The sequence below is a fragment of the Zootoca vivipara genome, chromosome 4, assembly GCF_963506605.1.
Source record: "Zootoca vivipara chromosome 4, rZooViv1.1, whole genome shotgun sequence".
NCBI lineage: Eukaryota > Metazoa > Chordata > Lepidosauria > Squamata > Lacertidae > Zootoca > Zootoca vivipara.
Window position 1 is genome coordinate 89884767 of NC_083279.1, and position 288358 is coordinate 90173124.

General features: G+C 43.9%; 2 protein-coding genes across 2 annotated transcripts; one reads left to right on the forward strand and one right to left on the reverse strand.

Moving 5' to 3' along the window:
- Positions 1 to 37224: 37224 nt before the first annotated feature.
- On the reverse strand, positions 37225 to 196166 carry TMEM135 (transmembrane protein 135). Its single transcript, XM_035116527.2, has 15 exons — positions 195861 to 196166; positions 187993 to 188120; positions 183843 to 183935; positions 164916 to 164949; positions 137536 to 137601; positions 95561 to 95607; positions 61515 to 61556; positions 60833 to 60979; positions 58793 to 58862; positions 48516 to 48683; positions 46986 to 47049; positions 45139 to 45215; positions 43185 to 43283; positions 40888 to 40955; positions 37225 to 39134 (listed from the first exon to the last, which is right to left on the reverse strand). The coding sequence occupies exons 1-15, from the start codon at positions 195999 to 196001 to the stop codon at positions 38999 to 39001; spliced, it is 1380 nt and encodes a 459-aa protein (XP_034972418.1). The 5' UTR covers positions 196002 to 196166; the 3' UTR covers positions 37225 to 38998.
- A 30057-nt stretch (positions 196167 to 226223) lies between these two features.
- FZD4 (frizzled class receptor 4) lies at positions 226224 to 238929 on the forward strand. The gene is made up of 2 exons (XM_035115541.2): positions 226224 to 226710; positions 231557 to 238929. The coding sequence occupies exons 1-2, from the start codon at positions 226450 to 226452 to the stop codon at positions 232886 to 232888; spliced, it is 1593 nt and encodes a 530-aa protein (XP_034971432.1). The 5' UTR covers positions 226224 to 226449; the 3' UTR covers positions 232889 to 238929.
- The last annotated feature ends 49429 nt before the right edge of the window (positions 238930 to 288358 follow it).

Below are 288358 nucleotides of genomic sequence, written 5' to 3' on the forward strand. Positions count from 1 at the left end.
TTGTTGTTGTTGTTCAGTCATTTAGTCGTGTCCGACTCTTCGTGACCCCATAGACCAGAGCATGCCAGGCACTCCTGTCTTCCACTGCCTCCCGCAGTTTGGTCAAACTCATGTTCGTAGCTTCGAGAACACTGTCCAACAATCTCGTCCTCTGTCGTCCTCTTCTCCTTGTGCCCTCAATCTTTCCCAACATCAGGGTCTTTTCCAGGGAGTTTTCTCTTCTCATGAGGTGGCCAAAGTATTGGAGCCTCGGCTTCAGGATCTGTCCTTCCAGTGAGCACTCAGGGCTGATTTCCTTCAGAATGGATAGGTTTGATCTTCTTGCAGTCCATGGGACTCTCAAGAGTCTCCTCCAGCACCATAATTCAAAAGCATCAATTCTTCGGCGATCAGCCTTCTTTATGGCCCAGCTCTCACTTCCATACATCACTACTGGGAGAACCGTAGCTTGAACTATATGGACCTTTGTCTGCAAGGTGATGTTTCTGCTTTTTAAGATGCTGTCTAGGTTTGTCATCGCTTTTCTCCCAAGAAGCAGGCATCTTTTAATGTTTATTGTACAAATCACCAAAACACCATACAGGATTTTAAGTGAACTTCTGCACTTTAGAGTTGATTCTCCTTGGAATGTATGCCACAGGCTACAGCCATTTAAATGATTGTCTTCTTATGTTATTTTCTGTTACATTTTTGTTATACTGTAATATATTCCATATTTTTCATTGTTTTCACGGGTTTGTTCATTCTGTGTTGGGCAATTATTTCCGTGATTGTCTGTTTGTTATCGGATTTATGGTCTAGAGCAGGCATCCCCAAACTGCGGCCCTCCAGATGTTTTGGGCTACAACTCCCATGATCCCTAGCTAACAGGACCAGTGGTTGGGGAAGATGGGAATTGTAGTCCAAAACATCTGGAGGGCCGAAGTTTGGGGATGCCTGGTCTAGAGCAATGGCAACTTTATTTATTTATTTATTTATTCATTTATTTATTTAACCAACCACCCTATACCCGGGGGTCTCAGGGTGGTTCACAGAATACAATCAAGATATAAAACCACAAAATACATAATAAAAATGAAAACAACAAACCAATAGCTCCCACACACACACACACAAACATTTTAAAAGGGCATAAATGTAAATCAGATCAACCAAAAGCCTGTGTAAAAAGGAACGTTTTGCCTGGGGCCTGAAGGTGTACAGTGGTACCTCGGTTTAAGTACACAACTGGTTCCGGAAGTCTGTACTTAACCTGAAGCGTACTTAAGCTGAAGCGAACTTTCCCATTGGAAGTAATGGAAAGTGGATTAATCCGTTCCAGACAGTCCACAGAGTACTTAAACTGAAGCGTACTTAACCTGAAGCGAACTTTCCCATTGAAAGTAATGGAAAGTTGATTAATCTGTTCCAGACGGGTCCGCGGAGTGCTTAAACTGAAGCGTACTTAACCTGAAGCGAACTTTCCCATTGAAAGTAATGGAAAGTGGATCAATCTGTTCCAGACGGGTCCGTGGAGTGCTTAAACTGAAGCGTACTTAACCTGAAGTATGAGTGTAATTGGTTCTGGAAGTCCATACTTAACCTGAAGCATACTTAACCTGAAGCGAACTTTCCCATTGGAAGTAATGGAAAGTGGATTAATCCGTTCCAGACAGTCCACAGAGTACTTAAACTGAAGCGTACTTAACCTGAAGCGAACTTTCCCATTGAAAGTAATGGAAAGTGGATCAATCCGTTCCAGACGGGTCCGCGGAGTGCTTAAACTGAAGCGTACTTAACCTGAAGCGAACTTTCCCATTGAAAGTAATGGGAAGTGAATCAATCCGTTCCAGATGGGTCCGCAGAGTACTTAAACTGAAAGTACTCAAACCGAAGCATACTTCAACCGAGGTATGACTGTATATTGAAGGCGCCAGGAGAACGTCCCTGGGGAGAGCATTCCACAGACGGGGAGCCACTGCAGAGAAGGCCTGTTCTCATGTTGCCACCCTCCGGACCTCGCAAGGAGGAGGCACATGAGGGAGGGCCTCAGAGGATGATCTCAGGGTCCGGGTAGCTTCATATGCAATGCGTCCCCAATTATTTTTATGGTATAGTTGCAAGATTATTATATAATCTTGGGAGGGGTATGGCAGTGAGCAGCAGTGAGGTGAGGGAAGGGACCCTGCACTTCTGGATTTGCCTCTATGCCAGGGGTCAGCAAACTTTTTCAGCAGGGGGCCGGTTCACTGTCCCTCAGACCTTGTGGGGGGGCCGGACTATATTTTGAAAAGAAAAAAATATGAATGAATTCCTATGCCCCACAAATAACCCAGAGATGCTTTTTAAATAAAAGGACACATTCTACCGGTACTCATGTAAAAACACCAGGCAGGCCCCACGAATAACCCAGATAGGCATTTATAATAAAAGAACACATTCTACTCATATAAAAACATGCTGATTCCTGGACCATTCACGGGCCAGATTTAGAAGGCGATTGGACCGCATCCGGCCCTCAGGCCTTAGTATAGGGGACCCTGCTCTACGCTGCTGTTCAAAGCTGTTTACTGAGATGGCCTGGGGGTGAGGGCAGAGCTGCACAGGAGCAGCCGTGAACCCAGACCGGAGCTTCCCCAGTGCACCTGAACTCCCAACTGCACCACTGCCCTGCCTTGCTCCAACTCCGTCCCAGTAGGAACGTGCTGGTAGACGAGTTATTGGTCCCATTGCACTGCCCTAATACAGTGTCTGTTCCTAAGCACATCTCCCTTCCTCTGGGGCCATTACCCCTTATTGGTTGGGGCTGCTGATCCATTCGAAAGTTCACACATTCCCAGTCCCTGAAATAAACCTTTTTTATACCCAACTAAGTCTTTGGGACGCGGGTGGCGCTGTGGTCTAAACCACAGAGCCTAGGGCTTGCCAATCAGAAGGTCGGCAGTTCGAATCCCCGCAACGGGATGAGCTCCTGTTGCTCAGTCCCAGCTCCTGCCAACCAAGCAGTTCGAAAGTACACCAGTGCAAGTAGATAAATAAGTACCGCTGTGGCAGGAAGGTAAACGGCGTTTCCGTGTGCTGCTCTGGTTCGCCAGAAGTGGCTTTGTCATGCTGGCCACATGACCTGGAAGCTGTACACCGGCTCCCTCGGCCAATAATGCGAGATGAGCGCGCAACCCCAGAGTCGGTCAGACTGGACCTAACAGTCAGGGGTCCCTTTACCTTTTTAAGTCTTTGGGTCATTTGTATTCAGAGCCCTTGGCAGCAGTGCATATGAGCTGGTCTCTCTCTCACTCTCGCTCTTTCCCTTGCTCCCATTTTGCAATGCCAACCGTAGTGTGTGGGATATATTGGGATATATATATATATCCTATTAATTTTAGCATCCATTGATTTCTTCCACACACACAAAAAGCAATTTCACCGCAGGATGCATATGACTATCAAACGCGCGTTCCAAAACCAATGATAGCTAATGACAAACAAATTAAAGTTATAATTACCAATCAAAGATTGGTCGCCGTGCTGCCGTGCAAAATTAATGCGAGTGCGACGCAGTCAACAGGCATGAGCCACAGCCCCGTACGAAAAGTGCTCTGAAAGTAGCTGGGGAAAGAATACATTAAAATCCAATGGCATCCATTCCCCCGCCCCCAGCCTCTTGATACAAATGCTAGCATGTGCGACCTCTTGATTCTTCGGAGATCATGATAAAGTGCCCCTCGTTTAAAACAGGCTTGAAAAGCCAACTTTCAATGTAATCTCAGGAAGCTAAGTACTTCCTAGCAGCCACCTTTGGATTAGAGTTTAAAGATTTCCTGAGAAGGAACAACAAAGGCCGTGTTGCAATCCTGACCCTGCAAATCCCTGAACGTTGATCAGTGTTGGGAGCTGGAGGCGGGGGGGGGGGGGAGACTGCCACGAAACATAAATAAGATGAGCCTGCTGGATCAGGCCAAAGGCCTGTCTGGTCCAACACCCCGTTCCCACGAGGGCTGACCTGTGGGGAACCAGCAAGCAGGATTCGGGCACATGAAGCACTCTCCCCTCCTGCAAGTTCCAGAAACAGAAGCTGGTATGCAGTTGCTGCCTACAACTGTGGAGGGCAGAGCATAACCATTATGCCTCGTGGCCTCAGATCTTCTTTTTCTTTGGCTATCACTCACAGCCAAGTAAGATTTTCTTCCATAAACACGGTTTTAACAGTGAGTCCATAAGTGACTGTGGAGGCCAATTCTGGATCCACACGTCCTTCTGAAGTGGGGACATTGACATCTGGTAGGGTGTTGATCACAGTGAGGGTTTGCCAAGCATGCCTTCCTCTTAGCACATTTCTCCCTTGTGTCCTGAGTTCGAGTGTCTTCAAAGCCCATGGCACCTTTGGTAAAGGCTGTACTCCAATTGGAGCGCTCGCAGGCAAGTGTTTCCCAATTGTTGGTGTTTATACTACATTTTGCCTTGAGAGAGTCTTTAAACCTCTTTTGTTGACCGCCAACATTACGCTTTCCATTTTTAAGTTCAGAATAGAGTGGTTGCTTTGGAAGACGATAATCAGGCTTCCACACAACATGACCAGTCCAACGAAGTTGATGTTGAAGAATTGCTTTGACACTGGTGATCTTTGCTTCTTCCAGTACACTGGTATTAGTTCGCCTGTCTTCCCAAGTGATGTGTAAAAATAAGAGACACCATTGAATCTTTCAAGGAGTTGGAGATGGCGTTTATAAGTGGTCCATGTTTCACAAGCATACAGTAATGTTGGTAGTACCCTCCATGGAGTTGTATAATCCTCTTTTAAAGCCATCTAAGTTGGTGTTCATCTAGCTCAGTGAGGACTGAGCATGCTCAGAAGGCACAGAAAGCTGCCCTATGATTGAAAATGGAAAACCAGAGGGAATGGGATGGAATAGCTTAGCAAAGAAGTGTGGCTGGCTAGAACCCTGAGCCTTCCATGCTGCAACATTTATTATTATTAAAATTATATACTGACCTGTACCCAGGGGTCACATAATAAAATCAAGATATAAAACCACAAAATATATAATAAAAATAAAACAACCCAATAGCTCCCCCCCAAACCCCCCACATTTTAAAAGGTCATAGGATGTCAGTCAAATCAAGCAAAGGTCTGGTTAAAAAGGAACGTTTTTGCCTGGTGCCTAAGAGTGTGTAATGAAGGCACCAGGCAAACTTCCCTGGGGAGAGCATTCCACAGACGAGGAGCCACTGCAGAGAAGGCCACCCTCCGCACCTCTCGGGGAGGAGGCACACAAAGGAAGGCCTCAGAAGATGATCTCAGGGTCCAGGTGGGTTCATATGGAAAGAGGCAGTCCTTGAGGTATTGTGGTCCTGAGCCGTTTGATGTAAGGTTTGATGTGAGCTGAACCATTCTTCTTTTTTTAAGGATCCTGCTTTTAGCTATACTTTTCCAGGCCTGATACGAGGCGCTGACATTAGTTTTTCAAGCCCTAAATGACTTATGTCCCAAATATCTGTGAGATCACCTCCTTTTACTACAAACTCTCTTGGGTGGTAAGATCAGCAGTTCCTCAGATGTTTTGGAGGGGTGGCCTAGCAGAGAGCATTCTGAATAGCTCAGTTGGCCAAAGCACAGTTCTGATAACACCAAGGTTGCAGGTTTTATTCCCTTTGTGGCACAACAGCATATTCCTGTATTGCGGAGAGGGCTGGACTGGATGATTCTCAGGGTCCCTTCCAAATCTATGATTCTCTGAGGCAGCCCCTAAGTTGTGGAACTTCCCCCCCCCGGCACCTGTGCTTCTACAGCTTTCATTGTACGTTGAAGATACTCCTTTTCACCATGTCCTTTGACACCTGAGACGCGCGTTTTGAGGAGCCCTGCCCCATTTCTGTGGCTGTTATGTGTTTTCGCATAGCTGCCAAGTACCCCGTTTTCCCCAGGAAACCCCCGTTTTTACTTACCTTTTCCTGGTGGTCCCCCGTATCACTTCGTCTCCCGTTTTTCTCCGTTATTTTCTCCTGCCGGCGGCCTTTTTTTCCAATTTGCCCTTCTATGGGCACAAAAAAATGGCCACCGCCAGCTTCGAAAGTCGCGTCTATGCATGTCCGGAAGTGCGTAGACGCAACTTCCGATGTCGGCCATTTTTGGTGCCCATAGACGGGCAGAGCGACACCGGACGTTGTGTCTACGCCACTTCCGGACATGCGTAGACGCGACTTTCGAAGCCGGCGGTGGCCATTTTTGGTGCCCATAGAAGGGCAAAGCGACACCGGAAGTTACGTCGACACAGCTTCCGGTGTCACACGGCTGCCGGTCCCGGATTCTGCAGTCCGGGACTTGGAAGGTAAGGTTTTCGTAGATTTTAAAGCTGAGTTTTAAATTGTGGTAACTGACCCTGAGAAATGCTGGTGAAGGGCAGGTAATAAATTTAATAAAAGGAGGAGGGGGGAGAAAGAGAAGGAGAAGGAGAAGGAGCAGATGGAGAGAAGGATGAAGAAAAGAACTTGCTGAGAGTGTTTCTTGGTGAAGGTTTCCTGTGGAACGGGTGCTCCTCACATGCCCCATTATATTAGGCTCTTTTCTGGTAACTGTATAAACCAGCTATGCTTGTTAAACCTTTGCCTAACTGGGCAGCTGAGAAGCTTGCAGAGACAAAGCATTTATATCGGTAAATGAGAAATATAGCTCTGGAATTGTGCTCGTAAAGTTTAAAACCCTGTTCACTTAGCAGAGCTCTCTTGAGGAGGAACCATTTCAAACCTATAGGCCCTAAATCTAAATAAAGGGCACAAAGTGAAGGTCTCCTCTTTGCTTTCGGGCAAGGAGTGTAACGAAACCAGCGAAAGATGGGTGCTTATGGCAAGGTGGGTGCTCCCCAGGCATGCACAGATTTTGCAGCATCTCATGAGGTCACTGGCATCAAAATACCAGCTCATATTTCCTCTCCAGTGTCCTTCTACTTCTTTAATCCAGATTTAGATATTGCTGAGGTTACCTCTGATAATGGAGGTACATTTTTGAGCATGACAGGTGTGGTGTTTGTTTGTTTTTTAAAGATTTTCATTTTAAAGTGTTCCGTTCCGGGCTCTGATTCCAGGAGGGCAGGGAGAGGGGCCAGCCTGGGAATCCGGAATAGGAATGGCAACAGTGTTAGGATAAACTGTGATGCAACAGCCTAGTGATGGGTAGAGGAAGCTGGAAGTTTTGCTGCTCCGATTTCTGAAGAGAAAAGGTGGGCGGGGGGGGGGAGGCTTGAGAGTCTCGAGGCCCGTCATGAAAGCAAAGGAGGATAGAAATAGAATAAACGACAATAAGTCGGAACAGCCGTTTCTTACCTAGCGCGATACGCGATAGACTTCTGAAAAAGGCAGAACACAGTCAGGGGCAATTTGTTTTTGTCTTGTTTACACACTTCTCCTTGCCTCAGGATAAACATACCCTCATTGTGGGTTTGAAAAGCCTGGCAATATGACAAATGGCAGGTGCTAACAGTCCCGGGGGGGGGGGGGGTCCCTTGGCAATCTGCTTGCTTTGGCACCGGTTCACATCCACAGCACTGCTCAAGGCAATGGGTACACAGAAGTTCTCACAATATCCAACGCCTCCCTCCCTCCGGGTAGTTTGCCATCAGGAAACAGCCCCCCCGGGGATCTGCCTGTAGATCTCTAGTAAGACTGTCAAACAGCAATCTTTTCTTGTGCTGCAAAGGCTGGAGAAATATCTGCATGCATTTAGCATGCACAATTTCAGACGAAGCAACAGACTGAAAAGGAACCGTCTTTAGAAAATCAGAGATCACAACACCCTGCATCCTTCATAAATGAGACCTTTAAAGGGAAGGGGGGTAGCTCAATGGCAGAGCAAAAGGGCCCAGGTAGGACTCCCCTGTCTGACACCCTGGAGAGTCACTGCCAGCCAGTGTCAATAATACTAAGTTTGATGACTGCCCAGCAGTCTGACTGACGGTAAAATAACTTTCTGTGTTCCTGTGACTTTTAGGGCATGCTTTCAGTTCACTGTGCACACACTGCCCAGCCCTGCAGGACGTAAGAATATAAGCAGACCAAAAAAAGACAATCTGGCTTTGCAAAAAGACCAGCCAGGTGCTTCAAAAAAAGCCGTGAAGTAATGCACAGCCATAATCGCTTTTCTCTGTGGCTGCTTCTCACCTCCCCAACTACTCAACTATTTCAGATATTAATATACCATAGTTTGAAGAAAGTGGATGCGTAAAGATGGACTCCTTTTGAAATAAAAATTGTCCTGTCCGATAAATATGATTCAAAAATTTACTAACCAGAACTTCTTTAAAACAGGTACAAAAACAAATCAATGATACATCCAAGACATAACCTTATCCAAGCATAGGCTCAGCATCATCTTAGAAATATAATTCTAAACAGATCTGGAATCAAAGGTCTCTCTCTCTGCCTACAGTCTCCTTTAGCCTGAAAATGTTTTCTCTCCCAGAGAGATTCATTTGCACATATTTCTCCCACTCTGCCTGGTAACAAAAGACAAAGGCGATTACCTTCAAAAAAGGTGATTTGCAATTGAATACCTTAATCGTGTGATCTAAGGTTAAACACTTGCGTGAAAGAGCAGAAAACATCAACAGTTAATTATTAACCCAGCTAGAAGCTCAGAGAGCTCTCTGAGTTCTTTGTAGTTGCTTTTGAAACCATCTGCAAGATGCCAGCCAAGGTGCAAGAGAATCAGTTTATTAGAGCTACAACCTTTGGAGGCAGGACATACTTCTTTCGAGGGCAACTGATTCAGTTTCTTCGAAGGAACTGCTGAAAATGTGTCAAGAGTGTATTCAGCAGCGTTGTGCAATCCAGGCACCTCTCTATGTCTGGAAAAGCAGCACATAGCTAAACTAGGGAACTTGCTTCCACAGGAGACAAGTGATCTCCACCAACTTAGATGGTTTTAAGACAAACTCATGGAGAGTAAGTCTGTCAATTGTTGGTAGTAGCCATGATGACTATGTTCTGCCTCCATGGGTGGAGGTAGTATCGCTTCTGAATACCACTTGCTGGAAACCACAGGAGGGAAGGGGAAAGTGAGTTTGCACTCAGGTTCTCACGGGCATCTGGTTGGCTTCTACAAGAACAGGATGCTGGACTAGATGGGCCTTGGCAGGCTCTTCTTACAAGTTACAATTTCCAAACACCATAACCAAGTGGTTGGGGAAACCCAACCAGATGGGCCAGGTATAAATAAATTGTTGCTGATGATGATGATGTGGTTGGTGTTATATGTCACCGTGTCAGTAGAAAGTGGCACGAGAGAAGTGGCTATCAGCCAGACTAAGTCTAAATGTGTGTGATTCATTCTGGCCCTTCCCTTCCTGAATTTATTTTGCTCTGAGCCAGCCCAAACTCAGAGAAGCAGGTCTTTGAAAAGAACATGGTGGCCCTGACTGCAACTAGAATTAAAGGCTTAATTCAACACTTTGTGTGTGCCAGCAGCATGCTCTGTTCCACTAGGCTGTATGGTGTGTGACTAGGAAGCGTTTGCAAAAGCACTGCTTCTGCGGTGACCTAAGCCTTCAGTCTCGAACTCAAGAGAACTGGTTTTGACCTGTAGGTGCTTTTCAGCTGAACCAAATGCTAGCACTCCAAAAAAAGGGGGGGATCCAGACATATCTGGCACTCTTTTGATAAGTGTTCCCAGTGAAATCCCTAAAATCTTTGGTTCTTTGCCAACTCGTTTGGCTGAAATTTACTTTCGTTTGTATTTGTCTACATAAAAAAGTAAAAATATAATAAAATAATAAGAATAAGAATAAGAATAATGTATCACTTTCACCTAACTTCACAGGTGGCATTTAGGCACTCGTGTTTAAGCTAAGGTGTGTGCCTCTTCCTTACGTCTGCATCACGCAAAGCTGGGCATGGAAATAATAAACTTGTGACTCAGCAGTTCCTGAAAGACTCGTATTTATTTGGCTGCAAACAGCCAGTTTTGCTGACTCATCTGAGATCTTTGGAGTTTGGGATCGAGCTTTTTAGTAATGCCCTCCTGCGTACTGGTGTCAATAATATAGCTAAGGGGGAGGGCTTAAGAGTTGGGTGGGAAAGATGCTCAGCTTTTGAGACAGGCATTAGTGGCAGGGAGGGAAAGAGAGACAAGCTGTAAACTGGAGTCACTTTTAAGGATCAAGTGCCTCTCTCTGGGGTTGCAATCTGAAGGCAGCCCTGTACAGTCGTACCTCGGGTTACGACCACCTCGGTTTGCGAACAGTTCGGGTTACGAACTGCGCAAACCCGGAAGTGTTTTTGCCGCCCGCGCGCGCGCATAAGCCACGCGCGCGCGATCGCGCGATTTGCGCATGCGCAAAGCGCGAAAATCGCGAAAATCGCGCTTTGCGCATGCGCAAAATGGCGGCGCCCATCGCGCTCGGTTTGCGAACTATTCGGGTTACGAACTGCGATCCGGAACGGATCGCGTTCGTAACCCGAGGTATTACTGTATAGGGAATTTTTTGAATGTTTAATGTTTTATTATATTTTTATATATGTTAGAAACTGCCCGGAGAGGCTGGGGCAACCCAATCAGATAGTCAGGGTATAAATATTATTATTATTATTATTATTATTATTATTATTATTATTATGGAATTGTTTAGTCGTTTAGTCGTGTCCGACTCTTCGTGACCCCATGGACCAGAGCACACCAGGCACTCCTGTCTTCCACTGCCTCCCGCAGTTTGGTCAAACTCATGTTGGTAGCTTCGAGAACACTGTCCAACCATCTCGTCCTCTGTTGTCCCCTTCTCCTTGTGCCCTTCATTTTTCCCAACATCAGGGTCTTTTCCAGGGAGTCTTCTCTTCTCATGAGGTGGCCAAAGTATTGGAGCCTCAGCTTCACGATCTGTCCTTCCAGTGAGCACTCAGGGCTGATTTCCTCAAGAATGGATAGGTTTGATATTCTTGCAGTCCATGGGACTCTCAAGAGTCTCCTCCAGCACCATAATTCAAAAGCATCAATTCTTCGGTGATCAGCCTTCTTTATGGTCCAGCTCTCACTTCCATACATCACTACTGGGAAAACCATAGCTTTAACTATACAGACCTTTGTCGGCAAGGTGATGTCTCTGCCTTTTAAGATGCTGTCTAGGTTTGTCATTGCTTTGTCATTATTATGGAATGGGATGTCCCTATTGTCATCGGATACATGTTGGAGCGTATGGAAATCTTATGCTGCTTGCAGAAATGTGGAACGTGTAAGAAAATACATTCTGGTGTTTCTGCGTATCTATAGCGGATCATGCTGGATCAGTGAAGCAGCTTTTTAGCAATACTGTGACAAGGGGAACAAGCCACTCTAGCAGACTATTCTGAAGAATTGGGGGTTGCCAAAGTTTTTTGGACCAATGGACACAATTATAACTTTGAGGAAAGCGCCGTGGGCACCAGTCTCGAAACGGCTGCTGCGGGATGTGACATAACACCACAACACGGCTGTTGCATCTGAATGAGCAGAACAAGAGACAGGAAAACAAAATTGTGCAGGGTTGTGAATTTTTGAAGGGAAGTTTACTGAGACCTTTTATGGGCACCAGAGGAGGTGCTGGGCTGCTGAGAGTGCCGTACTAGCGATCACATAGGGTAGGGTGTCCGTTGAATACTCTGAACATCTCTGCCAAAGTTCCCCCTTCCGAACAGAAGAGCAATATCTGCAAACAACGGTTTCACTAAATTCCGTGGATGTTTGCCAGCGTTAGCACAAAAGCACGCAGCATCTGCTGGAAGGCTGAAGTGCATCTTTGCAACCAGGGAAAACATTCTCAAAAGGATTTATTATCCTGGAAAAATAGTTATTGCACAAAGCAAATGCCAAAACAATGCAATTATGAGTTTTATTGTTCAGGGCCTGGAGCTGGCAAGCAGCTACAGCTGGAGGGGACAAACCATAGCCAGCCGAAATCAGTATTGCTCCAACGAGTCCCCGCTCCACATGGCGCTGCCAGTTTAGGGCAGCACATGGGGACTCACCGAGTGGGCGGCTTGGTACGGGGGCAGCTCGTGGGCCATTTAAATGACCCCCATGGTCTGCTTGTGGCCCATGGGCTGCAGGTTGCCGACCCCTGAGACTCTAGTCCTACCTTCAAGGACAGCAGACGACAACCCATCCCAAACTGCTTTTAAAAGCTTCCTAGACCTTTTTAAAAGGCAGCACCTTTGGGAGAGAGGCATGGGATCTTAGCTAACTGTTTTGTTATCCTGTCCCCTAAGCACAAAGAAGTAGCCTGAAGACATATTCTGCCTCTGCTAGCGACAGAAAGGCATTCCAGCACACAGCATTGCCATACGTCTTCCCCCACCTCGGAGCAGAGAAGCCAAGCGGCAACGCTTTCCAGAACGCCCCAGCTCTACCAAAGTTCAGTGAGAACCGGGGTGCTCCTGTGCACTGCATTGCCGCTTGTCTTCCTCCTCCCTGGTGTGGAGAAACTGAGAGGCAATGCTTTGCAGAACATCCTTCTGTGGCAGGGGAGCAAGAGGTGTCAATCCCTGTTTTGCCTCAGCTGGCAAAACAGGACAAGGCCACCCCTGGTTGTAACACCCCATTAAATTCAATGGGACGTACTCCCATGCACATGCTGACGAATCAATGAAACTAATCAGTGAAACGACTGGATTTCACAAAACCATTTCTCCTCAGATTACTGGATCGGAAATTTGGGGGCAAATCATTTTTCAACAGCAACAAGTAGGGCAGAAGACATTAAAGTGCATATCATGTGAAACACCAGGGTTCTATCTCTGCTGATCTTATTTAATAAGTGGAGGATTTGCTCATACCAAAATAAAAACTTAGTTGGTCTTTAAGGTGCCACTGAAGGAATTTTTTTTTTATTTTGTTCCAGAAGAGTCCATCAGCAAACCAGGCAACCACAATGGCAGGACAAACACAATGTATGGAGTAGTCTCTTAGATATGTATCTTAAATGTCAAAAATTCGTGATTTGGCCACGGAAGGCGACCCAGAGGTAAATAATATATTAACTCATATTTCACACATCACTGCTCTCTGCTGTATAATCACAGACCTGGAACCACAAATCTGTTCAAGAAGAAATGACTGGATACAGTACTAAAATGAATACTGCTGTGAATTAGTTTCTAACCAGCTTTCAAACTCCCTGCAAACTTTTCAATATATATAAAGGAAAAACCCAGAGCAAGCAAAATGGAAGCACTGGACATTTTTTTGTTACAGTTTCCTTGATATCAAACAGAGATGGAATCCTATTAAACCAAGAAAGGAGTCAAGAGCCTAGCATTGCTTTTTAATTAACTAAAGATTGCTTTCCTCCGTAGGGTTGCCAGGCCAGACATTAGGAAATAAATAATCCTTTGGAACAGTGACATCTGAAATACGGGAGGCTTTGTGTTTAAGCAAATGTGAATAGCTGGCATGAAGGGTATTCTGTCTGTATGACTGTAAATGCCCCCAATACGAACTCACAAAAATGTAAACAACTAGAATAAAGGTGGCAGCAATTCACATATGGGTAAAAATAGATGCGTGAAAGTAGGCTTCTGCAATATCTAAAAGAGCCTCGTCCCTACATATGAACATTAAAAGAGCTGCTGGATGTGTTATTCTTTGAAGGAGAATTATCTGAAAATGATTTATAGATGATATTTAACTCCGAGTAGACTTGTTAAAATGTATAAGTACGAAAGTGCTGGAGATGTAATGAGGTTGAGGGAACGTTTTACCATATGTGGTGGACTTGTAAAAGGGTAAAAGAGTATTGGGAAATGATATATAATGAATTTGGGGGGGGGATGTTTTAAAGTACCTTTCCAAAAAAACCAGAGTCCTTTTCATTGAGGATAATTCAGAGGAAAATTCCCAGGTGTCAAAAAAAGATTATTTATGTACATATGCTACTACTGCAGCCCATGGAAAACGAGCAAGATACCAACCAAAGAAGAATGACAACTTAAGTTGATGGAATATGCGCAGATTGCAGATTTAACATATAGTATAAGAGAACAAGAAGAACATACATTTCAAGAAGATTGGAAAATGTTTACTGAATATCTGGGTGGAAATTGTGTTTCTTTAAAAACAGTGGCAGCATTAAGATAAATTCAACAGTGTAAATAAGTTTCGGTGGATGTGACAATGGATTACTGAATGGCTTAGTTCATGTAAAATATGCAGGGATTTATGATATGCAAAATGAACCATGGAAAGAGAAGAAGGGAAGTCATTGATTTAAGGCTGTCTAAATGAATATTCTGAAATGAAAATTAGAAGAAAAAAATGGATTTATCTATCTATCTATCTATCATCTATCTATCTATCTCTTCTTCTTTGGCGATCACTCGTGGCCGAGTAAGATTGTCTTCCATAAGGGTTTGGGTTTGGGATGGGTTTTTGGAAGACGCCTGTGCGTGAATTTGTTTTATGTGTGTAGATCAGTGCATGCTAACCAACGCACAGTCTTCACAGTAAGGCTCTGACTGATGTAGTCACGATAGATTCTTATCTGCTGCAGTCTTCATCTGCCTTCACAGCTGTTGTAACATACCACTTGTTATCATCCACCTGTTCTGCCGTTGAGGACTTCTTGGATCATTCTTTGTCTAGCTCCTCCCCTTTGACCTTACCGCCTTGGGTGACCCTGCTGGGAGTACGAGATTCCCGACGGCTTAGCTCAGAAGGGTCATAGGAACATGCAAGCCCACTTACCACGACAAGGTGATGATCCAGCAAGTGAGATTCTGGGCTGCATCAATAGGAGTATAGCATCTAGATCTAGGGAAGTAATAGTACCACTGTATTCTGCTCTGGTCAGACCTCACCTGGAGTACTGTGTCCAGTTCTGGGCACCACAGTTCAAGAAGGATACTGACAAGCTGGAACGTGTCCAGAAGAGGGCAACGAAAATGGTCAAAGGCCTGGAAACGATGCCTTATGAGGAACGGCTTAGGGAGCTGGGTATGTTTAGCCTGGAGAAGAGAAGGTTAAGGGGTGATATGATAGCCATGTTCAAATATATGAAAGGATGTCATATGGAGGAGGGAGAAAGGTTGTTTTCTGCTGCTCCAGAAAAGCGGACACGGAGCAATGGATTCAAACTACAAGAAAGAAGATTCCACCTAAACATTAGGAAGAACTTCCTGACAGTAAGAGCTGTTCGGCAGTGGAATTTTCTGCCAAGAAGTGTGGTGGAGTCTCCTTCTTTGGAGGTCTTTAAGCAGAGGCTTGACAGCCATATGTCAAGAATGCTTTGATGGTGTTTCCTGCTTGGCAGGGGGTTGGACTGGATGGCCCTTGTGGTCTCTTCCAACTCTATGATTCTATGAGATCTACCTACCTACCTATCTATCTATCTGCTGGACCAAGGCAATGCATCCTTTTCTCAGTGTGAGGAGCAACATCCTGCTCTCAGAGTGGCCAGCCAATGACTGTGGGAAACCTTTGAGCAAGACCTGAGCACAAGAGTGCTGTTCTCCCCTGCTGTGGCTTCCAGCAAATGGAATTCAGCTGCATTCGTGCCTCCAACATTTCAATGCAGCTAATCTTTTTACTTTCTTTTTCAAAGGACCGCAGGAGTTACTTTCTTAATTCGCTTCTGCTTTGAGTTCTTCTTCGGCTGCTGAGCTTTGATTGCTAGATTTCACTGGTGTTTCAGTTTTATCCATTTTTTAAAAAAACTCGAACAAACAAGCTACCATATAGCTTTGAAAGCCAGAAAATATGTCGGTTCATTTAATTAATTAATTAACCAAGTTTATTTGAAGTCAAGAGGACTAGCTGCCTCCTCTGCATACATTGCTTAGGAGTCAGCTTCCAGTTTACTGGTGATTTATTTTTTTAACAAGCATAATATAAATGATGAGACGCAGTGCTGTCCCCGCTTGATGGGATATATACAGAGAGAGGAAACAGAGCCGCAAGTAAGTTTTAGAGACAATTCCATGCCCAGAATGATGGCCTTTTTGCTTTCAGATCATTAGCTCCCGCTTCTGCTTCTGCTTCGCCTTTATTAGCAAAGTCAATAGCATTTATTATGCTGATCCTCCCCAAGAGGAAAACATGCTCAGTCATTAACCTTCTTTAGCATTATACTTGCATTTGATCTCTGGTTTTTGGAAGCTCAACGAAATTCGCTTAATGTGCTTTCATGTCTGAAACGAAATCAAAACAAAATGAAGTCCAGCATTCTTCAACTTATCATGCAGACTTCTAGGGTTTCCATTGGAAACTGAGCAAAGACAAAATATAAGGCTTGCTTGCTCATTATCCCAGGGTGACCGGTGCACTTAGTGGGGGTGGGGGAGAGGCACCCCATGACTGGAAGACTGCCTTTTCCCCTTGGCATGGAGGAAACGCAGGAGAACATCTCTGGACCCATCCATAATTTTGCTTGACCCATATTTTGATTGCCTTCTCAGAGTTTTTTCGCTCTGTTTTGCAGCTGTGCCACAGATTTGCAAAAATCTGATCTTCCCAGATTTGCAAAAAACCCCAAAGAGAGATTTGGCCCACTTGATAAACCAATTTTGGAATGGCTTGTGAATAGCTCTCCGTGTTCATTCGATGTTGCGCAAGTGATAAAGTTCTCTCTGTTTCTCATTTTTCCCAGTCTTAAATTCAGTTCTTCATATTTCTGCAGCGATTTGCCAAAAAAGGAATATTTCCCTCAAAAAAATGAATCGGCATATTGGTGCAAATTTTTCCTAATAAACATGTTTTTGTATGCAGTTTTGACGAATGCAAGCCATTTTCAGTCGTACAGTACATTATTTGGTACGCTATTTTCATTAATGTCTTCATCTCTGTGCACAATTCTTCCCAAAATGTGCATTTCTGTTAACATCTTTGGGTTGCAAAATTCGGAGACGTGTGAATTTTGAAGGCTGCCTCTGCTTTGGTTCATCCGTTGCTTTGGAAAGCATGAATTCTCATTGCAAACTGAATCCAATTTCTGTTAGCAATTTCACTCCTCGGATGCTGCATTTTGTGACTGGTATAATTCACATGCCTGTCTGAGAAGACTGTGGGAACGGGTGACCATTATGCTGTAGTCTGTATATAGTGTGTTAATAAATAGTAGCTTAGATCTACGATGTCTCATTCTTCTTGCTGTGTTATACCAGAAGATTAGTCTGCATATATCAAGCCGATATGCGTCGCTGAGCAAAGGAGATTCCTTTTCCAGTGCTGTGCACATCAGAGGATGCTCGGAATTCCGGGGGTTTGCAGGCAACCTCAGGGCGTTTTCCAACAATTTCTCCCCCATTCCTAGCAGAGGTGGATTTGGGGCAGGGGTGGGGCAGCCACCCCAGGCATGCAACCCAGGAGAGCACTTCTCAGAGCCTGGCAAGCACTTCCCTAGCTACGGGAAGGAGGTGTGAGAGCTCTGGCAGGGTCCTAGAGTCCTCCTTCCTAAAACTGGGCAAGCACCTACTGGGATTTGGGAAGGAGGTAGGAGGGCTCTAGGACCCTGCCAGAGCCACACATCACCTTTCCAAAGCCCAGCTTAAGCTGGCGCCACAAGGGCTTTGGGGAGGGCATCAAATGACCTTGCACAGGGCAGCATATTGCCAAGGTCCGCCCCTGTCCCTAGACGTAGTCCAACAATATCTGGATGTCAGCGGGCTGGTGACTTGTTTTCTGTGCATTGCCTGTCAGTGGATCTCCTGGGTTTCAGACTAATGCACTTCCCAGGCCTACCGAGAAATACTGGCGCGATTAGCATGCAAGGCCTGGTCTCTGCCTCTGAGCTACAACCCTTCCAAACCTCAGGCTCCTGAGATAAGCCCGGGACGGTTCCCCAGCTGGCTTGCATAGATGCGTTTCCCAGTGTGGGACTGTGTTTAGATAAACACGGATATCTAAGGAAGTCATTTATTAGGGGAATCATAAGCCTAGACGAGAGAGCTATTTGTTCTCCTTGTAGGTATGCAAGTTTAAAGAGCGTGCATTTCATCCAGACTGCAAATTAAACGTCGAGGCCTCACCTGGGTGGCATTGAAAGCAGCCCCAAAGTCTCTGCAGGCAGTTTGCTCTCCAGTCTGCATCTCCATAATTTGTTCACAGGTGAGCTCCCAAGAGTTGTCTCTCATATCACACAGTGCGGATGCAGCAGCTTCCTTAAGACACACACACACACATCCTTTGTGAAGTCAGCATAAATCAACTGCTCAGCTTCTCTCGAAACAAGAGAACCAAATTAATTCGCACATGCGGTTCTTTGGTTCTGACGCTACAGGCAGAAGCAACCAAAGTCTTATGTTCCACCCCGTGGTAAAAGAGGAGCAGCGCAATGCTTTATTCATTTGATTCTCCTGTTCTGTGCCTAATCTCTGAACTTGTCATCAGAACATGAGAAAAGCCCTGGTGGTTCCAGCATTCTGTTCTCCCAATGGCCGACTAGATGTTTCTGGGAAGCCCAAAAGGATAGCCATCTTCAAATATCTCAAGGGTTGTCACATAGAAAAGGGAACAAGCTTGTTTTCTCCTGCTCTGGGGGGGGGGGGTAGACTCGAACCATTGGAGTCAAGTTACAAGAAAGATCCTGAGAATGAGGGAATTAATTGTTGTTGTTGTTTAGTCGTTTCCGACTCTTCGTGACCCCATGGACCATAGCACGCCAGGCACTCCTGTCTTCCACTGCCTCTCGCAGTTTGGTCAGACTCATGTTCGTAGCTTCAAGAACACTGTCCAACCATCTCATCGTCTGTCGTCCCCTTCTCCTTGCGCCCTCAATCTTTCCCAACATCAGGGTCTTTTCCAGGGAGTCTTCTCTTCTCATGAGGTGGCCAAAGTATTGGAGCCTCAGCTTCAGGCTCTGTCCTTCCAGTGAGCACTCAGGGCTGATTTCCTTCAGAATGGATAGGTTTGATCTTCTTGCAGTCCATGGGCCTCTCAAGAGTCTCCTCCAGCACCATAATTCAAAAGCATCAATTCTTCAGCAATCAGCCTTCTTCATGTTCCAGCTCTCACTTCCATACATCACTACTGGGAAAACCATAGCTTTAACTATACGGACCTTTGTTGGCAAGGTGATGTCTATGCTTTTTAAGATGCTGTCTAGGTTTGCCTATGCCTGGGTTAGACCAATTCATGCAGGAGAGGGCTATTAGCTCCCAGCCATGATGGTTATGCTTGGCCTCCACAGCTGGAGGCAGCCATGCTTCTGAATACCAGATGCTGGAAACCACAGGAGGGGAGAGGGTTCTGGTGCTCGGATCTTGCTTGCTGGTTTCCCATGGGCATCTGGTTGGCCAGTGTGAGACTAGGATGCTGAACTAGATGAGGCACTGACTTGGTCCATCAGGCTCTTCTCATATTCTTACCTGTCTCCAGGTAACATGGCTTTTAGATCTGGAGGAGATCTCTCTCACACACAGTGAAGACATCAGCATCAAAATTGCTCCTTCAGAGTGGACATCTTGCTTCCGTTTTATAAGATAGTAATTATATAGATATAGATAAGATGATGAATGAATGAATGAAATGCTCTGGAAATGCAAGCACTAGCTACCTGGGTTTTCTCCAAATTTTCCTGAGAAGCTCTCTACTCTTTGGGCCCTGGAAAAGACAAATGCAAGATAACATGTCACTCAAAATCAATTCTCAGAAGCATCCTCTTCCGTCTGAAATCACCAGTATCTTTTGTCAGTCAAGGGACTAACAGTTGCACAATGAGCGCCTTCCCCCTTTAATGAATGATTTGCTGACTCTTTAAAGGTGTACCGATGGGTCACTGGATTTCTGCAATTTTTACACGGAGAGATTCAGCCCAATTCCCCAGATTCCAACCAGCTGTAATTAAGCTCTTGAATATGCATGAGGAATGGTGGCAGGCTGCTCAGCAGAGACTTTCTGAGCACCATCGACTCAAACTACTTTCCTTTAAAGCACCGTCCTTCCTCTGAGAAATCTGGGTCACTGATACTGAGTGGGTAAGAGTTTCCCCCTTGACGAGACAAGGAGAGGCCTTAGCACTGATCGCACAAAAAGCAACCTGAGCAAATGTCTTTTCATTGCTCTCATTTGCTTCTGGCTCCACTTACCAGGCTAGACCCAGCCTGGTACCCCATGACCCAGCCCTGCCTGCTGATTCCTTAGGCTGCCCTTCCACCTTGGAATCGATCTGTTGAGCAGACTTCTGGGCACCAAGGGTGGTCGGCATCTGTCTGTCCGACCCAGCTAAAATAAGAACATTCCATAAGACCATATGAAAAGCACTGCTAGAAGAGGTTGATGACCCATCTAGTCATAGAATCATAAAAAGTGAAGAGCTGGAATTGACCCCAAGGGTCATCTAGTCCAACCCTCTGAAATGCAGGAATCTCAACTATAAAGCATCCATGAAAGATGGCCCCCCAACCTCTGCTTAAAAACCTCCAAGGAAGGAGAGCCAAACATCCTGTTCTCACAGGAGACTGTTTTAATAATAATAATAATAATAATAATAATAATAATAATAATAATTTATTATTTATACCCTGCCCATCTGGCCAGGTCTCCCCAGCCACTCTGGGCGGCTTCCAACAGAAAAATAAAATACAATAATCTATTAAACATTAAAAGCCTCCCTGAACAGGGCTGCCTTCAGATGTCTTCTAAAAGTCTGGTAGTTGTTTTCCTTTTTGACATCTGTTGGGAGGGCGTTCTACAGGGCAGGCGCCACCACCGAGAAGGCCCTGTTTCACTGTCAAACAGGTCTTACTGTCATCAAGTTCTTCTTGATGTTTAGTGAGAATCTCCTTGAAGCCATTGCTTTGGGTCTTACCTTCTGGAGCAGGCGAAAACAATCTCAACAGCCTTTGAGATATTTGAAGATGGCTACGATATCTCCTCTCAGTCTCCTCCTTTCCTGGCTAAACATACCCAGCTCCTTTGACCGTTCTTCGTAAGGCTTGTTTTTCAGACACCTGATCATCTTTGCTGCCCTCCTCATTCTGTGCAAATCCAGCTCTGTAATAAATGTGCTCTGTGAAGGTCATGTTGAAATATCTGCACATGGAGTAATCCGCCCCTGGCCTCCTCTGCCGACTTCCCAGGGTATGCATTCAAGGACATGCATCTCGGGCACATGCTTTGAAACAGCCAAGAAACCCCATGTGTTCAGTGCTCCAGCAATGCATTATTAGAAGCCTACACAGCTAATGTAGATACAAGTGAAAATTAAGTGGAAGCACAGGGTAAAGGTCAGCCAAATGCCAAGGCAACACAGAGCCATTAAGGTGTTGAAGGGGAGTCGATTGATCCACCGCCGAAGCCTTAATGGAGTTAAAGCTCAAAGGTCGAAGCGATGGGCAGGCTTAGCCAGAATGTGCTCAAGCAGAACGGTTTGTTCTCAAAATAAATAGAAAATGGTTTTAAGATTGAGCCCTTCTGAAAGTTCAGGCCTTGTGGGCACACACAGTAAATTAAGAGGCTGGGGGTGTGAAAAGACCTCAAACTTCACTGACAGTCCGTGCTGCTTCCTCTACCCTTTCCTAAGCATCACTCAAGGCACAGGTTCTCCACGAGGCTCTAGAACAGAGGTAGAGAGCATGGCACCCAGGGGGGCCCACACATTTTCCCTACAGAGTCGTCATCAGGGCTGGCCCTTCCTATTTCACCACCTGAGGTGAATCATAGAATCATAGAGTTGGAAGAGACCACAAGGGCCATCCAGTCCAACCCCCTGCCAAGCAGGAAACACCATCAAAGCATTCTTGACATATGGCTGTCAAGCCTCTGCTTAAACACCTCCAAAGAAGGAGACTCCACCACACTCCTTGGTAGCAAATTCCACTGCCGAACAGCTCTTACTGTCAGGAAGTTCTTCCTAATGTTTAGGTGGAATCTTCTTTCTTGTAGCTTGAATCCATTGCTCCGTGTCCGCTTCTCTGGAGCAGCAGAAAACAATCTTTCTCCCTCCTCCATATGATATCCTTTCATATATTTGAACATGGCTGAAAGGGGAAAGGGGAAGGTGCTGCCCCCAGCTTGCTTACTGGGTCATGCCATTTCCAACTCCTCGAAAGATTCCGTCAATGGTGTCTCTGAATTTTTTTACACATCACTTGGGAAGACAGGCAAACTAATGCCAGTGTATTGGAAGCAACGATTCTCCAATATCATCTTCATTGGACTGGTCATGCTGTGCGGATGCCTGATCATCATCTTCCAAAGCAACTACTCTATTCTGAACTTAAAAATGGAAAGCGTAATGCTGGTGGTCAACAAATGAGGTTTAAAGTCTCTCTCAAGGTCTTACGCTGCACTGCCCAACAACGTAACTGAAATAAATGGGCTTAGGATCCAGTCTAAGTCGTGTGTGTCCCCCAACCCTGGTCCAGCGCCCACCATGCCCCTTTTTTGGGGGGGGGGATCTGCACATGGACACCATTGGTGTCCATCACCAACTGCATCAAAAACTGCTCTTCCAGACAAATCTTGCCATAGGATTTCCATCTGTCGCATCAGTTTCATACAGGAATCTGTGAAGATCGTATTCCACAGGCATCCCTATCCAGAGTTTATAAGGAGGTAACAAATAGCTTCACCAAAAATTCATTTTCAGCAAATGAACGAATTCTGCTTTCCTCCCGTACATAAGTCAATACTTATTTGCAATGCATCTCCCTCAGCAATTTTTGATGTGTGTGGACCGCAGGGCTGTCCTCTGCATTTCACAGCCATGACAAACCCCGGATGCAGCCTCACCACTGCGCCACTCGATAAGCAAGTTTGACTTCGAGGAAATACAAGAAAAACTCCATTAATTTGTCACTTGGGGTCCAAGCACAAGTCTGGCATTTGCTTCACTGACAGCAGGTCTTTGGTGTAAAGATGATAGATTCTTCAATAAGCCACACTCATAAGTAAAATCAATGGCCGGGGCAACACCGCAGCCTAATCAAAACCCACGCGAGGAGCTGACATTTGCCAAATGTTGCCTGTCTCTAACAAACTTTAGATATATTTGTCATATTTTTTTATTTTAAAAAAGGAAAGAGGGGAATATATAATGCATTGTGGACCTGGAGTGGGTTCTGACATTCACTTTTGTTGTTGTTTAGTCGTTTAGTCATGTCCGACTCTTCGTGACCCCATGGACCATAGCACGCCAGGCACTCCTGTCTTCCACTGCCTCCCACAGTTTGGTCAAACTCATGTTCGTAGCTTCGAGAACACTGTCCAACCATCTCGTCCTCTGTCGTCCCCTTCTCCTAGTGCCCTCAATCTTTCCCAACATCAGGGTCTTTTCCAAGGATTCTTCTCTTCTCATGAAGTGGCCAAAGTATTGGAGCCTCAGCTTCACGATCTGTCCTTCCAGGGAGCACTCAGGGCTGATTTCCTTCAGAATGGATAGGTTTGATCTTCTTGCAGTCCATGGGACTCTCAAGAGTCTCCTCCAGCACCATAATTCAAAAGCATCAATTCTTCGGCGATCAGCCTTCTTTATGGTCCAGCTCTCACTTCCATACATCACTACTGGGAAAACCATAGCTTTAACTATACGGACCTTTGTCGGCAAGGTGATGTCTCTGCTTTTTAAGATGCTGTCTAGGTTTGTCATTGCTTTTCTCCCAAGAAGCAGGCGTCTTTTAATTTCGTGACTGCTGTCACCATCTGCAGTGATCAAGGAGCCCAAGAAAGTAAAATCTCTCACTGCCTCCATTTCTTCCCCTTCTATTTGCCAGGAGGTGATGGGACCAGTGGCCATGATCTTGGTTTTTTTGATGTTGAGCTTCAGACCATATTTTGCGCTCTCCTCTTTCACCCTCATTAAAAGGTTCTTTAATTCCTCCTCACTTTCTGCCATCAAGGTTGTGTCATCTGCATATCTGAGGTTGTTGATATTTCTTCCGGCAATCTTAATTCCGGCTAGGGATTCATCTAGTCCAGCCTTTCGCATGATGAATTCTGCATATAAGTTAAATAAGCAGGGAGACAATATACAACCTTGTCGTACTCCTTTCCCAATTTTGAACCAATCAGTTGTTCCATATCCAGTTCTAACTGTAGCTTCTTGTCCCACATAGAGATTTCTCAGGAGACAGATGAGGTGATCAGGCACTCCCATTTCTTTAAGAACTTGCCAAAGTTTGCTGTGGTCGACACAGTCAAAGGCTTTGGCATAGTCAATGAAGCAGAAGTAGACGTTTTTCTGGAACTCTCTAGCTTTCTCCATAATCCAGCGCATGTTTGCTATTTGGTCTCTGGTTCCTCTGCCCTTTCGAAATCCAGCTTGCACTTCTGGGAGTTCTCGGTCCACATACTGCCTAAGCCTCCCTTGTAGAATTTTAAGCATAACCCTTCATGGATCAATGCCTTGTCGTGGCGAAGGGGCTTGAATAACTCAGAGAAGCTATGAGCTATGCCATGCAGGGCCACCCAAGATGGACAGGTCATAGTGGAGAGTTTTGACTAAACGTGATCCACCTGGAGAAGGAACTGGCAAGCCACTCCAGTCACTCCAGTATCCCTGCCAAGAAAACTCCATGGACAAAGACATTCACTTTATCGGGACGCAATTAGATTTTGCCAGATGTAAACTTAATGTGTTGTTTCATGGGGCCTTGGGAGAGAAGACAGCAGCTTCCCCCAACCTGGGGCCCCTCTGGACGTTTGGGAATACAGCTGTGATCAACCCCAAACATCATGACCAATGGTCAGGGATAAAGGAAGGTGTGTAGTCCAACATAGAATCATAGAGCTGGAAGGGACCCTCTGGTCATCTAGTCCAACCCCCTGCAATGCAGGAAGCTCAACTAAAGCATCCATGATGGATGGCCATCCAACCTCTGCTTAGAAACCTCCAAGGAAGGAGAGTCCACCACCTTCCAAGGGAGACCGCTCCATTGCTGAACAGCTCTTACTGACATAATTCTCCCTGATGTTTAGTCGGAATCTATTTGATTGTAACTCAAATCCATTGGTTCGAGTCCTTCCCTCCAGAGCAAGAGAAAAGCTTGTTCCCTCTCCCATGTGATAGCCCTTGAGATATTTGAAGACAGCTGTCATACCTCCTCTCAGTCTCCTCTTTACCAGGCTAACCACACCCAGCTCTTTCAACCGTTCCTCATCAGGCTTGGTTTCCAAAGGAGGCTAATTCAGGAGGAAGGAGGCAAATCCATTGAAATCTGTCCAAACCCAACATGGTGCTGGAGAAGAGAATTTTCCATGTGACATTTGGCCAGTGTGGAAGTGCCTTCAGCGGGTGGCACTGTTTCGCCAAAGGCAGGGGTTCGTCTTGGGTTTGGGCAAGGCAGAGATCAAACAGGGTCTGTTCCTTAATAGGGAGATCAACAACCTCAGATCAACCTCAGAAGAAAGATCAACAACCTCAGATATGCAGATGACACAACCTTGATGGCAGAAAGTGAGGAGGACTTAAAGAACCTTTTAATGAGGGTGAAAGAGGAGAGCGCAAAATATGGTCTGAAGCTCAACATCAAGAAAACCAAGATCATGGCCACTGGTCCCATCCTCTCCTGGCAAATAGAAGCGGAGGAAATGGAGGCAGTGAGAGATTTTACTTTCTTGGGCTCCTTGATCACTGCAGATGGTGACAGCAGTCACGAAATTAAAAGACGCCTGCTTCTTGGGAGAAAAGCAATAACAAACCTAGACAGCATCTTAAAAAGCAGAGACATCACCTTGCCGACAAAGGTCCGTATAGTTAAAGCTATGGTTTTCCCAGTAGTGATGTATGGAAGTGAGAGCTGGACCATAAAGAAGGCTGATCGCCGAAGAATTGATGCTTTTGAATTATGGTGCTGGAGGAGACTCTTGAGAGTCCCATGGACTGCAAGAAGATCAAACCTATCCATTCTGAAGGAAATCAGCCCTGAGTGCTCCCTGGAAGGACAGATCGTGAAGCTGAGGCTCCAATACTTTGGCCACCTCATGAGAAGAGAAGAATCCTTGGAAAAGACCTTGATGTTGGGAAAGATGGAGGGCACTAGGAGAAGGGGACGACAGAGGACGAGATGGTTGGACAGTGTTCTTGAAGCTACGAACATGAGTTTGACCAAACTGTGGGAGGCAGTGGAAGACAGGAGTGCCTGGCGTGCTATGGTCCATGGGGTCACGAAGAGTCGGACACGACTAAACAACTAAACAACAACAACAACAACATTTACAGGCAGGATGATAAGAGGAGGAGGCTAAAGCAAAAGGCAGGCTGCTTATGTCCGCTCAGTTGCAGGGATCTCTCCAGATGTTCTCTGCCTACATGGAGGTTCACTGGGAGAGAATTTCTAAGCCCCTTTCGTACAAAACACAAAAGGGAGCTGCCACGCTAGAAGATTGATTTCTTACAAGTGTGGTACACATATTGGGTGGCACCTGTAACAGCGTCCATTGCACAGATCAAAGTGGTTGAGTGGGTTGCAGGTAAACTCGTCCCAAGCTGTTAAGGGTTTTATACATTAATGGTATAACACTTGCCATTCAAGCAAGCATCCACTGAACTGCAGGTTGTTAAGAAACCCCTGTACCACTCACAGAGCTTCAGTTCTCAGATTGACCTGGAAAGAAGGAATGGTGGTTAATTCTACTCTGGGAATTGCAGCCTTGGGAGGAGAACAAGCACCCTTAACAAACTATGGCTCCCAGGATTCTTTGGTAGAGGCCATGCCTGTTTAAAGTGGCATAATATGCTTTAAATGCATTGTGCAGACGGGGCCTCTACCAAATATAGCATTGCATAACTGGAGAAGTACTTCCTTTTTTGCTCATCCAAACTCAAATATTGGAGTTTTTTTCTAGGAGCGCAGCAAGCCTTCCCTACAAATCGTTTGCAAAATATGTGTTTTATTGTCCGCTCTGCCTCTTCAGTTCCTCTCAAACAGACTCAAACAATAGACTGAATCTATTGGGAACTCATCAGCTGAGGTCAGGACACCATTTTTGTTTCTTTTATCCAGTTTTCCTCAGCCTTTTTACAAGGTGAAAAGAACCCTATTTAAAACTTGGGATGGGAAATAAGGAGACCAATGGTGGAGCCACAGCGCCACCTTGTGGGCAATAGTAGCTAAGTCGCAAACCTAGATCAAGCAGGACTTTAATTGCAATAAATGCAGACCTGTTAACAGATGTTGGATTGCCAGATCATGTGGCTGAGCTGAATGGGTTTAGGATTGAGCCCAAGTTCCCCCTTTCTCACCCCAACCGACCTCGGTTCAGCTAGCTGATCCACAGCTGAACAAGTTGTGCCAGCCTATCTTTGGCAGAGCAAAAGTTGGGGACTTAACGCCAAGAGAACTCAAGTTCAGCTGCACCCTAAGCTGATCATCCCAGCAAATATTGTCATAGGATTGTCCCCTTTTGAGTTGTGTACCTTTATCCACACACGAACATGTTCAGTGTGAGGCCTGCAAAACGTCTCCCAATGCTCTCCATCCACAGCAATGCTTAACAGAATACCGTCGTACCTTGGATCCCGAACGCCCTGGAACTCGGACATTTTGACTCCTGAACACCACACACCTGGAAGTGAGTGTTCCGGTTTTCAAACGTTCTTTTTGAACCCGAAGGTCCGACGGGGCTTCTGCGGCTTCCGATTGGCTGCAGGAGCTTCCTGCAGCCAATCAGAAGACGCTATTTGGTTTTCGAACGTTTTGGCAGTCAAACGGACTTCCGGAACGGATTCTGTTCAGCTCCCAGGGTATGACTGTATATTTGAGCTGTGTGTTCTCCCCTCCCCTCAAGTAGTATTTCCCCAGCCTAAGTTCAAGAAACCTGAGGTCCATTGTGGGGTGTGCACACATGTATTTCTTTACCTGTGTGTGTGCATCTTTACACGCTCCCCCCCCCAATCCAATATACCAGACCTGTACAAAAGAGAGGTGAGCATTATGTTACAGGCCACCACCCCCTCTCCAAGCGGTGAGACATTTCCAGTGGTTCCAGAGCTTACCCAGGGTTGGTTCCTTGGAACAAAGGTCAGCAGAGACTGGCCTTTAGGATATATGATTTTACTTACACATAAACACAACCTGAGCATGGGATGGAGGGGCTCACAGCATCAACACTCCAAACCAGAGCTTGCTTCTCCACCAGTCACAGCTTTGGATCCAGCACAGACCAAAAGCATGCCACTCTCCAATGCTTGTTCAGCTCTCTCACACACAAAACAACTCTGCCTGTTGTTCTCCTAAGCAGCAGCTAGGTGCCAGGGGTTTGTGGTGGTGGTGGAGAAAAGCCCACCTATCAGGCTGGAGAGCGCCATCGCTTAGGGCTCATCCACACTTCCCCTTGTCACACCGCTTCCCCCTGGGGAAACCTGCTCTTTGCTGCTGAACCAGAGCAAACGTCAGTTGGGTTTTCTGTGGTTTTTGCTCAGATTCAGTGTTAAAGAGCGGGCTTTTTCCAGGAAAGCAGTGGGAGAAATGGGAAAGCGCTTGTACCCGTGTGCTTTAAAAGCACAGAACAAGCAGAAAAAACCTCTCAGACTCAAGCTTTCTAGGCATGGGACAGAGGGATCCTCTCTTGCAACCTATCTCACTCTTTGGGAGGCTGAGGTGGCCAGCTAAAGCCATTACCTTATCAAAGGAACTGGTTTGGAAGGTTCCCCAGCCTCTTCCACTAAATTCTAATCCTTAGTGGCTACAGGATCAGAGGCCTGGAAGGGATTCAAGGGCCCCATGCAGACTGCCCCCCCCAAAAGAAACTGATAACAATGACCCTGATATTGATGAAGATGAGTGTTGCTCCAAGTCAGGACACCTGAGTCCCGCTGTTGACATTCCCTTATCAGATGATCTGCAAATTGGGAAAACCTGGATTCAGCAGGAGGGGAAGTCCGGGTTGCTACTTGGGTGAGGGGGACGTTGTGCAAACACCTCAACAGAGCCCAGATAAAGCAGCTTCAAATCCACTGTAAACCAAGGTGTGGACAAAGTCGGCTGCTGCAGCAGCTCTGAGATGCGTTCTGTCCTCGGTGTGAAAAAATGGGGATGGTGTTGTTTCACCCCCGCACAGAAATCCAAGTAATTGTTTTGCCCCCATAAAATCCATTAAAGGTAAAGGTAAAGGGACCCCTGACCATTAGGTCCAGTCGTGACCGACTCTGGGGTTGCGGCCGAGGGAGCTGGCGTACAGCTTCCAGGTCATGTGGCCAGCATGACAAAGCCTCTCCTGGCCTCTTCTGAACCAGAGCAGTGCACGGAAACGCTGTTTACCTTCCCGTTGTAGCGGTACCTATTTATCTACTTTCGAACTGCTAGGTTGGCAACGGGAGCTCACCCTGCCGCGGGGATTCGAACCGCCGACCTTCTGATCGGCAAGCCCTAGGCTCTGTACTGTTCAGAAACTATGGGATATTGGCCCTTTTTTCAATTGTAAGCATTGGAGGACATCCCCCCCTTTCTCAGCCCCCTCCCTGACTTCCCAGGCTGTCTGGTCTTGCTGCTGACGGAAGGTCTGCAAGCCTGGCCAAAATTCTTCAAGTGAAATTTCTCTCATATATCTCAACAGGCTCGGGGGGGGGGGCACAACGACGCCATGACTCATTTTCCTGCCTGGACCAAAAAAAACCACAAAAAAAACAGAGGGGAGGGGAAAGGGGAGGTTGGATTGAAAACTTCCTGTGGAAACAAAGGGACGAAGTGTTGCTGCGAGGAACTCAGCCAAGAGCTAAACCCTCTAAATCACAGTGAAATTGCCAGAAGTCAGCTGGCATGGAGAATCGCTCTTTTCCAGCTGCTCTGTGGCAGCTAAAAATGGGAGCAGGGAGTCCAAGCCACGTCAGCAAGAATTCAAGGAAAGCAGGATAAATACAGTGGAAGCATTTCAGTCTGTTGGGAACCCCCCCTCCCCAAAACACACACACACACACACACACACACACACACACACACACACACACAACTGGCTTGTTTTCAAGGTTTCCCAGAGACTCTTCCAAGGCCAAGTTAATCGTTAAAACGTTTCTGCGGCTAAGCGCATAAAGTGATATACAGTATCCTTTGACATATTGTCAGATTAAGACAGGTATGCTCAGCTTTAATTTCGAGGGACATGGTTCAGGAGTCAACAGCAGATATTAAAATCACTAATAGTCTGCTTTGGCATTAAGCAGTATATACATTATAGATTATATATACAGATCTTGCCTCCCCTTTAGGTTTCCAGAGAGATACCCATGCCGTAGCGCTGGGTTCAGCACATAATGAGGACTCCCTTGGGAGGTTGTGGACTCTCCTTCCTTGGAGGTTTTTAAGCAGAGGTTGGATGGCCATCTGCCATGGTTGCTTTAGCTGAGATGCCTGCATTGCAGGGGGTTGGACTAGATGACCCTTGAGGTCCATTCCAACTCTACAATTCTTTGTTTTTATAGAGAGACATTACAATAACTTGCTTATTTACTTATTTTATTTCTACATTTATATCCCACCTTTTCTTCAACAAACTCACTTTGGAACTTCCTGCCAATTGATATCAGACAGGCACTGGGACTCCACACTTTTCAACGTCTGCTGGAAACACTTTTGTTTAGGCTAGCTTATCCAGACATGCAATATAATCCAATTTTTACCCTAATTGTTTATTTTAATGATATTTTAAAGCAGTGTATACATTTTATGAGATACATAAATATGTTTTTCAGAGCCTGGATCAAGTGTATGCTATTAGCGTGCAGTAATTCTCAGAAGAATATCCTTCACATTCTAAACAAAGACTTTTTCTTATATTGACAGCACAGCAGATTCTTGAGGCTGGGCTAACTATCTGGGAGAAATTTAATAGAGGCATCGTATAAAATCCCCTTCAGGATCTAGTGTCCAAGGAGTTGCCAAGACACACCATTCTGGGTATATCAAATATTATGATCTCGGGGGCAGAGACTTAAGCAACACCATATGAAATTGTGTCTGGGAATCGACGGGCATTTTATTCGGGAAAGACAATAAAAATCCACCTGCCAAAAGATTTACGGGGAAATGCCAGCCAGCACCGAGTGTAGCTGGGTACTGCCTGCTGTGTCTGCCCTATCTGAACTCCTTGCAAAAAGGAGGAATGTCTCCCTCACTGGTGCCAAAGCAGAAACTGATCTGGGAGACAGGAGCTCTTAGCTGGAGAGCATAAATTGTCACTGGGGTCAAGGGGTGGTGGTTGGTATTTGGTTCTCCAGTATTTGTCATCATCCTAAACCCCCAACTCGAAGAACGTTCAGCACAGCCTTCATTGCAGCATCCAGCTATACTTACGGAAGCAGCAAGGTGCATATACCGTGTTTCCCCTTTTTTAATACGTACTCAGAAAGTAAGCCATGGCAGGGTTTTTATGCATTCGCGAAATATTAGACATACCCCGAAAATAAGACGTACCATGTTGTATGTAGAGCCTCGGAGAGGCTTGAGACCAGATGGGAGGGGGTGCATGAATTGAGCGCGCCGCCAGGCGAGCCACGCTGGGAGCCTCCCCGCTCTTCCCAGGACTTTTTTCCACTCGGGCCGAACATTGTGGGCTGCATGGCCCCAGGCAGAGCGGCGGCCGGAGGTCCGCTGGCCCTTCCGCGCCGCCGGGGCGACTGACGGCGGCGGGAGCCCTGCTGGCCCCTTCCGCGCCGCCAGAACATTGTGGGCCGCATGGCCCAAGGCAGAGCAGCGGCCGGAGGTCCGCTGGCCGTTCCGCGCCGCCGGGGCGACTGATGGCAGCGGGAGCCGCGCTGCCGGAACGTTGTGGGCTGCATGGCCCGAGGCAGACTGACGGTGGCGGGAGCCCTGCTGGCCCCTTCCGCCTTCCGTGAGCAACAAAAAGAAAGCGAGCCAGCCAGCCAAGAGCTCGCGATCGCTCCTCCAGACCACCCCGCCGAGAGCCTCCGGCCTCTCGAGCGGCGATGCTCGGGTGCCCGAATGGGAAGAAAGACCCCCTCACCGGATTCTGAGCGCTCCCTGCTCCCCGACGGATCGGGCAAAACCTGGCGCGCAGCGCAGGCGCGGGACAGAAGGCGCGATCCAGCCTCGGCAGCCCTAGTGAGCCATTTAAAGCTGTGGCCGCCGCCACTTTTTAGCCCCCTCCAGCTGTTTGCCAGTTTTCTGCGTCTTTTTTGTGGTGCGTGAGGAGCGCTGCCATCAGGCTGTGCTCCGGCCACCTTTCTAACCTCCCCCCCCCCAGTTGTTTGGTAGCTTTTGTGGCGCATGAGGAGTGCTGCCATTGGGACGCGCTCCGAACTTTTTTCTACCCCACCCCCCCAGTGGTCTGGCCGGCTTCTCCTGCCTTCGCAGAGTGCTGCCAGCCCAGCAGCAGCAACGCCGGTCGCGGCAGGAGGAGGCAGGAACCATACTAAGACACCCCCCCGAAAATAAGCCATAGGCTTATTTTCTTGAGTAAAAAAATTATAAGACGGTGTCTTAAAATGTGGGAAACACGGTAAGAGCTTTTAACAGCCATAGCCGTAGTTCCCCAAGTGGGAAGTACTGCCCCCTGGGGGATGGTGGGATTACCTGCTGGGTTGCTGAGAGGCAAGAGGGCAGCAGGGGATACTGAAGGTGTAACTATCAGACTTTGAAAAGCTAGTACCACAGGATCAGGTTCATCCATTGTTTAAACTGGATTTTGAATCAATGTGGAATTAATCATTAAGTGTTTCGAATTTTTTTGTGTCTTCTTCCTTTGTAGGTTGTGCAAACCACTATGCTGAATAATGCTTTGTAAAGCAGGCACTAAAGTTTTTAGGAGCCAAGAGGCCTGAAAAGGTTTGATAAAGACTGCACTGCAGCTACCTTGCCTTCCTTGTCCCACTGACTGGTTCTCAGAGGGTGTCTGGAAACCTCTGATCAAGTCCACTTCTGACACCAATGTTGGGAGCGTTCCCCAAGCCACCATTCTTGATTCACACCATAACAGTGGGCTGCATATGTAACAGCTGACACAAGGATTGCATTTGCTTACCAGGTAGCTGCCAAGGAGTTGAGCAACCAAAGGTGAGGTAGCGGGGAGATAATGTGTGTGTCTGTCTGTTTTGGGAGACAATGGAAGAGTGTGCCTTTGGTGTTGAAGTCAAACCATTGGAGAGTTACAGCACCTGCTGTGGATGTAGAGGCCGACATGGGAGATAAATGGTTTGTTGCAACTGGGGCAGATGGAGGAGTTGCTGAAGTAGGTGTACCATGTCATTTCTTCGGATGGATGGATCTACTGTTATCTCTGAAGGACCATGTGCAACTAAGGCTGTGGAGCCCCCAAGTCAGGGATATTCTAGGGGGCCAGTTTGCACTCTAACTTCCAGTCTAGACTACTGCAACACATTGTACAAAGGGTGACCCTTGAAGACTTCCTGGAAATATTATACAGGGGCACAAAACATAGCTGCTGGGCTAGTAACTGGGACCAGTTATGGAGAACGTTATCTTGCTCCCACAGGAGATGGTGGTGGCTTCAAAAGAGGATTAGACAAATCAATGGAGGAGAGCTATCAAGGACTACTAGCCATGATGGCTGTGCTCTGCCTCCACAGTTGCAGACTGCAAAGTCTCTGAATACCAGTTGCTGGAAACCACAGGAGGAGAGAGGGATCTTGTGGCCGAATCCTGCCTGTGGGTTTCCCACAGTCATCTGGTTGGCCCATGTGAGAACACTGGACTAGATGAGCCATTGGACTGAGCCAGCAGACTCTTCTTACGTTCTTTAAAAGGAAGTAAAATTGGCCACCCCACTCCAGTTCCCATTTTCTGCAGCAAACTGGTTAAGTCTCTTCCACGGGCAGCCTTTCTAAGAAGAGGACGCTAATTATAGCTTCAGCAGTTCCTTTTCTTCCAATACACATTCCATTCTGTGTATGGAAGGTAGGAATTCCTGCAAAATTTCTGTCCTTGTGTCCTGAATTCAGTTCTCTCCAGGCTGACATGTGCAACACTGAAATCCCCCCCAATGTTTTAATGTGTGTTGCAGCTGGCTGTGTTACATGGCTGCTCTGTCACGTTTGTGATTAAGTATTTCTCGCTTAATATCACACTGCATTCTGCAAATCAAGTCAGATGTTGGCCATTGCCAGCTGTAACAAGCATTGGATTTGGGGTGGGTGGGGGTGGGAGGGAGGGAGAAGGTCCAGTGCTTTTAATACTGCAATGTGGGCCTTTCTGAACTCGCCCCAGGCAATGAAGCCAAACTTGTCCCAAGTCGAGTTTCATTCCAGAGGTCCCAGTTTGTGCTGAAGGAACATGGGAAGCTGCCAGAGCCCATGAGAACAGCCAAAGTTGGCAATTTTATTGATAGATTTGATTTGTCTGGCTCTCCCTCCCAAAGCAGCCCAAGCCAAAAAGGTACTAATCATCACGTCAAGGTTTTGTGGCCATTTAATCTGCTTTCAGTGGTGGCGTAAGGTGAACCCCCTCACACATTTATGGTCTCATGGCCATGCCCTCTGCTGTTGTTTTGGTGTCACCCACTCTGCCACCCACAAGTTCAGTGCGAAACGTCCCTCGGCACATGCATGAAATGTGTTCTTGTGGATATTTGTGGTATCAGCAGTGTGTGTATGCATTTAACAGATTTTTCAACAAAATGGTCTCTTCAAGCTCTAGGTCAGAAAGCCTGGCGTCTGAGAAACAGGTTCCGTCAAATAATTTTATTCTGTTAAATCAATCCAAACATTACAACCTGTCCAGTAAGGAAATGTTTTAATAATCAGAGATGAGAGGTGGCAAGGCTCACTGTTTCCTTCCAACCGTTCCAGTTAAAATCACAGGCTCCTTAAAATGTTTTTTTTTCTAATGGATCATTACACAAAAACCATGATCACCAAGAAATATGGAACACAGAGGACAAGATGAATGGCGGAAGCAGCCTTTGCTCCCAGAGTCCCCAACTCACCATTTCATCCTAATGAAGAAAAACTCAAAATGCCCCACACTCATTACTTTGGATTCTAAGCCTGTTCACTTGAAAGCAATCCCACTGATTTCAGAGAAACTTGGAATAAACATCAGGAAGAACAGTCAGACAGTAAGAACTATTCAATGGTGGAATGGTCTCCCTCAGGAGGTGGCAGACTCTCCTTCCCTAGAGTTTTTAAAGCAGAGGTTGAATGGTCACCTGTCATGGATGATTCAGCTGAGATTCATGCACTGCAAGGGGATTGAAACAGATGACCCTCAAGGTCCCTTTCCAACCCTATGATTCTATGATTCTTCCAATTCTATGATTCTATTTCTGGTGTTCAAATAAAGAGGTGAAAGAGGAAGTGTGAGTTGTGCTTCTCCCCATACTGCTAGGTTTGGCCCAAAGTGATGGATGGGCATTCATCTGATCCCTTGCCTTCTTAAAAGACCAGGAAGCCTACAGAGAAGAAGCCGCAACATTCTTGTGCCCCCCTCCTCTGCTTCCTGCAAACATTCAAGGCAACTCCTTCCTTCCATGGAGTTTGTTTGAATCTGACCTCCAAGTTACAGATCCTTATACATGAATCATGTGGACAGTATTTTGGTGGGGGGGGGGAGAGAAAGAAGAGACATTGGCCTCTGTTTTTGAGTTTGCTTCTCAGAAAAAGGGAGGATGAGAAGGTCCACACTTTGTGCATATTACTGTGGAATGAGTCCTTTAAAGTAATCTCCAGGAAAGTGTGGACCATTTCCTTCTCCCTTGACCAGTGCTTTGGACAAGAGAACTCGAGGGACTTTGCAGTGAAGAGTAACGCCTCCTCCTCTTCCAGGAATGCTGTTCCTTCAATCAAAACGTAATGGCCCATGAAACGCCAGTTTTCACTGCGAAAACGAAAAATCTCAAGCCTCATGAAAATTTGGCACAGCCTCAATGAACAGTTTCTAGTGGTGAATGAGATCATCAGGACCTGCTGGTTTGTCTTCTGGGGGTTGCAAAGGGACAGTCAATTTTCCACTTGTGACACAATTCTGCTTAAGTAAAACTGGGGGGGGGGATTCTGTTACGAGGGAATTTCAGTCTGACAGAGGATTTCAAGCCAGCACAGAGACAGAGGTGGTTCAGTGGCCTGAGCCAAACTGTACCACTTTAGATGTCATGGCACAATTACAGTACGTTTGGTTGTGAACAAAGGTGTATAAAAAGATCTCGGCTGAAATAGAAAAACATGTTATAGACCCGTAAGCCAAAATGCCCAGTAAGGTGTTCAAACTAATGAAATAGAGTACAGAAGAAACATAGATATGGTCCAAAAATCGGACTACCCTATTCTGATGGGTGAATCTCTCCTTTGCTGTCCATGTACCTCCAAGAATGGACGCTCAGCCTGGTTGCTGAGCTGCCTTCCCCCTTCCACACGCTTTTGCTGCCAAGTTAGCTCCACCACGAAGCTCAGAACCACTGCAGGCATTCATGACACCTGGGCACACACTGGTTGCTGAGCCATTTTCATGGTATCACGATCCTCATTCCAGGTCTTTCAATCGAACCATCTCCATCTGCTCTGGGGCCTCCTTCCTTGAACGTCCCACGTTGTCCTGGAGAAGAAAGAAGCAAGGGCCAAGCACTCAACTCTTGGTAACATCAGGCATGATTCTGGGCCACTCGTACTCTGGAGAGCAGGAAGTGCGAGCTTCTGGTGGCTTGTCACCCACTGCACGACACCAGAGAATTCAGGCCTCTGAGCACAGGTTGCCCATACAAGGAGGAGGACCAAGCTTCACACACGAAGGTCTGGACGGTTTGATACTTTGGGGCGGGAAATCGTGTCGATATAGCTCCAAGTGCATGGTTGCTTCTGTGTACTGCAACCACCAACTCTAAGCCCTATAAGTTAGGTTCTTGACCCATACCAGAGCTTTTCTATTCATGGAATTACATGGAATAGTCAGGCAATGGGGCTACTGTTGGCTGTGGAGACAACTTTCACTTCCAAGGGGTTTCTCTTCTTTTGGGGTTCATGTGGGTGGCATAATGTCCCTGAGTTCAATGCCTGTACTCTTTCTAGAATCTTTACCAAATAAACTTTTGCCACTGGTATCCCAGTCAGGGGATCTGTTAATCATCTCTTGTAGGTATGCAAAAAAAGTTTTGTGTAGCCAGCTGTTGACGTTTTCGTTCTTCAAAGACACTTCTGACAATCATTCGGCAGCCGTAGTGGTTCACTCATCGGGTGCTGTGTTAGTTAATCATACTTTTCCCCTACCTCAAAGAGAAGCTATGGATTCGTTTGGCAACCCTGATATAAAATTTAGTGCATGAGGAAAACCCAACAACATGTAACAAGTATGACCAATACTCACTTAAAAGGCCAACGTGCAAGTTTATGTGTTAGAGCAGAAAATAAACGGAGGCAAATATATTGGTCCATTTTTTTAAAAAAAATCAAACAGCAATGGTAGCATAATACCTTTATTAGTTTTAACTAAAATTAAATAGTTCATGACACAGTGAGTGTGCTTTTTGAGTTCACCAGAAAAATTCATTGGGAACGCTGTTAAATTTTAAGAAGAAATAGGAAAAAAAGAACTTGCTGGCTTTTTAAAAAAACAAAAAGCCAGAATCAAGAGTACTTAAAACTACAGGCTTTTACATCATATTTTTCTTCCAGTGTTGCGCTTTATAACCAGCTTGAAGGAAAGTTCTCACAAACTCAAAATATTGCTTGCTCCCTGGGATGTTTTAAATAGATATTATGCTACTGCTGTTCTTTGGGAATATAATTTCACTGTTATATAGAATTGGAAATTATTCTGTTAGGTAATTTTCATGTGCACAAATACACACACTGCTGGAAAAGCGACAACTCTGCAGCAATTGAAGAAGAATCTGAACAGTATCTCTAAACTTTCTGTTGTTTTTCGAAGCACAGACATTCCAGCTTCTGACAAATTGGACGAATCAAAATACAATGTCTTTTCCATCCAAAGGTTTGGGAGCTCCTTCACTGCAGCCCACACCCAGCTGCACTGAATTGATCGTAGAAATGGAATCTGGACATCAAGGTTCCATAGGGATCAGACAGGGAAAGAGGGGCAGTGGATTTCGAGCAATGACCAGCTTGCCCTAAATTTAACATACTTGTAATATGGCTCTTTTATATTGGCTACACTTTTTTTTTAAAAAAAGAACAAAATCTGCAGAAGCAAACAGCATCAATGTTCTCAACAAAATCAATCTGTTTTGCTCCAACTTTCAAACTTTGGGGTTCTGACTCCTTTGGAAGGCCACTGGGTTACTGACATAGTACGGAGGCTTACAAAAAATCAAGTCAATTCCATATTCTAGGGCACAATCATCTTCTTAAGTCTTTTGTATATAGGTTTTCAACTTTTTGCTCTTCAAACCATCTAGTATCTTGTGAGGCTCAGCTCAAAACCTGAAGAACACGACTACATTCCATTCTGTGATGGTCTTGTCCTTTCTAGTTATTCATACACGTATCTGAAGAACTACATTACTCAGGCCTAAATGCCCACTATTTTTTTTTTAAATCTCTCGGCAGCTTTCGAGGTATGCAATTCGACTTAAGGGAAGAGATGCTGCTGTGGGGGGGGCTTTTTCAAAGCCAAAGCTGGATATAAACAGTACAGTCATAAATATGGTACTAGACATTGGTACCTTTAAACATTTTCCAGTAACAATGTTGTTGTTTTTTAACCAACTATCTGGAACAGAGAAAACATTCCCCACTAAAATCTGACTTTTAAAATAAAATCTATAGAATTCTGACATTGCTATCGCCAATGTCCCTTTCATTATTTTCTAAATGTAAAAATATCGTTATTAAGTTATCTACCGGAATGAATTAAAATGAATTGTTTTCAAAATGGTGTTATTTTTATTTTAAGTACATTCACGTACTTTAACCCACCCACCCCGATCTTTTTTGATATATTAATCCATTGATATATAATTCTGTCAAGAAATCTACCAGGTTGCGTCAACCAGCCACAGTGATCCAGAGACACTTTCTACTAAAGGAGCGGCAGAATTAAAAGCCGCATCTCGCTACGGTGCTTCAGCAACGCTTTGATTGGTAAGATAACGCAACTCACTGAAACAATACTGAAGTGGAACACAAGCCCTCTTCGGTCTATTTGACTGTTAAAGTTAATTTGACTTCTCAGCACAAACACCAGCCAGACTTCGTCCCAGGCCAACGTCTCACTACCAAGATCGCTCAACAGGCCTCTCTGGTGGAGCCACTGAATATCTTGGGTCAAGCGCAGGTACAAAGTCCTTGAAATGCATAGATGCTTCAGTACCAAATACATCCAAAACTTTCCTGTTCATGACGGCAAACCTAGAAAATACAAGGCGGGGGTTTAGCACATTGCATCACTTGGGAGCGTAAGGCAACTCTGATTCTGAATGAAACTTGGTTCCTGCAAAGCATTCACTTATGAAATAAGTCATGAAAACTCACAGAATTGTGCCTGCCATTGTTTTATTGAAAATGGAGTCTGAAATTATGGATTTATCAAAAGGAACATGACTATATATATATATATATATATATGATAGACCTAGCTAAAAACTCCCTCATACTAGATACACGAGTCAGAAAGTAACTTTTATTTGCTTTATAAAAGCTTTTGAGTGTTTACAAGACTCAACCAAAGTCTTAAATGGTTCAAATGAACTCCTTTAATGGACTAGGATTTGGTGGCCAGAGAAATTTTGGATATTCTCTTCTGAGGACTAACATAGCAATATCTTTTGCAGACTGAGCATATATTCACAGCAACCCCTTTTCGTGTGGCTCACTACTCTGTCAGTAATAGCTTGCAATGTGCTGCACACTAATGTGTCCTGCGTCAAACAAATCCCTTTCTTTCTCCTCTTCTCCAGTCTGTAGCTCCTCCTTCTAGTTGAAGGAAGTGTGGCAATGTGACACCTTACCAAGTGTTAAGTCCAATGCATTAACAATTACGGAGTTCCTGGGTAGCTTGAGGTTTCTCCTTCCCTGTTTGCTTTTCTTCTCTTTTTATTTTTATCTACAGCTATCTCAATTATTAACCTATGTCTGCGTTCAGATAAGCTACCCACCCTGTCCCTTCCTTTTAATCTAAAACTTGGGAGCATTGCACACAAACTGCATTCTACCCTAATCACTGCAAATCAAAGAGTGAAGCCTCTTGATGCTATAACCCTTACAGGTGTCAGGTATGACATGATTTTCAATTGGTTGCTTTAGCATTATGGTGTATTTTAATATATTTTTAACCTTCTGTTGGAAGCCGGCCAGAGTGGCTGGGGAAACCCAGCCAGATGGGCGGGGTAGAAATAAATTGTTGTTGTTGTTGCTCCTGCTGTTGTTGCTGCTGCTGCTGCTGCTGCTGCTGTAAGTAGTTGACTGTTTTTAAAAACAAGTCAGAATCGAAATTATCTTCCAGAAGTGCCAATGCAGACGACCCTTTTAAGTTAGGATAAAGACACAACCACAGACATGTAGGCATGTTTATACTCTACATATCACAGGACTTGTGATGGTGTGCAAATGCAAATATCCATTCTTAATCCTGAATTGAGAAACACTGTTGGTAATTGACATGGAAATGAAACCTTGAGATACAAGCAGAAACCAAGGAAATTCAAAGGGAATGGTGCTTTCCTGACGGCAACCATCCTATATTTTGAATATACAGCCAGCAAGATACTTGGGGGTGGTTGTTCTTTCTGATGGCCTCATTTAGCAGACTGTACAGTGGTACCTCGGTTTATGAACACAATTGGTTCCGGAAGTCTGTTCATAAACTGAAGCGTTCATAAACTGAAGCGAACTTTCCCATTGAAAGTAATGGAAAGTGAATTAATCCGTTCCAGACGGTCCGCGGAGTACTTAAACTGAAGCGTTCATAAACTGAAGCGAACTTTCCCATTGAAAGTAATGGAAAGTGAATTAATCCGTTCCAGATGGGTCCGCAGCGTTCGTAAACCGAAAATTCATAAACCGAGGTTCCACTGTATTGATCTTTCTCCCAAGAAAGAGTACCAAACGTCTCACAGAATTGCAATCTGCAACTGCTCTATTAAAATTGCTGCTGGTTACTTACCTTCCCCTTGTTAGCCGTAATAGAAATTTCCAATATGAAGGTCTCAAGTTTTGAACTTCCATCACGGCCTACAACAACAAAATCTGAATTTAACCATATTCTTATTCTTACTCTTCTTATTTCAATTCATGTACCACCCTTTATCAAAAGATCCCAGGGTAGTGTACAACTCTAAGAACACATTTTACAGAGCATCCATAATAAAAAGACATAATAAAAATCATAACAACAGTCAGCGTAATAAAATAATCATAACAGTCCCACCTGCCACAGCTTTAATGTCACACAAAGGAAGGGATGGGTTCAAGTTCATTGGCTGCTCAAGTCAGCAGACAGCTGCTACATGTTCCAGGAACACACATTTTTCCCCATGAAAGCCTCAGCAAGTCTTTGCGTCTAACAGCATAAAAAGCTCTGGCAATCTTGCTATTGGGAAACACAGGAAGGAGGCTACCGACCTTTGTGTTGTTGTTGTTTAGTCGTTTAGTCGTGTCCGACTCTTCGTGACCCCATGGACCATAGCACGCCAGGCACTCCTGTCTTCCACTGCCTCCCGCAGTTTGGTCAAACTCATGTTCGTAGCTTCGAGAACACTGTCCAACCATCTTGTCCTCTGTCGTCCCCTTCTCCTAGTGCCCTCAATCTTTCCCAACATCAGGGTCTTTTCCAAGGATTCTTCTCTTCTCATGAGGTGGCCAAAGTATTGGAGCCTCAGCTTCACGATCTGTCCTTCCAGGGAGCACTCAGGGCTGATTTCCTTCAGAATGGATAGGTTTGATCTTCTTGCAGTCCATGGGACTCTCAAGAGTCTCCTCCAGCACCATAATTCAAAAGCATCAATTCTTCGGCGATCAGCCTTCTTTATGGTCCAGCTCTCACTTCCATACATCACTACTGGGAAAACCATAGCTTTAACTATACGGACCTTTGTCGGCAAGGTGATGTCTCTGCTTTTTAAGATGCTGTCTAGGTTTGTCATTGCTTTTCTCCCAAGAAGCAGGCGTCTTTTAATTTCGTGACTGCTGTCACCATCTGCAGTGATCAAGGAGCCCAAGAAAGTAAAATCTCTCACTGCCTCCATTTCTTCCCCTTCTATTTGCCAGGAGGTGATGGGACCAGTGGCCATGATCTTGTTTTTTTTGATGTTGAGCTTCAGACCATATTTTGCGCTCTCCTATTTCACACTCATTAAAAGGTTCTTTAATTCCTCCTCGCTTTCTGCCATCAAGGTTGTGTCATCTGCATATCTGAGGTTGTTGATATTTCTTCCAGCAATCTTAATTCCGGCTTGGGATTCATCTAGTCCAGCCTTTCGCATGATGAATTCTGCATATAAGTTAAATAAGCAGGGAGACAATATACAACCTTGTCGTACTCCTTTCCCAATTTTGAACCAATCAGTTGTTCCATATCCAGTTCTAACTGTAGCTTCTTGTCCCACATAGAGATTTCTCAGGAGACAGTTGAGGTGATCAGGCACTCCCATTTCTTTAAGAACTTGCCATAGTTTGCTGTGGTCGACATAGTCAAAGGCTTTTTCATAGTCAATGAAGCAGAAGTAGACGTTTTTCTGGAACTCTCTAGCTTTCTCCATAATCCAGTGCATGTTTGCTATTTGGTCTCTGGTTCCTCTGCCCCTTCGAAATCCAGCTTGCACTTCTGGGAGTTCTCGGTCCACATACTGCCTAAGCCTGCCTTGTAGAATTTTAAGCATGACCTTGCTAGCGTGTGAAATGAGCGCAATTGTGCGGTAGTTGGAGCATTCTTTGGCACTGCCCTTCTTTGGAATTGGGATGTAGACTGATCTTCTCCAATCCTCTGGCCATTGCTGAGTTTTCCAAACTTGCTGGCATATTGGGTGTAGCACCTTAACAGCATCATCTTTTAAAATTTTAAATAGTTCAGCTGGGATATTATCACTTCCACTGGCCTTGTTGTTAGCAATGCTTTCTAAGGCCCATTTGACTTCACTCTCCAAGATGTCTGGCTCAAGGTCAGCAGCCACACTACCTGAGGTGTACGAGACCTCCATATCTTTCTGGTATAATTCCTCTGTGTATTCTTGCCACCTCTTCTTGATGTCTTCTGCTTCTGTTAGGTCCTTACCACTTTTGTCCTTGATTATGGTAATCTTTGTACGAAGTGGTAATTATGATTATGGTAATCTTTGATTATGGTAATCTTTGTACCGACCTTTGTACATGGGGTCAAACTGCCTCCTTGCTTCTAAATATTTTTACTCAACTAAATATTTTTACTCACATCAAGCAGCTTCCAACTAAAGATCAAACACTTACTGCCTGGAAGCAGATGGCTGTGGACACAGCGTAGATGATACTGTCAGCATGGGGAAAATAAGGTACCTTTCCAGCTTCGATGCCTTTGAAATACATGGCCTGTTAAATGAAAGAAGCACAGAGCAAAGTATTCTTACAAAGGCAAGAGATGCAACAGAGCCAAGAAGAGAGTGGCCACTGCTTCCACTTTCCTGCTCTAAGAATGCCAGGTGCTGAAGGAAGAAATGGCCAATTTCTGCGAGGCAAAGTGGGAAACTGAAGAAGGAAGGAGCTAAGAAGAAGAAGAAGAGTTTGGATTTGATATCCCGCTTTATCACTACCCTAAGGAGTCTGGAAGTGGTTAACAATCTCCTTTTCCCTTCCTCCCCCACAACAGACACTCTGTGAGGTGAGTGAGGCTGAGAGACTTCAGAAAAGTGTGACTAGCCCAAGGTCACCCAGCAGCTGCATGTGGAGGAGTGGGGACGCGAACCCAGGTCACCAGATTTCGAGTCTACCGCTCCTAACCACTACACCACACTGGATCCCAAGAGGGGAGCTTCCTGTTTGAATTCTTTATTTCATTTTTTTGCAAACTTGTGATGCTGCCTATTGACCGCCATGTGGCGCCAAACTCAAATCCCAATCTGGCCACAGCTTTTACAGCGTCTCCAGAATGCTGGGGGAAATGTCCAAATTCTGTGACAAGGAAACATGTATTGTAGACTACCTAAATGATTTTGCATAGCTTACAATGCATCTCTTTTTAGCATGGAACTGAGTGAGGAAGAGGGGAACAGTACTAAGACGACACGATCAGTTGCAGCAGGAGTGGGAATAAGCTCTAGGAATTATATTGGGCAGTACTTTCATGTTTGCAGTTTTGCTAGTTGCCGTATTTTTCTGTGTATAAGACTATGTTTCCCCCCAATTTTTTAAGTTTGAAATTGGGGGTCGTCTTATACATGGGGGTGTCTTATAGACAGAAAAATGCGGTATTGCTAGTGTAAACAGCTGCCTAACATCATATTGCATTAGTCGATATTTTAGGTCCAAGCAATATAACTCCCTCCTATATAGTGTTGGTGTTCCTTCCTTCCTTCCTTCCTTCCTTCCTTCCTTCCTTCCTTCCTTCCTTCCTTCCTTCCTTCCTTCCTTCCTTCCTTCCTTCCTTCCTTCCTTCCTTCCTTAGAGCAGTAACTAATCAGCCCTCTAAAAGCCACTTGAAATGGCATGCTCTTTCGAAGCATTTTTGGTTTTGCTTTTAAAGAAAACAATGGAAGCTTATTTCCAGCCCCACCGTTTCTCCTCCTAAGCAACACGTCCCTCTTTGGTCGGCTAGCTTTTGGCCGCCATGACGTAGCAATTCATGCAGAGATTCTGCTTTCACCAGCGTCCTAGTGCCCTGGAGTAAACTCGAGAGAGAATAAGCAGCCGCTGCGTGGTGCAGTATTACACAGCAAGTCTGGAACCAGTAGACCTCATCATTTAGTGAAGTGAAAAGATACAAAAGGGAAAAGCCAACAGGTGCATGAAATGCTATCCTTCCAAGCTGATTCCTGGTGTTATTTCCTCAAGGGAAAAATTAACATGTGGAAGCAACCTTTTAGCTTTCCATGCGAGATATACCAGTTCAGCAACAAAGCAAGCACACAAACACTCAGGGTGCGGTTCTCAAAGAAGCAGCCTACACCTGCTGGTCTGTGCCTTTTCCATTATTATTATTATTATTATTATTATTATTATTATTATTATTCTGCTGAGTGGGGTATCCCTGTTCTGTTGCCTATTCACACAGAGCTCCGTCTTCCTAAAGTGAAAATATGCAGGTCAGATGTGGGTGTAACAGACCCACTGGCTCCAAACTGGTACAGAGGAGTAGATGTGCTCAGAATTTTCTTCCTCCTTATTGTTTTACACACACACACACACACACACACAGAGAGAGAGAGAGAGAGAGACACATCAAGCTTACCTCTACTAGTTTGGAAGCCAGGTACATAGAGATAGTAGTACTTTTGTAGAACATCATTGACATTCCTGCCAAGGATCCTGAATGAACAAGGAACAAATCGGTCACCTTTTTTACCGTGTACTACATGAAATTCTGTAGCAACAATGATCCAAATAATGGACAACAGAGCTTAGGAGTCCAGCAGGATCAGACCAGAGACCAACATAGTCCACAATCAAAATTCACAGTGGCCAGGAAGATGACTTTGGAAGCCCAAAGGCAGGGCATGGGGGCAATAACTCTTTCCTCCTCTTGTTCTGTACACAGTGTTTCCCTGCACAGGGCCAGCAGACATAAACTGTCCTGTGAAAAGGAAGGTCTGAGCAGGGTATTGTGTGGGTTTACTTTTTATCTGCAGGTGTATATAAATGGTATATAAAGCCATTTACAAATACAGTGGAACCCCTACTTACGTATTTTATCCGTGTTTCCCATAGGAATTCATTGCCTTACCTCCCTCGCTGCCTTGGGCTCGCCGCCGGATCGGGCCCTCGCTGGCCCCGTTGCCCCGCGCTCACCGCCACTGCCAGATCAGGCCGTCGCCGGCCTCGCCTCCCCGTGCTCACTGCCACCGCCGGTTCGGGCCTTTGCCGGCCTCGTTGCCCCATGCTCGCCGCCATCGCTAGTTTCTGCCTTCACGGCCGCTGCCGTAAGGCCGGCCTTCTGCAGTGAGTGGGGCCATGGAGGAGCGAGAGGCAGAGGCCTCAGCCGCCCGCCCAGCCCGTACCTGTAGCGCGCTCGCCTGCCTGCCTGCCTGCCTGCCGATGGCTTCTCTTTCTCCTTCGCCTGCTCTGAGCTCCGCGAACGCTCGGATCAGGCGAAGGAGAAAGAGAAGCCATTGGCAGGCAGGCAGGCAGGCAGGCGAGCGTGCGTGTGCTACAGGAAGCGGCCGGGCGGGCGAGGCCTCTGCCTCTTGCTCCTCCGCGGCCCCGCTCGCTGCAGAAGGCCGTCCTCGCGGCAGCGGCCATGAGGGCACGATCTAGCAGTGGCGGCGAGCGCGGGGCAACGAGGCTGGTGAGGGCCCGATCTGGCGGTGGCAGCAAGCGCGGGGCAACGAGGCCGGCAAAGGCCTGATCTGGCAGTGGCGGCGAGTGCGGGGCAACGAGGCCAGCGAAGGCCTGATCCGGCGGCGGTGGCGAGCGCGGGGCAACGAGGCCGATTAGATGTCGAAGAAATTCGTAAGCGCACCAAGCAATGGGAACTCACTCCGTCGCGGGGATTCAAACCGCCGACCTTCCGATAAGCAAGCCCTAGGCTTTGTGGTTTAGACCTCAGCGCCATCCGTGTTCCCTCATTCCAAGGGCACTTATGGTATTGATTGGTTTTTTTATACATAAAGTCAATGCAGTCTTTATATAAAGGCATTCCCATGGCCAGACCCCCCCCCCCTGACCTGCCAATACTTGTGACATTGGCACTCTCTCCCAAGTCCCTACTTTCTCCAACATCATGCTTTCACCTTCTCCTATATCCTGGAATACCTGCTTTCCAGCCCTCTGCAAGCCCTACCATAACTTCCTTCTGGCCTTGCTTAAGCCAAATGAAAGCTAAGGGGTTTTTTCTTTGCTGACGGAAGCTGGACGTATTGCAAACATTCTGTCCCTGACACTGTCCATGGCCAATTCTTACAACATTTTGGGAACTAAGCTGATCTCCAACAGAGGCTGCCTCACTGCTCCCATCCCAAAATCGACAAAACCGTATGAAACAAGGAAGCAGAGGGCTCAGGTTCCAAACCAGCACCTCTCTAGCGGGTAGGCAAATACTTGGCAAGTGGGCCACTGCCATGGAGAAACATGGAGGTATACCTGCAATAAGTGCATGCAGTTCATCATCCAGGTTCCGTACCCAGCGCAGGAAGCAGCTTGTACCCTGTGGTTTGAGGATAATCACATCAACCTTGTTAGAGCTATAATCTAGTAACAAAGCTCTCAATTATATCTTAAAAATTTAATCAAGTCAACTTAAAGCCTCTGATTACGGCTCTGGCTCTTGATGAACACTTAGTAGCTGCTCAGCATGATGATTTATAAAGCAATCTCAACATGGTATTTGGAGATAGACTAGAAGGTCATTCTGAAACAAGGACAAAGCCTCAGCCAAATCCGAAATTGTTCATATATACACAGCCTCTTTGTTTTTCAAAATATCATTTCCTTCCTTTCTATACATTTTACCCAAACTGCTCCTCACCTGAGTCAATATACTACTTGGCTGCTTGAAAACTGGCCAATATGAAGGAATTGCTTCCAGACATTCTCCACATTATTTGGAATGGGGTGGTAAGAATTCTGGAGTGTACTGCTTGGGGGGGGGGGTTGTCATATTAATGCTAGTGGAAAAAGCTCTCTGCATGTAGTAAACTGGTGCTTCAGGGAAAGAGACTCCTCTCTCTGATGTGCTAGCTTCATATACGCAGGGAGCTAATTACATGGGAGAGCATTAAAAAGTAAGAAATCCCCCTGCCTTGCAATCTACAGTCTTGAAGAGTACAATGCAGAATTCTGCCACCAGCACTTTTAGGGTCCTGGAAGGTATACAAGGGAGCCTAGAGCAATAGGTCTTCCAGAGGAAAAGTTCCAACGTGCATTGTCCCTAGAAAGAGTGAGCATACAGGTAAACCTGGACTTTGCTTGGGTACAGCTCCATTTATATATATCCTCAAGCGGTGTGGTTGCTCTCAGAGAATCTAGTGGGTTGCTCAACAGTATAACGATACAATCTGCCATAATCAAATGAGTAGAATATCAATCATGAAGGCAGAAACCACACCTCTCCAAGCAGTAGGTGAATGGTGCTGTGATGCACTAATAAATGAAGACTTCTCTCTGTCTTGCAAACAAGGTATGTGTCATGCCTTTCAGACTCCCAGTTCATTGATGTGTTCTAAAACTGCTCATCACATTGACCCCCTCACCTCTTTTCAAGCTAAGCTTGTTTCCTTTTTGTTTGTTTTCTCCCTTTTAAGTTACAGAAACAATGCAACCCGACAGTGGTTACAAAATTCCTCCATGGTCAAGGAAGCAGAAATCAAGGGGATTCTCCCCACTTGCAACCAAATGAGCCAATATTCTACTAACACTCAATAAAAATGCTCCCCATTTAGTAAAAAACACTCCCCGTACACACACACACACACTTCAACTTGCTGATTAGGGCCCTTAATGCAATTTATTTTTTAAAGAAAAAAAGATGGTCCGCATGAGTGTGTGGTAGGTTATGTGGCTCAGTCCCTAGAATGATACAGATGCTCGTTAAATATTTCTGCTGCTGTAAAAGAGCAACTTTAGGATAATTAAATTCCAACTTTTTAACTTTTCAGCACTTTAGAAACTTACTTTGTATATACTGACAAATGACCCCAGAAAAGCCCCAAGCTGGAAATTTTCTTTGTTGTAGAGGAGCGAGAGCAGCCGGGAAGGTTTTGTAAACAGATGCCGGAATGCTGACGGGATCCGAAGGCAACACTGGATCAAGTAACCAACGCTAAACATCCTAATGAAGCCCTAGAGAAGATATTAAGAACGTGACATTTAGAGAGAGGGAGGCAGAGCAAATGAAAGAAAAACAGCCCTGTCAGGAACTTCACAGATAAATCTCACTTATAAAACAAAACACTGGGAAGGTATGCTGTGCAAACATTCACAGAAACATTACCTTGGAACCTACAATCAAAACGTCCATCTAGTTTCCTCCTTTTTTCCCGATTCCCAAGGGTTTCAGAGTGTAAAATTTCTCCCTATGGATAGTATTCAAATTAAGTTGTGCTCAGAGTAGACCCATTAGAAGTAAGGAACCCAACATGGCCATGTTCATTAATTTCAGTGGGTCTACTCTGGGTGAAATTTAATTGAATACCAACCATAGCTTATTACAGTTTTACCCAACCCTTCATCCAAGGAGCTTCGGGCTCACCTTCATTTTCATATAAACCCTGTAAGGAAGGCTAGGCTGAGGGATGGTAAACAGCGAAAGTAATGGGTTCAACCCCCAGACGGGGCAATCTGAATATTCCTGCTCTGCTGGGGGTTGGACTTCCCTTCCAACTCTACAATTCAATGATTCCGTATCTGAAGGGCACCCAGTGACCTCTGTGGCTGTATCTATCCTGTGCCAGACCAACAAATCAATCATTATGCCCCAGTGGCTCTCTGTAGACATTGAAACACCTGCTCCAGGAGGACTGAGCCTGATTCTCTGCCCAACCCAAAATCCTCTGTGTTGAGTGGGCCCTTAGACCAAGGGTAGACCACCCACTCCCTTGCGCATTCCCTTTAGTGTAACATGACAGCTGTTCGTGTCTTGTGTCAGCTGATGGCCCTTGAGAGACTGACAACAACCAAAACAACGCAGGGCAAGAAATAGAGAATTACTCCACTACGGTCTCCTCCAACATCATAGTGGCAGTAGGAGTATCCGAGGCCTGGAGGCTTACTGGGAGAGGGGGAGGGGACTTATTAACACTTCTGATTTTCCAGTGCTATCTGCACCTGCAATAAACATGAACAACAGTTCAGTGAAGAAGGCAGGTGAGGGGCATAACAGCAGCTATTTCCAGGCTAGGCGATTCAGCTGCAGAATGGGAGTCAGGACATCGGAGCTTTCTTTTCTAGAAAAATAGGTACCGGTACTCCCCGGTGAAGTTACAGTAAGTGCCACACTTTTTAACCATCCAAAAGAGGTGCTGGTGCTGCGTACCTTTGAGCACTCCTTGAAAAACAACAACACTGTGCCAGAGATCTATGGGGAAGGCAGAGCCAGGAACCTTTTTCAGAATGAGGGCTGCATGCTCATCTCAGCAACCTTTGTGGGGCGGGGCACATGCCTCTAGTGGAGGGAGGGGCAGAGGCAAAAGCAGGCGGAGCAATGAATGTGGTTTTTTTCCTTTGTGCAGCAGAATAGTTTTCTACCCACACCCCTTCTCTATCCTCAAAACAGGCAAGTGAGAGGCATTATCAGAGTTCAAAGACACATCCCAGCCATGCAAAAATACTCGAAGGAGAAAGGGAACTAGGACTGGTGAGGGGCAGAGTTCTAAATTCCCTGGGTGCCAGGCATGTCTTGCCACTGGCGCAGATCCAATTGCAAACTACATGGAGATTTCCGAGCACCAGGTTGGGGACTGACATCTCCTTTGAGTCAGCTGACTTGTGCAGAGGCAAAGACATGTGTCTTGTGCTTCTGCGCTGCCGCACGAATCATGGACCCCTTGCTGGGCATCTTAATCCTCCATCATCACATCAAGCAAAGTAAGTGCAGGGCTGAGTACAGATCTATCGTGCTGCACCGTAACGGAACTCGCAGGCCTCAGTTTCAAAATTACCAGTTAATACCATTTCCACTGTGTGGGTGTGGGTGTGTTTCTTCTCCTTGCATACTGGGGCAAGTGAATTGTTGTAAGAGCAGGCTACAGTCAAGCAATGTAGCTGAGATAATAGAATCATAGAATTTCAGCATTGGAAGGGACCGTGAGGGTCATCTAGTCCAACCCCCTGGCAAATAGACATTCTGTTGTGGTGCCAGCCGGGCCAGATTTCGGTTTGATGAGGCCCTAAGCTACTGAAGGTAATGGGGCCCTTTATATTTCCAGCTGTCCTTTGTCTACAACAAATTGTCACTTTTTTTTGTTGAATATATGCTATATGTACTTTATGTATCTTATCAAAGTAATTGTTGAACTTAACCTTATATTTTGAAAATGTACATCCAGGTTTTTTTCCTTTAGATTTTTTTTTGGGGGGGGGGGCAAGATAGTGGAGCCCTAAGCTATAGCTTGTTTAGCTTATACGTAAATCCAACACTGGGTGCCAGTAACTAGGTTTAAGGTGCCACTGGGCCTGAGGTTCCCCCCCTCCTCTTACAGGTTGATATCCAACTAAGTCATACTCAGAGCAGCCTGAAGTTACTTACGATCATACTCCTCCTCAGAGTATGATCAACACTGCATCTCACCCATATACACCTTTGCCCTGCCCTGGTTAACTCTTCTTTGTTTTATTATTTTTGGAATATATTCTATGCCACATCGAAAACTTCAGTTAGTAGCTTGAATCTAAATCCTGCAAATGAATAAGCACATTTGTCCCCCTCCCTTCTTTTTTCACTTAATTTGAAGGCAGACTCCCCACGAAAAGTTCGGGAATGTTAACTTGATGGAGAAAAGAAACATTCAGATGTGCAAGGTATTTATTTTTCTCCTTAAATCCATGCCAATGGATCAAGTCCTTCTCCACACAGTTGTGGAACAGAAAAGGAAACAATGAGATGGGGAAAGCCTTATGCCTCGCACTCAAACATCTGGAAGACTGTGGGAACTCTGAAAACAAAGATCTTCCTGAAAACACAAGCACTAGACAGCTATATTCAATCTCCAGCGTATTCAATTCCTGGGTTCTTTCAACAACCACTCTGCAAGGTGTCTTGCGAAGCATGCACTAAAGCAAAAGGATATCCATGTACTGAACCGTTCAAGCTGCTCAGCCAATGTTAACAATATGTGGTTTGTTTCCATGTGCAGTCCAACCTCAGGGTGTATTAGAATAGAAGTTAAGAACATGGGGGGAAATCCTGCTGAATCAGACCAAGGCCCCATCTAGTCCGGCTTCTCAACAGCGGCCTGCCAGAAAGTTCTGCAAAGCCCACAGGCAAGGGTGGGAAGGTTGCTTGTCCTTAGCACTGAGAATTAAGAACACTCAAATGCCAACCATCATGGCAAATAGCAACTGAGAGTCACACCCTCCATGGATTTGTCCATCCTCCCTTGTAAGGCACCACCACATATTAGGAGTGGATTCCCTGCGTTAATTACATATTGAGTAATCTCTCCTAAATGTACTGCCAGTTAATTTTAGACCAGACTCTGGGTGCAGTGGGAAGGCAGGGCGGAGGGCTAATAAATGAGTCTGAATCCTGGCAAGATAGAAGCTATGTGGGTGAATGGTTCTTGGATCCAGAAAGCAAGTCAGTTGCCTGCCCTGGATGGGGCTGCACTCTCCCAGAAGGAGCAGGTGTATATTCTGGGATCCAGCTCCATCACTGGAGGCAAACCTATTTGAAAGCTTTCCCACAGCAAAGTCTTCCAGCGGACACATCGGGGAGCAGGCTAACCCACAGTGATACAATTGAGACAAAGGCTGCATCATAGCTCACCCTCCTCCCAAAGAAACTTGAACTTAGTGCTGGCAGGCACACCACCTTCTGAGCACAATTTTAGTTGGGACAACTCTGTTTTGCAATAAACTGCAGCCATCCAGGTTGAGAGCTTGTGAATGGGGGGGCTCAAACACAACAAAATCCATTTTATTGTGTTTGATATTGTGCCAATAGCTATAATTCTAATTCATGCATCAAATGAAAGATTTCACAGGCGCAGAAAGTCTACCGTGAGATATAAAAGAGCAGAATAATTTTAACCAACTTTTATGGCCCGATATGCCCTCTCTGCTAAGGATTACTTTGTGAAACAGGTTTTTGAAAAACGATTAAAGGATTCAAAGACCTCTTCCACATATACTCTTACAAATATCATCACACAATCTTGTTCAACAGACATATTTTTAAAAAACCTGATTCTGTTTCTCACATTGAAACTCAGTACTAGGTAAATATTCAAAACAGAGAGTAACAAATCAGATTGCTGCAGGTGCAACACATTCATAAATGGGGCTGGGGTGACTCACTGCTTACTCGTTTTATTGGCTAATTTTCTCCTATGTATCTGCTCCCCCAGCCAACTTCTAAACTCATGGCACTTTCAGTACAGGTTGTAGTCATAACAATGATGATATCAGCATGGATCATGAGATCTAAACATTGCCTGTTTCTTATTTAGCACCAGCTTTTCTACATGTATGGTTTCTCTTTTTCTCTTTCTTCCAAGGTTTACTCCTTGTTTCTTTTCTTAACCTTTACAAAACAGGCTCTTGCAGTACTCCATTTGTTCCACAAGTTAAGCTTCCATACAGATTAATTGTATGTCACCTTACCAGCGGTTTGGTACAGGGATAAGGTTGCCTCTAAGTGCCACAGTGGTTACTAAACCAGTCTGAGAATGCTCACAGCTTGTCCCGTGAATTATTTTCACCACGGGGATCAACATCCCCTTAGTACATTTCCCACCCACCTCTTCCTGCAAAACTTACTTTGTGCGTTGGAGCCATTACGTAAAAGTGCCCCTGCCTCCAACCATCGTTTGCCATTATTATCATTGTTATTGTTATTTTACTGGAGGGGGAAGGAAATTTGCTACATCTTTGCCCTTGTTCACGCGGCAAATTCAGCGTAAACAGAGATGGGTCAGTGGGAAGCTTGTGGTGGAACTTCTGTTTCCTATCACAAAAGGAACACACAGACCAAGCTCTCCATCTTCTTTGAGGCTCTCTATAAACATTCAAAGTTACTTGCACACCAGTAAAATGTCAAGAGGGAAGCAATGACAAACCTTTGTATCATAGGTAGCCAATCTGGTGCCCTCCAGAGGTTTTGGGTTACAGCTGCCATCACACCTAACCATTGGACATGCTGGCTTGGGCTGGAAGGCACCACAATGACTACCCCTGCTCTATATTCCTTTATTATTATTATTATTATTATTATTATTATTATTATTATTATTATTCTTCCCTGTGAAGATCCCACTTCTCTAGACTAGGCTCTTGAAATGTCTAATGTGCAATAACTGGCTGTGTCATCTGCTGTTCCAAGACTGGTGAATTTTAAGTATTGGCCACTTTTTGAATTAGGAGAATTTATTTGTTAAGTGCATTTTGTCCAGGACATAGGAAGAGTCCTGAAAAAGTGGAGCAAAGGTCCATCTAGCTCATTAACAGTGACCAACCAGAGGCCTATGGAGAGCCCTCAAGCTGGAATTAAGCACAACAGCACTATCTCCACTTTTCTTGTCGCAGATTGTGCCCACTTTGTGGGAAAACCAGACAAAAGCAAACACACAAGCAGGTATGACGATAGGAAGACAAGCTGTTTGGCAGGAAAGGAACGTCTGACAAATAGGTCAAGCCATTGGCAGCCATCCTTCCCAGACTTTGGGGGGAGGGGGGAGCCACAACCCTTTCATAATGAAAATTACAAAACCACGTATGTTCTTTCTTAGAAGACAGCTCCTGCTGATTTTGTCCAGAGACATCCTTAGGAAAAGCTCAACAATACTGGTGGCTCTCTCAAAAACCTCAAAGCACATGTACCGAGCTCAGAATAAATTATCAAAATAGCAAGGTTTTGCTTCTGTTTAAGTGATATAAAACATGATCACATGAAACCAAGGCCCAGCAACAATGTTCAAAAGTGTTTGTTCCACTTTAGTCTGGCCCAGCTTCTGTAATGTAATACCAAGGAACTTCAACAACTTCGAAATCGAGCTGGACAAGCCTACGGAGCAGATTACAGAGGTTTCTCATCTACCGTCCCAGCTGCAAATCATAGGCTAAGCAGGAACCTAAGTATAGACAACATCAGGCATGGACAACATCAATGCTGGTATAACAATTAAAAGAAACCTGGCTAGGAGGAAAGGGATATTTGTAAAAGAAAGGAGGCATAAGTTGTCCTTAAGCCGGTTTCTCTATATTCCTTAACCAAAATCAAAAAAATTGACAGGATAATGACTTCACCAGCTACCGAAAGGGATGAGAAACTTGAGAGAAATCAGATGCAGTTTGCTGGATCACATGGAAAAGAAGGGCTATCCAGTTTCCACTTTACCTGGAAACTTGAATCCTGAACCAGCAAACTACCATTCAAGTTAATAGGTAGTTCACCTAAACAGATGAATGTCTGCTCACATTGCCTGCTGAACATTTGGCACTGACTTCTTAGGAAACCGATGTCTACTACTTCTGTTACTACTAGCGAGGGAGGCTCCTTTCTATTTTAAATATATCATTTAAGAAAAAATCTCGTTGATATATTTATAGTGCTGATTGCTGTGTGAATATCATTTTACTGGCTCAGTGTATAAGAATTTTGGGTGCGATTAAATGGGCCAGTGAGCATTGATAGCTATGACGGCGGTCATTACTTGAAATATGCATGTACAGTGAAATTGAAACCAGCTAAGACTCTTCAAGTGGAAGACTTCATGTCTTGTGCAGGACTTGAGTCAATGCATAGATTTATAAGTAACTCAAACCATCAGCCTCTCTTATTGATTTTCTACCCTGACAACCAAGAATGTTTAGTGGATAATTTTTTTAAAAAAAGATCAACCGCTTACAGGTTTTTATGATCAAGCGGCATGCTAATGGTTAAATAAATAATTAGAAATATAAATCTGAAGGTAATCAGCTTTTCCCTATATAACTGGGAACAACAGAATTAAGTTTAAATCACCACCGCCAAGGTAAAATTTTAGAAAGCAAAAATTACACTTTTAAAATTTATTTAAAATATGTGTTTGCCCATGCTGGCTGGAGTTAATTGGGATTTTATACTAACATACCTGAAGGGCAATAGAATGGGTAAGCCTGGTGTAAAACATGGTGTAAAACCAAGGTCTTTAGTGCTGAGCTGGCTTACCAGCCCATAAGGGAGGTGCTGTGGTCTAAACCACTGAGCCTCTTGGGCTTGCCGATCAGAAGGTCGGCGGTTCGAATCCCTGTGAAGGGGTGAGCTCCCGTTGCTCTGTCCCAGCTCCTGCCAACCTAGCAGTCCGAAAGCATGCCAGTACAAGTAGATAAATAGGTACCGCTGCGGCAGAAAGGTAAACTGTGTTTCCATGTGCTCTGGTTTCCGTCACGGTGTCCCGTTGTGCCAGAAGCGGTTTAGTCATGCTGGCCACATGACCCGGAAAGCTGTCTGTGGACAAACGCCAACTCCCTCGGCCTGAAATCGAGATGAGCGCCGCAACCCCATAGTTGCCTTTGACTGGGTATAACCATCCAGAGGTCCTTTACCTTTTACCTTTTACCAGCCCATATTCTCAACTGTAGCTGTGTGCCTGCTTATGTGTCAATTCTTAGTGTGGTAACCAAACACACAGAAAGAAGTTTCATTCTTTCCGTGTGCCAAAGATGTGCCCATTAAATTTGCAATTTCTATCCCAATTATCCTGCAAGTTTTGTTATATGTTTGATAAGGAACTGAAACCTGTACTTATGTCTGTGTGGCGACCCAAATCTGTGCTTAAAACAGCTTCACTGGCTTGGGTCATGCTGCTAACCAGCTGGCTGTAATGCACTTCAAGACACTGACACAATGGCACATGGCACCTGCCATATTTTGAGGCCGAGTCAAAATATGCAAACTGTCAAGCTGCACCTTCTCTTTCACATGCTGTTCTTCACACTTGTTGTTGGAGAGCCATAACAGTTTACTATGGAGATCTGAAGGGGAGAAATATCACGGCCAATAAAACTGCAGACACTTCCCAAAAAGCTGCCTCGCCCCGTACACATTGCTTCTAAAACGCAAGACCAAAATGAGCTGGAGTCCTACCAAAGGAAATGTGAGCAGGTGCTCCCACCTGTGCCAGTCTAACTGCAGCCAAAACAATCTCCCCACACAGTTCACTCTCTCTTCCAAGGGAAAGAAAACCCACACCGATCGTATTCTGGGAGAGGATAGTTCATATCAATGAACACGGACCGCCCTTCCTTCGTGCAACAACTGTGAACTTTCTCCCATTACCCTTAAAATACATTCACAGGCTCGGAGAGTCCAAAAAAATCGACCCCAATGTGCCAGGGAGGCACAGCTGTATAAGTGCCGCCTCTGCCGAGAACAGCACATTCCTGGTACTTGAGTTGAGGGAACGGCTGCAAGTGCGATCTGTTACACGGTTCTGCGCGCAATTAAATCGGACAAGGCTCTCAGAGACTTGCTTTTCACTCACTTTAGCAGCTTACCACAGGCACTAAATGAACACCAGTGACAGTGGTTACCACGTAAAGAGAAGCGGGCATCTACTGAAGAACCTTTCCAATGAGTCAGTTATGTAAAAGACACCGCAGAAGGCTTCACATATTGGAGCTTTGAGGTCCCCTTTGCCCGTTGCACCTCTCTTTTTAAAAAAATGCTTTTCTAAAAGAACACAAGGATTGCCCTGCAGAATTCACATGAAAAATCTAGCATTCTGTCTGCAACAGCAGCCAGCCAAGTGACTCTGAGCACTCATGAACAGAGCATGAAACTGTGCTCTTTGTCCTCAGCACACGGGATTCAGTGCTATACTGTCTCCGTACATAAATGTGATATTCGTTTACTGCGGCTAGCTAGTAGCCATGGAAAGACCCATTCTCTGGGAGGGTATTTCTAAAGAACATGGAAGACACAGTGTGTGAAGCAACTCTTAGAACAAGTTCAGTGGGGAGGGGGAGAAATATCACCAGGGGCCTGGAACTGGGGAGACTGGCAGTCCAGAAACCCAGCCAGATGAGCAGGGTATAAATATCATCATCATCATCATCATCATTTGCACCTTACTCTGCACCAAACCATCTGCCCCCTTCCATTTATGAAGCTTGTGTGCCTGTTCCAACCACACTACAATAATAATTAAAAACTATTGTTTTAAAAAAGCAAGCCGTTTACATATATGGAATAGACCATGAAAGGATAAAATGCACAGTCTTGATGTTTCCTGTTAGATCCCTTGTAGATAATACAGCACAGACATCAAAGAGGAACACTGCATTACCCAAAGAAAATGCACTTTTCACACTATGCACTCTCCCAACTCCCCTCTGCCCTGAACACTGCAATTGATAGAAATCTAGAAACCACTACAACATTTTTCCAGGCACATGCATACACAAACAGGACCCAGAGTAGGAAAACCTTTTTGTGACTAGGGATGGATGGATCACTCTTATTTCTGGTCTGTGTCAATTCTACCGTGTATGCTTATTTGTAATTACAGGTAGGTAGCCGTGTTGGTCTGCCATAGTCGAAACAAAATTTTTAAAAATTCCTTCTAGTAGCACCTTAGAGACCAACTAAGTTTGTCATTGGTATGAGCTTTCATGCACACTTCTTCAGATACACTGAAACAGAATATAAGGGTCTGGTGACTTCTGTTTCAGTGTATATGAAGAAGTGTGCATGCACACGAAAGCTCATACCAATGACAAACTTAGTTGATCTCTAAGGTGCTACTGGAAGGAACTTTTTTAGCTTATGTATTTGTAAGTGTCTGTTCTGTCCATCTCCACATTAATCTGCAGATAGATTTTTTAAAAGTATGAAATTCTTATTTTAAAAGGTACTTAAATATATAATTACACATGCATTTTCTCACTAAATATGTATTTTGTGATGAAATACATATTTATGTATTCAAATACACATTTCAGTACTGATTACTTTATCTCAGTGCACGCACTTCTAAAAGTATCCTATCCTAAAATATGAACTTTTATAAGGCATTTTGGTATGTCTTTTGAGCCAAGAACTGTACTGCAAAATTTGAAGAAGTGCAAAATCAGGATAATTGTGCTCCAATCTTAACATGAAGCTGGGAGGTACAAATTAGCTCAGTTTGCTAAAAATGTGGACCAAATTCCCCCCCCTCCATCCATATTAGTGACATACATCAACTTTTTATCTCTAAATAATAGTTTTAAATAGTTTTCTAATGGTGAATTATGTTATTTTTTCCACTCACTTTAACACAATATGAGATGCAATTATCTTCATAATGCTTACAGCATCTGTGCCTTGGCCCATGTTTGCATCTGGAAAATAAACACAAAAAACAGAGCCCTGCATCAGTATTAACCACCAAGTTGCTTTTTGCATACCAAACACATAAATTATCTACTTCCACCAAAATGTGCAGAATGTTCTATAGCTACTTCTTCTTTTGTTATAAGTGTGAAGCAAAAAAGAAGAAAAAATGTAAAAGTACTTAAAGATCCTGTACAAATAAAGGCAAGACCTTTGTTCTAGGGAGAGCTAACACAGCTAAGAAATTGAATTGCGAACCAGGAAATCCTCTTTTCAAATCTTTCCTTTCCCATGAATTCACTAGGTAGCCTCAGAACCACACTTAACATTACATTAAATGAATATTCACATGCATGGGATTTTAAAAAAATCATTATTATTTTAATAAAAAGCCATGGAGGACATTGATCCAGACCGGGACCATGGGACAGGTGGAGAGACGTTTGATCCTGGCTTGGTCATTTTAACCATTGCAATAGTTCCATTTAAAGTAGCACCCCACCCCACCCACCCACCCCATATCCAAGTTGCTACTTGTTCCGGGAAGGAAGCTGCTGCCTGAACCTGGAACTTGTAAAAGAAACAGGATTTTGTGATCTCTGACTTATGTGCATATTGCACAGAACAAAGTCAGAGGTGAGCCCCCACATCTTGTTCATCTTTCTGACTTGCCCATGTGCTCCATGATTCAGCCAGGATTGTGGCAAGTGGTACAGTGTGGGCTGCTGGTTGGAAGGTCACAGAGAGGGGCACACAGATGACTGGAAGGTTGCATATTCCTCCCTCTAGGTTTAGGGGGAAGTTGTACTCTTCGCAGCTCACAATACTTCACTTTTCATTTGCATTACAGCTATGTGGAAATTCTACTGTTGTGGATTTGAAAAAGATAAATGCTTTGGGGAGGGCTCTCCAGTTGTTGGGACATATCAGGTTGACTTACAAGAAAATCAATTTGATGCTGGTTCTAGAAATTAGATTTTCTTGTAGTCAAGTATTTGCGGTTTGAGGACAAAATAACATTACTCAATCTCTCGATTGTGCCAAATATTTTTGGAAGCTTTGAATTATGCGCTGCAAAAGCGTATCAGTCATAAATCACCCATGAGGTCAGTTTGTGTAGCAAAAATTGTAATGAGGATGTGATCAAGTTACAGACATTCAGACTTAGTTATATCTGAAAGGAAACATATGGGAGAGAAACTTGAGAGAGGATTAAGATTAAGAACTCAATGGTTTTTTTGGTCATATGCAAGTGGGTCGGTAGAAATACCAAACAAAGATCATTCTTCTTAATTGTTGATCATTTGGGCCTTTTCTTGAGAACCCCTGGAATGAGCAGTTTCGTTTCGTGGGGCGACTGCATTGCCAGCTTTCGTTATATCTTGTATGTGTCTCAGCTGAATTATCCTAGACTAATCCAGTGATACACCAAAATGAGCTCTTCAAACCAAGTCTCCTGAAAATCAGACTCTTGGCCTCTCCTATTCAATATAATTTTCAGGCTTGAGGGACTGTTCTTTGTAACATCATGGGAAAGTCTACAGGTCATATATAAAGGCAATGCCCTGGACCAGAAGTGGACGGCATTGCTCCCCTGGCTTCCCTAAGATGAGCATCACTGCTATATATCTAGGTACCAGGAAGCTTGAGTGAGTAGATTGGCCTTCCCAAGGTCCCTGCTGTCTTGCCCCTTTCTTGGTAACTGGCAGCACTGTGTGCCAGGTGTCTGGAACCAAGGCTTCTGGTAGCAGAACTCAGGTGTCACTAAGTTAGCTGGCCAGGGTATGGAGCGGTTGGGAAGTTTTCTGCTCCACTTCAGAGCCACTAGTGTGAATGGCAGAGAACAGCTAACAGTTGAGCGGAAGACAGGTAACACAAAGGGTCAAGCTAAAATGCTCAAATCTCATTTGACCATTTGTCAGTGACTTGGCAAACTGGTTGGCACGGCAAATACAAATCCATGAAATTCTACACTCACACTTTGTCCACAAGTTTCTTTGTTGCCGCCACTATGTTCATTCGCTGTGTCATTTCTTCGCTGTGCTTTGTTTTTCTCCCTCTCCTTAGAAAGGCTGCTTCCGGTGCAAAAGAATGTGTGGGAATTTCTTCCTTCCCTACAATGAATCTGGAAGAAAAGAAACAGAGATACACACAAGTCACCAGCTACCTGATTTCTGCAATGCCATTTTCAAGCACTGGATTGCAGTTGCCTCTGGCTAGCTTACTGCTGGAGCAATTTTATAGCCATGCAATTCCTTAAAATATGGCATGTTGCCTAAAACTGCAAGTTTTAACGTTCTGTTGGTAAATAGTATTAAATAATAGTGTTCAGAAAGTAAAAACAAACAAAACAGGTAAACATATTTTATTTACGAAACGATATATAAATGCAGGTGCTTTCTTGAGGCATCTGTTATATTAAGCAATGTCGGGGGATGATTATCCAGCACATAATGAAAGTATTATAAATGGAAGTAGTATATGTTTTCCATCAAAAAAATAAAAGTAAAAAGAGCAACAAGGCTGGAAATCATGCTTTGAAAAGAGCTTTTGTTTCTTGCATGTCTAATTTCCTCCCACTATGTTTGCACATATTTCACTCAATCTGGTCTGATCACTTTGGGCTACAAAGGAAAAAACACTTGCTTTGTTTTACTTACTTTAGTGCTGAGAATGTAAATCCTTTCAAGCCATCCTTGCACCTGAAATATAAACCAAACGTTTTGGGTGTGGTTAATTCGATAGTTCCCAAATTCAGAGCAGCCAAACAGCAGAGATCATTTAAAGCATCAGAGTCTTGCAACCTTCTTCTATACAAGGCCAGAAATTCAGAGATAAAATGACCATATGTGTACCATAATTATTTCGTTATTGTTTGCCTTTGCAATTTTTTTAATTAGAGCGTGTGCAATATAAACTGAACCCAACAGAATTCCCTCCAGATGACCAAAAAGCAGCTTATGTAAGCTTTGGCAAAAGAAAGAAATGCCTCAAGCCCGGCAACGGAAAAAGCCAGTTTGGTTTCCATTTCGACACTTGCCAAGAAGTTCTACCATTCTGCCAGCAGATGTCCCTGATCAGCAGCAATTCAAAAGTCTGTTGCATATGCCAAGAAGTTAACCAAACAAGTAATTCTGCTGCTGGCAAAGAAGGAGCGGGGGGGGGGGGGGAGAGAGAGACAGATTTTCATTCGGTCAAGCGCCAAGGGCAGCTTCTCATAACGCATTTCATACTCAAGTGCAGATGGCAGAGGACATGGCCACGACATCAGTGACCCCATCAGCCGAGTCATAGCTGAGTGGTGCAAATATGTTTCCAACACAACTTTCCCCTTTAAAGGACACAGAAGCAGCAGCCTTCTGGCTAAATGGACTGGCCATGCATTAATTTATACCTAATAAATGCTATGGAGACTAGTCACGTCAATACTTCAAAAAGAAGATAATGCTGTGACTTTTTTTACCATTGTTATAAGGGGGGGGACTGCTCCTTTTCCCTTATGAGGTACCCAACAGCCCATATAGAGTCCTTGTGTCTAGAGTCTCTATCAGTAGGAGAAAACAACAGAGACCAATCAGAGAATACTGAGAAGCAAAGCAGCTACGGTAGTAAGCCTGATCTTGTCTACAGCAGAAAACCTGTCTGCCAGGATACCTGCTAATGGTCACTGATTGCATTACTTGGGCAGTCTGCCATTCCTTTGGAGATGCTAAATAGGTAAAGGTAAAGGGGCGCCCCCCCCATTCATACATACCGTGGTTCTCCTAAAATAAGACATGTCTTATATTTATTTTTCCTCCCAAAAAAACACACCACGGCTTATTTTCAGGGGATGTCTTTTTTTTAAAGCTTTTTTACTTTTTACCGGTATTAAGCTTTCAGAGGGTTTTGCTGGGTCGGGGCTCCGTGCGGCGTGCGCTGCTGCCCTTGCCGGGTCCCGCTGAGTCGGGGCTCGGCGCAGCGTGCACTGCTGCTCTTGCCGGGTCCCGCTCAGCCGGGCCTCGGCGCGGCGCGCGCTGCTATCTTTGCCGGGTCCCGCTCAGTCGGGGCTCGAGCGGGAGCCGGCAAGGACAGCAGCGCGCACTGCGCCGAGCCCCGACTGAGCGGGACCCGGCAAAGACAGCAGCACGCGCCGTGCCGAGTCCCAACCCAGCGGGACCCGGGAGAGACAGCAGCGCGCTGCGCGCCAAGTCCCGACCCAGTCGGGGCTCAGCGAGGCGCGCGCTGCAGAAGGGCCATGCAGACCTGCTCCCACCACTAACAATACCCCAGTGCATCTTATTTTGGGGGTATGTCTTATATTTTATTGCCTCCAGAAAATCGTGCCATGGCTTATTTTATAGGCACGTCTTATTTTGTGAGAAACACGGTACAGATAAGCCCTTAAGACAGGATTTGAGAGCAAGGAGACAATGGGGAGGTTTTCCCATTTCCTTTGTCCTTGCAGAGAAACATTTGAGGTCAATTTGGGAGAGTCAAAATGGTTTCAGGACTTTTTTCCTGTACTGTTTCAGACATGTGGTTTATATATTTATGCATGTGTTTGCCTGGTACATTTATGAACATTTGTATCTTAGACCTTATAATTCTCATAACATCAAGAGCATTAAAAATACAAAAAACATTCTTTATTAAAGAATCTTTAATAAAAATTCGTTATTTATTTTTTAAATGTGGTACATGCCACTGGGTGGCTCAGTTGGTTAGAGAGTGGTGCTGATAATGTCGTCAATGTGGCAGGTTTGATCCCCGTATGGGAGAGCTGCGTTTTCCTGCATTGCAGGGGGTTGGACTAGATGATCCTCAGGGTACCTTCCAACTCTACAATCCTATGATTCTATGAATGCCTAGCTGAAGAAAGCTTTCTCAGGACATAAACCTCTCAAGCGTTCTAAAAAGTAACATTCAACAAGTAAGGAAGGGGGCTGTAAACACAGTGTGAGTAAACTCTGCACACAAACGCTCCAGTTGCAATTCCAGTTGACACCATTACGAATTTATCTGTGGCCTGTCCATGTAGTACGACTGGCAGTATGATCTGAATTTGGGGGATTATGGCTGAGAAAGGGTGATAAAGGTGCTTTCGTAGGATTTGCCTACCAGAGTTAATCAGCATGCTACTAAGGAGAATGATTTGCCATGGAATCCAATATAATTATTACTTTTAATAATTCACAGAACACACACATTTATTGTGGCAAATGCAGCTGTGAGAAGGGACTCCAAAACTCATATCAGATTATCTGTTTTAAGTTTCTGAGCACAGGGTCATGCAGAATGGAACCGGTTTCAGCCACAAACCTATTTGTTTCTTTTTATCAGCTGCTTTTATATAGTTGCCCCCAAATGAGTGTTATCTGGGCAGCTCAGCTCACAAAACAAAACAAAACAAACTTTCATAGAATGTATTTTAAAATGAAGTTTTATAGTTCCCCATCCTGATATCTTAGCATAAAGGTATAAATATTTCTAAGTAAATAAAATACAGTTTAAAACCAATTAAAAATATTTTAAAATCCGTTTTAAAAACCAGAAACACAATTTCAAACTCAATGCAAACTCAAGGGAGTGGGCTTGAATGATATCTGATCTAGGGAAAATGATGAAAATCAAGTTAGCTCTTAGGAATCAAGGAACACTTTCACACAAAATGGTACAGGTGTTAATCATGTAGTTTATAAGGTAAGCAAATGATATTTTTATAATAGAAGGCTTTCTGTGGAGAGCCACCACCACAATTTTTAGGAGAACAGAGGGAAGCCATGACAGAAGAACTGACTTGAAAGCCGTTTCCATGCGCTCTGCATCTGTGACCTGAGCTCATAACATGCTGCAATCAACCTTTAAATAGCTGTTAGCGTGTATCATGATTTTTCTCTCTCAGCTGTTTGGCGCTATCACCATCACACCTTAAGTCATCAGAACATTTGGCCTCCACTATGATAAGTGTGTGTACTTCACAGACTTCAAAGTGAAACGGTTCATTTCGAGTCCCCAATCACTTGGTTCAAAAACATTATACTGCAGCTGCCTAGAAATATAATTCCCACGTTTCAAGGAACACAACGAAGTTCGGGAATTATAGTGTGTGTATCAGGGGCATGGGAAAGATCGCTTTGTCTTGCAGCATTTTAAGTCAGAAGGGTAACGATTCTGGATGAGTTTAAACCGACAAAGCAAATTCTACTTAAGGGTATTATTTCATGCTCATTCTGAACCATAATGGTTAAAAACACACTGCCTTACCATTCTCAAAATCATGTGCAACAGTCTCAAGTCCTGAGCATTAAAACGAGACACAACCATGTTGCTGGCAAATACCCACCATACAGTAAAGTGACTTTCCTGCAACATTTTTTTTTTTTTTGGAAGAGCACCTGAACCCTTGTAATGAAAATGAACTCCAGAAAGGCTCTATACTACATAACTTTTGAGTCAGATACACTGAGCATCTGACAAGCAGGCCAGCTTCTCTATGTGCAAGTCAGATGTTCAGGAAGTGCCATGAAACCACACTCTTTTTCCTATTTTCATAATAAGTGAAGCAAGTTGCTGGACTCAAAGGAATCCAAAGGTCACCTGAGTTCATGCTCCAGCACCAAAAGCAATTAGCATCTGGGCAATGATTTGAAGAGAAATAAACTGGCAAAGGCAAGAAGCTATTTGCTGAGACAGAGGACGACAGAGGACGAGATGGCTGGACAGTGTTCTCGAAGCTACGAACATGAGTCTGACCAAACTGCGGGAGGTAGTGCAAGACAGGAGTGCCTGGCGTGCTCTGGTCCATGGGGTCACGAAGAGTCGGACACGACTAAACAACAACAACAGCATTTGCTGAGACAGCCCTCATTCAAAAGCAGAAAGAAAGGGGGGGGGAGCCTCTATTCAAAACTGGGTACTAATCTGTGGCTGTATAAGAACATTTCCGAAAGCAGGAACAACCCTTGCCCCAGGTTAGCAGAGCTCCCCTTTTACTGAAGCCAGCTTCTGCCCAATTTCAGTCTAGCCCCAAACCAAGACTAATTATTCTTGGGCTGTGCATGTAGGCATACCTAATCTTCCCCCCACCCCATTGTGCAGAAAGGCAAAGAGGTCTCCACACCACATCGTAAGGCTAAATGTCACCAATTAGGTTTCTAATTTTTTTGATTAGTGTTTCTTGCTGAAAGTCTCTCAAAGGTTCTCATTCAGAGACTGACTGGTGATCCTTCCACAAGGGCCCTGCTGATGAGGTTTAATTACTGTACGTTTTGAACAACACGCACCACGTGTGACGAAAACAACAACATCCAAAAGTAACCCTCAGAGCAAAAGCAAATGAGGGGGGAAAGGGGAAGCAACTTTTCTTATAGAAAAGCTGTCATTAGAGCACACACAATTCTAAATGTGTTCTATCTTGATAATGAATTGGATCCAGGCTAAATTAGTTGCACTTAGGTCCCACTGAAACCAGAAAGACCTCGCTTAGGCATAGCTACCTTTTCACACCGATGTCAACAGGACCCAAATACAACTAAGCCTAAATCCAACCTAAACTTCACATTTCTATTCTATTAGAAGTGATGAAGTAGGACAGGGCAAGGAGATTTCATACGCAATGATGGTCACATCACGAAGAAGGATGTTACAGGGGGAAAGTCTTTCCTTTGGCATTTTGGTCTCCTACAGCAAGTAATTTAGGATTGAGAACTATTACTTTAGGTTTCAGAAAGGAGTAGAGCTTAACAAGCAGTATACAACTACCAGCAGCCTAAAACCGATGACCAGTTAACACACGTGTAGATCGCAAAGTGACAAATTAATTCTTACGTTATACACAGAAAGGGACAGGTGATATCAACAGGTGATATCAGCAATGGCATCACAATAAAGGAGTGCCCGCCCCTCTCAGCATGAATAGTCGCAACGCTGGCAGCAAATAACCACATCTTTGCTCCCAGGACTTTAATTTATCACTTGGTGGAGAATGAGGGTGCCCTCTCCAATGTGTTTGGCCTCTGTTGATGTTTTAGAGTTGGTTTTTCTTTTCTATAACATGCTTTATTATGCATTATGCTTTTTATACTGGGATTATTTTAATAAAGAGCAGGTTAGAAATCTCCTCAGTAAATAAATAAATGAAGTCAGAGTACACACAGCAAAATCAATGGACTTAAGTTACTCTGGTTAAGACTGGAAACCACCCCAACAGACATGACTTCTCAAAAGTCACAAAAAGCCAAAAGACAGCAAGTTCATCTTTCTAAAGTTACTGCAGAAAGGTATGTCAGAATGAGAAAGCTAGGAGCAATGTGATGGTTCCCAGCATTTTTTAAAAAACCTATAGCTGGTTATGGCTGCAAAATTATGCTTGTAAGCATATCTGCTGGAATCTCAATAGTTAAAATCAAGATGTCTCTTTGTAAACTGCTTTGGATGTTTGTTTTTTTAAAAGCAATCAAGCTGTGTATACATTTTATAACAATAAAAATAAAATAATTAAGAATACTGCATTTCCTTCTCTTTCACATGAAGATGGAACATAAAAATAGTTTCAAGGAAATTACATTCATTGGGAAGCTGGGTACAGGATGAATAGTAGGTCTTATCTTTAGGTAAAGAAAATAACATTTCAGCTTTATCCACAGAGAATCTTGTTACCATAAACTAGCCAACTACAAAATAAGAAACGAAAACAACTGCTTCAGACTCATGGCAGATACTGCTTCCACTTTTAAAAAATATAAACAGCTCACAGTAACCAAAGATTTTCAAAATGAAAAGCAAGTGTCAGAATTCATTAACTGTCCACAAAGAAGTTAAAACGTGAAAGCTGAAAGTTGACATGTTTGGTCTAAATTTTGAAAATGCACTTTACAAGCTTTTCTTAGGAAATATGTGCCAAGAATTGACGGTCCCCAAATTTTCAAGAAGGATTTAATAAAGAGGAGAGATTAAGACTGTTCGGGGGATTGCACCAGGAACAAATCTCCAAGTTGGCAACCAGGTTGCTAGCAACATATATGCTTCTATCAAAATCATTCCAGAAATGTTCCCTTTCCAAAGCAAATGATTTGCAGGATATTTCAGAATCTGCTGTTTCATTACAGTAATTAAAGGGGTCATGAGATATAACCAATGATTCCATCCATGCACCAGAAATCAGCTGAAGCAATTTCACAAGACAGGAGGGAAATTATTATTTTTAACAGCCTCCTCCACCAGAGAATATTTTACATTTAGCTTCTTCCTCTAGTTGCCTATAGCATTTATAGTTTCTTAGGTAGCCTAGAAAAAAGTAACTTTTAAAAGCCAAACTTTCCTTGACTGCTATTTTGGTTCTGTTTGTATCATACTGTGAAATTTGAAATATTAAGCTGTTTAGAGAAGCTTTTGGATCAAATGAACAGTTAAGGGCATGAACAAAAAAACCCTTGTTCTGATTATAAAGTCTACCACATTGGCTGACATCACCCAATTAGGATTTTTAAAAATGAATTTTGTGTTTGGAGAGAGAGAGAGAGAGAAACACTCTGGTAGTTACTTCAGCTCCATGTGTTCAACAACAGACTTAAAGGGAGAAGCGTTTTATGGCATGTGACTTGCATCAAACACCCTGAGAATGTTTTTGAAACATGTAGTTTTGCACAATTTCCGGGGTTGATTTCCACACTTCTGATATTTATGTTTTAGTACCATCAACATTTCACCTCTCCCCCCTCCACCTCTCTCGCCCTTTCCTTCCTAACGTCTCAACAAACAAAACTGATCTGTAAAAAATGTTACTTGGGGGGAAAAGAGATAGAGAGAGAGAGAGATTACACATACAGTGGTACCTCGCTAGACGAATGGGTTTTGCAATCGGAGGTTGCCTCGCAAGACGAATTCATTTTGTGAAAAATTTGTCTAGCGAATCGCGGTTTCCCATAGGAATGCATTGAAATTCAATTAATGCATTCCTATGGGGGGAATTTTCAATGCATTCCTATGGGATTCGCAAGACGAATTTTTCGCAAAACAAATTGACTCACAGAACGAATTAAATTCGTCTTGCGAGGCACCACTGTACTTTTGTAAACCAAGAAAACCTTTAATAAAAATACATTTAAAACAACAACAACAACAACAACAACATTTGACTACTGTAATTGACTCTACATAGGGCTAGTTTGGTAGTGTAGGTGGTAAATTGTGAAAAGCAATGGTTTTTAGCCTGCATCATATAATCATCAAAAGGAAGACTAAGATATATCTTTTAGACAAACCTTTCCCAGGTATCTTTACACTATTACTATGATAAACATAACCCCAATGCCTCTTATACAGACAAGAAGCAAGCATTAAATAATTCACCTCCTAGTTCATATTGCCAGGGGGACTCCCTGCAGAGAACCTCCCCCCATCATCCTGACCAGCACTTCGCCCAGCGACAGCGCTAGCAGCAGGTCAGGGGAAAGCGGAATGGAAGGGGGAAGGCTCAGCGAGGCATCAGAGCCCTGGCAACGCTCTGGGGAACAGACGGTGGAGGGAGGGCTCGGCGAGGCTTCAGAGCCCCTGCACCACTCTGACCAACAAGTGGAGGAGGGACAGCCAGGCACTGCCCCAGCCAACAAGGGGAAGAAGGGGCACCACTCCTTCTGGCGCCTGAATTGAGGTGCACGCCCAAACGCAGGGCTAGGGGACGGCGTTTTGGGGTGCCCAGGCTATTATGCTGGCCCCGAAGCAGACGGGCGCCATTGCCGGATTCTGAGAGTGACTAGGAGGTCATGTTTTCTGCTATCTCTGCACTGTAAATAGTATGCACAATAAAACCTTAAAGACACAACAGACTGGAGCGTCTTTACTCGGGAGTTGCCACAACAACTCCCTGACACATATGAATTAAGTCAGGGGTCAGCAAACTTTTTCTGCAGGGGACCGGTCCACTGTCCCTCAGACCTTGTGGGGGGCCGGACTATATTTTGGAAAAAAATATGAACAAATTCCTATGCCCCACAAACAACCCAGAGATGCATTTTAAATAAAAGGACACATTTTACTCATGTAAAAACATGCTGATTCCTGGACCGTCCCAGATTTAGAAGGCGATTGGGCAGCATCCGGGCCCCGGGCCTTAGTTTGGGGACCCCTGAATTAAGTAATGTTAGATAACATTATATATACCGGTGTATCTCTCTCTCTCTCTCTCTCTCTCTCTCTCTCTCTCTCTCTCTCTCTCTGTGTGTGTGTGTGTGTGTGTGTGTAACAACTTTTTCTTTGACAGTTACTTCAACCTTCTCCACCATGAATCCATCAAGATACAAAATATATCCATTCACTTTCTGACATGCTAAAAGTACAAATGTAAACATTTTTGACAGGGCAAACAATTGACTGTGGCAAACAGGAAGCAATCAGTCAAGAATGATTTCTCTGAGCAAGCTGGGAGACCTAAAATAGCTATGGGAAGCTGCAATCTGGAGTGGGAAATGAGGGGGGCTGGAGGTGCTGTAACACTTTCTCTGGAAGCTATTTTTCTTATCAAAATCTCCCACTCTCCTCCCACCAAATGCTTCTCACCTAATTGGGCAAGAAGGAACTTTCTGGTCACACAAATTTAATTTGAAGAGGCTGGGAAGGAATGTCCTTAGACAGAAAGTGAAGTGCCCCTTATAATATTCTGCTGATAAGACAGACAGACAGACAGACAGACAGACAGACAGACAGACAGACAGACATGGAAAACATTCAAATGACTGGACATAGGGATAAGGGAGAAATTTGGTTTGGTTTGCATCCTAATTGTGGGCCTGCAGAATCTGTACTTCCTGAAATGTGACCTGAACCATATCTACAGGTGAAACTTGGGAAATTAGAATATCGTCGAAAAGTGCATTTATTTCAGTAATGCAACTTATTATTTTTTTATTTTAATTTTAATTGTTACAAATGCTTTCTTTTGAAAATTCCACAGTAATAAAACAAATAGTTACAATAATACAAAAATAAACAAAAAATAAACATCGGTATTACATTTCATTAATTACATTCCATTTATAATTGACCTGCCTAACGACAAATAATTACAATTACAACAAAAAAAGGCTTGATATATCTTGCTTTGCATGTCATGCATCTATCTCATATATTGGTTTCACCTTTTAAGTTGCATTACTGAAATAAATGCACTTTTCGACGATATTCTAATTTTCCGAGTTTCACCTGTATTCTTCGAAATTCGCATTTTGCCAAATCTTGCTAAACAGTTCTCAAACAAACAAACAAAATCATACAAAAAATTGTATATTGGGAAAAGGTATGAAATAAAAATCCATGTATTTGTGAAAACATTCGGAAACCAAGATGCGGCTTCTGATTGGCTGCAGGAAGGTCCTGCAGCCAATCGGAAGCCACGTCGGATGTTCCATTTCCAAAGAACGTTAACAAACCAGAACAGTCACTTCCGGGTTTGAGGCGTTCGGGAGCCAAAATATTCAATTCGCAAGGCGTTCATCAACCAAGGTACGACTGTATTTTTCTTTTTTTGGCTTCATTCAGAACTGGTTTACTGTACTTGTTTTTATAATGGTATGATTATATTGTTGTAACCCACCATGGACCTTATGGTGAAGGACGGATAAGAAATCTTATATATAAATATATAAATAGATAGATAGAGTCCTCCAAAATTAGGAGCTGCTGTTTTATGAAGCATGAACCATTTCTTTCCCCCCACCCCAAATTATGAGTTTCAGATACTGGGAATAATGAAGGGATTCATAACATGGATTAGGATGTTACAAATCATAGTTGACATGTGAATAGGAGTCTTTCTAAGTATCAATGGGCATTTTAATCTCTGAACCAGAAGCTATATTTAGGGCACATTCTTTAGTGAGAACGCTCCTGGGCTGACAACATACTAAATTATTATGCCCGAGTTTGACAAAATGTAAATGGCTTATTATAATCACATCTTGAAGTAAGCCCCTTATTTATCTTACTTTTATAATGTTTATTAAATCAACAGGAGTTATTTTTTTCAAAAAAAAGGGGGGGACTAAGGCTGTGTTAATAAAAATAAAGTATCACAGCAATTTTTCTATTTATTTATTCTTAAAAGGTGTATGAAATTTGCCAGTTGCTACACAGGACTATGGGGCGAGAATAATTTACTGTCCTCTTCTCTTATGCCCAAAGTCATTCTGGCAAATCCTCCAAAATTATTTCAGCAGCCTGAAATGTTTAAGGTAGTATTCAACTAGGTTTTGCTCAGAGTCGCCCTACTGAAATGAACGGACTGCCGTAAGTTAGTCATGTTCAGCAATTTCAAGGGATCTACAGTGAGTCAAATGTAGCTGAATACCATCCAGTATATTTAATCATAAATATGTGGTGTCTTTTTCACCACTGTTGCGCTCTGCCTGTGTAGATACTATCCAATTTGTATACCTCCCAAGGTTGGGGGGACAGGGACATGCAGGCAAGCAGCAGGACACCAGCTTAAATAGACACAATAAATCAAACAGAAATGAATACTACTCGGCAACGGCTCTATCTTCCAGTGCCAGGCTGGAATCGGACTCAAGTAATTGCAAGGAGCCTATGTCAATAGAGGACTTAAAGGAGTTGGGCTCAAGCACTCATCAAGACTGTGCACAAGTGACGAAAAGAAACAAACCGCCAGAGAACATTAACATCCCTGGAAACCAATGTTTACCAGTCCTGTAGCTTCAACAGGAAAGCACAGATTGAATGAAGCTGGCTGATAAGACTATGGAACTCATACACCCCACACAATATCCTCAGCAATAAAGGTCGCAACCTTTTGCCCTCCAATCAATCACATAATAGAGACAGAGGTCCCACTCCTTCACTTAAAACCTTTGTAATTATTTGCTAGACACTTCAGTAATTGAGAAAGCACACATGCAGCGTTTCATTGCTGGCTATTTCCAAATGACACACACACACACACACAAAGGAAACACTTGTGTGAAAAAGAAAATATATTCCTTATATTTAATATATAAATACAGAACACTGTTGCTTTTTCAGATCATTTATAACCTGCTTTTAAAAAAAAAGTTCATAGCTCATCTACAAATAAAAAGAAACCAAGGCACCAGAACTGTAGTAAGAACAAGCCTCTTCTCTCCCACAACCTGGTTAATATTAAAAGAAGTTGTTCTTCCAAAGATTGATTTTAAAATTAACATCCTGCCATACTAGCTAGTAGAAGGCGCTCACAGAAACTATAATAAAGAGCATGATATATAATAAAGATCTTTATATAATAAATATCTTTAAAATAAAAAACACACACAGAACTTAAACGTCACGTTATCAGTAAAAGTTGAGAGAATATTTTTGAATTTCCAGAAGGTAGGGGTATGACAGAAACAGGCCCGTTTTGCAGAAATTAACATCAAATCAAAAGCCAGACAGAGAACACAACAGCTATGGATCTTGACACTTCCTTGATTGTCAAACTCTTACTACCATATATAGTTAGTAAAATTTACTCATAGTGGCAGCTGATTTCAACCTAGGAACAGATTTAGATCAGTTTGACCACAAGTGTGGTAGAGACCGTGTATATGTGTGTATTTTAAGTAGATATATATACATACGAAATGGTGATGCATCCATCATTTCCTTGGCTTGAATAGACTAAAAAGAAAATCACCAGTACCCATCTGTGCATGTACAACAATGAATCAGGCTTAGGACCCACTGCTGCTTCTGCTATGCCTAACACTTTCAGCTCCAAAAAGTGTCTGGTTCCATAAGCTGCCATTTTGTTTTCCCACAATGCCCCAGAGTGACACTACACTGGGGGTAATGGGGGGCGGGTTTTACATGGTGGCTCCCAGTCCCAGCTATCTGGGACTCCCCCGTATCCCCAGAGGGTCCACCAGAGGGCATTTTGCCCAGAGTCCCCTTGAATCTGGAGGTGGCCTTGACAGCTCTCAATTTACTCTGGAGCAGACACTGTGCATGTGGCAGCCTGCTAGGTTTCCAGTTACAGGTATAAACTTCCAGTGAAATGAAACAAATTCCACAGAACAGCAACAGACCTAATTACAAATAAAACATTCAAAAATAAAAATCCCAACTCTACACCCAGCCACAAGCAAGGAGCCTCCGCTGGTTTCAATAAAACGTAGATGTGTGTAACTGAATGCGTGGTTGCAGCCAATTTTGCCAACTGGGTATTTTCACCTTGCTGTCATCCCTTTGTGCTCACCCTACCCCAAAATGCTTCTTTTAAAGAAGATTTGGGGAAGGGGATGAAAACTATGCCTTGCACTTCCAGATTCCAAGAGTTTCGCTGGGCAAAACAAAGAGCCCAGGCTTTCTCTGGACCCATTCAGAATCTCCAATGAATAAATCAAAAGCCTTTGGGAACTGGGTGGCCTGTATAACATCCAGGAATATATGAACTGGCATCCTCGCAAAGTAAATATTTTCCTTTTTTCACACAAAAGAAATTGCTTTCTTAGCCCTGCGATGGTAAAGGAGGTTACAATAAGCTGCTGCTGTATAAACCACCCAATGTTTGGTGCAGTCCCAGCATTAGTGTATCTTGTAGAGAGATCTCATTTCCACCTTCAAACAGCAAAGCAACAGGGGACTCAAGCAGGGCTTTGAACAAAAGCCTCAGACATTACAACACACATCTAACTTAATAAAGTGGCTATGGAAATGTAATTTTAAATGTAACCTAGAAACCAGGCTTTCGACTGTTGTTTAGCTGTGTCTTTAAAAGTCAAGCGTCTGGTCTCTATTTCGGGTAACTGCAGGCAAGAGAGTCAAATATTGCTGCTTTTGCCTGCTGAAAAGCAAGAATATGCAGAAATCCTAAGAATGTACAGATCCCAAACTCGTTTCCATTGCTTGAACTGCCAATCCCCTCTTGTTCACAATCCAATTATTCCACAATCACAAAAACAAAGTTTAAATATCACAGGCTCCTTAAAAGGGGTCATCTATTTCAATAGTATTATTCTCATGCACTTAGACCATTGAGAAAAGCCCTGTTTTATATCCCAAGCTCAACCAGAAGCATGAGAGAAATGTTTCCTATACAGGAACTTTAACCTCATTGTTATAGCAGGCTTCTGGTATGGCTGGCCTATAAAACTTTTTCCCCCTTGGCAGTGTTGCATGCATGTTGTTGTTTTAATATTGTGATTGCCAAGTTAGTTGTTTTGGAATTCCAGGAAGTAAGACACAAAGGCAGACTAGAAATATCTAAATTAATTAATTAGTTAATTAAAATCAAATTGTTTCTAAATGAAATGTTAGGTAAATTCTTCATCTTGCCTGCTCAACCTTTAAAGTCTATCAAGTCAAGTAGCCCAGTTTTCACCTGGGCAAACCATTGTTTCACATGATGTTCAAGTGAGCCACAGGCCTGGTTTAAGCAAAATGCTTATCAAGGATTATGAGGAGCAGTGAGCTTTCAGTCTGTATGTTTCTCCATCCTTCTTTTCCTCCGGCATGGATGGCCATGAGGAGATCAGAACAATCTGATTTCAAACCATCCAGTGTCACACTAGGTACAAATTCAAGGAACTCTGGGGAGTTTAAACTCTGGTTTGAAAGCAAAAAAAAATCTTATACCATGATTTGATTCTGACGTGTTTGAACAATCCAGAGTTTTACCAGAGTTCCCTCAAAGTTCAGCCATGACAAGGAACTCAGGAATCTAAAGCTTCCTTGCAGCTCTGCCGCAAGAGGAGAGCATGGGTCTGAAGCTGGCTCCTGCTCACTCATGTAACCCTAAAAGACAGTGGGCAATCAGCCTCTTATCAATTCTGACATCCTCTTTGTTTTGTCTCCTGTTTTCACATAGGAGAAGAAAAACTGCAGGTTTGTCACCTGGATTTGCAACAACACCTGCTTAAACACAACTGTGGTACAAGAGCAATGGTTATTGGCTTCTTTCCCGCAATTGCAAGAGCAAGATGACATACGGGCTTTGAGAAAACCAACTTTCAGTATTTTCACAGACACATTAAATCCTTTATTTTTAAAGCATCTTTCAGCAGTTTGCAGAGGTCAGTAACAGACACATTCACCGCAGTGCAAGTTAATTCTCCCCTGTGCTCCCAAATGTCTTGGTCTGAAAGCCTATCAAACCCTGTTTTCATAAACCTCTATACAGTACACTTCAATTCTGCTCTGTTTCTTAAAGTTTCCAGGATGGCTTAAGCATAGTGCATCAGACTTGAAGGCTCTATGTCCTTGATTTAAAAGTAAATGCATACCTGAATAAAGTCTTTCACTGGCTTCACACTTTCTTTATTAACACAACAATCTGCACATGTGCTGTTCAACAGTTGAAAAGGACCTATGCAGCGTCTGAATATAAATCAAACAAAATCCTTGTTTTGTCATCTAAAATGTCAAAGCAGGTAGACAAGAGGTTTTGCCTTTTAGCGCAAACCACTGCTAGTCACATGGCAAGTACAGGGTTTCACAACGCAGAAGGGAAAAACATTACTATATGCCTGGACAGTGCACAGAGTCATTTTTTTACTGCCCACTTGAAAGACAAGCCCTCCTCCCACAACCCCTGCTATTCTGTGAAGCCAGAACACAACTGCAGCAGCACCTGTGGCTATTAATGGACCTTTTCAATGCTGTATGCAGGACAACAAGAGAAAACTGCAGGTTGCCATATGCTGTGGCAAAGAAAATGCACTGGCATAGCAGCGATATTGAAAAGCTGATGAAATTTCTTTTTGAGAAGTTTAGTAGAGACAATGCCATTTGATCCTGGGTTATAAAATACCACCAGAATCTGAGGCTAAAAGTCCTCTTTTATGAAACTATGCAAGATTTTAAATTCCTCCCAGAATTAAATATCTTTTAAAAAACAACAACTGCCCTGGTCTTGAGGACTGAGAAACTCTAGGCAAAGAGAATGAGAGGGGACCAGAGATAAAGTGGGGGAAAATTCTCCAGGAAGGTTATGGAAGGTGTCGCCAAAGCTAGCCCTAAGTAGGGGCAGATGGAAGTCACAAGAAAGTGCATGCAAAGAATTTGAGGTAATAACAAGCTCAGCCAAAGTTTTAAAAAAGGAAGTAGCAAGCTCCAGATTAATCCCCTCTACAGTTGTACAATCAAGGGGTTCACTGGCATAGTTTCAAAAAGGAAGAAAAGGAAGGGGGGCCCCACTGCCGTGAAACAATTTCCTGTTATTCGGTCCAGCAGGAACCATCTAGCGTTCTTCACATATGGAAGAGGTTCGTCCTCTCCCATGGGGTTTGGATTCAGTCACTAGATGTCTCCTTAATGAATGTGCCAGACAATTGCCTGCACAACCAAAATATAACACTGTCAGAAGTGACAAGGCCTGAACTGGGCCCACAACCAGATGAATCCAAGCTGTCTATGTTTCTGCTTCTTCGTACACAAGTGTAAAAATAAATCAAATGCTGCTGCGCTGACAGCACACACAGTGTTCCACACACCACAGACAGTGGGTTAAAAAAACAAACAAACCCTGAAGTTAAAGATAACTTAGGTTTTAGGTATGTTTCTCTCTTTGGTGATCACTCATGGCCAAGTATGATTGTCTTCCATGAAAACGGTCTTAACAGTGAGTCCATAAGCGACTGTGGAGGCCAATTCTGGATCCACACATCCTTCCACAGTGGGGACATAGGTTTCCGGGAGGGAGGTGATCATGGTGAGGGTTTGTCAAGCATGTCTTCCTCTTGGCATGTTTCTCCCTTTCGTCCTGAGTTCGAGTGTCTTCAAAGCCCATGGCACCTTTGGTAAAGGTTGTTCTCCAACTGGAGTGATCACAGGCAAGTGTTTCCCAATTGTTGGTGTTTATACCACATTTTTAAAAATTTGCATTGAGACAGTCTTTAAACCTTTTTTGTTGACCACAAGCATTACGCTTTCCATTTTTAAGTTCAGAATAGAGTAGTAGCTTTGGAAGACGATAACCAGGCATCTGCACAACATGACCAGGCCAAAGAAGTTGATGTTGAAGAATCATTGCTTCAACACTGGTGATCTTTGCTTCTTCCAATACACTGGTATTAGTTCGCCTATCTTTCCAAGTGATGTGTAACATTTTTCGGAGACACCTTTGATGGACTATTTCAAGGAGTTGGAGATGGTGTTTATAAGTGGTCCATGTTTCACAAGTATACAGTAAGGTTGGTAGTGCAATAGCTTTGTAAACCATCATTTTGGTTTCCCTTCAAACGTCCCGGTCCTCAAACGCTCTGCACTTCAATCAGGAGAAAGCCACACTTGCAGAGCTCAGGCGATGCTGGATTTCGGCATCAATGCCAGCCCTTGTGGAAAGATAACTCCCCAGGTAGTTTCTTCTTTTCACCCTGAGCTCATGCTTCTTTGAGGTCCACGACACCTTTGGTAAAGGCTGTTCTCCACTTGGAGGACTTGCAGGCCAGTGTTTCCCAGTTTTCAGTGCTTATACTACAACTTTATAGATTTGTATTGAGAGCATCATTTTGTTGTCCACCAATATTTCACTTTCCATTCTTAAGTTTGGAATAGAGTAGTTGCTTTGGAAGACGATCAGGCATCTGAACAACATGACCAGTCCAACAAGGCAAGGAGTTCAAAGGGGTAGTTGTTACTTATTTTATTTCTGATCTACCCTTCCTTCCAAGGAGCCCAGGGTGGCAAACACCAAGTGGTAAAAGAATACTATTCAAAATAAAATAAAATCATATTTAAAACAAGTATAAATATTCAAAAACATTAACATTATCTAAGAATGTGTCAAAGACACATAAAAGTTGAGCCATAAGAGCTCCTTCTTACTCAAGAAAATAAGAAATAAGGTAAAAATGCACTTGCTAGAACAAGTAACTTTTCATTTCCAAACTCTGGTATAGGCTTGGCAAAGGTCCTGGCATTTCCATATTCTCAGGAATATGTGTTGGTCTCCAGAACATCAGAAATCCCCAATAGCTCTTGCAAACCGCAAAATCAGGAAACTGTGGTACAAAAGCTAAACAACTGTCCCAGAATTGACTAATATTTGGGGGGCGGGGGAAGGTGGGTTGTATATGGACCACAATCCACAGATTAGATGGCTGGCTTTAAATAAAGTATATAAAGGGTTCCAGCTGAAATCTGTGATGGCCAAATCAGACTTTTTCACATCTTCCTGGTCACCTCACCACCAACACATATCAACACAGCAACAGGAAAACAGAAAAAAGGATGCAAATATTTTGAAAATAAGTCACTTGGCAAGCCTGAAACTGTGTGGGAGCTAGACTTTTTCATATCATTATCTGTTTGTGTACTGCTCACCCTTCAATAATCTTGTACTTATCTTATGGCAAAACGCCCAAAGAGAAAACCACAAACGTCTAACCACAAAGTATCTTTACTTTTCCTACTCTGGGCTAAGAACTTAGCTCACAGGAACAGAATTCTAAGTATTTTGCGATGTCTGAAGTAAAAGCTATGCATTTCTAATGTGCCAATTTCCAGTAATCTCTGAAAATACACTGTGGAAACATGTTTATCTAAATTGATTCTTATCAGGCCAGCTGATAATATAACAATGCTGCGTTGTATATAAAATCTATGGAGTGCTGACACGTACACAGTGTCATCCAAACAAGAATTTTACACACTGTTCCAAACAGAACAAAGACTTTTTGCAGTTAACAGGTGGTGTCCTTCCTGCTTCTGCCTTTGGTCCACACCTCCAAATATAAGAACACTTTAGGTATCATGATTTTGAAAGATCATCATTCTTAAATGCTATTGGAACGACACTGATTTGGACCAAAAAAATGCATAAATAAGGAATTTTTTGTTCTTCTTTTTAATAGTGCTGGTTGTATTGATTAATTCTGCTAAATTACAGTATTTAAATAGTGCTGTCAAGTTAGATATTACCTGCTAGCATTCATTTTTTTAAAATAATATTTTATTAATTTTTCCAGAAAAAAGGTTGACAAAACACTAAAAACAATAAAAAGAAAGCAAAATAGAAAAGAAAAAATACAAATACAAAAAGAACACAAAAAACAAAAACATATAAAGCATTGTATCTTATCTCCCTCACAATGTATATTGGGACCTCCTCGGGTTCCCGTCCCTGCGGTTCTTGTTTACATTTCTAATTAGCAGATTCTATATCAAAATATTCACCTTATAAAAACTTCTTCTTTCCATCTAAATAACATCTTCACATATTCCACAGTTCTATTTACAACTTAATTTCTAATCTAAAATATTACTTTAGCATGTTTTTTTAAATACAATTTAAAATCTTTCCATTCTTCTTCCATCGCTTCTTCTCCCTGGTTGCGGATTCGTCCGGTCATCTCAGCCAGTTCCATTAATTCCATCATCTTCATCTGCCACTCATCAATCGCCTGCTAGCATTCATAAGCCAAGATATGAGCAAGCCTCGTGGTTGTGCCTGCAGGCCCTCCACTCAAGCCAACGAACAAGCCAGAAACCCTTCAAATAGTTTTATCCAAACCAGGAAACTATGGTTAATGGTTTTAGAACAAACCAACAATGGCCTGATGTCCTAGTTTTTACTAGAGCTGTTAAACCACAGTTGGCTGGCAAGTTGAAGCAGGAAGCAATAGTTAATGGAAGGTCTCCTGCTTTGTTAGCTTGCTCAAGCAAAGGGATGAATTAAGAGGCTATGTGTGTGATGAAAAGGCTCATATATTGTCTACAGTCTATTCAGAATTACATCCATGGAATTCAATTGAACTTAGTTCAAGTAAGTGATTACAGGGACTGCAGCCTTTAAGAGAAATAGAAACACACTTATTGTCAAGTTAGGCAAATTGGTCCATCTAGCTTAGTATCGTCAACACTGAGTGGCAGGATTCAGGCAGGAGATTTTCTCAGCCGTGTCTGGAGATGCCTGGGATTGAACCAGGGAATCTTTTACATGCAACGCACTGAATTATGGCCCTTCTGCTTAGCATAGAGCAGGCATAGGCAAACTTGACCCTCCAGATGTTTGGGGACTACAACTCCCATCAGCCCTAGCTAACAGGACCAGTGGTCAGGGATGATGGGAGTTGTAGTCCCAAAACATCTGGAGGGCCAAGTTTGGCTATGCCTGGCATAAAGCTAGCAAGGTTGGCTACATAGGGGTTTCTCTGTGGGGAACTTGATCATCCAGCCAATCCAGCCATGACTTTACCTACGCCACACCTGCTGTTCACAGGGAACTCAGCTGCCCCAGGTGTAGGGCAGTTGGGTGTGGTTTGGGGAAAACAGTGCTGCAGGCCGAATTAGGGTCCGTACCAGTCCACACTGGAGTCGTGGGCTGGAGGTTCCCTAACCCTGACTTAGATGACAGAATGCATGTGTCAAACAGCAAAGTTAACTGTAAAATTGCAATCGATATCTAACCCTATCCAATTCAGGCTTATTCATAAGTAAAACCATCTTAATTCAAGCATGCATTCTCCCAAGTAAATGTGAACAAAACTGTAAACCAAGAGCTCTAACCAAAGAACTGCCAGGCTATCAAGTCTACATCTCGGACAGCGTGCATCAACTATTATAGAACTAAATCACAAAACATGTTTATATGGGAAAATAAAAAATTCCTTCAGTAGCACCTTAAAGACCAACTAGTTGGTCTTTAAGGTGCTACTGAAGGAATTTTTTTATTTTGCTTCGACTCAGACCAACACGGCTACCTACATGTTTATATGGGGTTACAGAATAAATGCTAGGGCAGCTTTGCAGGCAGTAAAAATGTTTAGGAATGCAAGATGTATAACAAAGAAAATAGATTATTATTTCTGCCTCATGGAAAATCTAATACACTAAGAAACAGGCCTGGAAATGCAAATTTTAAAAAGAGTTGGATATTTAATCTGAGACTGCCGGAAGTTTCACGCATGGGGCACTTCCACTTTTAAACTGTGGTGCCTCTGTGCCAGGCCCAAAGAGAGAAATCAAATCCGCAAAGCTCAATTGCTTTCCCATCATCAGCCTTGTAACATCAGCCTTGTTCTCAGCAATGCCCCAGGAACTGAAGCTGCAAGGGTAATGCACATCATTGTTGGCGATCCAATCGCAAAAGAAAAAGCATTCTGGGCAGCTGGGACACAGAGGTCTGCTGTAGCCCCAAGCAACTTGTTCCACGAGGCCTGAGAACCCGAAGAGCTATTTCCCCGCTCTTTTATTTCGCATCTGAGGATGACAAGAACATGATTAACAGCCAAAAGGCCAGTCACATCAATGCATTAAGAGGACAAAAGAGCTTTGTGATTGACAGAGGGGACCTAAAAAGGAAACCCGCTCATTCTTCCCCCAGGAATGGCTCTGGACAGAGACGCCTGAAACTCTAGCCCTTAAAAGCTTCTCTCATTACTACCAGCTCACCTTGCAGGTAAGCACCTTCCTGGTTCAGAAAGTCAGTCACATATCTGAAATAGAGCCACCGCTAATAACTGATAATGGTAGGGGCGTGGGGGGGGGGATATGCGCAATCAGTGGCTGGTTGTGCTGTTGTAGTTTTTCCACTGCTTGTCTGCAGGCAGAGCAGAGAGGTATTGTCCCTGCAACTGGATCTGGGGACCAACGATATAACCAAGGAGAGCATATGATTTACTGTTTGGAGAGAGCCAGTATCAAGGAATTCCCAAACAACCACACAGAAGCCAACAAGGGGAGAAGTTACAGTTTTGATCAACCTGATGAATATGGTAACTTGAGAAACTAAGGGCTGTTGCATCAAATTGGCTGTAAACGTTTGAGAGTAATGAGGGGACTCTTTTTTCTACTACAACCAAGCTGTATATATATTATATGAAATAAATAAATAAACAATGATGCTATAAATTTCCACAGAACAAAAAAAAAAGACGTTTCAAATCCCTAGGTGACCTTCCGGGGTGGGTAGGGGGAGTAATACTGTTTATTTGAAATTTACCAATGGACGGAGCTAAATAGATCATGTGCAAATGAACTCTCACATAGTAACACAGGTGGCGCTGTGGTCTAAACCACTGAACCTCTTGGGCTTGCCAATTGACAGGTCGGCAGTTCGAATCCCCACGACAGGGTGAGCTCCCGTTGCTCTGACCCAGCTCCTGCCAACCTAGCAGTACGAAAGCACGCCAGTGAAAGTAGATAATTAGGTACCGCTGCGGCGGGAAGGTAAATGGAGTTTCCGTGCGCTCTGGTTTCTGTCACAGTGTCCTGTTGTGCCAGAAGCGGTTTAGTCACATGACCCAGAAAGCTGTCTGCGGACAAAAGCCAGCTCTCTCGGCCTGAAAGCGAGATAGCACCGCAACCGCATAGTTGCCTTTGACTGGACTTAACGGTCCAGGGGTCCTTTACTCTTTTTTTTTATAAAAAAAAGCATAATAATGCTTTCCCCTCTTATCCCCAGATAAGAACACATGAATATATACACACACTTGCAATTTATCCCTGCCTTGGGCGTTTAAGAGGCACAATTCCATACACAGATACGCGCTGATATTTCTCCTCTTAAACTACAGCGGAAAGATGCTGAAATTAGGAATGGGGGAGAAGGGGGGATGCTCTCAAACCTGCCTCTCTGGAGAAAACCTCTTAGGTCTTCCCTTCTCCTTCTCCATTAGAAAGCCCATTCCTAGTTAACACAACCCAGAAAGATGGGGCCAAAGCCAGGCCAAACCAAGTTAACAATGGCTATGAGGCAGTTGAGGGGGTCTGCTGGATCCCAGGACTTGGACCATAAAGCAGAGGATTTGGACCAGATGTTCTTCAGATTCTTTCCAACATTGAAAGCCTGACTGCATGAATTTCATCAGAAAAGACACATGGAGCTATGGAACATGACGACTTCCTTTGAAAGAACTCCAAGTATAACGATCAACAAGCTGCAATAACTATTATTTACTGACTTAATCTAAAACATGGAATCAAGCTGAAAGGAAGTCATCCTTCTCAGTGTTTTATTTTTCCCAAAAATTTAAGAAATAGATGTCAGCTGGATATAAAATTAAGGTATCATAAGACGTGCACATTATGCTTCCAATTCTCTCTCCCACCCCCACCCTCTTTTTTCAGTAATGAATGCACAGTAGTAGTTATTTGCAGTAAGGAAAACCTCTAAACATCTACTGCATGATACTGGGGCCTCAGTATAGAAAGTGGAAGCTTATTAAATTAGAGCTTGTATAATAAAACACTCTCAGAAAATGGACCCTGGCTCAAAAATATCAGATGTGCCTCTCACTGGCACAGCTAATGGAATTACAGCAGGGATTAAATTTCACCCACTGAGACTTCAGTAATTACTGCAGAATACATTTCAATTTCATGTGGTATGTTGGTATAGTCATACGTTTTCACGAAGGCCAACACTTCTTCTTACTCACTCACTCTGTCAATAGGAGAAGCAGTGTGTAAATGGAAACATTAGGCATATGGACTACCAAACTCCGAAATAAACTGTATCAGAGTAACTTACTTTAAAAACTTGATCTTTAAAGGAAAATAGTCGCTACTTGAAATCTGGAAATACAAAGAAGCCTGTTTTTCCCTCACTTGACCCCAACTAGTGTGAACAGCAGTATCAAGACAACTCGGTTCTCAAATGGAAGCAAATACATCTTGTTTGTTTGATCACTTAGCCAGGTTGAAATCATAAAGCCCACTGGGAAATTATCTATACAGTAGAACCTCGGTTTACAAACGTGATCCATTCCACGGAGGCGTTCGTAAATGGAGGCATTCGCTCCCCGAAGGCACGCTTTTGCGCATGTGCGACGCGCCGATAGAGCGCTTCTGCGCATGCACGAGCTGCGCAAATTGCGTCTGCGCATCGAATGCCGCGGAACCCGGATGTAAACACTTCCGGGTCCGCGACGTTCGTAAACGGAGGCGTTCAAACAGCCAACCTACTGATCGGCAAGCCCTAGGCTCTGTGGTTTAGACCACAGAGCCACCCATGTCTGCCGTAGTGGAAACACCCGTTGGTCTGCCATAGTCGAAACAAAATAAAATAAAAGAATTCCTTCCAGTAGCACCTTAGAGACCAACTAAGTTTGTCATTTGTATGAGCTTTTGTGCATACACATGAAAGCTCATACCCATGACAAACTTAGTTGGTCTCTAAGGTGCTACTCACTGGAAGGAATTCTTTTATTTTATTTTTACATTGTAAAGACTCACTCCGCTCCACTCCTGCTGTGAATGCCAAGTTGCGACCACTGATTGCCGCCGAACTTGCCTGCAAGTACATGGGCGAAGAGGGTGAGAGGAGCCGCTGCAGCAGACTCCTCTAGCTAGCCTCTTCCTCCTCAGCGTGGAGTGGTCGCTCCGGAGCCCGATCCTGTGGCGGAGGCAACCATGGCGAAGCGCACACACACACACACCCCTCCCCGCTGAAGCAGCTCAGGAGCCAGGTGGGAGGGGAAAGAGGCAGGAACACGCGCCTCCTCCTCGCGCAATTGGCTGGCTATGATGTCGACGCCCCCCGAAGGGGAGGCAGCGGTCACGCGGTTCTCCGCAACCACTCTTCCCTGCCAGCCACTTTTTGCACTGAAACAAACCGCGAGCTGTAATTTATACCTTTTTTCCCCTTCCTTTTTAGCTTCTGGGGGGGCAGCTGCCCCCCCCCGTACGCCCATGTACACTAATGAGCTAGAATGTCAGTATATGATAAACAACACATGCCTGAAAGGTAACAGTTAAGTGAAGATGCTCTGACACTGATGTAAGGAGTTTCCTTTTTAAAAAATATTTTATTTTCCAAAAGATTTAGAAGGCGATTGGGCTGGATCCGGCCCCTGGGCCTTAGTTTGCCTACCCATGTCCCAATGCATCCCCAGGCACGGTGGCTGAATGCCTGTTCTTGCAACTACAGTGGTATCTCTAATTACGAACTTAATTCGTTCCGGAGGTCCGTTCTTAACTTGAAACTGTTCTTAACTAGAGGCGTGCTTTCGCTAATGGGGCCTCTTGTGCCGGCAGCAGCACACAATTTCCACTCTCATCCTGGGGCAAAGTTCTCAACTCGAGGTAACTCTTCCAGGTTAGAGGAGTTTGTAACCTGAAGCGTTTGTAACCCGAGGCGTTTGTAACTCGAGGTACCACTGTACTGTTTCAGTGTGGATCATAGCAACATATGATCAGGGGGGGGGAAACTCCACCTGGAACAGCATCCAGCTCTCACAGTGGCCAACCAGGTGCCTGTGGGAAGTTCACAAGCAGGATATGGGCACAACAGTGATCTGTTGGCTTGTAATTCCCAGTAACTGGTGTGCAGTTTCCTGAAGCTGTGTTTGGCATTATTACGCCAGCCACTACACAGCATTAGCAAGCAGTGATTTCACAGTGGCCTTACAATCTTATGTGCGCGCAAGTCAAAGAAATGTCGGTCTCCAGAATTTAACGAACGCCTACATTTTAAAAGCCTTTTTGGGGATTTAACTCCCCTAATCTGTAAGCAGAGCAGCCAGTGCTTCCCTGTGGGCTTAATAAAGAGACCCATTGTCAAATACATTGTTAGAGGCTGCTTTTGCATAACAGATTTCATTTGCTCCTCATAATCCCACAACACGATTTTTAGCTCCGTAAATCCAGCATTTCATTTAGGTTTCTTGTTCTTCTGGTTTGATTTCTTCATTATACTAATCAACATCAATCCTCATTAAACACCAGAATGAACACTGCTGACTTCCGCAAGGAACAAAATTCCACCAGTGACTCAAGTCAACCATACAAATCTATTAACATTCCTTCATTTAAAAATGTCAAGCTAATGGGTAAGGACTTGCCATTAAGGGGGAAGGGGGAATCCTAAAGGCATGAGAATTCTACCACAATACATAAAATGTATAATGAGAACTGGTAAAGTGAATTATAAGGATTTCTACCTTCAGGGCACAGAATACATTATACAAAATATGCAATTCAAAAGGGAAGTAAATTGAAAGGATGAGCTTTTCTATTTGCAATTAAATGAAAGAAAAAATTACTATATGGATGTGAATATCTAATAGTACTGAGTATTTCTACAAAGGTGTTTCATTTTTAAAGCTTCATTTTATGAAAGCTTATTGGACTGAAGAAGAAAGGGATGTATTCCCAACAACAGTGGGATATGTTGTTGAGTGACCAGTGGTTTTATAAGTAAACAAATGCTGAATTCTCATTTTGGCTAGAGAAAAGCAGTCAAGTGCACCTCCAGCTAGAAAAACCAAAAGAAAAATCAAAACAGCTTGATGTTTCATCAGACAATTCTAGTAGATCAGTGGTGTCCAAACTTTTTTCAAAAAGGGCCAGATTTGATGAAGTGAAGGGCCATGAGGGCCAACCAAAGTTGTTAACCTTTTTTTACGATTGAAGTTGTTGAGCTTTTTTATGATTGAAGTTTGTTGAGCTTTTTTTTAGGGTTGAAGGTTTTTTTTTTTTAGGATTTTACCCCAGGAAATAAACTGCCACAGGGGCCAGATTAAACTGACAGGCGGGCTGAAATTGGGCCCCTGAAACCGACTTTGGACATGCCTGAAGTAGCTAAACGACTTGACTTTAACTGAAAATGTTGCAGTGTTTAAAGGTTGGTTCAAATCTCAATATGTTAGATTACCAATATTAAATGGGGCTGGTTTTAGGGACGGAAAAAATATATATGCGATGAGCTCATTTATTGGCAAACTAGTGTTATTCAGCCCGTTCACTAAACGGGCGCTAGAACATGTGAGAGGAGCGGCAGGGCCGCGGCCTTCCCTCCCTCTCTGCGCTCGGCTGCTGCGTCTGGGATGAGAAGGAGAGGCAGCCTTCTGAAGCCCGCTTCCTCCCGAGTAGACCTGCCTTCCCTCCCTCTCTGCACTCGGCTGCTGCGTTTGCTGCGTCTGGGAGAAGGGGATGCAGCCTTCTGAAGCCCGCTTGTCCCGAGTAGACCTGCCTTCCCTCCCTCTCTGCGCTCGGCTGCTGCATCTGGGAGGAGAAGGGGAGGCAGCCTTCTGAAGCCCGCTTCCTCCTGAGTAGACCTGCCTTCCCTCCCTGTGTGTGTGTGTGTGCGAGAGAGAGAAAGAGAAAGAAAGAGAGAGAGAAGCGCACGGGTCTATCTCGCAGCCTCCTCCTCGCACTGCTGCTTAGAAGCGAGTGGTTGGCGGCCGCAGGTAGGTAAACGGTAGGCAGAGGGGTTGGGGGGAGAGCGCGCGTGCGTGCGTTCCAAGTCTCTGGTCCAATCCCTGTGTTCCTGGGGCACATGCGCAGTAACCCAGGGACACTTGGGAAAACTTGGACGCAGAGACACTTGCATATTATTATATAGGATATGCCACGGGGCAAAGCACTAATTAATGAAATGAAGGAAAGTTGCAAGACCAGGATGTTTGTTGAGTTTACACACAGTACGTCCTACATGTGACCCACAGAAAATCTGTGAGAAGGGTTCCTTGCAGACACCCTACATTTCCAAAACAAGATACTACATTGATACACATCAGATGTTCAAGCTTGTTTCCAGTTCTTATAACACTTCCCCGCTTTTGCAACTAGATCTTGAAGAATAGAAGAGCTTAGATATGTCACCCTCAATTATGGGTAAGATAAAGAGACATAATCACACAGCTGGTGAGAAGATGTCCACTCAAGAATGAATGCACAAGATGAAATTAAAATTATTGCTGGTCAAAGCTTCTGGATGGAAGCAAGGCATGGCTTTTTATGCATGCACTCCCTGTGTTACACACAACTTATTGCGCAGTACATATTGGTTTCTCTTTTTCTTGATTGACGTACATCTGGAGGGAAGCTTACATAAACTGTTTTTTGGTCATCTGGAGGGAATTCTGTTTGGTTCAGTTTATGCTCCACACGTTCTTATAAAATTTGCAAAGGCAAACAATAACAAAATAACAAAATAAATAATGTATGGACATCTTCCCAACACTACCCACATTCCTCTGAGTTCATAAATGTGGAAATACAAGATTCACATTTTCATGTACGATTATATCCAGTGTTAGGTCATATCTAGAGAAGACCCACTGAAATTGATGGACATGACTAATTTAGGTCCATTAATTTCAATGGGTCTGAGTGAAACCAAGCTGGATATAGTCTATAATGTTGTCTATTTTCCTTTAAAACTTTGCAAAATGTATTACATTATCAACTGAGAACGAATCACATGGATTACACTTTCCTTGCATTCTGTGTCCCACTGCTCCCGCCCAGCTCTGTTACCTTTGTGCAAGGCCACAATCTGCCATTGTTTGCTATCAGAATCCTTCAACTGCCCAGCAATCTTTCCTCCCATTTGGCTTTATTTAAAAATGAGGTTTTCTTTAATTCACAAAAACACTCACACAAATATTTTCTCAAAAATCTCCAAGAAGGACCCAATCCTACCCTCTTTCTAACCCTGTTTCGGCACCCTATTTAATTGCCATGCCGGCCCCATGGAAGAGATACCCTAGATCAGGGGTCAGCAAGGTTTATCTTGCCTGGGCCGGATTGGTCCTGCAGAGATCCGTCCATGGGCCGGATCGTGCACGTGGGTGGGTGTGCGCCCGCCCCCTGCAATTTTCAGCATCTACGCATATGCAGACACGATTTTCGGTGTCTACACATGCGCAGACACAATTTTCGGCACCATGAAAGCAAGTTCTTGCGCTGTGCTGTGGCGGTTTGGCGGTTTAGCGCAGTGCGCGAGCGGGCATCTCAATTTGGGGGCGGCTCATGGGCTGGTCAAATGACCTCCATATGGCCGCTTCCGGCCCATGGGCCTTAGGTTGCTAACCCCTGCCCTAGATAATCAACATGCAAATGTTGGAGGAAGTGGAATTTGAAGACATATGGTTTTCTTTTTATTTTCCACAAGCTTGGGTGTTCAGGGCAAAAAGAAAAATGTTGCTGAATGTCCGGGCTGAACGAATGGCTGTCTGGGTATTCTGTTCTGGGAACAAAGGAGGAGAAAAGATTGCATTACCGGAATCACAAGTTATGAGGCACTACCTAAATGGCATTGGGGTCATATTTCACTAATCATCGTTCCCCGCCCCCAACACTAGTGCAGCAAATAAATTTATGCAGCAAATAGAATACCTTCTATCTCAAGTTCCATTAAGATTTCAAAGAGTTCTCACAATACGGAGAACAAACGAGGCCAAACAAAAATGGTAGCTAAATGGGCACACATTATTTTGTGGGATTTCTCGCACTCATCTCTTCAGAAGTGGACTTGGGACTTTGATCTTGCAGACAATAGGACTCCTTTTGTACAAGTTTGGGAGACTTGTCTTGAGCTGTAACTGAGATGCACTCATATATAGGAGCAAAATTAAACTGAGATAGAAACATAGAAAAGGGGAGGATATACAAGTGTATGTATCAGGGTGCCAGTTTCATTCTCCTCCTTTTTTGTTGAAATAAATGGACAGAAACCTCTTGCATCCTTAATAACTAGTTTCTGCTTGCAACCCTAGCTTTACACTTTCCTTTCCAAAGTTTAGAACAGATGAATTAAGACATGTCCATTGTGAATCACCAGTAAGGATTAATTACCATAGCAACCAATCTAAGCCATTGCCCATACAACATCAAGAAAATTGCTGGATTTTCTTAAAGGTATGTTTCAGTAAGCTGGCATTTAGGTATGTGTCATGAATAGAACAAAAGGTTTGGCCTATTCTATATGGATTTTTACCACCATATGAGGTAACTATTTTAACATCAACCTAGTTAATTTTGTATTCTTTGACTATATAAAATAACAGTAAAATGTGTAAGAGATTTAAAAAAACCTAAAGTAGAAGATACTGCACATATTATGAGAATCTCTTTATTTAACAAACTAACTCCCTCCTTTTATTTATTTATGTTTACAAAAGAGCCTAGCACTGGCAACATATGGAAGAGGAATTCTTGGAAATTTGTAAACTCTCCCTTAAACTGAGTTCAAGAATACACATGGATAAAGTAAGATATTCATCTCCATATCTACTGATACAAATTTGATTTGGTAAAAAGGCAGGAACAAGTAAAGAATGCTCTAGACAATTATCACAGTGGTTTTTAACACATGCTTTTGAATTATGCAGTCAGCAATTTTGAACACATATTTTTTCATGCTGCAGTAGATAAAAGCCAAGCACCACTCATGCTTCTGCCTTCATAACCATCATTTGTGAAACTCTGTCATAATTCAACAGAAGTTGGAGAAACCATTTATAGCACAATCTGAACCATGTCTACTCAAGACCAAGGCGCATTAGACCACAGAGGGGCTGACCGCCAGGTAAACATGTACAGTAAAGGATAGTAAACATATCTGTTTGGTTTTCTAGGTATCTAAGCCAGCTATTACTGAGTAGGTTTTTGTTGTTTCTTTTTTAGTTAAAAAAACCCAGAAAACCTGAAAGACACACATTGACCATATTCCAATGCTGTGGAAAGGATGAACTTGGACACAAGAGAAAAAATATAAGGAAAAGATGAAGGAGATCACAGAAAAATCAGGGCATGATTTATGAAGGCCACAAAGCTTCAAGGTCTAAGGGACACATATAAAAGTTCCATGTGGCCGACAGCCACAGGTGATGCTTAATTCTTGACATGTCACTTTTTTATGCTGCAGGAGCTTCTCCCATCTTTTCCTCAGCCCCATTTCATTTTCCAGTTACACCAGGCTGCCTACTGTTTCTCCCGCTCTAGTTAGCCTTCCTGCCATAGTACCTGCAGATCTCTTAACTTGGTGTCCCATATCAATGATGGTGCTACTGCTTCTTGCGATGCCTTCAAGAATATGGCTAGGGAAGGGGAGCTGGAAGACGAACTGAACTGATTGTCCTCTACCATAGGGAGCCTGGAAGCCACACTTTTAACGAACGACAAGCTATTTTATGCTGCCAAGCATTCAGTATCAACATACACATAAGCATACACACCTGGAACACAAAAGAATACCGCTGCATGGGCAATCGTTTAGCCCGCAGTGACTTTCAAAACCAGGACAGAGCCATTTCAGTGTTTTCTACAGCACCTAACACATCACTAGCGCTAAATAAAATTATGCTGTCACAAGAGCTATATGTGGCTTCAAGATGAACACGCTCTTCCCAATGCAAAGTAGCACATTTTGCAATGTTAGTCATATTCAGTGTAGACATATAGAAATTAGTGGGGTGAAGACCTTTCATTTCAGTGGGTGTACTGTGGATGTGACTTGGATGGATATCACCCATACAAAATTGTGGGGAAATGGAAATGGGAGAGAACTGACCATCTCATACTAATCACATTAGTGCTGCAGAATATCTTGTTGCTTTCGAATAATGAGTAATCTAACCTAACAGCCAGCAAGATGAACTGCTGGATTTATTTTCTGCTCACATTTGTTGTAAACTCATTTAAGCTGTTTGCTAGACTGCCGGGATCACAGACTGGTTAAGGGAGATGCCTTGGTAAAATGCCTGATTTTAGCATGCATCACCACAGCCAAGTTAAGACAATGAAAAGAGCTGTCAAAAAGCAAAGGTCAGCCACAAAACGATGTGATCATCATGAAAGACGCCAAGTGAGAAATAAGCTAGCCAAGGAAAAAGCAGACAGAATTATGACTGTTTTCCTCCTTCACAGATCCCATGAGCAGGTTTATAAGAGGTTTATGCAATTTGTTCAACTTAAACTACTTGAACGACTTACCAGCCACAAGCTTTGTCGCCAAGATTTGGGGGCTTGTTCTCCCTTCTCAAAATCAGCATTATAGAAATGCTGACAATATCCAAATGAAAATATCTATGCATCTTCACCAAATGAAGCAATTCAAACATACTGAATGCTTTGAGGCTTTCCTGTCTTTGCACACACCCCATTCTGTTTTAAGCACGATCCTAAAGAAGAATTCTGGAGAACTTGGTAGTTTGGTCACAACTTCGTGGCATTTTGGTTTATCCTATTATCACTTACCCTATTGTGGCTTTTAGAATTTTTCTGAAGGACCAACACAACTATCTACCTTTTCTGTCAACCTTGTAACATAACAGATTCCCCAGGGCTTTTGGAATATGGAAGCAGAATCTCTTTTAACATTTTAGTGGCTTGTAGTATTGTGGAGCAAGATGGTTTGCGCATATTACACAGATACTGGCCCGATTGCACCGGCTGCCCATTGGTTTCTGAGCCCAATTCAAAGTGTTGCCCTTGATGTATAAAGGCTTAAGTGGCTCAGGACCACAATATCTCATGGAACACGTCTCCCCATATGAAATGACCTGGACCCTGTACTCCTCATCTGTGACCCTACCTCATGTGCCTTTTTGCTGTGGCTCCCCATTTGTGGAATGCTGTTCGTAGGGAGGCTCGCTTGCTGCCTTCATTATGTATCTTTAGGTACCAGGCAAAAACCCAAGGGAAACCCAGCCAGATAGGTGGTGTGTGTGTGTGTGTGTGTGTGTGTGTGTGTGTGTATATAATTTCTTTCAGGTCTCTGGCTAATTAAGCAATCTATTTGTTGTGGGGGGGTGTTATTATTTTGATTATTATGTTGTTTATTTTTGTGTTTTTATCTTGCAAACCGTCCTGTGATCCTAGGATGAAGGGCAGTATCAAAGTTAATAACTAAAATAAAATAATAAATAAAGGAGGGGCTTGTTTTAGGAGGTGTGTATTACATGTTAATTTATTGATACTTGCACTTAGACTCTCGGCAAGGAACAAAATGAATAAAAACAGATAGATATGAATTATATTGAATAAATATTTGCATTCATGTTCTAATTTGTGTTCAGGCCTACTTTATGATTTTCCTCAAAACTACAGGAAACATTGAGAAGACCCTGTAGAAACTGGTAAAATTCTGAACCTTCTATGAAGTTATTGGCCAGTTATTCCCCCCCCCCCCGATAATCTGGGAAGGCCTCCCGTGTCAACTGTGTAACAGCAGAAAAACAAAACAGAGATGGCTGCCATTTCCCCTCCATCTTCTTCCTCTAACAACTTCTCCGGCTCCACCTCAATATATGCACCAAGTACGGTATGTTCCTAACCAGCAGTTGGAAATTACGTAATGACTGGAATTATTATAAAAGAAAAGCTTCCAAGTTTTTGCAGCTATTTGGGAAAGTCACAGCTAACAAATGGAAGTAACCATGTTTTCTTCAGAAACCTATAAGACCTGGAAAGTTGTAGTTACTGTAGCAGGGTACCCAGTATAAGGCATAATGAAGCAATTTAGGGAACGGAGGAATCAAGGGTCAAAAGGTGCCTTAGCACAGCACCTTAGAGACCAAGAGAGGAATTCAACGCCATGCTGTTACAAGCATTTCACAAGCACAAGCATTTCTGGATGCCCAACGGAACAATCTCCCCTCTCCACCCCCTTCACACTGTTTTTGGGGTTCTCTCTACACACACACAGGGACGCGGATGGTGCTGTGGTCTAAACCACAGAGCCTAGGGCTTGCCGATCAGAAGGTTGGCAGTTCGACTCCCAGCGACGGGGTGAGCTCCCGTTGTTCGGTCCCAACTCCTGCCCACCTAGCAGTTCAAAAGCACGTCAAAGTGCAAGTAGATAAATAGGTACCACTCCGGCGGGAAGGTAAACGGCGTTTCCGTGCACTGCTCTGGTTCGCCAGAAGCGGCTTAGTCATGCTGGCCACATGACAAATACCAGCTCCCTCACCCAGTAAAGAGAGGTGAGCGCGCAACCCCAGAGTCGTCCGCGACTGGACCTAACAGTCAGGGGTACCTTCACACACACACACACACAATCTGGGATGGGCACAGGGGGAGGATAGCAGGGAAACTCCATTACACTAGCAGAAGTCCTTACATCAGATACATGAAATGAGTCGCAAAGATTGTAGGCATATATGGCCTTACTACGAGGGCCATTAAGTTTCAGCCCAGTTAAGGAATGAGTTCTTAAAAACAAGAAAGAAGCTTGTGGCGCCTTAAAGACTATCAAAATTATTATGGTATTATTTCATGCATTGTACTAGCCTACATCAGATTTGATTCATTAGCAAAGCATCTAATAAGTGGCAAAGGAAATGGATTTTTCGAATATTCAGAAATGGAAAGCAGCCACAAAAAAGGATTTCAAATGCTTCATGGCACCAGGAACCACCAGACCTGAACTAGTGTTTGTAGCATGCAGGGAAAATATTTTGCAGCATTAACGAAATGACCAACATTTAAGCCAACTGTTGTGTGTGAGAGGCGAGAGTGGATTTTGAGCTATGTAAATAATCCGATTATCACTTTATTTATTAGCTCCTGAATTCTTTTATTTACTTGTCAGGGTTCCTAGCCCACCCTCCAAATGGAAAATAACTCAAGGTAATTAGGGCAGAAAACAAAAAATATTAGTAAGACACCATTATCCTAAAGAGAATCAAAGGAAAGGAAAGTTTATTTTTCACAACATCATCACAACTTTTTCCAGTACTAGCAATATTTTGGCTGGTTTTTAAGACTACCAATAGTAGGCAGTTGCAGAATTTCATTAGTATGTGGCAGTCCATGAAAACATTATCTTTTTCTCTTTATACCCAAATTAATAAGTGGATCCTTACAGGACACTCCTCTTTCCACTGCCTTTTTAGCAGATGGTGCTGCAGAGTAAGATTTCAAGAAGCTTAAAAATTTGCAGTGTAAGGTAATTACTACCAAACCTGTTTTTTTGGAATAAATCTAAACTTTTTTTAATTTGGGGAAAACGTGAAGTTATAAAAACCAGCCAAGTTTTTCAAATTACCCTTTAACATAAAGTATGAAAAAATATAGGGCAACATACCTGAAAAAGAACATAAACAGGGCAGCAGTAATGCAGAACAAAAGGACCTACAAAAAGGAAAAATAACATTATTATAAATAGTTGTTACCAAGAAGTGTGTAGACACTGATTCTGGGTTGTGAAAAGCTTGAAAAAACCGGGGGGGGGAAGAGGCGTGAGGATTCAGAATTATCTGTATTTTATTTTATTTTTAAAAAATAATTGAAGTGTGATAGTATAAGTGAAATAAACTCTTGCAGCATGGTTATCCTGAATTCTCTACATAATGCATATTAATAAAAAATGAAATTTAAATTATCCCTTAGAGCACAATTGTAAGGGAAATGAACTTGTTTCAGATCACCTGATTCCGTGAGATCGGGATCCCTGACTGCACTGGATTCCATGGAATAACCAATCTTATGATTTTCAGCTCCCCCAAACACATCATTTTGGGAAAAAGATCAGTGGGTCAGAATAAGAGTGCCACACTATTTAATGTTTTCAAATTTAACAAGTTTGAGGTCTCTTCAAGACCCCCTCATTTCCAACGTGCTTTGATTCCAACATTCTGAAGATTCCTGCCTCCTGATGTCCAAGTGCTAAGGGATTTGGGAACGCTGCATGGAATACTACAGCAATGAGATGACAGAGCAGGAGTCCAAAAAGTTTTATGGGGGGGAAAAGAGCCCTGCCGTTTTGATACTGTTATGGCCTCATCTTTCTTTCTGGTTTCCAAGCCTTCTTTTTTTAAAAAAAAAAACAAAACTTAAATTTTCTGTGGAATCATTCTTCTGTCAAAAGTTGTCACTAATGAGAATGCTCCGGGATTTATTCTAATGTTTAGCTACACATGTTTTGTGCAGTGTCAAAAAAAAACCCTGTGTGAAATATGTTTTTGTCATAAGATGCTAAGTGGTTTCTTTAAAAAAAAGGAACAGATGAGAAATGAACTTTGACGTTGAAAGTATATACAGATGATTAGCAACTGACGTGACGGAATGAAACATGGGTTAAAAGAAAGCTGCACAGGCAATTTCCCCCCTCTGTCTCTATCTAAACATCCCTACGGACACAAACTTTGTCCTTGTCCTAGGCAGCACAGAACTCCTGCCAAAAGCAAAGTAGTGTGGTTTCAGCAGCCTGTGGTCCAAAAAGTGCCTCCAGCAGCTGCAGTTCTCCTCTGGCCTTGAAGGAACTCCCTCCTGTTCAACCTTCAGAAGAACTTTGGCTTGGGAGCACAGTTAGTTCTCTCTCTTTCAACAGGCAGCTTAACAAATCACAGGACAAGCTGCTGACTCTCCTTTCAACTCCTTGTCCTTCCTTCTCCCACCCTTCTGTTTTCTTTTCTCATGTATAACATGAGAAGGATAGGTCTCTGCTGTGACCTACTGCCGTTCCCAGGATTCCTGGAGCTGTGATCCTGTTTGCTAGTCTTAGTTTTGTCCTTCACCAGTCCCGGAGAACTATTCCTTGAAGAAGACCCAAAGATTCGTAGACTTGTAGAGTTGGAAGGGAACCCAAGGGTCGTCCGACCTCCAGCAATGCAGGAAGCACAGCTAACTCACACCACAATGACTAAGCTTCTGGAAAAGTGAGGTCAACAGAAGGGAGCATCTCCCAGGCTGAGATGAGTCCTCCTTCCTCTGCTAGGCCCAACAGACAGAAGGCGGGTTTACAGACTGAACTAGACTGGCCAAGAAGTACAAAGTCACCAGACAAACTGAAGGATGGGTAGATATACAGTACAGAAATCAGTAAGTTGGCATCCTGGAGTGGATTCTAGAAAGCACTGTAAATAATATACGAATCAGAAGAAATAACTACTGGCAACTTCCCATTTGTGCACATATAGCTCACATGGGCCATTTTGGGCAATGGAAGGTGGCCGGGCAGGCTTATGCTGACCCATGTGGGGCCTTGGAACGCACTCCCGTGTAAATGGGGAGTTGCCTGTATAGAGTTTTCAAGCAGCCATTTTGTGAAAATCCTGCATTAACCCTTAGTATACCACAACATAAAAGTAAATAAAAACAGAAACTTCAGCATATTTTGAGGGGGGTAATAGCCACTTTGTAACAGAGAGAAAATCCTGGTCACAAAAATTATAATTTGGGGTTGAGGCTCGGCTTTATGGTGGAATGGAATCCCGGTACCAAACTACAGGATAAGGATAAGGAATAATATCTCTCCCCAAACGACTTGGGGGGGGGATGTCCCTTTACTCCCCCATTCTTTTCAAGACACATCTATTTTTCTTCCTCCCTCGCTGTCTTTTTCACTTCCCCAAATTTCCTGTTTTTTCTTCCTTCCTGTATCTTTCTCTGTTGATTCTTATTTTCTCTTTCCTCTTTCATGTTCTGTCTTTCAGTTGCAAAAAGTTGCAGGGAAGACAAGCATTGTGCTGGTTGTTTGTAAAGAAGAAAGCTTGGGATATATCTCCTGCATGTCCCCGACAGACATGCAAGTTAAACCTAAAGAGGCTGGAATTCTCCCAGTCCTGCTCCCTTCCCCAACCGTTAATGTACATTGGAGGCATTCGTCAAGATTTGGGCCAAGCGACAACTAGCAAGTCCACAGAAGCATCCAGACTATGGGCTGACATACAATTATTGCAACAGTTAACTACAATTGCACATATATAAACACTGCTTGCAACTCCCTGCCGTTTTCTCCACGTGCTTCCATTGCTACCTTCTGGCAAAGATCCATGCATAATTTCAGCACAGATATGCGGCCCCAGTTGCATCTCAGCATGTTGGTTTAAGTTAATTATTTTATTTTTCCAGCAGTGGGCGATGCTGGCAGCAGTTCAAATTGCTACAAGGCCTTTTTGATCATTAACAGCCAACTAGGGAGCATGTGATTAAAGGCTGGATTCAAACTAAGCTTGCTCCACTGGGTTTTTTCTCCCTCACAAAAATAGCCTCTGTTGGTTTTTTTCAGATTTAAAAAAAACCAAACACTCAGACTATTTGTATTGTTTCTATACTTCATGACAAAGATGATGAAATTTAAAAGCACCTTTACAAAAATCTAGGTCACCTGCAGGTACAATAATGTTCTAAAACTTAACCTTTGATGTTTGCCAACTCCACAAAACAAACTCTTCTCACTAGGGAGCTTGGCTTGAACATTATGTACAATGCATTGTACAAATCAGCACAATCCTGAAGGTAACCTTGCTGTAGTTGTGTGTTTTTTTTAAGGCTTAATCTTCTACCAGATAAATTGCTCCTTTACCTTTACCTTTTACTTCTAGTTAGATGAAACTGGCAGGAAGTTTCTCATGTAGCTACTTAAAACATTTTTCAGTGGCTAAAAAGTGGGCGATTTCAGGGACGTAGAAGCCACATTCACACCATACATTTAAAGCGCTGTGATACCACTTTAATCAGCCATAGCTTCCTTCAAAGAATTCTGGAAGCTGTAATTTCTTAAGGGTGATGAGAGCTATTAGGAGCTTATTAGCCCTTCCCAGAGCTACAGTTCCCAGAATGGTTTAAGAGTCAAGCCCTCTTCCCAGAGAGTGTGAATTGTGGCTCTGGGGCGGAAATGGGGTCTCCCAGCCACTTTCAGCACCCTTAAGAAACCTCTGTTTCCAGAATTCTTTGGCTGTGGGGAACCCTGACTGCAGGGCCGTCTTTACCCGAGTGTGCAAGGCACCCGGGCACCGAATTCTGGGGAGCACCAAATGGATACCTACTGTATACCAGTCCCTCTCAATCAGAGGCAGTGAAAAGCAATGGAGCGAAAGTGTCCCGTCCCCCGTCCCCGGGTTGCTCTGTTACTCTGTCAAAAGCAGTTTTTCCTGCTGCTTCGTTACAGGTGAGCAATTCCCTGCCCCCCCAAAAAAGCTCAACAACTTTGAGTCCCCCCCAAGAAAAGGGTCTTTGGCTTCCCCCCCCCTAAATTTGGGGGCGCAGGGCAGATCTTTGCACCCCGGCAGCACATATGCTAAAGACGGTCCTGCTGACTGCTTTAAAGTGGTGTGATAGTGCTTTAAATGTATGGTGTGAATGTGGCCAGAGACGAAATCCAATCCTCTTGCACAGGATTGTAATATTGGGAGTGGTATGCACTTCGGGTAGCAATACAACACTTACGGACAATGGTTGTGATTCAAAGGGCTGTTTTGCTAATTGGCCAGGACAGCCTCCCCAGATCAAGTCCTCTGTGTCCTGGCAATACTGCCTAACTGGCTCTGCTCCAGTCCTTACTTGAGTGTTTTTGCCTGTCTGGGATGTTTCCCTGAACTACGGTGATGCTTCTTGCTTTTTATCAGGGGCATGTTTTTAAGCAGGGATGCTACAGCACCTCCTGCATTTTTAAGCATGGGGGGTTGTCTCTCCACACCTTCCTTGATAGTGGTGCTACCTGTAGGAAAAGAGCAAAAGTGAATGTAGTCTATGATACAGAGATTAGGTGTCACCTAATGAGGCTGAAAAAGATTTCCTATCTCACACTCTACACAGAAATCCCTTTTGTATCTAAATAGTGTTGTAGCAACAAGCTCTAAAGATAAATATCCAACTATCCCACACGCCCACAAAACAAAACAAGCTAAAGTTATATCTCATAGCCAAAAAAGGACAAGAAACATGGATAGTTATTTTTAAAAACAAATAGATTTCATACTATATAAAACCATAACTGTGTGTTCAGTGGAAACCAGAGCTGTAAATTAACCTGCACTCTGTTGGAATTCTACTCCAGATTTTTTGCCTTGCCATGACCCATTCAGAGTTGATTGATGTCAGAAGGTCAACAAGCGGAGCTCTGCAACATATAGAGCTTGAAATCTTCCAGCTGTACAAATAACTACATCCAGCCGAAAGACTAAAAGTATCTTGAATGAGTGATATATGTTTGACGAGTTCTTTTTATATCATTTACTTTCCCTACGCTGTTTTTATTAGACGCTCATTAAACAACCTAGATTTCACACATCGGCAAATTGCATGCATAAAAGCACCAACTGTTGCTGATAACTTCACAGTAGCAAATCAAAAATTCATTTCTGAACATTAGCTGAGGCAGAGGTGCAAAACCTGCTGCAAAGCAACTAGATTTTCTAGGAGTGCTATATAGTTTTCCCTCCTATTCATATCAGTCATAAAGTTCCACGCAAATGAAAACTGGAATGCACAACGCAATTTGCTAGTTTAACTAACATTTAATTGGTTATTAATAACTCCTAACCAAATTTTAAGTCATTTGTTATGACTGAGCTTAAAAATATTTGTAGTTTTTGCCCTGTTACTTCCTGTGTAACTTAACTTTAAGTTTTCACAAATTCCCCCCCAAAATTAACAGCTCTCCCTGAAAACCAACCTCCTACCCCTTGCTCAGTATTCCTGTCTACTCTAATCCAGTAATAAGCTCCAGTTATCTGTCAATATTAAAGGGGCAAGATGGCTAATTAAAAGAGAAATTACAGTTAATTACTTAAAGGAAGATGATTTCATTTGGTGCTATGTGTCTTCAAGTACTTTCAACTCCAGGTGTTATTTAACAAAGAGTTCTTAAACCCCATTCCAGATCTCATAAAAACTCTTTGAACTATATAATTACAATAAATGCATTTATATATATATATATATATATATATATATATATATATATATATATATATATATATATATATATATATATATAATGTGCAAAGGGCACACACATCCACGTGAAACATTTTGTTTAAAAAATCAACAACTGTGAAAAAACAGGGAGCTACTTGGCTGTATAGTTACTATCGGACTCTATACATCAAGCACCAAGTCCTTACATCCTATGACACTGTGCTTTGAGGTGTGAACCACAGGCAGTTGTGGTCAGAATGCTACCACCACACTGGCCAGAATATTCCTGGTCATTGGAAATCAAGGAGTCAATTCTATGCCAACAACATTTCTCTAACTTCTTCTGCATTTCCTTAGTCACAGCAACTTGTCACCAAGGAAAGCCAGGAGGTTCTCCTACATATGAAGGGTGGTATACGAATTTGATAAATAAATAAAAATAATTTGCCCGCTTGTCAAATCTGGTGCTCCAGGCTACCTTCCAAGCTTCAAGATGCTGACCCTTCCCACCTAAGGCACAGAGATACTTCACAGGGCCTTCAAAAATCCCACTGCACAGGTTTCGGCCTGAGTTAACATCATGCTTGCTTTCAAAATGGACTGTTGTGAAAGGTTTGGCCTAGGAGCCCTCAGCAATGAACAGAAACACTAACATGTTTTCTAATTGTATTTCTATCTGCCTAAGGCATGTACTTTTTAATAAGTAACGCCAAGGAATTTTAATGTCTCTAAATTGCTGCCCTGCAGAAAACGTGGCAAATGCGAGCTCAAGTTTTAGGAACATGAGGCTGCTGGGTTTTTTTGTTTTTTTCACACACTGTCATGCAGCTGTCCTGGGTTTATCGTGGAACAGCTGTTTTGGATATCACTAACAGGCAGAGCACCTCAGTGCTGGGGTTTTTTTAAAAAAGAGGGAGGGAGACCTCCTGTATTCTTTCAGCACAAAATATGATGGGAAAAGGGAGAGATGCAGGGTACTGGTGCAATTTACTCTTGAATAAGGTAAAAGAATAAGCAAGAAACAAATAAATCCCCTCTTCAGGAAATGAGGCCTCACCATTCTAATTTGAGTGAGGTGGTGCTTTTTTAAATGACAATAAAATAATAGTAATAAACCTTTTAAGCAATATGTTTTAAGAGGCCCGGTCAGGATTGCTTTTGTATGTCAATTTCCACATCATGCTCAAGTTTAGTCACCAGTGAATGCAATTCTTAGGAGGCAAAGTTTAAAACAAATTCTTAGGTGGCATTGCAACAAATTTTGATACCTTGGATTTAAGATGCATCAGTATCGTACAGGGGCCAAAGTTTTTAATTACGGTTTTTAACTGCTTTCAGTGCTAATTTCAATCTCTCTTGTAAGTCACTTAAGAGGTTTTGCTACAATCAGGCGGCATACGAATTTTGTTAATAATATAATATAATATAATATAATATAATATAATATAATATAATATAATATAATATAATATAATATAATGCCTCTCCCCTGGCCTACCAGAGTACCTTCTGTATTGCAATGGTCTTGGTGCTCTCAGTGGGGGAAATCAGCTCACTCAAAGTGTGTGGCATCCAGGGAATAATGCCACAGTTTGCTTCCAGTTTGTGTGCCACTACGGTAGTACAGGAGTGTCGAATGCCGGCATTCAGAGATTTCACCATACAACTGCTGTGGCATGACTTGGAGAGCACTAGGTATAGAATCTCTGGCCCATGGGCCAAACTTGGCCCACCAAGGTGTCCAATTTCTCACAATACCTTCTTTCCCCATACTACGCCTAGCCACCCATCAGCTGGCGTCACTGTTGATGTCAGCTCATAGGCAGGAGGGCAGGGTTTAATCTTGTAATGGCTGCACAAACCCATTCCCCACAAGAGATAAGACTGCACAGCCAGGGCTAGATTAGCAGAGCATGGATTAAAGCCCTCTGCAATTGAAGCAGCTCTTGAATGAGAGCCCCTTCAGAGGGGCAAAGGCTTTCTGACTGTTCCTGTGCTTCCATCTGAGCCTCTGGAGCATGGGTAGACAAACTATCCAGCCCAATCGCCTTCTAAATCCAGCCCACAGATGGTCCGGGAACCAGCGTGTTTTTACTCGAGTAGAATGTGTCCTTTTATTTAAAATGCATCTCTGGGTTATTTGTGGGGCCTGCCTGGTGTTTTTACATGAGTAGAATGTGTGCTTTTATTTAAAATGCATCTCTGGGTTATTTGTGGGGCATAGGAATTCATTTTTTCCACAAAAATATAGTCCAGCCCCCCACAAGGTCTGAGGGACAGTGGACCAGCCCCCTGCTGAAAATGTTTGCTGACCCCTGCTCTGGAGGCTCAAACAGGAGAGTATCAGCTTCCTTAAAGCCTTTTGCAGGTCTACCCCTTTCCCTTTAAGCCTCTGGTCCTTTTTGTTATGTCATAATGACACCATTGATTGACAGATGAGCGGTCTCACGCACCTGTTGAATTTGACCAGCAAGACAGGTCCTGATGAGTGCCTGGCCCACGGAGCCAAAAGGGCTCCCCACCCCAGCGCAGACCTTCATTCTTAATTTGTGGACGTGGCTGGACCATATTAAAAGAACAGGAAAGGTACACTGCATACAGGGCCAAGGATGCAAAATTCACTAGATCTAACTTTCAAAGAGCCGAGCAAAGATATGCATATGAAATGTGTTTGTACACAAGTCAAAATTCTTAAGTACTTTCCACTTTATCATCTCCTCGGCTATCTTGAAACTCTTTAACTGCTGCAGAATTATAGCAAATATTTTGTACGCCTGTTGCCTACGGGTAACAGGAGTTTGCCCTGTAAGAATCGTGAAGCTTCTTTGGACTTCTTAAGATCAGCAGGCAGGCTGGCATCCAGTATTTCACATACTGTTTCACAGTATGCCAAGGGAAAGGAGATACTCAAGAGACAATTCACCAGAGCTTCTTGACCTTTGCATGAAAGGCTGAACCGACCTTCATCAGGTTCACTTCTATAATTGTTAGTTTTTAATTTGTTAAGTTTTTTTTAGGTATTTCTTTTTAAAAGATTATTTAAAAGAAAAAACCAAAAGCATGCTATAATACTACAATATATAACTATTAATGCAATTTACTATATCAATTAAACTTATTTTCACAGCTACGATTTAATAACCCTGCAAGTCTTCAAATAAGAACAAAGATCAACAAGATAAATAATCACTTCCATGCCTGCCGAATGTTATTTTACAACCATGTTCTTAAATATCCCCCAGCAGAAAATATAGATTTCCTGAGGCTTACACTCAATTATTCCAATATTAAATAAAGAAACTCAACTTTAAAAAAAAATGCCTTGCTCTCCACACACACACCCCAGTAAGTAGGTTTCTTCACCTTACCGGGCATACCATTATCTTATGCTTTAATTAATCAACAATCTGTTGATTGATAAGTGGTATTTTTCCAATTCTGGCCTATTACGGTAGTATTCTAACAGTTGTCACCAAATAAATTATCATTTCTATGTCATCTTCTTGTACTCAGCCTATAAAGTAACCTAATAACATCACCATTCACCCTCTTGGAAGATCATAACCCCCCAAAATTATTTTATTTCTGATATAACAATATCCCAGAAAAACTGGATTTTTTTATACACACATAATGTGGAATAGGCTAGCTCCCGGCAAGTTGTATCTCCAGCAATGATCTGCATGCTCAGGGTATATTTCATTGGAAACACAAAATAAATTTAACACATATTTATTTGGCTTGCCTATTCCATTAATTTCAACAGAATAAACATGTTTCCTTTGGACAGGGGGATGAAGCCAGAGACTACAGGAAAAGTTAACAGTGATCTCAAGGTATCTCATAAAAATTCCTGTGGAATACTCTGCCCACAGAGATTCAGCAAGCACCTTCTGTGCCAACTTTTAAATACCTGCTGAAAGCCCATTTTTCTGACAGGCCTATGCAGGAGCATTTCTCTGACAATGGTTTACTGATTGTTTTTTAACTTTTTTCTTTTATTTTATTTTTTAAAATGTGTTAAGTTATCATTTTAATGTTGTAAACGACTCCAATATGTTTTGCAATTTAGCAGTAAGTAAGTAAGTGTACTCAAAAAGACCTAAGATATATAATACAATTTACAAATTGATTCATACTGTGTACTTATGTCATAAGCTGAAGATGACAGCTTTCTCCTTATATACAACTTATATAATATTAATTTTATCTGATAACAAAAAACACTTTATCTTGCTTGCATAATCACTACATCAGTTCATTTATCATTTACACCAGCAAGGCTTCATTGCGCACATAGATAGTTTGTCCATGAACATTTCATACTGAGGTATAGAACATTTGCATGAAATTGCACAAGGGGGAGAATTGCAGATTTTCAATGAATTTCAGAGTCTTCACACTTGCAAATCCTTCAAGGTTAAAAAATAAAACTAGGAAGAAGAATATTAGTCTCAGGAGTCTGGAAAGGAAAGGAAAATTGCTTAAATCTAGGTAGCCTGAGCGGCTGAAGTATTTTCTGTATTAGGTTCTACACCTAGTTTTGTCACAGTCATCATGAATTTCCATGCAATTTTTGCAGGGCTATTAGGTAGCATAACAAACTTAGTTTCCAAGCACTTTTTGGGCAATTGTTCCATAAATATGATGGCAGTATAGTGCAGGCATCCCCAAACTTCGGCCCTCCAGATGTTTTGGACTACAATTCCCATCTTCCCCAACCACTGGTCCTGTTAGTTAGGGATCATGGGAGTTGTAGGCCAAAACATCTGGAGGGCCACAGTTTGGGGATGCCTATAGTACGACAGCTAGACTGGTGACTGGGAGCGGCCGCCGAGACCACATTAACACCGGTCCTAAGAGACCTACATTGGCTCCCAGCACGTTTTCCGAGCACAATTCAAAGTGTTGGTGCTGACCTTTAAAGCCCTAAACAGCCTCGGTCCAGTATACCTGAAGGAGCGTCTCCACCCCCATTGTTCAGCCCGGACACTGAGATCCAGCGCCGAGGGCCTTCTGGCGGTTCCCTCACTGCGAGAAGCAAAGCTACAGGGAACCAGGCAGAGGGCCTTCTCGGTACTGGCGCCCGCCCTGTGGAACGCCCTTCCATCGGAGGTCAGGGAGATGAACAACTACTTGACATTTAGAAAACACCTAAAGGCAGCCCTGTTTAGAGAAGTTTTTATTCTGTGATATTTAAATGTATTTTGGTATTTGTTGGAAGCCGCCCAGAGTGGCAGCGGAAACCCAGCCAGATGGATGGGGTATAAATATAATAATAATAATAATAATAATAATAATAATAATAATAATAATAATAATATTTTCTCTCCGAGTTCATACAGCTTTTGAACTTAGCAATCCAATTGCTTTTGTCACAGTCATTGCAAACATTGGTGTGTTTAGCCATTGTGTAGTTGTGTGTAGTTCAATAAACATTTATTGTTTTTTCATTCTCCTGTTAATCTGTACTATTACTGAGAATTCCTGTTAAGATTTTATATCATCTGCTATCATCACAATCAGATGGAGAAGAAAAGTCTAGGAATGGTGATGGTGGTAAGGAAACATCCCAACCTCAACAACCCAAAAAACTTTCTGCACTCCCGTAAATATTTGTCATCACTTTTCAGGCCCGGGGCAAGGAATTTAGCAGCAACCCGCCACTGCTCTGCCTCCTAAATTCATGTTTTATGGGAAATGAATAAAACAATTTGTCAGGCGCGGATTGGGCTCCTGGCCAAGTTAGCTACACCTACACCAGCACAGCTGTTAAGATACTCTTGAACATTTCTGCCAACAAGCCCCAAGCAAACTGCAGAGAGATAAGATCAAAAGGATGCCTAATACATGATATTAAACCAGAGATTGTGTAGATTCTTGTTAAATCAGTGTTGTCTGATCACAGTGAAATTATTAGAACTGGCAATTACAGAACACGCCTGAGCCAAAATAGAGAACACCTGTCATTAGAGAAGGGAGGGTGGAGGGGAAAACCAATTAAATCCCTAGATTTTATGGTTCACTAACTCTATATAAACATACATGCTTAAGTACTACATCAGTTCTTTGTAACTACAAACCTAATTGCTTAGCCTTTAAGCTGATATGTTTTGTCCTCTTTGCTTCAGATAAATAAAACAGAATGACAGAACGGCCACAAAGCTCTCATTTTGTCCCTTTCTGCTGAACCTTGATGCAAGTTCATTTCTCAAACTACGGCTTGAAAGGACAAGAGCTTTGCAGATAGGGCAAGCTTTAAATCTCAGCATGGTAAATTATCTCCATTGTGACTGTGGTAAGCAGTCTTCTAAAGGTCTTCAAGAGGGGCAGTGCACATCTGTGGTTAGCAGAAAGGAGATACTGTATAACATCTTTGGTGCATCCAATCCACCTCCACTCTCTCACACCCAAAACATTTACAGTACATGCGTACATGTCATGAAACTGCTTGGGTGCTCTGTGGAGGGGAGTGCAGTATAATACAAAATTAAGAAACTATATGCACTTCATTTAATGTATTTTCCCCTGCTCAATAGTAAGTCAGTCCCCGCCCTCGGCTTACAGTCCAAAAGACACTACACAAAAGAAGGGATTAGAAGTGAGGAGGAAATAAGCAAACTCGGGCACCAGTTCTTAGTTACCAATTTCTTCTGTTTCAGTTTCAGTGTATCTGAAGAAGTGTGCATGCACACGAAAGCTCATACCAATGACAAACTTAGTTGGCCTCTAAGGTGCTACTGAATTTTTTTAATTTTGTTTCAACTACGTCAGACCAACACGGCTACCTACCTGTAACAATTTCTTCTAAGTATTATTTCTGGCAGGTAGAGAGGTAACAAGCTTACTGAAGGAGCTCATTCTTTGGAAATTGGAACATGGTGGGGCCATGTTCGTCTTCCCCTTGCTATGATGATGTTTCTTAGAGGTAGGTGGGGACCCTTGGGCTATGGTAGGGGTCAAACATTAGATGAATAAATTTCTACAGTATAGCACTGTTTTGTCCATTATCAAATGGACAAAAAAAACTCACTGGTTCTCTATTTGCAGGAAATTATGTATTATATGACCCAAGACACTACAAGTGAAACTGTCAGTAGGTTGCCCCGTGCTTTTACTTTTAAACAAATATTCAACTTGTATCCATTATCATAAAATCAACTGCACAACAGTAAAACACATCCTGTTTCCTTGGTGAAAGGAAACTTCAAATTTTTTGTGACTTTAATACTTGGAAGAGGCAGGGAGAAAATGGGGAATGATTTCGTTTTTAAAGGGAGTGTTGCTGGGCCTTTCAGGGAACTAATGAATTTTGCCTCTCAGATTAAGACACCTTTAAGCAGGAAGTGTTGGACAAGCAAGTCTCACAGGACCTAAAGGTAAAGGGACACCCCTGACCATTAGGTCCAGTCGTGACCGACTCTGGGGTTGCGGCGCTCATCTCGCGTTATTGGCCGAGGGAGCCGGCGTACAGCTTCTGGGTCATGTGGCCAACATGACAAAGCTGCTTCTGGTGAACCAGAGCAGCACACGGAAACACCATTTACCTTCCCGCTTGGAGTGGTACCTATTTATCTACTTGCACTTTGACGTGCTTTGGAACTGCTAGGTTGTCAGGAGCTGGGACCGAACAACGGGAGCTCACCCCATTGCAGGGATTCGAACCGCCAACCTTCTGATCAGCAAGCCCTAGGCTCTGTGGTTTAAACCACAGCGCCACCTGCGTCCCCTCGCAGGACCTACACACTACTAAAAAGCCTGCCTATTTCTCAAGGCTTCCCCGCCATTCTCAAGATTAAACCCATTTCAGATGAAATGGCTCTACAAAGCCTATGGACAATCTCCTCTAGAGTATTTTCAAAACACTCACATCACTGTAAAAGGTCAGCCTGGCTGCGTCCAAATACCAGTGTTGTCCCTGCCCAAGAAAATGGAATGAGAGGAATAAGCAGGATCTCAGCATGGCAGAACTGCTAATAACTTCACACTGAGATGATGATTAGGAGTGAAGTGGAGTCATATGGTCATATGTAATCCTTTTGTAACAGTCGGGCACTCAAACTGAAATTCTCCAGCTCTTTCAGCTTTTAGTACTCAGACCCTCACAATAGAAGCAGGTCTAATTGGTGTGAAGGGCGATGCAAGGAACTACCCTGCCCAGACTGTGTTTTGCAGGATTCTTACAGGTGGATTAAAAGTTGTGCCTTTGAGAATTAGGGTTGGCGAGGAGAGAAGGAGTAACAGATTCTGAAAAACACAGAAAGGAGGAGGGGTGGGTCAAACACAGACTCATTTAACTAATGCTTTAATGGGAAATGCTCTTAAGGAGAGCGGGTGGTTCCTGGTACTTATTGTTTAGCAGTTTGGGGAGCTGCCCTTTGCTTGCATTCCTTCACACTAATGAAATGGGGATGGCACTGTAAGGAGTGTGGCTAGTTCTGAGTATTTTCTGTAAAAAGATCGGGAATTGAGATTGAATGTGGATCTAATTCAACTAGTATCCAAGATGTATAACATTTGTGGCTGGGATTAAGCTGCTTCTAGGGTCTTATCCAAAACCATGATGGATAGGAAAATACTCTTTGACTCGAGGGGCCCTGAGCCATATAATGCATAATTTCCTTCAAGGAGGAAATCGGCACTTTTCTGTCTGTTACATGGAATTCTGTGGATGGATTGTATAATTAGAAGAACACAGTGTTCATTTGGAAGGACAGCACAATTGGGGTGGGTGTGGTATTAGTAGGATGGTGTGTACAAAAGTGTGTGAGAGTGAAAGAGAAGAAATGTAGGCTATGGTTAGGATAAATCCTTCCACACGCACACAGAAATATTTCACACACAGTCCAAAAGTAGGGAATCCAAATACCACACACCGAAAAAATTAATATAATTAGTTCATTGACAATTAGTTAATAACTGTTGTTCCCCTGGTGATTAATGATAAATTAATACAGGGGAAAGTGGAACAGCCAGAATAAATAAAGCTCAGTTCCAAAGTTAAAGCCACATTGTTCTTTTCACTGTGATAAGTGACAAATCCTTTAAAATCACACCAGGAAAACAACAAATAAAGCTTACAAATCCATCAAAAGGTCTCAGTGACATCACAAACCACAAAACAGGGTTGGAGTGTTTTGGACGGTAACCAGACCCCAGAATTAGAGTCTGAAACAACAAATACCATGACAAACTTGATTGCAGTTGCTGTACTTGTCCTCCCTTTTGACTTGACGTAATTGCTGTACCTTTCAAAAACACAACGGTTCTCAGAGCACTAACTCAATTATATCAAGCAGCGCACACTCATTGCTGCTGCCTCTATCACAACTGCTTTTTAAAACTGCCCTAGTGAGATTGGCTGTTATTGGCAGATGATTCTGTACTTGGCTGAAATGAATTCTATTTTGCTAGTTCGGAGCACTACAATCAGTTCCTTATCAGAGCTGAGCACCCATCTTTTGTGTATCTGGCAGGATGCAGGTTGTCATAAAAGTAGTATTGCGTGCCACCTATCAAAATAATGCTCCTTCCACTGACAAAAGGAATTAGCTTCTACATTTCCCCAAGGGAATGCCAGGTGGCACTCTCTGCATGGCATTTGCATAAACACCTGCCTTATAGAGACATGAGCCCATTAGGACCAGGAGGAAGAGTACACTGGAATCTTGATACTCTCTGGTGGCTTTAAACATCTGAGACACCAAGGGAAGCACTCTAGGACTCGGAACAATGTGAGCAAGCAGCCAGCCGTTTGCTGTCTTCTGTTTTCCTTCTTCTTTCTTGGTACAGTGGTACCTCTACTTACGAATTTAATGCGTTCCGAACACACATTTGTAAGTCGAAAAAAATTGTAAGTCGAATCCCATAGGAATGCATTGGGAGAAAAAATTCGTAAGTCGAAGCAACCCTATCTAAAAATTCGTAAGTAGAAAAAAATCCTATCTAAACCGCATCCAAGATGGCGGACGGAGCTCCATTTGTAAGTAGAAAAATTCGTAAGTAGAGTTATTTGTAAGTAGAGGTACCACTGTATTCACATTGGCCAACCGGATGCCTCTGGGAAGCCCTAAAGCAGGCATCCCCAAACTGTGGCCCTCCAGATGTTTTGGCCTACAACTCCCATGATCCCTAGTTAACAGAACCAGTGGTCAGGGATGATGGGAATTGTAGTCCAAAACATCTGGAGGGCCGAAGATTGGGGATGCCGGCCCTAAAGCTTTAGTTGATTTCCCATAAAAATGTCTAAAACAGTTAGGGCACTGTCTAGAAACCCTGTTTATCACTCTTTATTTTTAGCTTGGTGCTGCCTGTGACACAAGCCCACCTGTCCCTTTTATAATTGCCTAGTTTCTTGTGTTCTCCATTCTCTGTAAATGTCACATCCTCCCTGCCAAATTCCCAACACAGGAAAGGCTACCATTTTACTCACTGACAGTCCTCCCCATCAGCCTGCTTGCATTTCCCTGGCTAGGTGACTATGGTTGGCTGGGCAAAGTCACCTGTCAGTCGGTACCTACCTGGGGCCAAAGGCCTTCAATGATGCCTGCTGCCAAACAGCCCTTTGTCTTTCTTGTTTTCCCCAACCTGCAACTGATGCCAGACACTGACAACACCAGAGATGACCACTAAGTACTGCATATTCTCCATTGTTTTCTTGGGAATATTAGAAATATACTGATGTAGTGTTGTAATTCAGTCTTGATATGCATATTTACTGTTTCTTTCCCTCTTCCTTAGTGCATATACACTTTCTGAATAAACTGCTGAATTGCGCTGGGCTGTACTGGTTTCTGCATACACTCAAAGACTGGTTGTCCTCCCGTGTTGCTTACACCATTAAAGTGTCAGGGAGAGCAGAAGGGGGTATGGGCTGAAGTTGTCAAGAATCATAGAATCATAGAGTTGGAGGGGACCCCAACTGTCATCTAGTCCAACCCTCTGCAATGCGGGATCTTTTCCCTGAGACTTCATTGGCGACTGGCTCCATAACCCAATCACTGCAACTAGCTTCACACACACTGCCATTTTGTGACCAATCTCAGGTGGGACCCTGTATTCACAAAAGTAAATACTGCAAGCCTGAAGTCTGCTCATCCCTGAAAAAGAGCCCTGATGGCCCACCATGAATCAACGGAAATCTCATTCCATCATGTCATTGGCACTGCTTACATACCTTCAGGACAGATCCTGAAGCTGAGGCTACAATACTTTGGCCACCTCATGAGAAGAGAAGACTCCCTGGAAAAGACCCTGATGTTGGGAAAGATGGAGGGCACTAGGAGAAGGGGACGACAGAGGACGAGTTGGCTGGACAGTGTCTTGAAGCTACGAACATGAGTTTGACCAAACTGCGGGAGGCAGTGGAAGACAGGAGTGCCTGGCGTGCTATGGCCCATGGGGTCACAAAGAGTCAGACACGACTAAACAACAACAACACATACGGTACCTTCAAGCCACAACCGCAAGCTTGTTTTAACAAAAGAGAGAAAATTCAAAGTAAATAATCCTATATAGCTAATTTCTGAACCCAATTTATTACAATCGGTACTTTTTCTGCCCTTGCAGAGAGTGGCCCTACACATACAGAACTGTTTTACATGTGCACAGGCACCTATAGATTAGAATGTGTTGTAATGGATTTTGTTGCCTCGGTTTGTTTCACATTTTTGTCATCCCTTACTGCCAATTTTTGTCAACACTGTAGTTTTTTTACTTGTTCCATGGAAGCTTTAAAACTGGATTTATTTAATGATTCTGCCAACTTACTGATATTTTTATCTACAGTCTTACATATCAATATATTTTTAAATGAACACTTTCATAAATAAAAAGAATATCCCTTCTATACTGAACAGATAAGAATTTTTCGGAGGATGCTGAAACTCATCCCTGTATTCAAAACACTTGTCAGATCTACCTTTAAATTTAAAATTAAACATACAAAAAAGCTTTCTGGAAATCTTTGTTGGTCCTTTTTTATCATGCATTTCTACTAAAAAGCTTCAGTTACAGAGGTTGATGATACTTTGCATGTAAAACAAACAAACAAAGAATCCCTGTTATTTGCAGTTGCTAGCAAATATATTTCATTACATGCAATAATTGGGCATATGACTTTTACCACCAGGCAGACAAAATAACTGCAGTCGTTTCATGTAAGCTTCCTTTGTAACATAAACCAGATTTTTAAGCCATGAAGTCCATGCAATTTTCGTTAAGCAGCAGCTTCCTGAGAACATTTGGGGGGGGGGAGAGAGAGAGAGGTCCCAAACTGCAGAGTAAGCACAAATCTAAAATACCTCTCACATTTCCTGGGACAGGAAACTCTGTAATGTACAGCTGACGTTAGCTGTCACCATATGATAAAATTAACTTCTGGGGGTAATAAGGTCTCAGAACAATTAACATTTTATACTTGTTGATTACTTTTGGAAACCCACGAAATCAAAAGAATTGCTAAAACTATGGAAAGCAAAGATAATTCCTTGTGACGAATGAAAAATTGAGAAGTGTAACTTTGTTGAAGCTGACCTAGAAGCCACAAGGGCTTTCATATTATGATCTGAATACTTTGGGGTATTTTGAGGAGGAGGAGGAGGAGGAGGAGGAGGAGGAGGAGGAGGAGGAGGAGGAGGAGGAGGAGGAGGAGGAGGAGGAGGAGGAGGAGGAGGAGAAGAAGAAGAAGAAGAAGAAGAAGAAGAAGAAGAAGAAGAAGAAGAAGAAGAAGAAGAAGAAGAAGAAGAAGAAGAAGAAGAAGAAGAAGAAGAAGAAGAAGAAGAAGAAGCAGCTATTAAACTTATTGTGCAAGAAACTATGTTAAAATTATGTAAGGGCCAGTTTTATATCTATCCTAGTAGTGTGGGGAAATGAAAGCCCCACATTCGGAGTGAAGTTCAATATGACTGATTTTGCAACACACTAGGGAGAATAAAGCTCAGCATTTTGCCTTTTACAGATGTAGACTTTTCCACTTAAACATAAAACAAGACATTTTTAAAAACAAAAACAACCCCTCAGCCTGTCTCCCACATCTGTTCTCTTTTATTTGGGGGGGGAGGGGATAATAAGGATGAATAAGGTTGGGGAGGAGCCTACACAACAGGGTAGAAATTCAGCTTCGCTCCCTCTGCACCAGTGAAAGGATAAAGGCTGAGGATGGATCACAGCCCCCCCCTTCTTCCTGCTTCCTTCAGAGAGTAATGCAATGGTGGGGCACATACTGTAATTTGCACACACAGGGTCCCAGGTTCAGTCACAGGCATCATTAGGTAAGGCTGGGGAAAGACCCCTGCTAAGGTTTTTGGCTAAGCTGCATATAGCACCTCAATACTTTCCGAGCTATTGGAATTAGCCACCAGTTGGGTGGCATGGAAACTGCCACTCGAGTGTTTTCTTTTGGAATGACTGCTGCAAAAATCAAATCCCTCCAGGTCAAATGAGCTAGAGAACAAGGAGGTGTGGTGCTGTGGCAGGGTTGGCCCGGCCATGATATATCTATGCTCATTAAATGTTTTAGGCATTCCTTCTGCATTGCCACACAATTAATCATGCGGCTATCCTTGATTAGCTCTGGACAGGATAGCCCTGTCTTGCAAAGGTCAGTAAGAAGGGGTTTCAAAATTCCTTCTTTTAACTTATCTAGCTTGAAATTTGAAGCTGCTTTTATCTCTACTAATGTGCAGATTTCTCCACAGGTTCCTGACAGGTTCACTACCCCCTCCCCCTTTCTCCATCAGCTCACATTCTGCTCTCAATCTACCCATTTTGTAACATTTATCGGAAAAGCAGAGCAAACATAGTAGCATAAAGACCAGTGCATGCAAAACAAGCCTATATAGGAAGCCAGCAAGACTACAAAAATCCATCTTTCCTTTTCCTCCAAAGACATTGCCTGGAAAATTACCTGTAGCATTATGTCTCATATTTGTCTCTAAGTAATTAGTTGCTGTGAGGTTTACTATGACAAAGCCAAAATGTTTACAACTATTACATTTTCATCTGGGGTTGAACAGAATGTAGAATATGCCAGTTTCAAAGAGTATTAACCTATTAACCTAAACCTACTCCTGCTAGAAGAAAAACTGTTAACTTTTGGGCCTTGCAAAGGAATGGAAATGGGAAAGAAGGACAGGCGCCTCATTTATGAATTTTCATAGTCCATGAAACTGGTATGAATTTTTAAAGGATATTTCTTAAAAAGCAAATGTAAGCAACTATATGTATACCACATCCTGTCTCACAAGACAGACTTGAATAGTTGACCTCCCGATGACCTCCGTAGAGCTTATCACCTCAGTTATGGAAGCACTCATTCTCTTGTTTCAAATGGACACCACAAGAAGAAAAACCTCCGGAGCAGCCGCCCTTCATTATACCCCACCTGGAGCCCATACAGTCATACAAATATACCGTATTTTTCAGTGTATAAGACTATGCTTTTTGCTTTTAAAAAAAAAATAGGCAAAAATTGGGTGTCGTCTTATACACGGATAGTGAATGCAGGGGGGGGGACGTGCGATTAATGGCAGCAGCAAGCAGGAGATTGGCAGCAGCGATTGGGCAGGTGATCGGTGGCTGTGGCAAGGCCAGCTTGCGATTGGCTGCGGCAAGGCGGGCAGTGATTGGTGGCTTCGGCAAGTGGGCAGGTGGGCTGTTGGTGGCGGCGAGCGGGCAGACAATTGGCAGCTGCGGCGAGGTGTGCGATCGGCATTGGTTGTGGCAAGCGATCGGCAGTGGCGGGCAGGCTGGTGAGCGATTGGCTGGAAGTGACCTCCCCCACCCCCACCCCAAAAAAGCTAAACAACTAAATTTCTAAATTTCGGGTTAAAAAAAATAGGGGTCATCTTATACATGGGGGCGTCTTATACACAGAAAAATATTTATATCAAGTCTTGGGAGTGGCCCCACTAGGTGAAAGCAGAATTAGGAGCAGCTGATGTTTGAAGATCAATCACTTCCTGTCCACTAGCAGGAAATTTGCACCCTCACTCAAAAGCTCTCCCAAAGTTCACATCCCTTTCAGCAAATTAATTGTAAGACACACCAGACTGCCACATCACTTGACTAAGTTGTGCCTAAATTGCTTTCAACAGTGAGTGTTCTGCTGCTTAAAACGTTACATATGAATGATTTTGTTCCATTTCTCATTATAACCTTACTATAGAGAATATCTTACACTAGGAAGGGGGAACCAGCAATGTTCCAGATGCTGTTGTGTTACATAAAATGTAATTAAGGAAAGAATTTTCTTTGTTCTATACACATATTACAACACACATTTAGTTTGCTAAAAAAATATCCAGAGAAACTCTGACCTAGAAAAAGTCCAATTTATTAATTTCGTGCTGTAATTCTACAGCCTTGGCCATTACAATGAGATGTTCCACCCCACCACCCGCCGAAGTAAGCTATCCCTTTTTGGTCCTGAAACAGGACAGAACAGTATTGTTAACATGGCAACAGGCATTGAATAATGCACTATGTTTAATTATGCTATCATTTTAGCATGTTTGCAATTTCAGGTTCAGAAAGCTCAGGAACTGGCAAGCCTCATGAACATTTCATTCAGGTAATTGATGTTAAAAACTTTGTGTCTTTCATCAGTGAACAGGAAGTTCTAAATAAGTCTGCAGCTTTTGCATAATTATATTTCTGGCCTATTTCCTGTGAACTCTCAGTAGACTCTCCTGTAAAGCAAAACCCTAAGTTCACATCCTCTGCAACCAAGCCCAAAGCCCTCTATCCCTTTCCCCCCAAGAAAACTGCTTCAGGCACGTACACGAGAAACCATTTTTTAAAAAACTGCCAGAGCATGCAAGCATGGTTAGGTCACACAAAACAACATTGCCAAGAAAGAGAGGTACGGCTTTATCCAAATTACTGTCTTGTAGAAACAACACTAGTAAAGAAAAATATTATTTTTCTTGCTGCTATTGTAAAAAGTAATTCAATATTAAAACCTAAGCAGCAGGGAATTTTTGATAACTGCTGCAGCTCCCTGGGGTGTTCAATTAAGGTATTTTTTATATTTAAAAATACTACTTCACATGTGAAGCCCTTGTTCATCTGTGGAGTGTTTTGTATTCTGAGAACTCAACAAACACTGGTAATCCCAGGAACCCCAAACAAGTGGATTTCAAATGACCCAGTGAGTTAGTTCAAAGAAATAGCTGACTTCCTTTAGCCTGGTTTCAATGGACCTGACAGGGTGCAAGTCTTCTTTTGTGGCCCATGTCTTCATTATACTGTGGAGTTTCATTTGTTACAATGTTGTTGTTGTTGTTTAGTCGTTTAGTCGTGTCCGACTCTTCGTGACCCCATGGACCATAGCACGCCAGGCACTCCTGTCTTGCACTGCCTCCCACAGTTTGGTCAAACTCATGTTCGTAGCTTCGAGAACACTGTCCAACCATCTCGTCCTCTGTCGTCCCCTTCTCCTAGTGCCCTCAATCTTTCCCAACATCAGGGTCTTTTCAAGGGAGTCTTCTCTTCTCATGAGGTGGCCCAAGTATTGGAGCCTCAGCTTCACGATCTGTCCTTCCAGGGAGCACTCAGGGCTGATTTCCTTAAGAATGGATAGGTTTGATCTTCTAGCAGTCCATGGGACTCTCAAGAGTCTCCTCCAGCAATTTGTTACAATACCATGTGATAAGGTTGAGTCTTTGTTTGGTTTTTTAAAAAGCAAGATTTTGCCCAGGGGGCTGAACGACAGCCACACTTCTAGTCATCATTATCCCACCTATCTCCTTTAAAGGCACAATACATTTTTGGCATGGGGCATTCTGAACACTTTTAGCCTTTCCTGCAGCCATAATGCAAATACAGACCTACGTTACATTCTACAGTATTTCAAAATCCTGTTATTGAGTTTTCAGGTTATCATTCACAGAATGTTCAAATATTGCCCCCAAAGGAGCCAAGCCCTGAGGAAGAATTTCAGCACCTCCTCCCATATTCAAAAATTACATAACTAGAGAAGGGCCCTTTAAAGAGCATGTCAAGCTCATCCAGGGAGGTGGGGTCCATAGCAGAACAGGCCTTGCAATCCTTCAACTCTTTGCTGAGGCAATATCCTTGCCTACAATAGAAACAGAGCTAAAAACCAACAGATCACACGGAGAGCTTTCCATGGTCCTGATAAGACCTGCCTGAATCTGGATGTATCTTGCCCAGTCTAGCTCCATTCTCTTGAACCTGAGTTCACGGACGCATCCTTAAATAAGTACATGCAGTACCATTTCCACCAGGAGGTCTCCACCTGCAATATGGCCATTACTTATTAACTTCATACAAATTTTGATGATTCTGCTTTAAAATACTTGACAGTCCTATCCATGTTATAGGGATGTCCAGTGTTGCCTATGCCAGTACTCTTTGCTCTCTGCTAGGGACACAGGTGGTGCTGTGGCCTAAACCACTGACCCTCTTGGGCTTGCTGATCAGAAGGTGGGCAGTTTGAATCCCCGTGACGGGGTGAGCTCCCGTTGCTCTGCCCCAGCTCCTGCCAACCTAGCAGTTTGAAAGCACACCAGCGCAAGTAGATAAATAGGTACCGCTGCGGTGGGAAGGTCACACTTTTTCTGTGCACTCTGATTTCCATCACGGCGTTCTGTGCACCAGAAGCAGTTTAGCCATGTTGGACACATGACCCGGAAAGCTGTCTGTGGGCAAACACCAGCTCCCTCAGCCTGAAAGCAAGATGAGCACTACAACCCCATAGTCGCCATTGACTGTACTTAACTGTCTAGGGGTCCTTTATCTTTACCTTTACCTTGCAGCTTTACTGTTTTTAAGACCCATCCAGAATCATTCAATGATCAATCCCCAAATTACATAAGAGCTGCAGCTAAGCATTCAAAACCTCAGGACCATATAATACTATCCTGTCATTCCATTACAACTCTAAAGTGGTAGACAATTCTATTCAACATTGCTGAAGAGATTTATATTAATCTTTATGATATCCCAGAATAATATGTGCATGAGACTCTTAATCTCAGGGTCATGAGTTTGATCCCCATGTTGGGCCAAAGATTCCTGCAATGCAGGGGGTTGAACTAGATGGCTCTCATGGTTCCTTCCAAGTCTACAAATCTATGAAAATCCTTGCTGGGTGGGAGGACATTTTATCTACTCCTGCAAGAAACATCCCTTGGTTTGTTCATAACACTCTTCAATAAAAGGCAATTAACAATATTGTGATAGTTCCCCTCCCCCCACCCGCACAAAAAGCCACAAGCCAAGAACAAACCTTGGTTCCTAGTCTTATTTCTTGCAAGCGCAGCAAGAGCAAGGGAGAAGCAGAGTAAAAACGTTTTAGCTGCATGTTCACATTAAACCATAGTTTGTTTTAACTATAATTTAATGTGACGTATGAACTCAGACATTATTTACATGAGCATATGGCAATTTACCAATCTAGTGTCACGGAAGTAGGTAGGTACACTCCTTTTTCTCCAAATCCCAGCTGATACTTTATTTGCTATTCCTTTATGTTTAACCAGCACTCACATGGTTTGTAAGAAATAAAAGATTTAGTACCCTTAACAAGAGCCTCATTTGAAGTCATCAGATATCCTTAATATTAAGACAGTGACTTCAAATATTTCACGGAGGCCACCAAGAAATGGATTACCCACAAGTGAAATATAATCTTTGCCTTTAAGCCCTTGGTTCTGCTATCCCAGCCCCACTTATTACAATCCAGCAAAAAGACTCTTGCCCCTCACCTTTCAGAATCACCGGTGTCTCCCTCTCCCCCTCCCATTATTGCTTTCATTGTATTAAGAATTATTAAACAGATTTCTCAAACACTATATTGCTACTTGACCAAGAATCCCAAGAGTTCATCCTGCTCCCCGCCACATGTACACCATACTTTAAGTAAAAAAGAAATGAACAGGAGAAAAGATAAACAAGAAGAAAAAATGAAAATTGGGGAGGGAGCGAGTCCAATGTTATTCAATTCCAGACAGGGAGATTCCTCTTGTAAAGCACTAATTGCCTTGCAAGTGTCTGTTCTGGTCAACAGTTGAACCAGAGGCAGCATACTTTAATTACCCACATTTGCCCTAACTCTGGCCTACAGGCTTATATTGACACATGGGTTATTCCGCAGCACAGGTTTACTCTGTGTAGAAGTCTCAAATAGAAGAAAAGTAGACACAAACCACCAAGCTCACAGAGATCCATTATGCTGGACACCAGAATCACTGTTGTATTAGCCCTTTATATTAAAGAGACTCTGAGTCCAAGCTAAATGAGCTCAGCAGAACCCTTGTTACCTTGCTAGACAGCACCCCTTTACCAGTATTGTCCTAAAAAATTACACCATGCATTTCTAGTCATTGTACGGCTCTGCAATCCAAAAGAGTGCAGAGAACGAGCTTTATTTCAGAGGGCTAAAGTTGCACAAAACTTCTGAGAACACATGTGTTCAACTAAATAAAATGTTTTACCCTGCCTATGTGGGCTCTCAGCAGCAATTAACCAACAATATTATTCCCAAGCTGTTCTAATTTCCTCTTCACACTTTTGAACCGAGGTGCTGCCTAACTAGAAACAGGTTTGCAAACCTAACTTGATTGAAAACATTGAAAGAAAACATGTGCCAAAAGGAAATGGGCAAAACCTATAAGGAAAACAAGAATCCCTTCCCCATTTTAAACAATGGGTAATGTTAAAAAGAACTGCCCAGCAACTCCAGTCTGAACTCAAAGATAAATTCTGAACTTTGCTCCTTATTTTTATAAGTCTGAGAGTATATGCCATTAAAAATCATCATCCTCAAAACATTGGGAGGAAACAGGAAACACCATACAACTCTTCATATGTGTCATATTTTTTTTAGCTGAGGCTTAACCTGACCTCAGGAGGACCCTAATGTTTATGGGCCAAAGGGAATAATTACCAAAAGTGAAAACAACTGAGACAAAACCAGAACAGCCTAGGCAGGCGGCACATTGCCTTAAGACAGCCAGAAGTCTGACTGTTGAATCGAGTAACACATGCTGATGCTGACATACTTCATCACTTTGCATCAGTGCAAGATATAAATTGATATTTGGAGCTATCACGTTACTGAAAAAGAGCTGGGAGAAATGCTGTCTTTTCACACAAAATTATCTTTATGTCATGAGCAGGTAATTTTAAACGTAGTACATCGGAGCCCATTTACCCTAGGGCTCTAAGCAAAGGAATGCTATTATGCCATTATACTTGTAAGCAAACTGAATGCTTTCTATTTTGAATTATGTTCTTTTTATTTTTTAAAAAAATAAAGTATGGACTGATTCATACCCTCCAACATTTCATGGATGAAAACAGAGACACTCTTGTGTATGAGAAGGCAGAGCCAGGGGCTGTTTTGCAGCCCAGTGCCATGGCCTCGGAGAAAATAATGGGTCAGCCATTTCACCAGGCTATAGCAAAGAGAGAAGTGCAGCAGAGCAGGGGCCACTCTGTTGGCATCGCTAAAAGAGCAGGTGCCGTTGGCCTCTCCTCTCCCTCAATGATTTGAATTCAAGCTGGTAATCAGGGCTGGCCCTACCATTGGACAGAGCGATGCAGTGGATCTTTCTTGGTATTGACATCAAGATGATCAATAGTTACTGAGTCTTTTTTGAAGATGGGGACAGCATTTGCCTACCTCCAGGGACCCAATAATGGACCCAATAAATGACTAGTGAAAAGATTTGTCAGTGAACCCATGCCCCAGAATTTTTTAAACAAATATGGTACAGTGCTTTTCTCCTCACCACTGAGCCACGACAGCCTCCCCTTTCCCAACACACTTCAAATTAAAAAGAAGGCTTACAGAGCAATGGCATATCTCTGACATGGATTGGAGTCCTAGCAGCCTCCTTTTTAATTCATTTATTATTTCATTCATTTATTAAATGTATATCCCACCCTTCTTCCCAAAGCAGCCCAGCATAGCAAATTTATAAATATGGAAAAGGTTATTACGCTTGGAACAGCCCAAGCTGCAGCCACAAAAATGGTCGAATTTAGGGAGGCTATATCTACGCACCACCAAATGCCTTTTCATTCAGAATGGATCAAATGTTTCAAAAGCTGGTGCCGAAATGTACGTATAGGAAAAAAAATGATGTTAAAATCCAATTGCACACATAAAGGAAAAAGCCATGCAAAGCTTGCCCTTCCTGGGATGCTGCTGTGAGCTAATGTAGTACAGACAACTCTCCATTTACGCATTTTCAAGGTGCACACACACACACACACACACATCACCTTGAACCTGGAAGTTGCATGAAAAATGGCAAAAAGTGCATGAATCTTTGCCAGTGCAATCCCAGGAGCCTTCGCACCAACCTTTGAGGCCTGTGGAGCGTTGGCGTTTGAGCAAGGTGATTTGGAGGAAGTGATTGTAGTAGAGCAGGGTTGTCCAACTTCCAAGAGACTGTGATCTACTCCCACTAAAACAAAAACAAAAAACAGGCAGTCATCTGCCCATTGTATTGACCAAAGTTGTTGAGCTTTTTGGGGGAGAGTTGTGGAGCTTTTTTGCTTGCTTGCTTGTTTTGTTGGCCGGTCGATCAGGATCACACGGTCGACCAGGAACGATCCACAATCGATCAGTAGATCGCGATCAACCTGTTGGACATCCCTGTAGTAGAGTTTGTGAGAGTTTGGGTTTATCAAGGGTTTCCAGAAGCTTAGAGGGTGTATGGAGGCTTCTCATTGGTGTTCCAAATATACACAATTTCACTTAAACGTGCGGTGCCACAGAATAGATGCGTAAACGGGGAGTTGCCTGTACCTGTATCCATATCTGATTTTAATGTCAATGTTCTAGTAAATAGGCATCCTGTTCATTTCCAAGACCCTGCTTAATTGCATTTGTGTAAAATAACAGGATATTTCACTGCTATAAAATGTTAGACAATGGAACAAGGTTCCAAAAGAAGCTATCAATGAGGCTATTCAAATCAGGATACTCCATCCATCCATTAACAGCCATTTATGAATAATTAACTCAATCTGTACAACAATGAGGGTGGCTAGGCCAGCCTGCTCATTAGAGGACCACTTTTGGCATTAGTGGCCACAGGCTGAATTGGTACTGATGAAAAGAGAATTTAAAGGGGTGGGGGCTTCGGCGAAATTAAACTGTTATCTGAGGATTAGCAACTGCGGCTGGCAACAGAGTGCAGGCAGTGCTAGAAAGTAACTGAAAGCAAAGCTACATTTGTTCAATATGTGAGTGTCTTACTTAACCAGAACACAACATTTAACAATAAAATGTATGGATGTTTCTCCCACGATTTGGACGTTACGAGTGTAGCTCATTTCCAGCATCTAAGAACTCTGGGGAGGCATACCACATATGCCTGGTTTCTTGATTTGGGGAAAGAGCAATAATTTAAAGGCGAGGCAGCTGGCATTTTTAAGGAGAGATACAAATGCGAACTCCTGCTTTCTGGATGTTTGTGTGTCAGCTTCAAAGTTTTCCAAATTGTGAAATATATCTCAGCCAGCCAGCTGGCGGTACACGCTCATATAAGAGATAGTAAACAACTCGGAATCCTTCAAGAGAACTTGGCAGCCGTTCCATCAGCTTTGTGAAATCAAGATACAATATGGACATTGAATTGTACAGAAGTTCCTCAGCGATGTAACTCAGGAACCTAACTGTGCCTCTTTACGTTTACCATGTGACTAAATGCATTCTGTAATTCAAAAATGTCAAGTATCTTGGTAGAAGCCCAGTGGAGAGATTGCTTCCAGTCCTCCACATCTCCCCGGAATCCTTTGTGTGTGCTAGTTATGTAAATATACAATATGAGCTTGTGGGAATAGAGACTGTTGAGAGATGTGGGGCTTGCAGAGGAAGTCAGCAACTCAGGCCCTGTTTTGGTGGCGTGGAGCCATTGATTCACAGCTCCTTCCTGTTCTCCAAAATACAATACTAGATGTCCTGGGCTATCAGAAGGAGCCCATGTTTAAGTTCTTCCCTTAACTCCTGCTGCCCCAGTCTTGAAAATATGTAACACTGGCATGGGGAAGAGCCATGAGAGTTGTTCTAAGAATTTTAAGGTCTCAAATATAGAATATTCATAAATGCACAAATATCTAAATATATGAACCATGTGTCTGAAATAGTATAGGAGAGGAATCCTGAAGCAATTTTGACTCTCCCAATGACCCCAAATATTCCTCTGCAGCAAGGAAGCCAAATGGGAAATCCTTCCCATTGTCTTTTTGCTTGCAAATCCTGTCTTAAGGGCATATTTGTGTATAAATAGGGTGAGCCTGTGACCTAGATTTAGGAACTAAAGTATTAACCATCACAAAAGAATAGCCAGACTGCCCAGGTAATGCAATCAGTGACCATTATTAGGTATCCTGGCAGGCAGGATTTCTGCTGTAGACCGCCTCCTTCTGTGATGTATGCATGATGTTTTGGGGGTGGTCTAAAAAGGGACGCGGGTGGTGCTGTGGTCTAAACCACTGAGCCTCTTGGGCTTGCTGATCAGAAGGTCGGCGGTTCGAATCCCGATGACGGGGTGAGCTCCCGTTGCTCGGTCCCAGCACCTGCCAACCTAGCAGTTCGAAAGCACGCCGAAAGTGCAAGTAGATAAATAGGTACCGTTCCGGCGGGAAGGTAAATTGTGTTTCTGTGCACTACTCTGGTTTCAGTGTTCTGTTGCACCAGAAGTGGCTTAGTCATGCTGGGCACATGACCCGGAAAAACTGTCTGCAGACAAACGCCGGCTCCCTCGGCCTGTAAAGCGAGATGAGCGCCACAACCCCAGAGTGGTTTCCAACTGGACTTAACTGTCAGGGATGCTTTACTTTTACCTTGTGCCTTGGGCTCCATTACACCAGGAAAAAGTAAGGCAGTGGGTCAAGGACGAAAAGTCCCATTTCATATTTTTGCAGCAGTGCCTCAACTGATTGACAAAGAAGAAATGAGGGCCACGCATTAAGTCGCTTTGATAATTTTTCCCCCAGAAATGTAAAGAACAACAACCAACAATGTGCTTACATTGCTGTTCTTTGGAAAGACAGCTCCTTGGGGGCCTGGCTGCAGGACCAGATACGTGAGGCAGAGGCCTTTGCCATGCCTGGGACAAAATGGAATTTATGCAACGGAGAAGAAAGACACACAAAAAGGGGGAGACTGCAGAAACCATAAAAGACTGGAGAGATGAATTCAGAATTCTCATCTCTGCCAAATATTTTCCTCCATTATTTTTGCAGTTCTGGGCAGCCAGGATATAGAAAGCTTCAACTGCAGTGCCAGCAGAGAGGGCTGCAGGGATTTTTACTCCTCTGGGTCCCAGGGACCTTCCCACTTCCCAGCAGAGCCCTGTTCCTCTCCAGCCTCTTCAGTTGCTGGTCCCTTTCTCACATTTATTAGAAGTTGGCTGCAGGGCTTACTGCACATAGCAATTTTTTGAAGAGACCATGGTAGGGACAACCACCTCCTCCACCTTCACCATGGATAGGCTTCATTGAGAAAAGCCTTCTATCATTTTACTCCAGTTTCTAAAACAAGGAAAGAAAGGAAAAGCCTGCATCCCACAAAAGCACATGTGGAAAGTAGTGGAAATTGCTGAACTGCTTTATATTTCAGTCTCATCTCATTAAGTTGCATTGCTTACTTACTCATTGTTTTGTTTCTCCTCAAACTGCCTGCTTACACTCACATGAAATTTCTAGTTACGGTGCTTCCCTCCAAAGAGCTATTAACTTGGGAGTTGGAAGGAATAGGGCATGATGATTGCTCTACCTCCTAGCAAAACCTGAATTTGGAGGTTTGTTGAACCACAGAAACACAGAGAGAGAGACAAGCAAGAGGTGGAGAAAGAGCAATGAGGAACTTTAATACTTGCCACACTTCTGCAAGATTCCAAAATCCAGTAGCAGCCCCAGAGCAACTCGTTTTTCAGTAGCTTGAACACACGGAGTCCTCTCAAAAAACAGAAATACTTACATTTCTATTTTTGTGTAATGAATGGAAAGACAGATCCACAGCTATAACAGGAGCTTCTATATAGCAGACTAATTAATGCCATATGTCTGTGCAAATTACTAAACCAGATGTGCTCCACAGAGTAAGAAAATACTTCATATTCCAGTTTTCCAAAAAAAAACCACAAAAAACCCACCAAATGAAAAAAAATGAGTTAGAGAACAAATAATAACGGTAGTCATCAATGATTTCTTCTTAATATATCTTTATATTCTGATTTTTATATATTATATTCTATGGGGGGAGGGATTTGAAGGTCTAACAACAGAGAGTTGGGTAGCCAAAAGCCAAAATACCCAACTTCAGCAGTATGCCATCACATGGGGCCCCAATTCAGCAATGCAGCATGACAGAGGTTGTGCACCTCCTGCTTGGTGGTTTTTCTTATATATTTGCTGTTGTTGCATTCTTTCTCCAAAATGACAGAAGGAGGTTTTAACATCACCGTTTTTAAAACACAATTAGTGGTTTGGCAGATGACTGAGAAAGGCAAAATGGAAACAAAATGTGCACTTCATTGTATCCCAATTTAAAACAAAGAACTACTCACTGGCAAAGAGAGAGGATGAATGAGTGAGTGTGTTAGGGGAAACACAGACATGACATTTGTATTGTAGTGAGACACCACACTGGAAATGTCCCCCCTACATTCAGTTCAATTCTTCTCCAGAGCTAAAACAGTGGTAGATGGGAAGGCGAGAAGGTTCTTCAAATTTTAAATAGAAAGCAGCTGTTCATGTCTCAGGTTGGCTATCCTCCCTACATGTTTTCAGTCACCTCAACCCAACCTATCAGTTTTAACAAGGAGAAATAGCAGGGATGGGCATAACCCAGACGATAACAATGAAAACCTTCCCAACAAAACGCTATTGACTAACAACGAAAAGCCCTGACTAGCAACCAGAAGTTGGTTACCATTTGTAAGCTGGATTGCTAACTTTAAGGAGTGCCATAGCTCAGTGACAGAGTACAAACTTTGAAAGCAAAAGGTCCTCCCAGGTTCAATCCCTGGAATCTCCATGAAGGACTGGGAAAGAATCCAGTCTCAAACTCTAGAAAATCACTGCGAGTCAGTGTAGGTAATGCGGAGTTAAATGACAAAGTGGTCTGGTCTCTGTTTATGGCAGGTTCCTGTGTTCCATAGTGCAACAAGCATGTACAGATTTCTTGAGGGGGTACCAAATAATGATCTGTGGAACTTTTAAGCATTTGCAGATGTCCAAGCTCACAGCAAGTTTAAAATGTCCCCACAGCATTCAAATTTATTTGCTTTCAGCTTTAATGTTTGGGGTCACTGCCTTTCCCAGCACATCCTATATGTAGATGGGGATACAGGTTTTCAGAGATGCCAGGAAATGCTTTCTGCAGTTGCTCCCCAGGAGAAGAAACAAGGAGTTCTCATTCTCTAAGCCCACATGGCCTTGTAATTGTACATCTGCCGGTTGATTTCCCATTATTCTTTCACTTTATTGGACAGGCAGAATGCCAACCACAAAGGCTGCTCAAGCAAGTTGTGGAAAGAGAGGAGAGGAGAGGAGAGGAGAGGAGAGGAGAGGAGAGGAGAGGAGAGGAGATCCATATGTGGTCCAAAGGAAAGCAGAGCAATATCTTTGGCACCAGCTTGGCTGCAGGAGTTGCCAGAAGGAGGCCTTTTCTTCTCTCAAAGAAGAAACCTGCTTTTAGTTTATTGCTCATTTCAATTTTTACAATGTTTTAAATTCTTGTTAATTGTTTTTATCCATAATTTTACTGTTTTATATTTTTTGTAAACTACTTTGAGACTCATTTTACAATCAGGCAGCATATACATTTTATGAAATAAAGAAATAAACCTCCTTTAGAGCTTTCTAAGTTGGTGGCCATCGCAAATTCCATATTTTAACTATGTATGTGTGAAGAAGCACTTTCCTTTGTCTGTCCTGAATCTCCAACATTCCGTTTCATTCAGTATCTCTGAATTCTAGCATTATCATGAAGATGCCGGACAGAGAATTTGGCATACAGAGCATGTGCTATAAAATGAGCTCCAGACTTTCCACATTGGCACACCTTTGTTCCAGTTCGTAACACTGTGGATTTCCCACCTCTTATCCCATTGGTGTGTGTTTCCTGTACGTATGAGTTTCTTCTCATAAAAGGTGGGCTGTTCTATTTCAAGACAGCTCAAAGGTGCTGAAGATATACTGTTAAAGCATCAGGGTGCTTCACCTTTTTTTAAAAAAGGTACAGAGGGTCCAGTCCTGCAGTTAATAGAATGCCCCGATCCACAGTACAGCAAAGGGGGTGTGCCGTCAAAATAATTTAAGGAACCTAAAGAATTTAAAGAACCTAAAAAATAATTCTAATTCAATAAACATTGTGTAATATGAACTGCAACGTAGTGGATTTGGTCGGTTTTACTGACTTTACAGTTCTATTACTCTTTGTTAAAACATCTCTTTGAACTGCTATGTAATGGAATCCCTCTCTCCTAGGAAAAAAGACATATTCACACTTTTAGTCTTAGTCAAATATTGATAGAAATGATTTGAGGAAACACAGGATTCACTGGGCAAAAATGACAAAATCCTACATATTCTGGAGCTGCATGCATTCTGCTAGGCACAGAAAGAATTGCGTGGCGTCCAACCAATTTCAAATAGCTGGCATTGTCATAGGCTCCTATGATGTAATTGGAGGGAAAATTCCACAGTATTAACTTGCCCTTAATCTTCATTTTGCCAAGAGTTAACATTCTTCAAGCATACATGTTAACAGGGTTACAGGGTTACAGAATTCTAGAAAAGCATTATTTTCTCACACTCTGACTGAACATTCCTGGAAACCTTTACTGTGCTCAGCTTTTCGCAAACATCACATTTGAGACAAACAAGTGTGAGATGTTTCAGCTCCTGGGACCATATTCTTAAACTCACCTGTTTCTAAAAATCTGGAATTTCTCTACACCATAAAACTAGGGTTGCTAATACAGAATGCTCAAATTTTAACAAGTGTGTGTTTGTATGTACAAAGGGAAAAGAATACATGTAGAATGGAAGTTTGTTATCTTCTCCACAAATTAACATGATAGCAGCAAAGCATTCAGACAACAAGGAGGGAAACCAGAGATGACTGAACAATCCGTGAGAACGGAACTTTTGAACCCACTATAATAATGACATCTTTGTGATACGAAGGAGAGGGGTGAGGAGATCAGATGTCTAGGATCACATCACTATTTTGCTCCGTAATATGCCTGTGACTGGGGCCTGGCATGCCCTCAAGCTGAAACTATACATGAAAAAAAGGCAAAACATGCCGAAAACAATATTAATTAAATCAGAATCAGCTTTAAGAGTAACTTTCACTGCTTTTTCAGTCTATAAACTGCAGGAAGCAGTTTGTGAACTGAAGATCTCTTTCATGCACTATACATCTTATCAAACAGACAAATCATTATGCTGCTAAGTCAAGAGTTAAAAATAAAAAAGCACAATTATTCAGCAGTTTCAAGAATAAATTCCTTTCTTAAAGAAGAAATGCCTTGTTTTAAAAGGTGCATTTCAGAATTACCCTTGTTTGGACTGTGTTTTTAAAATTCCTCTTTTCTATCAGCCTCTCATGCCTGGTACTGTCTGGGAATTCTACACCACCACCACCCATTTTTTAAAAAGTGGTGGTTAAAACCAGCACATTTTTAAAAAGGTTAGTCCACAATCTTCATTCAAAACAGTGTCCAGTTGTATCACATAGACAAAAAACTAACTGCTCCTTGATCTCAGGAACCATTGTGCAAACTTTGGTTACAATATTTTAAAAGGTGCCCAAATGCAAACCAAATAGTCAAACAACTTTCCAAAATGTATACCGATAGTAGATAAATCCTGGTATTAAAATTAGTGTTTTTTTCAGATAATAAAATAAAAAGTTATTTACTAAATTTGCATGCAACCAATCAGTCCAAGGAGCTCAGACAAGTGTTTATCCTCAAAGCAACCTTTTGAAGTAAGCTAGGTTGAAAAATTGTGATTTACTTGGTCACCCATTGAGTTTCATGTGATTATGTTCTGTATGACATATGTGTTGTGCTTTTGAGGGGTGCAGTTGGCAATTTCCACAAAGTTTTACCTAATTAAATGTTTCCATGGGGTAGCAATGATAAGACTTTTGCAGAGAAAACCAATCGTGCCTTAAAACCTAATAAACTGGCATCAGCATTTGGGGATTCAAGTCCAGTTTTCCATACTGTAAGCATTAAGTGAAATCTTGGTTTGTAGATATACAAATGTGAAAATTTTATGGTGGGCATTGAACACTAATGGTTACTGTAAGTGATAATGAGAACTTAAATAAATAAACTTTTAAAACCTTTTAATAACACTTTTAACCTTTTACAGTAGCAACCTAGTGATGACTGTATTACTAAGATGATTGCATTGACACCTACAGTCAGACAGAGAACCATTATACAATATAATAATAATAACAATTTAATATTTATACCCCACCCATCTGGCTGGGTTTCCCCAGCCACTCTGGGCGGCTTCCAACCGAATATTCACAAGAAACACAGGTGTCCTGGCATGGGTAAGGCAATTAACACACGTATTTTGATTTATTTCTTTATTTTTTATATATTAAAAAAAACAAGTAGCGGCATTAAGACAAAGGATTTTTTACCATTCTACAGATGTGATGTACCTGGTTTACCAATGCCAGGATAGCTACAGTTTCTATTATTGATCCTTGCAAATTATTCCCAGTCCCACTACTAGTAGTATCTCAGCAATTATCCTCCCTACCATAAAAGGTTAAAGCTGTGTCTACGTGACATATATTTAAACTCCAATCAATCTCTTCAATGTTTGCATCTCATGACCATGCAACTTCCACAGTACAAGTTTCTCCTTTATAGACTTGCCGACTTGGATTTCATTTCATGCATCTGACTTGAGTGGGCTTGAAAGCACAGAAGCTTATGCCGTAATAAACTGGTTAGACTTGGAAAGGGCCTGTTTAATATCTTTAAACCCATCCTCCCCGTGCTCGCTTCAAAACGAACTAGCATGCTTAGAAATAGGGAATTAGGAAACTTGTGGTTCTGATTAAATTGTGAGGGTTAAGGTCTTGTCTCCAACTGCTATGTTTTAAATAGAATTTCAGTTATGAAGTGGTTTCATTCTTTGCTCTCTTCCATAAACACATATACAATAGTACCACTACTTACGTTCACTTCCGGTTACGTATCCTTCCGGATACGTACGCAGCAAACCCGGAAGTATTTTTCCGGGTTTCACCACGTGCACATGGTGCAGAAGCGCTCTACCACACCACACGCATGCGCAGAAGCGGTCCATCTGGTTGCAGAAACCTCAGGATCCAACTGGAGCTCCAGAACGGATCCCATCCGCAACGGGAGGGACCACTGTATAACCCTTCCTTCACCCCTTTCACAAGCACACCACTAGAGCCATTCTCCTCCCTCTCTCCCTCCCTCCATACACGTAAATAGATCACTCCTTTTGCAGTCACATACCCTAATTATGTGCACACTATTATTATTTCCACCCCTTCATTTGCCACTCAGCTGTCATATTCATACCTCTCTCATGACATTTGCTAACATATCTACAAACGTTTCTCTTGCTAACATATCTACAAACGACACACTGTGCAGTCCCAATATAATGATTTGCCCTGGGACTTTTAAATTTGGTGACTCATCCCCATCCCTCCTCCAGAGAAGTGGAGCTAGGGGCTAAGCAGCATCCTAAATCTATGACCTCTCCCTACTTTAATGCTAAATGTTTCTCTTGGGGCTCCTTCAAGTAGAATTAATAGATCCTGACTTGGACAGAAGTTCAGACAAATTAGCAACTTCTGAAGTTGATGACACGGACCCTTTAAATTCTCATTATTTTTGATGAGCGGAAGTTGCTGGGCACAGCAACTTAATTCAAGGAAGCCAAACGTGACACAATTGTGGAGCTTATTCCAAATATGTCTCTGCGGAAGAGCATGTTTTATCACAAAAGGCCTTTTCCTGAAACATCCCAAACCTTACTGTGTGTTTCATTCTGGTCCGATCAGCTGCTTCAACCAGTGGAAGTAGATCATCTGCTTGACCACGCAGATGCTATCAGTTCCAGAATAGTCTATAGATATAAGACCTCTTAGGGGACCCAGGTGGCGCTGTGGTTAAACCACTGAGCCTAGGGCTTGCTGATCAGAAGGTCGGCGGTTCGAATCCCTGTGACGGGGTGAGCTCCCGTTACTTGGTCCCAGCTCCTGCCAACCTAGCAGTTCGAAAGCACATCAAAATGCAAGTAGATAAATAGGAACCGCTACAGCGGGAAGGTAAACGGCGTTTCCATGTGCTGCTCTGGTTTGCCAGAAGCGGCTTTGTCATGCTGGCCACATGACCTGGAAGCTGTACGCCGGCTCCCTCGGCCAATAATGCGAGATGAGCGCACAACCCCAGAGTCGGTCACGACTGGACCTAATGGTCAGGGGTCCCTTTACCTTTATAAGACCTCTTATCGCTTGTTACACTCTGGGGATAAAGCTCAGAACAGGCCCAGTCCAATACATCCCTGCCCTCACCACAAAGTAGCAACTGGAACAAGCTGTGCCTGCATTTATTTGGATATGATTCCCTTCCTGAAGACCAGATCCATCCCCAGAAAGAAGATCAAATAAACACACCACAGCCCAGTTCACTTATTTCTGCTGGGAGGGAAGAGGCTTGCGAGACCTCGGGACTCACAAAAGGTGAAATGTTCTCCATCTGTAATTATGAAAAGCTGGGAACTAGATGAGCTAATCCTATCAGAGACCATTTTATAGCCTCCTCCCCCCCCCCCACAAAAAGAAAAAACTCCACACCATCAAGTACCTGCTCTAGGGACTTGGCAGAAGCTCATTCACAACACTTGCCAGGCAGCTGCCGAGATATTGCTTCAACCCTGGCCATATCCCAGTTGTTTGGCTGCCCAAGAAACATGATCTGTGTAGAAATCTCAAAGCTATTTGTGTGTTCATTAGAATATAGATGGGCAGTAAGAGATCCTTGAAATTCAGCATTCAGTAGGAACCTGGATGCGAGCCAGATCCTTCTCAATCTATTGCTGAAAACAGGAGCATTTTGAGATGCATTTTCACCCCTGCAGGCTAGCAGAGAAAGGTGTGTAAGACGGTCATAGAAATCAAGTTGGCAGCTTGCCCTAAGAGAAAAGAGAGATGCTGGGAAGAATCTAAAGGCCGGCTTCACAATGTTTAGGGAAAACACACTGCTCCTTAACTCAGCAACCATATATCACTTGCCATCTGCAGCCTGACTGTTCTTCTGCTGGCATATGGATATTATCTTATACCTCCAGCTTCCCAGTGCCCTTTTGCAGCCAATAAACAGGAAATTTGCTGACATGGTCCTTACTGTTTAACCCCTGAGACAGAAACACCCATTCATCATCATCATCATCATCATATTATTATTATTATTATTATTATTATTGATTGAATTTATGTACCGTACTACCCTTCATCTTCATCTGAGGATCACAGGGCAGTTTACAATATAAACACATACAAATACATACCCATATAACAAACAAATATACTCCACACACACAGTGTTTATGGCAAATACGTTCACATTATTGCAAGTTTAATTTGAGAATTACAGCACAAAATTGCCCAGGATGCCTTTTTATAAAATAAAAAAACCCAACAACCTCAAAACTTTGAGTAAAAACCTGTGGAAATCAGGCTAGCAAAGGGTTGGATTTGTAAATAAGACGGGTGTTGCTTAGCAGCAAGCAAACAGTGTAATTTCCTCCAAGAACTTCCCTGAGAATCATACCATTTTGGGAAACATGGGAGAGGATCACAGTTGCCTTTGTCCAGCAAATCTTTATTCCCAAAGTGATATTTTCAGAATTCTATCCAGCTTTTCTATATCTGATATAATATGGCAGAAGGCGGATGACACTGTGAAATAAGCCTCCTTAATGACAAGTATCTCAGTTAATTTATTTGGGGCCTGAGAGGCTTCAAGAGGCAGGAACTTAAAAGACAGACGTCTTGCATCTTTCATGGTCCCTTGGTGATGGTCTCAAAACTCAAATGACAACTATTGTTAAAGGCAGAAAAAGAGGGTATAGAGAAAGACAGGAATGGCTAGAAATAAAATCGCAGCTCAATGCTCTTTAAATTCCCAGTGCTCTAAAGTTATGTTCGGGGCTGACAAAACCTTTACAAAATAGTCAGACATCAACATAATGGCTAAGAGCGAGAGGAGAAATGGGTGACCTCTGAACCACTAAACATTCTCCAAAAGGCGAGTCTTGATGGAAATACTTCAGCAACAAGGAGAAAAATGTGCTCAATCCTGAAGGCAATTATATTCTTGAATTTCATTACCTCCCCTGATACTATTAGACATCTTGGAGATTAGTCAACTTCATGACCATAACCAGTCTTGAGGTAATTTTTCACAACCCTGTGACTGTTGCTGAACAGGAAAACCAGTCCAAGAATTATCTGTCTCACTTGGATGAATGACACTTGGCAGCAACGGATTCCAAATCTCATGCCAAAACCTTGTCAATAATTCTGTAATCCATATGTAAACAGCAAATAACACAGCTTTCAGCACAAAAACCTGGTTTCTTATGTGGAAAGGTTGACAAAAGTAAACTATATTCATAGCCAGAGAGGCTATGGGGATGACTCTCCTGGCATGCAGAAAAGCTGTAAGCAGGAAATAAGGGGGAAGATTTCCCTCAAATATTCCAGCATTATAAAGTGCAAATCCATCTGGACCTGGAAACAAGCCAACCCTGAAGAGTCCTTAGTGATTTCTCTTGTTTGAACAGTATTTTTTATTTATTTAAGAAAAGTTGTTTGCTTCAGTGCAATGTGAGGATCTGTTATTAATTCAGGACTAGTCTTGCTTTTCTCTGCCTATCCCCAGCACCAGCCGCGCTTACCACATTGACAGAAATTATCTTAAATTTGTTTTTAAATAATGCATTATTTTAATATATACTAGGTGATGTGTACTTATTAAAACCAAACACCAAGGATCTGACCACAGGCTTTTCTGTCTATACTCATCCGATCTGTAGCCTTTCTTCAGCTTCCCAACTATTTAGCTTTTGGGGATTTCACCACCAGATTAGCACTTCTGAACTAAGCAAGTATACTTGGAACTTCCAAGTATTAATCTCTCCAATTCTGGGTTTAACTGCATTTTCAGTAAGAACACGGAAACACTCAGCATCTGCAGCTTTCTTTTTACTTTTTATTTCTAAAATGTTTATGCCACTTAACATAATAAAATAAACTCTACACAGTTTACATTAACAGATCAAATCTGTTAAAATTTTCTAAAAATGAATTAAAAATAAAATGCAACTATAGATCGCAAACAAAACAAATTAATTATCTTCATAGCCACAAATCTGAAGGTTTGGTCCTTTTATAGAACTCTGTTATATATGCTTTCCACTTTCAAAGTACAGGATAATCCTCACAAGTACAGCATCAAGCTCTTTCTAGATAGATACACAGGCTGAACAAATCTATGAAGATATTCTTGCAATCCTTTAGTTGCAAGTTTGATTTTTTCCCCCTGGAGACCATAGCATCACCCTTTAAACAACAGTTCATTCACCTAAAGGCAATCACGAGCCCGCTATATGCTTGTGTGACTATGTTCATATTGGTATTCCTGATAAAGGCCAAAATATATGGTGTTCCATGGTGTACTCTTCCCCATTAACTTATACAATATATCTTGTGAACTCTGATCCATCTAAAAGGCATACACATTTCAATAAGCAGCAAGCCATGACACGCATGCGTCAGTAAACGAGGGGAATTAAGAATAAGAGAGCTGAGTGGGGGTGCTCGTGTAATCTCACTGTATAAAAGTTGTACAAGTGACAATAAAGTATTTCAATTTCAACTCACACATATACTCCAGCTTTGCAATATGTCAATTGACAAAGAGTTTTTGAAGAACTCCCTGGACAACAGACTGCAGGATGGTTCACCTGTTTCATTGGTAAAGCCTTTAACTGACCCTTTTTTACTGAAGGTGCAAATCATCTTTGATTGGTGATACTATGCCCAGTTGTGGTTGAAGCTTGGTGGGCAATGGCTTTGAATTGTTATATGGTAGTCTGGTGGGCATGTGCATTTGTACTCAGGAAAAACTGAGTTGAACCCTTCTTTTCAAAGTCTCAATTCCTACTCCCGCTTACACAGTCTGTAGAACCCTTTTAGTTGATGTATTTTGACTGATGTTCTAGTTATTTCAAATTCTAATATTTTATATTGTGTTGTGATGCAACATGCCCAAAGATCGATAAAACTGGTGAAGTGCAGCTATAAATTGAACAAATAAATAAATCCAATATAAAGGAACAAATCTTGCTGAAACTGAACATAACACACGTTCATCAAAATTGCTCATAACCTCTCAATCACTCTGGATTGCATTCTCTTCGGTCCATTGCAGATGGAATACTGGTCAAGAGATCAGGAGCACCTCCCTTCTCCCACTTGAATTCCCCTACCTTTTCACAAAAACAGGGATCCCCATGATTACTATGGCGCTGCTGCAACTTTGTATTGTGGTCACCATGAAGCTTTTACTTTACGTCTTTGGTAACAATCACCACTAAGTTCAACAATGAAACAGGGTCATGTCACAAATATTGCCCATCATACAAGTGGGATCTGGGAGGGAGGGAGGTGAAGTTGCAGTTGGAGGGTCCCTATTGACTCATCCACACCTTATTTCAATACATTCAACATCCTTATTTCTCAACATTCAGCATCCTATGGCAGGGGACCCCAAACTAAGGCCTGGGGGCCAGATGCGGCGCAATCACCTTCTAAATCCAGCCCACTGGCGGTCCAGGAATCAGCATGTTTATACATGAGTAGAATGTGTTCTTTTATTTAAAATGCATCTCTGGGTTATTTGTGGGGCATAGGAATTAATTCATATATATTTTTCAAAATATAGCCCGGCCCCCCCCACAAGGTCTGAGGGACAGTGGACCGGCCCCCTGCTGAAAAAGTTTGCCGACCCCTGTCCTATGGCAACTGAGCATGCTCAGTCCTCACCGGACTAACGGGAGTGTGCCTCATTAGGTTTATTTTCTTCTAAAGATTTATTGTAGTTCTCCTTAGCCTGTCACCTACCCTCCCTCCTGTGTATGGTGAAGAGGTCCTGCTCTTTTGACAACATAAGAATTGTATCTCCCCCGCCCCGAACAGGAAATAATGATGATCTACATACAGAATGATCAATTTCTAAATCATCATCATCATCTTTCACAACTCTAAGTATTTTCCCCCAAGATAGCACAAAGTTCAGTTCTAAGACTATAAAAGGCAGGAGAAAACAAACATAGTCTTACCTCTCCGTGTCTTAAAGGAGTAATTGTTCCTCTTGACACCCCCATGCGAAATAGAGTTTCCGTGGCCTGCATACCAAAAAGTAAAGTTATTTCCAAAAGCAGTCAAATCTGGAATCCTTTTTTCAAATATCTGCAAAAATAAAACCATATTCACACACACTAGCTTAAGAGGTAAGTTCCACTGAAATCAATGGGACTTACGGTACTTCTAAGTCAACAGAGAGAGGACTGCAGTTATTAAATAATTTCTGTAAAACCTACATTGCATTCTTTCCAGGTGAAAGTGCTAAATGAAGGAAATTTTTACACAAAGAAGTTGACACTGCATGCTGATGGGGAAAAACAAACATGAACATACACACACACCCAATAAACAGCATTTAAAAATGTTAATTTATTACAGAAAAGTAATAACAGATATATCTCATGAAATGAAGCGATCTGTCTTCTGTGTAGCTCAGCGCAACAGCTTTTAGAGGAAGCTAATTATAAAGAAAACATAAGCCTTTTCAACAATGGTCACCCACAAAATAATGCAGGCACTGAATAATCCTCTTTTGATAAAACAAGAAAAGAGAAAAACAGTTGAACAAATTGCTTGCCGTTTTTATCAGTGTTTCTGACTGAATGAACTAAATGGTTGGCGTTAGAAAGACTCGTCCCATTACAAGAGGAATGCCCTTTCATTAATTGTAAGGAGAGGAACATGACACAGATAGCTTTTTAAATGCACAACATACATGGTGAATTGCTTTCCTAAAATCACAAAGTGAGGTGAACATGAATGCATAATACTTTTAACTGTCCCTCCCACTTTCCACTGGTTTATAAGCATTTTTATTTCCTCATACTTTTAACTTTTTGTTTCCAATGAATGACACCGCCTACTCGCAAACTTTTATTTATTAGCTCATTTACACCCACGTAAGTCCATACCAGCTCCAATACCTACTTCTGTTTCTCCCTCTTGAAGATTAAAGGGGTGAGAACCTCATGCAACCTTTTGTGTTCTTCAGAATTGATTCCTTTCATCCATTCTTTCCACCAACATTTTAAGGATGTTTCACCCAAATAGAACATTCTGTCAAGACTGCTAAGCTCCCTTTGTTTCCATTGAAAACCAGTGGTGTGTGTAACTTTCCTTCTTCTCCCACTGGCAATAGATCTCTTTTAATATGCTTGTACTCACACAGCTAAAATAGTCAAAGCTCCTAAAAGAAAAAAGAGGTGTTCACATCATTTGTGAATCTAGGGCCACAGATTCCTTGATAGGATCACCCCTCACATGCGCTGAGTGCAGATAAGAAGATTAGAACTAGACTTCCTACTTAAACTGGAGGGAAAGGCCTAGCATTCACAAAAGCTTCAAGAACAGGGGCAGCAGCAGCAGCAGCTGACTATTTAAGGGGTTATGTAATTAGCCAATACAAAGAGCAAGACTGGGAAGTATAAGAAGATGTCCTGTTAACATAAAAACCCCGTGGCCGTAGCAAAAATGTTAAGTGAGTTAATAAAGTCCACCCTTATAAAATTATTTTAATTTTTAAAAAATGTTTAAAACCTCATAACATAAAGAGGAAATTGAGAATTTTGAATTTGGGGTGGAATTTGGGTTGAATTAACACGGAAATTTAAATGCTTTGGAAATTTCATACACAACCTCAACATGCTCAAAGTGTCTTTCAGATTTTAATAGTGCACTACTGCTGCACAGAATTAGGGCTGCAATGCACCTAAGCTCTGCTTCCATGAAAGAATCCAACCGTTTTAATATTCTAATCAGTTTTAATATTCTACATCAGAATATGACTTGACCACCATACTTCCATGTTCTGATAACCTCCAGATTGTATTATGGCAATGCGCAAATCTTAAAGATGACTCAGAAACTTCCACTGGTCAAAAATGTAGCAGTCAGATAACTGGCTGGGAATCTAGATCACATGTTAAAGTGAATGTATTTGCCATATAACCCATGTTTTAAAATAGCTGTATTATTTGCCAGTTCACTTCTGGGCCCAATCCAATGTGCTTGAATAGAATCTCATGAAAAAGCGCCCTGAACTATGAAAAAACTACCATAGTGGGTGAGTGCATGATGTTAGTAAGCATTCCAAAAAATCCAGCTTTTGCCATGGTAGCCTGCACCTGAGAAGGGAAGCTCTGGTTTTGGCCTAGAGAAGCAAGGGAAGAGCCTCCATTACTGTAACTGAGGCTGTGAATGTTCAAGCAAGCTGAGTTACACCACCTCTCCTCTTAAATGCACTGATTGCTTTCTCCTTCACTGTAAATCTCTGCCATACCTTTAGTTAGGAAACTAAAACATCAGACTCTTTGAAGTGTTGAGTCAAGATATGATCACCTAAAATGTCACTCCTTTGGCTCATAGCTGTCAAGTTCTCCCCTTTTTTAAGGGAAATTCCCTTATGCTGAATAGGCTTCCTTGTGAGAAAAGGGAAAACTTGACAGCTATGCTTTGGCCTTCTCCTATCCTCCTTCTAACCAAGTTTGTTTCATTAGCTCCAGGCTTTTGCCACAAGAGCCAAAAAGACATGTTGATCCCTTTTCCCCTGGGAAAACAAAATAAGGATGAATTTTCAAAAGATCTTTCTCAGACATTTAGAACAAATACTTCCTGGCTGGCACCATTGCAATACTTTTAACACCTGATCATTGCCAGCAAGACAGTATTTAAGAGTCTTTGTCTTTTCTCCTTACCAACAAAGGTATAAAAGAGCTATCAGCTTCCTGCACAGGGCCTTTCTTATGTACTTTCCCCCACCCCACCCTCCCTCTCCTTCCATTATCTTTCTCTTTCTCTTGCTAAAGAGGTACCTCAAACTACAACACATCTAGCAGCAGAACAAGGGCATGTATTAAATCTGCCTTCTCTTCTAAGCTTCTGTCCCGGCCCCCACCCTGCCTTTCCATTTTCAGCTTGCTCTATTTCCCTGGTATTTCCCTGGATAGGCTCTTTTCTTCTTCCTGGGTTGTCTCCCCACAAAATCCCACTCTACTTTGCTCATTACACACAGTGCAAAAGCAGAGTTTTAATACTCTGCCAATGACCCCAAAGTCTCCCACTTGCATTCTTTTTAGTCGAAACAAAATAAAAAAAAAATTCCTTCCAACAGCACCTTAAAGACTAAGTTTTTTTATTTTGGTATGAGCTTTCGTGTGCATGCACACTTCTTCAGATACACTGAAATAGAGGGGGTATCACTCAGAAGGGTGGTGGAAATGGGTGATTGATTGACTGACAGATAGCTGTTGACAACTGTAAACGACTGCAAATGGTCTTGCATGAAAAAGCAAGAGGTGAGATGGCTGAAGATCACTTTATCATGTATAATGAGATAATAATCCAACGTCTCTGTTCAAACCAGGTCTCTCCATGGTTTTAAGCTTGGTGATAAGTTGCAATTCAGCAACTTCTCTTTCCAGTCTAAAGAGAAGTTGCTTAATTGCAACTTATCACCAAGCTTAAAACCTTGGAGAGACCTGGTTTGAACAGAGACGTTGAATTCTTATCTCATTACTAGCTAGCCCTGCCACACGTTGCTGTGGGTCATCCCTGTGATTCCCCACTCCCACCCTGTCCCGATCCATGACGTATCCCGCCCCTCCTCCCTCCAACCCCCTGGCTCATCCCTGTGTTTCGGTAGGATACCCTTCCCTCTGTTTTCCCCAGGGAGTGTTGTCCCCTGCCCCCTGTATCGCCATACATTGGCTCCTGCGCACGCATCGTGAACATTTTTATATATTTAGATTAAAAAATTTTGAAATAAGAACATGAGAAGCAGAAGTTATTATTGTTTAATTTTATTTTTGGGGTTGTCATTTATTTTGGTGGGTATTGTATGATTTGGGCGTTGTTGTGTGTTTTGGTTTTTTTTTGTGTGTGTGTGTGTGTGTGTGTGTGTGTGTGTTGTTATTTGGATTTTCTATTTTTGGAGTTGGTGACCCAGAGAACCTAGAGAACTACTTTAATAATCCCGACCGGGGGGGGGGGGGTCAAATAGTGAAGACCCACAGCCCCGTAGCAACAGAAGGCGAGTTCTGACGCACCCAAGCTGTTCAGTTCCATAAAAAATATTCGAGGACTTAAACTGGGGAGAGAAAGTGCATGGTTTTGTTTTTTTAAAAAGACGCAGAGGCTTGCAATCCCCAAACTTTGGCCCTCCAGATGTTTTGGATTACAATTCCCATCTTCCCTGACCACTGGTCCTGCTAGCTAGGAATCATGGGAGTTGTAGGCCAAAATATCTGAAGGGCCGCAGTTTGGGGGTGCCTGGTATAAGGCGTAAGTAAAAAGGGGAATGATTGCCCTTACTTAAAATGGCCGCCGGAGCCTCACACGTGACACAACGCCTGCTAAATGTTAAAGTAAAAACCCCTTGCCGTGCCCCCAAGTGCGTTGCTGTGGGTTATCCCCCCCCCGGGACTAGTGGGGGCCTGGCAGCCTGGCAGGGGGCTACATAAAACAAAGGCCGTGCTGCAGCCTGCGATCCGGGCACTCCCCCTCTCCCCCCCGGGCCTAGTGGGGGCCTGGCGGCATAGCAGGGGCCTAGGGGTCTGATAATGGCCTTGGTGTTTCAGTTGCTTGGTTGATGATGTCATTATTTGGTTTGTGGGTGTGGTGTATATTTCACAGGAAGGGAGGGGGTGTACTGTGGGAGGAATTCCACTTGAGGGCGCTGTTTTACTTTGTGGAAAAACAGGATTCTACCTGCCCAGGTGTGAGATTTGAGGGATTTTTTTTTTCTAACAACGCTCGGGGAGTGGCCGGGATCGTTGTGTCAAAATTTCAGGATGATCGGTCAAGCGGTTACGGAGAAAATTGGAGCCCGCACTTTCACAATTTTTATATTTTTATATATATAGATACATGATAAAGCGATCTTCAGCCATCTCACCTCTTGCTTTTTCATGCAAGACCATTTGCAGTCGTTTACAGTCGTCAACAGCTATCAGTCAGTCAATCACCCATTTCCACCACCCTTCTGAGTGATACCCCCGCCCCACCCTTTCTCTACATATAAGGTTGGGAAAGTTCGCTTCAGGTTACGGTAAGTATGCTTCAGGTTAAGTACAGACTTCCGGAACCAGTTGTGTACTTAAACCGAGGTACCACTGTATATATCAGAGAAAGTGTGCATTCCGTAGAACACAATAAATTGGCCCTCATAATACCCACATTGAAGCTGCTAGATGGGAGCATTTTCCAAAACAATATGCATTTTATAGGCGGCAATTTCCTTCAAAATGACAAACAATGTAAGCACATTTGACTCAAAGCTTATCTTTCACAACTGAATAGCACATTGTTGTTTAAGAGACTAAATGTCCAACAGCACAAAAATTTAGTTTCTGATTGGTCTATAAGAGGGACGAATGGCTGTACTCTAGGGAACAGCACTGATATGGTGGCCAACCAACTGCAATGCTAAGAAACAGGTGAGTATGTTGTAAGAACCCAAGATTTTTTTACATATTCTCACGGTGGCAGAATCCATGTATCATGCACCAGAATCCTGTATAGACTAAAAATCAAATTTAGACAATGGCTGTTTTTGCACATCCAGGAAACCATATTTAATTGTTTAGCATGAAGAAGCAGGTGGTTCCCATGCATAGGCGTAGCTAGGGCGCACTGGGCGCCACACTGCAGGGCGGGGCGGGGCACTTCCCGGGGAGCCTGGCCTGCAGCGCACCCGGGCCACGCGTCTCTCCTGGGAGTAACTCGGTGGCTCGGGGTGCCTGCAAGCTGTGCTGGCCAAAATGGCAGTGTGGGGCTTCTGTCCACCCGCCGCCTCTCCCTCAGCCACCCTATAGCTGAGGAGGAGGCAGCAGTGGACTCCGTGGCGGCTCCGCACCCTGCCCCAATTTGCCCCGCCCCATGGGCGGCTCACATGCACCACCCTGGGCGCCTGAGTGGCTAGCTACACCACTGTTCCCATGTCTCCGTTATCACAAGTAGGAACAACAAACCACAACCCCCGACACACGTGTTATGAACAAACCAAGTTTCATAGTTTGCTTTACTCCAAGTAAGCCAAGCAAACCACAACCTATTATCTATCTATTTATTGAATTCATATCCCACTCTTCATCAACCACGTGATTCTAGGGTATGTAACAATAAAAAAATGTAACAATAAAAACCAAGGTGAAGCCAATGTTTATTCTCTACTTCCCAATCATAGTTTGTTTGGAGTGAAACAAGACACAATTCCTGGTTTGAATATAAAGTTAAACCAGGGGACGTAGTTTCTTGCTCCAGCTTGCACTATTTTATTTTATTTTATTTATTTTAGATTTATATACCACCGTTCATCATAAGATCTCAGGGCGGTTCACGTTATAAAATACAGGGTAAAAACAAGAAAATAAATAAAACGAAACAGCAAAACAATAACCTCCCCTTCCCACAGACACATTTAAAAGGCTGTAGAATATTAATCAGCCAAAGGCCTGGTGGAAGAGGAACATTTCCAAGTGAAATCAACAGGATGTAAAAGAACTAAATTTATGCCCAAAGAAATACAGCAATATATTTTAGTCCTATAATATGTAGCTAACAGTTGTATATTATGCTCCAGTTCCATGTCACATCCTTTTTCCAAAGTGTTTACTCAAAGAGTAGGAGTCTCCCTCACCCGACATTCCAAGAGATTGGAAACATGGGTCACACATAGGAGTAGTACCAGATTTAAAGTGCCCCTCCTTCTGTTTCAAGTCCTGGATAGTGGCCAGACCACCCAACAAATAACACTTAACTCTAGTCATCCCAACAAAAAATACCGTTGAATTTAAAACAAATGATCTTGCAGCACCTTAAAGGCACATGTTTATTGTAGCATAAGTTTTCATGGGCCACAGCCCGATTTATCCAAGGAGTTAATAATTAAATTCAATTAAAATGTGTGCTTTCCCCCCCTAGAAATGCATATTACTTCATCACAGACCAGATACAATGTGACAGCAGGCTGCAGTATTATATTTCCTCATAACATTTAAATAGCATGCCAATTATTTTGCAAGATAGCATGCCAATTATTTTGCTCATATCAGTTTTCTATCATGCACAGCATGGATTCAACCAAGAACTTGCAAACTCATGAAAACCTCTAGTTCCAGTATTCATAGCTATCAAAAAAAGGTTTTAACAGCACATCTTTCACAGAGATATAATATGGTATTATTGTTAGAATTCAACCCCCAAAGAACAGCTGAAGCATTTCCAAGAGAGTTACAGTAAGTCAGCCATGCTACTTGACACTTGACAACTTGCCTGAATCCAGCAGAAACTGCCACAGATAAGCAGCCCATCAGGCCAGACCAAACAAGTGAGATGCAGGTCTGCACCAGGTGGCAAACATCAGGAGCATCTTTTTGCATTTTATTGTACTATATTCCATACATAAATAAGCCATGGGAGCCAAAACTGCCAGAAAATGATGCAATTTAAACCCAACCTTTTCCCAGATTTAACTTTTTGAAACCAACTCACAATTTTTTCCTTAAACATGGATGTAAGAAAATTGCTTCAAAGTTATGAACAAAGATAAAGAAGATTAACAAAAATTAGCAATCTTTGTGTTGGAACTATCAACAGCTTTTCTCCCCATGTCATGGAAATTAAAGGTGTAAGGGGGGGGGAGCTTATTTGTTACATTTATATACCACCTTTTTCATCTATGGAGCTCAAGTACATGGTTCTCCTATCTGTTTCATCCTTACAACAACCCTGTGCGGCAGGTTAGGCTAAGAGATGGTGAGTGGCCAAAGGTCACCGAGTGAGCTTCATGGCCGAGTGGGGACTTCAACCCTGCTCTCCCAAGTCATAGTCCAACACTCTAACCAAATTCACCTTCCATTATTTTCATTAAACTACCGGTATGTGAAAACAATCAGTTAGATCAGAAGGAGAACTGGTTTCTATATGGTTGCTGCAGTCAGAATTTGGGGTTTTGAGGTTATGGTCAAACAGATAATTTATTTAAAGTATCAAGAAGGAAGACGGAGTCAAAGTAACTTTTTGTTACAGGAAAATGTATGTTGTGACAATAATAAAGTGGAAATGGGGGGGGGGGGATCTGAATAGAGGAATTCCTGATCCAGCTAGAGTGATACTGATTTTATATAAGCATACTTGTGCATTTTTTAAAATTAAATGGCAGGGTAAAAATGAATAAATAATATACAGGAGCTGGAAAATGTGAACCAAGGAGCTATGTCCTATGCATACAGTAACTTTGCAGTAAAGGTAAAGGACTCTTGACAGTTAAGTCCAGTCGCGAACGACTTTGGGGTTGCAGCGTTTGTCCGCAGACAGGAAATCAGCCCTGAGTGCTCACTGGAAGGACAGATCGTGAAGCTGAGGCTCCAATACTTTGGCCACCTCATGAGAAGAGTCCCTGGAAAAGACCCTGATGTTGGGAAAGATTGAGGGCACTAGGAGAAGGGGACGACAGAGGATGACATGGTTGGACAGTGTTCTCGAAGCTACGAACATGAGTTTGACCAAACTGTGGGAGGCAGTGGAAGACAGGAGTGCCTGGCGTGCTCTGGTCCATGGGGTCACGAAGAGTTGGACATGACTAAACGACTAAACAACAACAACAACAAGCTTTCCAGGTCATGTGACCAGCATGACTAAGCCGCTTCTGGCAAAACCAGAGCAGTGCACAGAAATGCCCTTTACCTTCCCGCCGGAGCGGTACCTATTTATCTACTTGCACTTTTGGGGGTGCTTTCGAACTGCCAGGTTGGCAGGAGCTGGGACAGAGCAATGGGAGCTCACCCCATCGTGGGGATTCGAACCGCCAACCTTCTGATCAGCAAGCCCAAGAGGCTCAGTGGTTTAGACCACAGTGCCACCCCAACCCAGCTTTGCAGTAGAGCACAGCATGTACTCATGCACCAACTCTGGTGCTCCATCATAGCTCGAGAGTTGAAACTAGTGATCAATATACCAGACAACAGGATTCCCAAGCAGAGGAAGTTTATAGAACGTCTCCAAGATGTTACAGGTCAAAAAGGGCCTCAGATGTGCTGCTGACTTTGTCGTTTCAACATGAGGAACAAGAAAGTTTCTGAAGTGACTTGTCAGCACCAGGGGCTAACGCTCATGAATAATAGTTTCTCAGCCACAACCTGCCTTAGAGGGATGAATATCTTGCTGTGCAGAGACAGGGCACATGCTGGTCTGCTTGCATTAACATAAGCAACAGAAACACTTCTTGCTTACAAAGCTACATTGAGAAATATTAGGTTTACGAACAAGATGAGGGCAATTTGGAAAACAGATTGTACAGATCCTGTTGAGAAAATGTAAAGTGGGCAGATGTGGGACAACAGACTTACTATAAGGTTCAAAAGATTTATGTTTTATATATTTCATAATCATAACAGTTTCAATTGGTAAAATTACGCTACCTTTTACATTCCCCTAAAGGCCAAAACAGGTTTATGTGTGCAATATTTATAAAAGGAAGACGTCACCATCCCTATACTAGTTGTTTTTCATGTATATTGATTGAGTCCCATGATTTATACATATTTTAGGAAAGTAGAAAATGCATCCTGTCCTGGCTGCCAGTGATTTATCACAAGCCCTTGGTAAACAATAAATATTACCAATTGCATCTAATTTGGGTGACAAAGCTTTTTTGTTCCAATACACATATGTCATGCAATCCCTCTGAACTAATCAGAAACAGAACAAGACTTAACTTATTTCACATTTCTTGACATTACCCCGCCTCCTGTCTAGACAGATGGCTAATTAGAACGGAATCATTTCTTACAGAGGATACGTAATATGATACAGAACTAGTTGGTGCAATATTTACTTTTGGAGTATAGTCAAAGTGAACCAAAGACCTATAATTAATTGGATAGGAACAGTTAAAAGCTCAGGAATATACTATAAAGGTGATATTTTCATTTTAAAAATTGAGCATTTTCCCTAGAAAGTGCATTGGTTATGTAAAGGAAGGCAAGGAATAATGGGCTTTGAAGACTGACTTTTTATTTTCTTACTTAAGTTATATCCTCTACCTTTGACATAAATTTTGCTCCCAAGCAGTAAAAACAAAAGCATAATTTAATAATAGCTAATATAAAGCAAGGGACGCAGGTGGCGCTGTGGGTTAAACCACAGAGCCTATGGCTTGCTGATCAGAAGGTAAGCGGTTCGAATCCCTGCAATGGGGTGAGCTCCCGTTGCTCGGTCCCAGCTCCTGCCAACCTAGCAGTTCCAAAGCATGTCAAAGTGCAAGTAGATAAATAGGTACTGCTCCAAGCGGGAAGGTAAACAGTGTTTCCGTGCGCTGCTCTGGTTCGCCAGAAGCAGCTTTGTCATGCTGGCCACATAACCTGGAAGTTGTACTTCTGGCACAACAGCGCCACCTGCTCCCTCGGCCAATAACGCGAGATGAGCACTTCAACCCCAGAATCGATCACGACTGGACCTAATGGTCAGGGGTCCCTTTACCTTTAATATAAAGCATACAAACTAAAGCAGTAAATTAAAACAGCAACTGAAAGCGGAAATAACCCATTCAAATAAACAGTAAAATTAAACTGCTCTATTCTTTTATTTTTTAAAAAACCCACTTAATTTAGCAGTTTTTTAAAGCCTGGGAAAACAGATATTTTTTTCTAATGTCTACATAATTGTAATGAGGCCCCAAGACAGGCTTCTTTAAAAAGATCAATACAAAAGCAAGGAGCCACAACAGAAAAGGCCCTCTCTCTAGTTGCCAGCCACACTTCACGCAGAAGGAGAACCCAGAGAAAGTTTTTAGATTACAGTCTCAGTGGACCAGCAGAGTGATATACAAGGCAGCTCAAAAGCAGCACCTGTATATTGTCAGGATTGAGTTTCAATTTATTGACTCTCATCCAGTCTGACACTGCTCCCAAACACCAATTTCAGTGTCACGTGACTGAGCTGGAAAGACAAACCTGGAAATGTCATCAGCATATTGGTGACATATTTGTCTGCATCCTGCAAAGGTTTTAAATTTAGTAGACATTTTGATGCAACTGAAAGTACATCACAAGCCGCTGATGAAGGCAATTTTCATAGGACAGAAGAAAGGTTGTAAGGGTAGCTTATGCAAAACTTGATCCACCCTTATAACTTTTTGGCTAAGCTTTGGGACAACCTTTGAGGAACGTGCAAAACAAATTACAGTACTTGCAAGTTGCAAGATTGTGCCAGGAGAGACTTTTAGTCACACAAACCCTTAGTATGCCGTTCTTATGCTCAGGGCCGGCCCTATGGGCAGGCTGTGTGGCGCAGGGCACCACAGCGCCGGCCCGCCAGGGGGGCGCCGCAAGCTGTGCCCACCCACTGGCCGGCCGGTCCGCCAGTCCACCGCGCAGCTGCGCCCACGGCAACTGCGCTGTGCCTGCCCGCCCACCGCGCAGCAGCGCTTGTGGCAGCCGCGCTCCGCCCGCCCGCCCACCGCGCTGGGAAACGGGGCGGGGAGGCGTCGGAGGGATCCGGCGCACCACGGCGCCAGGGGCGCTTAAGACGGCCCTGCTTATGCTTAGAACTTCTGGTTATCATAAAGTTTCACCAAGTCTGAAACAAAAATGAGGAATGGCCTTTCAATTCCCCTTTTCATTTAAAAAGCCATGATATGAAGGATCCGTGGAAAATAAAGAGTTTTGGTCCGGCAACAATAAGAGTGGCCCTGCCAAGATCAGCCTGCTGAAATGAATATATTTTTATTCAAAGCTCCCTAGCATTACTTGTTACAGGCTCAAAGAGAGAGACAGGGGAGCATGGCTGATAAGAGCTTGCTCCCATTCAAACTATGAAAAAGAGAAGGGGAACGAAGACATCAAAACACAGCTTAAGGCAGGAGAATCCAACAAACGTAATGTTTAGTGAAAGGACTTCAAGTCTGCTCTGATTACCTTCAACACAAACACACACACAAATTGTCCAGAGATGCAGTATCAAGGAAGAGCAACTTTGAGAATCATGCATACTGCCAAGTTTTCTCTTTTCTCGCGAGGAAGCCTATTCAGCATAATGGAAAATCCCTTTTAAAAAGGGATAACTTGGCAGCTATGATCATGGCATCTCAATAAGGATTCTGACTCCATGCTTTTTTGCCTCTGAATTACCCAATATTGGAGCAATCCTTCTTTAAAGTATTTTGAAGACAACCATGGTTAAACCTTCTTTGTGCAATTGCACTCACTACCAAACAAAAAATAAAGTTAAAGGCATGGCCAAAAGCTTTAAAGCAAAAAGTCTATACTACTCCCTACAAAATGGTGGTGTCACTGCAGTGCAAAGACAAATCCTTATTAGATTCCAGAGGCTGCAGTCTCTGAGGCTGGCGCCCATGGAGCTAGTAATTCAGGAATGAATGAATCCCCCAGTGTGCTTTACAGCAATTAAAAAATGTATATTTCATAAACTGGCACTCCTGTCGCTTCATTTGTGCTAATTGACCACAATGCAAAGCATTATCCTGATATACCGAACTGCAAGTTTTAACAGCCATATAAACAGGGCACCAGGACAGAATTCTTTGTGTGATTAGGGACAAAAAGGGGAGCAGATTAATTTGTCACTAGCTAAAAAAAAAAAGAGCAGGGCTGGAAACAATCCAACACTTCTCAGTAAGTGTTGTTTTACTAGCACAGTGCTGTTGTTAAGTAGACTGTAAATGAACTTCTATCCTGCCTAGATGAATACTGGGAAACAATCACATCACTGTTTTTATAAAATGTTTAAGGTGTTTCAGTACTACCCCCATCTCCCTCTAACACTGTTTCCTACACCAGCTTCCTTCAGCGACAGACATTTATTTGGGCCATAAATCACTTAAAATTCAACTTGGTACCCGGACACATAGCTGAAACTCTACTGGCAAAATGCAGTCTTATAGTAGTCTTAAGTCACAGCTCCAACAATCCATATGTCCCTACCACCTACCAATAATTCTGGAGCAAAAATAAATTTCCACCAGTACTTGAATCCTAAATAAATTTAGGAGGTGTTTTCAAACACAAAAATGTCCATTTTGGAAAAAACAGCATATTCTGAACATAAAGACTCCTCCTTTAAGAGGATTGACCCTGTTTTTTTAACGTAAAAAAATAAATAAATACTTGCTGTATATTAAGATTTACACCCTACTACTCAAGAATTTGTCAGGGCACCTCACAGCAACATATTTAAAACAAAAAATACATAAACGTAAGTTGAAAATATCAAATCTATTAAAGTACAATTGTTATCATTAAATATATAAATTGAAACTTAAAAGCCTAAAAAAATACAAACCTCTTTGCCTAGCAAAAGTCATTTGAGTGGACACTAGGTAAGTCTCTATGAGGACAGTGTTGCAAAACTGGGGTGCCACCTTTCCCTGGTAACCACCAGCCACACATCTGAGATGTCGGATCTAAATACAGGCAGACACCTTTGGAAACAGGATCTTCTTTATGTACCCTGGCTCCAAGCTATAAAGGGCTTTAAAAGTTCAATACCACCGTGAATTGGGCTGAGAAACAGACCTGAAACCAAATGAATTGGTGTAGGATGCTAATAACCAGTCTCAATTAGCAGGTAAGCAGTCATTTTATGAACCAAGTACAGTTTCAGAACCATCTTCAAGAAGAAGTATGCATCTAAGTATGTAGAAGAAGCGTGTATCTGAAGAAGTGTGCATGCACACGAAAGCTCGTACCAATGACAAACTTAGCTGATCTCTAAGGTGCTACTGGAAGGAATTTTTTTATTTTGTTTCATCTTCAAACAGTTACCATAAAACAAGTAACTTGGAGATTACCAAAGCATGGATGTGCCAGCCTTCTCTGTCTAGGGGGGAACCCAAATGGAATGCATTCTATCACATTAAGTTTAAATACCCTTTGGGTATTTGGGTGGAATCCAAATTTTAATTTTAAAAAATCTGTTTAAGTTATCCTCTCATTGTTACTTATTTTGTTATGGGTGAATGCTTAAGGTTACATACTGGATGTGTATGTACAGTGGTACCTCGGGTTACAAACACCTCGGGTTACAAACACTTCGGGTTACAGACTCCTCTAACCTGGAAGTAGTACCTCAGGTTAAGAACGGTTTCAGGTTAATAATAATAAACTTTATTCGCATTAGCCAAAGGCCATAGCAACACGGTTTCAGGTTAAGAACGGACCTCTGGAACGAATTAAGTTCGTGACCAGAGGTACCACTGTATTTAGCCCCTTCGCAAGCATTTAATCAATTGCGGCATCTTTGCGACCCTGCAGCATTTATTAGCTGTAAAACCTTAGCAATAGGATAAATAGGGTAGGATAGGATAAATAAATAAATAAATAATTACTGCAGAGCAGTGAGTACAAGTGTTTTGTTGCCAAAGTGCTGCCTGGTGAACCAACTAGCAGGATTACCACTAGCAAAATCTTTAAAGACAGGCATTAATGGTTGACAACTTCATCCCCATTCAGGCAGCTCAAATTAAATATGGCCAGGAATACCAGTCAAAACAATTTCAGTTTTCAAATATCTGGAACCAATTAGCTGAGGGGGAAAGTTTCCAAAGGGCCACCCATTAATAAACACAAAATAATTTGCGTCTGCTGTCTTGTTTGTGATAATTTTTTTATTGCTACCTCAGTTTCAGATGTCACAGTAATTACTTCCACATTCTGATTAAAACACGAATTGAAGCCACATGTTAAAAGCCTCTCTCTCTCTCTCTCTCTCTCTCTCTCTCTCTCTCTCTCTGTCAAAAACAGAAGGAATAAGCTCGGTTTTTAAAGTTATTGAAACACTGACAGCTAAAAAGAGTGCTGCCTCATTTCTGAACAACAACTGGACTCCTAAGTTTCACTGCCCTGAAGCAATAAACCATTGTAATAGCTCCTAATTGAATCCCTTCAAAAGAAAATTAGTTAACCCTTCGATGAAAAAGTAACTAGGCTCTCTCAAAGATTTACAGTAATTAGAAGATTAAGAGCTACATTAAAGGCAGGCAGTACCACTGTGACAGAGACCCACAAATTTCCTCTTCCATTATGTATTTATTTTGATTTACAACCTCTCATCCCAAAAGTTTGGGATGACATCATTTAAACCTACAGTTTTAGTTAAGAATGCAGAAACAAAACATCTATCAATATAGTTTTATATACATAGTTCTCTTTTCATTGTTAGCTTTCTTTTCATACATACACACAAAGACACATGCACAAGCGCAAGTCTCTGTGCGGGAGTGAGAGGTAACTAGGCACAAACACACACACATGCTTATATAAATTAATGTACAGTGTATTGCAAGAGGAGAAGCCATTTCCCAAATATTTTAGGCACACTTTTATCAGATGGCTTTCCTCTCTTTCCGACAGGAAAGCTAATCTTTCAAATTGTGACAGCTGGAAAGGAGTCAGTCCCAGAATGACTGGTAATCTCCCCACTCCCTAAAAAGTTCTACTTCCAGCCTGCTTTTATTTATTTAATAATTTTATTATTATTTTAAAGTATCCCATTTTTTAGAGCAATGTGCTCCCCCAGGGGAGGGGCATACAAATCATTACAGAATATAAACACAGCGATTTATAACAGGGTGGGAAGCCTATGACTTTTCAAATATTGTTGGACTACTATTTCCATCATCTCCAATCTTTGACCATGCTGGTTGGGGCTGACAGGAACTAGAGTCCAACAACATCTGGAGAGGCAACTGGTTTCCCACCCATGGTTTAAAAACATCAGTTAACCCCCTTAAAATAGGCTGCAAAGGCACAACTAAGCAGCAGAAAGAGAGAGAGAGAGAGAACAGCAATAGGGCAACGGTAATGCAAGGGGGGGGGAACTAGAAGATGTGAGACTTCCCAGGAGATCGCGTTCCAAAGTTATGGGGCCACCACTCTAGAGACCCCGTCTCTAGTGTCCATCTAATGTCAGGCCAGAAAGCAGGGCCTGCAAGGCTGACCGTAAAGCTTGGGCAGGCATAGGTAGCCATTCAGGTAACATGGTCCCCAACTATTTTATTAACATTCCCCACTTAAAAAAAATAATAATGGATGAAGTACTTATAGATTTAAGTAATGAGCAGCATAATATTGATTGATTGATTGATTGATTGATTGATTGCGTTTGTATCCCATGTTTCTTCCAAGGACCTGTAAAATGGCATACAGTAGGCTGAGAGAGATGCTCACTGACCAAGTTCATTGCTATGAAAGGATTTGAAATGGGATCTCCCACATCCTAGTTCAACACTTTGACCACTATACTACTCTGACTCTTACTTGTGCCTTAGTGCCCCTATTCACCTTGCATTTGTGGAACAGGAGCCACCGAGGCACTGCCCCTTCCCATTCCATGAAGGCAATACAGTACTGGAATCCAGGTCCCTCCCTCCCTCCCTCCCTCCCTCTAGGAACCCATCCTTAGCCTGCCATGAAACATTCCCTTCCTGTGTGCTTCCTCAGAACACCTGGCCTCTTTGTAGACTGGGTAGCATGTTGGTGCAATGTTTGCCCTGGAATCTGATAGGTCGGAGTAAGGCTTTGTTAGTTATATCATGCCTGTTTTAGGTTTCCAGTTTTATAGAACTGCAGCTAGCTTTTAGGTCAAAGAGGTTATCAGGATGAAACAGAAATATTGAATAGGACGAAAAGAACTGTATAGACTGTGGTGCCAAGCTGCACTTTGCACCCCGTACCAAAAGCTGTTTTATAAGCAAGCACTTCTGCACAGTACCAGCCGCAGCTTCTGAAGAGTTTTAATGCAGCAATTGGGAAACTCTTGTGGTGAAGTTAGCAGGGGGGGGGGAATTACGTGTTCATCACCAGTAAAATTTACTAAAAGCTTTCACCGGGGCACTGACACCAAAAACACACTGAATGCCAAACAGTTTTCAACAGCTGACAATAATTTTATCTGGCAATTCTGACCAGAACACTTTTACTTACAAGACTCCATGACAGGGATCCAAGCATTAGTAATACAGAATGGCAAGAACTTGTTCGCCAATCTTATTTAAGTCATTTCATGACGAGAGCCAAAACTGGGGAAATATTTTCCAAAGTTTAAAAGGTGAAGCAACCTCAAAGTGAAAACTTCTTGACTATTCTATTATTCTAAGTTTATGGGGAACATTTAATGCATTTGGTCTCTCACTCAATTACATTTTCCAAGAATATTTGGTGGGAGGGGAAGAGAACCCCTTTGCTGCACATGTAAGCATTACACATTTTCTCAACAAGCTGACTCGCTTTACAGCAAGGATTAAAAACTGGACACTCTTAAGCAGTCTATGAAATGTAGACTCTCTTATGCAGTCATCCTACATGCAATACCATTACTCCTCTCCTGTGAGGTGATTTTGGGACGGGGTGCTCAAATACCTTCTCAAATACTTAAATCCACGTGATGCAAAGGTCACTGCAAAGATGCAAGTCAGCCAGAAACTTCGAAATAGCTCAGATAGCTTCTGTACATAAGCAAACAGGGTTTTGAACTGGCCTCTTAACTTTTCAAGTAATTCTCTTCCCTAACTTACCTAGCTGCCCAGCATACTTCGCATGTCTAAGATTTAGCCCTTCCGGGGAACAAAGTTAGTTTGAACAGCTACAGGAAGCAGATTGGGCAAGACGAAAAGATCCATCTATATGACAGATCATTCCAGGTATAGATATTTTGACATTTGTTTTCTATTTAAATCAGTAATTTTCTCTCAACAGTTTTCTTTTCTTTTCTTTTTGCCCCTTAAGTAATCAACTTGGGGGATTTTCTTTTCCTTTGGCTTTTAGCAACACCAATCCTGTCTGCAAAGTGACCTGCTTTCCATCAAGATTGACATTTACAAGCTTTCCTAGAGTGTACCTTCCTCCACTTTCTTCCATTAATCAAGACATAAGGAGCATATCACAGAGACATGATTCCACCTCCCCCATATGCCAACTCAGGGGCTGTGTTTGTTATCTGCCTTGGTTCCAGCACACTCAAGTTCCATTTAAATCTTTCACTCTGCCATTTCTACCAAGCACCTAGCTGTCCATTTCCCAAACCTCTGACAACTTTCCCCTGAATTAAAGTTAAAATTGTTTCCCTCTTGAACCCAAAAGGTGCACACATCTAAGAGTTGCAATAATTTATTTATCCCATCATTCTGAGAACTTACTTGCCACCCTTTAATTAAATTATTTTCAGAGTGATTTACAGGTAAAGTAATAAAATACAAAGCAAAATGCATATTATAACAGAAAATTACCTATCTGAAGTTCCACTTCCATGATTGCATGTGCATGAATATAGGAGAGTATATAGAAGCAAGAAAGCACAGACCAGTAACTTGTGCAGCCCTGCAACCTGAAGTCTCCTGTAACAGCCAAGCAATTTTGTAATAAAGTGATATGGAAGAATCAACTGCACCGCACAGAAGCTAATTAGAACAAAATCAGCTCAGAGCAGTGATCATGCAAAGACACAGCAGGCAGCCTCTTCTGTGGGTGAAAATGATTGGCTGAAGGAATTTTTAATTCATTTATTTCTAGCAGCTTACTAAAACATCACAGCACACATTCTGGGAATTACTGCTTTAGCCTGCAAATCTCTGATTGTGTCCAGGGAATAACTGTGGAACAACCCTGTAGTGTTGTAAGTACAGTGGCACCTTGGTTCTCAAACTTAATCTGTTCCGGGAGTCTGTTTGACTCCTGGAACCGTTCAAAAACCAAGGCGCCGCTTCCAATTGGCTGCAGGAGTTTCCTGCACTCAATCAGAAGCCGGGTCGGACATTTGGCTTCCAAAAAACGCTTGCAAACCAGAACACTCACTTCCGGGTTTGCAGCGTTCGGGAGCAGATTTGTTCGACAACTAAGCCGTTTGAGAACCAAGGTACCACTGTAGTATTTTTCACCTCAGGTCCTTTTATCCAGCTGGTTCTCCTTTAGGGGCTGGAGGTAAATAGGATGGGAGCTTTGGAAAGACCAGCTATGGTGTCGTGAGGTGAGTGTGGTTTCAATGGAAGCTTCAGTTTTTTAATGTTGTTCTCTCTCCCCCTGCATCCATTCATCCTGAAGTTTCCTTTCTTTAGCCACCTAATTCAATATTAAATATCACAATTTCTCCTTGGGGCTCCCTTTGAATACCTCATTTACTGCCTATACATACATACATACATACATACATACATACATACATACATACATACATACATACATACAAGTTTCTTCCTAGCTCATTCACTTGCTGAAATTTCTGCTCCAGAATGGTTTAAAGTGTTAAACTAAGGTCACTCTCATACACTCTCTATATAAAAAAAACACTCATTCTTAAAAAGAGCAAGCTCAAAGGGACCACTTCAATATTTTGCTGTATACAGAATACTTACATCTTTGACTGCTTGGAGCATGTGACTTTATTTGGTTTGTGCCAACCAGGCTACTGGAGAGAGTTTGTTTGTTTATTGATCAGGGGAGATAAATATTGCCTTTGTAGTAGCATATGGGAGATTGGAAATTCAACAAAACAGATGTATGTACACAAACACACTGCTAATCTAAATAGAAGGCTAGGACCTTAGCAGGTTGCATAGCTCAAAGACAAATGATGACAGAATCAGCACATTTCTTCTGCTTCATAGCTGAACTTGAGCCTGTCACCACAGCATAGCACAGAAAAAAATATGCAGCTATAATTGCTCAGAATTAAACTCCAATGTGCTAACAATGAACATGCATATTGAAAAGATCTGATTTGAGTTGCATTTGCAGTTACATAATAATTGCATTCAGAGTCAAAATTCTACACAGATACTGATAGGGCTGGGCTGGGCTGGGGCAAATACTGAAGCTTAATGCAGACCAGGCAGAAACTTCCAAATTGCAGCCTAGTCTTAATCTGGTATTCCATTTTTCTGTTAGGAAAATGGAAGTGTCATAGTGGCAGAAAGGATGTGCAGGGAGAGTCTCTTTGTACTGACCACCTCCAGCGCAAAGATCCTTCAGAAGCAAGTTGCTGCCAGGAACGTTATGTACAGGTATATTTCGATGCATTGAATAGAATGGAAGTTTGTGAGTCATGGCGGTGGGGAGAGCAGGGCTTTGTTTGTTTGTTTGTTTTGTTGCTATTTTGTTAATGTTGTTAATATTGTTTTATAGATATGAATGCTGTAGTCCTTTGTGAATCCTATAATATGATTTTTGGTGTAACTGTGATGTTTAGCTTACAGTATTTCTTAGTTGCTTTGTTAACAGTGTTACATAGATGGCAATTATTTTATTAGTGATTTGTGATTGTTTTGCTGGTTATTTGTTAAGTATTCCATACAATTTATGCTGTACTCATAATGTTCCATTATGTTGTTTTTATCTTTTGTTTGTAAGCAGCTGTGGGATTTGATTAAAAGGCAGCATAGAAATAGAATAATAAAAAAGTCAGTTATTATTGTTTTATTATTTAGTAAATGTCTATGTCGCCCTTCATCCGAAGATCACAGGACTGTTTGCTTGATCAGGGTGTAGGTGACTGGTCCTGGATGGAGTTTTCCACCACGGTCAGGAGCATAGCACAGAAGTGCTCCTAGATTCAGCACTGTCCTGGGACCAGGTAAGAGCTGCTCTGATCCATTCGTAACAGACAAGGCTGCTACAGGACCATTCTCAACATACAATTTAGTAGGATGGACAATGCAGACGTGAAGTGCTTTACTCCTTTAATAAGTCACTATTTGAGAGGGCCGATCTTACATGTCAGCCAAATCCCTTACACGATTTTTCTAGTCCTTCCTCAACACAGCTCAAAAGTTTGTACACTGCAGAAAAATATAAATGCTGAAGTGCATTCCCATATCAAGCTTCTAAAGCATTTCTTGGGAGAGTTGTAAAAGGCCACAAAGAGATGCTTTATCTGGTTCCTGCCAGAATTTCTGGGCTGAAGTGACAGATGAGATTTCCTGGGGCTAACATGCCATGGACAATTAGCCATGTCAATCCACAAGTATGCCAGCTGCCAAGATCTAATATTATTAGTGCATGATTTTAAAAAGTGAAGACATCAGCAATGTTAAGAGTTCACATAACTCCTAATTTTAAAACTTGCCTCAAAAAGATTTATTGAGGTGGCAGCAACAGCGACCTTAGATTTCAGCTTTTAAGAAGTCAATATGAGTACTCTCCATTTCCTTTAACCTGATTATATAATGCACTGTTAATCAAATTAGCTTCTATTACAAGCCTTAAAAAATCTGAATTATCATGTATCTTTTGCTTATGTTTCATATAACTTTCTTATTTTCAGGGTATCAGTTCATAGCAGTATTGTCTTTGCTACAGCCCAAACTGCTTATTCCACAAAATATGAGATGCTTAATATATACACGGCTAAGCAATGAGGGCATCCATTTCAAAGGGTAGAAATGCATTTTTGCAAAGTGTACTGAGCACTTTCAAGCTAACGCAAAACATGCTTGTTCTGTGATTGCTTTAAAACATGTGCATTTCATTTTAAAACAAGAATCTCAGTATTGTTGAAAGTTCGACTAACTTCCTTACAAAGTCACCAAAACAAACTGAAGTCATAGAGAGCAGAGATGGTTTTTCCCACCAGTTGCTTACATGAAGTGTAGTTCTAGAACAAACAGAGAAGGCTGACATACCAATAGCAAATCCCTTTAAGCCTACACAAAGCCCACCTACCACTTTCAGGAGGGGGGGGGGCTGATTTATTGTTAAGACACTAAGTAAGTCCTGGAAGTTCCTAAATTCTCAGAAGTTTGCTACATAGTAACTCAGTGTGGCTGCCCCTGTTCTGTGTAATGGCATTCCTGCCACGATACTAGATGAGCCTGCTTACCTGCACTTTCTGGAAATGACTGAACACATTTTTTGTTCTGCTGGGCTTTCCCAGCTGGATAAATGGATCTTTCTCATAAGTGTTCATTTGTTCGGGTTTTTAAATCTTCTTGTTAATGTAGTTGCTGTTTTTTTGTATTTTTAACCTTTTTAAATGATCTTGTATGCAAATCTCCTTGAGACACTGATTTAGAAGGCAATTAATAAATCAATGGTAATAAAGTCAGATAAAAAGCATTTTATCTTTTTCTTTGCTTACATCACTTCCAAGGCTGTTTTAGCATTCCTGAAACTGTTCATTAAAATGGACTACAATTTCACTGAAATATCCTGCGTATCACTTGGAACATCTTTAGTATCTTCCAGTGCAAAGCACACTCCTACGTGGTTATTGCGGTATATTGAGACATAATTATAGAGCTGATACATACTTAAAGAACCACGCTCTCAAAGCTACACAGATCGCTGTTTCCTGGAACCTAATGGCGAAACACCCCTACATGTGCCAACTGTGATATAGGTGAGAGCCTTCTCCATACTCATACTCGGTAACACCTTACTGTTGGTATAAAAAAAAAACCTGGTTTCTTTGAAAGCTGTTCTGCAGCAGTTTATTTCTGCATTGACTGTTTTCTTGAAATCTTGTAGCAAATTTTTATGTTCTATGTACGGTAGTTGTGGCTATGGTTTTGCAATTACAATGGAACCTCGGTTTATGAACACCTCGGTTTACGAATTTTTGGTTTACGAACGCCGCAGACCCATCTGGAACGGATTAATTCACTTTCCATTACTTTCAATGGGAAAGTTCGCTTCAGTTTATGAATGCTTCAGTTTATGAACAGACTTCCGGAACCAATCACACCCATGCTTCAGGTTGAGTACTCCGCGGACCCGTCTGGAATGGATTAATCCACTTTCCATTACTTTCAATGGGAAAGTTCACTTCAGTTTATGAATGCTTCAGTTTATGAACAGACTTCCGGAACCGAGGTACCACTGTAGATCTTAAAGTGTGTTTTTTATTTTAAAAAATTGTTTTGGATGCCCTAGGTGGCAGATAATCATGTACTTAAGTTTTAAAATAAAGGAAGTTCTGAAGAACATTAGTAGTCACACTGTCTTCAAAAAAGTCAACAGATAATTCCACCAGCCAAAGCAGGATTCATTACCTAAGTTCAACCAATCCTCAAACAGCATGTTACCTATTTCTATACCATTTTCTAAAAAGCCATGGAAAATATGCATGTGACTTTCAAACAAAAATCTATTAGAACGATAGAAGGCAGAATTTGAGTATACACGAGAAAGTGTTTTGAACACCAAAAATATTCTAATATAGAGTCTTCTACCCTGCTGATTTGAATTGAGTAGCAATAATGAGTGTAATTCCGGTTCACTACCACAAATCTTTCTTTTTCTTTGTCCCATAATGGTATGAGTGTTCTCCAACAGCAATTACTCACAAGTGGTGAGGGAGGATACTCGTCTGCAACATTTTATGGTCTTCATACAGCTCAAAGGGACACAATGCATCAGTTTATTAGTATTATAGCACAAGGGTTTAACCATGCTCCACTTTTTGCTTTCTTCTACATATGTAGCATGTAATAATAATAATACATTTATTATATTTATAGCCAGCCCATCTGGCTGGGTTTCCCCAGCATACCTAAAAACATGATAAAAACATTAAGCATTAAAAAACCTCCTGGTACAGGGCTGCTTTCAGATGTCTTCTAAAAGTTGTGTAGTTCTTTATCTCAACATCTGAAGGGTGGGTGTTCCACAGGGAGGGTGCCACTACCGAAAAGGCCCTCTGCCTGGTTCCCTGTTAACTTTGCTTCTCGCAGTGAGGGAGCCAGCAGAAGGCCCTTGGAGGAGGACCTCAGTGTCCGGGCTGAATGATGGGGGTGGAGATGCTCCTTCAGGTATACTGGGCTGAGGCTTTTTGGGGCTTTAAAGGTCAGCACCAACACTTTGAATTATACTAGGAAACATACTGGGAACCAGTGAAGATTCTTTAGGACCAGTGTTATATGTTCCCGGCAGCGACTCCCAGTCACCAGTCTAGCTGCCGCATTCTGGATTAGTTGTGGTTTCCAAGTCACCTTCAAAGGTGGCTTTTCTGCTTTATTTCTTGCAAAATGAGTTGCATTTCCACACAATGATACTAAAACAGGGGTCCCCAGACTTACCGCGCGGTGGGCCGGAGGGCAGGGGAGTGCGCGCGCAGCGGGCCGGAGGGCGGGGGAGTGCGCGCCTGTGCGCATGCGCACACGCACACGGGCGGGGGGGAAATCGCCGAAAATCGCTTGTGCGCATGCGTATGGGCCTCCCCCGACCCGGAAGTGCACCAGAAATGACCTCTTCCGGGTCGGGAGAGGCCCATACGCATGCGCACAAAGGATTTTCGGCGATTTTTTTGCCGATTTTTTAGATCGTCGCTGCGCCGCGCGCCGTGAGAGCGGGCGGCGGCAGCGGGCGGCGGGGGTCGTCGCGGGCCGGATTGGAAGGCCGATTGGGCCGCATCCGGCCCGGGGGCCGTAGGTTGGGGACCCCTGTACTAAAACATTTTGGGCACTCTTTACATCAGGTGTATTCAGACCTAGCAGCAAGCCATGGTTTAGTCTTTTGTGCATGAGCATCAATAATCCTTGGGCTCACAAACCCCTTCTTCCCTACTTATGCCTCACCTTGTATAGTACAGCCTTCTAACTTCCCTCATCCATGACTATTAGCCAGGAATCATCATTGGGGACGAAGTTGTAATCCAAAAACATCAGGGATTGAAGTTGTGGGGGACTGCTATGGCTAATTCTATCTACGGTAATTTATATAGCAGACTTCTTCAAAAATTAAATAACCCATTGGCCTTGTTTGGACATAACGGTAACCCACAATTTAGCATTATGAGCATTGGTTTTCCAGTTTTTCTTCCAGTGCTCAACAGAGGAGAGGGGATGCACTTGAGGCCAAGGCCCATGCAGATATAGTACCAAACTATGGCACAGAGGTATGCCTGAACTGGGCCAATATCTTAGGAAAAGGAAAGGGGGGGGTGAGAGTAAGGAAAGCCACCACTGCTACTGTTTCAGTAACCTTAGTTCCCCCCTATGATTGCTACTCAGAAAACAATCTCTTTAGAATCTTTTATCATTTTATTTTTACTTCATTCCTCTAAGTGGAAAGAAAACTTTGGTAAGTAATGGTTTGAAGCTTGGGGGGAAAGCTGGAAGTTTCAAACGACAGCATTAGAGAAATAAGAACCAAAAAGGTAATACTGGGTTTCATAACTACCCATTTTTAATTGTTCCATTCCCTTTAGTTGCAAGTTCTCCAAGGACACACATTATTTTATAATTTTTATTGCTTTCTTTGCAACTTAATTATTCTACTCAGTACTGCAATCACCATGTGAAGCTTTCTGAATTACTCCCACTCCTGCCACTCGTTTTTCCTTCTGTTTAAGTGCCTAGAATTTTACACAGCTTTATGCGATTCTTCTAGCTCCAAAGCACTTTATTCAAATGGAGAACATTTTGCCAACTTGTCATCTACTGTGCCTTTTACTTTCAAGGAATCTAAGAGGGATCTTATTTACAGTCCTCTCCTACCTTATTATCCAGAAATAACTGTAGTGATCACGTTTCACTTTCTCCCTCCAGCTGGAATCCTGGGGTTCGCTTTGATCCCAATATATCTTTAGAGGGATCGTTTTATATATACACATGTTACCAATACACCCCTTTTACCATCTTAGAAATGTCTTGCCTTCAACATGTGCAATCCAAAATAGATCTGGAAAGACTTGTGCATGTTTGTTGAGCCTCCAGGACCAGCTACTATCATTCTCGGTTCCTTGGTATTACAGAAATGTTGATTCATTGATTGCAACTGGTTCAGATTCTGTAGCCCACATTCTCAGCTACATAAGGTCTCATATTACTTTATGTGAATTCTTTTTTATTTTTTACACTAACTTCCAGAGAGATCAATTATTATGTTATTCAACTTGCATGTCACAAATAAAGCCTATGGTGCTGTACAACATCTGCATTCATCTGTCTGTGTTTGGGTACTGTTAAATTCAAATTTTCAGAACCGCAATGTACGCAAGACTACAAGATCACCCATGTCAGTTCAGTGGTGACAACCTCAATTTTAGTTCAGTATCTGGAATCCTGGTGTCTATGTTCACTTGACAATACCAGGGCTCAACAGGAAGTCCACATTAGCAATATAATTCCTTCGGACATATTTCTTCTTATGACAATAGAGAGCAGAACTTAAAAATTAAGAATCAAAGTTCTGATATTTTAAAAAAGCCAACCTTACATCATATTATTTGCAATGCAGATATCAACCAAGTATATGGAACAATAACAGATGAAAAATAATATATACCACTTGTGAAATCCTAAGCAATCTTCCCAATTGAACCTGTCATAGTTAGAGATAGTTGGAGATCTATAAAAGTCCTTTTTGGTAATCTTTTACCTTAAGGCAGTTCACTGAAGACTCCCCCCTTGTGATCTTAATTTGACCATGAATAGCCTACACACATCTAGAAGAATGTTAAATGACACAAGCATGCAGAAGACAGCTAAATAAATTATTTCTTATTCACAACTGCCTTATGAAATTTGTATTCCCAGTGCTCTGATGCTAAAGGTGTTTTTTATTTTTAAAAATCTGTAAAATAATAGTCTACTTTGATAATTCTATTCTTGCTCATATATATATAGTACCTATCCTAATACTAGAATTAGTTATCCATACACCTCAAGGAAATAATTCTCTCTACTACCATGGAATTAAAATAAATAATTTTAATTAGAATTAAAAATATGGTAGTTATTGCCACCATAGGTCCATAAACACAGGAATCACAGCTTACCAAGTATGTATTTCTAAACTCCCCATCATTTGGTTAAGAAACAATCTGGTTGTGGCCTGGAAATATGATCAAATTATTCCTCTCTATAGACCTTCACAGCACAACTTTGCTTTGCTTTATTAATAGGCAGCTGTGTTATTGTATTACTGGAGCAAGCATGGTATAATTTCCTTGATGAATCTGAGAGACTCCAGAGAAGCATATCAAGAAGGTAGCATCAAAAGAACACTGAAGAATGACACACTTTGAATTGTGATTGTATTTATTTTCAAAAAATTTCAATACAGAAATTTGATGATGGAAAGTAAAAAAGTCACATTAAACACACTGTTCAGAATAAGTACCCACTTGACATAAAATTTAATATTTACATATGCAAGTACAATACGCAAGAGAATTTATCTGGAAGAAAAATAGTTTACCCATTTGCCTACAATATTAGAAGTAAATAGAACATATTTTCCACTTCACCATCTAGCTAAGAACCTTCAGGATCTCTGAATTAGTTGGTGAAATCTAGGTACTGACTGAGCCAGTAAATTATGTATCACATTTAAGGGAAACTCGTCTTAATAACAGCTTCCAAAATGATTCCATTTTAATACGTAGATGAAATGTTAAGAGTATTACTTACCAAATTCGCCATGTAAATTGTAAGCAGCCCTCTCCTAGAGACAGAAACCAAAACATAGAATTATTAAGCCATACTGAGCTTAACTGCTGATTTATTGCACACACAGAAGCCCAGAAGTTCACTTTAAGTCTACGGAAAAATTCTACCCCTGCCTGAAACCCCGGAGAGCCAGTCAGCATAGATAATGGTGAGAATGATGAACCAATGGTCCAACTCATTGGCTTAGCACAAATGTGCTGGCTTCCAATGAGAAGATTGGTCCTCCCAAGGGGGACCCCACACCCACTTTGCTCCTCCCGTCCTTTTTAGCTCAGTGCAGCATGATCCTTGACCATTATCTGTGGCCAATGTTTCGCCTTTGGTTAAAGATTGTGGTTAAGGATGAGAGCTCCTCACCAGGATCCCAGGTTCAGATGGCAGGCTAAGCCAAGCCTTGCTTTAGCTGCCATCTTGCCCTGATCTAAAACCTGGGAAGGAAAAAGTGGGGTGGCTTACAATGACTTGTGAACCAAAGCCGGTATAGGACAACTTCCTAAGTTCCTACACACTCAGCAGCCAGAGGGCTGAAAACACCAGCTCTGCTTTAGAACTCATTCACACTAGTGTTTTGCTTTGGTGTTTATCCCACACTGGTTGTTAGTTTGAAAGAGGTGATTTGTCATTACATTTGCATTTCTACGGTAATAGCTCCTTGTTCACTACAGAGTTCAGAGGCTGTGTTTGAACTGTCCATCTACTGCATTTGTATCTTTATCCTTCCTCTAAGGCAGGCATGGCCAAACTCAGCCCTCCAGATGTTTTGGGACTACAATTCCCATAATCCCTGGCCACTGGTCCTGTCAGCTAGGGATGATGGGAGTTGTAGGCCAACAACATCTGGAGGGCCAAGTTTGGCCATGCCTGCTCTAAGGCAACATGGTGCCATCAGGATGTTATGGACTAAAACCCATTGGTCATGCTAACTGAGGCTGACAGTAGCTGGAACTTCTAAGTTCAGAGGTGTGTAAGATGCACAATTTCCCCGCTTATCAGTGAAGTAGTTTAAGGTGCAAGATAGTGATTGAACCTGTGTGAGGATTTGAACCCAGCTCTCCCCAGTCCACACTGGTCATAGGTCTCAGACACTACATACAAAGACCCCCAGATTCCAACTCAAGCTTTGATCTTCAATAAACTAGATCTGATCTCTTGTTGATGCTATGAGAACTGCTGCTTCAGCTCTATTCAACTTTCCATGATCCAGTTACAGATGTTGTAACTTTATTTCACAATAGCTCTATCTAGTAATACTCTCAGCATATGTGCACATGTAGCATGCACATGAATTTATACTCAGTGCTCCCTAGTAGAGTTATACCAGGTATATGGTTTAATGCAGGAATACGCAAACTCAGCCCTCCAGATGTTTTAGGACAACTTCCATCATCCCTAGCTAACAGGACCAGTGGCCAGGGATGATGGGAATTGTAGTCCCAAAACATCTGGAGAACCGAGTTTGCCTATGCCTGGTTTAATGTTCAGCTCCTTGCCTGAAGCAAGTAGAAACTGCCCTCCCAATGAATCATCTGGAATTGCTCAAAAGGGCAAGTGAAAATGCTGCTGTCGCTCCACCTGGAATAGAGGTGAATGCCTGGGTGAGCCAGGAAGAGGACAGGATGCCACTGCAACCCTTCCCTTCCCTGACCATGGGACCATCTGCTGCCATCAACAGAAGCAATGCTTACCTTCCCCCCACCCCCGTGCTGCTTCGCCCAAATGTCATGCTGAGCCAAGCAACACCATACTGTACCTTGGTAGGTTTTGACTGTATCTTGTTTTAAGATCTTTCAATTAAAATAAAATACGTTTGGCAATATTTCACTAATCATTTTGCATTCTACAGGGACAAATTCCTGTATTTATTTGGCTTAAACTGGAGACGTGAGTTAACATCAGCATTATTTTCTGACCATAAATGTGAAAGCATAAAACTATTCATAGCTGTTTTTCTTCAGCAGGTAGAATCTGATCCGCAAATACAGACCTTTTTATATAAAAAGTAAAACATACCACTTAACCTGTACAGCTAAATCCAATACACATAATCCAAACCCATAATCAAATCAAGAAATCACCAATTTTCCTTCCAAACAGCTGCGTAACACCTATTACCAAACACTGAAAATCCTACAATTCCAGATCTAGAACTAAGATGGGGATGGAAGGGAAGTCTGAAATAACAAAGCATTACAGTTGATGTTTAGGTTATGCTTAATCACTCACACCCACCTATTTCCTACTTTCAGCAGAAGTCTGACAGTGAAATACCAGTGCAAAAGTTCACTTAAAACCAACAAGAACAGCTAAGCTTTCATAATAATACAGAGAATGCAAAACACAGACTTAAGCAGTGACTTTTCAATATAAAAAGAACCCAAACATAAGTTGTTATGAAAGCAAATACCTATCATGACACATGGTTTATAGTGTCCTGTACAGTCACCATTTCAGACCTCCAAAATGCCTTTGAGTAAAGTAGACTCAAAAAAGAATACAGCAGGAGAGCTGTCTAAGACCAATATTCACTTGAACACGCACACACAGAAAGCCTGATCAAAATGGCCAATGCTAAAGAATAAGCACAAGATCTATTCTACAAAACATTCCAAAATTGTTTTAAGTAATCTGGAGTTGGGGGAGGGAGGCAGAAAAAATACTTGTGCTGTAGCTTAAGCATATTATCAGTCAATTTTGCACTACATGTACTAGAAAAAGACATATTTATAAACGAAAATGTTGCATGCATGTAGCAACCATTTTGCATGGGGGTTCCCATCCAGGTCCCCACATGCATTTAGCCCACCCTGTTCTGCCCTCTTTCGGGTCCAAATGGACCTGCGCGTTGGCAGTCACATGTCAACTGGACACACGCACTGCTTGTACTTTAATGTATCCACTAGTGCTATTATCATTTTCTTTGTTGTTTAGTCGTTTAGTCGTGTCCGACTCTTCGTGACCCGATGGACCAGAGCACGCCAGGCATTCCTGTCTTCCACTGCCTCCCGCAGTTTGGTCAAACTCATGTTGGTAGCTTCGAGAACACTGTCCAACCATCTCGTCCTCTGTCTTCCCCTTCTCCTTGTGCCCTCAATCTTTCCCAGCATCGGGGTCTTTTCCAAGGAGTCTTCTCTTCTCATGAGGTGGCCAAAGTACTGGAGCCTCAGCTTCAGGATTTGTCCTTCCAGTGAGCACTCAGGGCTGATTTCCTTAAGAATGGATAGTGTCGCGGTCACCCTGACCTGCACAGCACCCCCGGACGTTTTATGGTCTATTGATGACTGCGCCAACGACAAAATAAATATCTGCTGTCACTTAATAAGCACTTCAGACCAGGATAGTGTGAAAGTAAAAATATGTTGCTTTATTGTTCATACATAAGCGTAATGGTTTCAGTATTAGTCTTAGAATGTCTAATTTATAACTATTACCGGCCTATTACTGCTAAAGACAACTAACTGTATTCGTAAATAAGCACACAAACTCTCTATCCTGTCTGATTAATAACCCACACCATCTATGCTTCACCTCAATATTTAAAATCAGCTCTCTCGCTACTAATAACCAACCGACTAACTCCAACCAACTACCTCAACTAACTGACCACCAACTGACTCTCTGACTCCAGGGGTGGGGTTTTTATACTCTGCCAGAGCCCACCCCCTTGGGTTCTAACAGTTCTGTTTTATTTAACCCTTAGTAACCTGGCTTAACGTTTAGGCTGATCGCCACAGATAGGTATTAGCATTTTCTACTAATGTCTATTTGATTATCTGGATTCAGATACAATGATTTTACAGTGACCAAAACTTCGTTGGGGGAAAGTTTACTAAACTGTCAATCTTATTTTATAGATGGGCAATTTGTTTGTTTATTTTGTCAGCTTGCTGTTATGTGATTCTCTATTTAAATGTTAATTGGTTTGTTACCTAGCAGAGGTGTGATTATTTAGTTCTGCTGCATGCTGTCATTCATGACTCTGCCAGCCCTAATAGGCCCATGAAGCGCCTTCCAACTCTATGAGATTCTATGAAAATGTATTATAAGTGCAGCTTATAGCTACCTTAAAATTAAAGCAAGTGACCTGTAACATCAAAAGATCGACGACTAATTAAACTAACCAAGACCGCAATCTTCCAGGAACATCCTCTCTTCAAGCCCTAATGAAGAAAGATTGATCATTATGTGCTGCTATAACATTTGACTCATATGCATTTCTCAAGGCGGCATTTCAAACAGTGGCATGGGTGCCTATCCATCTTTCTTTGCTAATATGCAAAGGGGCAAGGCTATGCACCACAAGATTAAAGGAACTATATATGGCACAAAATCCTAATGAATACACTGACTCGCTCTTATGCAAAAAAAAGAAAATGCTAGTGAATAGTGCCATGTCTTAAGGATGCATGTTAATTCACGAGAAAAGGTGGTCACAAAGCTTAATTTGAAATTTAAAACACTTTATGAATGCAGATCTGGAATGGAGATGAACTCCAGCCAAAAACATTAATTGAAGTAATGTGTGAAATAACAATCTCATACATTTTTCAAAATAAAACTTGGATGCCTTCTAACTGGAAAGTAGTTGATACTGTACCTATGTTTATAAAAAAGGAAAAAACAGAAGAACTAAGCCCTCTGTTGATTTGACCTCAAGAAAAACTGCAGAACAAATATTTATGGAGGCAAGAATTCAAAAATATGGAAGGAAATAACAAGTAGGTGGTTCGTGTTCACCAAAAGCTGATTGTGTCAAACTAATTTAAAAAGATAACTAGTTTACTGGCGTAGAGCATGACAATTGACAAAGTTAGCTCACCTGCTTGAGAGTTTACTACTATTTACCAGACTACGTAGCACCATTCATGGGGCACACTTCACTTGCTCCCATGCACGCCTAAGGATATGTGACATGGGACAAACAAAAGGAGCACCATTCATGGGGCACACTTCACTTGCTCCCATGCACGCCTAAGGATATGTGACATGGGACAAACAAAAGGAGCACCATTCATGGGGCACACTTCACTTGCTCCCATGCACGCCTAAGGATATGTGACATGGGACAAACAAAAGGAGACCCAATGTACAATGCAGCTTGCCATAGGGAAGACAACTCTTGACATGCCTCCCAATAGCCTGTAGAAGCCTTTTCCACATTGACATGGGTTTCTTTTCCTCCAAAATCTCTCAAGATACAGTGGTACCTCGATTTACAAACACAATTGGTTCCGGAAGTCTGTACTTAACCTGAAGCGTACTTAACCTGAAGCGAACTTTCCCATTGAAAGCAATGGAAAGTGGATTAATCCGTTCCAGACAGGTCCGCGGAGTACTTAAACTGAAAATACTCAAACCGAGGCGTACTTAAACCGAGGTATGACTGTAGACAGATGCCAAGAGAACCCATAGGATGGAAAGAAACCCATAACAGCAATTAGAAAAGCCATGTAATTTTTTGAACTCTGGAAGTTTGACACTTAAACGTTGGGTAGATGTGTATCCTAACCAGGGGTTGGAAACTTTCATGGAGAATAAGGCTATTAATGGCTACCAGCCATGATGGCTGGGTACTACTTCCACTTTGGACCTTGTTTTCAAAACTGAGCAGAAAGAGGGTGATCTGAAGGTGTGGATACTGGCATCAGTCCCTTGTCATGGCCAGATCACTTCCTGTTGAGATTTAGTCTTTCGGCACCTTTTCCCCTCTGCAGAGGCCGGGGTACTATTATGGTCTGCCCTCAGAGGCTGATGGATCCAATGGGTTTTCCGATGGCTCTGGGATGCTTTCCCGCTAATATGACTGGCACGCCTGTCAAAGCCCTGGCTGACCTCTAGAACATCCGAATGGCTTGGGTCAATGGCATGATGGCCCCTGAGTGCATTCTCCTGCTTTGTGGAGCCTGTTTGGCTCCCTGCTATACTCTAGAGCAGAACTTTCCAGGCTTTTTATGTTGGTGAGACACTTTTTAAACATACATCATTTTGTGACACAGTAATTCAGTTTTACTAGCAAACCAGAGGTTAAACTAACCCCTTTCCAGTCCCGGGAGGAGCATGGGGAGCGTCTGCATCACACACCTACACAATGCAGCCAACACACTTGAGGATAAAATTGCTTGCATCCACCAGGACATGGGTAGGCAAACTACGGCCCGCGGGCTGGATCAGGCCCAACTGCCTTCTGGATCCGGCCCGCGGATGGTCCGGGAATTGCCACGTGGATCGCACACATGTTCTTTCCCTCTCCCTCACACGGCAACAGTGGCAGCGCCTCCTCCCTCCCTCCTCCTGGCTTCTCCCACTCTGCCTAGAGAAGGAAGAGGGCTTGGCTTTGTTGGTGCCAGCAGTGGCAGCGCTCAAGCGGCTGCCATTTTAAGCAGCCCCTCTCTGGAGCCCTGCCGCTCGCAAGACACAGGTAAGCAGCCACCAGGGCTCGTGGTGCTCTTGCATCATTTTTTCCCTTCAAAATATAGTCCGGCCCCCCACAAGGTCTGAGGGACAGTGGACCGGCCCCCTGCTGAAAATGTTTGCTGACCCCTGCACCAGGACCTTCACTGTTACAGCAGATGACTCTCAAGAGGTGTCCAGAGCACTAGTCCTGTTATGCTGGATGAGTTTTAGCTAGTAAGGCTCAAGGATGTGGACAAGGTTCTTGGATCGGTCAGGGCAACCTGACCCTTGCCCCTCTTGGCTGATAAAAACTAGCAGGATTGGGATAGCTGGCTGGGCCAGGGGGGTGATAAATTCCTCCTTGCGAGAGGGAGTGTTCTCTGCCTGTTTGAAGGTGGCAGTGCTGAAACCACTCCTCAAAAACCTTTCCTGGGCTGTTCTTATGTTCTTACTACATCAGTAACAAATATTTCCAGGGTAGCTAACAATAACAAAAAATCAAAATACTTGCTAATGCTGCACTCTGGTGATGTTCACAGTTGTTTTTTAAGCAAGGAATTTAACTGGATTTTAATTTGATCATAAACTATGCAACACTGAAATATCATTCAAAACAAATTTAAAATTAACATGATTTTTACAGAGCACTCTGGACCTTGAGCGGAAGAGATCCCTTCCAACGGATGCATTTATATTTGAACAAATGAGTATAAGAATCTAACAAAGGAGATAAAGGGATATTTGAGGAAGGTTAGAAACCAAATAGGCATGAACCAACCTAATAAATATGAGGAAACAACTAATCTTCCCCCTCCACTTTTACAACAACACCGAAGAGTTCAAATACTTGGAAGATGAGACAATAAAACTCCTACATATCTAGTACAGGAGCATTCATCTAAAAATTCCCAGGACATTTTTGGAAACTGCTTCGGTGGTCAAAGCCTTTCTGCACTTTTGTGCAAACTGAGTGGGAGAGTTTCAAAGGCAAGCAAAATTCATGGTAAGCTCCCAAAGCTTAATTTTCACTGAAGTGCAGGCATCCATCATTTTTGCCCCTAGAAAGAAAAAGGAGGGGAAGCAAGCACAATTTCAAAGACTTAGCATTGGCTCTGCAGCCCATTCAAAGGAAGAGCTTTTGACTCTACTGTACTTTTCCAGTTTGGTATTTGGTTCACTTTTTGCCAGGATCACAATGTCATTTTCCCACCTCCACAGCTATATGACAGCATAACTTCAATGACAGCTACAATCCCCAAGATACTGAAGACTAACTACTCAGGATATTCCCTAAGGCTAAGCCATTAAAAGCTTGGCTATTTCCCCCCTAAAAGAAGCCTATAATTTTCCACTGCGAAATGAGTTGTGTATCTGAATAGCTCATCCGGATTTACATATTATGGGACATATCTTCTGCCGCTAGTATTTATGAAGGAGGATAAATATCTAACACAAAATACCTATTCTGTGACCATAATTCCTTCATGCTTCTGAAATTTCGCACATTGGCCAAGATTTCTCTTTATTATTAAATACGATATTCTTATTATTATTAAATACGATATTCTTACAGATTTCTCCTATTTTCATCTGTTTTGAGAATACTGTTTCACTAGTTTTAATTATTTATTCTTTTTACACCGCTAAAGATTTTAAATATTACATGATTCAGACATGTTTTAAAATAAGTACTTTGCAAAAAAAATTCTATACAGCCAACATTAAGGAAAAAACATGGCAATGATCTGCATCAAAACAAAAAAAATACATTAGCAAAATAAAAAGAAAATAAATCACTAATCATAAGATCATATTTTATTTTTATTGTTGCGAAACAAATTAAGTTATTTGATAGTACAAAATATAATGGCAAACTGAAGAATGTTTGCCTATGAATTGTTCCCTCTCCCCTAAAGATGTAACACATGATATAATTTGAAGCATTTCTCCAGTGTTCAGGGTTTGAAATTAGCAGAGTGCCAGGCGCATTTTGCACCTAAAGATTCTCCATTTGCGAGCACCTCAAAAAGCCTGGGTGCAATTTTTTACACCTGGCTGATACTCAAGGTTTACTGAAATGTATGTGCTTTGAAGCCCCGAAATATATGTTAAGGATAGACAATATGTTAAGGAGTTTAACAATAAAGAATAGTGTTTCAAAAACTGAAGTACGGTACCAATAACAATTTCCGCTAAAAATGTGATATTAACAATGTGTCACTTACGTGACATGCTTATCAAAATAATAGAAAAAAAGTGTTGCCAATCCACACAGTGGCGACTAGACAGTCTGTTTTGGCACCCACAACCCAGGTCCCCGAAGCCATTCGGCTCCTAGCTTTTCTATCCCAGTTTCTAACACTGCTGTTGTGCCAAATTTTTAACTATCTTGAGATCAGAACTGTATTTCCTTGTATTACCCCATACATAGGCGTACCCACCACGGGGCAGGGGGGCAGCTGCCCCCCCAAGCTGGCCCAGACCTCTCCGCTGCGCACGGGAGAGCCCAGTGAGTGACGACGAGCGGCTTTCTCTCTGAGGCGGAGCAGTAGCGCAACTTGCAGCCAGCCACCCAGTACACTGAGAAGCAGCAGCTTCTCATCTTTAATGTTCTAAATATATTAATTTTACCTAAGTCTACTTTACAAACTTAATCTATAAATGTTCTCCTTAGAACATGTTCTCCTTAGAACAGTGTTTACTCATGTATTCTTCAAAACATTGCCATTCTAGCCTTAGTTTCTGATTTGTCTGGCATCTTATGGCTGCTGTTAATTTTGCCATTTTGAGTCCTACCTCTGTCTTCAAAACCCCTGCCCTTCTATTAAAGTTATGCTTGGGGGAGATGGCAAAACACACACACACACACACACACACACACACACACGGTATTATGCTTCAGTCGGAGAAAGGAGGGGAAATAACCTGTCTTCTATCAAAACAAGACAGGAGGACATATTGGCCTTTCAGAAATCATATTCTCAGAAGCCCTGGTGGTTTATTGGTTTCAGACTTACATTTCTATTAAAATGAAGAGGTTTGACTGATTTGTACACCTTGCTTAATGCACACCACAGTTGCTGCTTGCCAAAGAATTTCAAGACTGGTTGCAAAACTCATTTCGTACACAAAAAAGCTCATATCAAGCAGGCAGAAAGCTTGAAAGGCTGCTCTTGCATCTTTTTAGGAAAGTGTAAGTCACAATACACAGCAGAGAGTTAACTTATTTTATCCAAAACCATATTTTGGGGGGCTGCCAAAAAATCAGCCCCAAAAATCCACTGCCTTACCATCAGCCAGGTTTTTTCCCTTCCCAACTCCTTGCTTTGTTTACTGTCAGACGAAGAGGTCCAAAAAACTCAAAAACCTTGCACACTATTCTGTGAGCTTTTTTCCCCAGGGCAATACCTTTATTATGCCAAATATGAATTTCAAAATGTATTTTAACCAGACTGCTGCCTTGTGAAGTTAAAATAAGGCCATTCTGAAGCAGGGGAAAGCTCCAGGGAACAGAAAGTATTTTATGGAATTAGCTGGTAAAGTTTAACCATTCCAAGCTGCCACAAACATTAAATTGCAATAACATTCAGCCCATGTACAATTTGTGTTCTAAGTTGTCAAATCCACAAAAGCCACAGCAATTTTCTCATGTTTAGCTTATAGCACATATACTGTGGCATATTTAATAGGCAACATACTATAATCAGTAATAACAGTATGCCAAACAATCAATCTCTGTTAAGAAAGTGTTTATTCATGCACCTGGAGAGCCAACTTTAAAACAAAATTAAAAATGACAAAAAGATCCATACATATGCCTGCCAATTTTGCACAGGCAATTAGTAACATTCCAGAGTAACCATGTTTAATATATTTATGCTTGTGATCAATACAGACTTAACCAGAACTCTGCACAGTTTAGATTCTAAACAGAAAAGGGCAAACTCATTATAAGCATAATGCCAGTCTAGTATTAAAATGAACACATTTAAATTTCTTTACTGCGAGGGTCCCACCTCAAACTCTGGAACGATCTTTCTAAATATCCAGCAAATGTTAAGGGCATTATCCTCCCTTCCCACCCATCCCCCCATTCCCAAAAGGAAGTTAAAAGGTGTTAGAAGTAGCCTATGGTACATTTTTATTGCCAAATTACAGAACCTCAACTCAGGGCTTTATAATGGCACCAATGACAGAGCCTGCTCTACAGCAAGGAGACAGGCGCCACTATAATGTTAACAGCAACTAAGTAAACACTAATTCTGCCTAGAGGACAGGGCACTTGAAGAAGGGAAAAGGAAAACACACACAGAGGTCCCTTCAAAACCACTCTAGATCTTTATTTTGATTAGTTATAATTAGGTTTCTTTTCTCCAGTTCACAGTGGTGTAATTAACCAAGGTAAAGAGTAAAGGGCTAGAGCCGCTAGGCTCATTAGGCAAAAGAATGCACAATTAACTTCTGGAGAGATCTAATTGCCTTTTCTCAAACTGTGTGAAAATTAGCACTTTACTGTTATTCAACATGCAACTCCATTTCCATTGCTAGGCTAAAAATGACAGGGTCTAGGTAGCAGAGTTAAAATGAACACATACATTTAGCTGCCCTATCTTGTATCTAGGTGCTGCTTGACTTGTTAATATGATTCAAATGCAGCTTTTTATCAAATGAGGGGGGGGGGGACACACAGAGAAGCACCAAACATTTTTCCAAACTTTTAATTGCGCTAGAACGTAATGCTAGAATGCCAAGACAGAGAGAAGATGTGCCTTTACCCTTCTTCTCAGATAGAAAAAGGAAGAGAAAAGCACTCCCTCCTTTGTGGCCCAACTCAGTCATCTCCAAAGCAGGCTCTCTGGGAAATGGAGAGGTGAAATTGGCAAACAGGAATTTCACCACTTCCTCTTAATCTACCATATATAGAACAAACACATATGGAGAGAAAATTAAGTACAGTGGCACCTCGGTTCTTGAACTTAATCCATTCTGGAAGCCCATTTGGCTTCCAAAACATTTGAAAACCGAGACATGGCTTCCCATTGGTGAGCAAACATGCTTAGAAGAAGAAGAGTTTGGATTTGATATCCCGCTTTATCACTACCCGAAGGAGTCTCAAAGCGGCTAACAATCTCCTTTCCCTTCCTCCCCCACAACAAACACTCTGTGAGGTGAGTGGGGCTGAGAGACTTCAGAGAAGTGTGACTAGCCAAGGTCACCCAGCAGCTGCATGTGGAGGAGCGGGGAAGCGAACCCGGTTCCCCAGATTACAAGTACCACTCTTAACCACTACACCACACTGGCTCTCAGTGTGATTACACTGCAGGTTGCATATGAAGAGACAGGCAACAGCTTTCTTTTTTCTTAACAGAAAAGAATAAAACATTTTGCCTGATTTCAAGGTAATCAATTTGATAGCACAAACCCACTGCCAGATTACTGTGCTTTATGCACAGCTTTGATTATGTTGACAATCATTCAGTGTCAACTAACTGAAGGGAAAATAGAAGGCTTTTAGCCATTTGCTAGCTTGCCTTCATGTTCCCTACATTTTCCTAAAGATACAATTGAATATTGCATACAATAGTCTGGCCCAGAACCTAAACACATCAACACTTACAATGGAGGTCTAATTTATAAGCATTTCATTCCTGAACTCAGTCTGATATGGATGCTCTGTAAGCAAATGCCTGCAGGGAACTTAAAATAGAGTGCCCACTGGGAAGAGATTAAGTGATTATTTGTTACCAGCTGCTAGATATGTTTAAAAGGCCAGAAACGTATTTAAGAATTTTAAAGTAAAACAATTACTGTCCTGCACAAATTAGACCCACTGAAACGGGTTACTAACATAAATCCATTCATTCCAGCGGATCTGCTTTAATTTAGCTGGATACAACCTATAGCTTCTGGAAAGCCACCATTCCTCAAAAGTACAGAAATTGCACCAAATTTGAAATGAGCAGAGAATATCCATTCCTAACAAAATTGGGGGGGGGGGTGAAGGTTGTTTGTTTTATCTCAGTAGCCAGAAGAGTGGTTGTATAAAATATTCAGTGAGTGGGGAGCAGCAAAAATCTTCAGTGCTCTGCATAATTCCTTGCTCCTCCCATAATTTGCATAGCCATTTATTTGCCAAATAAATCTGCGTAATTTATACAGGCCTCTAAAGACACTGGAGGAAAAGTATTGTGCAATTAGAAAGCAACTATCCCACAGTCATGAAGATATATGATCGGGTATTCCGAAGTTTACTTCTGGGTTCAAGGGCATATACATTTCAGTTCTTTTTTCAACATTCCCAAGTGAGCTGCCTTTCAAATTTCAGCAAATAACTAATTGGGAACTAGCAATCAACTTCAGCATCACCTTGTCTTCCCCTCTTCTATCCACCCTCACTTCTTCACTCATTCTGATCAGTTTTTTTTCTAATAGCAGCCCCTACTCTGACTAGTTGACAGCTGTAAAGGTCTCTGTGTTAATGAATAACAGCAAGTTAGCTCACCCAAGTACAAGCCTGAATGTTCCCCTGCTAGACAACCAGACTTCTGTGCCTGAGCAGGAGAGATAAGAACTTGCACTGCACAAGAGCTCAAAACTCCATACTGAAAAGCTGTAAGGGTGGGAGCTTTATTGAGCCTTTTTTAGAAAAAAAGAAAAGAAAATCCACAGATTTGGTTAAAGAAGACCAAAAGTGGGGGGATTCTATGCTATAGGAGTGATGGAATCACCTTGAACCTAATCTGCTTCTGAACCAGATGTCTGGAAATGGACTTCAACACAATTCTGGATTAATTAACAAGCACCTTATTTCCTTGCAAGCAAAAGTGAGAAAAATCTTTCAATGCCCTAAAATCATGGTTAAACAGAGACCAGTGCCCTGGAGTTTAGTAATATGAAACTCTGAAAATATCTTAACACCACACAAAAGCAGCAGCAAAGTGAACATTTGCATCAAACTCCACAAGTTGCTTGCCCAGAAATTATCCACTACTGTATTTCCGTATTACCCTGACCACCGTTCGCGGTGGGGGAAATACTACATTTCTTCGCAAGTAACAAACACTGACCCAAACACAAGAAGGGTACCAGGGCAAACAAAGCAGGGAGGTTACCCCATAAGACCTAATAAGAGACAAAATGGGTTATGGAGTTGCCACCCTGGAAGAAATTTCTTGCAGTCTCCCAAGTGGCTATCATGTTACATTAAGTTCTAGTTACAGGTAGCTGTGTTGGTCTGCCATAGTCGAAACAAAATAAAAAAAGTTCCTTCCAGTAGCACCTTACATGCACACAAAAGCTCACACCAATGACAAACTTAGTTGGTCTCTAAGGTGCTACTGGAAGGAATGTTACATTAAGCCACCTTAAGGAGGGATCATTTGGAGGGGTAGGGAAAGGGTGTTAACGGGTACAGTTCTTTTAATGCTTCTTGGGAGACAGTGTGAAAATCTACTGCCAAGCTCTGGCTTATTCTTAACAATGTGTATATTTTTCCAAGCAACATTTCTTTTTCCTTAGTTTTAGACGTGCAATAAAAAGAAGTTCAAATTGTCCTTGGCAGAGATGCAGAAAGCTGTCCTGATTTTCCTTGAGGAATGAAACAGTAAAGCCAATTGGAGTGATAGCGTCAAAGAAGCTAACTTTCAGGAACCCTATCAAGCCCACCATCTGAAAAGCGGTTAACGAAAAAAGGAAAATTTAATTGCTTTCAACCATTAGAAACAGGAGCAAGCAGAAGCAGTATTCTCTTCAAAAATTGGCTTTAACAGTCCGTGTCATTTTCCCTTCAGCAACACTGAACAGCAGGAATGGGTAGTCACCTTCCAAAGACTTTTAGGTTCCAGGAGGAGGAGTTTGGCGAAATACATTACCCTAAGATGCAAAAACAACAAGAGCGTAAGCCTGCAGCCAATTACGCCATATGCCTGAAGATTGTTTCTGAGACCATCTCTTTGGGCAGGCAGCTGCCATTCTGCCGCAGAGAGGAAATGTGGCTCTTGCACCATTCTTGACTCCCAGGTGGGGTGAGGGAAAAGAACACAACATCCTTCCCCAAGCAACTGCAACTTAAGTGACAAGACTTGTGTGCTCTCTCACCTGTTCCTTATTCCCAGCTACCAGTGTCAGGGAGAGAAGCTCCATGATTATCTACTCAAGGCAGATGCTAGCACATCAGCCATGGATCACTGGAAAAATGGCATTGAGCTCCAGTACTCCCTACCCCCTACATGCACAGTTTTGCACAGTTCTGGTTAATGTTATCTTCCATATCTATAGTATGGATCAGGCTTGGTTTCTAACTGCCTCAACCATTCCTCATAAGGCTTGGTTTCCAGACCCTTCATCATCCTGGTCACCCTCCTCTGCTCAATTTCCAGCTGCTCAATATCTTTCTTCAACTAGCCTGCACTGACCGGCAGCAGCTCTCCAGGGTTTCGGAAGCCTACGCTATGGAGACCCCTAGCCTGCCTAGAAGGATGTGGGGATGGTCTCCATTTAGAAATGGGGCTACAGGAAGAAGGATGTGAAATGAAGATGCAGCCCAGCTGCAGGTGGAACAGCAGGTGCCTCTGAGTTCTGATAAAGGAGCATCACCTCTCAGGAGGGGCCAGGTCCAGGTGGGGGGGGTTGCCACGGTGACAAGGACCCGCCCTCCTTTGTGACATCTCTTGCTTCTCCTTGAAAAGCCACTGACTTGGAGCAGGCCATTGTGGGTTAGTAGTGAGGAGAGTGGAGAGGAGTTAGTGGCGGTTGGTGGAGATTAGGCGGAGGATTAGTGAATTGTTATTTTTTCATTTTCTGATTTTGATTTCATTTATTACTTTTATTTGATTTATTTTGATTTTCTTTTATTCTTTTAATTTTTTAACTTTTATTTTATTTTGTTCTTTATTGTAATATTTTTGTTCTTTGTTTTTTGTGCACATCTGTGCATATTTTGTATATATTTTTATTTTGTACATAGAATAGTAGTTAGGGTTAAGTGTAGGCTTAGGGTGGGGGTTAGGTGTAGCTGCTGGAGGATGAACAACTATACCTCCTGGGGGTCATCCAGAGCTGCCAGGCAGCTGAGCTCAGGGGGGCTCCAAACCCTGAAGTGCTCCAAGCAGGCTATGGCCCAAGCCATTCTGGTGAGTGATAAGAGGTGTGAGGGACCCCCACAGGGAGGTGGGGGGAAGGAGGGGCTTTGGGGAAGTGATTGTTCATCTGCCGGAGAGGAGGACCCTGCCAGCTTAGGGCATGGGGTTGCCATTCCCCAGGAAAGCCAAGCCTGGTGTTTGGGGTCAGAGCTGTCCTCCGGAGGCCCTGGAAAGAGCTGGTTTTATTCCTCTGTTCTCTTCCAGGACATCTTGGGGCCCTTGGAGCACTTCAGGGATCGCCCCCGGCCCCTGACCCTTGCCTTGGAGGTGTCTTTGGCATGGACGGGGTTGTGGGGGGTGGGCTGGGGGGGGCAGAACTCCAGGGGGAGTTCCGGGTGGGAAAGAGCAGGCAGGAGGGAGAAGGGGGCAAGGGAGACTCGGAGGAGGTAGCGTCTAACCCTCTCCCTTTCATCTCTGCAGCACCAAATTTCAGGTCAGATATCATCAATGCGGTCCTGCACTGGACCTTTGAGGCCGTGCTGAAAGGGGCCAAGCTCTCCAGGGTTGAGAGCTTGACTTCCCTTCACAGGCTCTTTCTTCTTCACATACTTGCAAGATTTAACCCAGCACTCAACTTCTCTTCTCTCTTTTCCCGCAGAAACTGAAGCGGCACTTCCGGCTCCTGCTGGGGAGTCTCCTTATGGAATTCCCCCAATCCCAGCACCCTCCTCCAGTAAGCATCCTGGTGGCATCAGGAGAGGTTTTAGGGTTGCCCCCTATCCCTTACTCAACGGACTGCCCCATTTCTGGGGCACAGAGCCTGTTTGGCCCCCAATTTGGTCCAAGACCAAACTGTTAACCCTCATGGTTCAGGAGTGCCAGGGACTCTGTGGTGGGGGCAGTGGGGGGCGCTTTGGCCCAGACTGGCCCCTGACTCAGAGACGCTCTTTCCTCCCGCAGGACCTCCAAGGATACACCCTTGGGGAAAGTGGGGAGGCTCAAAAACCAGCAGCCAGCAGCATTTCTTTGCTGCTGGCCATTGCCTGGAAATTCACCCACCTCAGAGTAAGTACCTCACCTTCTTCCATTTATTTCTCTGGTTGCTTCCATCCCAAGAGCACATCCCCGAATGACTTTCAAGCAGATGATGCGGTGTGTGTCCCTGGGGGCCAGGATGAGGCCAGAGGCTTTGCAGAAATGTTATCAGCAAAAGAGGGCAGTAAGCAGGCACTAGGTCTGAGCAGGGACAAGGGCTTAACAGTGCTGGATGAAGGAAGAAAGCACAGCTCATTTCCCCAAGCCAACACAAGGAGCTGCTCCCGGCCCCCTGCAATGGTCACTTTGGGGCAGAATCTGACCTTGTGTTCTCCTCCAAAATGGTCTAGGTGAAAAGAGAGGGGAAATGACACAGACGTTGCTCTCTGCAGTTGCTTTGGAGGAGAAGGGAGGACTCCGATTCCCTTTGCACAGAGAGGACCATCTGGGGAGAGAGAGGGCTGGTTTCCTGCAATTAACTCTCCCTGCAAATTTTGCAGGGTTCCCATACTTGCATGCTCATATTTTAAGAGATAAATGGTACAGACCAACAGAGCGAAAACAAACTCTGTGGGGAGGGGAAAGTAGACAGTCTGCCCATTTTCCTTCTCCAGTTCTTGGCAATCTCTTTATGCCAGCTTCTTGCCAGGCCTATTTCCTTTCAAGGACCTTAGCGGCAGTTCATGAATACTGCACCTGTTCCCAATAATCCTTTTCGCCCTCTCTAGTGACTCCTTCAGTTGTAAAGAGCAGCTATGGATGAGAACAGCATGAGCACAGCAGGAGGGGAAAAGGAGGATTTCATTCCTAAGGACATCTTTAGGAGTCTCAGGAGAAGCAGGAGACTGGAGAAGGGCAGGCAGGCGTCTGAGATATGTGTAGAGGTCAAATGGAGTAATATGAATGGTACTTTCATGATATCTGGACCAGTGCAATGTATGGGAAAGCTGCAGGGTGTGTCAAATCATGGAGCAAGAAAGTCAGATTGTATGTTCTGCAGATTTTTACAAAGCCAGGGTTCTTGAAGAAGGTCCTCTGTGAAACCCGCCACTCCAGATAAGTAAAGAACAGTGGTACCTCAGGTTACAAACATTTCGGGTTACAAACTCTGCTAACCCGGAAGTAATACCTCGGGTTGAGAACTTTGCCCCAGGATGAGAATGGAAATTGCGTGGCAGCGGCAGTGGGAGGCCCCATGAGCGAAAGCGCACCTCAGGTTAAGAATGGTTTCAGGTTAAGAACGGTTTCGGGTTAAGAACGGACCTCCGGAACAAATTAAGTTCGTAACTAGAGGTACCACTATAAAGAGTAACACTGCTCATTCAAAGCACACACCCCTCCCTCTACGAATCCTGGGCACTGCAGTTTACTCCTCACAGAGTTGCAATTCCCCCAGAATTCTTTGATTCAGCCATTATACAAACATCTTTTCTAAAAAAAAGTGATGAAGTTAAATTAGAGAGTAGGTTAACACATACATATAAGAACATAATTGATTACACCAAAGGTTTAACTAGCCCCACATCCTGTTTCCCAGAATGGAAGCCCACAACCAGGAGATGAGGCCAAGACCCCTCTCAGGCAGCTGTTTCCCCAGCGACCACAATCCAAAGACTCTAGTCCTGAAGGTGGCATATAGCTATCATGATGAGTAGCCATGGATAAACCCCTTTTTAAAAAACAAAAAAGCCTTTAAGTCAGTAACCATCGCATCATGAGATAGCAGAGTCCATCATTTAACCACGAAGAAGTCACACAACTCCATACAGATTCTGCACAAGAACAAGCAGAACACGAAAGCACTCATTTATTCCGGAGGGAATTCCTAGCAATTTTATGAAATTGTGGCTATTTGGCAAGGAGGTAAGAAAGCAAGGATTCTATTTGTATGAGGCAGGGTCACAAACCTGAGAAAGACAGGCATGGAGAGATTAAGTAGTGACAGCTTCAAGCGTTGGGAGGAGCAACAGTATAAACACAGCAGAGGGCTGGCAACCATGACGTTTACAGTTATTGCTGAGGATACATTAAGAGCAGAGGGATGAGGACTAGGAGTAATGGGGAATACCTGGACCTATACAACAGAGAATTCTTATCCTCTAGAAAAACTTCCTGAAAACAACAGAACCTTAACAGCAACTAGCTGCACATTTTTACTCATGTATATATAAACCAGCAACCCTAAACAAAACCACCATGTATTTTTTCAAGTATTCTACCTATCCACACTGCAAGTTCTTAATAATAATGATAATTTTATTATTTGTACACTGCCCATCTGACAGCTGCATACGACACAATATATTCTCAACTTGGCTCCATGCAATTGGCTCCCACCTTCTGTAACAGAGTGGAAGCAGGTAAAGGATATATGAATACATACCTGCTCTTCCTTTCAATAAGAATAGCCACATAAGAAGCTGGCAAAGCAGCGCCAAAACCAGGAGTCCAAAAATAAAATTTTCCAAGTATCCTCCTGAGGAAAAAAAATGTGCAATATTTGTTATTCTGCATCCTAAAGCATAAAGAAACATTATTGGGTTAATACACAGCATCTGGTAAAAGAGTACATCTGTTCATATACAGTGGCTTAGATCCAGAGTAATTCCATTCATAGGAAACCCCCACAGTGGGAGGTAATTTTCACCAATTCCTCTTCCTTCAGCCCTCTGTACCTCCCAGAAGTGTGCTCCACAGTGTTGGGGTACTCTCCAGGAGAGTGTGGAAGGGGGCACAGGGGATTTAATGGAGAACCAGCAAAAATTGCTTCCTCCTTCCTCCTTTCAGCAGGAGCTGTTTGCAAAACAAAAACTCTGGATCCAGCCCTGTATGACAGATACAAAGGCTGCATCAGGCAAAAAGCAGCCCATTGCCATCTCATATTTCTTAACAAGTACATCAAAGAACCTCATAAAATTTCATTCTTGTAACACCCAAGGAAGAACATCAATTTTACATCCACTACATTTCAAAGGATTACTTTGTTACAAGGCACTACATGTATTTTCCCAGTGACAAAATATATTTGTTATCACAGGACAAGCTGTAGACTGGTCCAGCCTATGCCGAAAATGTTTATTAGTGCCCAATAAAAAGGACATAATTAAAATATGCTTGTTTAAACATTAAAAGATTGAAATGCCTAGAGTCCTGTATTTCTTTGAAACTCCTTCCTTGTAATTTCCCAGAAGCATCAATACTACCTTCTGGAATTATTCTGTGTAATCAACAGGGAACCATAGCACAAAAAGAGACACTTTGCTGACTTCCTTATGCCTATGTTTTCCCCTCCTCTAGAGTGCAAAGCATGTCAATTTGGTCAGGCTTCTGGTGACAAGGGTTAAGACTTTAACATATGTTTTGTGTGGTCTGTTTTACGTTTAGATATTTTGTATGTGCACATTTTATACTGCAATTGCTTTGGGTCCTTGGAATAGGGTTGGTTACAAGTTCAAATCAATAGGTAAATTACATTTCCAATGCTCTCATGGAATTTTATACCACTGACCTGATATTCAATTATTTTTATTTTTGAAAGTGGGAGTGGCTGCCTGGGACAAGAAAGATAGAATCATAGAACTGGAGAGTTGTGGAAGGAACCCTGAGAGTCATGTAGTCTAACCCCTCCAATGCATGAATGTCAACTAAATCATATATGACAGATGCCATCCAACCTCTGCTTAAAAACCTCCAAGGAAGGAATGTCAACCAGACAACCAACCAAGCTGTGAAACTTCACAAAAGTTGTTTCCCCCCACCTTTAGTTCATAAATAACAAACGTAGGCACATGCAAACAAGAAACCTAATAAAAACATTTGTGGGCTGGGGAATTATTCTGAACTTCATAACAAAATTTCTCTGGGCAAAGCAACTTTCATGCTGTTCTTGGGAAGAACCAAAAGATGAGTTTCTAGTATGATGCCCAGTTTCACTCCTTGAACTATAGAAGTGACAGCTGTCACTCCAAGAAACAAAGATAAATTTGCACTTTGACAGCTTGGAAAATATCAGAAGAAAACCTTTTCCCTGTCTAACACTCTAAAACAGGGGTCAGCAAACTTTTACAGCAGGGGGCCAGTCCAATGTCCCTCAGACCTCGTGTGGGGGCAGAATGAACAAATTCCTATGCCCCACAAATAACCCAGAAATGCATTTTAAATAAAAGCACACATTCTACTCATAAAAACACACTGATTCCCGGACCATCTGCGGGCCGGATTTAGAAGGCAATTCGGCCGGATCCAGCCCCCGAGCCTTAGTTTGCCTACCCATGCTCTAAAAGTAACCCTTTCCAGGTTTATGTGTAAGAACTGGCAGCCCATTCTCCATCTTTCATGTGGCACTGCCCTCCTGAATGGAAAGAGGCAATTCTAGAACAGTGACTCATGCCAAGATGGAGCAGGCAGCCTTCTCTGGGGGCATGCTGTTCTCATGCATGTTTGCACTGTGGTCAATTAAGTAGCCCAAATGCAACCAGGACAGATACACATCAGAATTACCAACCTATGGTCCCCGTCCCGTCCCCCCCCCCGGTCCCCCGCCACCACCATGGTTGGAATGTTGGAAGTTATTTGGGCTTACATTTCTTTATTTTATTCTTACAGCACATTAGCAGCTCTCTCACAGCATATTAAAGAATCTGGGATGTCTTTGTTATTAGATAATGTCAGAAAGTACGACAAGGTTGTATATTGTCTCCCTGCTTATTTAATTTATATGCAGAATTCATCATGCAAAAGGCTGGACTAGATGAATCCCAAGCCGGAATTAAGATTGCTGGAAGAAATATCAACAACCTCAGATATGCAGATGACACAACCTTGATGGCAGAAAGCGAGGAGGAATTAAAGAACCTTTTAATGAGGGTGAAAGAGGAGAGCGCAAAATATGGTCTGAAGCTCAACATCAAAAAAACCAAGATCATGGCCACTGGTCCCATCACCTCCTGGCAAATAGAAGGGGAAGAAATGGAGGCAGTGAGAGATTTTACTTTCTTGGGCTCCTTGATCACTGCAGATGGTGACAGCAGTCACGAAATTAAAAGACGCCTGCTTCTTGGGAGAAAAGCAATGACAAACCTAGACAGCATCTTAAAAAGCAGAGACATCACCTTGCCGACAAAGGTCCGTATAGTTAAAGCTATGGTTTTCCCAGTAGTGATGTATGGAAGTGAGAGTTGGACCATAAAGAAGGCTGATCGCCGAAGAATTGATGCTTTTGAATTATGGTGCTGGAGGAGACTCTTGAGAGTCCCATGGACTGCAAGAAGATCAAACCTATCCATTCTTAAGGAAATCAGCCCTGAGTGCTCCCTGGAAGGACAGATCGTGAAGCTGAGGCTCCAATACTTTGGCCACCTCATGAGAAGAGAAGAATCCTTGGAAAAGACCCTGATGTTGGGAAAGATTGAGGGCACTAGGAGAAGGGGACGACAGAGGACAAGATGGTTGGACAGTGTTCTCGAAGCTACGAACATGAGTTTGACCAAACTGCGGGAGGCAGCGCGAGACAGGAGTGCCTGGCGTGCTATGGTCCATGGGGTCACGAAGAGTCGGACACGACTAAACGACTAAACAGCAACAACAATGTCAGAAAGAGGAAAGAAGCATGATTGCTGTACTTTGCACTGATTACTGCCCTTACCCCTTCCCTCAAATGACAACTTTGTTCCAAATGTTAACAGTTGAAGTGGCAAATAGATTTGTGTGGAAAGGAAGAAATAACACAATAAAAAACTTCTCAAGCTCACATTGCCCTAGAGAACAAAACACGATTGTGTACTTGGTAAATATTTCATTGTAAGCTGCTGATCTGTGCAAATGAAAGAGTTAAGAGACATTTCCTGAACAGAAAAACGGGCTTGTTTTCATAATCCCACAGGATGACCCTTGATGGCAAGTAAGCACTTTTTAGCTAGCAAAGAGGAAACAGCACTTGTCTGCCATCTCCAGAATAGAGAAAATATGTGAATGTAAGCTCAGCAAATAAGCCCTAGGGATGGGGTGGGATAGCAATCTAAACATAATAATAAATAATGATGGGAGGGTTACATTTTAGCAGATACATTAATCTTGATCCCAAAATAGCTGTAGCCTCTTTAAAAAAACACATAGAGAATTAGGACAGAACATGTCAGCCAGGGGTCTAAGGACCACTGGGATGGTGCACCTCAAGATGAGTATCACAGCAAGGAGGTGACCAACCTAGTCCTATCCATCAGCCACAGAAGGAGCAGTTGCAAGGATTTTGCTTCCTTTCTAGACAAACACAAGAATTTTCTAACCACTATCAGCATGCTTTTTCCTCCTTCCTCCTAATCACTTTTTCTTATGTGTCGTGTGCATTAGATTTTAAGCTTAAAGGCAGGGACAGTCTTATTATTGGCATGTGTATGCCACTCTGCAAATCTTTTTTCCAGCTGAAGAATGAGGTACAAATTCTTCAAATAAATAATTTCATTCCACAAGTCAACATTAATTATAGAAAATGCTATTTTACCATCCGCAAAGATGTAAAATGGAGTTAAACCAACCTTAAAATGCAGAAAAATGCAATATACAAACTTCCATTTGCTGTCAGAAAGGATGTTGATTGCAGGATCTCAGGGAGCAGTTTGTGCAAATAATAATCTAGTTTTCGTTTCCGGAGAATTGCAGCAATCTGAAAGAGATAAGCCAATTCAAGTTTATGTATTACATTTTTTATTTCACTGTTCTGCCAATGAGTTCACATTAGCATACATGGAAATCATACTCTAAGAATGAGATTTGAATTAAACCCCTAACCAATTCATGAACTTTGGCTAACAAAATGAGTATTTTTTGTAGAACTTCTTGCAGCTGTTAAACTACTTCTTCCAGACCAGAATGTATCAGGCATTCCAAAACTATGATCATATGGGGAACATTTTAGCCAGACACAAGTATAAAAGTTTAGCTACTGCATAGAACATACTAATTAATTACTGGACAAAGTACTTTGTGCTCCAGTTTGAAGAATCATCTTTAAACTCCCACTGGGAAGTTTATACTAGTTTCAATTGCCTTTGCAAGGCACTTACAATATAATGGGTTAGAGTCATAGAATCATAGAATTGTAAAGGTAAAGGGACCCCTGAACCATTAGGTCCAATCGCGGACGACTCTGGGGCAGGGGTATGCAACCTAAGGCCCGGGGCCAGATCCGGCCCTATCACCTTCTCAATCCGGCCCGCAGACGGTCCAGGAATCGGCATGTTTTTACATGAGTAGAATGTGTGCTTTTATTTAAAATGCATCTCTGGATTATTTGTGGGGCACAGGAATTCGTTCATTTTCCCCCAAAAAATATAGTCCGGCCCACCACATGGTCTGAGCGGCCCATGGCTGAAAAAGGTTGCTGACCCCTGGATTAAAGGGAACAAACTTTCAGTCTTTTGATATTGTAATCCTATGCACACTTACTTGGAAGCAATCCTTAACTATGTCAATAGGACTTACTTCTGAGAAAGAAAGCATGGGTATTTACTGTGAAAGTACTTTCCTTACCGTAAAGGCGGTATCTATCCACTAATGCAGGCATGTCAAACCTGCGGCCCTCCAGATGTTTTGGCCTACAACTCCCATGATCCCTAGCTAGCAGGACCAGTGGTTGGGGAAGATGGGAATTGTAGTCCAAAACATCTGGAGGGCCGCAGGTTTGACATGCCTGCACTAATGGGTTAATCCCTCCCTCCAGTTTTTAATGGCTATCCCAGTCCTGCTGGCCCCTTCCGAATTTTCATCCACTGCCAAGCCACTAGTAGACAGATATCAAGGAGGTGGTTGTTGTTGTTGTTTAGTCGTTTAGTCGTGTCCGACTCTTCGTGACCCCATGGACCATAGCACGCCAGGCACTCCTGTCTTGCACTGCCTCCCGCAGTTTGGTCAAACTCATGTTCGTAGCTTCGAGAACACTGTCCAACCATCTCGTCCTCTGTCGTCCCCTTCTCCTAGTGCCCTCAATCTTTCCCAACATCAGGGTCTTTTCCAGGGAGTCTTCTCTTCTCATGAGGTGGCCAAAGTATTGGAGCCTCAGCTTCACGATCCGTCCTTCCAGGGAGCACTCAGGGCTGATTTCCTTAAGAATGGATAGGTTTGATCTTCTTGCAGTCCATGGGACTCTCAAGAGTCTCCTCCAGCACCATAATTCAAAAGCATCAATTCTTCGGCGATCAGCCTTCTTTATGGTCCAGCTCTCACTTCCATACATCACTACTGGGAAAACCATAGCTTTAACTATACGGACCTTTGTCGGCAAGGTGATGTCTCTGCTTTTTAAGATGCTGTCTAGGTTTGTCATTGCTTTTCTCCCAAGAAGCAGGCGTCTTTTAATTTCGTGACTGCTGTCACCATCTGCAGTGATCAAGGAGCCCAAGAAAGTAAAATCTCTCACTGCCTCCATTTCTTCCCCTTCCATTTGCCAGGAGGTGATGGGACCAGTGGCCATGATCTTGGTTTTTTTGATGTTGAGCTTCAGACCATATTTTGCGCTCTCCTCTTTCACCCTCATTAAAAGGTTCTTTAATTCCTCCTCGCTTTCTGCCATCAAGGTTGTGTCATCTGCATATCTGAGGTTGATATTTCTTCCGGCAATCTTAATTCCGGCTTGGGATTCATCTAGTCCAGCCTTTCGCATGATGAATTCTGCATATAAGTTAAATAAGCAGGGAGACAATATACAACCTTGTCGTACTCCTTTCCCAATTTTGAACCAATCAGTTGTTCCATATCCAGTTCTAACTGTAGCTTCTTGTCCCACATAGAGATTTCTCAGGAGACAGATGAGGTGATCAGGCACTCCCATTTCTTTAAGAACTTGCCATAGTTTGCTGTGGTCGACACAGTCAAAGGCTTTTGCATAGTCAATGAAGCAGAAGTAGACGTTTTTCTGGAACTCTCTAGCTTTCTCCATAATCCAGCGCATGTTTGCTATTTGGTCTCTGGTTCCTCTGCCCTTTCGAAATCCAGCTTGCACTTCTGGGAGTTCTCGGTCCACATACTGCCTAAGCCTGCTTTGTAGAATTTTAAGCATAACCTTGCTAGCGTGTGAAATGAGCGCAATTGTGCGGTAGTTGGAGCATTCTTTGGCACTGCCCTTCTTTGGAATTGGGATGTAGACTGATCTTCTCCAATCCTCTGGCCATTGCTGAGTTTTCCAAACTTGCTGGCATATTGGGTGTAGCACCTTAACAGCATCATCTTTTAAAATTTTAAATAGTTCAGCTGGAATATCATCACTTCCACTAGCCTTGTTATTAGCAGTACTTTCTAAGGCCCATTTGACTTCACTCTCCAAGATGTCTGGCTCAAGGTCAGCAACCACACTACCTGGGGTGTACGAGACCTCCATATCTTTCTGGTATAATTCCTCTGTGTATTCTTGCCACCTCTTCTTGATGTCTTCTGCTTCTGTTAGGTCCTTACCAAAACTTACCAGACTTCAACAAAAAGCCAGCAATTCAGAGCCTGCCAGAATCACACATACATAACTCAAAAAGGTCCCAAACGAGCCTAGATTCAACATGAATATACGGTACATATTAAAGTATAACACTGGCAAGCAGGGGGAGCTCTGGATGCCTCATTCACTCTATCCCAGAAAGAATACACTTTCACCCAATTTGCCCAAATTATCTTTGACATTCACCCACTAATCGGATGTACCTTAGCTTCGTTCCTATAGAGCAGGAATATACTGTCAGTGCTAAAATCTAAGAAAGGTGAGCGTTTGGTGGAATGCTCTCCTACTGAAGGTCGCCTCTACAGAAGCAAATAATCCCAGTTTGTAGTGTCTAGTGAAAGGAGACAGACTTCCATGTAGAGGCCCTACAGAACTCAGCAGGTGGGGAGTTATTGGAGAGTGCTGCACACACAACTGAAGATCTAATGGGGTATGTTGTGATGTGGGGAGGCTTAGAGAAATAGTGTGTGTTATAGGCTTGATGGATGCATAGTCTGAGTCAGGAAGTGGTAGTGCAAAAGGACTTTGTAACCTAGAGATCTAGGGTGATAGAACACAGAGAGGAAGCATGTCTGACAGGGCTCTTACAGCACAGTCTCCACATATTGAGTCTGTGCCTTCTTGAAAGAATGGGAAGGCTGGGGAAGAAAGGAAGTAGAATCAGATTCTGTGATCCATGGAAGATGGAGACCACCTTCAATCTGAATGTCACGTCAAGGAGCAGGATGACTCTCTCCATATACAGTAATGATATCCACAAATAGGGCACCCAGTTCAGAGATTCATTGAGCAATTGTGATGCCCATTTAGATGGCCATGTGGACATATATTATGCTTCCTTGAAGAGCAGTTATGTAAGGACCTTGAGGACACAGGCTCTAGAAGGGGAATCAGTAGGTGATTGGCAGGCTGAGGCTACTGTCACAGATTAGGGTCGACCCCAAAGGATTTGTACCTTCCCCTGGTGAGCATCAACAATGAGGCCAAAGTCTGCCCAGAGAGGCTGCCTACAGAGTGTAACAGCACCATGCTGAGGCCTTGTTGTAGGAAGTCTAGAAATAGTTGCTGAAGGAATCATAGAACCAGAGCTGGAAAGGAGGTTCTATGGGAGGCAAATATGCTAATCACTTAATTTCTTTAATCAGAAACATCATACACTATCATTCAAAATTTGACTAATTGTGCCTGCACTCTTAAATTTCAGAAAAATTAAACACTGGCCAGCTGGAGCTGAAAAGGGGGCTTAAAAAACAAAACCTGAAGCTAGGCCTGCTCCTTGATACAATTTTCCTTTTGGAAATTAATTTTGTAAAGAAGGTCTAACATGAAACTGAAATGTTACTCTGGCATATAAGCATGTCTGGGCCACTGAAGGAATCTTTTATACTGCTAGCACATTTTTAGCAGGCACACACACAAATCTCTTTTTTAATACTATTGTTACAAAAAAAATCTCCATCATCTCACCCATGCATTCTTCAGTGATATCTGAAATTATGGTACCATATGTTTATCAAATGATGGGGGGAAACAGCAGCACTTGGGAAGAAACCCCAATATTATCAAAGAAACCTAGCTTCAACCTATTAATATACATTATTAATTCTTCTTAATGCATCTTGCTTTTAAGAAAATATCTTGGTTCATTCATGAAAGATGCCACCTACATGCACAGCCACAGAAGACACACTCCTTTGTGGTGTGATCCCTAAATAGCGTACAGCACTACCTTAACAGTGAAGCAGTACAGTACAGTACAGTACAGTACAGTCTCTTCCACCCAACCGGCATCCTCCCTCCTGCCTAATAGCTGAGAGAGACTCACAAGCAATCTCACCCCACATTGCTCTGTCTTTCTCCTTCTCCAGCCATCTCATGACAAACCTCTTCTGTCTGATCCTCCTTCTGCTACCCTAACCAAAGGTCCCTATTTCAATTTACTATTTTCAACAAATTCTCCTTTTTCTCTAAATCCCATCTCCACTACTCAACCTCTCTTTTCACACCCACAAATCTCTCCACTCCATGCTACCCCTTCTCCCCACCCCTGCAATGCCCCAGTAATTCACAGAGTGAAAAAGTATCAGAGGCACAGTGAGCTTCCCAATGTGGCTGGATTCAACAGAAAGACCATGTGCCTCCAACTCTAGGAAGATAAGGGATAATGCTCCCATTCTCACTTCCACGTTTATGCACCTGTCAGGAGTTAAAGGTTCCCACCAAAAGTAGAAAAGGAACAGAAACAATAGGTACAGTATTGTGAACTCCTCCAGAAGAACAGTCAGACAAAGGAATCAGTTTGTGGGCCTGGTGTTGAATTGGCTTGCTCTAGCTCATGGACATCCAACTCCCAATAGACTGTGATCTACTCCCAGTATTAAAAAACTGGCAGTGATCTACCTATTGTTGTTGGATGAACCAAAGTTGTTGAGCTTTTTTTAGGAAGCCACAGTTGTGTGTGTCGTCCCCCCATTTTGGGGGGGGGGAGAGATCACTGAGGTGCCAAAGATCTACCAGGAATACCCCACAATCTACTAGTAGATCAATATCTACGGTAGTTCATAATAGTCTTTTAAAAACACACAACTAAGAACACTTTTGAGACATGCTGATTTTCCTTCAGATTTCACAATCCAACAGAGTTTAATGCGTTTATGGACACAATTCAATGAATGTTTACTCAGAAGTAAATCCTACCAAGTTCAAAGGGAGTAACTGCTAACTGCACCAAACTCTTTGCTATTTCATAACAGAACAGCCTTTCGCAAACTAATTAAATGTTTACAAGACACTCAAAGTGTTAGCAAATCCAGCTTGCACATACAGAAATCTAAACATGGACTACCGGTAATTACAGCAGCCATATACATTCGGAAATGAATTAATTATTATCCTTCAAAAGCAAAAACAACACAATCTAATCTAATAGCCAGTTTCATCTAGTACTGACCAGCAGTGGCTCAGTCCTCAACAGAAGTCTTTCTCAGCCCTGACACCTTACATCCTTTTACCCAAAGATGTCAAGGACTGAACCTGAGGTCCTCTGTCTGCAAAGCCAGATCCTGTCCCCCCTCATCTTTCAACCTTCATGTGTGCCTACCACTATTGGAGCATCCACCATGACCAAGGGTCAAAAAGCAATGCAGGCAATGACATGCCGAAAAATTTGTTAGAACCAAACTCTGCTTGTATGAGCAAATGCACTGTAGCCACAGCTCAGTGGTACAGCAAAGCATATGATGTTTTGCATGAAAAATATCCAAGATGCAGTCCCTTGCACCTTCAGTTAAAAAGATTAGGTAGCAAGCTGGGGAAGACCTCTGCCTGAGATCCTGAAGAACCACTACCAGTCAGACTAAATATTGGGCTGGGCTGGTAAGTTTGATCTGAAAGAAAGCATCCTTCTACATTCCCCAGCTTCCTAAACTCAAAATCTTAACCAGGATCACACATCAACTCTAGCAGTAATGATAAGTTTCATCTGCTGAAAAGCTCCCCCCATCTGAACCCCTAGGGAACAGCAGCCAGTCAGCATGGACAATACTGAACTAGATGGACCAATGGTCTGACTTGATATGGGTCAGCTTCCAACACATTTGGGCCACAGCTCAGTAGCCAAACAACTGTACTGCATGCAGAAGATCCCAGGTTCAATTCCCCAGCATTTCCATGTAGACCTGGGAATGTCCCTCCACCAGAACTGTATAGAGTAAGAAAGGATCCTGAGGGTCATCTAGCCCAACAAACTGCAATGCAGGAATCTCAACTAAAGCATCCATGACAGGTGGCCATCCAACCTCTGCTTAGAAACCTCCAAGGAAGGAGAATCCACCACCTCTGGTCCATCCCACTGTCAAACAGCTCTTACAGTCAGAAAGCTGGATGAACTGGTCTGATTCATCAAATATTTGACTCCCAGTGGTATCCTTTTCCCTCCCCCTCTGCCCCTTTCCAGCCATCAACTGACACCCTACCCAGCAATTGCCACACATCCCTCTTCAATAACCCATTTTATTATTATAACAACAACAATAATAATAATTTATTATATATACCCCGCCCATCTAGCTGGGTTTCCCTAGCAACTCTCGGCGGCTTCCAACAGAAAAATAAAATACAATGGTCTGTTAAACATTAAAAGGTTCCCTAAACAGGGCTGCCTTCAGATGTCTTCTAAAAGTCTGGCAGATGTTTTTCTCTTTGACATCTGATGGGAGGGTGTTCCACAGGGCGGGTGCCACTACCGAGAAGGCCCTCTGCTTGGTTCCCTGTAACTTGGCTTCTTGTAGCGAGGGAACCGCCAGAAGACCCTCGGCGCTGGACCTCAGTGTCCGGGCAGAATGATGGTGACTTCTTCGCCGTCACTATCGCCACTTGGTAGGCTCGACATTGAGTTCTAACCCATGTCCGGTCAGCTTCAGAATGAGTTATCCTTCCCACCCCACAATTGTCACCAGTCTGGCAAGGGATCATTTTAATACCCTCCCTATATATCTTTCCTGCTTCTCACCCCAACATCGCCACCAGTCTTTCATCCCCATCCCTCTCCAAGGGACCATTTGAATACCCTCCCTATAGATCCATACATACCTACAAATCCTTCCTGCCGCTTCTTCCCCCTTCCCACCACTGCCGCCTACCTGTCCTCCATTTCCATTCCTCTCCAAGGGGTCATTTCAACACCCTCTCCCTATATACCTATACCTATCATCTGGGGGTGGGGAGAGAGGAGCAAGCAAGCCCTGCCCCGCATAATCGATGCCAAGACGTGGGGGGGCACACACACACACACACACACACCATTTGAATGGCAGTGCCCATCCACTGGGGGGGCCCTCAAATATTTTATTTGGCTCCCTTCATTTCCCCACCGGGGGTGGCAGGAGAAGAGGGGGGTGGGCCCTTCCTCCCCTTCCTCACCAGGTACAGGGTCCCGTAGATGCGGAGGGATTCAAGCAGCGCCCCCTGGGTGATGTCCGCGAAGGCCCGTCCGCAGTGGGGGTGCCAGGTGTGCCCGATCTCGTAGCAGCTGTGAGGGATGGACTTGCTCAGCGCCGCCATCTTGGCCCGCAGCCGCTCTCTCTCTCGCGGAGGGGGGCGCGGGGGGAGGGGGAGGCCCCAAGCGCGTCACGGCCAATGCAGGAGAAAGGTCGCGCGGGGCGGCCCAAACCGCCGAGGTTATTCGCGGTCAACCGCCTCTCGCGCGCTCTGTGTGTATGGCCGGGCCGAGGGGCGGTTTGCCGGCTCGGCTCGCGTGAGCCGCGGCAGCCAATGCGGAGGCGGCTTTTCACCACCGGGGCTGCGGATTGGGCGGAGTTGGCGCGAGCTTGAGAGGCACGAGCTCCTTCTCGCTCTCGCTCTCCCCCCCCCCGCCCCGCTTCTCTCTGTCATTTGGGCCTCGCGGGCTGTCACTCAAGGGCTGCAATGATGCACGTTGATGTTTTTGCAAAGAGGAGCAGCCGAAGGAGCAAAGGTGGTCTGTGTGTCTTTAAATGCAGGCCCACGGAAATGATTTGTTTAAAAGGAGCATGTGGGTATATATACCTAGTACTTAATGCAAGCCCGTGAAAAAAGAAATAAGAAATATATGCCCTCTTGGACTGGACTTAACCGTCCAGGGGTCCTTTAGTTTATCCTTACCTAACAGTACAGTACTTAATGCAAGCCCATGCAAAGAGGGGAAAAACGTGCCTTGAGGCTTGCATTGGTGGAAACAGGCAAGCAGAAGGCTGCGAGGACATCTGCTTGCGGATTGCATAAGCAAGCACTTGGCTACAGCTCCCCTTTGGCTTGAACGCGATGTCTGTGTCCTTCACCCCCGCTTTGGGTAGAAGGGTTAAAATAGTCATCCACTGTGCTTAACCTTTCGTTAAAGGAAGTACAGGAACCGTGTAAGCCTCCCCTGTATGGCAGGTACACCTTGCTTGGCAGATTTGTGCCTGTCTTGAACTTCAGGCTATTGGTCCATTCGTAGGTTTGTGCCCTGGAGCATTGCACTGAAATGCTGCTTGGAATTCATCACTGTTAACCTCTGCCTTCCCACGCTCTTATCCATATGCATGCATGTGTGTGCGCGCACCAGTTGTAGCTGGCAACATTTTGACTTGGGAGGGCTGAAATTTTTAACCTTGCTGTTCTCATCGGAACAGCAGTTATTTAGGAAAGTGTGCTGTTAGGCATGTGCAGAGTACCACTGTCTCCTTTCTACAGGAAATCAATTAATCTCTGCTTATCTGTGGACAGGGAAAGAGTTTTTCTGTAAGACAGCGCAAGTATGATTTTCAGACAAAATTGACCTCATTTAGAAATTAAGCCGTACGGTACCACATGACGTATGTTTTGGAATTCATGTATTGTTGACACCTGCACATCTGTTGCCAATAAACTAAGCACACTAAAAAAAAATTTTTTTTTAAATGTGGGGAAAACCTGCATGTGGTTTTCCTTCCCAAAAAATCAATTTAAACACTCATTATCACTTCTATTCTCTAAAGTAAAGGAACAAAGTATTTGGACCAATAGACAAAAAAGATTGTTTCATTTAGACTGGCACACAGCAGAGCACAACAGAACATATTTGTTTTGGCTGGACAGTCTTGAAAACGGGAAGTAACAGTTTCTGCCCATGTGCAGAGTACATCGCACCAGACTATTCATAAGCATCCTCTGTTGTGTCTGAGATTTGGGAGAATATCTTCCAGGTTTGGGGAAGGATGTGGCCATCATTTCCCTCCGTTCAAGACATTTCCCCTGCTTGGGGAAATGCTTGGGCTTGGGCTTGTTCGATGCAGATCCACACGTCTTTTCTGGGTGTCCTCAGTAAATATCTACAACACAGAATGGTTGAATCTCTCATTATCAATGGAACAGCGTTCTATAATGCAAGAGCAACGAATCTAAAGCCCCTTTCCCTGTTAGCTGCACTCCCAACACAAAAACACCACCAAGATATGTGGCACTCACACACTACCACCTGCCAACAAACCATCATCAGATTTATTTGTAAACCGCCATGCCATAAACATTATGCTCCGAACATGTTGACACTAGCAGCGGGAAGAGGACAATGCCTTGCAATAATCCTCCCTCCGGGATTATTCTTAATAAAGAGCAGGTTGCAAATATAAATAAGTGAGAGTCTTGCGGCCCCTTAAATAACAAATTGATTTTGGCATAAGCTTTTGCAGCTCACTTCATCAGTTGCATGAAGTGCAATCCTGAGTTTGCAGGAATGTGTATACACATGGTTTGGGTGGGGTGAGGGAATTGTTAAAAAGGTTAGAGGGAAATTCAATGCAGAAAGTGTAGGAGCTAAGACGGCATGTGGTCTGTTGTTTGTTTGGTTGGTTGGTTGCAAGGTGTTTTGTCCTTTGCTGAAAAGGAGAGCGTTTGGGAAGTCCTTGAGAAATGCAGGTACATCATTTAAGAAAATAAGAGGGGCCTGCTGAACCAGGTCAAAGTCCCATTTGGTTCATCATGCTGTTCTCAAAACGGCCAACCGGAAACCCTCTAGCAGCACATGAGCACAACACTCTGCGCACCTGCAATTCCCAGCGAATGGGAATTTAATTGGCACAGGGTGTGGTTGCCAGGTGGAAACCATTTACTCACAATGGGAGATTAAGAACATGAGAACCTGCTGGGTCACACCAGTGGCTCATCTAGTCAAGCATCTTGTCCACGCAGAGGCCAACCCAACACCAGTGAGAAGCCCCAAAGCAGGACCCGAGTGCAACAGCCTCTCTTCATTGGTTGAACTGTCGGTGTTGCTGACATTATTACATTGGCACTGAGGAAACTGGGGCAAAGTGTAACCTCCTGCTTGCAACTGGCAAATGCCTACAGCTTACACCAGAGGATTTCCTTGGTGATTGCAATGACATTGACGTTACACAGAGCAAGGGTGATTTATACGCCTAGCCTTGAGGCATGTACAGAGTTCCAGCTGAACTCTGGGCTGGGCTTCTGCTTCCAGGGGCAAAGATGGATCATGAAGCACCCCCAGCCTGGGCACTACTTACCGGGGGTGAGAGGAGGGACACAATCACAAATCCAGTCCATTACTGTGTGCCTTGCAAGGGGTTGGACTAGTTGACCCTTGGGATCCCTTCGAACTCTATGATTCTATGTTGGTCCCACCACCTTCACAGGCACATTTGGTGATGGCACAAGACAGGGCCTTCTTAGTGGCTGCTCCCAAATTGTGGAAAACTCTTCCACGTGGGACTAGGCTGGCCCCCCACTCTGCTTTCCTTTCACGGCAAGTAAAGACCTTTTCATTCCATCCAGCCTTTGGCTATTAAATGGCTGTTGCGGCATATTACAGGAATATGTGGAAATGGCGCAATTGACCAACAGACTGAGAGGCAATACAAGACAATCATTTACCTATTCAAAAATGGGATATGTATAAGAGTTAGTTGCTTACAGAAATATAGTGGTATAATATCTATGGCAGCATCTGAATGACCCTTATTTAAAGTAATTGTTCAGAAATAAGGTAACGAGTGCAAACTGATGTAAGGAGTTATTAGAAAATACAGAAAGAGTAAGGGAATAATGTAAGGTACATTCAACACTAGAAAAAAAAAGTTTACATCGGGAAATGATAGGAAGTCTATTTTATGTTAGTAAAAAGATAGGAAAAAAGGATTGTATAAATTTAAACTAAGTTTAATTTTTGTGAATCCAAAGAAGAGTATTAGTACATGGTTGTGTTCATTTTTGTCAAATGTATATATGTGTGTCATATAAAAGTGTGTATATGATGTACATTATGTACATTATTTATGAATTTCAATAATGTTATGTTTAAAAAAATTAACTGGCTGTTGCGGTAGGGTCTTCTGAGGCTGACTGTTGCATCTGTGTGCTTTTAAATGGTTTTAAGTGTTTCCCGTGATGTCTTTTTAATAGGGCTACTTAATTTGTTTCAGATACTTATATTTATAGTGTGCCTTTAGTTGTATCTGTTTTAATTTATTCCATGAGCCACTTTGGATTCTGCAGTGGGAGAAAGGTGGCATATATAAAATAAAATAAAAAATTGCCTCCCACTGCAGTCAGCCAGCCCCAGTCCAGTTTGCATTCATTGGAGGAGGGGGGAAGAATCCCCATTCAGATGGCATTCAAACGGAAGCAGTCTACGCATTCAGTTTTAAAGTGAAATAAATGCTTGTGTGGACCAGCTGCACGTGTGGATCGGGTCACTGAGCAGAGAAGTCCTACCCAGCCCATATCCTTGACATATGTGCAGCAGCACCGGCCTTCAGGGAGCTCTTCAGTGCAAAAGTCCAGCTTCTCCTCCAAATTTGCTCAGAATTTATAGCATTAAGCACCAAAGACCTTTCACATTATTGGAAGGCAGTCTTTATGGCATGTGACTCTATAAGTTGTTTGTTCTTTTCTCTCCCCCTTTAAAAGCAGAATATGATCTCAAAATACCCTTGTGTCTACTGATATTTCAAGGTAAGGGAATTAACTGGAGCCGTTCCCATTTTCCAGATGTCATTTTTCCAAAATAAATAAGGGGTGAGTTGTTATTCACAGCAATATCCTGCAGTTTTGTAAAAAAACAAACCTGGACTTTCTCCAATGATAAATGTGTATCCTTTCTTACAAAGATATTGTAAGTCCCTTCTCTCTCTCTCTCTCTCTCTCTCTCTCTCTCTCTCTCTCTCTCTGTTAATCATAACTATTTCCACTTTTAAAGAAAGAAAAAAAAGAAACCTCATAAAACAAGCCAAAGGGCTAAATCATTTACTTGGTTCTTTATCTGCTCCACCACATCCCGTTCCCATGTAGTAGAAGACACGTTGTGAGCATATAAGTACAGGAAATCTTATTTGGAGGCAAGGGAGTTTTTCTGTGCACAGACGGGCAACTGATCTGTAGAACTCATTGCTGTGAGATTTTGCAAAAACCCAGTTTTGGGGGTCAGGGAAGAGGAGGGCATGTAGGCCACATTAAACAAAATAGCAAACATACCTATCACTCCTTTTCTGCCCCATGCCCCAACAAATCTCTTGGTGTGTGGAGGACTCCAGTCTATGGTATTAATTAAGGTAAAGGTAAAGGGACCCCTGACCATTAGGTCCAGTCGTGACCGACTCTGGGGTTGCAGCGCTCATCTCGCGTTATTGGCCGAGGGAACCAGCGTACAGCTTCCGGGTCATGTGGCCAGCATGACAAAGCCGCTTCTGGCGAACCAAAGCAGCACACGGAAACGCCATTTACCTTCCCACTGTAGCGGTACCTATTTATCTACTTGCACTTTGACGTGCTTTCGAACTGCTAGGTTGGCAGGAGCAGGGACCGAGCAATGGGAGCTCACCCCGTTGCAGGGATTCGAACTGCTTACCTTCTGATCAGCAAGCCCTAGGCTCTGTGGTTTAACCCACAGTGCCACCTGTGTCCCGTGGTATTAATTACACCATACCTAAGCTCTATGATTGGATAATGCTGGCCCCAGTTAGCTGCATATTCTCCCAGGTGAGTCCAGTTGTAATAAAACAAAAAAACCTCTAGATATTGGTAGAAAGGCTCTGCAAGACCCCATCTCCTTGGCATTCAAGTTTTCTACATGCAGTTTTTGTTTTGAATGTATAGACATTCAACCAAGTGAGCTCCTCCTTGCATTCTGAAGTGGTGCAGCCCAGACCCAGATTTCCCACCTCGATGAGAGCTAGGGCTCAACTTTGGCGGACACATTTTAAATCTTGAACAAAACTCTTGTGTACAGATCTCAGTCTCTTGGTGTTTGTATGTACAAGTTTCCCAGGCTTCCACACACAAGACACATGCCCCAGAGATCTGTTTATGGGGCCAAAGTAACCAAGGAGCAGCAGATCTGGCAGTAACTCCACCACACAAGACCCAAGTTACCACTTCCCATATTATTTTGGCTGCAGAAGCATCTCCCTGAAGAGTTAAAACATTCCAGTGAGAAATATTAAAAGCAAACATTAAAACTCACGTAGGCTCCTAACGTTTGCCATTCTTCTGGGCAGCCTTACAAGATGTTTTGATGCTCAGCTGATACAAATAAAGCCGTCTTATTCCTTTTTAATAAAAAAAATAATAGTTTAGTGGGAATTCTAACATGCATCAAAATAAATAGCAGCGGAACGTTGAAATGCATTGCTTTTCTGTTAGAACGTTTTGCAGAGCTCAAGACCTTGCTTTGAACAGCTCCATGAAAATGTCTTCGGCTGGTATGTGAAAGTCATGGCATTAAACCATATGGGTTCCTTCCAGACATTTGTCTGCACAAAGTTTGTGGGGAAGGTTATATGACATCTGGTGTTGGCTGAACATTTGTTCTGATTTGTTTGTGGAAAGGTTATACATTGGCTCTGTCTGCACTGTACATGTAAAGCAGCGTCGTACCACTTTAAACAGCCTTGGCTTCCTCCAGAGGATCCTGGGAGTGTTAGAAGACCCTCCCTATCCCTTAACTGTAGCTCTGTGAGGGGAATAGGGGGGGCGGTATCCTAACAAATCTCAGCACCTTAAAAACAAATGATTGTTCCCACTGCAGTCCATTACTGTACTGGGCTCTATAAAGGGCTGTCCTTTTCTTGTTGCTGCAGAATCAGCTGGTGATTTTTAAGGACCACCTATGTGGATTTAACGGTTGGGACATTGCAGGGAGACTTTTAGAACACCCTTGCCCACGTTTCTCCTCTGTCTCTGTGCAAGGCAGTCAACACAAGCCGTTGCAACTACACACAAATGGCAGTCCGCCATTTCCCATTGGTTTTCCCCATTCTCAAAAACAAATGCAAATGAAAGCAATCTCTTATTTACCAAAGGAAGACGGGGACTCGCACTGTATTCACTGTCTTTCTCAACCAATACTGTACAGTCGTAACTTGGTTCTCGAACAGAACGCATTCCAGGAGTAATTCGACTCCCAGAACCGTTCGGAAACCAAGACGCAGCTTCTGATTGGCTTCAGGAGCGTCCTGCTGCCAATTGGAAGCTGCGCCAGATGCTCAGCTTCCGAAAATAGTTCAAAACCAGAACATTCACTTCCGGGTTTTGATCGTGCGGAAGCCGATTTATTCGGGAGCCAAGGCGCTGGAGATCCAAGGCACGACTGTAGACAAACACTGCAATCCTAACCCTTGGTCACCTGAGAAAGAGCCCCACTGAATTGAATAGGAATTACTTCAGAGTAGACACAGTCAATACTGCACCAATAATAATTATTATTATCATTTATTTATTTATTTATTTATTTATTTATTTATTTATACCCCGCCCATCTGGCTGGGTTTCCCCAGCCACTCTGGGCAGCTTACAACAGGAAAATGAAATAAAATAATCTATTAAACATTAAAAGCCTCCTTAAACAGGGAAGCCTTCAGATGTCTTCTAAAAATCTGGTAGCTGTTTTTCTCTTTGACATCTGATGGGAGGGCGTTCCACAGGGCGGGCGCCACCACCGAGAAGGCCCTCTGCCTGGTTCCCTGCAACTTGGCTTCTCGCAACGAGGGAACCGCCAGAAGGCCCTCGGTACTGGACCTCAGTGTCCGGGCAGAACGATGGGGGTGGAGACGCTCCTTCAGGTATACTGGACCGAGGCCGTTTAGGGCTTTAAAGGTCAGCACCCACACTTTGAACTGTGCTCGGAAACGTACTGGGAGCCAATGTAGATCTTTCAAGACGGGTGTTATGTGGTCTCGGCGGCCGCTCCCAGTCACCAGTCTAGCTGCCGCATTCTGGATTAGTTGTAGTTTCCGGGTCACCTTCAAAGGTAGTAAGTTGTAAAGATGCCCCAGAAAGTACCAACCACGGCCTTCAGCCATCCTACCCACGGAAGCCCCTTGCTGCTTTTTTCTCTGGAACAAAGACTTGCTCAAGGAGGAGAAAGTGCTTTGATGGAGTTGCTTCTCTCTCCCAGTGGGGCTCACTCAAGCAGCAGTAATGGCAGCAGCGAGGGAGGACAATGTGAAGAAATAACCACCTCCCTCCATTTTTAGCAAGACAGTAATTTTGCCATGCCTCCCTTCACAACCTCCCACCTGGGGCACATACCTCCTTTTGCCCCCTCCCCACTTCCTTACAGCACTGCTTGTACATCTTTTGGGGAGGAACCATTATTCCACTGTTTGACAGTGGAACGGTTGTCGACTCTCCTTCCTTGGAGGTTTTTAAGCAGAGGTTGGATGGCCATCTGCCTTGGATGCTTTAGCTGAGATTCCTGCATTGCAGGGGGTTGGACTAGATGACCCTTGGGGTCCCTTGCAACTCCACGATTCTATGATCTACCAGTAGAGCAGATGCCCTCCCCAGTCCGGCACAGTGGCCTGCTAGGAAGAGAACGCTGTGTTTCATTAATTAGTGTGCTGTGCTTAAATAATTTTAGCGGCTGCTTTTTTTTTCTTTTATGTTTTTAAACTGATGGTTGTGTTGCCAATTGTTGCCTCATTTTGAAATTTGTGTAAACTTCGTTGTGGAGGCAGTGTGATCTGAACAGTGGTTGCAAATCCCTGAATAATAAAGCAATGCCCTCTCTGCCTCAAGACCCTGGGGAGTCGCTGCCGTTCAGCGCAGGAAGTACTGGACTAGATAGAGTAAACCGGGGTCGGCAAGGTTTACCTCGCCTGGGCCGGTTCACTCCAGCAGAGATCCCTCCGTGGGCCGGATTGCGTGTGTGTGTGAGAGAGAGAGCGCCTGCTATTTCCGGCATCTGCGTTTCTGCAGGTGCGATTTCTGGCGCCGCAGAAGCAAGTCCCTGTGCTGTGCTGCACCAGTTTAGCGCAGCGGGCGGGGCTCAGTTCGACGGCTCAGTTCGGGGGCTGCTCATGGGCCGGTTAAACAACCCCTGTGGGCCGTTTGTGGCCCATGGGCCTTAGGTTGCTGACCCCTGGAGTAGACCAATATGCATCCACTCTTTGGATCCCTCATCTCAAAGGCTATGGCCCTATATGCCAGGCAAAAACCCAAGTTCAGTTGAAAACCAGGAGTGTCACTCAAACTACATTGGGACTCAAAGCAAGTGGTCATTGGTAACAGCACCTTGGAACACACTATGAGCAAACCTCAGAGGGAAGGAACTGTAAACTTTCGCTGTTGTGCTCCAGGTGATTTTCACTGCTCCAGTGATGCAGAGCGACCATAAAAACCCAGCTAAACGAGCCGGTTGCACAGGCTGTAAAGGCGGCTTTGTTTCATTAAAATGATCGGAGCGTATCTGTGAATTAAAAGCAAGCTCTTTAAACACACTCTCTGCATCTTGCAGCGAAAGCATTGCGGACTGGTATGCTACGCTCAGTTGGAGCATGGTTTATATTAACTCTTATATGGAAAGACGAGGAGCTCTGATTCCTGTAACACAAGCAGGTGTGTTTTTTTTCCATTCTCCTGGGAAGCACTTCGCTCCCTGTGGGCATGGAACTCGATTGGTTAAATCGACACATGGGATTACCAGCTTTTAAAAACTGGCCTGGTACCTGTGCCTTTAACTGTACCTAGCAGAAGTGGGGGCGGAATTAGGAGAAGGGAAACATTTTCCAATGGTTTTGCACTTTCTACTGCTCAAGGCGCAGGTTGCTGTTGAAGAAACAAGAGCAAAACCATTAAAAAGTTGGCAACTCTTCATATGTAAAATTGTGGATTCCATACCCTCCAACATTTCTCCAATGAAAATAGGGATGTCCTATTATTCCATTGTTATTGTTGTTCTTATTGTTATATACCCCACCCATCTGGCTGGGTTGCCCCAGCCACTCTGAGCGACTTACGACATATATAAAAACATAATAAAACATTAAACACAAAAAACCTTCCCTATACAGGGCTGCCTTCAGATGTTTTCTAAAAGTTGTACAGTTACTTATCTCCTTGGCTCGGGGGTCACATGACTCCATACCCTCCAACATTTCCCCGATGAAAATAGGGACATCCTAAGTAAAAGGTGGACATTCTGGGATCAAATTGGAAACCAGGATGGCTTCTGTAAATCCAGGACTGTCCCTGGAAAATAGGGACACTTGGAGGGTCTGGTACTAAGTATTGTTGACCTGACTACATACTCTTGGGCAAGATCCAGCCCAAATGATTCTTGTAAATCCTTTTGATTTCTAAATACATGCTGAAACCAGCAGGGCTTAGAAGTACTTAACTTAGGTTGGATTGTGACCCTTGGGTGCAAGTAATGACTAGGATTGTGATCTTACAGTTATTTAACCCAAGACGAAGCAGGCGTGTTGTCAAAATCCCTCAGTAAACAGGGGGGGTTTCTTTTCTTCTTGTAACATAGCATAGAAATCTTAACTTTCCTGAGTGGAATAACATCCTGAACGCAATCAGTCTACTATTTCAAAACTTCGAGACTCATTTGGTATTTTGGAATGAAATTTCCACCCAAACAAGGCATCGTTTCACTCAGACTGCCAGATTCCAAATTATAAAACCAAGCTGTTCGGGGAGAGATCAGTGACCATAATTGAACCAGAGAGCAATTTGCAAGGGAATAATGTTTTGGTTTTTTAAAGGGGGGGGGAGAGATCAGTCATGGGAATTTTTAAAAATCCAAATAACAGAAGTGAAGCAAGTAGACGTTAATAGCAATATTATGTCTCCTGTTAGTATGGGTTGTTGTTTTTTTAAGACATCCTCCAGCTGTGTCAGAAGAGAGCATTTTATTAATCAGCAAAGTAGTCTGGAGCAGAAGTGGATTCTGGGAGCTCCTCATTTGATGCCACTTAACATTACCCTCTTGGCGTAGAGCTGCTGTCATTTTGCTGGCCCTGCTCCTATGCCTTTAACAGCAGAAACTAAGTACCGGTAGACAAAGCCCTTCCCTTTACTTATCTCTCAGCTAGGAAAAGGTTTGACTGCTTAATTTCCACGTGCCAAGACAGCTACAACAGCAAGACTGAGGTAGCCCCCTTGTTAGGGGAAAATGAGTGTTTGCAGTGGTATTTTTCTCAAATTTCATTTCACTGTCGTCCTTCCTTACCCTAATGATAACAAACATTTCTATCTATACAGGGGGTGGTTATACTGCAACAACTGGGGCTTTTTGGTTTAGATAAAAGGCAAAACAGGTGTGTGAAATTATGCCTGGCGTAGAGAAAGTGTTGTGGGTTCAAGCCCCACATTGGGCGAAAGATTCCTGCATTGCAGGAGGTTATACTAGACAGAGCCGTTTTTCCCATTGGGCTTACTGGCGCATTGCGCCAGGGCGCTGACCTCTCAGGGGCACCCCAGTGAGTGAGGGAGCTGCGCGGCTTTGCCAGCGCCGTCGCCTCCCCTTTCCCTGCACGCCTACCAGCTGCGCCCCATCAACCATATGGCTGATGGGCGTGCAGCTTGCCTCCCAAACCTCTGCAGGGGGCTTGGGAAAAGGTCGACAATTCTGGGGAACAGGGTGGGCGCCAGAGGGATCTTTGCACCACGGTGCCGGATATGCTTAAGACGGCCCGGGTACTAGATGATCCTTTGATGCTATGAACCGATAAGTTTTTCTTCCCCTCTCGTATCTCTAGAACTCGGGGCTGTCCAATGAAAGTGAACATTGGAAAATTCAGGACGGACAATGGGAAGTAGTTCTTTGCACAGCTCAGAGCTAAACTCTGGAATTTGCTGCCACATGAGGCAGTGATGGCCACCAACTTGGGTGATTTTAAAAGAGAATCGGGCAAATTTATGGGGATCAGGCCATCAATGGCTACTAGCAATGATGGCTAGGTTCTGTCTCCACTTTCAAAGGCAGTATGCCTCCCAGATGCTGGGAATCACAAGTGGTGAGAACTCTGTTGCGCTCAGGTTCTGTTTTTAGGCTTCCCATTGGGAAATCTGTGACATCGGAATGCTGGACTAGATGAACCATTGCCTGACCCAGCAAGCTCCTTATGTTCTTACACATGCTTCTAAGGAGGGTGGTGCTATAAGGAAAAACTGCTCCCTTTCCTTATGGGGTATTCTGGAGCCCGTATAGAGTCCTTCAATGGGTTCCCTATCAGTAGGAAAAAACAGAGGCCAACCAGAGTATACTGAGAAGCAAAGCAGCTAGTAAGCCTGATCTTTATTAAAGGAACTGTTGCAAAAGGGTCCCCACTTACCAGACACAGGAGGAAGAAGAACCCTGAACAATGGTACACAATCCCTTATATAGACTTTTGAAATTGCCCAAGACCACCCCTTAAAACATCATACGGTACGTACATCACAGAAGGAGGCGGTCTACAGCAGAAATCCTGCCTGGATACCTGCTAATGGTCACTGATTGCATTACAGTCATACCTCGGTTTAAGTACGCTTCGGTTTGAGTACTTTCAGTTTAAGTACTCCGTGGACCCGTCTGGAACAGATTAATCCACTTTCCATTACTTTCAATGGGAAAGTACACTTCAGGTTAAGTACGCTTCAGGTTAAGTACGGACTTCTAGAACCAATTACACTCATACTTCGGGTTAAGTACGCTTCAGGTTGAGTACTCCGCGGACCCGTCTGGAACGGATTAATCCACTTTCCATTACTTTCAATGGGAAAGTTCGCTTCAGGTTAAGTACGCTTCAGGTTAAGTACAGACTTCCGGAACCAATTGTGTACTTAAACCGAGGTACCACTGTACCTGGGAAGCCTGAGCATTCTTTTGCGATGGTTAACACTTTAGTTTCTGGATCCAGGCCACAGGCTCACCCTATTAATACACAAATATGTCCTTAAGACAGGCTTTGCAAGCAAAATGACAATGGGAAGGCTTTCCCCATTTGCCTCCCTTACTGCAGAGGAATATTTGAGGTCATTGGGAGAGTCAAAATGGCTTCAGAATTGCTCTCCCATACTATTTCAGACACATGGTTCATATATTTAGATACCGGTATGTGTGCATTTGTGAATATTCTATATTTGAGACCTTAAAATTCTTATAACAGTGCAGTTCGGAGACAATCAAAAAATTGTTAGAGTTGGAAAGGACCACAAAGATCATATAGTCCAACCCCATGCAATGCAGGACTCGTTTTGTCCAGTGTGGGGCTTAAACCCACAGCCCTGAGATTAAGAGCCTCACGCTCTACTGACTGAGTGATCACCCTTCTAGCGACCCAGGGTTCCCCTTGGCGTGGAGAGAATTTATGCAAGCACATAGGGTTCCCTTATACAGTACTCTTATGAAGACTCAGAAGCACAAGGTCCACCTTCCTCACTTTGGCGAGATGTGCTGTATTTCTCTTGTAAATTACTGAAATTAATGACTGCTAAATTTGCCTCTGTAAATATATATGAGCATATGCCCTCCCCCTGCCCTTTTTTCAGTATCTGATTGCCCTTTTATATCCCTAGGCTATGCATCCACTCATATCAACTGGTCTCAGTTAAACGTAAGTAGAATTGCAAACTCTACAGCTTAATAAACAGCCCAACCTTCATCTTTGCTACTTAATCTGCAGAAACTGGTGATGTGCAAAATCTCTCCCTGAGAGTCCGTGGAGGTTGCCCATTATGGCAAATGGAGTGCTGCTCCACCAAGCTACACCAGCCCACACTTGCCTGTCTACATCCTTATTTAAGATTAGTCTAGTGCATGGGTAGGCAAACTAAGGCCCAGGGGCCAGATCCGACCCAATTGCCTTCTAAATCTGGCCTGCAGACAGTCCGGTAATCAGCGTGTTTTTACGTGAGCAGAATGTGTCCTTTTATTTAAAATGTATCTCTGGGTTATTTGTGGGGCCTGCCTGGTGTTTTTACATGAGTATAATGTGTCCTTTTATTTAAAATGCATCTCTGGGTTATTTGTGGGGCATAGGAATTCATTCTTTTTTCTTTTCTTTTTTAAAATATAGTCCAGCTCCCCAAAAGGTCTGAGGGACAGTGGACTGGCCCCCTGCTGAAAAAGTTTACTGACCCCTAGTGAGTGATCTAGTGAAGCCTAAAAGTTTGCTGACCCCTAGTGAGTGATCCTCCTTGGACTTGGTCCTGCCTTTGAAGAACTGAGAAGAGAGGAGGACGGGGACGAAACCAGAATTAGTTAATTCTGCTTTTCATTGGCTCTGGCACCACTGTCACAGACTGGTTGGACACAGGGGAATGGTGGGATGAACCAGTTGGAGAACCACCAAGAGAAGAAGGCTCAGAGCCCAGGGAGCGGTGGTGGGACAATAATAAGTGATCAGAGGGAGAAGACTGGGAAGAGGAGGTGTCAGAAGTTGAAGAGGCAACAAGGTTTCATGAGCAGGGAGAGTCTGTAACAGAGGGAAGTCCAGAATCAGAGGCAGAGGCCAAGAAGCAGAGAATGCAGTCATGGGTATCTTCCTCTCCTGCTGCAACAAGCTCACCCCACCCCCCACCCCCGGTCTCCCCTAACCAAAAGAGACATTAAAAGGGTGGAGGAGAGATTGGTGACATGCACACACAGTCTCCAATTTTTTTGGGGGGGGGGACCCTGGAGAGGAGGGGATTTAGGCAGCTGTGGGAGGTGGGGACCAACAGCTTCATAGGGAGCAAGACCTAACAGAGAAGAGTTACTGAGCTCCTTAGGCCTAACACTTGTGTGCAGATCGTGTTTTTTGCTAATAAAGAGTTAACTCCATCTTGTACAGTGTGATTTACTGTGGGCTCGCTCCAGACATCCACTTACTGTTGGTTCCCTTGCCTTCCACACTCCCAGTCCCAGTGGGTACCAGCTTCCACTGCCTGAGACTCTGGGGAACTGGCACTACAGACGATGCAGAGCTAGATGGACAAATATGATGAAATGGTATAAGACCATTTCCTGCGCTCCTAAATCTGCAGGCAAGCTTCTCAAGACATTATCTTCCCACTAATGTTTACATACAAGTGTCTGTTACAAGAATCGGGAACTGGAGATGGTTAAACAAAGGAGTCAAGCCTACAGGTAAGTAGGTTTACAATTACAGGCCTTTGATGTTATGGTGAAGAAGGTCTCTTCTGACCTTGGAGTCTCTGAAACTCTGCAACATAATCCAACGTTGAGCTGCTTCAGCTGTGGGGAGGAAGGACTGCAGCTCTCGGAGCAGGCATGCCTAGTCTCCCACCGGTTACTTTTAGACTCGAAGGGCAATGACTTCTCCATCAAGCCCCAGTTGATCCTGCCAGAAAGCATCTCCTGTGTGGGTCATTATCTGCATAGCAAAAGCATTAAATCATTTCCTCCCCCAAAGCCTGCTGGCTCTCTGGGCCTCAAGGTGGGAACAACTCTATTCCAACCCACAAGAAGAAGAAGAAGAAGAAGAAGAAGAAGAAGAAGAAGAAGAAGAAGAAGAAGAAGAAGAAGAAGAAGAAATAAAAAGTATCCTGAAGGTCATTCCTTCAGCTGGGGAAAAAAAAATCCCTGCAGAGATGCAGTTGGAAAGAAAATGAGAGGGGATAGACTCTTGCCTGCTGCCCCCATACTGGAACACAAAACTCCACTACACCCCACCCCCCAAAAAAGCTTGTGAGGGTGAAAAGCACCAAATCACAAAGGGGGATTTCCCATGAAATATATTGTATTTTTCCATGCACAGTCATACCTCGGTTTAAGTACGCCTCGGTTTGAGTATTTTCAGTTTAAGTACTCCGCGGTCCTGTCTGGAACAGATTAATCCACTTTCCATTACTTTCAATGGGAAAGTTCGCTTCAGGTTAAGTATGTTTCAGGTTAAGTACAGACTTCCGGAACCAATTGTGTTTGTAAACCGAGGTACCACTGTATAAGGCAACCCCTATTTTTTTTTAACCCTAAATTAAGAAAATGAAACCCCAAAATAGAAGTGAAAATCTGGGTGATTGGTGGTGGCAAGTTGCTGATCTTTTGGGGGGCAATCGCTCTCAAAGCTTCCAGCATGGGGCTTGCAGTGCACAGTGGTGCAGAAGCAAAGGCAGCACCTGGGGGGCACCACACGCTCCCCCTCGGTGGCAGCTGCTGCTACGGGGAAGCAGGCTCCCAAGCAGGATGCCAAGGAAGAGCCAGGGGGAGGCAGTGCCCACTCTGCGCCATCCAGCAAACTGAGCTGAGGAAGCTGGTGAGCTGGCTGGGGGCAGGGTGGGAGTTGGAGAGGGGAAGAGGCAAAAAAGGAAAGAAGGGCAAAGAGAGGTAGCTGAGGCAGCTCTCAGCAGTGGCAGCTGCTCTCGATCCGGTGGTCGAGCCAGCAGGGGCTTCAGGGGGCGAGCCAGTCGCCAGCATGCAGCCCACGGGGGGGGGGAGAGAAAGGGGGTGGCAGCAGAAGGGACCACCTCAGCCTGCCCAAGCCAAAATCCCGGATATATGCTTAAATATTTTGCAAATTCCCCCAGATGCCCATGTTCCATGTACAAGATGACCCCCAATTTTTTACTATATTTTCCAATAGCAAAAAACCTTGTCTTATACATGGAAAAATACGGTATAAACCAGATATCGGCTCCATTTAGCGGGAAGTTCTGTTTTTGGGCTCCCATCTATTTTTTCCTTCCTTCTTTTTTTCCCTCCAGCTCTGCTTCTGAGACTTAAAAAAAACATCTAGCAAGTGATGCTTCTCCTACAACTTATTTCCATCCTAGGAAAAAAAATTAACTTGCTTAATTTATGCCCAGCGCGCTGCTGCTAAGAGACAGAGGAGAAAGGCCAGTTAAAGAGGCAGGACTCCCAAATGGAGTCTGCCAGAAGGAGCTTGGGCTGTTTTGGGTTCAGAGGAAAGGCAGGGAGGTGAAAGGGTGGAAGTTTTTTAAATTATGTGTGGTATGAAGACAGTGGATAGATAAAGATTTTTCTCCCTCATCAGGGCCGGCCCTACGTGCAGGCTGGGTGGCGCAGGGCACCATGGCGCCGGCCCGCCAGGGGGGCGCTGCGAGCTGTGCCCGCCCACTGGCCGGCGGGCCGGTCCGCCGCGCAGCTGCGCCCACGACAACCGTGCTGTGCCTGCCCGCCCGCCTGCCACACAGCAGCGCCTGTGGCAGCTGCGCTGCGCGCGGCACCCACCCACCCACCGCGCTGGGAAACAGGGCGGGAGGGCGTCGGAGGGATCTGGTGCACCACGGCGCCAGGGGCGCTTAAGACGGCCCTGTCCCTCATAGCAGTAGAGCTCATGAACATCTAATGAAGCTGAGTGCTGGAAAATTCAGGATAGATAAAAGACAGTACTTACCGTATTCATGCAGTGCATGGCAATGAAACATGTCTCTCCCATATCATTCTCTATGGCCACAGCAGGCGCTGCGACCTTCCAGCAGTTTGACTTCACTCCCAAAGGCACACTCCTCCTTTGTCTCCCGAGACAGACAGATGTCAACCAACATAATTAAACTCTGTATAGCCTTCGCTCCCACAGGAGGCAGTGGTGACCAACTGGCCATCGACCAAGATGGCTTTAAAAGAAGATAAGACAATAAGACAAATTCATGGAGGGTAAGGTTATCGGAGGCTACTAACTAAATGGCCATAACCCTGCCATGCTCTGCTGGAGGCAGAAAGGCGTCTGAATACCAGTTGTCCATCGCTCTGCCCGGACACTGAGGTCCAGTGCCGAGGGCCTTCTGGCGGTTCCCTCGCTGCGAGAAGCCAAGTTACAGGGAACCAGGCAGAGAGGGCCTTCTCGGTAGTGGCACCCACCCTGTGGAACGCCCTCCCACCGGATGTCAAAAAGAAAAATAACTACCAGACTTTTAGAGGCCATATGAAGGCAGCCCTGTTTAGGGAAGCTTTTAATCTTTAAGAAATTAGTGTATTTTAATATTTCTGTTGGAAGCCGGCCCAGAGTGGGTGGGGAAACCCAGTCAGATGGGCGGGGTATAAATAATAAATTGTTGTTGTTGTTGTTGTTGTTGTTGTTGCTGCTACTGCTGCTAGACAGAGGGAAGAGGGCTCTTGTGCTTGAGTCCTGCTTGTCCACAGGCATCTAGTTGGCCACTGAAAGAACAGGATGCTGGACAAAATAGTGGACAATCTTCTCCAGAAGGAACATGTCCCCCACCAGAGGTACTACCCCTCCCCATACCCTACCATACAAAGGTAGAATTCATGCATATAGCCCCACCCAGGCTGACGAATGTGGCCCTCAGGCCGACGAGGGTTTCCCACTCCAGGTCCAGATTAATCAAATAGTTTTATTTTAACAAACAGTGAACCTGTAGCCTGGCCTCCAGGCAGGTGGAGGAGGGAGAAAGCTTGTGAGCATTTTTATTATGAGTTATTTCTCGTGCTCCCATGCCTCCTGGATCCATCACGTACCGTACACTATCATATAAAAATAATTAAGGTGTAGATATCCGCCTGCAGATTAAATAGACAAATGTCGATGTTGGCACGCAGGGACTGTAAAGGGTTTAAGATGACATTTACAAGCAGTAATCAATCAGTGGCTCCGTCAAGCTGCATTATTAAAGTATAGGCCCTTTAGGATGTTATCTGTGATCTTCCTGATAGGAGTCCGTGCCAGCTAAATATGCCACAGGCGGCTCATATGCTCCCTTTCTTGCCTCCTGGGCTCTGGATACCCCGCCCTCCTTGGCTTCTCCTGCTTTGATCTATTTAAAGAACCAATTATGCATGTGCTTATCTGTGCTATGGAAGTGCTGCTAATATATGCATGAAGTAATTGCTTATCTTTTCCAACTGAGGTCACCAGTTTAGCTTGCTGCCGCTTTCCCCTAGGCTCCTGTTTTGAAAACACAAACTTGCCCACAGGGTATTTTTAAATTTTTTTAATTTTAGCTAGCCAAAGAAATGCACGGGCTTCAATCCATGGAACGCTCGATTGCTATCACCCTTGCTTAGAACATAAGAAACAGCCTGCTGGCGGATCAGGCCAATGGCCCATCTAGTCCAGCATCCTGTTCTCACACTGGCCAGCCAGAGGCCTGTGGGAAACCCACAAGCAAGACCCAAGCACAAGGGCACTCTCTCCCCTCCTGCGGTTCCCAGCGGCTGGTACTCTGAAGCATATTGACGCAGACTGTGGAGACAAAGCATAGCCATCATATCTAGTAGCCACTGACAGCCTTGTTCACTACAAATTTGTCCAGTCCCCTCTAAGAACCATTAAACCAGGCATCCCCAAACTGCGGCCCTCCAGATGTTTTGGCCTACAACTCCCATGATCCCTAGCTAACAGGACCAGTGGTCAGGGAAGATGGGAATTGTAGTCCAAAACATCTGGAGGGCCGAAGTTTGGGGATGCCTGCATTAAACCCTAAATGGCCTCGGCCCAGTATACCTGCAGGAGCGTCTCCACCACCATCGTTCTGCCCGGACACTGAGGTCCAGCGCCGAGGGTCTTCTGGCAGTTCCCTCACTGCAAGAAGCAAAGCTACAGGGAACCAGGCAGAGGGCCTTCTCGGTAGTGGCACCCGCCCTGTGGAACGCCCTCCCACCGGATGTCAAAGAGAAAAACAACTACCAGACTTTTAGAAGACATCTGAAGGCAGCCCTGTTTAGGGAAGATTTTAATGTTTACTAGCTTATTGTATTTTAATATTCTGTTGGAAGCCGCCCAGAGTGGCTGGGGAAACCCAGCCAGATGGGCGGGGTACAAATAATGATAATAATAATAATAATAATAATAATAATAATAATAATAATCCAGGTTGGTGACCATCACTGCCTCCTGTGGCAGTGAGTTCCATAGTTGAAGGATGCACTACATGTATAGGATTGAGATGCACGTCTCACTGAGCTCTATGGGACTTAACTCTGGGTAAACACATGCCTGGGATCACATCGAAGACCACATTTTTAGTCAACTGAAATCCGAGAGGCTGAAGTGGGACTGGCCCTGACATTAGGCAACTTGCCTCACATGCTGCACATTTTTTTCTTGATTTTATCGCTTTATCTTCTTTGTAAGCCACACTGACTGTTGCTGCTGCTGTTTTTACAATCAAGCACTGTATACAGTACCGGATTTATGTATAAGCTAAACAAGCTACAGCTTAGGGCCCCACTCTCTTGGGGGCCCCAAAAAAAATTTAAAGGGGGAAAAACTGGATGTGCATTCCCAAAGCACAGTGGTACCTCGGTTTACAAACACAATTGGTTCCGGAAGTCTGTACTTAACCTGAAGCGTACTTAACCTGAAGCGAACTTTCCCATTGAAAATAATGGAAAGTGGATTAATCCGTTCCAGATGGTCCGTGGAGTACTTAAACTGAAGCGTACTTAACCTGAAGCGAACCTTCCCATTGAATGTAATGGAAAGTGGATTCATCCGTTCCAGATGGTCCGTGGACTACTTAAACTGAAGCGTACTTAACCTGAAGTGAACTTTCCCATTGAAAGTAATGGAAAGTGGATTAATCCGTTCCAGACAGGTCTGCGGAGTACTTAAACTGAAAATACTCAAACCGAGGCGTACTTAAACCGAGGTATGACTGTATAAGATAAAAAAAACAAATAAAATAAAACCTATATACTGTACAGCAACAGTGTTTTGTGTTGTGTAGGCTCCTATGATGTAAGTAATGGGCCCCACCTGCTAGCCTGCTCCCTAAAATATCACTGGTCTGCTCTTTTCTATATATAAGGTGCCTGCATTCTGCATGTGCAAATGGCTTTCGATACCTATTAAGTCCATAAATTACCATATAGCATATATTCAACACAAAAAAACAGCAACAATTTGTTGTTGACAGCTGGACATATAAAGGGCCCCATTCCCTTCAGGGCTTCATCAAACCCTGGGTGTATATATTTTATGAAATAAATACATAAGCTAGCACCTCTCTGCTGATGAATGAACATACTTTGTACAGAAGAATACAGAAGTGGAGAGCAGGGACAGGTCACAGTGTGCTGGGTAGACTTTGCCCCATGCTTGTGCAAATAGCAGCAGCAGATCTTACTTTCACAAAAAACAGTCAGTTTGTGAGAAACATATTGTGCAGCTTGGCCCTCAGTGATGCAAGACCAATTTTCAACCTGCAGTTTTCAACACTATTTTTTTAAAAAAAACAAAACAGCAACAACCAAAAGATCATGACTGAGGTTTAGGCAGCATTTCTACATGTTCCCTGGTAGCAAATCCATCGAGCAGACATGCATCAGGCAGGCCAGAAATCCTTTGCACACTTACTGAGAGAGTCACTCCGACCAGTGCCTGCAGAACTTCTTTTGGGAATGTTGTAGATACTAGGAGAGGATATATTGATTTACTAGTGTCCTTCCTAACTCACACTTGTGAGTCAGCAGCAGAGGGCATTCCCCAATAATGGTACCTCGGTTTATGAACACAATTGGTTCCGGAAGTCTGTTCATAAACTGAAGCATTCATAAACTGAAGCGAACTTTCCCATTGAAAGTAATGGAAAGTGGATTAATCTGTTCCAGGCGGTCCACGGAATACTTAAATTGAAGCGTTCATAAACTGAAGCGAACTTTCCCATTGAAAGTAATGGAAAGTGGATTAATCCGTTCCAGACGGGTCCGCGGAGTACTCAACCTGAAGCGTACTTAATCCGAAGCATGGGTGTAATTGGTTCCGGAAGTCTGTTCATAAACTGAAGCGTTCATAAACTGAAGCAAACTTTCCCAGTGGAAAGTGAATTAATCCGTTCCAGATGGGTCCGCGGCGTTTGTAAACCGAAAATTTGTAAACCGAGGTGTTCATAAACCGAGGTTCCACTGTATATAGCAGGGAGCTAGTTGGTAGATTCGTTTGAATCTATTTACTCAAGCATTCCAATCTGGCTTTGTTCAGATTGGAGTATATTCCTGGTAAGACTCCTTTTGTCCCTCCTATAAAGAATAAAGACACAAGAAGCTTCTTTTAAAATTAATAAGAAGTTTACTCACATTCAGTTCACAGATGGATCCCTGAAGGCAGGTTTAGCTTAGAGTTACAGATACAGTGTAGCTCATATCATTGGAAGAATGGGCCCATGTGCTGCTGGCAGAGAGCCAGCTGTGCAGTCCAAGAGAAGAAAAGGCATCAATAAGAGAAAGGTGGCTGCATGACTGGACCTTTTGTGGGGTCTGCAAGGGTCACGCCCACCTACCTGGTCACATGCAGGGGGAGGATGCTCCAGACCAGGTGTAACAGGAAGTTCAACTGGCTGGATCAACATCCCCCCTATCTGTGTCCACTCTAGGCAAACAGGAAGTGTTGTACAGTGGTACCTCGGTTTATGAACACAATTGGTTCCGGAAGTCTGTTCATAAACAGAAGCGTTCATAAACTGAAGCGAACTTTCCCATTGAAAGTAATGGAAAGTGGATTAATCCGTTCCAGACGGGTCCGCGGAGTACTCAACCTGAAGCGTACTTAACCCGAAACATGGGTGTTTTTGGTTCCAGAAGTCTGTTCATAAACTGAAGCGTTCATAAACAGAAGCGAACTTTCCCATTGAAAGTAATGGGAAGTGAATTAATCCGTTCCAGATGGGTCCGCGGTGTTCGTAAACCGAAAATTCGTAAACCGAGGTGTTCATAAACCGAGGTTCCACTGTACACTACTTACTTGACTGCTTATGTTACATCCCAAACTTCTGATGGTATCAGAGTTCAAATGCCTCCTCACTTACCGGTAACTCATGCATGCTGAATGAGAAGTCTATGAACCCTGCATGCATCTTCCTACCAATGCCTTTAAGTTAGAGATCGCAAGCTGGCTGGGGAAGTATCACACAGCTAGATGAATTACCAACTGTTGGAGGTGTGCCATGACTGGAAGGAAGAGTAGCAAAGTTTCTGCAACTCAATTAGCCAACCCTTGGTAACAATAATTGCATTTTAAGTCCTATTGGTTCTAAAAGCAATTCATAAATGCACACATATCTAAATATATGAACCATGTGTCTGAAATAGTATGGGAGAGCAATTCTGAAGCCATTTTGACTCTCCCAATGACCTCAAATATTCCTCTGCAGTAAGGGAGGCAAATGGGGAAAGCCTTCCCATTGTCTTTTTGCTTGCAAATCCTGACTTAAGGGCGTATTTATGTATGAATAGGGTGAGCCTGTGACCGGAATGCAGGAACTAGAGTGTTAACCATTGCAAAAGAATGGTCAGGCTGCCCAGGTAATGCAATCAGTGACCGTTATCAGGTATCCTGGCAGGCAGGATTTCTGCTGTAGACCGCCTTCTCTGCTGTAGACCACCTCCTTTTGTGATGTATGTATGATGATTTAGGGGATGGTTTGGGGCAATTTCAAAAGTCTATACTATATAAGGGCTTGCACACAATTGTTCAGGGTTCTCCTTCCTCCTGTGTGTGGTGAGTGGGGACCCTGTTGCAACAGTTTCTTTAAAAAAGATCAGGCTTACTAGCCACTTTGCTTCTCAATATTCTCTCTTTGACCTCTGTTGACTTTCTCCTACCAATAGGGAACCCACTTAAGGACTCTATACAGACTCTGGAATGCCCCATAAGGGAAAAGGAGCAGCTTTTTCTTCTTCTTATAACACACGAACAATAAAGTTTGCTGCTAGGAGATGCAGCGATGGGTCCTTACAGGAAAAAAAAATTATATAATATATTTTTATTAATTTTCCAATTAAAAACAATTATATCACATCCATTATTTCAAATTATACAAATACATATCAATCAGACCGAATGTTATGCCAAATCATCTAAAATTTTCGGGGTTCCCATGCTTCAAGAAATTGGGGATTCCTCGCAACTGCTCACTGCCGTCTTTTTCTAAAGTCCAAATCATCACTCAAAGTCTGTAATAGTCCGGATCTTTCCCCTGCAGTCACAAAGATGTTTTCCTCTTTCATCCGATTTTCCCCCCAGCTGCTGAGATAAGTATCAAACGAGATTTCATATATGTTCTTTCTCCTGTGTGAGTTGATCAGTCTGGCCTCCCCATAAATCTTCTTGGTCTGGAGCGTCCCTGTTGCGTCGGTCTTTCAACACTAAGCAGTGCCATCTTAGAAAACTCAAGTCACTTTCATTTTCTTCTCATTAACGATCTTTATGAAATTTACAGCTTTTCCAGGCAGGAGACCCAGCCGTCACCTTATGCATAGACTCTTGATAAATTAGTGGCTCTCCTTGCCCTATAGCTGAACTTAGCTTCAGGTCGCTGCTCAAATTCAAAGTGCGTCATGCCTCATAAATCCTCCGAACGCTTTCCAGGCACTCCTTCTATCCAATTAGAGGGGGGCTTCTCTCGTCCACAATTTTACATCTTCAAAAAGTATACTCAATATCAACAATTTATAAAGTTCAACTCCCACAGATATCTTTTATTTCTCGTTCGTTCCAAACAAGCAAGAACATCACGTCCGGGAAGGTATGGAGTAACTCGTAGAGTATATGAAAAAAAAAAACTCACTTCCCTTGTCGTTCCGTCCCCATCAATCCTTCTTCCAGATAAAATACAGCCTTTGACTCCTCACCCTCAGCAGCGTAAATTCCTCGGCAGTAAACAGAGCTTCTGCCCCTCCTTCTGAAGCGTGTCCATGAATTTAAACCTAATTATCTTCTTTAATCATGGAGATCCCACCATGCAGTTTGGCGTCCGGGAGTTCCGACATTCCTCATGAGTGCTCAGCCCAAGCCCCCCCCCACTCCTTAAACAACCGGAGTGGGTTTGGGGGCATCGCAGGCCAGCGGCCCCTCTCCGTAACCCCCGGAGAGGGTAGGGGGTTGCCATTTACTCCCCTAGCAACCGCCAAATTCCTCATGAAGGTCGGAGGGATGGAAAAAAGGTCAGCCATTCCTGCAGGCGGAACCGGAACCGGGTCCTTACAGGAAAATTTACAACCAACCCCAAAATTTGGGATCCTCTCCAAGTTTTGCAGTGTTTTTCTTTGCAGTGTTTTGCACCAAAACCTGGCGTTTTGAAGCACCCGACAAACTGAGCAATTGATACATCAAACATGGTGTTTGTACTTAACATTAACTACGAATCCCAACATTTGGGATCCCCTCCACATCAGTGCCCAACTGTTGCAGTTGTTTTGCAGCGTTTTGCAGGGGGAAAAACCCCATGTTTTGCACTTCTGCCGTATTCTTTCAGGAAGGTATTTCTTAATGACGCATCCAAACCATACATTTAAAGTCAACCTCCTTGGGCACGATATGGAGGTAAAAATGAAGAATCTGACATGTGCCTTTGTGTAAAGTACGGTAAAGGAGGAAGTCACGTCTGCAACATTCTGTGCCATCAAAACCCTTCGGTGCTGACTCTTTTCAGTACTGCAAGGAATTACCTAGGTCAAATTTGGACGGCTGGTCATATAAATATATTTGTGGAGTGACTACAGTGCTGGGAAACAGCACTTTTCTTTGTTGCGCTGTGGGCATTGGCGTAAACTTCATTTTGCGTGATATATAAATATTTTATCTTTAAACATGTTCGCCCCATTCTCTGCATGTCATCTGTTGTGAGCTGAACGGAGCTCTTTTTTCCACATCAATATGTTGTTCGGTGGCTCCATCAATGGCTCGGTTCAACACATGATAAAGTCTGTAAATGTTTAATCTCATGCTGAGACGGGATCTTTGTTCTAAAGCCAGGCTCATAGGTGCCACCTCCCTGGGGCCCTGGGTGCCTGAGCACCCACAAAATTCCCCATGAAGGGGCTGAGCACCCACAAATTTAGGTGCCAGGGCCATGCACGCTGCATGGCACCCACAGCCCTGGGCCCCCATGGTTAATGGGCCAGGTTGGCACTCCTGGTCTTTTTGAATAAGAATTCAGTTGCCCTGTATCTGCCCCACTTGCAGAGAATTGTGTGAATCAGCCTTGAGTCAGAGCCGGCTTACGTGACCAAAGTTATAAGCTGGGAAAATACAGTATTAACAAGGAGCTAATAGAGACGTGGGTGGAGCTATGGTCTAAACCACAGAGCCTAGGGCTTGCCGATCGGAAGGTCGGCAGTTCGAATCCCCATGACGGGGTGGGCTCCCGTTGTTCGGTCCCAGCTCCTGCCCACCTAGCAGTTCAAAAGCACGTCAAGTGCAAGTAGATAAATAGGTACCGCTCCGGCGGGAAGGTAAACGGCGTTTCTGTGCGCTGCTCTGGTTCGCCAGAAGCAGCTTTGTCATGCTGGCCACATGACCCGGAAGCTGTCTGTGGACAAACGCCGGCTCCCTCGGCCTATAGAGCGAGATGAGCGTGCAACCCCAGAGCCATCCGCGACTGGACTAGGGGTACCTTTACCTTTTAATATTGTCCTTAGTCCAGTAGAGTCCGGGGTGGTGAAGAGCAGCTGAAAATAATGATTATATACTAAATATATATCTTTACTTTATTTTTATTGTATGCATCATAAGTATACAATATAACATAATGACATGAGATACATTCCCCCCCCCTCATTTTGCAATGAGAAACCCAATCAAGTCCTTAGAAGGTTCCTCTGCATTGTCGCCAGAAACTATGGATAACAAGCTCTTTAACCATGGGCAGATAATGAGGCTTATCTCAGCAACAGCATCATCCCAGAGGCAACCCCAAAATAATAAAATCATGAGACCATGAGGGCCATCTAGTCCAACCCAATGCAGGAAACTTTCACCCAACACGGGGCTCAAACCCGTGACCCTGAGGTTAAGAGTCTTATATTCTGCTGACCGAGCTATCCCAATGGGATGGAAGAATGTTTTAAACGGTAACTGTTTATAGATTTTGGTGGAAACAATCTAATTGTTTTTAGCCTGTTTTAATGCTTTTTTGTTGTTTTCGTTCTTAAATTGTTTGTGCGTTGGCTCTATGTGGCTCCTCAGGGACAAAGAGCAGGATATAAATTCAAAAAATAAATGTATTTGCTGCTTTGTTTTCCAACATGAAATGCTGGCTGCAGTGTAAGTATATGATCAAGCCCTGCAGGGACCTGAGCACCACCACCACCAACAAAAAAGAACTTGTAGAAACTTTGCTTTAAATTTGTGCTGTTTGTTGAGGAACATTTTCCATACCCAGTCCAGATGGTGGTTGGTATCTGATGCCTCCCGAATTATTTTGATAAGTATCAATTGATTTATCTGCATCTACAAGCATTCTGAATATTGTGCTCAAATGCACTTTTATATTTTCTCAGAGAGATCTGTATTTTGCTATTAGCCTTAAAAGCTATATTATTATTATTATTATTATTATTATTATTATTATTATTATTATTATTATTATTTTATTATTTGCCTAGAAGATGACCCCCAGGAACACTTCCAGCGCCATAGTTCTGTGATTCTACAAAAGGCAGTGATTGGCCCGAGGTCACTCGGTGAGCTTTGTGGCCAAGTGAGAATTTGAACCCTGGGGTCCTAGTCCAGCACTCTAACCACTACACTACACTGCCTCTCCAATTGCCCCAAACCCTGAAGAGCTATTTCCAGGCAGGCGAGACTAGCCTTTCCCAAGCTAGTGCCCTGCAGATGTTATGGACTAAAACTCCCACCACTGCTTCCATTGCTGGTGGAAATTGTAGTCCAGAACATCTGGATGACGCTTTATTGGGGAAGACCAATCTAAGCCATGAATGGATCATTCGTCTGATTTTCCAGATGTCTCCCGGCACACTGGCTTATCTTCTACTGGATTCCCATCTGTCCCCCCACCACCACACACAATTTAGTTGTTTGAATTGACCCTTATTCTTCCTATGCAAAATGGTTTATTAGTTGTTTGACGAGTGGAATACTGCAGCTGTCTGCTCTTATTTAGGGGGAAACAATGACTCTTTTGTGTTGGGCTGAATCTTATCAGGCACAAGTTGCAACATAATTAATGGGTGCAACTTACTGCAGAGGGTTGTAGATGGGTCTTATCTGAGAGAGGGTCCCTGGCATGATGTGCGAAGATTAGAAAAGGGTGTGAGGGACATTTGGGAGATGCAGAAGAGGGCGTGGAGATGAAAGAACAAAAGCAATCCTGTCACACTCAACAGTATTGGCACAGACCCAATCCTAGGCATGCTTACTCAGAAGAATTCCCAGTTGAAGCTGCAAACTTCATACACAGTTGCCCAGGAGAGAGCTTCGTTCAGCTCAGTGGTTTTCAGTTGATGCGTATAGGATCACACTGTAGGTGTGTAGAGCATTGCAGCCTCAGTAGGAATGCTTTGATGGTGTTTCCTGCTTGGCAGGGGGTTGGACTGGATGACCCTTGTGGTCTCTTCAGATTCTACGATTCTAGGAAACGGGAAGGAGCATTTTCAAAGCTGATGCACTGAGTCCTGCTTCCTACCGGTATCTCTCCCACTGAGGCAGTGTGTTGGAATGGTAACAGCTCATAAAATCATAGAGTGCAGGAATTGCTTCACCCACCATGGGGCTCGAACCAACAACCCTAAGATTAAGATACTCACGCTCTACAGACTGAGCTATCTTGTTGAGGGAGAAGAAGCCTGATAAAGCTGTTGTTTGACTCCAGCTCTCATCAACCGCAGCCAACTGGAGTCCGACAACGCCCAGGAGGAGTTCACTATTCTTGTTCTAACTGATGGACATGCATAATAACAATAACAATAATTTTATTATTTGCACCCTGCCCATCTGGGTGGCTTCCAATAAATATAAAACCAAAATAAAACATCAAGCATTAAAAACTTCCCTGTACAGAGGTGCCTTTAGATGTCTTCTAAAAGTTGTAGTTATTTCCTTGACATCTGATGGGAATCCAGTAGAAGATCCACAGGGAGGGTGCCACTACCAAGAAGGCCCTTCTGCCTGGTTCCCTGTAACTTCACTTCTCGCAGTGAGGGAACTGGCAGAACCTCAGTGTCCGGGCTGAATGATGGGGGTGGAGACGCTCCTTCAGGCATACAGGGCCGAGGCTGTTTAGAGCTTTAAAGGTCAGCACCAACACTTTGAATTGTGCTTGGAAACATACTGGGAACCAGTGTAGATAACAGCATACAATTGTGTAAACTTACCGTGGAATAAGCCCCATTGAATACAATGAAGCTTCTGACTAAGCAGTAGCTTCTGACCATAGCAATAGCTCCCCTTGTGGCATAGCTGGTGGGACTTAATGGACAAGGAACCAAACTTTTAATGTCATTCGCCCAGTTCCATGGATTCCCACATGGCAGGGTGGATGTTGCCAGCCTTCACGTCTTGTTTGCAGACATCTTGGTAACACAGAGTTGGTCTGCCAACTGGCCTGGTGACTGAAGCCAGCTCCCCATAGAGCACATCCTTGGGGGGATCCTGCCATCTTCCATTCCGTGGACATCACCTGCCCCAGCTGCAACCAAACATGTCTCTACAGCCACTGCGACCTTCCAGCAGCTTGACCTCACCCCCAAAGGGGCACTCCTCCATTATCTCCCAAGACAGACAGATGCCAAGAGGTTCTGTCGAGTATCGTCCCAATAGCAGACCTTTAAATGTTTGCTGAAAACAATTCTATGCTGCAAGGATTTTGAAAAATGAAAGAAATGCATCTGCAGTAATAGCAAGTGATATGTGAGTAAAGTGTTTTCATGTGCTTTTTCATGTAGTTTACGTGTAATTGTTGCAAACCACTTCAATTTTCCTAAACGACATTTTGGCCCATGAGTATGCTTTATAAAAAAATTAAAAAATAGAATCATATGATTTGGAAGGGACACTGGTGATCATCTAGACCAACCTGCTGCAATGCCGGAATCCTGCCCACAGCCATCCCTGGGTGGCCTTGAACCGCTAACCTTCTGGTTAACAGCCAGACACACTGACCCACTGCACAAGGACTAGTGTCATGAGGCATAAAAATTTACCCTCAACAGCTGGCCAGTACAGTGAGTGGGATGTAAATTGTGTTCAGAGTGTCTGGTTGGTGGTTCCAGGCCACCCTGGGATGGCAGGAATCCTGCATTGCAGGGGGTGGTGGACCAGATGACCCTTGAGGGCTCCTTCCAACTGTACATATCTATGATTCTAAAGCCGCAAAATGCATAAGATACCTGCTCATGTTCATGTTTGTTCAGCAGCAAACTCGAAGATCCTTCCGAGCAAGTTTGCAAAGAATTGCAGTCTTGCAGGGGTGCCAACTTGAATAAGCCCTGCCCCACATAATTGATCACGTGTTGCCACCCCCTCCAATTTAAATGGCAATGCCCATCAGCTTTGGAGAGGGCGGAGGCTGTCCCCCTCAAAAAAATTATTGGGGCAGGGGGACGAAGAGACCTCGGCCCCTTGGAGTTGGCTCGGTCATTTCGATTCCGCCGAATGTGCTAAGCAGCTAAGCAAGCTCCGCCGCGGCTCTCCTTCGTCCTGGAGCGCCAAAGCCTTTTGCAAACGGCCGCTGTCGCCCCGCCGCTCCCGGGAAAGTGACCCCGCGCGGATTTCTAACTTTCCCTCGGTGGGCGCGGCTCCCTATCGGGGCGGGGCGGCCCCTCCCCCGCCCGCCGGCCCCTCCCCCGGGCAGGTTGCTCCCCCCCCACCCCTCGCCGGCCTCCGCCATTGGCCGCGGCGCCTGGTGTTCGCTGGAGGGGCCGCCTCGGTTGGTGTCACCCTGAGCTCCGCCGCCGGCTCAGCCAGACGCGCGCTCCGAGGGCGCACGGGCCGGGCACACGGACTGTACGGGCGTTTTGGATCGGCGGGGCCGCTTTGGGGTGGCGCCTCGCTGCTTCCTCGTGTCTCTCGGGCTGGGCTGGGCTGGAGCCCGGCGGCGAAGGGGAAGCCGGGCAGCTGGCTGGGCGATGGCCCCGGAGCCGGTGGAAAACGCTGCCCGGCTGCTGCCGCCGCTGCTGCTTCTGCTACTCCTACGGGCGCAAGGCGCGCGCGGCTTCGACGAGGAGGAGCGCCGCTGCGATGCCATCCGCATCTCCATGTGCCAGAACCTGGGCTACAACGTCACCAAGATGCCCAACTTGGCCGGCAACGACTGGCAGCCCGACGCCGAGCTGCAGCTCACTACCTTCACGCCGCTCATCCAGTACGGCTGCTCTAGCCAGCTCAAGGTGGGTCCAACGTCTCCTCCAACCCCGGCCTCTCCGCGCCCCGTCTGCGCTCTTTCCCTCGCTCGCCAAAAGCCCAGGGATTTATCCGGCCCTCGAGGCTGCCGCTTACCTTGGGCTGCGCGCCCGGCTGAGCCCCGCGGACGCTTCTCCTTGGGGAGTCGGCAGCCCTGAGCTGCGCGCAGTTCCCTCGCGAGGGTTGCGATCCTGAGCCCACTTTACGTAGGAGGAGTAATCCCGTTCGGATCGGACCAGGCTTTAACGTCGGGGAAAGCGTGCGCAAAAGAGAACGCCGCTCAGCCACTTCTGGGTTTTTCAAAAGGCTGGTGTTTTTTTTAGCTCAAGCGATGAGCCAGAAGTGGACGCTGCGGCTGGAGTGAATGCATGAGAGGGTCTCGGGGCGTGTGCAGAGTGCATTTCCCTTACCGCTGTGAGAAGGTTGCGATTCAAACTTGTTTGGGAGCAGCGTCCTCTGAGGGTGGGGGGCTACATGCTCTGGAGTGGAATGCTTTCTGTGCATGCTTAAGGTTACTTTTCTCTTATTGCCGCACACAAAAAGGAACTTTAGCCAAGTATATTGAAGGTGGGTGGTGGGGCTCTGCCTCAGACCCAATTATTCTGCTATACCTGGCATGTTATTCACTGCTAGGATGAGGAAATGGTGAGTGTCCCCCACCCTTTCGAAACACACTCCTGGCAGCAATGGAGAGCCTAATCCACTCCTGGGTGTTTCCAGACAGAAGGCTTTGGGGGGATAAGGTGTGCTGATTCAGCCGGGAGTCTGAAGCTGGCCAACTCTCAAACAGGGCAGTGCGTTGTGCATGCCGTGCCCACCCTTCGTAGTTCAAACCTCAGACTGGGGGCTTATTGGATCCGAGTCCAAAAGGCTGGAGATCAGAGTTGCATTTCTGCTTGAGTGTAAAGCCCTTTTGCTGTTCGATGCTACTTTTTGCTCTCTGTGCCACCTGCCTCTTTGTTTTGATTTCCACCTCCTGGTATGGCTCTTCCCCATTTTGCTGTGGTGACCTGATAATGAACCTCTGATGCCAGTAGCCCTAAGCGCTCTGGGATCCCCGGTTCTCAGAAACTCGATAATCCAGCCTGCTGCTGCCCCTTTCAGGTGTTCCCTCCCTCTGCCCCGGCAGTTTGGTGCAGCAGAGCTGCTGAGCCCTCCAGTGGCAGGCACCAATTTTAATCTAGCTCTGCCTCCACATCACATGCGTGTAGCTTTTGCTGGGCAGATGCTGCTAATTCTCAGCTGGGCACAGCCACCCCTGCAAGAAGAACAGTGCCCCAGGAAACCCGTTTGCCCTGTGTACCTGACCCCTTGAAACTCAGATACATAAACCCGCAACTGCACAAGGACGGACACACTAGACTTCTGCACAGCTCCAGGGAATAGTGTCCCCTTCTCCTTGAGATGCTTTGTGGAACTTTGCACCAGATATAGACCATCTCACTCCTTTGTAGAGCTGACCTGAGCCACACAGACACGCCCTCTGATTGCAGGAGAGTCTTCAGAAAGTGATGCTTCTGCAGGGAGCTTCCCAGAATCTTGCATTCGCTGGGGAGCCACAGGTCTGCGGTAGACATTCAGTTCTTTTAAATGAATTGCCACGGCTCCCAACCAGTCCAACGCCAGCTTTGCTATGCCTTGGCACAACCTGGCACAAAGAGCCCAGAGGGCAGATAGTAGCTGACATTTAGGAGAGAGGAAAAACACACACAAAAACAACCTTTGCCAAGTATCTCAAAGCAGCAGGTGCAATTGGATATTTCACCCCTTGGTGGGTGGGTTGGGGAGGGAGGGAGGGAGGGAGAGAGAGAAGAGTTCAAATTAGGAACGCAACACATTGAGACATCTTCACAGCTTTCTGAAGCTGGGTTGTAAATTCTTGCCATCCAAGGTGAAGAGGGTGGCAGGTGCATTTAAGCCAACCAGGACTCAACTCTGCTGCCATCCCTTGCAGTCTTGTTTTGGTAATTCTCTGTTCAGTTGCAGCGAGGGAGGTTGTTTGCTGCTTTATTTTCCAATCTACCCGTGGGCAGTTAATATCTAACTTGCAACTCTGGAGTGCAAAGCCACAGTTCGAGAAATCTCTGTGCATTTCAACAGGGTACTACATTTATTTCCTGCTTTTCCTCCAAGGAGTCTGAGGTTGCACATGTGGTAGTTCTCTCCCAGCTCCCGCCAAATTTCACAACAACCCTGCGAGGTTGGTTAGGCTGACCCAAGGGCATCTAGTGAGCTTCATAACAGCAGTAGGGATTTTAGACCTGCTCCTTCCTGGAACTAGTCTGAGACGAAATGTCAAAGCTGCTTACGCCATTTCCCTTCTATTGTACCCAGAGCAGCTTGCAACGTAAGAATAAAAACAATCAAACAAGTGAGTTATAAAATACGCAATCTCGGTGCAGACATGTGAGAAGGAACTTTTGGTGCAAACATTTCCACTGGGTGTGAATCTGCAGATAGGAAACCCACTTACAATAACATCTAAATCCAGGAGGGGCTGCCAGGGTGAAACAGAATATTCAAAAGATCTCTCCAGTTCTCTTTTGCTTCCCGTGTTTTGCTCCCCCCTCCCTCTCTTGAGGTTAATTTACCCATGAAGTCGGAAAGCAGTTGGCTTAAGAAACGATGGAGCCGAAATGGTCCCCCCCCCTTCTGATTGGCAGGTTATCCCTGCCTGAATGTATGTTCCCTCTGGCAGCTCAGGAATTTGGACTGCTGCTCACACGGGAGAGAGTTCACTCTGAATTGGAGTTAATAAACAAAACGAGGAGCAGCTATGCCTGGAGTATTTCAGCTATTTTCACACCACTGGAGAGAGAATCTTCGAGTTGACTTCTAAATGGAATGTGCTAAAGAAATGGGCAACTGTGCAGCTTCCAAGCGTAGGCAATGGCAAATGAAAAACTCATATTTTTTTCATGCAGTTAAGACAGCCTTGCAAATAAGCTCAGACAAGTTACTAGCCCACAAATATTTTTATTAGCCCACATTAGTAACTGCGGCCTAATATTATTGTGATGTTTTAAAGCATTCCTTCCTGGTCATAGTTACAGGTAGGTAGCCGTGTTGGTCTGGGTCGAAGTAAAATAAAAAAATTCATTCAGTAGCACCTTAAAGACCAACTAAGTTTTTATTTTGGTATGAGCTTTCGTGTGCATGCACACTTCTGAAGGAATTTTTTTATTTTACTTCCTGGTCATAGAATCATAGAACCTTGGAGTTGGAAAGGATCCCAAGGGTCATCTAGTCCAACCCCCCACAATGCAGGAATTTCAGCTAAAGCATCCATGACAGATGGCCATCTCAGATGGTCACTGAGAGAGATTCTGTGCTGCTGGCAGCTAAAGTGGTTGTTTACAAGCTTAATTTTCCTTCTTTCTTTAAAACCGTTTCTTAATGGGAAGCGTGGTATTCTCTTGCATGTTTGGGAAATAAAGATCTTCCAGGGTTTAAAGAGACAGGTTTAATTTAAAGAGCCTAGGTCTCTGTATGTGAGCTTGGACATGTCACCGAGCCCTTGTCTGAAAAATAGGAGTAATGAGACTGCAAAGCACTTTGCTAGACTTATACCAAAACTTTCAGAACCCTATAAAAGGGAGAAAGTCTGTCTAAACTTGGGAGTTATCCTTCCCGTGGTCACTTCATAAATGCAGAGTTTAAAAATCTCGCTATCTGGGGGCAGAACTCAAAACTTGGGTTTTGACACTTGCAGCAAATAATCTCCACAAACAATAATAGTGTGGCTTAGATTCATGAATTGTACAGTTGGAAAGGGGCACCAAGGGTCATCTAGTACAACCCCCTGCAAGTCAAGAATATTCTGTTTAATTCTGTTGCATGGGTTAGGCATGATAGCCAAGTCTTTATAGAATTGAAGGAGGAGATGCTCTGGATGGAATTGTAGTCTGGGGGGGGGGGAGAGAGATATCATTGCCCTTTCCCATGAAATTCATGCAGAGCTTTTTGTTTCTTGGTTTAGCAGCATGGTGCACTCAAGCCCAGTCAGGACTGTAGTGTGGTGGGGGTCTGCAGTCTTAACCAGACTCCCCTCCCTGATCCTGCAATCTGCCATGGAAGGAGGAAAGGTACTGTCACAAATAGTAGGAAGGCAGGGTGAGTCCTGACTGGGACGGTGGGAAAGGCAAAGGGATTGAAACTCTCCCTTCCTGCAGGCCCAGCCTGGGACATTCCCCCCTGGAGCCACCTATTTCTTAAACAAGCAGCTACGCAGCATCAAACTACATGATAAAAGTTGGGGTTTGCCATATTTCAATAAGTGAAAATCCGGACACAAAATAAAATTGCCTATTTTTAAGGGAAGTCGGAAAAAATGACATGGATTGCCATACGTTCGGATTTTCCTGGACATTATTGCCGAATTCCGCCTGGACACTGCTTATGACCACAGTATTCTGGGTATGTCTGGGAAATTCCAGACGTATGGCAACCCTATAAAAGTCCCATCTGTTTTGGCCCATGGCCTTCAAGAGTGAATGATGTGCTTTCTCTGTCTGCGTTTTGTGAAATACAGCTCTATGCTGATCCCTGGTATTGCTGTTGTTGTTTAGTCGTTTAGTCGTGTCCGACTCTTCGTGACCCCATGGACCAGAGCATGCCAGATCCTTGGTATGACCTTGGCCAAATCTTAAAAGTGTGAGCAAAATGCACACTGAAGCTTTTGCAGCTGAACACTTTCAGTTTTATGTTCTGTATTAAAAAGCGATTCCCAAGTTTATTTTCTGTCAGTGGCTTGGAGAGAGAGCATGCGGGTGCCCACCTACATCCTCCTAAAGTTGTCTTGTCCTTTCTTTTCTCCCCCCCTCTTTCTTCCAGTTCTTCCTTTGCTCCGTCTACGTCCCCTTGTGCACGGAAAAGATCGACACCCCGATCGGCCCCTGTAGCGGCATGTGCCTCTCGGTCAAGAGGCGCTGTGAGCCGGTCCTGAAGGAATTCGGCTTCTCCTGGCCGGAAACCCTGAACTGCAGCAAGTTCCCACCGCAAAACGGCGACAACCACATGTGCATGGAGGGCCCGGGGGACGAAGAGGTGCCTCTTCACAGCAAGTCACCCCTGAACCCTGGAGAGGAATGCCATTCCGTAGGATCGAACCCGGACCAATACATCTGGGTCAAGAGGAGCCTGAGCTGTGCCCTTAAGTGTGGTTACGACGCCGGCCTCTACAGCCGTTCGGCCAAGGAGTTTACAGACATCTGGATGGCTGTGTGGGCTAGCCTGTGCTTCATTTCGACGGCCTTCACGGTCCTGACCTTTCTGGTTGATTCCTATCGCTTTTCCTACCCCGAACGCCCCATCATTTTCCTGAGCATGTGCTACAATATTTATAGCATCGCCTATATCGTCCGGCTGATCGTGGGCCGGGAGAGGATTTCCTGCGACTTTGAGGAGGCGGCAGAACCTGTCCTCGTCCAAGAAGGCCTCAAGAACACAGGATGTGCAATCATTTTCCTGCTGATGTACTTTTTCGGGATGGCCAGCTCCATCTGGTGGGTGATCCTGACGCTGACGTGGTTCCTGGCCGCAGGGCTCAAGTGGGGCCACGAGGCCATTGAAATGCACAGCTCGTATTTCCACATCGCGGCCTGGGCCATCCCCGCTGTGAAGACTATCGTCATCCTGATCATGAGGCTGGTTGACGTGGATGAGCTGACCGGGCTGTGCTATGTGGGGAACCAGAACCTGGACGCGCTGACGGGCTTTGTGGTGGCCCCTCTTTTCACCTATTTGGTGATTGGGACCCTGTTCATTGCGGCCGGCCTGGTGGCTCTGTTTAAAATCAGGTCAAACCTTCAGAAGGACGGGACGAAAACCGACAAGCTGGAGAGGCTGATGGTGAAAATTGGGGTCTTTTCGGTGCTCTACACCGTCCCAGCCACCTGTGTCATTGCCTGCTACTTCTACGAAATCTCCAACTGGACTATCTTCCGCTACTCGGCGGACGACTCCAACATGGCGGTGGAGATGCTGAAGATCTTTATGTCCCTGCTAGTGGGCATCACCTCTGGCATGTGGATTTGGTCTGCCAAAACGCTGCACACCTGGCAGAAGTGCTCGAACCGGCTGGTGAACTCGGGCAGGGTGAAACGGGGGGAGAAGAGGGCTGACGGCTGGGTGAAGCCTGGGAAAGGGAACGAGACTGTGGTATAAAGTGGACCAATGCACAGCGGGCGGACCTGCCGGGTGCTCTCTCTCTCCCCCTGCGGGAAGAGTCGGGTTCACGCGAGCCACTGCGGCAGGACCGTCGCAGTGGTTTGCGCACCACGGAAAGGAGCTGTGCTTTTGGGGAGGTGGTGGGGAGAGGGTGCACAGAGAAGGCCCTAATAAACTGCAAGGACTTGTTTGTTTGTGTGTGTGTGTGTGCTGTGAACAGCAGGGCTTTGCTCGCGCAAAAAACAGCAACAAAGGGAGCTTGCAGTGGCTTTCAGAAGCTGTGAAGACAAAAATGGGAACCGGTTGACACTTCTGCCTGAATGCGGCATCCTTGTGCCTTGAGGAGTCTTGGGACTTAGCACCTCCTAGTGACGCATCATGTGCCTTCTCTTTATTCCTCCTCACCCTGCCCTGAGTTGTATTTTTAGCTGTGTTTTCTTGTGCAGGAAAGAATTTAGAAAGTGGATCTCTGCTGCTGTTGTTCTAGGGAACTCGTGTTCAGGGCTGCTGGCTTCCAGGGACTTGAGATCCTGCTACGCAAAGGTCTGCCACCATGGAGGGTTGGAAGGTGAACGTTCGTCTTCTAGCGCCTGCTCTGATGTCTGCATGCCAATAGGGTTGTCAGATATTTGGAAGCCAAGCACAGTCCTTATAGTCTAAGCTGGCCAAGGACAATCTGGCAGCCTTCAGCTATTGCTGGGCTACATCAGCCCCTGCCCGCACCCCGTGCTGATGGGAGTTGTAGTCCCAACAACCTCTGGAGTCCACGAAGTTGTCCGAGGTCAATCCAAACCATGAGTAGGAAGAAGGTAGCTTACTGGTAGATTTCTGAGATGTTTGCTGTTGGTCTTCTGACTCGTAGATGTTCAACCATAGCAGCAACACAGTGACCCTCCCTGAATTATACTGCTGAAATGAAGGAACCCTGCATGTGTGTCTGTGTGGAAGGCCTGCAAGCTCTATCCCAGGCATCCCCAAACTTCGGCCCTCCAGATGTTTTGGACTACAATTCCCATCTTCCCCGACCACTGGTCCTGTTAGCTAGGGATCATGGGAGTTGTAGGCCAAAACATCTGGAGGGCCGCAGTTTGGGGGGTGCCTGCTCTATCCAGTTCTGGGACTTGGAAGCACATTTCTGGGCTCAGAATTCTTTCATTCTTTCCCAGTGTTAGGTGTTCTGCACAAGCTCCAGGTGCTGAACATCAGGCTCTTAAATTAAAAAGCAAAACCAAAGGCGATCCTTGAAATTCGCTGCCACATGGTCTCAGCAGTGGCACCCTCCTGGCTGCGAAGGCACTGCTGCTTACAAAAACTAGACAGGATAAGGGTGGTGAGTGCTGGGGTGGCAGCGTTGGGGTCCTGCTGATGTATGGGGGGATGCCGTCCTCCAGCCATACAGCTGCCTGTCCTTGCCGCGGCGACATCACAGCCAGGAGGGGGACTCTGCCATTTGCTCCCCCCCTTCCTATGCCACTCCTGCCTGGTCCACAGCTATAAAGCCACTGGCTTGCTAAAATTCAGGCATGTCCACAACCCCCTTCTTCCTGTGCTGTAAGAAACCCCTGGTTTTACTTTGAGAAGCATTCACTGAAGGGCTGAACTGGTAGACCTCTGTAGCTCAGGCAAGGGCCACACTCGCACCTTTAAAGTATTGTGACATCGCTCTAAACAGTCCCCCAAAGAATTCTGGGAGGTGTAGTTTGAGAGTTCGATCCCTCTTCCTAGGGGACTCTGGGAATCGTGGTTCTGTGAGGGGGATCTGGGTGCTTAGGAAACCCCTTTCCCCCTCACAGAGCTACTAGATGGGTCGACACCACTCTGAATTGTAACTTTTGAGGGGAAATAATCGGCGTCTCCTAACTCCCAGCATCCTTAACAAACTACACCTCCCAGAATTCTTTGGGGGACTTTAAAAAGTGCTAGCATGGCTCTTAAACACGGCAAGCGAGTTGATGCTTGGATCCTGTTTGCTTCCATGGGAGCCAAACTCAGCTCAGCTTCGGCCGAAACCCTCTGTTGTTTTTTTTTTTAAGGAATGGTCTCTGTAGCTCTGCAGCTGTGTGTCTTGCAAGGGGGTTATAGCTGAGCAGGTTGGATCTGCATATGTACTATACCACTAATCTTCCCAAAAACTGATCTACCACATTCAGAGTAATTGTACGGGGCAGCCTTGGTTGGACTGTACCATTTCCAGCTGCAGTTGCGAGACTAGCTGTCTAAATACGAGAGATCATTTACGGCACCCCCCAAATCTTCTTGCATGTAGAAAGCTAGCACCTCAGGGAGAGTGCTAGGCCCGCATCTGTCACCTTCATGGGCTAGTTTTCTTGTTTTCTTTCTTTCTTTCTTTCTTTCTTTCTTTCTTTCTTTCTTTCTTTCTTTCTTTCTTTCTTTCTTTCTTTCTTTCTTTCTTTCTGGCCATCCGACATGCAACTCCCACCTGTTGTCTGAAGAGGTTACAACCTTGATAGAGAGTGAAAGCGTGTGGTTGCTCTGAACGCTCAGGTCAGCTTTTGATAAGCCCGGTCCAGATCCATTCATGCAAGCTGTTGGGTTTAATGGGATTTGGATGGCGCCGTCCTTTGGGAAATTCACCGTGTCCTCTTGCACGGTTCTTGTTTCAGCGAGGCTTTGTGCAAGAGAGTTCCCTGCTTGGCTGTGCTTATCGGGAGAGACAAAAAAAGTTGGAAACTGAGAGCCTAACCTTAGCTTGCAGCTAGATTCCCATCTTTCTTCTCCCTCTCCTATTCCCCGAATCTCTTTCAGTCTTCCCCCCAACATTGATACATGACTCTGCTGTTCCCAGTGTCGCACGCTCTCCAGTCTCAATAAGAAAAAGTCCTCCTTTAGTTTTATAGTCGTCTTTCCGTCTAGAGAGCATGTGGGTTAATAAGGAAAAGTGAGTGGAGGGTCATTTCTGACAATTGGCTTATTCAGAGCCTGTTTTGTTTTGGTTTCTTTTTCTCTCCTCCCCTTGCCTCGCCAACCCCCCCTCATTCTCTCTCTCTCTCCCCCCCCCCCGGTCCACCGCCGCCCCAGGCCCTCCAAGTAAACCTATCAGTCCTTCCCCGGAGACCCATTGCATTAAGCAATTAAGGCTTAATATATTTCGCTCTGTGTGATTGCATCTGTGTCGACGCCGGTCTGGGCAAACTGAAATGTTAAGTTCCTTGGCAGCTTTGCCTCCGCACAGCTCAGTTGCATAATTTGTGTGTCAATTACAATTAAGAAGACATTCTCCAGCCATGAGACCAGGGGTTACATCTGACTCACTCCGTACCAAAATGAAAGCGCTGTTTGTGTGTGTGTGTGTGTCTTTATCAGTCTGAGAAGAATGTGAGCGTGTGCTTTCCTTTTTCTGGTTTTAGCTAAAAGGGTCAGCTTCCCCCTCACCCCACCTGCCCTGTTACATGACCCCAAGAGCATAAACCTGGCTATTGCTTGGTCAGTAATTCCATCTTAAACATAGGCAGATAGGTTCAGTGGAGCAACAGCCTATTCTAGCTGGTGGGAGTTTGATGACTGTAAACTTGGCTTTAGCCTGCAGGCAGTCGGCAGAAGTCGCTCAGATGTTTGTAGGAGAACAGAATGTTAATGGCTGCCCGATTGCCTGGCGGGCAATTGTGTTCACAGCACGGCTGTGCCTTCCTTGTGTGGGCCTTGAATTCAAGAGTTTTCTTCTTGTGTCCCTCCCCCATGAATGCACAGTCCTTTGCTCCGATGTGCAGACGCTGCGCATGGGTGGCACATACCATGGAGAGCAGCCGGGAGGGAGAACCTGCGGCCCCTCCAGATGTTGCTGAATCCCAACTCCCATCGTTCCTGACCTTGGCCGTGTTGACAGGAGAAGATGGGAGTTGGAGTCCCAACAACAAGCAGAGGCCCATAGTTTCTCTTTAGAAGAAGGGGGTGCCACTATAGGCATATGTGCAAGGGCTAAAATAATAATCCCCCCCCCCCGGGCTGGTGCTTTTGGGTTGGCACCACAAGCACAGAGCTGGGGGCGTGGAGAGCTGTGCATGTCTTCTGCTGCTCTTACTAGGCTCCTTTAAAAAAGAAAAGAAAAGCTTTCCGGTCTAGTTTGGCTGGTTTTAGAAGGAGTTGCAGCAGTATTTTCCCCTCTCCCTTTCCAAAGATCATTCAAGTGCCTCTCTCAAGCTGCCTGGGATCAATGCATATGACAGATTGTTTCTGCTGGGTGTCTTTTTTTTAAAAAAGCATCTGCTCAAACCTCTTGGCGCTTGAGAGTTCTGCTGTAGCTTCCTTTCTCCCTTTTCACCCACTTCAGTGGCTACTTCCGAGCTACTCCTCCAGAGGTTATTTCAAGCTCACCCAGAGTTCCTATGTTGCCAATGATAGCACAGTGCAGGGAACTGACCTGGTGCTCAGATACTAGTTTCCCCCCAGGAAGAACGGGGATTTTCTACCGCCACTGCTGCACTCAACGTGGCAGTTTATTCCTTTTTCACAACTTCCCCCTAACTCCTAAGTTTTGCATTCTATTTGAGCTTTTGCAAAACTTTAAAAGTCACTATCGTGCAACATCGTGTCCCTGTTATTTGCTTCCAGAAAAATAAACCTGTTTGCAAATAATATGGATGTTTAGTGCATAACCTGCGTTCTCACCCACTATATTCCAAGAAGTGGCTTGCTTTTGTGTCATGTGAAAGCTCAAAAAAATAATGTGGAAATTAAAAGTTAGGGAAATGTGGAGTTGGACTAGGCCGCCATGTGAATGCAGTAGAGTTCCTCTGAAGCTCAGGGAATCTTGCCATAATATCAAGGTGCAAACCCATTTGCTCCTAACATGCTATCTCCAAACTGGGGAGGGGTGGCACGTCTTCTAGATGCTTTGGGAACCTGTGCTAGGTGGAGCTGATGGGGGTTCAAGGGACCTGGAGGGGAGCAAAAATCTCCCTCTTGGAAACACTGGGGCAACAGCCAATTTGCTGTGCCACCTGGCTGCCCTCTCCATCCCTTTTGCCTCGAAGCAGCCAAGATTGTGACCAATCATCTGTGGGAGAAATCAGTTAAGAACACAAGAGCCTTTCAAGGCCCCATCCATTCTAGCATCCTGTTCTCCCAGTAGCCAACCAGATGCACATGGTAAACTCGCAAGCAGAACCTGAGCACAACAGCGGTCTCCCCACTTGTGAGTCAGCTGGACTAGCTTAGTCAGTAGAGCAGGAAAAGACTCTTAATATCAGGGTCATGGGTTCGAGCCCCACGTTGGGCAAAAGATTCCTGCATTACAGGGGGTTGAACTAGATGACCCTAAGGGTCCCTCCCAATTCTACAATTTATGATTCTCAACAATGTGTATAATTAATAAAGAATATAGCCATCCTGGCTAGTGACCATAAACGATAATTTCCACTTGCTATCACTTGGTCTGCCTTTTTAGATATTTAGATTTCCTTCCAGCCAGGTGAGGGGAAATCGTACCTGAGAACTGGAGCATAAATAAATGGTCCCAGCTATAGAGTCCCTGCCTGACATTGTTTCTTATTCCCCAGGTGCTCTTACTAGGTGATCACCCTCTCTGCTATTGGCTGTGGGGGGGGGGTCATGTGGCCTGGGCCACCTTCAGCGCCACCAAAAACCATTACCTGGTGTGGGGGGGGGCAACCCTTCACGCAAACACTATCATTCCTGTGTCCCACATCCCAACTGTTGCTTGTGGGCCCGGGAAGCAGATCTTGCTGCCACGCATTCGGTGTGCAGATGTCCTCTTTCAAGGCCTCCATTCATGGAAAGGCAGTTTGGTGTGATCACAGAAAGGCTCTGCCCCAGAACCCCTTGCAAATCTTGCATCCTGAATAAATAAATGAATTCTAAGGACCCCCGTGGGTGCATCTCTCTTGCTTGCGAATGTAGAAATGGCCATTTGTCTTTTGGGTCCTAATCTGTGCATGACCTCAGAATAAAGGAACCCTGAATTGTCGAGAGAGGATTGTAGCATTTCAGGCTGCAGGTGTGAGCCACCAGCACTAAATGTCCTCTCCCACCTCTTGCTCCCTGCAAATTTTTGTGTTTTTTTTTTAAAAAGGCATATTGGAAGAGTTGAGCACAGCTCATTCCTTCCTGTCCTGGTTTTCTATTGTTAGCTAGCTTCTGCATAGACATAGAGGGAGGGTTCTAGGGTTCAAATTGGCTCTCCCCAGGCCAACACCCTTCGCCAGACCTGTTTTTGCATCCTCCTCCCATGTTTTCTCGTGGCTCGAATGTGCTTTGGATCATTCTTCTCGGTTTCCTAGCTAGGGAGCGGCATGTGAGCGCAAGGAAGCTCGCCCGCTGCACAGAATCCACATCTATTGGTCTCTCCCCCTCCCGCTCCTGGCAAGTGGCCCCCAGGAGGTTGTCCAGAAGGGAATGTGGCCCTTGAGTAAAAAAAGATTCTATCTCCCGTGTCATAAAAGGACATATATATATATTTTAAAAAGAAATGCCTGTGGTCTGAGATGGTACAACTGTTTTTTGCTCATCTCAAAATTCCTCACACCTCTTTTCTCTGCAGGTCTGGATTGGAGCTGAATGATTCGACTTCTGGGTTGTGGCTTTCATTTTTATGTATTCATTATTATTTTTTCCATTCATTGCTATTTGTTCTTCTAACAACGAAAATACGACGTTTCCAAGATTTAAGCACCTTTACTTCCGATCTTACTTTCCCCTTTAATAAAGTTCTCTTCTGTTCTGGAGCAATTTCTTCCCCCCTCCTTTTTGCCCTTTCCTTGCTCCCGTTAAAAGTAATTGTCCTAAAACAAACCAGGTTTCTTAAGCTGTTTGGCACACAGGTACATGTTTTATGTTACTCACCTTCAGGGCGATAACTGCTTATCCCTGAACATTTTTAAGGTAAATGGACACTGATATATATTTTTTCTTTGTTGGTGATTGTACAGAGGAGTTGACTACCGTCTATTGTAAATTTCTAATTTATCATTGTACAAAAGACCCCAAACTTTGCTATTTAATTTTTGTATCAAAATAAAAGAAAATGTTTTTATTAATATGACGAAGTGGCGGCAGGTTATTTTCCCTTCACAATGAACAGCGAGTGAGGGTGAGGTGAGGATTTGAGTGTTCAAACCCTTTAAAAGAGCTGCAGGCGGGTCGTGTCTTGAGGTCTTCTGCTCCAGCCCCCACTCAATGCTAGAAAACCATCCTCAGCAGATGGTTCTGCAACTTATTTGATGACCTCCAGGGAAGGTGTGGTGAGACAGAGATAAAAAATAAGTCATGTCAGACTAATCTGATCTCATTTTTTGACAGAATTACAAGCCTGGTAGATGAAGGGAATGCTGTGGATGTAGCCTATCTTGATTTCAGCAAGGCCTTTGACAAGGTGCCCCATGATATTCTTGTAAAGAAGCTGGTAAAATGTGGGCTAGACAATGCTACCATTCAGTGGATTTGTAACTGGCTGGCTGACCAAACCCAAAGGGTGCTCATCAATGGCTCCTCCTCATCCTGGAGAGTAGTGACTAGTGGGGTGCCACAGGGTTCTGTCTTGGGCCCAGTCTTATTCAACATCTTTATCAATGACTTGGATGATGGGCTTGAGGGCATCCTGAGCAAGTTTGCAGGTGACACCAAATTGGGAGGGGTGGCTAATACCCCAGAGGGTAGGATCACACTTCAAAATGACCTTAACAGATTAGACAACTGGGCCAAAGCAAACAAGATGAATTTTAACAAGGAAAAATGTAAAGTACTACACCTGGGCAAAAAGAATGAAAGGCACAAATACAGGATGGGAGACACCTGGCTTGAGAGCAGTACATGTGAAAAGGATCTAGGACTCTTGGTAGACCACAAACTTGACACAAGTCAACAGTGTGATGCAGCAGCTAAAAAAGCCAGTGCAATTCTGGGCTGCATCCAAAATGGTCAAAGGCCTGGAAACAATGCCTTATGAGGAACGGCTTAGGGAGCTGGGTATGTTTAGCCTGGAGAAGAGAAGGTTAAGGGGTGATATGATAGCCATGTTCAAATATATAAAAGGATGTCATATAGAGGAGGGAGAAAGGTTGTTTTCTGCTGCTCCAGAGAAGCGGACACGGAGCAATGGATTCAAACTACAAGAAAGAAGATTCCACCTAAACATTAGGAAGAACTTCCTGACAGTAAGAGCTGTTCGGCAGTGGAATTTGCTACCAAGGAGTGTGGTGGAGTCTCCTTCTTTGGAGGTCTTTAAGCAGAGGCTTGACAGGCATATGTCAAGAATGCTTTGATGGTGTTTCCTGCTTGGCAGGGGGTTGGACTGGATGGCCCTTGTGGTCTCTTCCAACTCTATAATTCTATACATGGTCCAGCTGCTATAGTGGGTCCAATGCTCAAGAAGGCGGTTTCTGCATCTGCTGTGGAGGGAAGTGAGGCGCAGATGAGGTTCGTTGACCTGGGAAGGCAACCCATTTAGGAGAAGGAAAACTCTGATCCTAAAATTTCGCCTCGCAGGATATCTTCGGGGGAAGAAAAGGCTCAGGAGTAAACCCTACGCAAATTCAGAGTGGAGTCCCTAAGACAGTTGGGTGGCACCTTCTAAGCCTCCTTCCGGCAACTCCTGCAGCTAAGCTGGTGCCAAACGTCTTGCTCTGCTTTCCTTTGGACCAGGCACCCCCAAACTGCGGCCCTCCAGATGTTTTGGCCTACAACTCCCATGATCCCTAGCTAACAGGACCAGTGGTCAGGGATGATGGGAATTGTAGTCCAAAACATCTGCAGGGCCAAAGTTTGGGGATGCCTGCTTTGGACCACCTCAGCGAGGCTGAGAGGGGTGGTGGTCTTGTCACATGGGCAGCCCAGGACCTCCACATGCACTGCCCAAGTTTGGTCAGTTCGGTGCTGCTGGCGTTTGACTTCACCCCTGGCAGCACACTCTATTGTCTCTCAAGACAGACGGGTGCCAACAACAGGCTACAAGTTCTGCAATTGTTCCCCAGGACAATGTGCCACCTAGTCGTCCGGTCTTATCAAAACACTTGTTTGACAGAGATCTACATTAGGCTGCCTTCCTTTTAACTCAGAGCCACAGTTCATAATATAAGCAGGTAGTGTTCGAACCCAAGAGGAAGAAGTGACAGCATTTAGCTAGCGCCTGTTAAGAAATAGCTCTGCCACTTCTCTATTTGCATTAGCCTTTAGCTAATTTCCTGACGGTTACTCCCATTTCCTGACGTTCATTCTAAGGAAGAGACACATCCTTCCTGAAATTCATTTGAAAGCCTGCCTTCGTGTTAGTACTGCTGAGTAGAGCAAAAAGCAGAGCTAGACACTGTCAGAGCAGCCTCACGTTGAAGGATGTGCAAGCTTTTGAGCACCATAGAGCTCTTTCTCCAGGCAGAATAAGAATAAACTACCAGCCCACAGCTTTGTCGCTTTTCTGCACCACTTTGCAAAGTTCTATATCACGTCCTCGTGAAAATACATCAGCATTCTGGCGCACACATGTCCTAATGTATAATCCCCCCCCCAAGCAATTTCCCCGAAATAGAATGCTTTTATACATAAACTAGTATCATGAAGCCCGTTAAAATAATGGGTGCTAGAGCAGACCTGTTGCTCTAACAACCTCGGGGACATGCGCAGAGCTGATGAAGCGGCGGGTCTGCGCTCGAAGTCCCAATGGATAGAACTGACCCAATGGGGTGTGAGTTAGGAGAAGGCCTCGCTTTCTTTCCTCCTCCACCGAGGCCAGCAAGCGGCCCTATGAATTCCCTTCCCGGACCTCCTACCTCAGCCCGGCTCAAGCGCCGCAGCGGCCTGCCCACCTCATTCTCTCTCCTGCCGGCGTCGCTCCTCGCGCGGATGAGCCGCCGTGCCCTGAGGAGGGCGGGCCTGCCTCTCCCGTCAGGGCCTACAAAGAAGCAGCAGGTCCTTGTGCCCGCCTCGCCGCCTCAGCCTGGCTCGTCTCCCTGCCGGGCTGAGCGGGCACCAAGCTCCCCTCTCCGAAGTGTCTCTGCGCTCCAAGTCCCAACGGCTGTCCGTGGGGCACATGCGCAGTAGCGCAACCCCACGGACACACAGACTGGACGCAGAGACACTTGCACTTTATTATAGAGGATGTGTACAAGGATGTTTATATGAATGGAAAGTTAATAAAACCTATGCATTGGTGAAAATACAGATTTTTTATATATAAAATGCACACTTATCTTAATACACATTATTGTGCATTCTTTTTAGTTTGATAACTGCACCACAGAATTCAAATAATTCGGAGAAGTGCAAATTTGAAAAGGCCAGTCAGATGGGTGGCATAATTGCTTATATGCCACCCATCTGACTGGCCTTTTCAAATTTGCACTTCTCCGAATTATTTGAATTCTGTGATGCAGTTATCCAACCAAAAAGAAATGTGAGACAGGGAACTTTTATTAAGTGCTCCAAGTGGCGGCACTTGCATTGGTAGATATTGTATGCATTTTGGCTGGTTCCTGTGTAATTTCAGATATGCAGGTTTGATGGAGCCCACCCCGTACCCAGTGGACCCTGGGGCAGTTGAGTATTATTAACTGGTGTAAAAAAACCATGCTATCAACATTAGGACAGATCACATGTTAAATTGAGTGTCCTCAAGCAGATGAGATGCCCAGGTTGTGTCACCATATGTGTGAACAGGCCTTAATCCTAAGAAGGCTTCTAGGCAGACTGTGACGTCAGAATATACAACAGAGTCTTTTCTCTGGAAATCAATTTGTTGTTGTTGTTGTTTAGTCGTTTAGTCGTGTCCACCTCTTCGTGACCCCATGGACCAGAGCACGCCAGGCACTCCTGTCTTCCATTGCCTCCCACAGTTTGGTCAGACTCATGTTGGTAGCTTCGAGAACACTATCCAACCATCTCATCCTCTGTCGTCCCTTTCTCCTTCTGCCCTCAATCTTTCCCAACATCAGGGTCTTTTCCAAGGATTCTTCTCTTCTCATGAGGTGGCCAAAGTATTGGAGCCTCAGCTTCAGGATCTGTCCTTCCAGTGAGCACTCAGGGCTGATTTCCTTAAGAATGGATAGGTTTGATCTTCTTGCAGTCCATGGGACTCTCAAGAGTCTCCTCCAGCACCATAATTCAAAAGCATCAATTCTTCGGTGATCAGCCTTCTTTATGGTCCAGCTCTCACTTCCATACATCACTACTGGGAAAACCATAGCTTTAACTATAGCTTTAACTTTGTCGGCAAGGTGATGTCTCTGCTTTTTAAGATGCTGTCTAGGTTTGTCATTGCTTTTCTCCCAAGAAGCAGGCGTCTTTTAATTTCGTGACTGCTGTCACCATCTGCAGCGATCAAGGAGCCCAAGAAAGTAAATTCTCTCACTGCCTCCATTTCTTCCCCTTCTATTTCCCAAATGAAAAGGTTGTATATTGTCTCCCTGCTTATTTAACTTACCGTATATGCAGAATTCATCATGCAAAAGGCTGGACTAGATGAATCCCAAGCCGGAATTAAGATAGCTGGAAGAAATATGAACAACCTCAGATATGCAGATGACACAACCTTGATTGCAGATAGTGAGGAGGAATTAAAGAACCTTTTGATGAGGGTGAATCAATATGTTAACGGATTGCAAATTTCCGCTTCCAAGCACTAGATTTTTTTGATGTAAAACAAGAAATTGGTGACATCTAGTGGTGGTCTCAATTATTGCTCAGTAACATTTCCCTCACCTCATGGGTGGAAAAATAAAAAAAATCCTTCCAGTAGCACCTTAGAGATAAATAAGTTTGTCATTGGTGTGAGCTTTTGTGTGCATGCACACTTCTTCAGTTTTCATGGGAAAACTTCGGGATAAGAAAAGGCTAAGGAATAAATAAACCCTACAAAAATCTGGAGTAGAGTCTTTTTATGGTTGGATGTTGCCTCTATCCAGCAGCTTCTGCAGCCAAGCTGGGGCCAAATGTATTGCTCTGTAATGCGGGTGGTGCTGTGGTCTAAACCACTGAGCCCCTTGGGCTTGCCAATCAGAAGGTCAGCAATTCGAATCCCCAAGACGGGTGAGCTCCCGTTGCTCTGTCCCAGCTCCTGCCCACCTAGTAGTTCGAAAGCACGCCAGCGCAAATAGATAAACAGGTACCGCTGCAGCGGGATGGTAAACGGTGTTTCCGTGCACTCTGGTTTCTGTCGCGTGTTGTTCCATTGCACCAGAAGCGGTTTAGTCATGCTGGTCACATGACCAGGAAAGCCGTCTGCGGACAAATGCCGGCTCCCTTGGCCTGAAAGCGAGATGAGTGCCGCAACCCCATAGTCACCTTTGACTGGACTTAACCGTCGAGGGGCCCTTTACCTTTTTTAAACCTCTGCTTTCCTTTGGAGCACATCAGCGAGGCCGAGAGGGAGGTCTTGTTGTCTGGGCAGCCCAGGACCTACTTGTACCCAGGAGAGGTCACTTTGGTGCTGCTAACACAGCAGTTTGACTTCACCCTCGGAGGTGCGCTCCATTGTCTCTCGAGACAGACAGATGACAACGGCTTTCCCCATCTCATGCTTTCTCCTAATATTATTCACTGATGGTAGTTTTTTTTGTATTGAATCTTTATTCAATTTTTAAAAACATACATAACGAAGAAAAATATAAACAAAAAATGAAAACTACAAATCATAAAGAACAAATCAGAAAAGGTACAAAGTAAAAATTAAAGAACTAAAGAATACATTTACAAAAAAGCAAATCAAGGTAAAAAAAAGAAAAATATGAAGAAAAAAGAATCACTTCCTGTTATTTACAGTACGCGTTCCTTTGAATATTCTCTCTCTCCTGCTGTTCCTCTTACTCCACTGCATTTCCATTTTTCTCTTTAACTTTTTCTTTTCTTTTCTCCTTTTAAATCTCTATTCTAAGCATTTCACTAAATTAACTTCTATATCTTCTTTTTCCAAGTAGTCTTGTACGTATTTCCATTCGCCTATTATCTTTTGCTTCGGAACGTGCCTAATTATTGCCGTTAATTTTGCCATCTTTAGATATTCAATTAATTTTTCTTGCCATTCCTGTACTGTTGGTAAGCTAGCACCTTTCCATTTTGATGCAATTAATATCCTTGCCGCTGCACATGCGTAGAGCAGGATATTAACTCTATCTTTTGGGATATTTGGTGGGGTCATACTTAGAAGGAAGGTTTTGGGATTTTTTTTGAAGGTACATTTTAACAACTTTTTTAGTTTTTCATATATCAAATTCCAAAATTCCGCCACTTTTATTATTCACTGATGGTAGATTGAGGCCTGATCTACACATGCCTCGGAAGAAAGGAGCAAGCATGCATGTCAAAAGTTCCTTTTGGGAAGCATTTTTTAAATAAAAAAAATAGAGGATACACGACACAGCAATTTGGGGGGGGAGCGGTGAGAGAATTGTAGCTTTGTGGTGGGGCAGCTGCCTTGCATGCAGAAGGTCACAGCTTCAACCCCAAAGCATCTCCAGGAAGGACTGGGAATATCCCCTGCCTGAAAAACCCTGGAGAGATGCTGCAAGCCAGTGTCTAGACAACAGCGAGCCATAGGAGCCAATCGCTCTGTGTTCAAGGCTGCAGAAGCATAGTAGGTCGGTGTCTGGGTGGTGTCTGACAGGCATCCTGCTCTGGGTCACCAAAATACAGTCTACCTGTGGAACGCCCTCCCGTCAGATGTCAAGGAAATAAACAACTATCTGAGTTTTAGAAGACACCTGAAGGCAGCTCTGTTTAGGGAGGTTTTTTAATGTTTGATGTTTCATCGTGTTTTTAAATATTCTTTTGGGCGCCATCCAGAGTGGCTGGAGAAACCCAGCCAGATGGGCAGAGGTATAAATAATAATAAAAATATTATTATATTATTACTACTACTATCCTGCCCTGAGTGACTCGGAATTAAGGTAGGAAGTGGGCGATTCTGCCAGGATGAGGACAAAAAAGGAGGCAGAATCTCACACCTATATTTTTGCCCAGGAGGTGCTTCAAGATGCTAGCAACGGTTCAGGGCTCGGGTGATGCATTTGAGAGGTCGGCTCTCTCTCTTCCCCCCCTCCCCCCCTCAGCGATTTGTCTGCAACACCCTCCCAGAAGAGAAATGAAGAGGCTCTTGTCTAATCCTCCTAGGGTATAAACAAATCCTTTCCTCTTTTCTGCCTTTCAGCAAGAAAAGAAGTTATTTTCTTTCCCCCTAGCCTCCTTTGAACCGTGATCAGTCTCTCCCCGCTGGAAGCCCTGCTGAAAAAAACACTCCTTTCTCAAGTCTTTTATTTGCACCAGCAAAAGCCAGCAGCATTGTCCCATTAGGTCCAATCGTGACTGACTCTGGGGTTGCGGCGCTCATCTCGCTTTACTGGCCGAGGGAGCTGGCGTACACCTTCCAGGTCATGTGGCCAGCATGACAAAGCCACTTCTGGTGTACACGGAAATGCCGTTTACCTTCCGCTGTAGCGGTCCCTATTTATCTACTTGCACTTTGACATGCTTTCGAACTGCTAGGTTGGCAGGAGCTGGGACTGAGCAACGGGAGCTCACCCCGTCATAGGGATTCGAACCGCCGACCTTCTGATCAGCAAGCCCTAGGCTCTGTGGTTTAACCCACAGTGCCACCCGCATCCCTGTAGCCCAAGACCACCCCCCAAAGCATCATACATACATCACAGAAGGAGGCAGTCTACAGCAAAAAATCCTGCCTGCCTGGATACCTGATAATGGTCACTGATTGCATTACCTGGGCAGTCTGACCATTCTTTTGCAATGGTTAACACTCTAGTTCCTGCATTCCGGTCACAGGCTCACCCTATTCATACATAAATACGCCCTTAAGACAGGATTTGCAAGCAAAAAAGACAATGGGGAGGCTTTCTCCATTTGCCTCCCTTACTGCAGAGGAATATTTGAGATCATTGGGAGAGTCAAAAATGGCATCAGGATTGCTCTCCCATACTATTTCAGACGCATGGTTCATATATTTAGATATGTGTGCATTTTTGAATATTTATTCTATATTTGAGACCTTAACATTCTTATAACACCATTATAATTATTATTATTACAGGGAACCAGACAGAGGGTCGTATCGGTAGTGGCACCCGCCCTGTGGAACGCCCTTTGCAACAGATGTCAAGGAAATAAGCAGCTATCCTATTTTTAAAAGACATCCGAAAGCAGCCCTGTTTAGGGAAGTTTTTAATATTTAATGCTGTATTGTTTTAATATTCGATTGGGAGGTGCCCAGAGTGGCTGGGGAGACTCAGCCAGATGGGCGGGATACAAATAATAAATTAAAACATTATTATTATTATTATTATTATTATTATTATTATTATTATTATTGATCACCTGATCCTCGGCAAAGGTGCCTAATCCTCTTTTAAAGCTCAATTGGTGGCCATCTCTGGTGCTTGTGGGAGCGAGCTCCACAGCTTAACTATATGCTGCTAATTTCTTTTCCAGGGCTCTGAAAGGAAAGAGAAAAATTAACATCGGCTTGTGTCGTTCAGCAAAGCAATTGAGAACAGGGAAAAAATAGCCACCAATAAGACGGTTCTAGTCCTTCACAGTGGACTCTTCGGGCTTCTACCCTCTCAGAAAAAAGGATCCGAGGCTTTGCAAAAGATTCCAATTAACCCCCAGTTAAGGAAAAGAAGGCCTAAGGCCTCTGGAGGACCAGCAGATTGAAGAACACAGGGAGGAGGCAATCAGGATGGAAATCTCCACGTCAAAGCAAAGTCCAAATTGCTACACAAGAAAGCAATGTTTGAGACTTTCCCACTGTTCAGGCTCTTTGTTGCTGTTTAATTTGATGGGCAAGACTTGAAATCAAAATAATCCTTCAGTTTTCTTTACCGCCAATAGAAAAGCTCAGGCTCCAGGCCCCTTTCTATATGCAATATTCAAAACTGAAAAAGGTTTGCCTGCAGGCAAGTTCTTGGCTGCTTAAAAATGTAGATGTATAATAATCGTTACGAGAGATAAGGGGAAGTTCTTACTTGGAGCACACTCCATTTTAAAGTATTTAACTTGGAACTGTTTAAAAATGTTTTGCATTTAGCCACCTTGGGGTCTGAATCATGGTATAATAGGATAGAAGTATACTGAATAAATAAATTGGGGGTTTGCCCCAAGAATATGTGATGAGCCTGCATAGTATTGTACCATGAGATTTCTTTATTGAACACATCAGATAGTCACCTCCTTTCCCCCATATTGGGCCACTGTTCCTCTTTAAGTTCATCCTCCTCTGAATTTTGTTGGAACCATCCTCGAATGAAGGGATAGCAAAGGGGAAACTTCAGCATGAAACCGATGAATTGGAATGAATCAAGAAGTTCAATTCCATTCATTTGGGTCTGAATGGAGACAACAGTTTCCTGCTCCAGTACAGACGTTGCTCCATCAGTAAGTTGATTATCGTCACCTATTGCTCTTGTTTTGAAAGATTGCCCTCCTTAATTCTAACTGAATTGCCACTGTCTGTACTCTTTGCAGTAACATTTCCCTGTGTCCCGCTGGATAGCTCAGTCGGTGGAGCATGAGACTCTTAAGCTCAGGGTTGTGGGTTCAAGACCCATGTTGGGCAAAATATTCGTGCATTGCAGGGGGTTGGACTAGATGACCCTCGTGGTCCCTTCCAGCTCTACAGTCCTATCATTTCTGTACTATGATTAAAGCTTGCAATTCCCTCGCCATATTTATAATGTGGCACCGGCTTTGTTTCTCACTACTTTAAAATATCTTGCTCTCCATCTGGTCTTGATGGTGGAGTCACTTCTAAGAGCAGGTGAAAAGCTACTAGTTCCACCTTGAAACTCTTAAAAGTGGACAGTTGCATCAGCTGACCATCAACACTTTACAACCATTTACACTCGAGGAGACCAGATGCCTGGCTGTAAGTAGCTGCAGTAGAATAGGTAGCCTCTTAGACTAAACTGTTCCGTAGTTGCAACTGAAAATATCCACACACACAAAAATCCCATTGCAATCAGGTTTACAGTATTATCAAGATTGACAGACTTTCAGCTGCTTGCAATGAGCAAATCAAACAAAAGCAATTGAAATAGCTAAATACAACAGATGCTTGAAGTGGTTTCCCCAAATTTAGCTAAAAATGCAATGTATACATATTGGAAAATCATTAAAAATACTGGAGAATCAATACAAAAATATATTTTAAAATGTCAATTTATACTGGCTTCTCCAATCTCACTATTATTCAAGGTTGTGGGGCGCTGCAAAACGAGGTGCTTTTCCTGCAAAACTGTTTCCAAAGATTAACACTGCTTGAGAGTAAGGTTACCAGACGTCCCCGTTTCCCGGGGACAGTCCACGGATTTACAAATCAGTCCCTTGAAAAAATCAATCTATTTAGTAGGAAGTTGAAAAGTGTCCCTGGATTCATTGGGGGGGGAATCTGGTAACCTTACCGGTAGTTTAGATTACAGGTAGGTAGCCGTGTTGGTCTGAGTCAAAACAAAATAAAAAAAATCCTTCAGTAGCACCTTAAAGACCAACTAAGTTTTTATTTTGGTATGAGCTTTCGTGTGCATGCACACGAGTAAATCAGATAATGTTCGGGTTTTGGATGTTAACTACGAAGATGGGTGTAGTAATGAATTTGGGGGGGGGAGGCAGAACCACATATTTGTATTGATTGGTCTTGATTTTGATTAATTTAGGGAGGGCAGCTGCCCCCCTGCCCCCCTCTGGCTACACTCATGACTACAAACCCCATGTTTGATGAATCATAGAATCGTAGAGTTGGAAGAGACCACAAGGGCCATCCAGTCCAACCCCCTGCCGAGCAGGAAACACCATCAAAGCATTCCTGAAAGATGCCTGTCAAGCCTCTGCTTAAAGACCTCCAAAGAAGGAGACTCCACCACACTCCTTGGTAGCAAATTCCACTGTCGAACAGCTCTTACTGTCAGGAAGTTCTTCCTAATGTTTAGGTGGAATCTTCTTTCTTGTAGTTTGAATCCATTGCTCCGTGTCCGCTTCTCAGGAGCAGCAGAAAACAACCTTTCTCCCTCCTCCATATGACATCCTTTCATATATTTGAACATGGCTATCATATCACCCCTTAACCTTCTCTTCTCCAGGCTAAACATGCACAGCTCCCTAAGCCATTCCTCATAAGGCATCGTTTCCAGGCCTTTGACCATTTTCGTTGCTCTCCTCTGGACACGTTCCAGCTTGTCAGTATCCTTCTTGAACTGTGGTGCCCAGAACTGGACACAGTACTCCAGGTGATGTCTGGCCAGAGCAGAATACAGTGGTACTATTACTTCCCTTGATCTAGATGCTATACTCCTATTGATGCAGCCCAGAATTGCATTGGCTTTTTTAGCTGCTGCATCGCACTGCTGACTCATGTCAAGTTTGTGGTCTACCAAGACTCCTAGATCCTTTTCACATGTACTGCTCTCAAGCCAGTACCAATTAGTCAGTTTGCGGGTTGCTGCAAAACATGGCATTTTTGCTGCGCTGCAAAAAAAAACACTGCAAAACTTTGGCACAGGTTTGGAGAGGATCCCAAATGCTGGGATTCATAGTTGGTTATCCTCAGTGGGGTCCTTACTCAGGCGTCTGCTCCTTCCAATCTATTGAAGACAAATTCATCTCGCAATAATAGCCCATGTCCACCAGATGCCGCTATGGTTCAACATTAGCAAGGACAAATTGGCAGATTTGCCTGTACAGTGGTACCTCTGGTTAAGAACTTACTTCGTTCTGGAGGTCCATTCTTAACCTGAAACTGTTCTTAACCTGAGGTACCACTTTAGCTAATGGGGCTTCCCTCTGCTGCCGCTGTGCCGCCAGAGCACGATTTCTGTTCTCATCCTGAAGCAAAGTTCTTAACCCAAGGTACTATTTCTGGGTTAGCGGAGTCTGTAACCTGAAGCGTTTGTAACCCGAGGTACCCCTGTACAGTACAAAGATGAGGATACAGCTTTCATAGGATCATTTTCTGCTTTTCTAACTGGGGACAAATATGACTCAAATATTCATTATTTTTTGCCAGACATTTGTGCAAGACACCTGTGAACATGCATTTCTATCAACATCTTGGAGGCTCCGTTAACATATGTGAAAATTTGGCTTAATTTAATGCCCCGAAAGCTCAGAATTGGATAGCAGAGATATCACCTTGCCGACAAAAGTCCGTATAGTTAAAGCTATGGTTTACCCAGTAGTGATGTATGGAAGTGAGAGCTGGACCATAAAGAAGGCTGATCACCGAGGAATTGATGCTTTTGAATTCTGGTGCTGGAGGAGACTCCTGAGAGTCCCATGGACTGCAAGAAGATCAAACCTATCCATTCTGAAGGAAATCAGCCCTGAGTGCTCACTGGAAGGACAGATCATGAAGCTGAGGCTCCAATACTTTGGCCACCTCATGAGAAGAGAAGACTCCCTGGAAAAGTCCCTGATGCTGGGAAAGATGGAGGGCACTAGGAGAAGGGGACGACAGAGGACGAGATGGTTGGACAGTCAGAACCGTCTTTTCCATAGTGGTGCATTGCGCATGGGCACCGGCCTCTCAGGGGCACCCCAGCAAGTGGGGGAGCTGCGCAGCTTTGCCAGCAGCTTCCCCTTTCCCTGCACTCCCACCAGCTGTGCCCCATCAACCATAAGGCTGGTGGGCACGCAGCTTCCCTCCCAAGCCTCACAGGCCTCTGCAGGGATCGCTCTCCTCCCGAGGAGGCTTGGGAGGGAAGCTGCGCTCTCCTCCCATGGAGGCCTGGGAGGGGCACAACTTCACTCCCAAGCCTCTGCAGGAATCGCTCTCCCGCAGCTGCATGGGGGACAGTTGCCTCCCCCCGGATGGCTGGCAGTGTGCAGCTACAGCCACTCCAAAACTATCTGTGGTAATTTGGGGGCGCTGGGTGGATATTTGTACCCTGGCCTCGCATCTGCTAAAGACGATCCCTGTGGATCAACATGAGTCTGACCAAACTGTGGGAGGCAGTGGAAGACAGGAGTGCCTGGCGTGCTCTGGTCCATGGGGTCACGAAGAGTTGGACATGACTAAACGACTAAACAACAACAATGTCTTTGCAGATGAAGTATTGCCCTGGATTAGAAAGTGCTTACTGTTTTGTAACTTAGTTACAAAAACATGATGTTACTTAACAGCAAGAGGTTGTTATTAATAGCAATTACTGTATATTCCTGCGTATAAGACTACTTTTTAATCCAGGAAAATCTCAAAAGTCGGGGGTCGTCTTATACGCTGGGTCGTATTTCTTATACGGCTAGTTTATCTCAAACTCTATATTTTAACTGGAAAAGTTGGGGGTCGTCTTATATGCCCAGTTGTTTTATACTCCGGAATATACAGTAATCTGGTGCAGCTAATATATTGATTTGAAACTGTGAAATCTGACATTAAAGCTGCAATCCTACTGCACGTTCTCCCAAGGGCAAGACCCATGGAAAACAGCAGGTTACTTACTTATGAGTAAACATGTACAGGATTACTCTGTAAATGAGTTACAGGTAGGTAGCCGTGTTGGTCTGGCGTAGTCAAAACATCAACAAGTTTCCACACCCATCAGTCAAACACCCATTCCCACCACCCTTCTGAGAATACCTCTCCCCACCCTCTCAGTATATATAAGGGTCTGGAGACTTCTGTTTCAGTGTATCTGAAGAAGTGTGCATGCACATGAAAGCTCACACCAATGACATACTTAGTTGGTCTCTAAGGAGCTCTAATAATAATAATAATAATAATAATAATAATAATAATAATAATAATATTTATACCCCGCCCATCTGGCCGGGTTTTCCCAGCCACTCTGGGTTCAACAAAACATTAAAATACAGAAATCCATCAAACATTAAAAGCTTCCCTAAACAGGGCTGCCTTGAGATGCCTTCTAAGGTCTGATAATTGTTGTTCTCTTTGACCTCTGGTGGGAGGGCATTCCACAGGGTGGGTGCCACTACCGAGAAATGAAGTGCCCTTTTAATATTTACTATATTTACTTAACATTTAATGTTTTCCTGAGGTTACTGTTTAGTCTGGGATTGCTAATTTAACTGATCTTGGTGCAGCTAATGGACACGAGTTTTTATTTTTAAAAAGATTCTGGTAATATTATTATTTTTACTTGCAGGAGGGATTCAGGTGAATACTAGCTAATTAACAGGAATGAAGGACTCTGTTGCCCACCACAACAAATCCACTTTAAAAAAGAAACCAACTTTTGGAAGTTAGGAATACGACAGAGAAAATCACTGAAAACTGCCATGCGCAAATTACTAACGGGAAGATATTTAAACACGTTTAAACACATCAGGATAAATGCTCGTTGTTTCATTTCTGCTGCAACCCGTGGCTGGTTGGCTACTCCTTTGACTGAAAGGATACAAGAGAAATGTTCCCTACACCATATAATGAGCTAGCGACAGGAGGATTTTTAAAAGTTAACTTTGCAGATCCTCTGTTGTGCTTATCTTAAAGGTACGAAGGCAAGGAGGGCGGGGGGCAGGCGCGTAGCAAGGGGGGCAGGCCGCCCCTAGCTCCACTCTGGCGGGGGCAGCGTGGGGGCAGTGCCCCCGGCCCTGGCACGTTCCTTGCCTCCTCCGCCCGAGCAGGAAGAAGCAGAGTGTGCTATGGAGCAGGTTGCTGGGCGGCAAAGCGCCGCCCGACAACCCGCTCCGTAGCGTGCTCTGAAGCAGAGCACTAGCCCAGCGCCGCCGGCCCAGCACACCAGCCCAGCGCCGCCAGCCGAGTGCTGCCAGCCCAGCGCCGCCGGCCCAGCACGCTGGCCGAGCAGAGCAGCAGCACCAATCCGGACGGACTGCGCATGTGCGGACTGCACAGTCTGTCCTGGCTCATCCTGGCGCACGCATTGTGTGTCAGGACGCATGCATCAGGACGCATGCGCTGCAGAGCGACGCCCTGCCCCCAGGGGGTGCCGCCCCGGGCAGCCAAGTGGCACCGTTCACCACAGGGGTGGGGGGGCTCTTGCTAATTGGCTGGCTGAAAAGGAAAATACGCAGGTAATATTCCACCCAAAGCATGACGCAGCCTCTGGGGTTTATTAGCATGTATCAGCATCTGCAGCTCACGACCCACAACCTCCTCTCGTAGACTTGAGCAGAGGAGAGACATAATTGGGAAGTATAAGCCTCAAAAATAACAAAAGGAGGAGCAAAGGTGGCATATATAAGACGCTGGCTTATACTAAGATCATTGGTTCATCAAGCTACACACTGTCAGGGCACATTCCCAGCCCTTCTTGGAGATGCTTTCTGCATGCAAGGCAAATGTTCCAGCCCTTCCGCTAATATCAGGCGGCTGAGCAGCTCTCCCAAAAGACTTCAATGCACAAAATAAGAACTGGGTGGTGCAGTCCTGCCGCTTTTGATGCTCTTTGCCAGTTGCCCACTCAGAGGCCAATATTTCCTAACTGTCTTGCTTTTGTGTGTGTGTGTGTGTGTGGGGGGGAGATATACTGGATAACTTTGTGTAGAAAAATGCCACCCTGGGAATAAAAAAAGATTTTTCATTAGCATTTATGTTGTCCTAAATTGCTGCATTGCCTGGAGAGATTATTCTCAGCAACAGACAATGTCATAAAGGGAAGAATGGACAAATGGCTTCACACATGACACACTCATCAAGTTATAAATAATGTGGATGTGTGAATCGCCTCCAGCTAGGCCAGGAATGGGAAATGCATGGCTCTGCGGATGTTGTAAGACTCCCATCAGCTCCTGGCAACATGACCAACTGTCAGGGATGACGATGATGACTATTTTATTATTTATACCCCGTCCATCTGACTGCGTTGCCCCAGCCACTCTGGGCGGCTACCAACACATTTAAAAACATAATAAAACATTAAACATTAAAAAAACTCCCAATACAGGGCAGCCTTCAGATATCTTCTAAAAGTTGTATAGTTACTTATCTCCTTGACATCTGAAGGGAGGGCGTTCCACAGGGAGGAAGGCCTTCTGCTTGGTTCCCTGTAACTTCACTTCTGTCAGTGAGGGAACTGCTAGAAGGCCCTTGCAGGAGACCTCTGTGCCCAGTCTCCTTTAGGTACTGTAGATAAGGCCAAGGCCATTCGGGGTTCAAAGGCCAGCTTGGAATTGTGCTTGGAAACATACCGGGAGCCAGTGAGAATTCTTTAGGATCAGAGTTATATTGGACCGGTAGCTTCTCCCAGTCATCAGTCTGGCAGCTGCATTCTGGATTAGTTGTAGTTTCTGCGTCACCTTCAAAGGTAGCCCCACATAGAGCGCAATGCAGTAGTCCAAGCGGGAGATAACCAGAGCATGTACCACTCTGATGATAGTTGCAGTCCAGCAACATCAGGTTGGAGAGCCTTAGGTTCCCAACCCCTGCTTTGAAGCATCCCAAAATGTTTAAAGTGTGTCGGTGGCCAAACCTTATAAATACGGGCCATAATCACCACAGAACCTTAACGGCTTGTTCCCGTATGATGTGAAAATTCCTCTGCCGTTTTTGAACAGCGCAAATGTGCCCCCAACTTAAGCCTCTTCAATGTGTAACCTTAATTTGTGACCGTATATCTGGTGCCAGGATTGTAAAATACATGAATCACACCATCAATGCTGCAAACAGATGGCAGATGAATCCCTTGAGGATATTCCCATGAGGATATCCAGAAGGCAACATTCATGAACCCAAGGCACACACAACACTTTTGTCGTCTTAGTGGGTAAGCAAAGAAATAAAAGGCTCTTGTATAGTGTTGAGCAACAAATGCCCCCTTGAAATGACCCTTGCATTGACTGAAGATAGTATAATGCAGGCATGTCCAACAGGTAGATTGTGATCTACCGGTAGATCACTGGACGTCTGTGGTAGATCACCGGTAGATCAGTGGCTCCCCCCAAAGAAGCTAAAAATTTTTTGGTTCCCCTAAAAAAAACTCAACATCTTTGCCCTGGACCCCTAAAATGACCTGAACCACCAAAAACAGGGCTTTCCTTCCTAAAAAAGAAGAAGCTCAGTGTCAATGTTGCTTTCCTCCTCCCTAAAGAAGCTCAACAACTTTTACGTGAACCCCCCAAAACAGGGCTTTCCTTCCTTAAAAAGCTCAACAACTTTGACCTGAACCCCCCAAAAGAGGGTAGAAAAATGCCAGTTTTTAACTCTGTGAGTAGATCGCAGTCTCTTGGAAGTTGGCCACCCCTGGTATAATGCATGAGTAGGCAAACTAAGGCCCGGGGACTGGATTCGGCCCAATCGCCTTCTCAATCCGGCCCGTGGACGGTCCGGGAATCAGTGTGTTTTTACATGAGTAGAATGTGTGCTTTTTATTTAAAATGCATCTCTGAGTTATTTGTGGGGCATAGGAATTCGTTCATCCCCCCCAAAAAAAATATAGTCCGGCCCCCGTAATGTCTGAGGGACAGTGGACTGGCCCCCTGCTGAAAATGTTTGCTGACCCCTGGTATAATGCGTTAGGAACCAGCCTCATAACAAAGGAGCACAGGAAGCTGTCTTAAACTTGGCCCATCTAGCTTGTTGGCATCCATCTGTCTTGGAGGACAATGGAGGAGTTCACCTTTCTACAAGAGCAGCACTGAGACTAAGCGGGAGGAAGCTGCCAGCGAGGGCTGGTGGTAAACATGAAGGCAGGCGGGTGGGTGGGGTCTAGGTGAGATTGGTGGGGCAGTGCCCCAGTCATAGAATCAAATCATGGAATTGTAGAGTTGGAAGGGACCCCCGAGAGCCATCTAGTGCAACCCCCTGCAGTGCAGGAATCTCAGCGAAAGCATCCCTGACAGATGACCACCCAACCTCTGCTTAAAAACCTCCAAGGAAGGAAAGTTCACAACCTCCTGAGGTTCCACCATCAATCAGCTCTTAAGCTCAGAAAGTCCATCCTAGAATCTCCTTTCTTGTAACCTGAAGCCATTGGCTTTAGTCCTATCCTCATGAGTAGGAGAAAACAAGCTTGCCCCATCTTCCATGCGACAGCCCTTTAGATATTTGAAGGTGGCTATCATATCTCCTCTGTCTAATCTACTCCAGGCTAAACATACCCAGCTTCATCATAAGGCTTTCATCAACCTAGTCACCCTCCTCTGCACACCTTCCAGCTTGTCAACATCCTCCTTAAATTGTGGTACCCAGAACCAAACACTATTCCAGGTGTGGTCAGAGCCAAGGCAGAAAAGAGTGGGACTGTGACTTCCCTATGAGTATACTTTGCAGCCTAGAATAGCATCAGCTTTTTTTTGCTGCTGCATTACATAGGTATGCCCTATGCTAAGCCTGTCCTGGTGATAGCCCTGCCACTGTCTCTCAATATGGGAGAAAGAATACTAGTCGTGAATCGTTACAGGTAGGTAGCTGTGTTGGTCTGACGCAGTCAAAACAAAATAAAAAAATCCTTCCAGTAGCACCTTAGAGACCAACTAGGTTTGTCATAGGTATGAGCTTTCGTGTGCATGCACACTTCTTCAGATACACTGAAACAGAAGTCACCAGACACTATGTATAACTAGTACTATGGTACATATAGTACATATTACTTGTGGAGGGCAGAAGGAGAAGGGGACGACAGGGGACGAGGTGGTTGGACAGTGTTCTTAAAGCCACCAACATGAGTTTGACCAAACTGCGGGAGGCAGTGCAAGACAGGAGTGCCTGGCGTGCTATGGTCCATGGGGTCACAAAGAGTCGGACACGACTAAACAACAACAACAACAACAACAACAACAACAACAACAACAACAACAGTACTATGGAAGGCACCACATTGAGCTGCCTCACTTACATAGGGTCTGGTGACTTCTCTTTCAGTGTATCTGAATCTAGTCATAAATAGTAAGAGTTACTACGTTAATGTTCGGCAAACACACACAAAAGAGAGCAGTAAGTACATATTATTATGGTGACGTTGATGTCCAGGCAAACATTTTGCTGCTTCAAGCTGTGCTGTGCAGCCAAACACATCCCAGCATCCTCTGTGAAGTTGCAAGGGCTTCTGTGGAATCCCCTGTCACAGCTTTAGAAGTGACATTGTAAACACTGTTGCCCAAATAATAATAACAATAATTTTATGGTTTTCCCAGAGGAGGAAAAGGGAGTGCATGAGCCTAAGGCTTGTGCATGAAGCACGATGGTTCATCTTCATCTCTTCTCACCCTGTGAGTCAGCTGATGTCATCATGTCAGGTGACTGATTGGTGAGTGGTCCCACCCAGCTGTCAAAGTTGACCTGTGGTGTGGGATGGAGTCTGCTTTGTAGAGAATTAAATCTATGAATGGAAAAGGGGGGAATCACCAGAGAGGAATTCAAACATATAGCCAGCACGTGTAGAGACAAAGTCAGAAAAGCTAAAGCACAGAATGAACTCAGGCTCGCCAGAGAGGTTAAAAGCAACAAAAAGGGCTTTTATGGGTATGTCCGTAGCAAAAGGAAGAACAAGGAAACAGTGGGGTCACTTAGAGGAGAAGATGGTGAAATGCAAACAGGGGACAGAGAAAGGGCAGAACTCCTCAATGCCTTCTTTGCCTCAGTCTTCTCCAAAAAAGAAAACAACGCCCGACCTGAAGAACATGGAGCAGATGATTCAGCAGAGGAAACACAGCCCAGAATAAGTAAGGAGGTAGTACAAGAATACTTGGCTAGTTTAGATGTATTCAAGTCTCCAGGGCCAGATGAACTACATCCAAGAGTATTAAAAGAACTGGCAGAGGTGATTTCAGAACCACTGGCAATAATCTTGAAAATTCCTGGAGAACAGGCGAAGTTCCAGCAGACTGGAGGAGGGCAAATGTTGTCCCTATTTTCAAAAAGTGGGAAAGAGAGGACCCAAACAATTACCGCCCAGTCAGCCTGACATCAATACCAGGAAAGATTCTAGAGCAGATCATTAAGCAAACAGTCTGTGAGCACCTAGAAAGAAACTCTGTGATCACTAAAAGTCAGCATGGGTTTCTGAAAAATAAGTCATGTCAGACTAATCTGATCTCATTTTTTGACAGAATTACAAGCCTGGTAGATGAAGGGAACGCTGTGGATGTAGCCTATCTTGATTTCAGCAAGGCCTTTGACAAGGTGCCCCATGATATTCTTGTAAAGAAGCTGGTAAAATGTGGGCTAGACAATGCTACCATTCAGTGGATTTGTAACTGGCTTACTGACCGAACCCAAAGGGTGCTCATCAATGGCTCCTCCTCATCCTGGAGAGTAGTGACTAGTGGGGTGCCACAGGGTTCTGTCTTGGGCCCAGTCTTATTCAACATCTTTATCAATGACTTAGATGATGGGCTTGAGGGCATCCTGAGGAAGTTTGCAGATGACACCAAATTGGGAGGCGTGGCTAATACCCCAGAGGACAGGATCACACTTCAAAATGACCTTAACAGATTAGACAACTGGGCCAAAGCAAACAAGATGAATTTTAACAAGGAGAAATGTAAGGTACTACACTTGGGCAAAAAAACCGAAAGACACAAATACAGGATGGGTGACACCTGGCTTGAGAGCAGTACATGTGAAAAGGATCTAGGAGTCTTGGTAGACCACAAACTTAACATGAGTCAGCAGTGTGATGCAGCAGCTAAAAAAGCCAATGCAATTCTGGGCTGCATCAATAGGAGTATAGCATCTAGATCAAGGGAAGTAATAGTACCACTGTATTCTGCTCTGGTCAGACCTCACCTGGAGTACTGTGTCCAGTTCTGGGCACCACAGTTCAAGAAGGATACTGACAAGCTGGAACGTGTCCAGAAGAGGGCAACCAAAATGGTCAAAGGCCTGGAAACTATGCTTTATGAGGAACGGCTTAGGGAGCTGGGTATGTTTAGCCTGGAGAAGAGAAGGTTAAGGGGTGATATGATAGCCATGTTCAAATATATGAAAGGATGTCATATGGAGGAGGGAGAAAGATTGTTTTCTGCTGCTCCAGAGAAGCGGACACGGAGCAATGGATTCAAACTACAAGAAAGAAGATTCCACCTAAACATTAGGAAGAACTTCCTGACAGTAAGACCTGTTCGGCAGTGGAATTTGCTACCAAGGAGTGTGGTGGAGTCTCCTTCTTTGGAGGTCTTTAAGCAGAGGCTTGACAGGCATATGTCAAGAATGCTTTGATGGTGTTTCCTGCTTGGCAGGGGGTTGGACTGGATGGCCCTTGTGGTCTCTTCCAACTCTATGATTCTATGATTCTATGAATTGCTGTGGACCTGCCTGTGTGGGGGAACAACAAAAAATTCGCTGGGTGCCTGGATTCAAAACAAGGGGCTGGCACACAGAGAGCCCCAGCAGCAGAGTATAAAAAAGTTGAGCAACACAGTAAAGCATTTGGCATATAGGTTGTTAGACTTTCCTTATCCTGTTCAGCTGCACACAGCAGGTGACCTCTTTCTACTCCTCTTGCAGTGAGCAGAGCACACACTGTTAAGTAATTTTTAGAATGCTTTACTTACAGATTCAAGGTCTCAGTCATGCACTGTTCCACGCAGCGGCACGGATAATAAATGCACAATTCTCTTGGGTAGAAAGTACAGGATATACCATAGTTCTGAGTGTGTGGTGTAAGCTTGGGGGCAAGCTCACACATGCCCATCTTATTACATGGTGCAGAGAGAGAGAAAGGAAGAGGAAATAAGCCTCTCTGTAAGAGGAGGAGAGGGACACGACCTAACTGAGTCTATCTACCAATACAACTCTATGGGCTTTAACCCTATCATGCACTAACTAGCAGTCATGCATAGTTAGATTCTCTGTCACTGAGCTGCACAATAGTCCAGTCTGGAAGTGACAGAAAAAGCATGTTAACACAACCGAAGCATCATTTTTCTGCTTCAGAGATTGTATGGAAGGAAACCAACATGGTTGATCTGCTTCTGGCTCTGCAGCGCCTGTTTAAGCCTTATGCGGTGGAAGACACCTGCTTCCTTCTTGCATCATTCATTAGGCCAGGGGATAGAAACACGCTACACAGTTCATCAGACTGGAACCCAAGACCTCCGTGTAGAAAGCAGAGACGTGTTCAAAACGGGAGCTTGCAAACCATGCTTCCCCGCTGACAGTTCAAGAGGGGGGAAAGGAAGCGAGAGCATGGGCACGTCTACCAACAGGAATTGTGACCGCAGAGAGAGTGCTAGACAAGCGCTTTGATGGGTTGAGGACATCTGCGGTGGAGAGGTGAGCAAACAAGAGATTAAAATACAATCAGATAAAGCCACATTTAAATGCAATGAATCAAATTACCAACCCATCAATCAGTTCAACTGCAACAGGATTATTTATACTGGCCTGCTTCCAATGCTGTACTCAGTAACTGCCCCACCAGCACAAGGATTTCCACTTGTACAATGGGACTTCCCCGCCTTCCTCTCCCTAGGTATGCCCCGTGCCCTCCCCAGATCTGCTCTGGAGGGTTGAGAGAAAACCCAGAGCAACTTTACAGGGTGCACTGGGGAAGGAAGTTGAGGGAAAGTCCTGTTGCACAAGCAGAAACCATTGTGCTAATGGAATTATTATTATTATTATTATTATTATTATTATTATTATTAAAAATGAAAAGTAGTTATATTTACACTTAATCTCAGCCAAAAGGCTGGGAAGCTATTGAAAACTAGTGATTTTGCATTCTGGGGGAAGTCAGCTCAGTTGGTTAGAGCATGATGCTGATAATGGCAAGCTTGCAGGTTCAATCCCCATATGGGACAGCTGCATATTGCTGCATTGCAGGGGGCTGGACTAGATAATCCTCAGGATCTCTCCCAATTCTATGATATAAAGCCATAGAAATAGACTAGAAAGTGAACAGTATTCTCCTGCCCTATCAAGAGCTCCCTCAGTAAAGAAAGTGGGGCATTTGGTTGACCAGTAATGTGTTGTTGTTGTTGTTGCTGTTGTTGTTGTTGTTTAGTCATTTAGTCGTGACCGACTCTTCATGATCTCATGGACCAGAGCACACCAAGCACCCCTGTCTTCCACTGCCTCCCACAGTTTGGTCAGACTCATGTTGGCGGCTTCGAGAACACTGTCCAACCACCTCGTCCTCTGTCGTCCCCTTCTCCTTGTGCCCTCCACAAGTAATATGTACAGTATCTTATTTTTAAAAATGGCTTATGCCTTTCTCCTGCCATATTGCAGCACTTGTGCAAATTGAAGGAATGCGATCTCACCTAGACAGCACACGCGGTGCTCCTTGGGCTTCGGTCAGGTCTGAGATGCCAAACACAGCAGCGAAAACTTTGCTGCGACCCACCTGCTGGTTGAAGACCAATGCATTATGCACTACGCGATTGTTTTAATAATGAACTACCCACACATCATTCTGTTGCTCTGCGGTGCTTCCCCAAAGGTATTGCATTATTGCCATCTGGAGGCAACAGAAGTGTGAGAACAAACAAACAAACAAACAAACCCTGGAACATTTGTGATATGAAAAGCTCCAGGATTTCACCAGGAAGCTAAGGGGCATGAACCTACTGGGAGGGAAGCTGTACGCCAGCTCCAAAATGATTGCAGGCACAAAGAGCATTGAAAATGGGATTGTCTACAACCACCCTGATACCATTACGAGCAGAAATCATGCACAATGAAAACAGCACCTGGATGTGCTCCTAGACTAATTGTTCCTTTTCTTTAGAAGTTAAACTGTGAGATGAATGGACACTTTTTACCTTTTAATTAAAATGTGCAGAGACAGATCAAGCTGCTGTGAAGCAAGGCTAGCCGCAGGCTGTTGCCTGGCTATCCTTTGAAAATTACCCTGCAGAGAAGACAACATGTGACCTCTCCGGAGCTTTCTCTTCCTAGAATATTGAACACAAGAACAGAACAAGCTTAACATTTAGAAGAAAGCCAGGGGATGTGTTTGTTGGTTAAGTGGCCGGATGCAAAAGGTGACTGCGGTGGCATAGCGTGCTGGTGGGGGGGCACAGGGGCGGTTTCTCCAGGCGTACAATTGTTAGAGGTGCAAAATGTCAACACCCAGTGCTACCTCACTACAGCTGCGTGCGTCCGTCGCTGGGCTGCATTGAAAACGGCTTCTCCATGCAAACCAGGAAGTGACCTCTCCAAGCAATGGAATGGCTCTCCTTTTCTCTGTGGCGTGCAATCTCCTGGCTGATGCAGATGCTGTTAAGAAGTTGAATGAGCATGCATACTCTGTCCCTTTCACTCCCACCCACTCACCATGGCCCCGGACACTGGCAACCCACGCTACACCACTGGGCGACTGGGTGCCTGCTGCTTTCATACTTATGAGAATGAGGATTTCAGGAGGCCTTGCAAGCCACACCTGCTGAAATCCCCTCTTCTGGACATGTATTAAATGCACAGGAGCCCTGATCTCTTTTGCATCTGGGTGGTGATGCAAAACAAGGTCTTCTCAATGACACTGTCCCAGTTATGGAATGCCCTCCTGAAGTAATTCCAATTGCACCCACGCGCCACCCCAAGCTATTATCTTTCAGGTTTCAAACATACTTGTTTGGGTGGGCCTTTGGGGAGTAAAATATAATTAGTCAAATGATTGCCACCTTCTGTATTGCTCTTAATGGTTATCTTGGTTTTGAAGAGTGTTTTAAGGCTGGGATACAAGAATCACCATTGTAATTTGTGGAATGCAGGAACCATGTGTGCCACAAATGGTTTGTTGGGTAGGATGTACTGTTCACTCAATACTCCAAGATAATGTAAATTGGATGGGACCTTAGCCGTGCAAGGCTTAAACTTCTGTGTCATTCGTGCCAAATAGGATGGATAATGGACTCGCTGATGCTCACTCTAGGGAGCAATGCTGAGAAGAAACATTATTTTGTACTGCTACATTCTTAATGGAAAAGACACAGCGACCTTATTAAAAGTTCCTTTTGATTTCCTTTCCTTTATCTTCTCATACACATCGTACCAATGGAACCTATGCATTCTATGTTGGAATTCATGTTTACAGGCCAATCTATACATGGTGCTTAATCTTGTGCATTTTGTCTTTTACATTTCCCATTTTTTTAAATAAAAAAATGTAGCCATAACGACTGCAATCTGCCTTAGAAACCCACACAGAAGAGTGTTTGTTTGCTTGTTTCTATGTAGTCTCTCTTGGCAGGTATTAGCTGAAATCTTGCCAGAGTGGAGGCTTCACGATGTCAGCATGTACCGTATTGCATCCCACCCTGTGCTTGTCACATTGTTTCCACTCTGCTGCAGTTCATCTTCTGCCAAAAACTGCATTATTCATCTCACTATTTGTTGTGGCAAAATTATGTAACTCCAATAACTGAGGCAATTAATTGTGGGAATTAGGTAATTATGTTGCCACCCCAATCATTTCAGTGCAGAGAAAACACAAGCCAAATGAGAGGGGAACATAATCAGTTCCACATCGTTTGCGGACTGAGAGCAGCAACAAGAGTGAATACCAATAACAATAGGAGCCTGCTGAATCAGGTCAGTGTCCCACCATGTCCAGCATCCTGTTTTCCTGTATTGCAGGGACTACTGTTTGTATAGAAGGTGATAAACAGTCAACTCCAAAGTTTTATAACGTGAGGAGAGTCCTCCGCTTTCCATTTTAGCCACATACACAATAAGTGCCATTCAATTGCAGAAGAGTCTTTGCGCTTCGAGCCTTGTGCCAAATTTATTTTATCGCTTGGTTTTTGCACAAGCACTATTTACCATTTGTGCCGGGTGCATGATATGTTCGCAAAGCCCATGGCGTTTTCACCAATGCTCTAATCCTCAAGGGACCAGGCTCAAAGCGGGTCAGCTGGGCTCCAAGCTTGAATTACATCAGCTGATTGTGTAAGCCAATCAGGGCAAACCAGGTCCTACCGTGTTCCCCCTATTTTAAGACACCGTCTTATAATAGTTTTCCTAAAAAAAAAAACACAGGGTGGCTTATTTTTGGGGGTATTATGTCAGTATGGTACGGTACAGCAATCTACATTTATTCAATTATAATTAAGTCGTCTTCTTCTGGAACATACAGCAATCTACATTTATTCAGCAGATTTTAAAAAATCCTCCCACCTCCAGCCAACAAACACCAGTGGCTGGGCAAGGAGGAGGAGGGAGGCGATCCTTGGGGCAAAGTTAGTAAACGGGAGGAGGAAGGGTAGGAGAGAAGCTTCAAAAGCACCAAGTTCCCAACAGGGGTTCCCTCTTAACCGTACCTGTATTTATCTCCTTGCGCGCGACAGTGCTTCTCGCTCCCTCAGTCGTCTTCGGCGGCAGGGCCCCTGAGCTCTGGCAGGATCCAGGTAAGAGGAGTCTCTCCCCCCCCAACCTCTCGCTCTCAGGCTCCCTGGACACCAGAAGCAGGCTGCAGAACTCCGGCAAGAAGCTCCTTCCCCCCCCCCCGTGCCTCTCACTGGTTTGCTGTTCCTGCGCATCAGGAACAGGAAGAGGCATCTTTTTCTTTCACGTCTCTCCCTTTTGGTCTCCCCATGTGTCAGGAACAGGCAGGGCAGAATTCCGGCAAGAGGCGCCTCCCCCCCCCATGCCTCTCGCTGGTTCACTGGCGATGGGGACAATGGCGGCACCATGGCTTACTTTCCGGGTACGTCTTATTTCTCGCAATTGTAAAAAAAACAAACCTGCTATGGCTTACTTTATGACTACGTATTAAAATAGGGGAAACATGGTAGGTGAAGCAAGGCCAGTGTGGGGTGTGGCCTGGGGAAAGAGGGGTGTGGCATGGGAGGGGGCATGGCCAGGGGAGAGTCCCAGTGACCAGAAAAACAAAGTCTGGAGGTCACTCCAGCCTGAGGTTCTCTGCTGCTGTTGTGAGGGATTGTCATCAGCGAGTTGTAGACCTGGCCAAGATGCTGGTAGCGCATGAGGAAGCCAGGAGTTGGTGCCTATCCACATAAGTGCAGAGGTCAAGCGACTTTAATTATAATAAAAACTGGCATGCATTCAAGCTTATGCATGTATGCTTATGCCGTCACATATCTAGGATTTTAGGCAACTTGTATTAAGTGTTAATTTGACAGTAGGGACTCTGCTGAACTGCTCATTGTGTAACATTTGATCTATTTATTGCCACAAGCATATTTGTTGGTTGTGTGGGCGGACATTCTGGTGAAAGGTACATTTTCCTTTCAGATGCCCTTGTACAGTATCTCCTTCTATCCCTCCCAAACGCATATTCTGCTTTCTTTTTCTTTCTTTCTTTGACTCACCTTACCACAACATAGAGGAAGATAAACCGTCACAAAAATATAATGGAAGCAGAAATGAGCCGAGATTATTCGCTGCTTTTAGCAAATGTTTTTAGCAGTGATGGAAAATGCTTCTTTCTTTCTTTTACTGTGTGTGTGTGTGTGTGTGTGTTTATATATATATATACACACACACACACACGGACATGTCCATTTACTTCTGTTTAAATGGCCCACACTTATTGTCACTCCCATGACCATTAGAGACCTTATCACTTAGGCAAAACTGATCGGTTATAGAGTATTGTGACATAACCCCTTCACTGTGTGATTGATTCCACACTGAGTAGACTCACCCAAGTGATGAATCCAACAGAGAGAGAGAGAGAGAGAGAGAGAGAGAGAGAGAGAGAGAGAGAGAGAGAGAGAGAGAGAGAGAGAGAGAGAGACGGCCATTGTGAGAAACCATTGTGCCATATGGAATTATTTTTAAAAGGTGTTTTCTACAAAGTAGACATTTCTTTCCATCTTTCCTCCAAGTAGGTCAAGGTGGTGTAGTGAACACCTCTCCATTTTCTCTTCACATCTCTATGAGGCAAGTTAGGCTGAGGCTGCGTACACAATAGACCTGCAAAGCACATTCAAAACACACCCCTTCCCTCAAAGATTTCTGAGAAGTGTAGTTTGTTACGGGCTGCTGGGACTTGTAGCTCTGTGAGGGTAAACTACAGTGCCCAGCATTCTTTTTATGGGGGGGGGCGGGAATGTGCTTCGAATGTGTTTTTCAGGTACATGAGTACACAGCCTCAGACTGGCTCAAGGGCACCTGATGTGTTTCATATCCAAGTGGAGATTTGACCCCCTGGACTCTTAATTGAACCCTGAAACCCAGGAGTGAGGAAGTGGATCCCTCTGTGGGCCACTTTGACACGCCACTTGTCAATCACCCAATGTCATGCTTAAACTTCAAGGAAGAAATGAGAGTGCCCCCCTCCCAGTGCACTTCTCATTCCTAATCTGCAGCCCTGGCTTGAATTCAAAAGGGAGAATCTCTGTGTCAATCAGATGACGGACAGGTGAGTGTGGTTTGGGCCAAATCACATTGCAGCCACATGGGGAAGCCTGGCGCGTCTAATTAAGCTTGCAGGCTGGAGGTTCACCACCGCTGCACTTTCCACTCCAATAAAATTATAGGCTTTAAGCTGAAAATTGAAAGTGGGGAGCAGTCAGTTGAAACCTGGATGGAACGAGGAGAAAAAAGCGAAACAGCAACTGTGCAAAATTTGCTAACAGGGCATGGATGGGGAATTCTGGTGCAAGCTGTAACTGCATCCTTTTTTAAAAATAGGTACTGCTGCTCATAGCAACCCTTGCAGAATGACCCTCAGCATCCCAAGGTGGACAGCACCACACACAAGGCTGCATATATGCTGATGAGAGCTCATGCAGAAAGAATTATGTTTTTCAGATGCCAGGAGCACTTTGCCAATTACTTTCGCTGTTGGCAATCGAAGCAGCAATTTCATTTTCAAGGAGAAAGGTTGTGTTGACGTCGAAAAATGGTCCATTTGATGAAAAAGATTCTTAGGTACACCTTTCCCAAAAAACCTGAGGCATTTCTACTAGGACTTATTGGACAAGAGATTGCAAAGGAGGATTATATAATATTTTTGTATGCGACAACCGCAGCTAGAACTGTATTAGCCCCAAAATGGAAAACTCAGGATTTACCAATGATTGAAGAGTGGCAGACAAAAATGATAGACTATGCAGAATTAGCAAGACTGACTAGCAGGATCCGGAACCAGGGGGAAACAAGGTTCCAAAAAGATTGGGGTAAATTTGTGGACTATATGGAAAAGAACTGTAGAGGTTTAAAGACACTTGCAGGACTGAAATAAATCCTACGAATTGACTTTAAATGGATGGAATAAAGGAACTGTGAGATAAGAGCTGAAAAGAAAACCAAATGAGGGGAGGGAGGGAAGTAAAGCTCGGCAGAGCATTGGGAATGAGATATTTGGGAAGAATTGCTAAAAAGATAATTGTGTGTGTGGTATTTGTTTTTTGAATGTTTGTTTTGTTTATCGTCTTTAATGTGTTTATTTGGAAAACTCAATAAATTGCTTTTTAAAAATATATATAAAAATTGGTCCATTTGGGAAGTAAAACCACCAGCCCACAGACCATGTAGATAGGGTTGCAACTTAATTTGGGGTAGGAAAATCTGTCGGTTTCAGTTTCTCTCATTTTCCACTCTTAAGTTCCGTTCTCTCCATTTCCATATCAACTCATGGTTTATTTATTTTAACAATTCCTCATGGAAATTCACCAGTATTTTAAGGGATTTTTTTTGCTTAATATACACATTTTTGCAAAGCTGTTTCCCCTCATATAATGCTGTATTTGTGTGTCCCTGCCTATAGACACCAGGCAGGCACCTTCACTTTGCTCTTTTCGACACCTAACACATTGATACATGTTTTAATCTTGTTTTTAGCTTATCATTGGTTTTAATTATATTTTTAATGTTTTAAATAGTTGTTTTTAAACTGATTTTATTGTTTTATTCATTATGTAAACTGCTTCAAGGTTGATGGCATATTAACTTTGCAAAGTAAATAAAATGAATAGAATTATTTGGCTCGGGAACTGCATGAAGTGAAAATTTCTAAATGATGTTTTTGCCATGACTTGTGTCTCTTTCTCTGAAAGTGCAAACTTCAGATGTGAATTGAACTGAATTCTCCCCTTGCTTTAGTCTTAAATTGAGCCCAACCAGAACCTGGCATGGTCATGGAATTAGAAGTTCTGAAAAACATTTGGCACCCCAAATTAATCTTCTCAATTAGGGATATTCTCAATTTTGCACCCCTATGGCCATGTGCGGAGGAACCGCCTACACCACCATCACTAATAATAATAATAATAATAATAATAATAATAATAATAATAATAATAATAATATCTGACACTCTCCCCTCCCCACTGCAAAATATTATGGGACAATTATTTATCAGGGACTGTTACAGGTACCAGTAGGTAGCCGTGTTGGTCTGACGAAGTCGAAACAAAAAATAAAAAAAAATTCCTTCCAGTAGCACCTTAGAGACCAACTAGGTTTGTCATTTGTATGTGCTTTCATGTGCTTGCACACTTCTTCAGATATCCAGATATTCTTATCTGAAGTGTGCATGTACATGAAAGCTCATACCTATGACAAACTTAGTTGGTCTCTAAGGTGCTACTGGAAGGATTTTAAAAAAAATTAATCAGGGACTGGTACCAGAAAAAGCGCTGACCTTAGTAACCAGAAACCATCAGCGTATATGCAAGGTGTTTACCCTTAGGAAAATAAAAAAATTCCTTCAGTAGCACCTTAAAGACCAACTAAGTTTGTCTTTAAGTTTGTCTGTTGGTCTTTAAGGTGCTACTGAAGGAATTTTTTTATTTTACTTTGACCCAGACCAACACGGCTACCTACCTGTAACCCTTAGGAAAAGTTACTCTATTTTGTTTTAGAAGCAGAAGCAACTGAATGGTCATACACTTGGTTTGATTTGAACCATGCCTTGCTACTTGTAAGTTTCAGATGAGCAGGTGTTGCCTTGTGAAATATCTTCCCTTCCCTGGCAGGGTGTTCTGTTTTATTATCCACATATTCTGACAGCCTTGCATTTCCCATCTTACCTACCTGCCCTAGATGAAAACAAACTTTCTGCTTGCATGCTGGTGTGCTGGCGAAGTTCCACTTTCCTTCGTCGCAGGATGTCTCCCTGAAGCAAGGTGGCTGGGCTTTGGCCAAGCTCTAACAAAGTGAGCTCTTAACAAAGACTGACAGTAGCGGCTAAGACATGAGTTCCTTTCCTTGGTGCATGAGAACTTTCTTGAGGTGAAGTCATTTACCGGTAGCTGCTGTGGTACGAGACAGCTGAGCATCTCCTGTCGCCTCAGTTTATTAATTCTGCGTGTTGGCCAGGCTATGGCTGAGGAACAGAACTGCTGGAGAAAGGGACGCCATTTTGATTGCTTCAGGAGTTTTTGGACCATTACTGGTTATGGGCGCGAGAACTGCATTGCAGTAGATTGATCAAAGTAATAATATTGAGGCTGTTGTGGATTCTTTGATTTTAATATATATATATATATATTGACCCAGTGTGTGGTAGCTGTGAAAAAGGCATTTATGCGGATTTATTGCGCAGCCATGTTGCAAATAATATGTATAGTTCTGGTCACCATGTCTCAAAAAGTCTATTGTTCAGCCACAGAAGGCGTAGAAAAAGGGAACCCAAATCATCAAGGAGCTAGATAAGCTCTCCTATGAGAAGTGATTATAAAGTTGCAGGAGGTTAGTTTCAAAAAGAATGAATGAGGGAACATAACGGTTTGGTGTAAGTAAATAGAGAGGTTTTCTCCTTCTCATAAGGTTTTCTCCCTCTCCGATTCTGAGTCAGGATTTTTTGTTTGAGAAAGGGTATTATTATTAATATTATCATTATTAAATTAATTTTGTATACCGTCCTATACAATGAGGTCTCAGGGCAGATCACAACATCAAGTTACAATGTAAAAAACACAGAATACATAATAAGAATAATTCAAACAGTTAACAATACTAGCTGGTGTATACAAACTAATTTTAAAAACAAAACATTCCCCAACAAAAGCCCCTAAACAAAAGCCCCAACCAAAAATAATATCTAGAACAAATAGAATTGGGAAAACCAAAAGGAAAGGGGAGAAAAGAACAAGAACAAATAACAAAGAGAAGAGAGAAAACAGAAACATAAGGAGCATTATTGTGTTCAATCACATGCCAAGAAGTGAATCTTCCCAGCTCTCACCCGGAGAAGCTTTACATTTCTGCAAAATTGCAGCTTAAGTTTCCCCCAGCACCTTCAGTGACGTCAGCGTACTGTGGCTCAGTTGTAAACAATGTGTGTGAGGAACGGGTGCTTAGCTTAGAAATGAACACTCTGCTGCCGAGAAAGGAGCAACAGGCAGCATTACTCTCACCACATGTTCAACAGGAAACATTAAAGCTCATACAAATGACAAACTTAGTTGGTCTCTAAGGTGCTATTGGAAGGAAACATTAACTTCAAGTCAATACTGCAAAAAAACCAAAAACCCATCCAGAGCCTGAGATGCCTGCCTCCTTTGAAATTCAAAGATCAGCACTCAGCCACGTCCTTGTGTGACCTCAGTCTGGAAGAACAACTCAAGACCAGCACTGACATGATCCATGGAGAGAACAAACCGTGTGAAAGAAGGAGGTTTCAGGGACTGATGCTCTGAGAGCGTGGGGGTGGAGTATAAGTCTGAGCAGAAAACAGCATCGCTTGGGCAAGAACTCTGCACCACCTGGAGCAGCATGTGTCTGGTGGCAAAGCCCCACACCTCCTCTTTCTCTTTCCTCCTCATCACTCTGAATGCCTAAGACTGGGCATTTAGCACTCAGGCACCTATCCCTGTTAACTACAAGAGCTCTTTGGATTTTCTGACCTGTTAGAATCAGTTTTGAGGACGGATGCAAAATCTGTGACTTAGAATTTAAGGGCCCAGGTAGACACACAAGCCCCACCCCTTCCCACGCACAGTGCCTTAGGAGAATGTGGCGCTTGCTGTTATATCACAGCGGTCCATATTTCCTAGCCCCGTCTTGCTTTGGCCAACCAGGGTGGGGAATGTTCCTTTCATTTTCTGACCTGTAGCATATAAATGTGACGCTGTTAACTTTGCCTCTCTGCCCAACCCCTCCACTGCCATATAGGAACCTCGCTAGTTTCCTCTTTTCGTAAGTTGGGCTTTATGCAAAACTAAGTGTTGGGATTAAAATATTTGATGGGAGAACCTATAATACATGCTTAAAGGAGTTGAAAGGCTATAATCAACTCAATTCACAACTTTACTTGGACTGTACTTTTTTATTGAAATACATGTAGTTATTTTAAGACATGAAAATTCAATAGCATACTTTTGGGGGGGGGGAGTAAGGGGGCGGGCAGAATGAAGGCATTGAAAACAGCAACATACTCATTTAAGCAGACCCAAACAGCCATGGCGCTGGATACCTTCATTATGTCTCACTGGTGTTCCATTATGTTCCCGACTAATTTTACTGGACAATGCTTAAGACCGGTGTACGGTATCTAATCCACAGCCTCCAAGCAATTCCCCCCCCCCCGCCCCACTCTCCAAGGCTAACTGATTTTTGGCAGCAGCAAATAAAGTAAGTACAGGCAGTGACTGTTTTAGGAGTGTCAGATACATTCACGACCGCACACATGTGCATTGCACCGAACCGAGAAATGACCAAATAAATAAATAAATTCACAGAGGGTGTTACAGGCTGTTTGCAGGCTTTTTCAATGGGTGTTCCGATTATACGGTACATGATTTTATGCAAGCCTGTGGTCCCTCAGAACGTAAACCCCACACAAAGTAGTTGCTGCCTGTAGATACACATTTGGCTGAGGAAAGAAATTTAAATCTCTCCGTTCAGTCAAACACTCTGTGGAGGTTACAGGTACCGTGTTTCTCCAAAAATAAGACCCCGTCTTATATTTATTTTTCCTCAAAAAAAAAAAAACACAGTGGCTTATTTTCAGGGGATGTCTTATTTTTTTTATTAAGTATGGTACAGTTTAACCTACAAGGTTAAACTGCCTATCACTATGGCTTATTTTCGGGGTATGGCTTATTTTCGGAGAAACACGGTAGGTAGCCGTGCTGGTCTGACATAGTCGAAACAAAAAATAAAAAAATTCCTTCCAGTAGCACCTTAGAGACCAACTAAGTTTGTCATTGGTATGAGCTTTTGCATGCACACGAAAGCTCATACCTATGACAAACTTAGTTGGTCTCTAAGGTGCTACTGGAAGGAATTTTTTTATTTTTTGTTTTGACTCTGTGGAGGGCTTGTTTGCTTGCTTTTTTTTTTTTTTTGCAAATCACCCCCTTCCTGGACTTTGGATTGATCATTTGGTGATCAATGAGGTGTTAATCCCCTTCGTCAATTGGTCTGCACAGATCACATGGGGCAGGGGGCTGTGTGCCTTTATGTATGAGAGAGCGGAGGGGTGGCCACACCCATCATTGGTATGCAGCCCTCAAAGAATTGGGCCAGGTTAGACACTCCTGGCTCAAGGGTAGAGAGCTACTGTAATTCGACAGTGTCTGAATATAACAAAGTTGGACCATTAAAATGCCAAGTGGAAGGCGACCCTACTGCAAATCAAATAACAGCCCCCTCCCTCCAAGCCAAAAGGAAAGCACGACCAAACAAAACACCCCTCCTCCTCATCCTGAACTCAGTAAGTTAGTGCCAATAGAATTGTAGCCAAAACGGAGCCAAATAATGCCAGGTCTCCTTTAGCACCGATAAAAAAGGTGAGAGTTGCCTCAAATGCACCTGTCCACTTTAAAAGAAATATGGCTGGCAATAACAATCGCCATGAAACACCAGGAAGCCCTTGATCCCTTTCACCCTGCTCTGTGTCTTGCCAATGCAGTGCCCATGCACTGAGGAGTAAGGTTCTCCTCCTTAATGGGTTAGCTTGCTTTGTCCTGCACTGCTTTGCAAAGCGATGTTTTGTGGAGCAGGAAGCAAAAGCTTCTGAACACAGCAGGGTACTTCATGCTTTTTGCACTTTGGGGGTGTGGGGGGGGTGTGTGCTTCTGTTTATCCTGAGCTCTTGCATACTCACTGCTTCTTCAGCTCAGTCAATGAGGGTCTCTTAGCAACCTAGCCCTCAGTGTTTCTGAGTTTACTCCACAGACAACAGGATCCTTAATAAGGAATTCACACCAGTCTGCAAAATCACAAGTTTGTGTAATCACCTTTGAATCTCTGTCACAGGAGGGACCAATGCTTTCCCCCCACCCCTTCCATCTAAGCTCTTGTGTCTCTCATAAGTCATACTATTTTCTTTCTTTCTTTTCTTTATTTTGGAGCAGAGCAAGCCTCAAATTTGCTGGGAACAACAGACATCTTTTGCTTATCAGCCTCATCAGTGAACTGAAAGATACTGAAAAACCTCCCTGGCCTCTTCTCCAGACACATTCAGCAAAACGGCAGATTGGAATCTGTCCCAAAACCTGCTCCCACCTTATCCAGTTCTTGGTCACATTGCTCTGAAGCACCAGCTTCCCCAGGGATGCTATTTGTCCCACTGTGCTGGGGTGTCAATGGAGAACAAGACCAACTCTGACACCATATAAGTGTCATTCTAAGTGGCATCAGATATTGAGCTTATCCACAACTCTGTTTGCTCCACTGCTTTCCCCTGGAATTTAGCCCTGAATAAATGGCAACTGGGTTCATTCCCAGATTGCTACCGTATTTGTTCCAATTTATCACTAAAGAGTGGGTTTTCTGGGGGAAAGTGGCAGGGCAAAGGCAAAACCGCTTGGACTCATGCCTAGAAAGCACAGGGCAACTACTCAAGATCCGTACTTTCTAGGCATGGGTCTAGCAGAAGTTTGGACTACTCCAAAGTCAGTAAATCATGCTTTGTTATATTAAGTCCAGATATTAAAAGTCTTGCTCTCAGAAAAAAAACACCCTATTTAGTTATTGGCTTTTAAAGAGGTGTCACAAAAGGGCTGCAAATAGTCAGATATTTAAATTGTTGTTGTTGTCTTTTTATTTCCAGGGATGTGGAGATGTGTTCGTGTCCTTGCCTGGCGTTGGATCCCACCAACCTTACCTTGCCCTGGGACGAGGTGTGCTGTTTGCGGCTCCACCTCACAGGGACATTGGAAGCTGCATTAGTCTGAGCCAGCCCGTTCATCCACCCAGCTCAGGATTGTCCCAAACTTTCCCCCTGCCTCATGGACCACTTTAAAAATGCAGAGTCTTGGAGGACTGCTTCTACTTCTTGCAGCTTTTGCAGCATGCCGCCCTAGATGCTGTATGACTCTTAATCACATTGTGATTGCTTCGCTTATTTTTCACGTTGCCTTTTATTATATTGCGGTTTGAACTCCACACAGTGCCACAATAATAAAACACAAGAACCAAAAGAAGCAATAACAACGAAGTTAAAAAAATAATGTGAATATTTCACGGACTGCACCCGCCATTCGCAGCTGCTGCACCTGATGTTCTTCAAGGCCAATGGCAACTAACCATGACATGATTATTGCTCTTCTCTCTGTTTGCACCAGTTCACTAGTGTGGTGTAGCACTCAGAATGTCAGACTAGGGTTCAAATCCCCACTAAGCATCTCCCATCATCTAGCTAGCAGGACCAGCGGTCAGGGATGATGGGAATCGTAGTCCAAAAACAACAACAGATGGAGACCCAAGTTTGGGAAACGCTGAGCCTCACAGGGTTGTTGTTGGAGTTCAAATGATGAAGGCAAAAACCATGCACCTTGACCTCCTTGGAGGAAAAGGTGGGCTAGAATTTAAATGCAACAGAATGGATTTAAAAATAATTAAGAGAGCTGATTCGCAGTGTCACGAAAAGGCCAGCAAATTGCTGGTTGCTTAATTGGTCACTGTTATCTTCTGGGACCCAGGTGGCTCTGTGGGCTAAACCACTGAGCCTAGGGCTTGCTGATCAGAAGGTCGGCGGTTCGAATCCCTGTGACGGGGTGAGCTCCCATTGCTCGGTCCCAGCTCCTGCCAACCTAACAGTTTGAAAGCACATCAAAATGCAAGTAGATAAATAGGAACCGCTATAGCGGGAAGGTAAACGGCATTTCCATGTGCTGCTCTGGTTTGCCCGAAGCGGCTTTGTCATGCTGGCCACATGACCTAGAAGCTATACGCCGGCTCCCTCGGCCAATAACGCGAGATGAGCGCGCAACCCCAGAGTCGGTCACGACTGGACCTAATGGTCAGGGGTCCCTTTACCTTCATCATTATCTTCTGCGCAATTCGACGCCCTTCAGGAAGGAAGACGCTTCATGGCGTCGCCAAAATAACTTTGTTATATCGCCTTGGCACGCGTTGGACTGCCTGCGGTGATAGCTCTACTACGAGTAGACCCACTGGAATGAACGAGCCGAACTTGGCCAGGTTTCTGAATCCCAACGCAACTTGACGTGGTTGAGGCGGGGAGAGGAGGAGAAATTTACTAGTCGCCCGCCTCCTCCCCACCCCCCGCTGCAGCAAAGTGGTTTGGGCCAATCCCCTGACCCGAATCCCACTCCTCCGGCGGAACCACTGGAGAAAAAGGGGCTGCCCCGCCCACCCCCACCCCCCTAGCAACTCCGGAGCCACGGCGGTGCGCGCTGACCCTTGAGGGCGCCAAGAGGCTTCTCCCCTTCCCCCCTCCCTTGGAAAGTGGGCGGGGGGCGGAAGGACCCCTCCCTCCGTCTCTCTCCGCCCCCCTCAGGTATGGAGTTCCTCAGGAAGCGCCTCAGCCCTGCCGACGCTGCTCGCCGCGGAGTCCGCGATTTGAGCCCGAAGGAAGGCGCGCGCTGAGACCCGCGTCGTCTCCCGCGGCGACCGGGGGACTTTCTCTGCCTTTCTCCCAGAGATGCAACCATCGCCCGGGGTCGGCTGAGGGGCTTCGCTCGCCAGCCCCGCTTCTGGCCGCCGCCGCCGCCGTAGTTCATCGCCACAGCAGCCACCCCTCGGAGCCCGGCGGACCATGCTGAAGGAGGCGGGCAAGGAAAAGACGCCTCCGGGGCTCTGGCTGTCGTGGCTGCTGCTCCTGTTTCCCCCCTCCGCCGTGCACGGTGAGTGGCGAGCCCGTTTCGGGAGCATCTGCGGAGCGGGGAAGCCAGAACACCACCCAACCCCACCCCGGGACCCCTAACCCACCCCACCCGTCCCCGGGACACCCCCCCTCACCCCGCCTGGCCGGGCCGGGCCCTTCTGCATGCCAAAGGGATGGATTCTCTAACTACGGGGCTAGGGCACTTCGTTTGCTGGGTGGCGCGTTTTCCTTGCCAAAGGCGTTATTTGTCTGAGGTCACTTGTTGCAGCTGGAGTCATGGGGCAGGGGGCCAATCTAGGTTTGTTTCTGCAGAGCCGGCAGCAAAGAATGTTTGTTGGGTTGGATCCGGATGTGCAGTGCAAGTGTATTCCGAAGTAACTACCAGTTCTCGGTCTGGAAATCAACCTTATGATGAGCGGTTGAGGGAGCTGGGTATGTCTAGCCTGGAGAAGAGGAGACTGATATGAGAACCATCTTCAGATATCTAGAGAGGGCCGTCACATGGAAGATGGAGCAAGCAAGCTTGTTTTCTCCTGCTCCAGAGGGTAGGACTCCAATCAATGACTTCCAAGTTACAAGAAAGGAAATTCAGGCTAGATGTCAGGAAGGACTCTGATGGCAGCTGTTGTACCATCAAAGGAACTCCTTCGGACGGTGGTGGGCTGTTCTCCTTTGAAGGTTTCGAAGCAGAGGTGGAATGGCCATCCATCTCAGGGATTCTTTGCAGTACTTGTGATTCCTGCATTGCAGGGGTTGGACTAGATGACCCTCAGGGTTCCCACCCAACTCCACCATTCGACGGTTCTTTAAATTCTGTGGAGCATACACTCGGCCAAGTGGGGTTAAGATTGCAGCCTTACTCCCTATTAAGTGTGCGTTAGGTTTGCAGGGCAAGAAATTCTACATCAGGCTCACTTGTGAGTAAACATCAGTAGGATTGCACTTTCTGGCTGTGTTCATGCTCCCTTTGACAGTGCACTCACTGCATTCCCAATGCTGGGTTTTTAATCTGTGTTTGCATGGCATTATCTAGAATACATGTGTATCCTGTACTTTGTTATAACACACTAGTGGGGACTGTCCAGCACAGGCAGGCATAGTATAATTTGTGTGTTTGGACCAACACACTAAAAATCAAGTGAAGTCACTCCAAAGCCATATTTTGGTCCTACCTTCACCTCAGGAACATTTGGCGATGATGTCACATGCAGTGGTCAAACCTATGTACAAAAAACGGAAGTCACACCACAGTCTCTGTTTAAGTGTAGCGTCCTGATCCAAAATGGCACCCAGCCAACAAATGACAACAAAGACCCCTTGTGCCAAGTTTGTCAATGAAATCTCAAGAAACGGCCAAACCTATGCAAAAAACGTTGTGTTTCAGTCCACCCTCTTGGCACTCAAATACCGTGTTTCTCCAAAAATAAGACACCGTCTTATATTTATTTTTCCTTAAAAAACCCCACAGTGGCTTATTTTCAGGGGATGTCTTATTTTTTATTACACGTCCAGCCTTGCCTCTTCCTTGGGGCCCTCCAGAACTGCGCCTATCACTATGTCTTATTTTCGGGGTATGGCTTATATTGCGCAAATGCTTAGAAATCCTGCTATGGCTTATTTTATGGGTATGTCTTATTTTAGGAGAAACAGGGTATCAATGTACCGCCCCCACCCCCCACCTCTGGAAACTTCATGCCATGTTTGGTGACAGTATCTCAAGAGGCAGCCGAACCTATTCCGGAAAAAACCGAGCAAAATCATGACAACGTGATGTTTCAGTCTGCCATCTTGATTCAAAATGGCAGCTAGAGTTCAAACACTGATGAAGATCATCCTCGGAAAACCAAGGATCTCAAGAGGCATCTGAATACCTGTAGAGAAAAAAATGGATAGACAATGCCAAACTATACTGTAGTTTGGATGGGTTGTTTCTCTAACCAGCTTCTTCCCACCAATTGTGAGTCTTTAAGCTGCTCCTAATTCCCTAATTCGTTGCTAGCCAAGGTGTGAACATCTTTCCATAAAGTAAAGGTACCTCCCCCCGCATAACACCTGCTGGTGTGGAAACAAACCCTACTGATGTAATCAGCTGGCAGTGGCAGACCTTGGGGTCTCAAATTCAGTGGAACCATGTGACACCAAAATTGAGTGCCCCCTGCCTCTCACCTTCCATTCAAAACCATGGTTGTGCTCCTCCAAGGCTCTGTGCCCAGGGTGACCAAACCAGTCACACTCCTCTAAATACGCAGCTGGGGGTGGGAGGGAAAGCACTGCTCTCAAGGGCAGTAATGTGAACACCTTAGCCATGTTCAGAGTACCTCTCCTTAGGGCATTAGTTAGTCATGGAAACAAACCCATGTGTTATAGTTATTTTTAAATCTTATTTTATTTCCGTATATAGTAAAAAAAACACAACAGAAAATAAATCCTTCTCCTAGCGTAGCATTGCACAATATAAAAATAAAACAGGGATGAGAAATTATCACTGTAACCATCACCGCAGTGCTTACTAAGGAGTAAGTTTTCTATGGTCTAAGTGAGCCTTACATTGTGATCATAGCCTACTCAGAAGTAGGTCCTGTTTAATTCAGCGGGGCATGCTCCCAAGTGAGTAAGATTAGGGTTGCAGCCTTACTCCCTAGTATTAAGTGTACATTAGGCTGACAGCCCAAGAGATTTTTACTTTCCATTTCTTGTCCCACTGATGGGACTCTGTTGATAAGCTTCGGAAGTAAATTGTGGCTGGAGCCAATCCCAGGAGCAAACTGTTCACAGGATGATAGCTTTCCACAGTTGTTAATTCAGCTTAATAGCTTTAAACACACACACCTGGGGGAAATGTACTCTCCTTACCTGCCATGGTGAATTTAGTGTTTTGGTGACTATGCGTGTTTTCTTGCATCACTGGACTTCCTTGCAAGTAATTGAGGAGAGGTTTGCAGCTTTAGAAGCAAAGGCAGAGCGACCTCCTGTAGCTCTACAAAAGAGCCCTCCCAACCTGCAAAATTCCTGTCTCTACACATCCATCCTCCTTGTTGATTTCATAGTTTGTGTGCCAAAGAGAATTTCAGCCACTGCAAATTTTCTCATCTCTGCAACGCTGCAGTGTGACCAGATGTACTGCCAAAATTCACCTTCTGCACAAATGTCAAGGGTTCAGTAGCCCAGCCTCCCTTTTTAATCTGGTTATCTTGAGGAGAGGAAATGCAGGAATAGGCAAAAGAAGGGCTGTAAGGTTCCCAGCTGTTCGGCAAAAATGACCTGACCTGCTATTGCGCCTTTAACAGCTGCAGAAATTAACATCGAAAGATGTGTGTGTGTGTGTGTGTGTGTGTGTGTGTGTATGTATGTTTGTGTGCGCATAAATATATTCTGCCTGCTGACAGATGCAGATCAGACATCCATTAAGACACAGCTACAGGAGCTGCTTAAGAAGCTGCCAGCCCTACGACACTTTTAACTTTGATTTTTGGAACGCTGTAGGGGTGCAGCAGATGCTGAGCTTTGGGTTGGCAAGTCGTGGGAGGAAGCTACATTAGTAGAACCAACTTCTTTCCAAATGAGGTGGTGCTGAGCCTTTGACATCCAGGGTGTCCGAATGCAGAATAACACAGGATTCCTGTACCTTTTCTTTTCTTTTAAAAAAAGTTTTTTATTTTACACTGATATATAATAAGCTCATATATAACATACCATTTACATCAAAATCTATTTATTTATCCTGGCGACTTCCCATCCTTACATCTGTGATGGTCTAATTCTTTTTCCTCCCTGCTGCCTGTCCAACCTTATCTGTTCATCTAAATACTACATTACAATCTTTTCTTGCCATTGCTCATAGTTTTGAAATTTCATTTGGCTGTATTGCGTTCTTATATAGACTGAAAAGGTTCTCCTTTCTTCCGCATATATTTCACCTTTCTAATTCCTTATTTTAACAATGTCTCAACAAACGAAACTGAGTTGTAAAAATGTTAAGAGAGACATTGTTCTTATCTTTGTAAACCAAGAAAACCCTTAATAAAAACAATTAAAAATAAAAACAATTCCTTATTTTAGCTGTGGGTCCCGCCATTTCTGAGTAGTAGCTTGAAGTACCCATTCCTATTTCACTGGGATGTCTGGTGCTTTCCATTTTTGTGTGTAGAGTACTCTGGCTTACCAATTTTTTGGGGGATCTCTGCTCCACGTATTCCCAGAAGAAATGCTCCTGGCTTTTTGGGTATATCTATTTCGAACATCTTTTCTAGTTCATTATACATCATCTCCCAATAATTCCCTGTTACTTTTTTTTGCACATCCACCAGGTATGGAAAAAGGTACCTTCCACCTACATACACTCCCAACACTTATCCGAGACTATTCTATACATCTTAGCCAACTTGCATGGTGTCAAATACCATAATTTTCCTCAATGGCATAACAAACGGTGAATTTTCATAGCTTGGAGGAAGAGGGTCACAGCAGGCAGGTGAAGCTTTCAGGCGGGGATGAGAGAAGCTGCAGTTTCTTCCTTGGCTAAAGTAAGGAAGGCACAAAATCCTGACCAGCCTTTACAGTCCTGCTTCACCCTGTTGCACTTTGCATTAGCGAACCAATATTGCAGAGCCATAGGGAGGAGCCCCAAACTGGCTAGTTTCCTTCCGTGGTGCTGACTGCCAAGGCCACGGAAGTCCCAGCAGCATCTCCCATCTGTGTTTGCTGTGTTTTTGGAAGAGCGTCAAAAGCAAATCTGAAAGCCTTTATGAGGCCGACCTGCAGGTGCTTAATTCATGCCGAGGCTGCCTTAGAACTTCCATGAAATGCAGGTGAAAATTGTGCAGCACAGGACGGAGGGCAGGGAGACCCAAGTTAAAATCCACACTCAGCTGTGAAGCTGACTGCTTAACCTTGGGCCAGCCACCATCTCTCAGCCTAGCCCACCTTGTGTAGATAAAATGAAGGTTGTTGAGAGAACCATGTCAGCTTTTCTGATTGTCTCGGGGCAAAGGCAGGGGATACATTTAGTGAGTGTATAAATTAGAATAATAAAAAATAGGGAGGGAAATATAGAAGAATTAAAATAGGCTGTGCCCCCTGGGCATGTGCAGAGTGGCTTTGTAGTGAGCAGCAATGTTTTGCCATCACCACACATTGGGTAATAAAGGAGAAAGAAGGGTTTTCATCTTGGAAGGTGAAAAATTCCAAGACTTTTTGCATCCTGTTCACCTGTCTTCTGAACCTCTCTGTTCCCTCAACCTTCTTCTTCTTTGGTGATCACTTGTAGCCGAGTAAGATTGTCTCTCATAAACAGGGTTTTAACAATGAGTCTGTAAGTGACTGTGGAGGCCAATTCAGCATCTGTCCACAGTGGGGACATAGGTTTCTGGGTGGGAGTTGATTATGGTGAGGGTTTGCCAAGTGTGCCTTCCTCTTAGCACGTTTCTCCTTTGCGTCCTGAGTTCGAGTTTCTTCAAAGCCCATGACACCTTTGGTAAAGGCTGTTCTCCAACTGGAGTGCTCGCAGGCAAGTGTTTCCCAATTGTTGGCGTTTATACTACATTTTAAAAAATTTGCCTTGAGACAGTCTTTAAACCTCTTTTGTTGACCACCAGCATTACGCTTTCCATTTTTAAGTTCGGAATAGAGTAATTGCTTTGGAAGACGATCATCAGGTATCTGCACAACATGACCAGTCCAACAAAGTTGATGTTGAAGAATCATTGCTTTGACACTGGTGATCTTTGCTTTTTCCAGTACACTGGTATTAGTTTGCCTGTCTTCCCAAGTGATGTGTAACATTTTTCGGAGACACCGTTGATGGAATCTTTCGAGGAGTTGGACGTGGTGTTTATGAAAAACCAGCAGTGAATAAGTAGAGGTGGGAGACATGGGGGTTGCAGAAGTGCCTCCCATGTGCATTCACTCTGTCCTGTTTGGCCACATGAATGGGACTTCAGAAACAGCTGGATGTGCTGCTCACTAAAGCAGAATGGACATGTGCAATTTCCTTTCTTAACTTTTGAATGTTGCCAAGAGATTTTATATTTTTTATTTTAAACCCGAAGGAGATGAATCTGTATGGAGCAGCTTTACTTTTTATAATGAAGAGATAAACAGACTCGCAATTGCAGCTAGGAAGAGGTTTTAAGCTGCCTCTGCAGGGAAGCTTAGGCATATACTCCCCTTTGATAATATTATGTATGTGTGATGCAGCATTACTAGCCGGCAACTGAATGTGGAGGAAGAGACTTACCGGTAAGTGTTTAACGCTGTCTCTAACAACACCTGGGACCTGCACCAAGGAAGCAGTGATGTTGTCCCACGTCTGGCAAGTGCTTGCATTGCTGAGGTTTTGTTGTTCCCCGGGACTTTAGAGGCACGTAGGTGCTGCTACTGGAAACAAGTGATTCTTCTTCACTGCACAAATGAGATTGTCACACCTGTTGAAAGAGGATCACAGCTCAATCCAAGCCGAGCTGCTCCTTAGTAATGATATGCGTAGGAAGTAGATAAAAAGAAAATCCAGGTTCTTTTTTTTTAAGGCACATCTTACAGTGCCAGATTTACGTATAAGCTAAACAAGCTATAGCTTAGGGCCCCACTCTGTTGGGGGCCCCAAAATAATTTAAAGGAAAAAACAACTGGATGTATATTTTCCAAAATATAAGATAAAAAACAAATAAAATAAAACCTACATACAGCAACAGTGTTTTGTGTTGTGTAGGCTCCTATGATGTAAGTCATGGGCCCCGCCTGCTAGCCTGCTCCCTAAAATATCTCTGGTTTGCTCATTTCTATACCGTGTTTCCCCTTTTTTAATACGTAGTCAGAAAGTAAGCCATGGCAGGGTTTTTAACCATTTGAGAGCTATAAGACATACCCCGAAAATAAGCCATACTTCCGCACCAGCTAGCAGGACCCAGCATGCCGGCCGCGACAGGAGGAGGAAGCCTGCCGGGTCGGGTCAGTGCCCGGAAGCGGCGGTGGCTGCTTTAGTGCCAATAAAGCGTGCAGCAGTGCCGCACGGAGCACCAGCCAGCAGGACCCAGCTCCTGCAATGCCGGCCGCGGCAGGAGGAGGAAGCCTGCGGGGTCGGGTGGGTGCCCAGAAGCGGTGGCGGCTGCAGCGCTGACAAAGCGTGAAGCAGCGCCGCACGAAGCACCAAGGGCACGAGCGGCAGGAGGAAAGAGAGAGAGGCTCGTTACTTGCGGCACTTTAAGAGAAGCAGCCAGAACCGATCTCCACATTCCGAGCCTCCCTTTTGCGCGTGCGGGCATGTTAAAGCCCCGATCACTTCACTCCCCACTTCTTCCTCGCCATCCCTCCCTTTCACGCATTGCCTTGACCCCGCAGCCCCCCTCCCTGGCCATCTTCCCCTAAGTGCAGCGCTGCTTCGTGAGCGCTGCAGCCGCACGCTCTCTGTGTGTGCTGCAGCCGCACGCTCTCTGTGTGTGCGCGTGTCTCTTTCTTTCTCTCCCTGTGCGTCCGTCTCTCTCTGTGTGTGTGTTTGTGCGCGTCTCTTTCTTTCTCTCCCCGTGCATCCGTCTCTCTGTGTGTGTGTGTGCGCGCGCGTCTCTTTCTCTCTCTCCCCCGTGCGTCTCTGTGTGTGTGTGTGTGCGCGCGCGTCTCTTTCTTTCTCTCCCCCGTGCGTCCGTCTCTCTCTGTGTGTGTGTGTGCGCGCGTCTCTTTCTCTCTCTCCCCCGTGCGTCTCTCTCTCTGTGTGCGCGCGTCTCTTTCTTTCTCTTCCTGTGCGTCCGTCTCTGTGTGTGTGTGTGTGTGTGTGTGTGCGCGCGCGTCTCTCTCTCTCCCCCCCCCCGTGCGTCTCTCTGTGTGTGTGTTTGTGCGCGTCTCTTTCTTTCTCTCCCCGTGCATCCGTCTCTCTCTGTGTGTGTGTTTGTGCGCGTCTCTTTCTTTCTCTCCCCGTGCATCCGTCTCTCTCTGTGTGTGTGTTTGTGCGCGTCTCTTTCTTTCTCTCCCCGTGCATCCGTCTCTCTCTGTGTGTGTGTTTGTGCGCGTCTCTTTCTTTCTCTCCCCGTGCATCCGTCTCTCTCTGTGTGTGTGTTTGTGCGCGTCTCTTTCTTTCTCTCCCCCGTGCGTCCGTCTCTCTCTGTGTGTGTGTTTGTGCGCGTCTCTTTCTTTCTCTCCCCGTGCATCCGTCTCTCTCTGTGTGTGTGTTTGTGCGCGTCTCTTTCTTTCTCTCCCCGTGCATCCGTCTCTCTCTGTGTGTGTGTGCGCGCGTCTCTTTCTCTCTCTCCCCCGTGCGTCTCTCTCTGTGTGTGTGTGTGTGTGCGCGCGCGTCTCTTTCTTTCTCTCCCTGTGCGTGTCTCTCTTTCAGTGTGTGTGTGTGTGTGTTTGCGCGCGCGCGCGCGTCTCCCCCCCCACAGAGAAAAGGTTCCGCTTCGGCTCGTCATTCAGCCGCGCGCGCGCGCCAGGGGCATGGGCCCAAGCCTCGTCCCCCTCGCGCTTCCCTCACAAGCATCTCAGAGCGGGACGGGTCACGGCCTCCCTCCTCATTCCTCGGCCGGCGTGAGAGAGCCCGGGGAGCAGAAGGATCCCAGGTTTAACCCCCAGGTACCCCCAAGTTTGAAATTCTGGAGAGCTGCTGCCAGCCTGGTTGACAGTAAAACCTGGATAGCACAGTAGGCTAGAGTGTGGTGTTTATAATGTGCGCGGAAGAGAGCACCGAGTGTCCTGAGCCAGTGGGACCCAGTTGTACCAGCACTTTAAAAAAAAGACACCCCCTGAAAATAAGCCACCGTGTGTTTTTTTGAGGAAAAAAAGTTATAAGACGGTGTCTTAAAAAAGGGGAAACACGGTATATAGGGTGCCTACATTCTGCATGGACTTTTCAACAATTACTTTGATAAAATACATATTTTGTTATGTGCAAATGGCTTTAGATACCTATTAGGTCCATAAATTACCATATAGCATGTATTCAACACAAAAAACAGCGGCAATTTGTTGTTGACAAAGGACCTATAAAGGGCCCCATTACCTTTAGTAATTTAGGGCATCATCAAACCTAAATCTGGCCCAGCACATCTACACTACAGGATTTCAGTTTTTTTTTGCAACTGCTCAGGAACCACCTTAAACTATGCTATCTGCCATGTTTTAATTTTTAATTTTGTTATATTTTGACTTGGAGCTTCTGAAAGCCATGCCGATTCCTCCCTCCCTCTTTTACCTGAGGTGGTGCTGAGGAATATAAAATACCAATATTTGTTTCTTGAGAGCTGGTGAGCTACAAATCCTCAAGGGTTAAGACTATTGGCGATGATGGCTGTGTGCTCTCCCCCACTGTTGGAGGCAGTGTGCTTCTTAGTATCAGCCGCTGGGAATCACATGTGGGGGAGAGGGTTGGGGCATGTGCAGAGTGCATTCAGCGTTCCAGCAGGTGCATTAAATTGGACTCAGGCCAATTGCCGGTCGGAGAAGAAAGACACCAGGCAGCTCAGTATACTGTATTTACTGACAGGTAGTTCACAAAAAGTGTTCTCAGCAGAAGTTCTCCCAGCAGAAATAGACATACAGTGGTGCCTCGCTAGACAAAATTAATTCGTTCCACGGGTCTTTTCTTATAGCGAAAAATTCGTCTAGCGAATCCCATAGGAATGCACTGATTTTTTTTGACCTTTTTTGCCCATAGGAACGCATTAATTGAATTTCAACGCATTCCTATGGGAAACTGCGATTCGCTAGACGAATTTTTCGTAAAATGCATTCGTCTAGCGAGACAACCTCCGCTCGAAAAATCCTTTCGTTAAGCAGAAATTTCGTTAAGCAGGGCATTCGTTAAGCGAGGCACCACTGTATCTAGATTCCACCATCCCAAAACACCCACGTTACACATACAGGGCTACTTATTTGTGCTGAGTCATTGGCCTCAGCCTCTGCCTCTGCCTCTTACCCCACGAGCTTCTGACCTTGCAGGTGCAAGCAAATAACACTAAGCCCCTGCTTTTCTCCCTGCAAGCATGAACTTACTCCAACAGAGAGTGCCGTTGCGCTCAGGCCCTGCCTGCAAGTTTCCTACAGGCACCCTATAGTTGGCCACTGTGAGAAAAGGATGCTGTACATGATGGGCCTTTGGCCAAATCCAGCAGAGCTGCCCTTGTGGAGAATAGGAACTGTGGCTTGCGAAGGGTGTGGTGAGTAGGGTTGCCAGACTCAATAGTGGACAGGACTTCTGTGCCTTTAATTGCCCCGCTCTCTTTTGAGTCTGGAAACCTTAAAGAGAAACTAGCAGACCCTTTGTTTAATTTCCAAGCAAAGGGTCTGCTGGTTTCTCTTTAAGGTTTCCAGACTCAAAAGAGAGCAGGGCAATTAAAGGCACAGAAGTCCTGTCCACTATTGAGTCTGGCAACCCTAGCTGTGAGTAAAGTCAGCCCTTATTCTCTTCATCTCACAAGTAATGGGGAGAGAAGAGCAAAGCTGAGAGAGTGTCAGTAGCCAGAGGCTGTTTAACGAGTTCATTGTTTATTGCCAAACTGGTCTTGATAGCAACAGCCACATTCATTTATTTGGACGGCTGCCCCATGCCTGTGTATGGAAGTCTCTGCTGAGTGACACGTGTCAATTGTCCACGTGAGCTACATTCAGGTGACAGGTGAAAACATACTAATTTGCCCACGACCTTTGGAACCTGGTAGTGTCGATGCTGCTTGGAGTTCAGGATCCGTGTTGCTGCATTTGTAAAGGATGTGCTCTCTTATTTTGTTATGTT

Bases quoted from the DNA above. Each gene is read 5' to 3' on its own strand.
- TMEM135 (XM_035116527.2), bottom strand. From the start codon at position 196,001: ATGGCGGCGCTGAGCAAGTCCATCCCTCACAGCTGCTACGAGATCGGG. The intron at 137,602-164,915 runs GTAAGTAATACT...TTTGGTATGCAG, and splicing joins CAATTTACATGGCGAATTTG to GCCACGGAAACTCTATTTCG. The intron at 61,557-95,560 runs GTATGTTGCCCT...TTTATATTTCAG, and splicing joins CTGTTTATGTTCTTTTTCAG to GTGCAAGGATGGCTTGAAAG.
- FZD4 (XM_035115541.2), top strand. From the start codon at position 226,450: ATGGCCCCGGAGCCGGTGGAAAACGCTGCCCGGCTGCTGCCGCCGCTG. The intron at 226,711-231,556 runs GTGGGTCCAACG...TCTTTCTTCCAG, and splicing joins GCTGCTCTAGCCAGCTCAAG to TTCTTCCTTTGCTCCGTCTA.